This window comes from Panthera tigris, chromosome X, assembly GCF_018350195.1.
Source record: "Panthera tigris isolate Pti1 chromosome X, P.tigris_Pti1_mat1.1, whole genome shotgun sequence".
NCBI lineage: Eukaryota > Metazoa > Chordata > Mammalia > Carnivora > Felidae > Panthera > Panthera tigris.
Window position 1 is genome coordinate 38,386,070 of NC_056677.1, and position 288,358 is coordinate 38,674,427.

Consider the following 288,358-nt stretch of genomic DNA (forward strand, 5'->3'; position numbering starts at 1 on the left):
TACTTGTTTTTATTTTATTTCATGTTTATTTATTTTTATTTTTATTTTTTTTGAGAGGGAGAAAGCAAGCACAAGCCAGGGAGGAACAGAGAGGGAGACAGAGAGAATCCCAAGAAGGCTCCGTGCTGTCAGCACGGAGCCCAACGCGGGGCTCTAGCCCACAAACTGTGAAATCATGGTCTGAGCTGAAACCAAGAGTTGGGTGCTTAACCAACTAAGCCACCCAGGCACCCCTAATTTATTTATTTTTAACCATTCAAGTAGGTGTGTAAAAGTATCTCACTGTGGTTTTCATTTTCCTTTCACTAATGATTGATGATGAGTTTCTTTTCACGTACTTGTTTTCCATCCAAATATCTTCTTTGGTGAGATGGCCATTAAAATCTTTGCCTATTCTTAATTGGGCTATTTATTGAGCATGGAAAATTCTTTATATAGTCTGCTTACCAGTCCTTCATCAGACATGTGATTTGTAAATCTATTTTCCAAGTCTGTAGTATCTTTTTATTCTCTTAAAAGTGTTTTTGGCAGAGGAAAAGTTTTAAATTTTGATGAAGCCCAGTTTATCATTTTTTTTTCTTTAAAGATCATGATTTTGGTTTCGTGTCCAAGAAGCCTAATTCAAAGTCTCAATGATATTCTCTTTTATCTTCTTTTAAAAGTCTTACGGATTTATGTTTTATATTAGGTCTATGAACCATTTTCAGTGAATTTTGGTATAAAGCTTGAGGTATAATCGAGGTACATTTCTATTTTTTTTGCATATTGGGTGTCCAAGTGGCCCAGCACCATTTGTTGAAGCGCTGTTCATGTTTTTAATCTTTACCTTCTTTTCGTTTTAACATTTGCCTCTGGTTCTTCAGAGTGGATACTTTATCTTCTTTTTCTTGTTTTTTTTATGTTTATTTATTTATTTGGAGAAAGAGAGAGACAGCAAGCATGAGCAGGGGAGGGGCAGAGAGAGAGAGAAAGAGAGAGAGAGGGAGAGAGGGAATCCCAAGCAGGTTCCATGCTGCCATTGTAGAGCCTGAAGCGGGGCTTGATTTCAGGAACCGTGAGAACGTGACCTGAGCTGAAACCAAGAGCTGGACGCTTCACCAACTGAGCCACCCAGGTACACCTAGACTGGATAATTTCTAATCTATTTTCACGTTTATTCTATCATCTCCATTCTGCTGTTGAACTCATCCAGTGATATTTTTTTTTAATTTAAGATACCATATTTTATGTCCTAAAATTTCAATTTGGTTCTTTTTTTATAGTTCTTATTTTTCTCTCGAGCATTTCTATCTTTCCATTCATTTCAAGAATGTTCACCTTTACGGAACATGGCTATGATAGCTGCTTTCATGTTTTTGCTAATTCCAACATCTGGATCATTGCGGTGTTGGCCTCTGTTTATTGTTCTTTCCCTTGAGAATTAGTCAGATTTTCCTCCTTCTTCATATGTTGAAAATTTTTAGATTGCATTCTGGACATACTGACTATTAGGTTATGAGACTGGGTTCTGTTGAAATCCTCCTGAGAATGGAATGTCAATAGATTTTATTGTTGTTGTTGTTGTTGTTTAAAGCAGGAAATCAACCCAGTTAAGACCACAAGTTTTGTTCCACTTTCTGTGGAGCAAATATCATGTTTCAAATATCATTTCAGGATTCAATCCTATTGTCTTTATTCTCCCAGTATATGTGACCGTCAGGAGTGTGTTTGGGACTTAGAAGTGCTTAATATCATGGCTCAGTTATTAGAGATTTTCCTGTGCTTTTGGGTCTGTGCTGTTCATGCACAGCTTAGGGATGAACCCAGGATTTGTATCAGTTCATACACAGAATTAGAGGGATTCCCTTTTTCCAACTTTCTTCTCTTCAGGATTTTCTCCATGTTCTCTGTCTTCCAGTTTCCCCTTTCCCCAATTCCTTTGACCAGAAAAATGGATTTTTCTCAGACTCTCGGCCCTCCGTCCCTCCAACACACTGTCAGACAATTCTGCATCACTGGAACCACCCTCGGGGTGAAGCAGCAAGAAAAAAAAACAGTGGGAATTCCTCCTACATTCTTCACACGGTGGAGGGGGGGGGGTCCCTCTTCCTGGTTCCGCTAGTCATGGAGATAAGGTTCAGGTGCCTGAACCACCACCAACATAGTCACCACAGCAGAATTTTCCATTGTAATCAGTAGGAGAGATAGACTAAGTGAGCTTACTCCATCTTGGCTGGCCCTGGACGTTCTGGGAATTTTGTCCATGTGTGCATGCATGATATTTATTATATTTCACTCATTTAGATTACACAGTTATGATATTGAAACAATTATTATGGTTAAGTGAGGTCACCAAAGGAATGGGTTTAGATAGAAAAGAAGTCCAGGGGCAGCTGGGTGGTTCAGTTGGTTGAGCATCCAACTTCCGCTCAGGTCATGATCTCACAGCTCGTGAGTTCGAGCCCCACGTCGGGCTCTGTGCCAACAGCTCAGAGATTGGAACCTGCTTTGGATTCTGTGACTCTCTCTCTCTCTCTCTCTGCCCCTCCCCCACTCATGCTCTGTCTCTCTCTGTCTCAAAAATAAATAAACATTAAAAAATTTTTTTAATAAAAAAAAAGAAAAAAAGTCCAAGAACTGAGGCCTGAAGCACTCCAATTAAAGGTCAGGGAAATGAGGAAGAATGAGAAGGAATAACCAGAAAGAGGATGAAACCTCAAAGAGCCAACTGTCCAAGAGTTTCAAGGAAGAGGGAGTGATCCACTGGGTCAAATGCTGCCAATAAGTAAAATCAAGGCTGAGAATTTGGTTTTGGATGATCCTGATGGTTGTGAGGGGAATTCACATCAGATGGTTCTCACGGACATGAGCCGCTGGGTAGAACAGCTCAGTGAGCGCCCAAGAAGAAAGTATCATGCATTTCCTGAGTGTCCCTCACCCCTGCCTTTGCCATTTTGTTTCTTCACCTGGTATTCTCTCCTCTGCTTATCCATCATGGGAACCAACTTGGATCCCACGTGTTCTCTGAAAACATTCCTGTACTCTAAATCTCAGAGAGCTCCCTCCGTTCCGGAGTCCCCTGACTCACATGGCCTGTGCTGCAAAACTACGGAGGGCAACACGGCACGGTGAAGCTTGCCTAGATTCCAGAGTGAGACTGCCTGCCTTCCATTCCAGCTCTACCATTTACCAGCTGGGTGAACTTAGGGAAGTGTTGGGGAGAAAAACCTTTCCTCCACCCTTCAAGGTTCTTTTGGCTGGTCTAAGAAATAAATTGACACGAGAGGGGTTCACAGGAGAAAATGAAATTTAAATTACATAAAAATAACATTACCTTTGAGGGCTCCATAAGAATATGAGGCCCACAGGCAGTCAAGCAATTGAGGTTTACACGCCATCCAGAGCTGAGGAGAAGGGGGTAGGGGTCTAGGACAGGAAGGTAGGAAGGAAGGCAGTGAGGAAGAGAGGGAGAAGGAAGGAAGGAAAGAGGAAGGAAGGAAGGAAGGAAGGAAGGAAGGAAGGGTAGAAGGGAGGGAGGGAGGAAGGGAGACATTGCACAGGAAAATGAAAAAGAGTAAATGTCTGGTAAACAAATGTTTGCTGGGCTATCCAGAAACATCAGAACGCAGAGAGGAATTTTAACAAATGGGCTTTGCTAGATTCCTCCCTGTCCACCACACCTAGTTTGTGTTATACTGTGGTTATCTATGGTGATAGCGCTCTCCTGGAGCCGGTCCTCGATCTAAATTCCTTTTGGCAGTTAGAGGAGAGGCAAAAAAAGAAAAACTTCTTGAGTCTTTTTGTTTCTTAAAAACAATCAGCCTGAGCCGAGGGGAGGTGGGTGGGGGGATGGGTGAAATGGGTGATGGGGATTAAAGAGTGCAGTTGTGACGAGCACCGGGTGACGTATGGAAGGGTTGAATCACTATACTATAGATGTGAAACGAATATAACACCGTATGCGAACTATACTAGAATTAAAATGAAAAAAAAAAAAGAATCATCCTGAAATAATTCACACGCCAAAGTGACACATTTTGGACTGGCAAGTTTTGCTCCCCTACAGAAGCCACTTCGCCTCTCCAAGCTTCCGTGTCCTCATCTTTGAAATCAGGCTAAACACAACTGCCTCGTCTACGTTGTCGTGAGGAATAACTAGGGGATATGTATAGAACTTTTGGGTTCAGCAGACTGGGGCCTTTTTCGTCCTCTTTCCTGCTACACAACTTAGCATTGTTAGCACATGCGCCAGTCTCGTCTTCCTGATAACTTGACGTGCTTCCTGAGGGTAGGGGTTACGCCTCAGTGTGCCTGTCTAGTCCCTGAGGCCCCGAGTGGTGTCCTGGGCTCCACAGAAGTACCTTCCAACCCGGAGGGTGAATTATAACCTGTCATAAAGAAACAGTGAATTGGAAGGAACTAGATAAAACCGCACTCCGTGTTAAATGACCCCCGAAAGACACCATCCCGTGTTTCTTGGGACCACAAATGTTGTTCTAACAAGGGAGCGATTCCTTCAGGGAGACGGTTGACCTTTTTTTACGGAAAGATTAACTGATAGTGAACCAACGGTACGCGGTGCTTCTGTCCTACATCAGCCGCACCTCAGGACTGGATCGAGTTTGGGTACGTTGGTGCTTACCGTGATTTATCAGGAGCCGATCTGGGGCGCCTGGGTGGCTCAGTCAGTTAAGCCTCCGACTTCGGCTCAGGTCATGATCTCGCAGTCCGTGAGTTCGAGCCCCGCGTCGGGCTCTGTGTTGACAGCTCAGAGCCTGGAGCCTGTTTCAGATTCTGTGTCTCCCTCTCTCTCTGACCTTCCCCCGTTCATGCTCTGTCTCTCTCTGTCTCAAAAATAAATAAACGTTAAAAAATAAATAAATAAATAAATAAATATCAGGAGCTGATCAGTTGGTCAGTTGTTCCCTTCCTGAAATAAAGTGGAAAAAAAAAAAATCAAGCTAACTTTCCATTCAATGGAAGGTATTCCAAATAGCAGTTCCCTTCGTGCTCGGAGACTCTGGGCATGATCATCCAGTATGATGTGGTTGCTCTCCAAGGGCACGTGTACCTCCAATCATTTAATGCTTCTGTTTGGCTGTGAGTGTGTGTGTGTGTGTGTGTGAGAGAGAGAGACAGAGAGACAGAGACAGACAGAGACAGAGAGACAGAGAGAAGGACAGCAGGTTGCCGCAATAAATCAAAATCCCTCATACCCAGAGGCGCATTCACTCTCCCACATTCATTTATTGCAGGGTTATTATTATTATTATTCACACAAAGAGACTCTACGTTTGTTTTCCTGGGTCAGGAAAGGCAGGATTGGACATTTAAGTCCCCTGAACAAAAAAGGACGAAGAGTGAAGCCACATCGGGAAAGCAGGTGGGGGGCGGGGGATGGGGTCTCTGAAGTCAGCAGCTCACACAGGTATGGCTCGCCCTAGAGATTGATTCAATTCACAGGAAATAGCACACATCTCCAATCCTCAGACATACCACCTTGCCTTTCTGATTTCATCAGGCCGTTGTAAGCCTCAGACTTGGCCTTGGTTTTTCAGTTTCAAAGTGACTACGTTTCTAACCAGAAATCTCTAGGGGCGTAAGGGTTGCATTCTCATCTCCAGCCTCCCGCAGTGAGTTACGAAGCTCCTTCAAACCTCTCTCAGCAAACTTGCAGGATGGCATGGGGGATGGGGGAACTTCTGATACATACGTTTTTTTGTCTAATCCGCATTTTTCCTAAGGCTCCCTCGATGTTACTTTGTTGCACTGGGCATTAGGAAGATTCTGAGGCTTTCATGTATTTCTAAAAGGGGCACTTTTGGATAGGCCGATAATAGTTAACGAGCCTGCAAATACGTTAGTTTTTCTTCTCATTAGCCCTTAATCTCGGCTGCGAATTTAGACTTCCCAAGAGGGAAGAGCCAAGGGTCGGCATGGGGCATTTGCTTGGGTTGGCTTAAGACGGGCCCATACAGCCCCTGGATACCTAGTCCTGAACCGTTCTGGGTAGAGTAACATGGGAATGTGCTTACAGAGAAAAGCAATCTAAAAAAAAAAAAAAAGTGACTGGGTTTATTTATTAGAAATTAATATGCCTCTGTGGGGACTAGTTTTGTGACAAGTTGTATCATTTGTAGGACTGGCTGGGGGTCCGTACACCACAGCTGTTCATTTTCTCAGGTGCTGGGTATTCCCCACGAGACAGTCTTCATCCACCATTAACCTCATCCCTGATGGCCTATATTAATTTATAACTGTGGGGAATTGCAAAAATGCACTACGTTTCACAGAAGCAAGGCATGCTCTTGCAACCCTTTTAAAGTCATAATAAATTAAGCTGCGAAGAATGCCCATATTTATCTTGCATCATTTTTCTTATGCTACCTTAATTAAGATATGTCTTTGGGGGATTAACTTCTGTTAGGAGAAGGCAGAATTTTAAAAAATAGCTTTGTTTCACTTCAGTGAATAAAGAGTAGGTGCTGTGGGTTGACCAGATGGTAGGGGGAGATGGGGGGCTCGGGCCTGGGAGTCTCGTTCCAGTTCTAGCAAATACTACCCAGGTGACTTGGGTGTTATTTTCCCCCTCTGGGCCTCACGTCTGGCAAAAGAAGTTGGACCAGCCTGTCTCTGGGTCCCTTCCCCGGTTCGTTGACACCCCCCCCCCCCCACGGGTTGATAACCAAGCAATCAAGCCAATCGCTGCCATATTTGTTCACGTCTATCATAAAAGTCACCAAAATAGTTAAAACCTATGTTCGTTTTTAACGACTGAACTGAGTAGGCCACTCAGTGTCCAGATCGATTATTCCACAGCTGGTTGTTATGACAACCAGAAACATTGCTGCAAAAACCAAGGAGTCCACGGAGAGAAATGGACACAACCAGAGGCCCCTCTGTTATGGGAGCTTTAAAGGGGCCAAGCTGGCCCTATTCCTCTTTCTATCTGATACACGGTTTTGTGCTTACTCATTTCATAACAGCTTTATGTTTAATCTACAAAGCAACCCCCGCGAACTCGCAAAGTCCCTTGGTGTAGCCAACCATAGCTTGTTCTTCAAGCTAATTATTTCTCTCTGTTTATGAAAAATATCTACACGCCTCGTAAATTCTGGTCCATGTACATCTTTATCTTCATTAATTTTATGCAACGTAGCTCGAGCAATCATTCAATCTCTCTGGCTAAGAAGGGCTTCCCAATCACAAAAGATTTCCCCTCGTCAGTTCCTCTTGCAAAGACATACTCCCCACCCACCCCCACCAAATCAAAGATAAATAACACCACAATCATTTCATCCCGGCTCTTCTTCAACAGGCCACACTCCACCAGGCAGGACGCTAGCCAGTCAGAAATATTTCCTCACCACATTGGTTCTGTTTGATTGGTCATGGGTTTATGCAGTTCCTGGCACAGGGAGGGCCTTTTCCTCCTCTGCCAGGTTTCTTTCAGACTTGCTACAGCCTAATTTCAACTCTGGCTTGGGAGCCAACCCACAAAACTACCTTTCCAATTGCCCCTTTTGGCCCAGAGAATGTCATCCAGTTTCCAGTGAAGGCCTCAGTCAAAGGCCTTGTTGTTCTGGGAGCTGGTACCCCGGTGGGATGGGCCATTGCCAACCACGTCTCCCTCACCCACCCTAGCCCTGGGGACTGTTGGGGGACTTTGAGTTCCCACAGGCCCATAAGCAGGCGCTGAGAGTCTGGGATGCCATTGGACAAGGTTACAGGGCATAATTATGGGGTTCTGAAACTCATGACTTATAAAGACCCTGGTCAAGCTAACACTGAAAATAAAAAAAGAAAAGGTTTTCAAGCAACAGCAAATAATAATAATATGGATTAGGTCTCAAACTAACACAAACTAATTTCAGATTTCAGGCCACTTAGCAGGAGACCTCCTATCCATCTTCCCAGACTCTGTCCCTCCCCCTCATCCATACACAATGTTCCCTTTCTCAGGAAGTAATTTCTGTTAAAAAGCTTTTATTGCCCAGTTTATGGGGATTTCATTCTCAGATTTACAATACTTCTCAGGCTCCACACACATAAGCCATGGGATCTTGATTTCTGAAAGGGGAGTAGCTGTCGCTGTCTCCTGAAGAAGACATCAGATTTGGCCAATGCCCCAATTACTCCGGGGGAAGACTTTGTCTCTGGAACTGCAAAAGGGGTAATGCTCAAGATGCCACGTGGTCGGCGGTGGCTGAACCCCGTATGAACCAAGTCACCTGACCCTGCCCCTCTCCATCCCTGCCCCTCCCGTCGCCACTCCCACTTGCTAGATAATGGGATGGGAGACATCAGGCCAAAATATTTATTAAGCACACTGCATGCAGAACACAGGGCCAAGGCAAAAAGAGTGAGGAGAAGGGAATCAAAACTCACAGCTCGGGCCTTTATAGTTTCTCACCAGACGCTCACCGTAGCCCGGTAACTGGTCTCCATGCTAACAACTTCCACTCCACTCTGTAATCCAGTGGTTCTCAAACATTAAGGGGCATCAAGTTCACCTGGAGGGCTTACAAAAACACTGGCTTCTGGGACCCGACCCCAGATTGCCTGATACAGCAGGTCCGGGTGCAGGCAAGGATTTGCATTGGTAAAAAGCTGCCAGACCATTATTAAAAAGTTGCCAGATGATTCTTGCGTTTGTGGTCTGGGGACCATGCATGATTTGAGGACCACTGCTCTAAGCCACTCTTCTGTTTCCAGAATGATCCTTTAGCACTGGGGTCTGATCAGACACTCAGCACCCGGTCACCATGGAATAAAGTCTCACCCCAACATGACATTTAGGGCCTCCACCATGTGGCCCCAGTGGGTGTGTATAGCTAAAACCTCACACATCCCCTGTTCTAGCTCTTCGACTGGGTTCCCTCAGAAGCAAACCCTGAGACGAGGATAAGAAAAGAAACCAATACAGGCTGAGTTGATGAGGAATTTACTACTATGGGCAACTGGGGCTCAGTCTCCCTGGGAGCCTCTGGAGGACAGCCTAGGGCACACCTCAGAGTTACTTTGCCCGAAGGGTGAGGGGCCTGGGGTATTATCCCCTAATTTCTGTTGGTCGCTGGCTGAGGGCTACTTCTAGACCCATTAACTGCCCATCACTTCCGGCTTGCCCCAGAAGCCAGAGAAAGCCCTCAGGCAGAGGTGCTTGAAGTAGGAAGCCATCAGGTCAGAGCACAAGGGAGTGGTGAGTGGCGAGGGCTCCTTGACGGGGCACCACCAGCTTCTGTTCCAGAAACACAACCCATCTTCTTAAAGCCCAGCTCTTCCCCACATCTCTTCCGCATGGAAGGGCCCAAGCTTGCTTTCCCGTCTGGCTCTCTGGGAGACAGATGTGTCAAAGAATCGATCAGGTGATTCTTTGGGGCTTGGGTGGGCAGCACCCTTGCTTGGGTGACCCTCGCTTGGGTCGACACACAGAAGTCTGTGTGACCAGATGAAGTTAAGGAGCCTGGGGGGCAGGTAGTGAGTAAAAACAGGAGCACCGAGAGGGCCATGGGTTCAATCTTTTGAAGTTACGCTTTGTGGCCAATTTTGAGTCCTTTCACCATCTTTAGGCCAGTGGTGGCCACCTGCCCTGCGGGGATCACGAAATACAATAGAACGGAAGAGAAAATAGTAGAATTAGGTCATTCTATTGCCCAAACGAGAAGTCTTTTTCCTATGGAATATGTGTGACACATTGTGCAAATTTAGGGAGTATGACGTGTCACTTTGATTCACTTACATACTGTCATATGATGGCCATTGTATTGATATTTATCACATTATACAATTAGAGTACAACATTGTTGTCTATATTCATCTGTGGCTTATTTACTACTCATTGTAAGTTTGTACCCTTAAACAGCATCAATTTTATCCCCTCCCCCCGACTCCCATCCCCTGGTAACCACCATTTCATTATTTTTTATGAGTTTGACATTTTGGGATTCCATATATGAGATCATGCAATACTTGCCTTTGTCTGACTCATCTCACTTAGCGTAACACGCTCAAGGTCCATCCGTGTTGTCGCTAATGGAAAGATATCCTCCTTTCTCAAGATATCCTCCTTTCTCGTGGCTGAATAATATTCCATTGCCAAACAGGCGGTCTGAAAGGGTGTAGGCTGGAGGGAAGGACCCGTACATCACTCATGAGTGTGGTCACTGAGGCCACCTGGCACTTTGGTGAAGATCCCCCTCCTTCTCAGTCTTTGCCTCAGGCGTTGAGCCCTTGATTTTCAGACAGACTTCTTTTTCTACTACTGGGGTCCTGAGAATACAGATTGATGCATAGCTTAAAGTGACTCGGAGTCGGGGGCGCCTGGGTGGCTCAGCCGGGAAAGCATCTGATTCTTGATTTCGGCTCAGGTCATGATCTCACGGTTGTAAGATCAAGCCCTGTGTTGGGCTCTGTGCTGACAGCCTGGAACCTTCTTGGGATTCTCTCTCTGCCTCTGTCTCTGCCCCTTCCCCACTCATTCACACTTGTACGCACACACCAGTGCACAAGCTCTCTCACGTTCTCTCTCTTTCTCAAAATAAGTAAATAAAGTTAAATCACATTGATGTACCTGGGTACAGGCAAGAAAGAATAATAAACAACAAAACATTCCCATTTGATGTTATATAATAACTTCATATTCACTATATTAAAAAAATAAATGGTCAAAAAAATAAAATAAAATAAAATAAATGGTCTTCTCTTAAAAAAAAAAAAAGTTTTTTCCTAAGGGCATCTTCTGACCGCAACAGTCTATGTTCACAAAATGTGAGTGAGGGGCAGGTTCATATCCTCATTTGTTTTTTATCCCCTTATCCTTTTTCATCACGGTTGAAGTGATATATGCATGAACTCTGCAAGGCATAAGAAAATATCATTTACTTGGCGTGATTTGGGGGGAGAAAAACTGAAATATATGAAACGTCACTCAACCGCATTATTTAGAAAGAAAAAAAATCAGAGACACTAATTGCCCATGATGGCTATTTATACAATGCACCACTAGAGTGAAGGGATACTGGCCGCTCTTGAAATAGGCAGTTTAAATTTGATCCAGAAGGCAACCAGGGGAGCCAGGAAAGACACATAATCTGCGAGGTGACATGTTTTCTCTGCCGAAAGTTCAGCTATTGAGCTAGAAACCTCAAGTGGGTAAACTTTGTCCACTTTCCTATGTCATTCTCTTGCTTGATTTCCTTCCCTCAGATGCCCACTGTCCAGAAGATGACCCCTAAGGGTCTCCAAATCCACTGGGCAATGATACCTATGACAGAAACGCACCTCTCTTTCCTCCACATCAACCAAAACATACTTGTTCTACATCTTAGTCTTCAGAAGTCGGCTCTGTGATTAATTAGCTATCATCTACAATCTAATAAACAAATTCCCAGAAAGGTCATGGACTAATGGTGGTACAAGGAGAACCCATCAATTTCTGTCCATCTGGGTATCACATCAGAACGTCCCATTTTTCTTAATGGATCCTGTTAGTGTGGACCCTAAAATTGAAGTCAATAAATGCACCAAAATAAACACAGTTTTAAGGACTCTTAGTGTTTTAAGGACTTTTATCAGTTCCCAAAGAAGTTGTGATGGGGATGAATAGGTTTAGTTGCCAAATCATTTTGTTCATGATGTTGAAATTAGAGGATCCCTTTTTCTAAAGGAGAAAGGTCTACATTCACAGTCTTCCAAATATACAGGCTTGCTTGAAATTCTCAAAAATAAAAAAATCTAGGGGCACCTGGGTGGCTCAGTCAGTTAAGCGTCCGACTCTTGGTTTTGGCTCAGGTCATGATCTCATGGCTCGTGGGTTCGAGCCCCGCCTCGGGCTCCGTGCTGGCAGCACGAAGCCTGATTGGGATTCTCTCTCTCCCTCTCTCTCTCTCTCTGCCACCTCCCACATGTGTTCTCATTCTCTAAATAAATAAATAAACTTTAAAAATAAAATGAGATGAAACATTAAAAAAATCTAAAGGAGTCACCGTGGAATTGTAAGTTTCTAAAATAAATTAAAAATAGATTTTGATCTTTACCTGATGGGACGTAAGTTCTAATTTCTACTTTTCATGCCGTTCCTTTAGGGAGTATCCCTGAAATGGCACGGGGCTCTCGAAGCCGTAAGAAATCTCTGTTTTGACCCACTGCCCAGGCAATATTAATTGTCATCAGAGTAAAACACACGAACCGGTTTGCGCCCACCCGAATCGGGTTATGTTAGGGTCCTCCAAAAACATAAAAAGCCTATGCCCACCCCTACGTGACCCTCACACCAAGAACACCGTTCCTTCACCGCCAAGGAAGATGCCGTGGCCAACTTCGTAACGTAGGATTACTTTGGGGAAGGGAATGGAAGCCAAGTTCAACTAGCAGTACCTGCAACGTACCAAGGGGCTTTCCTAGACCTTTATCTCTCACTTGTTGCAAACACTTGCACAATGGGTATTAGAATTCCCCACGTCTCAAAAAGCCACCTCGAAATGAAAAAATTACTTGCCATCTAAATTAACGAGTGACTGTACCAAAATTGGCTCCCGGACCCGGGCTATTTCCTCTAAATTAGTGGTTTCCCAGCACCACCTGAGACCTAGTTAGAAATGCACCTTGTGGGGGACCTTGCTCCAGATCTCTGGGATGAAAGACCCAGTTTCAGAAGCTCAGCCATTTGTGTCTTTTTTTTTTTTTTTAAGTTTATTCATTTATTTTGGGAGAGAAAGAGCAGGGGAGGGGCAGAGAGGGGAGGGGAGAGAGAATCCCAAGCAGGCTCCACGCTGTCCGTGCAGAGCCTGACACAGGGCTGGGACCCACAAACTGTGAGATCATGACCTGAGCCAAAATCAAGAGGCAGGCGCTTAACTGAGCCACCCAGGCGCCCCTAACTTCATTCTTTTTAACACTGCTGTCAACGTTCTGAATATAGGTAAGACATATATCCCGAAGAAAATATGAAATTATAAAAGTGCAAAGGAAAAGTGAGAATCAATGAGTTCTTGATATAAAATTTTGAACTCTGATTTTTTTTTCCCCTTTAGTATTTATATCTTAAGTAACTTCCTCAGATATTTAAAAAAAAAAAAAATGCTTCATAACGTTTCTTAATAGCTGCATCAGGGGCACCTGGGTGGCTCAGTCAGTAAAGCGTCTGACTCTTGCTCTCAGTTCAGGTCATGATCTCAGGGTTCGTGAGATCGAGCCCCAAGGCGGGCTCTGCACTGACAGCCTGCTCTGATACTCTGTCTCTCTCTCTCTCTGCCCCTCCCCTGCTCGAACTCTCTCTCTTTCTCTCTCTCAAAGATAAATAAACATTAAAAAGTTTTTCTAAACAATAGGTACAGCATATTGTTTCCTTGTATGTACTGAAAAGGATTGAATCAACCCCTCATTGTGGGCCATTGCTGCTAGTCCTGTATCTTCCCTATTTTACACAGTGTTACAAAGATTTACTTAGTGAATAAAACTTGGTCTGCACCTCTGATTCTTTTCTAAAAATGCCTTACTAGAGTATGGATACATTAAGGCTCTAAATGGATATTCCCCTATTGCTTTTCAGAAAAATTGTACCATCAGAAATGAGGGACAGCACAGATTCCTCGTTCTCCTCAGCAACAGGGCAATTATCACTTTTTACAATTTATGACATTGATTTCATTAGAAATAGAGCCTTCTTGACAGTGTTTTAGTTCTATTTGATTACATTTAAGGTTAACTACACTTTTCGATTTGTCAACATTTTTTATTTCTCTGTTTTAGGACGGAGCTCTTCACTTGTTTTCCATTAGTTCTGGAACATTCCTTATCATATTGAGGATCAATCTGATAAGCTATTATTTGTTGATCTGTTTAAAACATTTCCTGTCTAATTTTATGTTTGTGATGTTCCAATGTTTTAATTTCATTATCAAATCTATTAATCTTTTCCTGTTGCTTTCAATTTTCCCTACATTTGGAAAGTTCTCCATTCAGAGTATACCTAGTCAGTAAGTGTTCAATTTTTATGGTTTGGATTTTGACAGTGACCTTGAATCCACTTACAATTAATGTTCAGGTGGACTATTCAGGTTTCTTTTCTGAGGGGCTGTTTTTCATTTTTTTTTTAATTTTGTTTTTAATGTTTATTTATTTTTGAGAGAGAGACAGACAGAATGCGAGCAGGGGAGGGGCAGAGAGAGAGGGAGACACAGAATCCGAAGCGGGCTCCAGGCTCTGAGCTGTCAGCCCAGAGCCCGATGCGGGGCTCGAACTCATGAACCGTAAGATCATGACCTGAGCCAAAGTCAGATGCTTGACCGACTGAGCCACCCAGGAGCCCCTGAGGGGCTGTTTTTCTATTCAATGTATCGAATACAGTGGAATGTTATTCAGCCTGTCACACGCTACAACATGGATGAACCTTGAGGATATTATGTTAATATGTTACCTGAGGAATCTAAAGTAGTCAAACTCATTGAAACAGAAAGTACAATGTAGGTACCAGGGGCTGAGAGGAGAAGGAAATTGGGGAACGTTGCTCCATAGATGGAGCTTCAATTTTGCAAGATGAGAAAGTTCTAGAGACCCGTTCGACAACAATATGCATATAGTCAACACTATTGCACTGAACAGTTAAAAATGACTAAGATGGTAAATTTTTATGTTCCGCATTTCTTACCACAATTCAAACAAACAAGCAAATAAAAGCAAAGAACGCCATGATCCTTCCACGATGGAAAAAAAATAAAACAAGACCAAGTTTATTAGGAAATTATTTTCAGCAAAAAGTAATTGTGGCACTCTGCCTCATCAAAGTTCAACAGATGGGAAATATGTTTCCACTTGTCAATGTTTTTTATAAAGACTTTTTAGAGGCACCTGGGTGGCTCAGTCGGTTAAGCGTCCGACTTCGGCTCAGGTCATGATCTCACGGTCCGTGAGTTCGAGCCCCACGTCGGGCTCTGTGCTGACAGCTCAGAGCCCGGAGCCTGCTTCGGAGTCTGTGTCTCCCTCTCTCTGACCCTCCCCCGTTCATGCTCTGTCTCTCTCTGTCTCAAAAATAAATAAACGTTAAAAAAAAAAACTATAAAGACTTTTAAAATGCAATTATTATTCTGTAAGTAACACCTTTATTTAAATGTCCAGAGGAAGAAACCAAAATTCAAAAGATTTTGCTGAATTCCAGAATCATCTATATAAATTAGTCACCAAATAATGTTTCGTACAAGAATTTCAGAACAAATTGTCTTTTCGAAAACAACATAAAAGAATTACCTTATCCTATCTACCTCTCATTCCTGTTAAATATTTTATGATCTTTTTTCATATATTACCCTAAATAATATCAAGTAATAATAGTGACACTGATCACCCTTCTTCGTTTAGGATTTAACGTGAATACCCTTCATTTTTCACTGTTAAGAAAGATGTTAGCTACGAATTTGAAATGGACCTTTCTATCTTGCTAAGAAAGCGTTCATATACATTGCTAACTTTTGAAATACTTTCATAAAAAATGAGTGGAGTTTGCCTAGTGTATTGATAGCATTTAATGTGCAGATCACATGCCTAATACTGAAGAGTGAATTGTGTCAAGGGGCGCCTGGGTGGCTCAGTCAGTTAAGCATTCGACTTCAGCTCAGGTCATGATCTCATGCTCCATGGGTTCAAGCCCCGCACTGGGCTCTGTGCTGACAGGCCCGAGCCTTGAGCCTGCTTCGGATTCTGTGTCTCCCTCTCTCTCTGCCCCTCCCCTGCTGTTCACACCCTGTCTTTCTCCTCTCAAAAATAAACAAACATTACAAAAATTTTTAAATTAAAAAAAAAAAAAGGGAATTGCGTCAAAACTCCCCATGATGAAGTGACTATTTGGAGATTGGGCCTTTAGGAGAAAAGTAAGGTTAAGTGAGGTCATGAGGGTGGGACCTAATTTGATGGGATTAGCGTCCTTGTAAGAAGAGACACCAGAGAACTCTCTCTCTGTATCTCTCTCCTCACCCTGTGCGGACACGGTGAGAATACGGCCTTCTGAAAGCCTTAAAGACAGCCCTCGCCAGAAACTGACCCTGCCGGACCTCGATCTGGGACTTGCAGCCTCCAGAACTGTGAGAAAACATATTTCTGTTGTGGTATTTTGTTACGGCAGCCCAAGCCGACTAAGCCATCTAAAGGTACAGTATGTTAACTGACTTCTAAAAATTTGCTGCTTTTCATAGCTATGATGTAGCCTACTTGATTAGAACAAGTTATTCTTTTAATATACTGTTGGGTCTGAGTTCATGATTGTTTAAGACACTTGCGCGTATCTTTCTGTGTGATGTTGAGTATCATTTTCCTTTTCGCACAATTTTATTTTACCAATGATGGAATGAATGTCATGCAAATTTGGCAAGCAGAATGAGAGCCGGGTCCCATCTGTAGTGTGGTGGTTAAAGGGCCACACATTCGAGAAAGGGATTGCCTACGTCGGAATCCAGTTAACTACTCTGTACCTTATTTTTCTCAATTGCATAATATGATAAAAATAGTAACTATCTAAAAAGTGTTCTAGAGGATTAAATGAGCTAATATATGTCAGAGGCTTAGAACAATGCCTGTCTGGGACAGAGTACTTAGGGAACTAAGTTTTGCTTAGGCTTTTTTTTTTTTTTTTTAAGTTTATTTATTTTGAGAGAGAGACAGCAGCAGTGGGGGAGGGGCAAAGAGAGGGAGAGAGAGAGAATCCCAAGCAGGCTCCACTTTGTCAGGGTGGAACCTGCTGCCGGGCTTGAACCCACGACCCTGGGGTCATGGCCTCAGCTGAAATTAAGAGTTGGATGCTCAACCGACGGAGCCACCCAGGCACCCCTCTCCTATAATTTTATAAAGCTCCTGCTTATATCCTTTCTTGCAAATATGACTCTCCATTTCATTACAGATTATTTTAATACTATAATTATAATATATGTAATTTGTACATATTGTAAGGTTTTTTTAGGACTTATGGATTTTATTGCAAAATTTTATTGATTGCTGTCTGATTTCTGATTTTAAACTCATGGTTTTCTTCCTCTAGGCTTTGGGGGATTTGGGTCTTTATCTACTTTGTTCATACAAATACTTATTTTATTAATGTATACACACTTCTTTTTATACCACAAGAGGTAAATTCATAGCTTCAGGAAGGGGGCTGGTCACCAGAAAGATTAAGCCTTGATTAGAAACCTAGAACTTTTGGGGCACTGGGTGGCTCACTCAGTTAAGCGTCTGACTTCGGCTCAGGTCATGATCTCACGGTTCGTGGGTTTGAGCCCCGCATCGGGTCCTCTGCTGTCAGCGCAGAGCCCTCTTCGGATCCTCTGTCCCCCTCTCTGTCTGTCCCACTCTTGCTCGCTCTCTTTCAAAAATAAACATTTAAAAAAAAAAAAAAAGAAACCTAGAACTTTCAGTTGCAGCCCCAAACTCCCCAAGGTAGGGTGGGTGGCCAGAGATTGAGTTAACAATTGATGATGCCTATGTGATGAAACCTTCATAAAACCCCCTAAAAGACAGGGTTCAGAGAGCTTCCAAAGTGGCCAACACATCCATTTGTCAAAAGTATCATGGCTCCCAACTCTATGGAAACAGAAACTGATGGGGTGGCTCAGTTGGTTAAGTGTCTGACTTCAGCTCAGGTCATGATCTCGTGGTTTATGGGTTCAAGCCCCACGCCGGGCTCTGTGCTGACACCTCGGAGCCTGGAGCCTGCTTCAGATTCTTTGTCTCCCCTCTCTCTGCCCCTCCCTAGCTCATGCTCTGTCTCTTTCTCTCTCTTTCTCTCTGTCACAAAAATAAACACAAGCAGGTGAGGGGCAGAGAGAGAGAGAGAGAGAGAGGGAGACACAGAATCCAAAGCAGGCTCCAGGCTCCAAGCTCTCAGCACAGAGCCCGACACCGGGCTCGAACTCACAAACGTGAGACCGTGACCTGAACCGAAGTCGGACGCTCAACCGACTGAACCACCCAGGTGCCCTCCCTGCAAAAAAAATTTTTTAATAAGAAAAAGAAAAAAAAAGAAACTACTGTGCATGGGACCCTTCTGGACCTCACCCTTTGTGCCTCTTTATTGGGCTGTTCGTTTGTGTACTTCATAACATCCTTTACAATAAACTGAAAAAGGTGAGTCAAGTGTATTCCTGCGTTCAGCGAGCCCTTCTAACAAATTCTTAAACCTGAAGAGGGGATCACGGGACATGCGGATGCTTAGCTGATTGGTCTGAAAAGTATAGGAGGCACAGGACCTGTGATTGGTGTCTGAAGTGAGGCCAGTCTTATGGGACTGAGCCCTTACCGTGGTGGGGTCTGTGCTAACTCTGGGCCATTGTTGAGCACACAGTTTGTGTCCAGAGATCCAGGGAATTGGTTTTGTTCATGTTCTATATGTTCTGTAGGTTGCTGTCGTTGTTGTTGCTTTTTTTTAACAGCTTTATCAAGTGTAATTGATATAGAATAAACAGCATTAATTTACTTTCTTTCGCGGTAGATAAATTTGTGTTCCTTAGAATTTTGTGGAAATGGGATCCTGTAGTAGAGATGCTTTTATATGTGGCTTTTTTTCGCTCTGCATATTTAATTTGAGATTCATCCATGTTGATATATGTATCAATAGCTCATTCTTTAAAAAAAGATAACTTTATATTTGAGAGAGAGAGAGAGAGAGCGAGCGAGCAGGGGAGGGGCAGAGAGAGAAGGAGACACAGAATCGGAAGCAGGCTCCAGGCTCTGAGCTGTCAGCACAGAGCCCGACGCCGGGTTTGAACCCACGAACCGTGAGGTCATGACCTGAGCCGAAGTCGGATGCTTAACCGACTAAGCCACCAGGCACCCATCATGAGGGATATTGATATGTAGTTTCTTTTCCTTTAAGTATCTTTTTCTGGTTTGGGGGTATTGGGTTCTGCGCTGACAGTGTGGAGCCGGCTCGGGAACATCTCTCTCCCTCTCTGCTGCTCCCCTGCTTGCGCTCTCTCTCTCTCAAAAATAAATGAACATTAAAAAAGTTAAAGGGGCGCCTGGGTAACTCAGTCAATTAAGTGTCCGACTTCGGCTCAGGTCATGATCTCATGGGTCATGGGTTCGAGCCCCACATAGGGCTCTATGCTGAGAGCTTGGGGCTTGGAGCCTGCTTCAGATACTGTGTCTCCCTCTCTCTCTCTGTCCCTCCCCCTCTTGTGCTCTGTCTCTGTCTCTCCCTCTCCTCTATTTCTCTCTCTCTCTCTCAAAAATAAACATTAAAAAAAAATTTAAGTATCTTTTTCTGGTTTTTATATCAGAGTAATGCTCAACTCTTCGAACCAGTTGTGAAGTATTTCCTTCTCCTCAATTTTCTGGAAGAGTCTATGTAGAACCCAGTATTATTTCTTTATTAAGTGTTTTGTACAATTCCCCAGTGAAACCATTTTCTTTTCGCCTAAAGAACTACATTAGCATTTCATAGGAATTTTAGAATCAGTTTGCCAATTTCTACAAAAACGTCGGCTCATGGCTTCTCAGCCTTTTGGCTAAGATCAAGTGTAAAACGTCTGCTCACGTTGTCATTGGAATGGCACCGAATCCAGAAACTGCTCACGGTGGACGTTTTCATCTTTTCTATATCTGAAAAAGTCTTTATTTTGCCTTCCCTTTAAAAAGTTTTCAAATTGAGGGGAGCCTGGGTGGCTCAGTTGGTTAAGCGTCTGGCTTCGGCTCAGGTCTTGATCTCGCGGTTCATCGGTTCGAGCCCCACATTGGGCTCTGTTGTCAGCCTGAAGCCCGCTTCGGATCCTCTGTCCCCCCCTCTCTCTCTGCCCCTCCCCGGCTGGTTCTCTCTCTCAAAAATAAACATTTAAAGTAAATAAAATAAAAATAGTTCATTGATTTTTATTGCTGGTTTGTGTAACCATTAGCTCATTGAAGGACAGTACGTTGTTTCCAGTTTGGGGCTATTATGAAGAAAGCTGCTATAAATATCTGTATATAGGTTTTATGTGTGAACATATGTTTTCATTTCTCTGGAATAAATGCTCAGGAGTGAAATTTCTGGGTCATATGGTAGTTACACGTTTTTAAGAAACTGACAAGCTGTTTTACAGAGTGGCTGTAACCATTTTATATTCCTCCAGCAATGTATGAACGATCCGGCTTCTCCAATCCAGCCAGTTATTTGTTGTTGTTGCTATTTCTTTTTTTTTTTTTTTTAATGTTTACTTTATTTTTTCGGGGGAGAGACAGAGTGTGAGTGGGGGAGGGGCAGAGAGAGCCGGAGACCCAGAATCCGAAGCAGGCTCCAGGCTCCCAGCTGTCAGCACAGAGCCCGACGCGGGGCTCGAACTCACAGACCGCGAGATCATGACCTGAGCCGAAGTCGGACGCTTAACCGACTGAGCCCCCCAGGCGCCCCATCACTCTTTCTTTTTAGACACTCTGACAGTATAGTGCATTGTGACTTTGCTTGCGTTTCCCCAATGGCTAAATGATGTTAAATGTCTATTCTTGTGCTTATTTTTCATCTTTATAATCTCATTGGTAAAATCTCTTCCTGTCTCTTGTCCATTTTGTTGTGGATTGTTTGGTTGTTTACTGATGTGATTTCTTTATATATTCTAGGTGCTAGTACTTCGTTGGCTATATGGTTTGCAAAGGTATTCTCTTGGTCTGTAGTGTGTCTTCCCCTCCTCTTAACAGACTCCTTTGCAGAGCAAATGTTTAAATTTGATGATGTCCAATTTATCTTTGTTTTTTTAATGGATCACATTTTTGGTGTCAGGTTGAAAACTCTTCACTCATCCCTTATCCCTTTATCCTGAATATTTTCTCCTATTTTTTTTTTTTTCTAAAAGTTTTAAGGCTTCATATTTTACATTTAAGTCCATGGTCCATTTCGAGGTGATATTTGTCTAAAGTGTGAGGTTGAAGTCAAAGCTTTTTTTTGAATTGTGTGTGTGTGTGTGTGTGTGTGTGTGTGTGTTTCTGCCTATGGATGTTCAATTACTTCAGCACCATTTGTTGAAAGGCTATCCTTCCTCCATTGAATTGCGTCAGCACCTTTGTCGAAGATCTGTTGGTTGCAATTAAATGGGTCTATTTTGGGATTCTCTATTCTCTTCCATTGACCTGTGTCTATCATTCCACCAATGCCAAACACTCTTGATAACTTTAGCTATATATTGAATATTTAAATCAGCTAGATTGATTCTTCCCACTTCGTTCTTTTTCAAAATTGTTAACAGCTACCCTAGTTCCTTTCCAATTCCATACAAACTTTAGAATAATCTTGCCTATCGCTACAAAAAGTCTTGCGGAAATGTTGATAGGAATTGCATTAAATCCGTGTATCAACCGGGGAGAGTTCACACCTTCATGATATTGAGTTTTCTAGTCCATGGTCAGCTGATATATCTTTATTGAGGTGAAATTCACCTAACATACTATTAATCATTTCAAAGTGCAAAAGTCTGTGGCATTTAGCACATTCGTATTGTTGTACAACTACCACCGCTACCTTGTTCCAGAACAGTTTTGTCACCCCAAAAGAAAACCGTGTATCCAACGAGCAACAACTTCCCATTCCTCCCTCCCTCCAGTCTACTCTGCTTTCTGCCTCTATAGATTTATCTATTCTAGATATTTCACATGAATGACATCACACAACATGTGACCTTTTCCATTGGCCTTCTTTCACTTAGCATAATGTTTTTGAGGTTCATTCACATTGGACCATGTGTCGGTACCTCATCCTATGACTGGATACTATACCACTCTATGTTTACACTACAATTTGTTTATCCATTCACCTGTTAATGGATAGTTGGGTTGTGTTCATTTCTTGGCTATTGTGAATAATGCTGCTATAAACATTTGTGTAAGTATAAAAATAAAGATATTGGTCCATTACGTTCTTGCTTGCATGGTTTCCAATGAAAAATCTACTAAAATCCTTACATTGTTGTTCCTCTGTGCAAAATGTGTCATTTTTCTGTGGCTTCTTTTAAGATTTTCACTCTATATCTGGTTTTGAGACATTTATGGTATTCCTTGGTATAGTTTGCTTCATGTTTATTGTACTTAGTGTTTCTTTTTCTTTTCTTTTTCTTTTAATTATTTTATTTTAATTTTTTAAGCTCTCTAGATTTTTAAATTTTTTTAATGTTTATTTTTGAGAGAGAGAGACAGAGCATGAGCAGGGGAAAGGCAGAGAGAGAGGCAGACACAGAATCTAAAGCAGGCTCTAGGCTCTGAGCTGTCAGCACAGACCCTGATGCAAGGCTCGAACTCATGAACCGTGAGATCATGACCCTAGCCAAAGTTGGACGCTTAACCAACTGAGCCACCCAGGCACCCCTTAGGGTTTCTTTTTAAGATTCTTACATCCATATGTTATTTATCTTCATAAAATTTGGAATTCTTTATTTTTTAAAGTTTATTTATTATTTTTGAGAGAGAGAGAGCACCAGCACGAGGTGGGGAGGGGCAAAGACAGAGGGAGAGAGAGAGAATCCAAAGCAGGTTCCATAGTGTCAGCACAGAGCCCAGTGCGGGGCTTGAACTCACAAACCGTGAGATCATGACCTGAGCCAAAGTCAAGAGTCAGATGCTTAACCAAATGAGCCATCCAGGTGTTCCTGGAATTCTTTAGGCCATTATTTCTCTATCTGCTATTATAATTGCACATTAGAGTGCTATAAGTTGTTCCACAGCTCACTGACATCCCGTTAACTTTGTTCTCAATATTTTTATTCTCTGTATTTCATTTTGGATAAATTCTATTGCTCTTTCTTCAAGTTCACTAATCTTTTCTTCTCCAAAGTCTAATCTGCAGAAGATCTAATTAATCCTATTCATTATATTTTTCATTTCACCTCACACACTGTAGTTTTTATCAATGGAAGTTTGAGTTTCATCTTCCATGTCTCTCAACTTTTTGATCATATGGAAAATAGTTATAATAACTGTTTGATTGTCCTTGTCTGCTAATTATAACTAACATCTGTCAGTCTGCATCAGTTTCTATTAATTTTTTTTAAAAAAATTTATTTTTAACATTTATTTATTTTTGAGACAGAGAGAGACAGAGCATGAACGGGGGAGGGGCAGAGAGAGAGGGAGACACAGAATCGGAAGCAGGCTCCAGGCTCTGAGCCATCAGCCCAGAGCCCGACGCGGGGCTTGAACTCACGGACCGCGAGATCGTGACCTGAGTTGAAGTCGGACGCTTAACCGACTGAGCCACCCAGGTGCCCCAAATTTCTTTGTTCCTTCAGTGTGAGTTGAAGTTTCCTTTTCTTTGCATGCCTGCTAGTTTTTTATTGGATGCAAGACCTTGTGAATTTTCCCTTTTTGGGTGCTGGATATTTATGTATTCTTATAAATATTCTTAAGCTTGTTTCTGGGACATAGCTAAATTGCTTGGAAACAGTTGGATTCTTTTAGGTCTTGCTTACAAAAATTGTTAGGTGAGATAGGAATCACGTTTAATCTTGAGTTAATTATTCCTCATTACTGAGGCACGAACCTTCTGAATACATCATTCCATGAAGTGTGAGACCTCGCAGTCAGGTTGTTGAACACAGGTACTATTACCAGCCATGTGTGTACAATAGGTACCATTTCCTCTAATCCTTTCAAATGATTTTTCCCCAATCGTGGGTAGTTTCCTTGTCCATATGCACGGCTCAGTTCTCAGCTGAATACTCAAGGGGTATTCTGAAGATCTTTGAAGTTCTAAATCTGTTTAGTTCTCTTCCTTCAAATAATCTGTCCTGTGAACTCTACCTCCATTGGTATTCCTGGACTCTTGGCCCATCTCCTCTGGTCAGGAAGCCCACCATGTGCTACTTGGTTTCCCTCTTCCTGTGCCATAGGCCAGGAACTTTCTCAAGGCAGTAATCTTGGGGCAATAGTGGGTTCATTACATTTGTTTTCTGTCACATACCATTCTTCTTCCATTGCCCAAAATCCAGTGTCTTGAAAGGCATTGTTTCATATATTTTGCCTGTTTTTTAGTTGCTGTAGTCAGGAAGGATAACTCTGGACCCTTTTACTACATCTTTGCCACAAACAGAACTCTAAGAATAATGATTTTAAAAATTATTACTCTGGGGCACCTGGGTGGCTCGGTTGGTTAACCATCTGACTCCTGATTTCAGCTCAGCTCGTAATCTCACAGTTCGTGATATTGAGCCCTGTGTCAGGCTCTGTGTTGAGAGAGAGCACAGAGCTTTCTTGGGATTCTCTCTCCCTCCCTTTCTGCCCCTCCCATGCTTGCTCTCTCTCTCTCAAAATAAATACACTTAAAAAATTATTACTCTAAAATTAAAGCAGGATCTCAAAGATATATTTGCACTCCTATGTTCATTACAGCATTATTCACAACAGCTCAGACATAGAAATAACCTCAGTGTGTCCATCAGTGGATGAATGGATATATACCTATCTATCTATATATATCCATATACAAATATGGATACAAATATATATACAAATATATCCATATATATATAGATAGATAGGTATAGATATATAGATATATCCATATATGTATATTTGTATATATATATCCTTATATTATGTATATATATGGATATATACATATATGTATATGAGGATATATATATATATACACACACAGATATATATATATATATCCATATATATCTATCTATATCTATATCTGTATCTAGATAGATAGATAGATAATTATCCTTCACCATGAGAAAGAAGGAAATCCTGCCATTTATGACAATATGGATAAAACTTGAGGGCACTATGCTAAGTGAAACAGAGAAAGACAAACACTGTATGATCTCATTTATACGTGGAAGTTTTTAAAAGATCAACTCATAGAAACAGAGTAGCGATTAACAGGAGTTAGGGGGTGGGAGAAATGGGGACATGTTGGTCAAATGATACAAACTTACAGTTATAAGATGAATAAGTTCTAAGGATCTAAAGTACAGCCTGGTGATTACAGTTAACAATAGCATATCATATACTTGAAAGTTGCAAAGGGAGTATATCTTAAATGTTCTAACTATACAAAAGAGATGGTCATTATGTGATGTGATGGAGGTGTTCGCTAATGCTACGGTGGTAATCATTTTGCAATACATAAATGTATCAAATTAACACCTTAAACTTCTACAATGTTATATGTCAATTATACATTCCATAGAGCTGGAAAAATATCATGCCAAGAATATTGTTGCTGATTTGGGTGCATTACCTTCAGTGGCTCCGTCTTATCACTTCCTAGGGGTCCTTAGTGTTCTTACAGCTTGAGGCTGCTACAAATTGCATGCGTATCAATTTGAGACTGTTAAAACCTAGTAATAGATTATATTGTTAGTGTTCTACATGTTCCATTTTCTTCCCTGAGGCTTTTCTGACTCTATCAGTAGGAACTCTCTGTGCATTCGCCCATAGACAGCCAGAAAATGTGACGGAGTTTAATACTCATAGGGCCACTCTTGACCACTGGACAACAGGAGACAATGGATAAATGATTTTCCCTTTGGTTCCTGAACAGACAGTTCTGAGACTCATTTCCTTCACACTTTACAAAAGATCCCAGTTGCGTTCGACACCAATTTTTCTACAGTGGTGGCCAGCTCTGTTTGTACTTGGATTGGTTCTTTTCCTCCTTCTCAGTTCCGCTTCCTTTTTATGTACATCTGCTTTCGGAAATATTTCGAGGTAAATTACCTGCCCACAAGCCTTAATCTTAGAATCTGCTCTTAGGTGAAGCCAGACTAAGACAGTACAACTAATGTGAAATCAATAATAGCATCCACGATACCTCTGAAAGGTTGAGGCAAATAAATGGTGAATTTTTAAAAGTCAAATTAAAAAAACCACCCCACAAGGTGCTTATTTTTAAAGCAGAAATTAGGGGGCACCTGGGTGGCTCGGTCGGTTAAGCATCCAACTTCGGCTCAGGTCATGATCTCCTGGTTCCTGAGTTCGAGCCCCACGTCGGGCTCTGTGCTGATGGCTCGGAGCCTGGAGCCTGCTTCGGGTTCTGTGTCTCCCTCTCTCTCTGCCCCTCCTCGCTCACCCTCTGTCTCTTTCTCTCTCTCTCTCTCTCAAAAATAATCATTAAAAAGCATTTTTTTTTAAAATACAAATTAGAACACTACTAACTAAAAATTATAGAACTCTATAACGGTACTAAAAAAGTGACATCTTCTACTTTTGCCTTGGAACAACAAAATAAAAAACAGATAAAATATGTGAAGCTATGCTTCTGCACAGCAAAGGAAACAACCAACAAAACTAAAAGGCAACCAACGGAATGGGAAAAGATATTTGCAAATGACATATCAGACAAAGGGCTAGTATCCAAAATCTATAAAGAGCTCACCAAACTTCACACCTGAAAAACAAAGAACCCAGTGAAGAAATGGGCAGAAAACATGAATAGACACTTCTCTAAAGAAGACATCCAGATGGCCAACAGGCACATGAAAAGATGTTCAACGTCGCTCCTTATCAGGGAAATACAAATCAAAACCACACTCAGATATCATCTCACGCCAGTCAGAGTGGCCAAAATGAACAAATCAGGAGACTATAGATGCTGGAGAGGATGTGGAGAAACGGGAACCCTCTTGCACTGTTGGTGGGAATGCAAATTGGTGCAGCCGCTCTGGAAAGCAGTGTGGAGGCTCCTCAGAAAATTAAAAATAGACCTACCTTATGACCCAGCAATAGCACTGTTAGGAATTTACCCAAGGGATACAGGAGTACTGATGCATAGGGGCACTTGTTCCCCAATGTTTATAGCAGCACTCTCAACAATAGCCAAATTATGGAAAGAGCCTAAATGTCCATCAACTGATGAATGGATAAAGAAATTGTGGTTTATATACACAATGGAATACTACGTGGCAATGAGAAAAAATGAAATATGGCCTTTTGTAGCCACGTGGCTGGAACTGGAGAGTGTGATGCTAAGTGAAATAAGCCATACAGAGAAAGACAGATACCATATGGTTTCACTCTTATGTGGATCCTGAGAAACGTAACAGAAACCCATGGGGGAGGGGAAGGAAAAAAAAAAAAGAGGTTAGAATGGGAGAGAGCCAAAGCATAAGAGACTGTTGAAAACTGAGAACAAACTGAGGGTTGATGGGGGGTGGGGGGGTGGGTGGGTGATGGGTACTGAGGAGGGCACCTTTTGGGATGAGCACTGGGTGTTGTATGGAAACCAATTTGACAGTAAATTTCATATATTAAATAAATAAATAAATAAATAAATAAATAAATAAATAGAATATGTGAAGCTATGGTTTTAAAGACACTAGACAACCAACAAAGGGCGGTGATCTCGGAGAGATAGAAAACAAATGAGGGGCGCCTGGGTGGCTCTGTCGGTTAAGCTTCCGACTCGATTTTGGCTCAGGTCATGATGTCACTGTTTGTGAGGTCGAGCCTCCTTGGGATTCTTTCTCTCTCTCCCTCTCCCTGATCATGCTTTCTTTCTCAAAATCAATAAATATTTACAAAGGAAATAAGAAAAGCAAAGAAAAGCGTGAGGAATTCTATTATTTCCCGGTTTACAGCCTGGAGAGTTTCGAAATACAAGAAGAAGGATTTCAGGCAAGGCCTAGCAGCCTGCTTGAGTGAAGCAGACAGAGCTTGGTGTTCAGAGAGGTCAAGGAGACTAGAGTTCTCAAGGCGGAGAGTTAGAAAGGAGAAAACCACAAAATAGAACTCCAAAGATGTATAGAAGGTTCCGCTTCAGTCTTCCACTGAGTATGGATCAGTGTATGCACATGAGAGAAATGCCTGAGGCCAGAAAACGAATAAACCAAAAGAGTAACATGAAAAAAAAATTCTCAGAGGTCACACAAGGCCAAGGATGGTTCCTTGTAGCAACTGTCAACTGCCGTGTCCCAGATTACCACATACATAGTGGCTTAAAATAAAACCCATTGACAAGTTCACAGTTCTTCAAGCCTGACGTCTGAAGGTGGACTACCCGGGTCCTCTGCTCACGGTGCCACAGGCTGATGCCGGGAGGTTGGATGGCCTGGGTTGCTTTCTGGAGACTCAGGCTGAATCCACTTCCAAGCTCATTTGTTGCTGCCAGAATTTAGATCCTTGCAGTTGTTAGGATTTGTCATCGTTCATTTTTTCACTGGCTGTCAGTCCTGGCTGCTCTCCTCATCTTAGCGGCTAATTCCAGGTCTTTACCATGTGGCCTTCTCCCTTTCAAAACCCACAAGGGAGAATTTCCTTCATGTTGAATCCCTCTTGTGCATCAAAGTTACGTTTTCATTTTTATGTTTATTTATTTATTTTGAGAGGACAAGAGCGAGCACGAGTGGGGGAGGGCAGAGAGACAGAGAATGAGAGAGAGAGAGAGAGAGAGAGAGAGAGAGGGAGAGAATCCCAAGCAGGCTCCGTGCTGTCAGCACAGAACCCAACTCAGGGTTCAATCTCGTGAACTGTGAGATCATGACCTGAGCCAAAATCAAGAGTCAGATGCTTAACTGACTGAGCCACCCAGGTACCCCCTGCATCAAATTTCTTTTGTCAGCAAGAACCTAGTCCTTTTTCAGGGCTCATCCGATTAGGCCAGACTCACCCAGGGTTATCAGCCTTTTTTGGTATCAATTGTGCAGTATAACATAACTTGATCATGGGAGTGACTACCCCTCTATATTCACAGTTCTTATCCATACTCAGTGAGGAGGGGATTATATAAAGGTGTGGGTGATTAGGGGTCATCTTAGAATTCTACATATCACATTCTTGTTCTCACCACTCAGAGTAGAAAGCTTTGTTAATGATGATGGGGAATTGGGTCGAGTACTCAGAATGGTTTTGCCTCAGTATCGTGACATAATTAGCCCTACATCAAAGGTTGCTTTGGTCCTAACAAAGCTTAAAGGAATTACTCGAAAGGATAAAAAAATGTTTCCCAATAACTTAATCAACCTCCAAACAAAGCTCAAGAATGTTGATAAGATCACAAATATAGGTTTTTCTGCATCCCTTGTGGCAAGCAAGGGTCCAGTGGGAGGCGGGAGTGGGGTGGTCCACTCTGAGAGTTCGCAGCTACCTGCTTCTTCACCAGGATCCCAATGTCACCAGATTCACCCCCGCTCCTCATTCGAGAGAAGATGGTGAGCCAGAACATCACCATCGCTGCAGGGGTCTCTGGGGCTCTTTTCACGGAGTACTATATATACGTCAACTGCCAGAGACAGAGTGGCCCCAACTTAAGAACAGGCTTCAAGAACAAAGAAAGAAACAATAAGTTGCCAAAGAGAGAGTTGGACTTCCCCGGTCACCAGACCTTAACGATGCTGCAGTTGTTCAGAAAGATTCTTCCTTGAAGAAATACAACTTGGTGAACAGTCGCTAACCCGAGATGAATACGAGAAGGGTAGAGATCATCTGACAAATGTACTCGCTGTGTGTGGACAGCTACCGTAAGTGCTATGGCAAACCACACAGTGTCCCAGATGCTTCTGACCAAGCTTCCGACAATTAGAGAATTGTAAGTGCTCAGAGCTTAGCTGAAGACGATGTGGAGTGCGAGACAAAAGTCAACATCATCATCTGAATTAAAAATACTTTTGGGACGGCTGAATGGCTCAGTCGGTTAAGTATCCAACTTCGGCTCAGGTCGTGATCTCACGGTCGGTGGGGTTGGAGCCCCGCACTGGGCTCTGTGTTGACAGCTCGGAGCCTGAGCCTGCTTTGGATTCTCTGTCTCCCTCTCGCTCTGCCCCCTCCCCAGCTTGCACCCTCGCTCTCTCAAAAATAAATGAACGATGACAAAAAAATTTTTAAATACTTTTAAAATCTGAACTCAGAAGATGAACAGCTCTGGGGGAAGAAGGGCAAATAATTTTTACTTTGTGCAGATCCATTTGTCTGTTTTATTTATTCTTCCAGTGAAAAGTATATTTTGATTGAAAGCTTTTCATCTTATAAATACACTATGAGTTACCAAAATATGGATTTATTACTAAAATGTGCAATTAAAATGTACATATGACATCACATTATTTCTGTTAAAAATACTCAGTGTTCAGTTTTGAAAGATAGGCAAAAAAAGTGTAGGAGAAAGCTGAAGAATGCACATTTTTTTAAACTAATTTTTTTAATGCGCATTTTTTTAAACTGGATGGAAACTTCTTTTTGTTTATGAAGACTGAACATTAAAATCTTTGAGAGACTGGGGTGCCTGGGTGGCTCAGTGAGTTAAGCATCCAACTTTGGCTCAGGTCATGATCTCACGGTTCATGAGTTCGAGCCCTGCGTCGGGCTCTGTGCCGACAGCTCAGAGCCTGGAACCTGCTTTGGATTCTGTGTCTCCCTCTCTCTCTGCTCCCCCACTTGTGCTCTGTCTCCCTATCTCTCTCAAAAATAAATAAAATGTAAAAGAAATTAAAAAAAATTTTTTGAGAGATTAAAAAAATATATATATTCAGCACCCACAAGTTGAAAGCCAAAATATTTGAGATCTAATAAAAAATTAGCAAGCAGGAAGATATTATTCATAATGGGGAGAAAAATCAGTCAATTGAAAGTGACATAGAAATTGCATAGATGATAGAATTAGTAGACAATGACATGAAATCCATTATTATAACTACAGTCCTTAAGTACAGGAAGCTAGAGGAAAAAATTAAATATGTTAAGTAGAGATGTGGAAGATATAAACAAATCCAAATCCAACATCATCTACCATACATGAGATGAAAAATATTATGGATATGGTTAATTAGATATTGCAAAAAAAATTATTAGTGAACTTGAAGACCTTTCAAAAAACAGTATCCAAAATGAACCATACCAGGGGGAAAAAAAGAATGAAAAAGATGAACAGAGCATCACTGAGCTGTGGGACAACTTTAAGAAGGTTAATATATATGTAATGGGAACCACCAATGGAGAAGAGATAGGGGAACAGTTGAAGAAAACATGGGCAAAACTTTTTGAAATTTTATGGAAACTATAAGTCTACAGATCCAAGAAGCTCAATGAAATTAACTCAAGTCTCATCATAAACAAATTTCTTAAAACCAGTGGTAAGTAGAAAGTGTTAAAATTAGTCAAAGAAGGGGCGCCTGGGTGGCTCAGTCGGTTAAGCGGCCAACTTCACCTCAGGTCATGATCTCGCGGTCCGTGAGTTCGAGCCCCGCGTCGGGCTCTGTGCTGACAGCTCGGAGCCTGGAGCCTGTTTCAGATTCTGTGTCTCCCTCTCTCTGACCCTCCCCCGTTCATGCTCTGTCTCTCTCTGTCTCAAAAATAAATAAATGTTAAAAAAAAAAGTTAAAAAAAAGAAGAAGAAAAAAATTTAAAAAAATTAGTCAAAGAAAAACAGACACATTACATAAAAAGGGGGGAAAATGGACACATTTCTCATGTGAAACAACATAATACAGAAGTGAGGAGAGTGATGTATTCAAATACAGCAAGAAAATACTTTCAACTTAGACATTTATACCCTGTGAAAATATCTCTCAAAAATGAAGGCAAAAAGGGAGACATTTTAAGACTTATTTTTTTAAAAAGCAAAATAATTCATCACCAGTGGACCTGTACTACAAGAACTGTTAAAGGAAGTCTTTCTCGCAGAAGAAAAATGATACCAGATGGAAATAATCATCTGCCCAAAGGAATGAAAAGCACAGGAAATGGCAACTGTGTGTATAAATCTATGGTTTCTTTCTTGTTAGTTAAATCTCTTTAAAAGATAATTGACTGTTAAAAATAGCAATATAGTGTGGGGTTTATAACATTTGTAAAAGTAAAGTATATAACAGCACAGAGCTTAATTGGGGTGAAATAAAAGTATATATACATACATATATATAAATTATATATATATATAAATTATATATATACATACATATATAAATTATATATATATACATATATATACATATATGTATATATGTATATATATGTATGTATATATATATATATATACATATATATATATATATATATATATATATATATATATATATATTTGTTGTTGTTTTTAAGATTCTTGGGACACCTGGATAGCTCAGTCAGTTAAGTATCCAACTTGGGCTCAGGTCATGATCTCATGGTTCGTGAGTTTGAGCCCTGCTGACCACACAGAGCCTGGAGCCCACTTGGAGTTCTGTATTTCCCTCTCTCTCTCTGCCCCTCCCCCACTCACACTGTCTCTCAAAAATAAATAAGCATTAAAAACAAAGATTCTCATACTATCCGATATGATACGATATGTATTATACCGTTACTGGAAGGTACATTGTGCCAAGTGAAAAGTACATACTATAAACACTGAAACAACCAATTAAATAACAAACTGAAGAGTTATAGCGAAGAGGTCCAGAATAAGCCACCGTGGCATAAAAAATTCATTGGAGCTGAAAGCATTTGAGTTCCTGAAATCCCTTATTTGCCTAAAAACAAAACCTTCCAAAGAAGTCAATTGTCATAAATCCCCTTCCAGGGAACAACTCTAATCTTCTCTTTCTGGAACGAAGTTAGCACCACACCCAAACAGACATTGTAACCAAACTATCATATCTCCTATCTATTCTCCTAAGGGCCTATTTATCTTTCCAAAAAGTCATTTGTTTTTCTACAAGGGCTCTTTCTCCCTGCCCCCCACTTCTAAGAAAGTCATTTGTTCTCTCCGAAGTGTCCTTGTGTCCCTCCCCGTCCACTATTAAATGGTAAATAAGCCCCAAATTCTAACCACCAACTTGGGTCACGTTTCTTTGTGTGAGTCTATCATTAAATCTGTTTTTTCTCTTACTAATCTGTCTTTCTCATTTTTATTTGAAGGCCTCCAAGTCTTAAACACGAGAGTAAAACAAAAGTTTTTCCTCCCTGACAATGAGATAAAATGGAATCAAACATTTTTGATTAATCCAAAATAAGGGGGGGGGAAGGGAACAAAAACATAGACAAATAGCAAGACAATACGTTTAAATTTGACCTTATCAATAACTACATTAAATGCAAGGAATCTAAATACATCAATTAAAAGGCAGTAACTGCCAAATTGGATAAAAAAAACAAGACCCAACTGGGGCGCCTGGGTGGCTCAGTCAGTTAAGCTTTTGAGTCTCGGTTTCAGCTCAGGTCATGATCTCGGGTTTCGTGAGTTCGAGTTTCATGAGTTTCATGGGTGAACTTCAAAAACATGCTAAGTGAAAGAACTTCAAAAACATTATGCTAAGTGAAAGAAGTCAGACTCAAAGGGTCACATATTGTATGATCCCATTTATATGAAATATTTAGAATAGGTAAAGTGAGACAGAAAGCAGATTGGTAATTCCCAGGGGCCGGAATCAGAAGTGACTGCTTTATGGGTATGGTGTTTCCTCTGGGGGTGAGGAAATGTTTGGGAACTAAACGGAAGTGGTGGTTGTACAATATGGCAAATGTACTAAATGTCACGGAATTTTACATTTTAAGATGGTTAATTTTCTGTTACGTGAATTTAATCTTAAAAGACATTAATTGTCGTTAGGGGCGCACCTGGGTGGCTCAGTCAGTTAAGCCTCCGAGTCTTGATTTCAGCTCAGGTCGTGATCTTACGGTTTGTGGGATTGAGCCCCGCATCGGGCTCTGTGCTGACATCGCGGAGCTTGCTTGGGATTCTCTCTCTCTCCCTCTCTCTCTCTCTCTCTGCTCCTTCCCCGCTCATGTTCTTTCTCACTCAAAAATAAATAAATATTTTAAAAAAACAAAATGAATTGTCATTTACTATATTGTCAAAATTTTGAAAGAAAAATCATATAGTCATCTCAATAGATGTAGTGAAAGCATGTGACCAAATCCAATATCCATTCCTGATAAAATCTCTCAGCAAAGTCGAAATAGAAGGGAGCTTCCTCTACCCGATGAAGGGTGTCTACCGAAACCCTACAGCTAACATCATACTTAATGGTGAAAGACTGTATTCTTTCCCCTTAAATTCAGTAACACTTCCTGTTCAACACTGTACCAGTCTGTGCAATAAGATAAGAAAAGGGAAATAAGAGAATCCAGATTTCAAACGAAGAGGTAAAACTTTATTCATAGACTAAGACCTGTGTGAAAAATCTAATTATCTGTGTGGATGTCTATGTAAAAAAATCTGATGATACCTATACAAAAAGCCACAAGACAGATACATGTGTTTATTAAGTTTGACAGATACAAGGATCGATGTACAAAAAACAGTTATATTTCTATCTTTTAGCAACCGATGATCAGAAAATAAAATTTAAAAAAAATTACCATTTACATTAGCATTAACAAACATGAAATATAGGGAGAAATCTGTCAAATCCGTGTAATACCCATACACCAAAACTATAAAATGTTGCTGAGATAAATTGAAGCCTTAAATAAATGGGATGATATACTGCGTTCATGGGTCAGAAGTCTCAATATATTAAGATGCCAAATTGATCTGTAGGTTCAGTACAAGCCCAGTCAAAAACCTAGCAGGATTTTAGGATTGACAAGCTTATTCTAAAATTCATATGGAAATGCAAAAGATCTAGAATACCCAAAACTACCATGCAAGAAGGACTTATTAGAAAGCTACAGTGATCGGGGCACCCAGGTGGCTCAGTTGGCTGAGCATCCAACTTTGGCTCTGGTCATGATCTCACGGTGCATGAGTTCGAGCCCCATGTCAGGCTCTGTGCTGACAGCTCGGGGCCTGGAGCCTGTTTCAGAGTCTGTGTCTCCCTGTCTGTCTCTGCCCCTCCCCTGCTCAAGCTCGCTCTCTCTCTCTCTCTCTCTCAAGAATAAAGAAACATTAAAAAAAGAATCTTTAAAAAAATAAAAATAAAACTTCTAGAAGGAAACAGGAAAATACCTTTATGACCTTGGTTTAAGCAAACATTTATTAGATATAACACCAGCAGAAGAATCCATAAAAGAATAAATTGATAAAACAGACTTAATCAGAATTTAAAATTTTGTCCAAAGACCTTTTTAAGAGAATGAAAGACCATCACATTTTGGAAGAAAATATTTGGAAATCATATATCTGGTAAAGGACTTGTATCTGGAACAGATAAAGAACTCTCAAACCTTGGGGCGCCTGGGTGGCTCAGTCAGTTAAGTATCTGACTCTCAATTTCAGCTCAGGTTATGATTTCATGGTTTGTGGGCTCCAGCCCCACGTTGGGCTCTGTGCTCACAGTGTGGAGCCTGCTTGGGATGCTCTCTCTGACTCTCCCCTGCTTGTTCTCTCTGTCTCTCAAAATAAATAAACTTTAAAAAAAAAGAACTCTTGAACCTCAAAAATAAGAAAATAAACAACTATAATGAGAAACTCCTACACATCTATTAGGATGGCTAAAATTGAAAAGATTGACCACACCAAGTATTGGCAAAAATGTGGAGGAACAAGGACTTTATGCAATATTGGAAGAGCAGGAAAATGGCATAGTAACTTTGGAAAACAGCTTGGCAATGAAGGAAAGCAGAATTTGTCACCCGCAATTATGCCTCTTTGGCACACTGATTATTTTAAGCTGCTTATTTTTTATTTTTATTTTTTTATTGAGAGAGAGAGAGAGAGAGAGAGAATGAGAGAGCTGGGGACGGGCAGAGAGAGAGGGAGAGAAAGAATCCGAAGCAGACTTTGTGCTGTCAGCGTGGAGCCTGACGTGAGGCTCGATCCCACAAACCGTGAGATCATGACCTGAGCCGAAACCAAGAGCTGGATGCTTAACCAACTGAGCCACCCAGATGCCCCTTAAGCTGTTTATCTTTAAGAAAGCAGACACAGGGGAAACCCTGAAAACTGAGTAGAAGTGACCCTTCTGTATGAAACATTTACATGTACAAGGGAAATGTCCATTTGTAAGGGTGCCCTCCTCTCTGTACCAGGGAGAATGACTCCAAATGTCTAGAAACTCCTACCAATGTGGAAGGCAACGACTGAAATCTGCAGAAACCTTACCCTTGTTTACTATGCTTTTCCTGGTAACCTCCCCAAACTGCTCCCCTCCCCCCCCCACCAATATCATTTGTCTTTACCTAGAGATGGATATTTAAGGTAGGGGCTTGGGCCATTTCAGAGGGTCTCTCCCATGTCTACAGGAGGTACACAGACGTTACTGAACTTGTGTTTCTCCTATTAATCTGTCTTTTTATGGGGCTGTGGGGAGCGGGGGAGTCTTAGCCAAGAATCTAGAAGGGTAGAGGGAAAATTACTTTTCCTGTCCACAGCGATTATTCAAAAAGTTAAACATCAACCATAGGATCCAGCCACTGCACTCCTAGACATTTACCTAAGGGAAATGAAGGCATATATTCATAAGAAGACTTGTACACGAATGTTCATAGCAGCTTTACTTGAGAATGGACTAAAATATGACATATCCATACAATGGAATACTACCTGGCAATAAAACATAATAAAATATCGGCACATGCAACAACATGGATGAATCTCAAAATAATTATGCTGAGTGAAAGAAACGAGGCCAAAAAAAGTACCCGTTGTATAATTCCACTTACATAAAATTCGAGAGAATGCTAACTTTTTGATGGTGACAGGAAGGAGCTCAGTGGTTGCCTTGGGTATGGGGGATGGTGAAGATGGGCAAATTATGCCCCTCTGATATTAAGAATTATTTTGAGCTGATAATTTTGAGAAACAGCAGACACAGGGGAAGCTCTGAAAACAGTGTAGGAGTTACCCTTTTGTAAGGAACGTTTATATTCAAAAGGGAAATCTCCATTTGGGAGGATGCCTCCGTCTCCGTACCAGAAAGAGGATCATTCCACGTCCAGAAACTTATCAATGGGGAAGGCGCTGATTTAAAGCCACATTAACCACCTTGCTCTGGTTTATGGTGCTTTTTCCTGGTCACCGCTCCCACCCACACACACATCCTTCCTATATCTTTAGCTGAAGATGATATTTGAGGTCATGATTTAGGTCACCTTGGAGAATCACTCAGTTTTCCTGGGTATCTCTCATGTATACCCAAGGCACTCATACGAGTCAACCTCCGTTTTTCTCTTGTTAACCTTGTGTTACGGTGGGGGGGAGGGGGGGGAGGGGGAGGGGGAGGTCTCCGCCAAGAACTCAGAAGGGTAGAGGAAAAAGTACTTTCCCTCCCCTACAACGGGGAAGTGTGGAAGGGAGGGATCGCCAAGGACCTTGAGGAAATTTGGGGAATATCTATGATCTTGACTGGGGTGATATTTCACAGGTGTGCGCACACGTCAACTTATCGAACTGTGCACTTTAGCACGTGCAGGTCATTGCACGTCAGGGAACGCTGTGCTATGAAAATTGCAGTTAGTCACGTGCCAGGCGCTACGGTTCTCAGACATCATGCTCCCTCTGGGCAATTTTGTCTGAGCGTACATTTACCGTCCATACTCTGATAACTGTCAAGTACGCATCTCCAGCCCAGACCATTCTGCTGAGATTCAGACCAGCTAATCCAGTTTGCCTTATCAACCTCTCCACTTACCCCATTTCCCAGGCCCTCTAATTTAGCATGCCCGAGGCAGAGCTGTCGATATTCCCCCCCTCAAATTGGATTTTTCTCTGGTGCGTCCTGGCACAATGAGCGACAACACCGTGTACCCTGCCGTCAAAATGACCCAGTCCTGATTCGGATTTCTTCTTCTCCTTCATCCCCGATGTCGTTAACATGTCACGACTCTATCCACTGTTCACCAACCTCACCACCTCACTGACATTACATTAATCCAAACTGTCAATCGCTTCTCTGGCAACAGCCTCCCAGTCAGCTTCCTGGCTGCCAAAGTCACTCTTGTAGTTCACACACACACACACACACACACACACACACACAGCAAAGATTTTTATTTAAACAAAAAATTTTTTAATGTTTATTTTTGAGAGAGAGAGAGAGAGAGACAGAGTGTGAGCAGGGAGGGGCAGAGAGAGGGAGACACAGAATGTGAAGCAGGCTCCAGGCTCTGAGCCTTCAGCCCAGAGCCCGACGTGGGGCTCGAACTCACGGACCGTGAGATCGTGACCTGAGCCGAAGTCGGACGCTCAACCGACTGAGCCACTCCAGTGCCCCAGCAGTCAGAGATTTTTAAATACAGACATGATTTTTTCATTCTCCTGATTAAAATCTGTCAGTAACTGGGGTGCCTGGGTGGCTCGGTCGGTTAAGCATCCGACTTCAGCTCAGGTCACGATCTCGGGGTGAGTTCGAGCCCCACATCCGGCTCTGGGCTGATGGCTCAGAGCCTGGAGCCTGTTTCGGATTCTGTGTCTCCCTCTCTCTCTGCCCCTCCCCCATTCATGCTCTGTCTCTGTCTCAAAAATAAATAAACGTTAAAAAAAAAATCTGCCAGTAACTTCTGGGGCACCTGGGTGGCTCAGTCTGCTAAACGCCTGACCCTTGACCTCAGCTCAGGTCATGATCTTGAGGTTCCTAAGATCAAGCCCCGGCTCTGTGCTGACAACATGGAGCCTGCCTGGGATTCTCTCTCTCCCTCTTCTCTCTGCCCCTCCCCACTCATACCCTCTCTCTCTCTCTCTCAAAATAAATAAACTTAAAAAAAAAAACGGTAAAAATATCTTTCAGTAGCTTCTCATGTCCTTAAGATGAAGTTCAAACTCTTTATAACATGCATTACAAATGCAAGGCGGTCCCTACTCTTGTCCTGATGTCCCCCCTCTGCAATTGTCATTTCTTGCCACTTCCCTTGTCACTCTCCGTGCTCCGGTCACAGTTAAAAAAACGGGGATATCTGCAGCAGTCTGAAATGGCTTTTCAGCTCCTGTTCTGTATTCAATGAGTGGCTTCACAGCAATAATGAAGAGCGGTGGTAGCCAGAGGGGGGGGAAACCCCCAAAAAAGCAGGCAAAAGTAATTTTACCAAGTTCCTATTTCAGTCAGATGCTCTTGTAGAGACAGAGCGCAAAAAGGAACCAAAGACGATTTTGGTGGCACTTTTCTAAAGGAGACGGCATTTTGTGTTTTTTCACCAAGCTCTCCGCCCCTCTGGACTTTAATATTATAGCGGGGTCCCTGCAAGCATTTCCTCTATTGTTAGCTTTACACAGACGCAAAGCGGTGCTCAGGAAGCCGCGAGATGAATGAGTCGGTTGGATGTATTTCAACCATTCACCACTTGGAGTTAAATGTGCATATTCTGTTCAGAATAGACAATGGGGCGGGGCTGCCCCCTTTTTCCTGTCTGACTTGCATAACATCAGGCCTCACTGCTTAAACTAATGAGTATTTAGAAGTAAAGGCTCCCACTGATTCCAGCCAGTCATTAATTCTCCGCTTGCTGAGCCACCACGGAGTTTTTCACTGGCCACATTTTTCAGCCGTGACCAGTCGCTTTTGGGCAGCGGCACTGACCCCGGAGTTCCTGTGCCCCGCACCAGACCCGTAACGGGCTCGGAAGTCCCCTTGGAAAAAATCCCACTGGGCACCAGGAACAAATGCAAAGACGGCACATTCTAGTCTCGGAACACTTAGTTATGAGGAACTGTCATTGACCTTGAATGGAGACTTGTAGTTTATAGAACCTGGTAGAAAAAGGTGAGTGGGGGGTCGGCAGGGGGGGAGACTTCCAATTTCTCTTCATCATACAGTCAGCGCTAGCTTTGTAGCAATGTCTGCTCCAACATCACTCTCCAGGCTTATTTGCTAAATGGCTTCATTGATCCGGCCGCCGTGGGTTTTCTGCTTTTACACGTTAACGTTCTCTTGGGAACTGAAAAGCGCTGGGTGGGTCTCTGAAGATGCTCGGTCAACTTGAAAACTCTCGTTCTTGAAAAGGGTTTAACCTGCCTTCGACTTGAAGCAATTCAGACTTTGCCCAAACAAGTATTAGGACGGAGACTCCTCGCTTGACTAATAGGTTTTATAGCCTTTGGAAGGGGTTTGTCTGAAAGGTCCCTCACAGACCCATTCTGAAGGATATCCAAAATTCAGGAAATACTTTTTAAATTTTTTTAATGTTTATTCATTTTTGAGGGAGAGAGAGCGTGGGGGGGGGGGTAGGGGTGGCAGAGAGAGAGGGAGACACAGAATCTGAAACAGGCTCCAGGCTCTGAGCCGTCAGCACAGGGCCCGACGCGGGGCTCGAACTCACGGACAGTGAGATCGTGACCTGAGCTGAAGTCGGACGCTTAACGGACTGAGCCATCCAGGTGCCCCCAGGAAATGATATTCTTAACTAAAAAGAATATACATATAATTGAGAACAGGATGATTCATTATTCAATGGACTCTGCATTATTAAACATCATAAGTATTTGGTGGAAAACCCACTATTTCATCAAGCTGTTACTGAAGACTCCAACTGCCGAACTTCTAGCAAAATCATGCATGAGGGAGAAGGGGTCAGGGAAATGAGGAATGAGTGGCAAAGACAATAAAACAGTGCTCACTCAAATCAAAATAAATAAATCCCAGTTGGAAAGGCAAAAAAAAAATTTTTTTTTTTGTGAGAAATCTCATTTTGTTCATCAGTAACTCCCTGCTATTTGAAAGAAAGGGCAGGGGCGCCTGGGTGGCTCAGTCAGTTAAGCGTCAGACCCCAGCATCAGGCTGGGGTCACGATCTCATGGTTTGTGAGTTCGAGCCCCGCATCAGGCTCTGTGCTGTCAGCTCAGACCTGGCTTCGGATCCTCTGTCTCCCTCGCTCTCCGCCCCTCCCACGTCCACACAAGCTTTCTCTCTCTCTCTCAAAAATAAACATTAAAAAAATGTATTAGAAAAGAAGGGCAATTTAAATATCCTGAACTCAGGACTGAGGCCTCCACAAAGCCTGGAGGCTCTAAAACCCCCCCCCCAAAACAAACTTCAAATAGCACCGCATAAAAAAACAAAGGGCAAGAATGGTTGGTTTGTCATTAATTAAATCGGAGGCAATCCATAGCGTAAAGCAGGCAACATGCTGAAACTAACCTCATACTTGAAAGTTACAGTGTTCTCTATCTTCTCTCTACGGGTCTACAATTTTAACTCTAATTTAGTAAGCACCAAAGTCAATCAGGAGACGTACCCACATCTATACTTCATAACGATGACTCAGCAAACCCTTTCATGTGAAGTTCAACAGCTTTCAATCAGTTTCTTCTGAAAAGACATGATGTGATCTGGGCTTTCAAACGACTCTATCACTCATTCCCACGGTTGCAGGAATACGAGGGAACAGTTCGCTCCTAGTACAAAAGGTTTGCCTGTATTAACCTTCAACGCACCCACACATCCACAGGCAGCCCTTGCGTTTTCCACCAAAATGAGTAAATGTTGGCAGCTAAAAATAGAAGTATATGCAAAGCTTGTGAGACTTCTTTAAAAACTGGTACCCTGGAACAATGACAATAGTTAGCATTTGTCTTTGTCAGAGGAAAGAGAAGAGGCAGCTAAAAATTCGAGTGTCCCACAAAGACTGTGGGGCTTGGAAAGCTTCTTCCTCCGGAATAATGGTAAGAGCTGGGAGAGCTCTCTTTCAGAGAAAAGCGAAGGGGCAGAAATTCCAGCCAGTCTTCCTCACCTCCCCCAAAGATTCAGGTCACAGGGTTCATTTGTGCTGAAAACCAGAGTTATCTGAAGCCCCAAACTTAAGCAGAATGCATCAGCGTTTGGGGACCACCTGGGACTGAGGTGGGCCCCCCCCCCACGGGAGATTTCCAGATGGATTGTAAGACAATTCATTGATATTTACATAACGAGAATAAATGTTTTCCCTAAGATAGCATTTCCCTTCAGTGCCTTGAGACCACCAGCAAAAGAGGGAGGTACAGAAATTCTATTACATTAATAGGCTTTGTTTTTATGGCTTTGGCATTTATTAACTAGTGGGAGCTGTTTATTGGGTCATAAACTTTACTAATGGGGATATTATCTCTAAATTATAAATCTCCTTCAGTATATGGCTTAGTTATAAAAAGAATAATTATTTAAAGTGTCTGTATGGCTGCAATGTATCATGTTTATCGGCATGATTCCTATAATGGCCATTTAATTGCTAACTGTGGGCTTGAACTGCAAATACCCAGGGCAAGTGACACACATGGATGCAAGGGAACAAGTGCTTGTCATCGTACAAAGTCAGCAACGTGTCACCGGTTTACTGCTTTTCCCCTCCTGTTCCCACTTCTCAAGTGAACTGCATCACGAGCCTGTACAAGGGCGAAATTATCTACATATTTAAAATCTTGCAGGAAAAGACAACTGACTGAAGAGTTGAACAGGTAAGTGACAAATGTGTCAGCCTGGAAAGTTCCAGGAAAGTATCATCCTTCTAAAAGCTTGCTCTCTGGGGAATGAAAAATCTTAAAGTGACTGTCAGTTGCCTTGAAGGAAAAAAAAAAAAAAACTGGAATAAAAATCAAGTAGTCAAAATTAGATTTTATGGGTAAGTGGTCCTAGTATAGACATTGAGTATTCTAGTTTATTGGAAAGTCCTATGGGGTCTAACAATGGCACAGGTAGAATGACCCTAGGTTTATATATAGCAGAAATTGATTAACTTCAATTTAAAAAAAAGAAAAGAAAGGGCCATTGTTGTCGACCAAATGGGTATATCTGCGTGCCAAGAAGCCAGCTTATTTCTAGGCAAGACGCCGCAACAGTCCCTGAAAGGTAGATGTTGAAGCCCCTTTTCCATAGGCTTCCATGGTCTCTGAGGACACAGGCAACTCACTTATGCTACACACCCAACACTGAAGAATGGAGTGAAGTGGGGCAAACTTCTCATGAGGAATTCCCAGAGGTCCATGGTTATGAGGTTTTTTTTTAATGTTTTATTTATTTGAGAGAGTGCATGCAGGGGAAGGGCAGAGAGAGAGAGAGAGAGAGAGAGAGAGAGAGAGAGAGAATCCCAAGCAGGCTTCATGCTGTCAGTGCAGAGCCCAACGTGGGGCTCGAACCCATGAATTGTGAGATCCCGACCTGACCCGAGATCAAGAGTCGGACACCTAACTGACCGAGCCACCCGGGCACCCATGGTGATGAGTTTTAATCAAATATCTGCTACATGACAGAAGTTCAGCTGAGACTCATAACGTTTGGGCCTGGATGAAAAATCAAAATAGAACCAGAGAAAAGCAGGAAGGAAACATGTTATCAGAATATTTAAATCTCTGGGGTGGGTGGTATGGTTGTGTGGAGAATGAACCAAAAAAGATCTCTCAAAACCCTCCGCATTCACATCCCTAAATACTTTATTTATTTATTTTTTTTTTAATTTTTTTTTTCAACTTTTTTTTTTTTATTTATTTTTGGGACAGAGAGAGACAGAGCATGAACGGGGGAGGGGCAGAGAGAGAGGGAGACACAGAATCGGAAACAGGCTCCAGGATCCAGGCCATCAGCCCAGAGCCTGACGCGGGGCTCGAACTCACAGACCGCGAGATCGTGACCTGGCTGAAGTCGGACGCTTAACCGACTGCGCCACCCAGGCGCCCCTACATCCCTAAATACTTTAAACATAATACATTTTTGGTCACACTTATTCCTAAGTTAACAGCTAACTTTAGATATAAAAAGGGCATTAAAATATAAACACTGCATATGTTTTGATTTCTCTCCCAAATTTTTACATGTGTTGCGTTGTGATGCGTTGTGTGTGTGTGTGTGTGTGTGTGTGTGTGTGTGTGTGTGTGTATTGTGGGGCGAGGGCAGGAGTCCTTCTCGTAGCTTTGCTGATTTCAGAAAATCAATACATTCACTCTAGAGCGTTTAAGGATTATTTTGGTAAGGTGGGTTGCTACAAAGCTTAATTATAGAAGTAATAAACACGTGTCAAAAAGATTTCAAAAAATGTTTAACAGAATCACAACGTATTGCTCAGATATAATTTGATTTTATATTGTCATCTATAGTTGTCAAAAATAATTTTCTTTTTGTGTCGTAGCGAATCAAATTATGTTGGAGAGAAAAACTGCCGTAAGATTCTTTGGTATCAATAAATCATACATGTAGCAAAAATGTTTGGCGTTTCCTTAAATGGCATTTTTAATCATGCTGGCACATCAGCCATGCAATATGATGTTCTGAAATGTGAAAACGACAAAAGGAAATCAATTGTGATCTATGGATTTCAATTCAGTATGAACCTTGCTTTTTTTTTTTTTTTTTAAATGAAATTGTATCTGGTGAAATAAACTTAGTAAAACAAGAGCAGGAGATCAAAGGGAGTTGACCAAAAATTGGCATACGGTTACTCTTCCACTAGGCCAAATACATCCTTTAAAAGTCTAAAATAGTCAACGTATTTCACAGGAATAGGTGATGGCATCCCGAGCCAGACATCTTCACATCTCTAGAAAAAAACCAAAGATGGACAGAATTATAACCATGTTTCAAAGCGCAGGTTTGTACATGCAACACCCAATTGTTTCTTACGGTTTATATAAGCTCTTGATAAATAGCGCTTTTTTTTTTTTAACATCTACTTTATGTATTTTGAGAGAGAGAGACAGAAGGAAAGAAAGCGTTGGGGGAGGCACAGGGAGAGAAGGAGGAGAGAATCTTCAGCAGGCTCCGTGCTGCCAGCGCAGAGCCGGACGTGGGGCTCGAACCCACAAGGAGTGAGACCGTGACCCGAGCTGAAACAGAGAGTCGGATGCGTAACTGACTGAGCCACCCGGGGCGCCCCTGATAAATAGCTTATTTTCAAATGAGACATTTCTGTCCACTTTCGAATCATGAGGACTCGGTGGTAGACTGAATGCTTATGCTCACTCCATCCCTTTCTGTGTTAGAATTATACACCCATGCTTTTTGCCATGTGGCTTTGCAGACCCTCCTATACATGGAGTCTATTTTCCTGTCCCTTTGATATGGCCTTGGCCACACAGCTGGCTTCGGCCTGCATTATGTTAGCAGGTGCACCACAACAGGGTCTCTAACGAGCCCGTGCGGTTTGACTCAGCCTTCCGTGCATGTACCATTGCCATGAGAAGAACACGGCCCAAGCTGCTGCTGGTCCCCAAATGACACAGGTGGGGTCAGCCCACCTGACCCGCACAGGTGCACGGACAAGAAAACGAAATGCCTGTTGTTGAGAACCACTGAAATTTGGGGGGGGGGGGGCCTGTTACGCACCATCATTGCAGTGATAACTCCCCCATGCTTTATGAAGAGCTCAATCACTGCGGCGCCTGGGTGGCCCAGTCGGTTAAGCATCGGACTTTGGCTCAGGTCATGATCTCGTGGTTTGTGGGTTCGAGCCCTGTGTCGGGCTCTGTGCTGACAGCTCAGAGCCTGGAGCGCGGAGCCTGCTTTGATTCTGTGTCTCCCTCTCTCTGTCTGCCCCTCCCCCTGCTCATGCTCCTTCTCTCTCAAAAATACATAATGAACGTGAAAAAAAGTTAAAAAAGAGAACTCAATTATTAAAATCTGAACTAGCTATACTGACTTGTTGGTTACGGTTTCTTTAACAACGAAAAGAGCCATGAATCATTCACAGTATGCTCTTGGGGAGAAGCTACTTTATATATACTTTATATGGATGGATAAATATATATATATATACACATATGCTTTATATACAACAGATATGGCACGTGTATATTTGTGTATATGTGTTTTCTTTATTTGAGAGAGAGAGAGAGAGAGAGAGAGAGAGAGAGAGAGAGAGAGACAGCAGGGGAGGGGCACCTAGGCGCCCCTGTATATAGGTTTTCTAATTTCAGAAAATAAATACCTTTTCTCTAGAGAGATTTAAGAATATTTTGATGAGCTGGGTGGCAACAAAACTTAATTATCTAAGTAGTAAACATGTGGCAGATTTCAAAAAATCTTGTATACATGAATCTATGCACACAGATATGCACACATACACTTTATTTATGTTACAATGGTTGATATTAATATCAACGGGGGTGGGGTGGGGTGAGGAAGTCCATATCCTGTGGCTGTCTACATTTCTACTGTCAAGGTTAATTGTTTTATATAAGAGGTGCTGTATCTTTCCTAGTGTTACATCAGTATCCACAGTCGTAAGGCGTCAGAAGCACGGGTAAGGGCCCAATAACTCTGTGATGGAATCGTGGAAGCAAACCTGTGCTGTTTCAGCCGGGCCTTATAGGATGAAGACCAGTTCGGCAGGGGGGCTGAAATGAGGAAGGGTTTTCTGGGCATATGGAACAGCATAAGCAAAGGCCTGCAGACCTAAAGATCGATTTTCAAGAAAGAATGAACAACCCCGTTGTGGTTTGGGATACATAGTACCAAGGGTGAGTGAGGTGGGTGGGAGGAAAATATGAGGCCAAAACTTTGGGTTCTCTGTGCTAGTTGATACTTCCTGCCATGGTTAGGCCAAGTCGCCGGTGGGTCTCCATCAGAGAAATCCGATCAGCAATTAGTCAGATTCACTCATTGGGTGAAATGAAGGAGGAAAATCACTTTGGAGGTTACTGCAATGATCCCGGAGATAGATAGAGATAGAGATAGAGATAGAGATAGAGATAGAGAGAGAGAGAGATGAGAGAGAGATGAGAGAGAGAGAGATGAGAGAGAGAGAGAGATGAGAGAGAGATGAGAGAGAGAGAGAGAGAGAGAGATGAGAGAGAGAGAGATGAGAGAGAGAGATGAGAGAGAGAGAGATGAGAGAGAGAGAGAGATGAGAGAGAGATGAGAGAGAGATGAGAGAGATGAGAGAGAGATGAGAGAGAGAGAGAGAGAGAGAGAGACGGTTCTGCCACAACCAGGGGAGCTGAGGATGGGATAAATGAGAGCTACGTACGAAAAGGTTTTACGGCAGAACACAGGATGCCTGGAAAGTGATCGATTCGGAGCGGGGATGAAAGAAAGGGTAGTGTTAAGGGGTGAACTGTGTCCTCTGAAAAAAGACATGTTGAAATCTTAACCCGCAGTACCTTCACTAGGTGACCTTATTTGGAAATAGGGTCACTGCAGATGTAAACAGGTAAGAGGAGGTCATGCTGGAGTAGGGTGGGTCCCGACAGGACTGGTGTCCTTATAAACGAAGGGTACAGGTAAACAAATACAGGTAAGGAGAGTTCTAAGACACCAATTACTGGATGCAGAGTCCACCTGAATCCAGTATGACCTCATTTTTAACTCTTAATTACATCAGCAAAGACCCGTTTCCAAATAAGTTCATATTCTGAGATTCTGGGTAGACATGAACTTGGGGGGCTGGGGGGTGGATGTGGGGCGCTCAACACTCAACCCTGGGTGATGTTATAAGCAAAATAAGGAAAGCAGGGAGAGAAGTTGTAAACTTTTGTTTTTTTTTTAATGTTTGTTTATTTTTGAGAGGGACAGAGCGTGAGCGGGGGAGGGGCAGAGAGAGAGAGAGGGAGACACAGAATCCGAAGCAGGTTCCAGGCTCCGAGCTCTCAGCACAGAGCCCCACGCGGGCCTCGAACTCACGAACCACGAGATCATGACGTGAGCCGAAGTCGGACGCTTAACCGACGGAGCCACGCAGGCGCCCCATAAACTTTTTTTTTTTTTTTTTTTTTTAAGTGGGGAAGTAAGGATCAGAGGGGGAAAATAAAGTTCAATTTGGGACATTTTTGAACATTTGAGGTGCCCGTTAGGACATTAAGGTTAAGATTCTGGTAAACAGGGTTCTACGGAGCATGGACCTAGAGTCTAGAACCGTGCAAAGACGTGGAGGTGACTGAAATAGGGGTGATACATAAAACTGTGGTGATTAATAACACTAACAGAGAATCAGAATCAGAATCAGAACACCCAGCACTGGCATCTCTAAGGCATTTATACATTTACTGGATATTTACTATGTAACAGGTACTCTTGTGTTTTACATGTATTAAGTTATTTAACCATCACAGAAACCCTTAAGAGGCAGGTGTTATTTGGATGCCTATTTACAGAAAGGGAAACTGAGGGACAGAAGGGTTAAGCAGCTTGTCCAGAAAACGGCCCGTTAAGAGGAGGAGGCTGGACTGTAACCCCAGCAGGCGGGCTCCAGAGCTCTGCTTAGCTGCTGAGCTGCCCTCCAAAGCCCATCAGAGGAGTGGGCCTATTTACAAGCAGCTGGCTCTCAGCCTGCCTGGCTACATCTGATCCTAACGTTTTCAACAAGAGGAGTTGAGTCGAAAACAATGGGATTCTTTTTCTTTTTAAGTTTATATATTTATTTGTTTATTTATTTACAGACAGAGACAGCGTGAGTGGGGGAGTGGCAGGGAGAGAGGGAGAGAGAGAGAGAATCCCAAGCAGGCTCTGTGCTGTCCGTGTGGAGCCCAACGTGGGGCTGGAACCCACAAAGCCGTGAGTTCGCGGCCTGAGCCGAAAACCAAGAGTTGGACGCTTAACCGACTGAGCCACCCAGGTGCCCCAACAATGTGATTCTGGAAGGGACGTTCCTGTTCTTTCTCAAGAATGCCTCCTGTCAGACACTGGAGGTTGAGCCTAAACCACCAACTGGCTGTGTGAAGAAGGAAATGGCCATCCGGATGGATGATGGCTAAACTAAGCCCTAGGGCGTATTTTGTACAATCCGTGCCACGTGGAACCTGGTGAAATGTCCTTCCTACACCAAAAAGCAGCAAATCATTGTGTGTGTATGTGATATGCAGATATATATACACACACAAAATGATATATTTTAATCAATAGTCATTCAACTGTTCAATATGTCCTCAGACATCTCATTAAAACAAGAATTTGGATGAGAATTATACTTATTAGCCATAAGCCAGACTTGGGCAAAATGAAGCTCAAGTAAATACCCTGAGGTTTGAAATGAAGGATAATTTAAGATGAAAAGACACAAGAGTCCATTTCTTTACTCCATGGCTATGCTCTCTCTCTAGAATCAAAACCACTTCCCTCCATTTGGTTTCCCTTTGTCACTATTTTCTAGGATCCAAGTGGGAGTGACTTTTTCTGCCCAAATACCTGGTAAGTGCCACAGGCAATATTTGCAGTGGTTGAGGAACCCAGGATCCATTCACTGCCAATATGATATTGTGATCCATAATAAGATAATGTATATTTGGTCTTTGTCCCTGTTTCTAGCACACGGCTCCTAACACCCTTGAAACTTCCTAAGTGATGAGAGTGATAAGGTGTCTTATGTTAATGAGACATTTTAGAAAAGCACCTAAGGACAGGGGGTGCTGGTTGCTAGGCGAACAGACCTTGTAATTAGAGGGTTGGAACCGTCATTTCTATTCTCCCCCTGACCTCCAGGGACAGAGCCGGAGGTCGAGTTCAATCACCAATGGCCAATGATTTAATAATCAATCACACCTTTGTAATGAGCCTCTGTAAGAACCCAAGAGGATGGGGATCGGAGAGCTTCTGGGTTGGTGAGCACGTGGAGATTTGAGGAGGGTGGCCAGAGAGGGTGTGGAAGCTCCCTGTCTGTCCCCCCTACCTTGCCCTATGCATCTCTGCCCCCTGGCTGTTTGGGGTTATATCCTTTTTTTTTTAATGTTTATTTATTTTTGAGAGGGGGAGAGAGAGAGAAAGCAAGTGCGAGGGGCAGAGAGAGAGGAAGACAGAGAATCCTAAGCGGGTCCCATGCCATTAAGTGCAGAGCCTGACGCGGGGCTCAAACCCACAAACCGTGAGATCATGACCTGAGCTGAAATCGAGAGTCGGGAGGTTAACCAACTGACCCACCCAGGCCGCCCCTATATCCTTTTATAAGAAACGAGTGATCAAGTAAGTAAAATGTTTCTCTGAGTTCTGTGAGCTGCTCTAGCAAATTAACCGAACCCAAGGAGGGGGTTGTGGGAACCTCCCGTCTATAGCCAGTTGACCAGAAGCACAGGTGATACACCCACTGGGATCTGATGCTTTCTCCAAGTAGATCACGACAGAACGGAGTCGAATTGTAGGACCCCCCCAGCTGATGTCAAGAGTTGCTTGGTGTAGGGCAAAAATGCCACACATTGGAATTGGTGCCAGAATTGTAGCCAACCCCCAATCCTAGGGAGATTTTCACAGGTACTAGTTTAAATGGACCGACAGAAATTAAATCGAGATCCAGAGGAGGGTGGGAAGCGGGACCTAAGACTGAAGAAACTCAGGGGGAGGAGAGGCATCAATAAAGTAGAGGGAAAAGGAATCTTCTTCATAGTTTTGCCTGTAATTGGGGTCCATCTAAAGGAGTCCCATGGGCCGTCTCTTTGCAAAATAAAGAGGTCTTGGGAGACACGAGAAACCCCACACTCCCGCCACCTAATTGCTCTAATAAATCCACAAATGTTCTGTGTTACATAATATGACAATCTGGGCAGTGAGTAAAAATATTCTTCGTGTTCACTGACCTTTTATTCACGCTATACTACAAGATGAGAAGAAAACTTCAGATTATCGTATTCCCAGCAGTGCACGTAAGTTTTTAAGTGGAAATACGAGCGTGGGAAGTCTCCAGCAGGAGAGCTCATCCACAGCAGCCGACGCTTCCCATTCCAGATCTGAAATATCCGTACGTAGCAGGGTCTGCCAGCGCCCCTCCGGATCCCCTCACCCCTTCCACTTTGGCACGCCCCAGCCTGACTTCCGACCACCAGCACCTGCGTTCTTTTGTGCGAAAACTTTTCTTTGGCCTCGGAGGCCCACTTTAACTGCCCCTGTGACATGGCACGAGGGCCTGTGAATTCATTCTTTTCCCCCCACTTCAGAAGTAGCCCTCATCCATGACTGATGGGAGCTGATGGATGAATACCGCAACTCCCTCGCACTTTGGGGAGTGGGGGGAAACACTAAGGTACATCCAGGCCACGGGATCCCTCAGTTTCCCAGAGGCATTAAGTTCCAGTCACCAAAACGTGTCACTAGTTTGAGAAATGCCCTGCCCTTCATTCCCCACCCCCTTAATAGTGTCCCTTTTGCTTCCTGCCCCTGCCCCCCAAATCTATCTACACTCAAATCCTTGTCTCCAAGTCGGGTTCTAGAGGAAGTCACACAAAGACGCTCTGCTCTTTGGTATTTACCAAAATTAATAGTGTCTATGAAAGTCACAGCACAGCTTGGAACCCAGCAACTTCCTGACAAACTTCCAGATAATTCCAGAGACTGCGCCCAAATCTCGAAACAGAATTCAGTTCCACCTGGAGCATAAACAGTATTTGCTGGAAGAAGGAACGGCCACGATACGCAGAGTGAAACTCAACAATGACGCAAAATCGTGACGCTGAAATTTTAGGCTGGGAACCACTGTCTGCAAGTGGGGCCCTACGGCAGCCTCCAAGCTGGCTTTGACTACAGCTACTTACAACGTCAGACAAGTTGGCAATAAATTACTTGCTCATCAATGGCGAAAAAAAAAAAAGGAGCTGCCGATCTGTAAAAATCATACGCCCTTGAAGCAAAGGTGGCACCGGCTAGAAACCCAGTAAGCGGCAGCTGCCCAGTGAGAATAGCAGAGCTGTGTGTGAGCTCCTGGGCTCTGGATTTATTTGCTTTGACATTTTTAAAAGGAAATTTAATTGGATTATGTCTCCTTCTAGTTTAAAATTTTCTCCTGTAGTACCGGCCACCAGATGCATGAGGGGAAAAGATCGGGAGCCAATTAAATTCCACGCTTCACTGAAACAAGGTTATTTTTATTCCTCCCAAATGTAAGGCTGATGGAGTCATGTTAGTGATTTCACTCTGTTATTCCCCTCCACTTACTCAAAAAAAAAAAAAAAAAAGACGTTTCTGTGGGAAATAGCTATGAATTTGTAGACCAGTCCAGGAGCACGTATGGGACTGAAATGGTGCTTTTCCTAAATTTACTGCCTTCTAATAGGTTGACATGACCTCAGAACTAATTGAGTTAAGTTGAGAAAATTGCAAAGACAATTAAAGTTCAGTAAATCAAACTGAAATCTGGGGAGGAAATTTTGCAAATACTTGGTGAGACGGTCCAGAGCATTCTGATAACACAGGGAAAAGCTCACCTAGAAAACCTGGAGGTTTGCTTCTATTCCCGCCCGTTTCTGTGTTTGCCACCATGCCAGTATTTCCCAATTGCTTCCCCTGCCCTACACAAATCTTTGCAAGAATGGCCATCTGAGTGTAGCTAAAACATAGGTGTGGCCTTTAAACAAGAAACCTTTCCTTAATACCGCATTGCAGGGTAAAAAGAGTTTTCAAGAAGACTTGAAAGCTCTTGCCTGCAGAGCTGTAGCCTTCTGCAGGCAATTAAAGTAGACATCACCCAACGCTTCAAACCAAAGCGGATTCTGGCAGGATCCTTCCCTACCAGGTTACCGTTTTGCGTTAGGCAATCGGCATGTGTCCGTCAGCTACTTTTAAACTCCAGCGAGCATGACTAATAGTCTTTCATTTCAACTGTTAAATTCAACCTCAGATTCTAGAAATAACTGCTTATTTAAAAGGTTGGCACCAGGCCCCTAACTTCAGTTAGTTTAGTCTTTACCTTTAGGGATGCCTTTGAGTCTCAGCTTCCAATCTATAAATTGGGAGTGATACTTAGTTTCGCTCAAGAGTGGGACAATAAAACGTCACAGGATATCCCACCCTCCAAACACCCGAAGAAGATTCTCAACAACCGGGGTGTCCGAAGATGTATCCCAAGGTACATCCCAAGGCACCCAACTGGTCCCCACTCCCCACTGCCAAGGCTAGAAGATCATCCCGTTGCGGCAAGCGAGGGCTTTAGGGTCGATTGCTAATGCTTCGGCAGTTACAGTGCTCGTAAAATGAAGCCACATACGATGTTTCTCAGAAATGTCAAAAGATAAGACGCCAGTCACACGGTGCAAAAGTTATAAAGCTTATATGAGGACCGATTTAGTGTTATTTTTTAAAACGTGACTTCTGAGAGTAACCAGACAGGCTCTGAACGGCGGGACCGATTCTGCCGTTTTACAGCTACCATCTGTGGACAAGCACAACAGAATGGAAATGGGGTCTCCAGGCCTTGACCACGCCAGGACAACGTGCTGAGACCGCAGACAGTCACATCATGGAGCGAGCGTTAAGTTACAGCCTCATGGGCTCACCGTGGGCTGCCGTGGGAGCCAGGCAGAGGCCTCGCCAAGGAACTCCTGAGAATGCAGGCCACAGGCCACCGTCACGGTCACGGGGAGTAACACCCATCCACGTAGGAAGGTCTCTCACCAAAGGGCAGCGGGACTGATCACAGCTAGACTAGCCCCAGACCACAGTCCTCTCTGTCAATTTTGCTTGTTTGTTATCGGACCCCAGCCCTATGGGCGGAGACCAGCTAACTGACCATCACATGCAGGGGAGCCCCACCCGAGTCTGGGGGACCAGTCCTGCCATCCAGCAGACCAAGCCCCAGGAGCTGCTGTCTGGACCTAGCCTTATCCCCTGGCTGGGAGGATGGTTCACCTGAGCCCAAGTCTGTATTCTGGCAACGGACTGCGCAGGCTCCTTCTCTTTTTGCCCCCAGAAGATCCATTTTCTGCCCTTTTCACCCAGCTCACTGCCCTGGGAGGCCAACCTCTGTGGATTGCGTCACACCCCGAGCTTCCTCGTTCTGTGGCTGCTGCTGGGTGGGTCCAGCCAATGGGCAGCACCAAGAGATCAGGGTACTGATTCCACTTTCCCTCCCCCCACCTTCTGCCGGCTTCTCCCCTGGGCTCCAAGAATCAGACTGAGGGATAGTAAAGGTTTCCCTCCGTTGCTGGTCCCTGAGTGCTCCGCTGCCCTGACTGGGTCCTGTAACCCTATCCGCTCCTCTGTCCATAGTCCCTTCGTTAAATCCATGTCCGTGACTCCTCTGAGTGTGCGGTGTCTGGTCCCTGCTGGAACCTCACCGGTGTGGGGACGTAGCCAGCTCTGGCCCCCCGGGAGGGGCTCAAGGCTTGTCAGTTCAAGCCTGCCGACTGCCGGCTTCCCCCTGATGGCTGGACAGTGCTCACTTCAGGATGCCCCATCACTGTGCTCTCTGCTTTGGAGAGAGGCCCTGCCTCTCCCATCCCCTGTCCCAGACCACCCTCCTACTCAGCCCCACCCCGCTGGCTGAAGCCACTGGTCCTGTTCCCCTTTTCTGGCCCCTCCCCCACACGGCAGTTTAATCAGGGTAGACTGGGAAGGTGTCCCAAACCCGTACGTACCCTGACCATCCATCCCGTCCATCAACACGGACACAGACAGGACTTTGGTTGTGGAATCAGTAGTACTGAGGCCTGCTCGGCTTTCGTCAGCCAGGAAGTCCCTTTGCATTTCTCGGTAAGGCCCCCCAGTTAAGGGAAGAGATCGTGTCACGGACAACATTCAGCACAGGAGTAAAGATATGCAGGTTCCCCCGGTGGGGGAAAGGGAGAGAAGGGAACGGGGGGGAGAGAGAGAGAATCCCAAGCGGGCTCCACACTCAGCATAGAGCCCGATGTGGGGCTCGAACCCATGACCCTGAGATCGTGACCTGAGCCGATATCAAGAGGTGCACACTCAACCAACCGTGTCACCCAGGCGCCACCCCCACAACCTGGTGGATCTTGTCCTGAAGTCCCGCCCGGGATTTCCCCGCTATGGCAGATCCCCCAAATATGCTGGCTGTCCTCAAAGCTCTAAGGGAGAGGCCTTCTCTGCCCAACTGGGTCCCCACAGATCTACACAACTAATCTGACTCCTCCTGGCTTCTTCCAGCGTTAACTGCTCTCCTGTTAATTCCCGGCCACGGGTAAAAGATCAGGCAATGACAGGGGAGCGGGACCACACTGCCAGGTCCCCAGTTGATACCAAGAACGGTCACCAAAGGCTTCAAGGACAATAAAAGCAAAAATAAACAAGTGGGATGACATCAAACTAAAAACCTTTTACACAGCAGAGGAAACCAACAACAAAACGAAAAGGCAATCTACTGAATGGGAGCACACATTTGCAAATGATGCATCTGATAAGGGGTTAATATCCAAAATATAGAAAGCACTCATAAAACCCAATATCAAAAGCCGGGCAGAGGGGCACCTGGGTGGCTCAGTCGGCTAAGCGTCCAACTTCAGCTCAGGTCATGATCTCGCGGTCCGTGAGTTTGAGCTCCGCGTCGGGCTCTGTGCTGACAGCTCAGAGCCTGGAGCCTGCTTCGGATTCTGTGTCTCCCTCTTTCTCTGACCCTCCCCCGTTCATGCTCTGTCTCTCTCTGTCTCAAAAATAAATAAACGTTAAAAAAAAATTTAAAAAAAAAAAAAAAAGCTGGGCAGAGGAGGGGCACCTGGGTAGCTCAATCAACTGAGTCACCAACTCTTGATTTCGGCTCAGGTCACGATCTCACGGTTTTGTGGGTTCCAGCCCCGTGTTGGGCTCTGCGAGGAGCCTGCTTCAGATTCTCCCTCTCCTTCTGCCTCTCCCCCACTCGAACTTTCTCTGTCTCTCTCAAAAATAAACTTTAAAAGGGGCGCCTGGGTGGCTCCGTCGGTTGGGCGTCCGACTTCAGCTCAGGTCAGGATCTCGCGGTTTGTGGGTTCGAGCCCTGCGTCGGGCCCTGTGCTGACAGCTCAGAGCCTGGAGCCTGCTTCCGATTCTGTGTTTCCCTCTCTCTCTGCCCCTCCCTTGCTCACGCTCTCTCTCTCTCTCTCTGTATTTCAAAAAATAAAATAAAATGTTAAATTTTTTTTTTTAAAAAGACAGGAGGGGTAGGGTGCCTGGGTGGCTCAGTCTTAGGTTAAGTGTCTGACTCTTGATTTCGGCTCAGGTCACGATCCCAGGGTTGTGAGATCAAGCCCCACGTTGGGCTCTGCCTATAAGTGCAGAGCCTGATGGGAGATTCTCTCTCTCTCTCCCACTGCCCCTCTCCCCTGCTCACACTCTCTCTCTCTAAAATAAATAAATCAATTAAACAGGTAAGAAATAACAGCACTGGCAAGAACATGGAGGAAATACACTGCGGGGAGGGATGCAAACTGGTGCAGCCGCCCTGGAAAACGGTGTGGAGGTTCCTCAAAAAATTAAAAATAGAACTACCTTACGATCCAGCAATTCCACTTCTAGGTATTTATTGGAAGAAAATGAAAACCCTAATTTGAAAAGACATACGCACCCCTATGTTTCATTGCAGCAGTATTTAAAATAGCCAAGGCGTGGAAACAGCCAAGGCATCCATCGATGAAGGAACAGATAAAGAAACTGTGGTCTGTACGTACAATATTATTCAGCCATAAAAAAAAGAGAAGGAAACCTCGCCATTTGTGACAACACAGATGGACCTCGAGGGCACTACGCTAAGTGAAATAAGTCAGACAGAGAAAGAGGAATACCGTCATGACTCCACTCATATGTGGAATCTGAAGACTAACCAAACGAACAAAACAGAAACAGACTCATAGCTACAGAGAACAAACTGATTGATGGTTGCCGAAGCGGGTAGGAAATGGGGGACGGATGAAGTAGGTGAAGGGAATTAAGAGGTGCAATCTTCCAGTTATAAAATAACTACGGCAGGGACGTAATGTACAGCAGAGGGCATACAGTCAATAACACCGTATGGTGACAGAGAAATGGTAACTAGGTGACCATTTTGCAATGTGTATGAGTGTCGAATCACTATATTATATGCCTGAAACGAATACAATATTGTATGTCAATTATTTTTAATCAAAACAAAAAACAAGAGCTTCAAGAATAGCTCATCGCCAAGCTTTGAGGTACCATCCAGGACCTCCTTGAGGAAGGACTTGGTGGCCCAGCTGCTGAGAGTCCCCTGCAGGGATGGCCTCAGCTTAAGCGCTATCTTGGCTGCAAGGAGTCACGTTATCCAAGGTCATACCCCTTCCTAAAGCAACCCACAGGGCTAAAGGATAAAGGCCAAGCCATCGTGGCCCAACTCGGGACAGCTCGGAAAGGCCATTCTAGTTCCAGAGCTCCCCGTGGGCTGCCTCAACTGTTCTGTCTGCCCGCTCCTGTATCCTGCCTCTCCCTTTCATACGTATCGAGCCCAAGAACACTCCCAAATAAACACCCTGCGCATTCAACTCCACCTGCTTCTTGGAGAACCCAACCTGTGACGGGCTCTGACCTGAGCATCTCAGGGCATGACTGGATATTAACATGTCAGCACACTTACAGGGTTCAGGAAATCCTGGACTTCTCACTACTGATGGTGCTGTATCAACTCTGCAATATTATGCTCAACCCATTCGCGCTAAATATTTTCACATGAGATTATAGACTCACTGGTAACATTCCCAAGCTATCTTATATCCTCTTTACGCAACAATAACAAGCTTAGGAATACCAGAGCACTGTGGGCTCTGGGATCTAGTTACGTTCTCATGACGAAGTCAAATTGGTACCATTTCATACCTAGGTTCTTTTCTTTTTAAAACTGGCGAAAAAGGAATTGGCCCCTCGCAAATGCCTCCCACAGACAGAACCCGCTCCCAGGCTTGGTCAGCAGAGTGGATAAGAGACCCAAAGAGTAAAGTCTCACGGCACATAAGTAACAACTGGACGAGCCCACTGCTGGAGCACAGGCCCTTTTTCTGATGCCACCTTCCTGTTGTGGTTCTCCTACCTTTAAGGGTGGAATCACTGACCATAGCCTTGGAAGCTGAGTGCTCAAGGCCCGGCCCCTTCACCTGAGAAAGTTAAGACCTCTCCACTTTGTTTTTTTAATGTTTATTTATTTTTGAGAGAGAGAGACCGAGAATGAGCAGGGGAGGGGCAGAGAGAGCAGGAGACACAGAATCCAAAACAGGCTCCAGGCTCTGAGCCATCAGCACAGAGCCCGATGCGGGGCTTGAACTCACAAACCGTGAGATCATGACCTGAGCCGAAGTCACACGCTTAACCGACTGAGCCACCCAGGAGCCCCAAGACCTCTCCATTTTATAAACAATAATAATAGCTAACATTTAAGCCCTTACTATGGGACAGGTGTGGCGACATGGGCCTCATGTGTACCACCCTCAACCCTCACAACCACGCCTATGGAAGGGCTATTGTCATCTCCATTTCTGAGGGGAGGAAACCTAAAAGGTTCAGTAACTTGCACAAAGTCACCCGCTTAGTCAATCACAGAGCTAAGGATGTGAACTCGGGTTCATGTGGTTTCAGACCCTCTGCTCCACACTTCTGAGGCACCTGACGTCCACAGCTCAGTAACTGTCCCAGCAACAGAGTGGGTAAGGGATGAAATGGGGGAGGGGTGGCTAAGGGGAGAGCGAATCTTTGGCCTTCCCGCCTGGTGGCTTCTCTTCCAGTGTGGGCGGTGATCCTTTTCTGGGCCCTTAAATCAACTTAACGGGTCACAAACTGCACTCAAAAGAGAGAAAGAAAGGGGGTGGGGGGAGAGAGGCAAGAAAAGGAAAGGAGGGAAGAAGGAAAAGAGAAAGAAAGTAACACGTTGTGCGACGCGTAGTTAGAATAGTACTGATTCGTGAAACTTTTGTTCCACTGTATATGCGCATGCTGGGTTGCTATGAAAAAAGTCTTTCTTAATTGTCGTACCCAAAGATCATTAGCCCAGTCATCAGGAAAATAAAAATTAAAGTGATAAGCTACCACGATGTCAGAGGCAAACATGTAAAAATGACTTGAACGCCTATCAACAGAAAAATGGATGAATAAATTATTCTGTATCCATACTACAGCTATTAAAGAATGGCTCAGGTCTATACATATTAAACTAGAGTGACTGCCCATGATGAACCGTTATGTAAGAAAAACACACCACAGATAAATGCATGTGGTAGAATTATACGTTAAAAACATTTTTTAAGTTTATTTATTTTGAGAGAGAGAGAGACAGAGAGAGAGAGAGAATGTACAAGCAAGGAGGGAGGGGAAGCGAGAAGGAGAGACAGAATCCCAAGCAGGGTCTACGCCATCAGCGCACAGCCCGATGTGGGGCTCGAACTCCCAAACCGTGAGATCACGACCTGAGCCGAGATCAAGAATTGGACGCTCAACTGACTGCACCACCCCGGCACCCCTAGAATTATATTTTTGTGCAATAAATGACGAAGTCCCCAATGTACAGGTGAACGTTTGGGTGGTGGACTGGGTGCAACGGAAAAGGAGACAGGTAGGAAGTAAGGAAAAGAACAACAAAGGCAGTCGCCAACTAGCACGAAAAAGCACGCGCGTCAGGATGCCACAGGAAACAGAGGACATGGGCAAATCGCGGAAGTTGCGGGGAATTTAAAATAAAGTGACCGTTTACCAAGTTGCGGGAAGCGGTCAGGAAAGGCCACAGGGGATCCTCCAGCCCCTCGAGGAGTGTAGCAAGGAGGGAAGGGGGGCCGTTACCACCGCCTGGGGCCAAAGGGGTGGTAATGGTTACTGGAGGGTTCCTGAGGGTGGGCACTGGAGTCTGGAGTGGTGGGCAGCTATGGAGGACGTGGTTAGTCCACGGCAACTGGCAGGGAGGGACAGGATTTCTCTCTCCTCCCACCCTCCATTCTCTTGCTGGCGCATGCCACTGGCCAACCCAAGGGAGGTGGGGGGCAGAGGGCTAGCAGACCCGTTGATGCAGCCCATAAAGGTCAGCTGCCTGGGACTCAGAGCAGGGGAGAGGGGGCCGGGGAAAAGTCCTAACAGGACAAATGGATGCTATCCAACCAGCCCAGGATACTATAACATGGAGCGAAAAGGTAGAATGTAAACGCCATCTCTCATTTTTAAGTATCTGCATGGATAAGAATGAAAAGGTTACCGAAGGATAGTACTGATCTGTTTTTGTGATGGCATCTTGGGTTTTAGTTAATTAAATGCAATATGTTCGATCATGATGATATTAAAAAAGATTTTTTTTTCTTTCTATGCTTCACAGTGAAACGGGCGTGAGTTGCGATTCTCACTTTACCACGCACTTGCTGCTTCTCTGACTTCCTGATCTCTAAAATGGGGATCACAAGAGTATCCACCTGCTAGGGTTCCGAGGAGGATTAAATGAGTCAGTAGATCTTTCCAGTCTTAGTGTTCGGCACATAGGATGTGCTTTACGTGTTTGCAGTTGTCATGGTGACAACGGGACATCAAGAGCCTCCTAATGGGTCTACCTGTTCCCAAGTCCCCTCTCCAAACTGCCCACCATCCAGCCCAGAGCAAAGCTCCCTCTACAGGGAACACGTGATCATGTCGCTCTCTTCCTTGACCCCGTCCCTGGCCTCCAGAGCTTGCAGGACAATATTCAAACCTCAGCCTTGCGGGTATCTCGAGCCTCCTCCTCCTCCACTCCTCCCTTCGTGCCTTCATGCCAGGATGTGCCCCCTTCCCCCTTGCTAACTCGTACTATTCAGCATTCAAACTTCAAGCGTCACCTCCCCTGAGAAGACTTGCTGCCCACCCACCCCCCGCCCCAATGCCACTCTGATTTGTTTTAAGCATTTTTTTAAAAGTTTATTTATTTTGAAGGAGGGGGGGGGGGAGAGAGAGAGAGAGAGAGACAGACAGACAGACAGCGAGCTCACGTGTGCCATGAGCAGGGGAGGGGCAGAGAGGGGGAGACAGAAAGAATCCCAAGCAGGTTCTACGCTGTCGGTGCACAGCCCAACATGGGGCTTGAACTCACGAACCGTGAGACCATGACCTGAGCCAAGATCAAGAGTCGAACGCTTAACCAACTGAGCCACCCAGGCACCGCCACCCCCACCCCAGTATAATTTCTTGGAGGCTTCCTCCTCAACCCATTCCATCCCATGCAGGCTGTATCATGCCATACTCCAAAGCATGAGTGAGTGTATTGATGCCCCCATGGGCAGTGCCCCCCACCCCCCGCAAAAGGCAGCAATAATGACCTTCACTCTGGACCCCAGCGCTGAGCATAGAACCTGCTGAGAGTGGATTACCGACTCAAGATTTGTCTGAGAATTAGATTTATAAGCGAATGGGTTAAGTCCCCCAAAGCCGCTCGGCTAAGCAAGTGGCAGAGACAGAATTCAACACTAGCTCTGTGCGACTCCAAAGGCCACCACTCTCTCCCAACCATCTGGAAGTTCTAAGGCTGCCTGACTGCTCCAGAATAGCAGCATGCCTGAGGGAACTCTCCAGGGGCAGTAGACCAGTTCAGGCCAGAATGAGCTGGTTAGCAGCGACAGGCAAGAATAAATGCCTCCTTTCTGGGAGCAACCACATGACATTTGCTTTATCAAGGGACGTTCCCAAGAAAATCAATTTCTGGAGCATGTTAAAAATATAAACAAACCACCCCACCCCCCACCCCACTCCTTGAAGACAACTGGTCCAAAGAGATCTTAGGGAATTCAGACAATGCCACAATGTTGAGAGCACCATCAGATCACATGAACTTTGCTTTCCCTAACCAAGCATTTTCCTGCTGAATTTTTATGGTAAATTTGGCTGCACTGTGACATGCGCGTCCCCATACTATCCTCTGTCACCCAAGGCAAACCTGTATGCACAGCCACAGATACACTGGGGACTCTTGAAACACGCACCATCGGAGATTTGCTGTCGTGGCTCACGATGATGTTAGCAGAATCCCTTGATAACAGTGTTTACATCTATTTATAACTGTAACCTATTATCCTATTTTCCATATAATGGGATGCGACTGGAGTTAACAAAAATTCAGCTGCACAAGAGAAGTCATGCTCTTATAGAGCAGATGTTCACTCAGCACGGAAAGCGATTAGCCTTTACCGCAAATACCCAGGAAGACGGAAGCGCTTTTTCCAAAAGCGCGGCTGTTAATGTTTCATGGTGAAAACTAATTTTTCAGATAAAGGATATTAAAAATGCAAGGTTGATTTTACCTCTTTAGTAAACGATACCGCTTGCAGTTCGGGCATTGGATTCATTCTCCAGTTCAGGGCAGAGAAAAATAACTCGTAATTTATTTGTTCTTCACTGTCTTGAAACCTGAAAATATAATTATGGAATATAATTTGACTCAATCTGCAGAATTCAGGACCGAAATGTCACCTTAAATGCTACCATGAAAACATAATGTCAGGTACGTTTCAATATCTGCTATTTTTCCTGTTTCTTACTAGTTTATTTTCTGATTCTAACTCTTGAGAATGTGAACTCTTTGTGAGCAAAGATCCCATACAGCTACTTTACCAACGTGTCCCCAACACCTAGATTAATGCTGGCACTTAGTAGGTGCTCAATAAATATTTGTTGCAGTTGCCACAGAAAGAAATGAGCTTATTCAGTAACCGAGACTGTTTTGTTCAGAGTATTTGAAGGTCCCCTTTAATTTCATATCGTTGATCCAATAGGTCAGTAAAATAAAATCTCCTTGTATTTTTAGACTGCATGCCTTTTAAATTTTAAAGGGGAGCCTAGATTCATTTTGTCTACTAAGATATTTTTAGGGAAGATAAAAGGTATCTTTATCATTTATTATCTAGCCATTAAAAAGGGTTTATTTAGATCCACATGTACTGTCCTGGAAATATGTTCATGATGTATTGTTGAGCAGAAAGGCGGTTATAAGACAGTATTTAGAGTTATGATCTTACTTGAGGTTTATATTTATATAAAAAGGCATAGGAAAAGTCTAGCAACAACACACTGAAATATTAAAAACAGCTATTTCTGGGAAGAGAGACTGAGTTTTGCTGTTTTCTTCAGACTTTTCTGTATCATCTGAATTGTTTTAAATTCATAAGAAAAAACATTAAGTAAGCCCATTTTCACTTAAAAGAAAACATTGGCATAAATGTAACCTTAACCATAATAGACTTTTGGCTATTAAGACCTAGGAATTTCAACACAATTGCTAGAATGACCTAAATACAAGCAAAGTACTTCTCAGTGTAATACCTCCATACCACCTACTCTGAATTTGACCACATTCTGCCAATCTTGTTTTCTTTTATAGAGAGACAGAGACAGAGACAGAGACAGAGACGGAGAGAGGGAGAGAGAGAGAACCTCAAGCAGGCTCAGAGTCAGCACAGAGCCCGACGTGGGACTTGATCACACGACCCTGGGATCAGGACCTGAGCCAAAATCAAGAGTCGGACGCTTAACCAACTGAGCCACCCAGGTGCCCCACTTTCTGCCCATTTTTAAGGCTAAAAAACATACACTGGTCATGTCCGACCATTGTTTGAAGGAAAAGACAAAGGTATTATTTCAAGCACCTTCAGGACCTCCAACTCAACATACCCCTCCCACCAGCAAGTGAGGTGCACAAGACTCTGTTGCAAGAATGAACAGGGGATGATTAATTATAAGAAAGCCGGGTTGGGGCGCCTGGGTGGCTCAGTGGGTTGAGCATCCGACTTCAGCTCAGGTCACGATGTCACGGTTCATGAGTTTGAGCCCCGCATGGGGCTCTGTGCTGACAGCTCGGAGCCTGGAGCCTGCTTCGGATTCTGTGTCTCCCTCTCTCTCTGTCCCTCTCCCCCTCACTCTCTGTCTCTTTCTCTCAAAAATAAATAAACGTTAAAAAAAAATTAAAAAAAAAAAAAAGAAAGCTGGGTGATGATAAATGCAGGAAAATAGCATACTCATAACCAAAGGACTTTTTTTCCCCCTCAGGATTAAAGAAAATAATGGCTCGTATTTATAAACTAATAAAAATTAGCAGTAATAAGTTAAATGTTACAAGATGAAGTCACACAGACTCATCAATCTAAACAAAGTAGAATCAACAGCGATCAGAAGAGGGGAAAGGGAATTTGGTTATTTTTTTGTGTACATTTTCTTTGGCCAAGGGTTCTGGGATGCAACTCCAATATGCCGCCCCCTACCACTGTTTATCGTCTGGGTTTTGGCTCACTTGTCATCTTGAACTCCTTGAAAGGACATGCTCTGTTTATGGAAATATTTGTAGCCAAAATGCCGGACCATGATGTCTTTTATTTGTGTGTGTTTTGGGAGAGGAACTGAAGCTCAATCAATTAAAGATGTTTTGTAGGAAACTTGCATTTAGCATGGAGCCTTGAAGAAAAGTATTCCCTAATACTCCGAGTAGGAGCTGAGGTCAGAGAATGAGATCATGTAGAGCCTTTAACTTTCCTACTGAAGAGAACTAAGAGCCACAGCGGCAGACTGTACAGAGAGCTATTATGGGACCCAAGTTGTATTTTCTAAAGATCGCTCTGACTGATACATTGAGAAGAGAATGCAGGGGCAGGGCCAAAGTGGTGAGGGCAGTTAGCAGTCTTTTTCCGTAACCCAGAGGAGGCATAAATGGCGGCGGTGGCGGTGGAGATCAGTGAGGAGTGGTCAATTCTTAATACTTTGAGTGTAGGATTCCAGACGGATTGTATACAGTGACAGGGAGAGACACAGACAGAGACAGAGAGAATGAATGGACTCAGGACAACTCTAAGGGTTTTGCTTGACCAATTGGAAAAATATAGCTGTCCTGAGACTGGAAGGATTGCCGGGGCTACAGGTTGGCAGAAAACAACCGGGAGTGCTGTTTGCATATGTTATATTTTGATGGGAAGTGAGCAGTCAGATCTATGAGCTTGAAATTCAGGGAAGAGGTTCGAGGTGAAGACAAAAATGTGGCAGCCATTAGCATACAGATGGTGTTAAAAGCCACCAGATCGTGGGGGGTGCCTGGGTGGCTCAGCTGGTTAAGTGTCTGACCTTGGCTCAGATCATGATCTTACAGTTCCTGATTTCGAGCCCGGAGTCGGGCTCTGTGCTGACAGCTCAGAGCCTGGAGCCTGCTTCGGATTCTGTGTCTCCCTCTCTCTCTGCCCCTCCCCTGCTCCTGCTCTGTCTCCCTCTCTCTCAAAAAAATGAATCAACATTAAAAAAAAATTTTTTTTAAAGCCACCAGATTGAGCGATTGGATGAGATCACCAATGAACTAAGTTTCTCTGTTTCTAGAGTACAGAATGTAATTGTCGGTAAATTACTGTTACGTCAATTAGAGGAGACACTTATTTAATCCTAGAGGTTTCAGAAGTGTGATATCCCAGTAATTTGGGAACCAGTCAAAAGATTACCAAACAAATGTAGGACCACATCAGACTTCACCCGCACATACAATCCACTAACGAGTCCTGAGGGTTCTACCACCATAGCAGATCATAAATCTTTTCCTCCACCTCCTCTCCCATTCACTAACTCCAAGCCACCATCAACTCCTACCTGGGTTATAACCATAGCTTTGTAGCTTGGTCTTGCTGCTTCGACTCTGACCATGCTGCAGACACATCCTCCATCAGAATGAGCTTTTTAAAACATAGACCAGATCAATAACTCTCTTCCTTGAACGCTCCAATGGCTTTCCAATCCACTTGGGACAGAAGCTGAACTCCCCACCAGGGATTATAACACTGTATGTAATCCGGCCATCGCTGACCTCCCTGATCTCACCTGTAAACTCCATCTCTGTTCAAAACATTGCAGGTGCACTAGCCTTCTTCCTGTTCTCTGAGCATGCTGAGATTTCTTCCAGAAATGCGAGGCATTTGTCCCTCTGATCCCTTTGTCTGAAAGTCTCAATTCAAATGTTGCTTCTTCAGAAAGGCCTTCCTGAAGTTCCTCTTACCTAACCGAGTCCCTCCACCCGAATCTGCATTTGCCCTGAATGATGGCAATGGAAACTTCTAGAAAGATTTCCGAAATCACCACTGGAAATCCTATTATCATACTTTGTTACCAAGAAGTCTTCTCTTTACTCATCCCTACCTGTTACCCCTAGGTGCCCAGCCTTCTTCCCTGCCCAACATACGATACGTCAGACTCAACACATCTAACCACTTACCCATTTCAAAGGCTATTTGGAAAGGATATTTGTGAATCAAATGATATTCAGGAAGGATCAAAAGCTGGAAATGGAAGAGTACACAGCTTAGAAATGATGTATGAATGTTTTCTCAGGAAAAACGTTTGAGAGATTTAGTCTTTTCAAAGACCCAGAGCCAGGCTCCAGAGAAGAGTTGAGCTAATGTGGTATAACACTCCAAGTTTTTCTTTTCAGTTCTTAGAGGATCTCAATGGATATGGAACTCTCAGCAAAAGGAGCAAGGGACAAGAGAACAAAGCATCTTTCAATGAAAGTGGATAAAATGAGCCAATGCTTCTTGGAAGAATTCTTTGCTGTTGGAAGTGGACAGAGTTGTAGTTAATCCTGATGGATCGGTCACAAATATTTATCTCCCTTTCTCACCAAAAGCCCACCAAAACGGCAATAAAGGAATAGGTGGTAACCCGCGATGTTCATGACAGCTGGAAAAAAGACAACGGCGGGCAAGAGTCTTCAAAATCTTTTGCAAGATGGAAAGCAGACCAAGGGAAGCTAAACTGCAAATGTCTGGAGGCAGGGGGCCACTTAGAGATTAGCCAATGTGGCCCACAGAACTCCTGAGGCGCTCAGCGAAAGCAGGCTCCAGATGCCATCAGAGGCGGGAACATGGTGTGAGACTGAAAACAAGGGCTGTTTCAAAGCCTGAACAAAGCCAGGGCAGCGAATCCCAAGTATCTTTTTCTATACAGTTCTCTTTCAGAGTAATTCAACTTAAGAAGCTTCAGTCTGGGGGAGCTGAAGCATGATCGAGGGCAGAGGAGAGCATTACACACTGAACTTGGGCCTCTCGGCCCCCTTCCTTCCCCTTTCCCATTTCTAGAATACCTGTAGCCATGCTTTGGTGACCCTTCCCCCCATTCCACCCTCCCTCCTATTCCAGCGGAAGATAGGATTCCTTTCCTGATTCTCCGAATGGTCTCAGAAAGATCTCCAGATTCCAGCTTCTGGGGTTCACCTAACGAAAATGAGGGGTAGGAGATGGATTTGTACAGTGAAACCCACCAATCAACAAGATCCTCCCCCCAAAAGCTTCAAGCATTAAGGACAGAAGCCAAAACAGCAACAGTAAAAAAAAAAAAAAAAAAAAGGAATCAGAAAAACAAAGGCAATTAGGTTGCAGAGGCAAAGAGGGAAGATAAGAGGATACAGTATACCCATGAAAAAAGAAGAGAAAACTAAAAAAGGGAACATTCAGACAAACTGTGCTCCTGGAATAAAAAATCTGAGAGATTTATTATTAGATTACACAGTAGAATAGGCGGAATATCGTGTCAAGAAAATCATGATGACAAAGAGGAAATCCGGGAAAGGAGAGATCCAAATCCAGGACATCCAAAATCTTTTTTTTTTTTTTTTAATTTTTTAATGTTTACCTTTATTTTTGAGACGGAGAGAGACAGAGCATGAGCAAGGCAAAGGCAGAGAGAGAGAGGGAGACACAGAATCGGAAGCAGGCTCCAGGCTCTGAGCTGTCAGCACAGAGCCCGACGCGGGGCTCGAACTCGTCAACTGCAAGATCATGACCTGAGCCGAAGTCGGACACTCAACTGACTGAGCCACCCAGGTGCCCCTAGGACATCCAAAATCTTAATGACAGGAGTTCTCACAAGAGAAAAATGAAAATGAAAGAGAGGAAATTACTAAAAATTGATGGAAAGTTTCCCAGAACCAAAGGACAGGGTCTCCAGACCAGAAGGGCCCATATTAAGCACAGCGAATCCGTATACAGCCACACACACATACACACAAGGCCCCGAAGAGAAGATCCTAAGAGCATCCAGAAAGACCAATAGTGGGAATTAATATTATGTTAACTCCTCAAGCACCCTAACAGGAAGTTAGCAGTGGTATCTAAAAATGAGAAACACAGAAATAGTAGTATGTGCGTGTTAAATGTTGCCGGAATATCACCCAGCCATCAAAAAGAATGTAATCTCGTCATTCGCAATGGCGTGGATGGAGCTAGAGAGTATTATGCTAAGTCAAATAAGTCAATCAGAGAAAGACAAATACCAGATGCTTTTACTCCTATTTGGAATTTAAGAAACAAAACAGATGAACATACGGTAAGAGGGGGGAGAAGAGACAGAAACAAACCACAAGAGACTCTTAACGATAGACAACAAACTGAGGGGTGAGGGAGGGAGGTGGGCGGGGGATGGGCTAGGTGGGTGATGGGTATCGAGGAGGTCACTGGTTGCGATGAGCACTGGGTGTGGTACGTAAGTGACGAGTCGCAGAATTCTACTTTTGAAACCCATATCCCACAGTATGTCACCTAACAAAATTTGTAAATAAACAAACAGACAAACGTCTATAGAAATGACTAGAACAACTGAAAGAGGCTGCTTCCTGTGCATGGATGGGTCTGGGAGGTGGGGAAGGGTGTGGCTGGAAGCTGCTGCTGTTGGAATAAGCTTTTTAGAATTATTTGAGTTTTGTTTTTGTTTTTGTTTTACCATGAGAATGTACCAGTGTGATGTAAGTACAAAACGTACAAAGCACGAAAGGCAGGCGAGAGACCCTGAAACAATGCTTTTCAAGGTGGGACGTTCATCCAATGCTGGTGAGGAATCAGTCCCCGGTCTTCCTCCCTGCTCCGCGATTCTGTACACAGCTTCCCCCCCCCCCCCCAGGCCACCGATGGGGTGAGGTTTGTCATGCCCTCCTTTGCTATGTAACACACACTAAATCTCCCATTCATTATTGTTAGCCAAGGTTGTGATGGGGGGGGGGGGGAGAGAGAGAGAAAGAGAGAGAGAAAGAATATGGATATATAAGAGAGCTCGGGTTCTAAAAATAGTCCAAATAGGAGGCAGAGGAGCCAAGAGGAAGCAGTTCAGAGATGGAGGAAGGCTTGACTCTTCGGGTACTGGGAACAAGTCAGTCATTGCCTGCATTTACCTCTGAATACCGTCTCCCCTGTCACCCATAAATGGCGCCCTCCCTGTCATCCTTTGCCAGATCCTATCCATCCTTTCAAAACATTTTGGAAAGACCTGTGAATCGTATAGAAAATACGTCTCCTTACTTCGGGGTCATGCTGTGCCCCTGATCAAAAATGTCAGCCTCCTGACTGTCCACCAGGACCCCCTACTTTGCCCCTCGCCGAATGACTTTTGGCTCTTGCTAAGACTCTGATCCGTGGTCAAAGGACGAAGATTGGCCACTCTGGAGGCAAGTCTCTCAAAAAGGCCGTGAAGGCAATTCCAAAGAAGAACTTTCTATGGCAACATTGTTGGAACCCGTGCACGGTCTTCCAGGGTGACTGCCCTAAAGGGCAACACTAATTCTGGCTTTTAAGTGTTTCTCCGCTTGTTAAAAAGTCAGCCTCCTTACTTTAAAGTCCCAGCTCACAGTGCTAGAGTGTTTTCCTAAAGCCTCCATAAATTCCTCTTTCCCTTTGATACTTGGGCAAGCCACCATTTCCTTCCCTACACAAACTCAGGGACATGTTTGTGGAGGAAGAGGGAGGGAAGGCAATTTTCCCTCGTTCCTCCTTAGATAATCATGACCCCCCCCTCCCTCCCAAGCATGCTCCTCGATGCCTAGCTAGATGGGAGTTCTTAGAAATGTGTCATTTGACGGGTGCTTTTGGTCCCCCCCCTCCCTAAAAGGATGAATGGCTTGAAAACTACAGAAGCCATCTATCTCCTTGCCACAACGAATAAAGCTCCATCTGTGGAGGTAAAAGGCAGAGCAGCAGCTGTGTTTTGCTGAAAAGGAACATGGCTTCCCCTCTGCTGCAAAGGCCGTCTTGCAACGCAGGTGAATGGGCTGGGCTGCATGACTAGAGCTGCAAGGGAGGGAGGGCAGTGAAGACACATTTTTGATTCACTTGGTTGTGTTTGGCTTCAGTTCATTACCCGGCAAACCCAGGGGTGCCCACCTGAGCACCTTCTGCGATTTTTTAATTTAATTTAATTTATTTACTTGAGGCAGGGGAGGGGCAGAGAGAGAGGGAGCGGGAGAGAATCCCAAGCAGGCTCCGCGCTGTCAGTGTGGAGCCCTACGTGGGGCTCGATCTCAGGAACCGTGAGATCACGTCAGACGCTTAACCAGCTGAGCCACCCAGGTGCCCCTTGAACACCTTCTGAGGTACTTAGTGACTGGACACTTGAGAAAAAAGTAGAGCTCTGGGCCACTGCGTCCGTGGGTCATTAAAAACTCAGAGTTGGCATGGTGGCATGGCCCCAGGTTGTCAGTGAGTAGTTCTGGGAATCTCTAGACGGCCAGGTCTCTAAATTAATTTCCAGTTATTCCAAGTGGCGATTCATAAGGCCACCATTAGGAATGGAGGCTACCTCTTTACTTTGCACTTGAATTTCCGGTTATTCCAAGTGGCGATTCATAAGGCCACCATTAGGGAAGGAGGCCACCTCTTTACTTCCCAGTCCCACGCGGAGCACAGAACGGAATGACCTCAGAATACTCTCCACTTCCGAACGGTTTGAGAACCAGAATTTCTTGCTTATGAACAACTGAGGGAGCATCAAAAACCCAAGTGAGGGCTCAGAGAGGTCGGGTGCATTTACAAGGCTCACATCCCAAAGCTTTAGGGTATCTTAGGGAGTCGTCGTCCTAATTCCATCGGAGATTCAACTCGGTCTGCACCGCACTCTCTCAGTGAGAGAGCCTCTTGGTGCCTCAGTGCCTGCACTTAACAAGATGAGGAGTCGTGCCTATCATCAACGGTCACGTGCCTTTTGACAGGCTCAGGGGTTTATGGAATATTCTAGGGCCCTTGGCACTGTGTCAATACAGAGCGTCAGTCCCATCATTCACGTATCACCCATTGCTACCACTGCACAGAACACGTAAGCCCGATGCTCTATGCATTGGTGAGATGAACCCGTCTGGTAACTAAGGTGACTTCATGCCACGGACTGGTGGGGCCTCAGGTGAACACGATTTTGAAGTCCCGATCCCAGCTTGAGCTGGGCTAATTCAGGAAAAGCCCTAACTGAATCAGAAGAAAGAAAGAAAGAAAAAAATGGAAGAGCAGCAGAGGCAACTCTCGATACTAAAACAACGGGGTGAGGAAAAATACGCGAGTAACAATCACTGGGGTGAGAGACAATCAGTCAAATCTGCAGCCATGTTGTTTTCCGGCGCCTGAACTGAGCGCACACAGCCGCAGGTACAACCGCCCTTGGACGGAGCGTGCACTGAACCAGAACAACACGCTCCAGGCCTGCCTCCCACAGGACGTGGCAGACGTCAGAGGGGCTCTGGCGTGGCATGCCACAGGAGGGCTGTGCAGAAAGAGAGTCTGGTCAAGGCTCTGGAAAGCCCTGTGCAGTCTGTGGGGAACAATAAGAATGCAGAATAGAAATGTAAGCTGCAGGCTGATGGGTCCGTTAGGAATTAGGGCCGTCTTTGAAAGGAATCTGCGGAGATGATGCAAAACCCCAAGCATGCGACCCAGATCGTGGCGGGGCATATGGGAGGGAGAGGGGACTGGGAATGAGACATTTTCTAATCTGACTGGTCTGAAGTTTCCCCCGAGTGAAGAGAAGGGTCACCGCACAATCAGAGGCAGAGCTGGACTGAACACAGTCCGCTTAGCAACCCGGAGGGATGACCTCCACAAAGCCGAGCTGGGCTCGGAGGCAGATGTGCGTCGTGCCCGGGACATCTTCGAAGGAAGTGGGGGAACGGTCTTTCTGCCTTTAATGTCAAATCATAAAGGCAGAGACAAAACAGGCTGCAGAGGATGATGATTTGGTGGCCTCAGTGTTAGAGAAGGAACGTCCAGGTCCTCCAGAGGCCAGGCTCCCACATCACCGGACTTTCCAGGACAACTCATCCCCGGGGCCATAAGAGATAATCTAATAAATATCCGCAGCTTCCTGATGGGAAGACAGCTTCATGTGCGAAACGCCTTCAGATCCAACTGTTTGAAAACAAGGCTTCCTCTGTGTAGAGGGACACAAGTTTCCTCCAGTTCACTTCGAAGTCAGAGTGTGTGGTCTGTGGTCCCTGACTTCAACTTCTCGCCTAGTCCCCGATCAATACTTAGTACCAGGTGCTGCGCTGGGTACTTCGTGTATGTTATCTCAAGTCACTCTCAGAACTGCCAGGAAGTAGGTATTATCTCATTGTATTTTTGGTTTTATTTTTTTAGTCAAGAGAGAGAGCAAGCACACAAGCAGGGGAGAAGGGGGGAGGGAGAGAGAGAGAGAATCCCAAGCAGGCTCCACACTGAGTGGAGGGGCTCGATCCCACGGCCCTGGGATCATGGCCTGAGCCCATATCAAGAGCCAGATGCTTAACCAACTTAGTCGCCCAGGCGCCCCGGTATTATCTCATTTTAGAGGTGAGGAATCTGAGGTTCAGGCAGGTCAAAAATCTTGCACAAGATCACATAGCTAGCAAATGCATTCAAAGACTACAAGAGACCAGGCAGGGTGAAACTGTTAAGATCTGACGAACCCGCTGGTTGTTCATAGGTGGCAAATCAAACAGGCTGAAAGCAGGTCTCTGTATCTGAATGGACCGAACGTCAAGTCGCAAATCTTCGTTACAAGGTAAGAGACAAAAAGAGAAACACGGTGTTGTGAGAATCTTCTGGAAGAGTCAGTCACAGCCAGCCAAGTGAATCTAAGATGGCTTCATGGGTGGGGTGCTACCCGAAGTGAGTCTTAGAGAAAGAGCAGGATTTCAGCAGGTAAAGAAAACTGGAAGCTATTTTCTACTGAAGAAAGAGCAAGAGAAAAGGCCAACAAACAAACTAACAGTGGGAAGCAGGAGGTAGGCATGTGAAATGCTAACTAGCCCATGTGGCCTTGGGAATGTGATGACGGAAGAAAGCAGACTCCTAGGCCTATTTCATCTCAGGTCCTTTCCATCAGGATGACCTGCCTTCTCCCTCACACTGATGCTAGCAAATAAAAGCACCCTGGGGCTGATATTCCAGAAAATAACCCCAGGTCAATGTAACACACAGGTACATCCAACTGGATTGGCCCTCTTGAGTCCCCTTCTGATGCTTCAGACCCTAGTTCTTCCACATGGGATTTAGTTTTATCTGTTCCTTTTGTCTCAGATGAGGACTCCCCACTCCAGCCCCCGCCTGAAAACAATGCTCCAACTGACAACCCTAAGCCTCCCAATGCAGAAGGGGGAGAAGGAGTGAAAAGCCAGCGATTTCGGTCTTTCCTTAAAAAGGAAAGAGGGGTTACGGAGAGTTCGTGAGTAGAAAAGCAGTGCTATGACATTTTGGCTCTTAGAGGGTATTAAGCTGCTGCATGTGAAGACAGATTTAAACATTTAGAGACTGGTGGAAGAAAGACCAACGTGGAGGCGCTGTAATAGCCAGGAAGAAACGTGGGTCAGAACAAGAGTGAAGACGGTAGGAATGGAGAGGAAAGAGTGGCTGCAAGGAGTAGGCAGGATGTAGAACTGTCAAGCTCTTCTTCTAGATTATGGGACTTTGGGCAAAACACCTCATCTCCCTAAACCTCAGCATCCTCATGTAGGGTAGGAAGAGAATAGTTCTGACTCATGAAGCTGTGCTCACAAAGCAAATGAAGTAATGTCTTCAGAGCAAGGACAACGATGGCTAGAACACAGTCCAAAATGTCAGAATTACCGAGATGAGCAAGTCGGAGGAGGGGCTGGGATAATGCCAGAGTCTGCGTAGCTGGGAGGGCGGGTGCCAGGAAGTCAAAAGTAGACGTTGAGCAGGAGAGTGAGGTGTTTCAGAAAGCAGTTCATGGTGCTTTCCTTTTGCAACATCATAATCGCCACGGTTTATATCTGGGGCTCTAGTAGGGCAGAGCCCTATGCTAGTAACACTAGGCTCTCTTATCACATGTCTTTAGCCAGTAGGAACTACTGCTTTGAAAAATCTGCCCCGAATTTGAGATCTAATACCCTCATAACCAATGAAGTAGGACGTTTTCATTTTGTCCCAGGAACCTGTGTGTATGTGTATGTGTGTCTTAAATATTATTTTATTTTTGTAAATGCTTTTTATTTATTTTGAGAGAGAGAGAGACAGACAGAGTACTAGCAGGAGAGGGACAGAGAGAGAGAGAGAGAAACACACACACACACACACACACACACACACACACACACACACACAGAATCTGAAGAAGGCTCCAGGCTCCGAGCTGTCAGCACAGAGCTCAGAGCCCAACGTGGGGCTCGAACCCGTGAACTGCAAGGTCGTGACCTGAGCCGAAGTCCGCGCTCAGCCGACCGGGCCACCCAGGCGCCCCTACGTGTGTCTGTCTTAATGTTAAGAAGATAGACTAGCAATTCAGAACAGGCTGTCCAACGTTCAAAACCATGACCAACTTTGCCTTTCGTAACACTTAAATGGAAACGCGTCGTCAATAACATAACCGGAACGGTCAAGGGGCAATCGAGGATAACGAAAGGTAAATGTACAACCAGGAGGAGCCCCCCGCCCCACAAAAGTGTGCAGGACAAACCCCACGGAGGGAGGAGCTCTCGCTTACCCGGACAGTATGGATCCCAGGAGGTCATCAGTCAGAGGTAACCTGAAGTATTTGCACAGCCTTCTGATGTCTTTGGTGGGTAATACTTTCTTCCTGCATTAAAACAGAGTAGGCAGGTGTTTATAGATTTTGTCTCTCTTGAGTAAACAGTTACATGCTATAGGAAAGGAAACACAGATGCCTCCCAAGAATCTGCACACAGAAATGAGTATCGGCGGTGGTAGGGGGATTCACAGTAAGGAAAAACAGTCCTATGGCATTTCACCAACTCTTTCCAGTTCATAAGCCATCAGATTCTGTCCTTACAAAGGCCTGCCCATCACGATTCAGACTCTTGGTTGGTGACAGCACAGCGTATTAGGGCTGCGGCCACGAGTGCTGCTCTAAGTAATTGGTCTGCCTTCTTGACCACTGGTCAAAGGATGGCTCTGATATTTGAAAACATCTCTTAATTTGACAGGCATCTAGAGCCTCCAACACAAGTATTCAATGACTTGAGGGTGTTTTTCTAGTCTTTTCTTGGACCCAAACCTTGCAATTTGGAAGCCCCAGCTGGGGCCTTAACATTCACCTCAGTTTTGTCAGAGGGTTTCTCCAGAGCAGCCCAAGAGTCATTTTCCTCAGCCTGCTGGGGGGCGGCGGGGGGGGCACAGAAGTGCTCGTCCAATGTTCTCACTCGGCCAATATTCTTCTAGGCACCAAGCAAAATGAGAACCAATAGGAAGGAAAGCGGGCGGCTTTATTCACAGCGAGGTTATAAGATGATGAGAGAGCGTTTATGTCTAGAACGGAAGCTTGTCAGATCTGGAAAAGCCTCAGAGCTGTCGGATCAAGCAGGCTCATCGTGCCCAGGAGGTATTCCTTTAGTGAAGGAGGGTCACACTTCTCACCCCGGGGGAGGGGTCCCACCAGGGTGGAAGGCAGGGCCAGGGTCATGCAAAGCTCAGGCCACGCATCCTCCAGAAGGCTCGGCAAAGTGTGAAGGTTCAAGGAAAAATATCATCTTTACAAAAACCCAACGAGGCTGTATTATTCTGGATTAGGAAAAAATACTCATGTTCATCACTAAGATGAACCATTGGACCTTTAAAGATATTTAGGGTACACAGCAGGCCACTTGGATGTAAACTTCAGGTCTCGGGATGGCGGAAGGGGTCGTGGGAGCAAAGAAACGGCAGTGGTGGGTCCTAACAAAATTAGAGGCTAGGGTTAAAACTAAGATTTTCTAACTCCACGTGAGTATTTCCCCCCATGATATCAGGTCTGTGGGTAAGATGGGGCTCTACTTTATAAAAATGACTCGATAAAGCTCAATATAAACATGGCAAATGTATTAGAGATAGACTACGCTGAACTTCATTATTTTCAAGAAGAAATCATTTCAAAGCAACTCTGTAGAACGTTTCCTTATAAATCCCCTGTTCTCTGTATTATAAAGGTCATTTGTAAGTCCCAGTCATCACTAAAATAATGTAAGAAAAAGACCTCTCTGAATGAAACCTTCTAACATTTGGCTTTACTACGTTTCGGCTGAAAGCTTCCAGAAACCAATTAAAAGGAAATGCAAAGAGGCATCCTGTTTTTTTGAAGATACACGGGCCTTCCGTATTCCATCAGCAAACAGAGGGCACCATCACTATGAAATATGTGTATCAGATGTTCACCAAAAATGATTTACAGGACCTCTGCTATATAGTGGGAGTATAATGGGACATCTCAAAGTTCTTTTTGCCCTTTGGGATAAAACGTGAATCCGCTCACTACTCGGGTCTACAGAAATTTATTAAAATCGAGAAAATAAAGACTTACTTTTCTCGATCTTCATAGACACAAGTAGCAATGAGTCTTTCAAAATTCTCAAATTTTTTTTTCTTGAGTTGTTCGTGGGCCTGTGCCATTAGGATGTTCATATCAGGACACGTGTCCTCGGGCACCCCGTAGTGACGTGCAAGGGTTATAAATTCATGTTCTAGGAGTTTCCCAACGGTTAGAGTCATTATGATGTCTCTGTAAAGAAAATGAGAAAACGCTCATGAAGTTGCATCTAAGAACAATATTTTGCTTTCTCTCAAAAATATCCAAACTCCACCATATAACATTTTTATCAACTGCACAGAGGACAGGTGACTATTTTTCTTTAATTTAATTTCCATTTCAATTCTGAGCAGCAGGAAGGCACCAGTGCTGGGATGGACGCACTATAGCTTCTAAATGAAATGGCATTTTCCCCAAACTCAAACTCCTACCAGAGAAGTGCCTGCAACCAGAAAAGTAAATCTCTCAAAGTCCTTGGTTAAACAATAAAGAATAAAAAATAAAAAACAAACAAAAAACACCTGCCACTAAATACAGGATTTCGTTCAATGCCTGTTAATCTTACTTTACACAAAATAGTAACAGACTTGGGGTTCTGGTTTCCCAGGCATAAAATTTATAAATCAGTACATTAGAAAGGTCTTTTCGAGTTGGAGAAAGCAATTATAAACATCTCCGAAGAAAAACTCAGACCAACACGCCCTGCCAGTGAGAAAAAAGCGAGAGGAAAAGAGTAAAAAATGAAGAACGATGCAAAGGTACAGCTGTCTTTGGCTTCTGAAGACAATGGCATTGAGATTTTGCGGCAGAGCTAAAACAACAACAACAACAACAACAACAACAACAACAACAAATGACAGCAACAACATATTAACGATGAGGACTCAGAGCCTAACAAACTGGCAGGATTGTCTCCAGTATATTCTCTATATCACAGCTAATAAACCATGCAGCACGTGTAAGAAAGAAGTACATCAAAATAGTTAAAATGCCAACCGTTACAGTGGTTACATGAATAAGCTTCCATTATCTAGAAAATCTACTTACTGCGAATAATTCAGTTCCCAAGAATCCCAAATAAGCAAGGGAATACAAAATTGTATTTGCTCTGCGGCTCACAGACTCGTCTTTCAGAATAACGGCTTTTAGTTCTCTTACGCGTTTCTTGGCATTCTCAAGATCATCGAAGATCTCTGGGCCTCTCCTAGTCTCTCAACACCACAGACTGGGAGGGCCGCTTGAACGAACTGAGTAATAATATAACCCTTGCCATCCATTGAGTACTAGCTATGGGCCAGGTCCTGCGTTGCCAGAAACTTCTGGCATGGATCATTTCATCTGGCTCAGAAGATAGGGGCTATTACTATCCCCATTTTACAGAGGAGAACACTGAGGCACCGAATACGTCCCATGTCACGCAAGCCAGAACGAGAACACTTGCAGTCTGGCTCCAAAGCCCACGCCCTTGCATGTTGTTCTATCCCTCTTCTGTTGGGACACAGAAGACAGAATGACTGGATGGAGTTGGGGCTCAGCCAGGGAAAGTTTCCTAAAGGCTGTGGGTATTAAGCTGACCGTTTACAGACCTCTACTCCCTTTACCGTCCATGACCTCTGCTTCGAGGGCTATCACTTGATCAGCATAAATAAGTCAGAGAAAGTAATTTCAGAAACCCGGAGTCACCCACCGTCTCTGACAAAGGGCTAAGTGACCATGGAGAAATCTCTCCGAGGGAGGCCCACAGCTCATTTAGAACACCGGTCACGGAATATTCAGTCATGACACGGGCAGAAAATGGAATGCTATGCAACCATAAAAAGCAGGTCGTTGGGGTGCCTGGGTGGCTCAGTCGGTTAAGTGTCCGACTCTCGATTTCCCTCAGGTCATCATCTCACGGTTCATGAGTTCGAGCCCTGCCATCGGGCTGCACGCTGATAGCACGGAGCCTGCTTCGGATTCTTTCTCCCGCTCTCTCTGCCCCTCCCCCACTTGCTCTGTCTCTCTCAAAAATAAACTCAAAAAAACTTTTTTACAGTAGGTTGCTGATTGGCATTTGCTTCTATGAAAGATGTCCATGCTGCATTGATAAATGCACGATCCCAGTGAAAGTGAAGATTCCAGTACCTATAGATTCGCGGGGGAAACAGGTGATGGGGATCAAGGAGCGCACTTGTCGTGACGAACACGGAGTATCGCATCGAAGTGCCAAATCGCTGAACCTGACATGACACTGTATGTTAACTGGAATTTCAATTAAAACTTAAAAAAATGAAGGGTACAGGCCAAAGCATCTATAATGTTGTCCCTGATCGCTGAGATTTCTTTATATACATTACATATATGTATCTATGTATATGTATTTATACATATAATCTATATCTTTATATATATAACTTATGTATATATATACAACATACCTTTATATATAATTTCTGCTTTCTCTGAACTTTTGTAAGTATCAAATATTGCTTTCATCATCATAAAAAAAAACCCAAAAAAACACCTGAAAGGTTTTTTTTCCTTTTGGGGGCGGAAACAGCGTGAAGGAGGACAAGTGGCAAACTCCCCAGGACGAGGGAAAAGAACGGGTGCGGCGGTAACCAGAAACTTGCCGCGCACCTTTAACTAAACTTGTTCTAGCACCACCAGGTCATAAAAGTTTATTTTCCTTTTCGTTGGATAAACTGCAGTTGTCCTGGCCTCAACGCGGTTAAAATTTATATCTGCTGGACTTGCGCATGCTCGGGTTTTAAACAGCTCGGTACCCCGCCGCTCCCCGTGCCTTTAGGTGAGGGTTTCAGACGAGCCGCCCCAGACTTGAAGCCGCCCCCAAGCATGGGGGGGACACAGAGGGGTCCCCGGGGTGGAGGCCGGTGTGGCCGGTGTGCCCGTGGGGTAGGTCCCAGGACTGCTGCTCCTTTGCCCGCATTTGCCATGTGCCCCTTTTCTTTTGGGCTCCCCCCCAACCCGGTCAAACTTGAATTGGCTCCACCAAGAACGAAGGATCTTCTCAAGAGCGGCACCCTCCATCTTTGTATCGTGGTAAAGCACACCACGTGGAACAGAAAATGTACCAGGGGTGCGCATCCCCAACGTTGGGATGCCGCCACTTCTGTCTGTCCCCAGACCTTTTCATCACCTTGAAGAAGCACTCACTCTGCTCCCCCTTCCTTCCTCCCTGCCCTCTTCTGCACCGGGGCAGCCACAAATCTCTTTTCCATCTCTGTAGATTTGCCAATGCTGGATATTTCATAGGAGTGGAATCCCAGAGTCTTGTCCTTTTGTGTCTGGCTTTTCCTGCCTAGCGTAATGTTTTCATGTTCACACCTTTTTAGGCCTGAGTAATAGTCCAATTGTGTGAACTACCACGTTTTGTTTATCCATTCACACATCGACAGACATCTGGGTCGTTTCCACCTTTGGGCTACTGTCAATAGTGCTGCTGTGAACACTGGTGTGCCGGTTTTTGTTTGAATGCCTGTTCTGAATTTGGGGGGATACAAATGCAGGAGTAAAACTGCTGGGTCACTTAGGAATTCTATATTTAACCGACTGAGGGAGAGGACCAAACTGTTTTCCACATATTCTATTTTTTGCTGGCAGGAGCCATGAAAACAGAGGTCCGACTCCCATGAAACACAGCCCTTCCTCACTTAAACCTTCCGAGTGAACCTGAAATGTGATTTGAGAGCAAAGTCTGAACTTGGTGCTTCCTGCTCCTTCATTTAAGGGAAATAAAAGTGCATTTTCAAAAGAAGCTTTCGTTGTATGCATCTGGTGTTCTGTGATGACCATTGCTAATCTTAAAAACTCAACACGGCGGGGCATGTCGGGGGCTCAGTTGGTTAAGCGTTCAACTTCAGCTCAGGTCATGACCTCACGGTTCATGAGTTCGAGCCCCAGGTCCAGCTGGCTGCTTTCAGCTCGGAGCCTGGAGCCTGCTTCAGATACTGTGTCTTTGTCTCTCTGCCCATCCCCTGCTCCCATTCCTGTTCTCCCTCTCTCTCTATCCCTGAAAAATAAACATTAAAAAAAAAAAAAACACTCAAAATGTCAACCACCTTTGCCTTTACTCAACATTGTACTGTGTTCCTGGCGTTAATATCGTATACGGATCATCTCAGTATTAGTTAGTTAATCTTATAAGGGATGCTGCCATGATTCTCTCTCAGTTTTTGTAATTAAAGTCATAAGAGTCAAAAAAAGGATGCCAAACTGCTCTAGGGCATTGAAGTAACTATGCGCAATTCTGAAACATGAAATGCTAAGCAGTTTTACAAGACATAATTCCATGAAAGGCGCCCACTCAAGCAACAATGAATCAAAACTCCATTTTAAAGCTCTGAATCTCAGGGCATTTTCTTACACGTTGAATCGGTGAAGCGTAAGCAGTAATTTCCAGGCCAACTAAAAAAATTAGTTTCAACATAAACAAGGGCTCAGGAGTCCAAGCTTTGGGCCCGAAGGCTAAATTAAACACAGGTTGAGCCTAAATTAAACACAGCAGCAATTCTGATGACAATTGGTTGGCACTCTTGATCATTTCCTTCAATTTGATATTCAACAAATAAAATGTTCCACTTTCTCTAATCAGAAGCCAGGCACACCTGCTCACATCCTACACTCCCTCAGGCCTTCTCTTCTACTTGTGGGCCTAAGCTGCCCACGCGGAGCAGAAAACCCTGCCTTCCCATCACTGACACCCCAGTCCGCCATACTGTTGAACTTGTGTGTTTCCAGACAGTGAGTGGAGGGCGGTAGAGACAGCTGGTAGAGTATATGTCAGAGGAAGGAGACGGAAAGATGCATCAGAGTGGGGCCAGTACAAACGTGTGACCAAAAAGGATTTTGCTGCCGGCTTAACCATAGCAACCATAGCTCAAGACCATTCATGAAACTCTTCAATGTCACTGGAGAACAAGGTCATTACACATGGCTACGTCGTCTGGGCACCGCCTACCTCCCGGGAGTACATTTACAGACTCCTGGTATAAACGGTGTCCCTTGGAGTTGTACGACATGGTAGTCTTGCCAGAAGCCAAAGAACTCCAGAGAAAAGAGAAACACAAAGTCAACTCCAGAGTAAGAATATCATCTACCCCGGCCTGGGTCACAAGCCTCCCTGCAATCGGGAGACGGGTGTGGTTTAGTGGGAAAAATATGAGCTTCTGAACTACACAGACCTGGATTAAAATTCCAGCCCTGCTAATTCACTGACAACTGGGAACTTTGGTAAATTACTTCTCCGAAGCTCTGTTCCTTATCTGGGAAGCCGGGACGAGCCCGTTTGCTTTGTGGGTCATGTCATGCCTCTGTTCAAAACCCCCTGAGGGCTTGCCATCCCTCCTGAGGTAGAACCCAAAAGGCTCATGATGTGATATCTGACGTGATGTCCCCCTTTGTATCTCTTGGGCCTCGTCCCCTCTTTCCTCTGCACCTGCCATACTACACTCCTTGCTTTCCCTCAAACAAGGCAGTTACATACTAGCTTTAGGATCTCTGCACTGGCTGCTACCCCTACCCTAGAATGCTCCTCCCCAAGACAGTTACACAGTTCGGTCCTTCACCTCCCGCAGGGCATCTTCTGGAGTATCATCTTTGTGAGGCCTTCTCTGACCATTCTTTTTAAAAGTGTGACCCCTCTGGGGCACCTGGGTGGCTCAGTCAGTTAAGCATCCCACTCTTGATCTCAGCTCAGGTCATGATCTTGTGGTTTTGTGAGATCGAGCCCTTGTGTTGAGCTCTGTGCTAACAGCATGGAACCTGCTTGGGATTCTGTCTCCCCCTCTCTCTGCCCCTCCCTCTCTCCTTGTTACTTTCTCTCTCTCTCTCTCTCTCTCTCTCTCTCTCTCTCTCTCTCTCTCTCTCTCAAAATAAATAAGTAAACTTAAAAAAAAAGTGTAACCCCTACTCTAAAAGACTGGCATTCCCTGACTCCTCCTCTGATTTCTTCTCCTCCTCTGATTTCTTCTCCTCAGTGGCATTCATCATACACCAGCCTGGTATATCATTTGCTTTCCTATTCTGTATATCGTCTTTAGCCCCCCACTGGAACATGAGTTCCACAAAGGACAGGGCTATTTGTCTATTTTGTTCACTGCTAAATCCCCAACACTTTAAGTAGATCCTAGCACACAGTAAGTAAGCACTGTATAATAAATAGTTGGCTGAATAAATGAAAACTGAAGGCTACATTAGCAAGGTATAAAAAGCATTTAGCATAGTGCCGGGAACTATAAATGCTCAATAAACGCTAACGGTTTGTATCACTCTCATCATCCCACAATAGAGATCTCTTCATGTTGTATCAAACTGAAAGAGGGATGCCTGGATGGCATAGTTGGTCAAGTGCCCGACTCTTGATCTCAGCTCAGGTCTTGATCTCAGGGTCATGAGTTCAAGCCCCATGCCGGGCTGAAGCGTACTTACAAATTTGTTTTAAATAATTTAAAAAAAATGATTAAACTGAAAGAGTTACTTCTCATAAGCAAGCTTATCTTGGAAAAATGTGAAATGTTTCCGACGATCGAAATCACAGAATTTACCTGCGGAATGTAAAAGGAACGTGGCACACTTGTTTTAAGTAGTCATATTCAGGATTAAGTCTGAAGTGATGAAGTAATAAACTCCAGGTGCGCCTCTCTTTATATAACAGATCTATTTGAGAAGCTGCACAAATGCTTAATCCTCCGAAATCAAATTAGGTGCCCCTTCCATTCTCTGTTGCATATACATCTGCTTTATCCTCCTTTTGGTCATTTTTCATTGGCAGTGGCACCTAATACCTCAAGCTTTAAATCCCCCTGATTCGTGTGAGGGTCTTCATGACAAGCAAGCACGCTAGACTCGGAAATAAGTCCTCTGGAAGCTAAAGAATATCTTGACAGTGTCATAATTACTGCCAAATACATCTGTGCTGTAAACTGATTTTTTTGAAATGTTTTCTCCAAGAGAAGGACATCTGCACTGAAAATCACTGACCCTGTTTTCTTATTCCAAATGTAAGCAGGCTTCCAGTTTTCTCTCCATTGAGGCTCTAATCTTCGTTTCACATCACATGCTATGGCTTTTCCTGTTTTGACAGGTAGTGGAATGTACATGGTAATTTTGATTTATTTAGTTTGAAATCCAGGATGTCTTGGTGCATTCGACTCTGGGGCTGCTTAAGTGTAGCAAAAAAAAAAAAAAAAAAAAAAAAAAAAAAAAACCACACACACACACACACACACACACACACACACACACACACATTCTCATGTAGTTAAGAGCAATTGGTGTATATTATTAACAATATTCCTCAGAGAGGTACGATTTTAGAAACCCTTTAAAACCACTCCTCTAGAATTCTTCTACGATTTGGTACAATTCCATTTAATTAACATTCAAGGGGGCTAGGGCAACAGTGTTTTTGCTTTCTTGTTTTTTAAATTATGTCAAGATTTTTTGGTAGCAGCAAATGAAAGCGTAGATGATGGCGTTTCACTTGCAATGTGGGCAGGGAAGGAAGGAATATTCATTTCATTTACAAGCATATTTGTATGAGCATACTCATTTTCTAGCACCTTCCTTTTGGGTAACACCCATCCTGTGTTCAAGGTTTGTCTCCAAGCAAACTTTGCTTGTTTGGCTTTTTGTTTTTAACTCTCCCTGGCTGCCAGAGGGTTTAGAGGCCATGCTGGGCCCTGTGACAGTCAGGGGACCTTACGTGGCGGGACACCCCATAAAAGCCCACAGGTATATACTGAACAAACCATCGGCTAAACAAGACTAGGTCTGTGCCCTCCAGGTGTTTACAATCAATTTAGCAATTCAAGTCTTACTAATGTCAAAACGCATCAAGTAAGATATAATCAGTCCTAATTCTTCCTCAACACACACTCTAAAATATAGACTTATTGGCTTCACTCCATTATAAAAGGAACACGTTTCTAAATATAGAGAATTTGGTTAATAATAAAAGCAAGGAAAAAGAAGCCATACACATTCCCACTGCCCAAATATAACCAAGTAATTAAATATTTTAGTATCCTTCTTTGTAGTCTTTTTCTATGCATGGGTATTTAATAGTCTTTTCTTTTTCTTAATAGCTGCGAACGTTATTTTACGGCTTTTTTTTTTCATTTAACTAATACGGGTCATGTTACCACATATTCTTCTGGAACCAAAATGCTAAACCACGCTTCTATTACGGGGTATTTTGTGCGCTTTTCTCAAACTTTTATGCAAGTGATGTCCTAATGAACATCTTCAGGCATAAGCTATTTAAAATTATTTCCTTTGACTACAGAGAAAGGAAGAGACGGGCAGACTTAACAGTGTAGGGTGGAAAATGGGCCCAAGAGCAATACTGAAAGAAAGAAAGGAGCAGTGATCTTGTTTTGTTTTTGTTGGGTTTTTTTTTTTGCTTGCTTACTCACAAAATAACTTTGAAAACCTATGTACTCTCCTCACACATTTCTGAGTCAACATCTAAAATGCTGTTTTTAAAAAAAATTTAAATAAACTTAAATAATTTCCTCTGGATAGTGTCCCAGAAGTGCAATCAGGTGGGCAAAAGAAAAGGACTTTTTTTTTTTTTTTTTTTTTTTTAAGTAGCCTCCGTGCCCAACACAGAGCAGCCCTGACTTGAGCTCACGACTGTGAGATGAGATCAAGAGTTCAGGGGCACCTGGGTGGCTCAGTCAGTTGAACGTCTGATTCTCGGTTTCGGCTTAGGTCATGACCTCGCAGTCTGTGGGTTCGAGCCCCGCAACGGGGGTCTGGGCTGGCGGCACGGAGCCCGGTTGGGATTGTCTCCCTCTCTCTCTCTGCCCCTCCCCTGCTTGCTCTCTCTCTCAAAAATAAATCAATCAGCATTAAAAAAATAAAAGTTGGACGCTTAACCAACTGAGCCACCCAAGTGCCCCAAGGAAAGGAATTTTTAAATATCTTGATACATGGTGCTAAGTATGTATGCTTTTGTCTTTTACCCTCACCAGCAATCAGAGAGAGCCCACAGGAATAGACATTGTCATTTTTAAAAATGTCTCCTAATTCCATAGGTAAAAACAAGTTCTCATTTTAATCAATAATGATTTGATTACTAATAAAGTTGAACACCTCTCATTTGCTAGGAAACTGTACTTCTTCTATTGCGTGCTGTCTGAATATGTCCTTACTATGGATTCATTCATTCATTTGACAAACACTAATTGAGTACTTACTTACTCCATGTTGGACAATATCAACTGATGGAGAGTAGGAGAGGAATGGACTAGATTTGGTCCCCAGCCCTCAGTGACTGCACCCTTGAGTTCATCACAGACCAGAAGGAAAACCGGGTCAGCAAAGTTAAAAAAAAAAAAAGGGGGGGGCACAATAAATCTATGTCCAGAAGCTCAAAGAAAGTACCCCTCATCCAGTCTGGCATGTATATACGTGGAGGGGGAAATCCAGGAAGGCTTCATAGCAGAGGTGGTAACGGAGCAGGCCCTGAAGAGGAAAGACAACTTGCCAGTCACGGAAGCAGGCTGGAGGAAGGGGAGGCTGGAAGAATGGGAGAAGGAACCGTATCCTGAAACATCCGAGAACAAGAGGGTGGTACATCTAAGGAGCTGTACAAAGTATTAACAACAGAGCTCACATTTACCAAGTGCTTAGTGCTAGTGTTCAGATATGTTCTGCTGAATTGTGTTGTCAGACTGGGTAAGGTGGGAAAGTATATATTCATGTTTACGCACAAAGGTGTTCATCAAGCCAACTGCTTCATAAGCAGGAACTCCTCTCTCCCACAGCAGCCCTGGAGGCAGGAGTTTTGATTATCCCCATTTTACAGATGAGGAACTGAGGCCCGGAGAGGGCCAGCAAAATGCCCAAGGGCACACAGCTAGTTAAAGTGGTGAAGCCAAGACCTGAACCCAGATGGCCAAGATTCTTAGGAGAGCTAGAACATACGGAAGCGAAACAAGAAGTTAAGAGAGGGGGCAGGTGGGGTCCAATCATGAGAGGCACACGAGGGGCCATGTTAGGGCCTCTGGGTTTTCTTCTGCAGGTGAAGGGAGTCTCCTGAGCGTTGAGCAAGAGGGAGGAACACGAACAGATGTCAGAGCACTCAGAAAGCAACTGGAGGGTAGATACACCAGTGAGGGCTGCTGGGGCAGAGGGAATGCGGCAAGAGGGTAGAACCAAGGATGGGCCCCAGTCTTTTGGTGAGTGTCTGGGAGACAAGGCCATCACGGAAGCTGGCTTTGGACAGCATGGGGCGGGGGACATCGTTTCCACCGAGATGGGAAAGGAAGAGTGCTGAGTTGTGCGTGCAGGGGCATGGGAAGGGTTTGTATCTCAAAAGGGGGACCTCTACGTTCTCTGTTAACCTGGGGACGAGGTTTTCTACCATGAGTGGGAGGAAAATGGTGAAGTTAAGAGCTTAAGAGTGAGAAAGCCTGACACGTCCATTGGGCGGAATGGAAAAGGGCATAACTTGGTCTTGACCTATCCCTAACGGCTTCTTCATCCTTAACTGCTCGTTGTACAGCTTGTCATCTGTGCCTTCGCTTTCTTGGTCCCTGCTGGTCCTTCGGCTTCGTGGACATGATCCTGTCTCTCCTAACTTAAAAGAGTAGCAACGCTGAACCTTTGACTATTTGCCTAAGTGGCATCCATCAGCCTGGCAGAACAGTCTCCCATGCCAGTCTTGAGACAAGGAGCCACAGCAGTGGCATTTGAGAGCGGTCTGGCCCTCCTTGGACAAAGTTCCCCTCCTGGGCTTCCTGGACAACTAAGGGGGAGGAGGGAGAGGAGAGGTCCCGGGAAGGAATATAAACGGGAAAGAGGGAGGTGATCATGTGCCGACCTCCGGCAGGTGGGACGTGTCATAATGGCTCCAAAGGCGATCAGGGAGTTTACAGCGATGGACAAGACTTCTCCTAGGACATTTTTCCCCCCTGTCGTCTTGTTTGGGGTTTTCAGTTGTTCATGCCATTAGCTTCTGCTGCTACTTGCCTTTTGCAATAAAGGCTATATTAGCTCTGCTCTTCAGTTCTGCACATTTTTTTTTTTTTTTCTAAAAAGGAACACCAGTTCCTTCCATATAGTTCTCTGGATTTTTTTTTTTAATAATCGGTTTTAACATGATTAAAGGAACCCATCATGGTACAAATTCAAGAAGCTATACAATGAATTTCCACACTGCTCCAATCTCTGGGCCCACTCCCCAAAATTCCTTTCCCCCCTGCAGCTTTCATGATGATTTAATACACACACACTGTGAAATGACTATTAGATTCTACCATATCCTATCTTGATGAAGTCGAAATTGCTCTGAAATATTTTAAACTTAAATCTACCTAAGTGTCAAAGTTAAGGATAAAATATATGATTTTCCTTTCAAGATAGAACGTGAGGAATTCAGCCATTAGTTTCCCCCTCACTCTTGCAGAGGAGTTTGGCTATTTTGTCTGGTATAAACCACATATGTCATCATCCCTTTAAATTAAAATTTTTTTCTAAGGTTATGTATTCTGAGAGAGAGAGAGAGAGAGGGATGGGCAGAGAGGGAGAGGGAATCCCAATCAGGCTCCATGCTGCAGGGCTCGAACTCACGAACCGGCAGATCATGACCTGAGCTGAGACCAAGAGTCGGACGCTTAACTGACTGAGCCACCCGGGCGCCCAATCCTTTAAAATTTTTGTAACGACATCATTCACATCGTTCAACATCTTGAAATAATGTTTTACCTTGAAATTGAGATATATAATTGTGTGTGTTTGTATGTAACTTGTTTTCCAATTTTAAGTTTATTTATTTGAGAGAGAGAGAGAGAGAGAGAGAGAGAGAGAGAGAAAGGGGGGAGAGAATCTCAAGCAATCTCCGCAGGTCAGTGCAGAGCCCAATGTGGGGCTCGAACTCACAAATTGCGAGATTATGACCTCAGCCAAAATCAAAAGCTGGACACTTAACCAACTGAGACACCCAGGTGCCCCCCCGCCAACCCCGTTCCAACTTTTAAAGATCAGATGTCCTGTTTGAGTTCTGTGTTTTGATTTTGTCTTGATGTTCTAGAGTGATTTACTAAAGTAACATATTACTTGGAGTAATTTATCAAAGAAACAATACTTTGCTTTCTTGAAGATTTGAAAACATTTCTATGGTCTCCACGTACATCGAGCAACTTGTGCTCAATTTGTTTACTCTCAAAGCACTGAAGGTTTATTCCAGGGTCTGTGCATTGTGTTACCTGAGGCCTGTATCTTTTTGGTTTTGAGGTCATTGGTTCTGCCGTTTGGATTTGCTTTGATGTCCCTTAGGAGATCCTTTCCTTATATATGACCTTTAAATTTTTGTCAAGGTGTATCTAGTGATCTCTTTTCATGTATTTTGCTTGAAACAGGATGAATTCTATTTACAGACACTTATTTTTTAGCTTAGAAAAGGATTTTTCTTAAGCACTTATCTTCATTACTTTAGTTCCCTTTGCTTCGTGCCCTCTCTCCCTCCAATCCTGATCTCTTTTTCCATCTTTTTAATCCCTTTTTTACCTTGCACTGTTTGTGGGTGCTTCTAAAGAGAATTCTCTGGTAGTTTACTATGGGGTTTTCTGCAATGTCCAGTCTCCTATGAGTGCCTCCTGTTTAATTTTTAATTCAGAAAAAAAATGGGTGGGGGCACCTGGGTGGGTCAGTCGGTTAGGCGTCCGGCTCTTGATCTCGGTTCAGGTCACGATCTCACGGTTCGTGAGTTCCAGTCCCACGTCAGGCTCTGTGCTGACAGTGCGGAGCCTGCTTGGGATTCTCTCCCCGTCTCTTTCTCCCCTCCCCCAGCTCATGAGCCCACGCACTCACTCGCTCTCTCTCAAAAATAAGGCTCAAAAAAATGTGTTTTGTACATTTTAATGCAACTCTTGCCCCATTTTGGTGTGTTTGCTTCCCAAAATGGCCTGTTCTTTTTTTTTTTTTCACGTTTATTTTTGAGACAGGGAGAGACAGAGCATGAACGGGGGAGGGTCAGAGAGACGGAGACACAGAATCTGAAACAGGCTCCAGGCTCTGAGCTGTCGGCACAGAGCCCGACGCGGGGCTCGAACTCACGGACCGCGAGATCGTGACCTGAGCCGAAGTCGGCCGCTTAACCGACGGAGCCACCCAGGCGCCCCTAAAATGGCCTGTTCTCGCTGAGACCATCATACATCTGGTTGTGACTATAACTATCTCTTAAAACAATGAAACAAAACCCAATTTCCTACAATAAAGCACTTTTGGAATCTGCATGGCTTCTCCTCCACTGCACAGCTCGGCTCCCCTCTGTTGAGGCAACCTTACAAACAGGTCTCTAGAGCGGTCTGGGTACTGCTGTGTGGTCGTGCTTCACCACGTTCTGCAGGCTCTGGCATGGACGGGGCGTGGGCAGATCTGGGGGCTGGAAGGAGTGAAGGAGAGGAGGGACCCAATCATGTCCGCCCTCCATCAATGGTGCCCAAGCGAACATAAAATGGAGGGAGGAGGGAGGGAAGGGGGAAGGGGAGATGGGGAGAGGCAGATAAGCTTCTGATGTGGAGACCAAGAAGCCAAATTTGGGTGGGGGGTTGGTCGGGGAAGAAGAGGCTAGGTGGCAGAATAAACGCTGGGAGTCTCGTGCCCATACCCCAACCACTGACAGAAGGACTCTAAAAACAGGCTCACCGTGCTTGGTGTCCCCAGAGCTGTCCAGGTCACAGCTCTTACAGCGGCCCTTCTGTAGGACCACTCACTCGGTCACAGAGGAGCCTTGGGGAAGACTCTCTGGCTTATGCCCATTTGACAGACTGTCATTAAGGCAACCGGATCTCTTAGGCCAGGAAATAAATCCGACAAGAAAGAAAGAGTACAGCGATTTTCTTCCTGACCAGGATGGGAAGTTGGAAGATTTCTCACAGATTGCGGGGGCCTGTTTTTGGATTCGTTTCGGTCTTCTATGAAGAACTCTGAGCTTGGGAGAGGCGGCCCCGGCATGACAAGGAAGTCACTTATCCGAATCAGAAGTCACGGACACAACCTACGCGACTGGTCTACCTACACTATGACAGTGGCTAGCACTTGTGTTTTTTTTAATTTTAATGCTTTTATTTATTTCTGAGAGAGAGAAAGAGACAGAGCTCCAGGAGGGGAGGGGCAGAGACAGAGGGAGACACAGAATCCAGAATCCGAAGCAGGCTCCAGGCTCTGAGCTGTCAGCACAGAGCCCGATGCGGGGCTCGAACCCATGAACCATGAGATCGTGACCTGAGCCGAAGTCGGATGCTTAACCGACTGAGCCACTCAGGCGCCCCTAGAACTTTTAAACTGCAAAGTGTCAGTGGGAAATCATTTTTTTTAAGTTTATTATTTATTTTCAGAGAGACACAGAGACAGCATGAGCAGAAGAAGTGGGGGGAGAGAGAGGGAGACGGAGAATCTCAAGCAGGCTCCGCGCTGACAGGGCAGAGCCTGACGCGGGGCTCAAACTCATGAGCCCCAAGATCACCACCTGAGCCAAAATGAAGAGTCGGATGCTTAACCGACTGAGCCACCTAGGCGCCCCGGGAAATCATTTTTAATCTAGGTAATATAATGAGGACGTGTTCGTGGATTCTTGTTTTCAACACCCTTTGCTTCAATCATGTAACGAGTCCTAGCGTGTAAATATACGTGATGTAAATATACATCAGGCCTAAATATAGCAGCCTTAAAAGTAATGCAAGAAATCGATATGCTGGTAAAGCGTGCGTGGCTCTAAATAAAAAGTAAAACAGATATGCTAATCTATTAGGAGTCGGACACTTCTGCTTATAAAAAAAAAAAAAAAAGGACAACTGAGCAGGCCATCAGTTAAGATCCAACAAAACAGGGAAGCTGGTTGTCAGTCACGATCCCGACTACCCTGCTGCTTCAGGGGCCGTGGTCCCCTCTCTGGGCAGGAGGGAGCTGTCACTGTCAGGGTCTGCTGTGCCCTGGGCTGGTGTGCAGTGGGTACATCCTGAGCCAGGGGAAGACAGGCCTCCGTGTCCCAGGGGGTGCCCACAGCGGTTCCCACCCCCTCTGCGGGATGCTGGATCACTACAATTCCTCACCCCTCCCTCTCGCTGCACCTCGTCCCACGTGAATCTGTGGTTCCACCTTCCAGAGGGGCACAATTTCCTTCCCGGTCCTGGATGATGGGGTCAGTCGCGGGACTTGCTCTGGCCAGTGATGTGGAGGTCAAGGTGTGCCAGTTCTGAGCCTCGGCCTCAAGCGACCGCCTGTGTTCCTCACTGCCTGACCGCGCGTCCGCTGACACCGTAAGAATGACGCGCCCGGGGGAGCCCGCTGCCTCCCCGAAGGGCAATGAGAGCCACGCGGAACAGAGCTGTGCCAGCCGGGCCCAGCCCGGATCAACTGACCTCCCAATGCCTCACAGATGTGTGAGCTACATAAATACTTATTTTGCATGATGCGGAGATTTTGAGGTCATTTATCAGATAGCAAAAGTGTGGCGGTCGATGACTCACCTCCTCTCCCGGGTACCACGTTCTCGTACTCTCCTCTCCTCTTTCGTCCTGAGGTCAGCAAGAGGCATGCCCACACCTCCGGTTAAGCTGGACCTTGGACAGTTGGGCACCTGGGCCATGGCACGTGATACCCTTGGTAGGACAGCTCTAACATTAGTCGTCTGCTGGGATGCGGTTGTTTCATTCTGAGGAGTGCTATCGGCAACCACCTAGGGCCAGCTAGAGCTCGTGTCCCCGGCTGTCCTGTGGGTATGCTTCTGAGGACATCACACACTTAGCAGATGGTCCTCCCTGTGAGTGGCCAGTGGAGAATGTCTTTCTTGAGCCCTGCATTAGGATTCTTTCTGCTGAATGCCTGGCTTATCGTTGCCTCGTGCTCATGGTCTCCCACCTTGTGCTAACCTCTAAGAAGGTCAGAGCCAAGGGGCGCCTGGGTGGCTCAGTCGGTTAAGCATCCTACTTGGGCTCAGGTCATGATCTCACGGTTCCAGAGTTCGAGCCCCACACCGGGCTCGCTGCTGTCAGCGCAGAGCCCCCTTCGGGTCCTCTGTCCCCCTCTCTCTCTGCCTCTCCCCCAACCCATGCTCTCTCTCTCTCTCAAAAATAAACATTTTTTAAAAAAACATTAAAAAAAAAAAGAAGGTCAGAGCCAGCCTATGGCTGACCTCTAGTAAATGCCTATGATGTCAGGGTCTATACATACACTCTATGTATCAATCCTACCCTGGGAATCCACGGTTCTTTCCTACTTTTCTTGTTCTCTCCCGCTTTTATTATATGTATATCCACGCTACGTTATAGCATCGTTTGCGTCTTAGTAAACTACCTTAAATCCACTTCTGAAACAAGGCAACATACAAATAAGTATAAAACCACATCTAAAAGAAGAAAACAAAAATAGAAGGGGTATATGCCCAGGAAGTTTTTAAAATTCTACCCCAGTTGCCCCCATTCTGGAGGAGAGCCTCCCAGAAAGGGTAGAGGCAAGGCAAAAGATCTCAATGAGAGCAAAGATCTCAAGGTTGGTAAGAGACAGCCGCTGGGCCATCCGGGGGCACACACATACTTTCCGGGCCCAGAACACGGAAGTTCCATGTGGTTGGCGGTGAGGGGAAGGGAATGCAACTAACATCACTGGGTGCTCACCGGCTTGGTGTTTAGTGTGGATTTAACTCATTCAACGCCCCCAGTAATCTCTTGAACTGGTCTCCATTCACGGGTGAAGAATGTAAAGGCAATCGAGGGGCAGAACAAAGCGTCAAACTTAGCTAGTTTTGCTCCAAATCTTCACTCCCGAGGAAACTGCGTCTGGACCGCCCGGCGCGCATCCCAGTTGTGCGACTTGATACGGGATGATGGGTAGGTTCCTCAAGCTCTCTGTGCCTCAGTTGCCCCATTGTTTCATGCAAAATGAAAATAATAATAGTATCTACTTTTTTAGGGCTGCTGTGGGGATTGGATGAATTATATAAAAAGCACTGAATACAGCACCTATCACGAGATCAGCGGCGTAGAAGCATTAGGTATCACTGTAATTATTAGGAGGTGGTAAAATGAACCGTCCATCGAGAAAGGCCAAAATCAGTCTAGGCATACCCTTTCAAGAGGATCCTAATTACTGAGTGAAAACGGACTCCAAACAAAGGGCCCTGCTTTTATTCGTTCGCTCATTCGTTCGTTCATTCATGCATGCATGCATTCATTCATTCTTCAGCTAAGGTGTATGAGGGAACAGAAAGATGTGCTGAGTGGCACCGGCCATAAATGCAGTGAGATCAAAGAGGCAGGGATCACCGTGAGCTGGGGTGGCTTGGAACATCTTAAGAGGAGAATAATGGTCCTCTGTACCGCGTCTTCAGGGGTAGGAGAAAGCTTGACGGCAAAGGAGAGGGCCCCCCTCCGCAACGGTATGGGGAGAGAATGATCCAGAGCGGGTAGCCCGGAAACAGCAGTGCCAGGTTCCGAGGTGGGTGGCGGAGGCTCACAGATGAGGCTGGCATTCTCTGAGGGCAGCTCGTTGACCTCTGAACCTCCATCACCCACCAGGGCCTGGCACAGAGTGGGGCCTAACACACGGTTGCTGAAGGAAGAAATGCAGGATTGGTAAATGTACATGGTTAAACACTCACTGAGGCATGCCTTCCACACCCAGGACTTTGGGTTGCAAAATTTACTTGAATGATAAATGGCCAGGCAGGGCATATGGCATATGGGGACCCAAGTGTCATTCCCTTCCTGCTCTGTAGTATTCTCTCAATTTATAGCACAATTTTTACATCGTGATTCTCCGCCCCCCGGGGGACTAGAATTGAGCATTTCGTTACTGCTCTCATTTTTTCAACCAAAATTTGGACTCTAACTGAAGAAGAGAGCTTGGGTGGCACTAACATCGTCATTTGTTACCAACTAGATGGCCACATAGCTGCCTTGCTTTTATTCATAGAACCTTCATTTAGAAAAGAGACCATTAGAACATTGAATTTTGGATGAAACAGGCGTTTCACTGTTAATGATTTACCCACTCCCACAAGAATATAATCATGGAAAAAGAAATAAAAGAAACACAGTATAAATATATATGTATATATAAAACCTCAGAAAAAGAGTTGGTCCTTTTTCCACTCTTTAGAAACACAAGAAATAGTCTATCTGTTTTGGCACAACACTAGATGGTTTATTTATTCTAAAATGCCAAGAATTTTTTCTAGCATCCCATAAAACTCGAGGCTATAAGAATGGATATGCTTCCAAAATAGAAAGAGAAAAGCCTGAGAGTTATTAAGATTTTTAAATAGTGGAGCTGAGTTAATTTTAGAGAGTCCATATGGCATGGCAGAGAGTCTGTGTGTGGCAAAATGGTAGACAAGGCAGCAATTAAAACTCAAAGTCCTGGCTGAGCTTCTGAAAAAGGAGAGTGCATGTACCAGGTATGAAGGCAAAGAGGTAGCCGACGGCCAGAGGGCAAGGCGGGGTACAGGCTAATAGGGTGGCGCATAGGGGAGGTGGGAAATCCAATACTATTAACAGGTAAGAGCCCAGATTTTACTGCTCATTTGGGCACAAGAGACAAGACCTCTGGCCAAGGAGGAGAACAATTTGGAACTCCTACACACAAGACCTACGCACAAAGCTAGACCCGCAAAGTGCTTCAATTGAAGTTGAAGGCTGAAGAAACTCGACCCGTTGGCCAAAACAGATCACAATGGACCTTTTCTCTGCTGAGTCTCCAAGCACCAAAAAAACAAAAGTTATCTTCCAGAACTCAAAGCCAATATTCTGCCAAATAAAAATTTGAAGTATAAATCTATTTTACCCACTTACTGTGGAAAGCTCCAAGGCAATAAATTAACATCGAAATTAAGATGAAATTAAGTCCAAGTGTATAGGCCAGCCCAGGGAGGCAAAACCAAAACTCTGAAAGTTCTAGTACTGGATGCTGAGATGAGTGGGTGAAAGTTTGAGGAACGGCAGGATCTGCATAAGCTCAGAGCGTCTCAAGGTATTTGCTCACTATATAAGGAAAGATAAATAACTTTACAACGGAGAAATCTGGGGTGCCTGGGTGGCTCAGTCTCAGTCGGTTGAGCATCCGACTTTGGCTCAGGTCACAATCTCGTGGTTTATGAGTTCGAGCCCTGCGTCGGGCTCTGTGCTGATGGCTCAGAGCCTGGAGCCTGCTTCAGAATCTGTATCTCCCTCTCTCTCTGCCCCTCCCCTGCTCACGCTCTGTTGTTCTTTCTCTCAAAAATAAACATCAAAAAAAGTTTAAAAAAGACAGTTTTTAGGTCTGCTTTGTCTCTCTCTCTCTCTCAAAAAAAAAAAAAAAAATGGAGAAATTTGGCAAACACTGCCTTAATCAAGTGATCAAGGCCAAGATTACCAGTAGTAAGACATTTCATGATGAGCCCCTTGACGTGATGCACTAAGAAAGGCACATCATTTCTATAGTATTCTCACCAAAAATGCATAATCTTAGTCTAACCATGAGAAAACATTAAACAACTCCAAATCGGGGGACGTTCTACTGATTACTACTCTTCAAAAATATCAAGTTCATAAAAGATAAGGAAAAGATGAAGAACTGTTCTAGATTACAGAAGACTAAGAAAAAACAACAACTAATGCAATGTGGGATCCCAGATAGAACCCTGGACGGAAGAAGGACATTAGTGTAAAAAAAACGGTGAAATTTAAAAAATATTTAGCTTATAGTATTGTCCCGGTGTTAATCTCCTGGTTTTGATAATTGCACTATGGTTAGATGCTAACATTAGGAGAAGCTGGGTAAGGAGTATATGGGAATTCTCTGTAATATTTTGGAAACTTTTCTGTAAGTTTGCAGTTAGTTCAAAACAGGAGGGTTCAGAACAAAATGAAATGAAAAAACAAAAACAAACTCTGAAGGGCCAACCCAAGCAGCAAAGGAACAGTGCAGTGTGGAAAGGAAGTCCAGTTAGAGACAAGCTTAGAAAACATAAAAGGAGGGGTGCCTGGGAGGCTCAGTTGGTTAAGCATCTGACTCTTGGTTTCGGCTCAGGTCACGATCTCATGGTTTCATGGGTTTGAGCCCCGCATCAGGCTCTGTACTGACCATGCAGAGCCTGCTTGGGATTCTCTCTCTCTCCCTCTCTCTGCCCCTCTCCCACTCGTGATGTCTCTCTCAAAAATGAATAAATAATTTAAAAAACTAAAGAAAAAAATAAAACATAGAAGGCAATAATCCACCACGAGAGTCAGCAGATTAAACAGATAAGCACCCCAGCACCCCATGAATGTGGGACAACAGAACAAAAATCAGTAATGGACTATGGAATTACTGTGTCTAGAATTATTAAAGAGGGAAAACATACAGAAACCATAAGAAAAGAACAAGATGCCACGGAAAGTAACAAATATTCAACACACACACACACACACACACACACAAAATTAAACAAGCACCTAAGGAACTGTAAAGTACAGTCATTGAATCAACGAATTGGATGATGGATTTAAGGAAAATTCCAAGAATGTAGCACAGAATGAAAAATATGTAAAAGGAATGAATGAGAGGCTAAAAGACATGGAGAAGAGAGAGAAGTGTGACAAGCAGTTAAGAGACAAAGAGAACAGACTGAGAGTTTGGGAAGGAAAGCAGGATGGACAAGAGAAGATATCGGAAGAGACAACGGCTCACAGTAAGTCTCAAGTTGAACAGTTACGAATAGTCCCAAGATACATTGCAATGAAATTGCAGAACACCAAAAACAAAGAGGCCACAGAAGGAAATGAGAGCCTTACCAATAACCACAATGGAGGACAGAAGACAATGGAAAACCTTCAAAAGGTCAAGGGAAGAAAATTATAAATCGAGAATTTTTAACCCAGTTAAACTTCAAAAGTAAGAGAAAAAGAAGTTTTGTTTTTTTTTTTTCAGAAAATAACATTTAGCCCCAGAGTTACAAAGCAAGCCTCAATAAATATCAAAGAATTAGTGTCATGCAAACCATATTCTGTAACTAAATGTAATAGAGAAATCCACAACTATAAAGCTAACCTCATACATATTTGAAAATTTAAAAACAAATGATTAGTTGGTCAATATTAGGAAATATTTATATATTAAGGACAATGAACACTAACTACACTAAAGCCAAGGTAGTACTTAGAAGGCAAATTACATCCTTAAGTGTATTTCTTAGAAAATAAAGCCTAAGGGGTGCCTGGGTGGCTCCGTCAGTTAAGCATTGGACTTTGGCTCAGGTCATGATCTCGCAGTTCGTGGGTTCAAGCCCTGCACTGGGCTCTGTGCTGAGAGCTCAGAGCCTGGAGCCTGCTTCGGATTCTGTGTCTCCCTCGCTCTCTGCCCCTCCCCCACTCACGCTCTATCTCTTTCTCTCTCAAAAATAAACATTTAAAAATTTTTTTAAAAAATAAATAAAATACATCACATCTATATTCCATTATTTGGCTCTTTAAACAAAATAAAAGAAAGAAAATAAAGCCTGATAGGGGTACCTAGGTGGTTTAGTCGACTAAGCGTCCAACTCTTGGTTTTGGCTCAGGTCATGATCTCAGGGTTCATGAGATTGAGCCCCACCCTGGGCTCTGTGCTGATGGCCCAGAGCCTGCTTGGGATTCTCTCTCTCTCTCTCTCTCTCTCTCTCTCTCTCTCTCTCTCATTCCCTACCTGGCTCGTGCTCTGTCTCTATCATATAAATAAACTTAAAAAAAAATCTACCCACAGTAAAAAGGGCTATATGGTTTCACAGGCAACTTCTACAAAACCTTCAGAGAACTGATAATAGCCACCTTTAACAAACTGCTCTAAAAAAGAGAGAGTGATTGCTCTCACTTTATGAAACTGTTATAAAACACTCCTATAATAAATGGACAAAGACAATATGAGAAAGAAAAAGTAATAGGCCTATTTCCTTTATGAAAAAAGACGTGAAAATCCTACATAAAATGTCTACATCTACCAAAACCCTAGGACAAGTAGAATACTTAGTGGTAAAGTATTAGAAAGAACTCTTTTAAAATCCATGGAACATCTGGGTGGCTCAGTCAGTTAAGCATCCAACTTCGGCTCAGGTCATGATCTCACAGTTCATGAGTTCGAGCCCCGCATCGGGCTCTGTGCTGACAGCTCAGAGCCTGGAGCCTGCTTCAGATTCTGTGTCTCCCTCTCTCTCTCTGCCCCACCCCAGCTTGAGCTCTCTCTGTCGCAAAACAAATAAAAAACAATTAAAAAATAGTTGTTTTTTTTTTTAATCCAGAAAAAAGGGGCGCCTGGGTGGCTCAGTTGGTTAAGCGTGTGACTTCGGCTCAGGTCATGATCTTGCAGTCCGTGGGTTGAAGCCCCATGTTGGGCTCTATACTGGCAGCTTAGAACCTGGAGCCTGCTTCAGATTCTGTGTCTTCCTCTCTCTGTGTCCCTCGCCCACTCGCGCTCTCTCTCTCTCTCTCTCTCAAAAATATTTTAAAAAATTCCAGAAAAAAGATAAGGATATCTGCTATTACTACCTATCTCACATACTGCATTGCAGCTCCCAGCCAATATAATAAAGAAGGAAAAAAACATACAGATTAAAAAGGAAGTGACAAGTCTGTCATTATTTGCAGTTTATATGATATGGCCCAAAATGAATCCAAGAGAATTTACAGACTCAAAAGAGAAAAAGTGATCAGATACAGAAGTCAGTAACATTCATATACACCAGCAACAACAATCAGAAATGTAATTTCAGGGGTGCCTGGGTGGCTCAGTCGGTTAAGTGTCCGAATTCGACTCAGGTCATGATCTCATGATTTCTGGGTTCAAGCCCCGCGTCGGGCTCTGTGCTGACAGCTCCGGGCCTGGAGCCTGCTGCAGATTCTGTGTCTCCCTCTCTCTCTGCCACTCCCCCACTCGTGTGCTGTCTCTGGCTCTCTTAAAAAAAAATTATTTTTTAATGTGTATTTATTCTTAACTTCCAAAAGACACCGTACAGAAAGTGCTAAAAGAAACCCAGATAGAGAATGTGTCTGCAATGCACATAACCAACTCACATCCAAAAGGTATCAAGAACAAAGCAGTAAGACTTAATAATCCCAAGAGAGTAATAGGCAAAGTATAAAAATACGTATTGGAATAATATGTATTTGAGGAATAATTTAACAATCTTTAATGAAGTTGAAGATAGAGTCTATAGCCCAACAATTCTACTTTTAGGTTCTTATTCTAGGGAAACTAGCACAGTCTGAGAACTGTACAAGGATGTTTCCTTGAAGCTGTTTATAATAGCAAAATAGCTGTTTGTAAGTGATAAGAAGACTGAGGAATGACCCCCAAACATATCAGGTCCTAACCTCTAGAACTTGTAAATGTTACTTCATTTGGAAAAAGAGTCTCTGCAGATGTGATTAATTCATGCATCTTGAACCCTAGATTAGCCAGGTGGGCCCTAACTGCCATCACATTCACCCTTATAAGAAAGAGCGAGAGAGAGATTTCACACACACACACACGCGCGCATGCACACACACACGCACAGTAGGAGGTGATGTGAAGGCAGAGGCAGAGATTCGAGAAATGTGGCCACAAGCCAAGGAATGCCATCAGCCACTGGGAGAAGCAAGGGTCCCATTCCCCCACAGAACCTCCAGAGGTAGCACGACCCTGCGCACATCTTGATTTCAGCCTGGTGATACTGATTTGAGACTTCTGGGCTCCAGAACCGTGAAAGAATAAATTTCTCTGGTTTTAAGCCAGTTATTTTGTGGTAATTTATTACAGTGGCCACAGTTAACTAATGTAACAAAAAAGAAGTTGATAGCATTGTTCATAATAGCCAAACTCTGGAAGCAGCCCAAGTGTCCATCAACAGAAGAATGGATAAAGAATGGAAGATGCAATACTGCCCACAATTTATCTACAGATTCAATGAAATATCAAAATCCCAATAGGATTTTTATAGAATTTGACAGGCTGATTCCAACATTCCAAAGGAAATAGACCTAGTATAACCAAAATAACTTTGAAAAAGAATAGAGAAGTTGGAAGACTCACACTGCCTTATTTCAAGACTACGAAGATACAGTCAAGAAAGTGTGGGTGACCCCTAATGTAAACTGTGGACTTTAGTTAAAAATAATGCATCAGTATTGGTTTATCAGTTGTAACAAATGTCCCATACTAGTGCAAGATGCTACTAATAGAAATTGTGTGTGGAAGGGGCTTTATGGGAACTTTTTTCTTTGCACTCAAATTTTCTGTAATCCTAAAACTGCTCTAAAAAAATAAAGTCCATTATCTTCGAAAGAAATGAAAAACTAAACTTTGAATGACAAGACTATTTAATGTGAACCTAAAATGTACTGTGTGTGTGTCATAAAATCAAGATTCTCGTGAAGACTGGCTAACATTTCCATTTGACCCATAATGAAAGGGGTGACTTAGAATTGCTTTCAATGAAATAAATGTATTTTGCCATCATTAATTGAATGGAGGAAAGCTGATACAACAGCCAGCTGCAACTTTTAAGTATAACGGGACTCAAGTATATGAACCAATATTCAAATGTCTTAGTAGAACGATGGAAGCTACCAAAACGGCTTTGCTATGAAAAGTAAATAAAACATAATAATAAAAAAAAAGAAAGTGTGGTATCAGCGACAGGACAGATGAATAAGCATCAGAATAAGGTCCAGAAATGGGCCCATTTATATATCGACAACTGACTTTCAGCAACAGTTCACAGGCAATTCGGTGGGAAAAGGATAGTTTTTTTTTCAACAAATGGTGCTGAAAAATTGCATATCTACATGCAAATAAACAAATACAACTTCAGTCTATACCTCATATCACAAACAAAAAATTGACTCAAAGTGGATTACAGACCTGAATGTAAAACCTAAAGCAATAAGGCTTCTGGAAGAAAACACAATCTTTGTGACCTTGGATTAGGTAAAGGTTTCTTAGATATAATACCAAAAGCATGATCCATAAAAGCAAAAATTGATACATTTGACTTAATCAGAATTTAAAACTTTTTTTTTTTTTGAGAAAGAGCAAGTGAGGGAGAGGGGCAGAGGGAGGGAGGGAGGGAGGGAGGGAGAGAGAGGGAGGGAGGGAGGGAGGGAGAGAGAGAGAGAGAGAGAGAGAGAGAGAGAGAGAGAGAGAGAGAGAGAGAATCTCAAGCAGGCTCCACTCTCAATGCATAGCCTGACACAGGACTTGATCCTACTACCCTGGGATCATGACCTGAGCCGCAATCAAGAGTCAGACTCTCAACCGACTGAGCCACCCAGGTGCCCCAAAACTTTTGCTCTTTAAAAGACACCTTTACAGGCACCTGGGTGGCTCAGTCGGTTAAGCATCTGACTTTGGCTCAGGTCATGATCTCATGGTTCGTGGGTTCCAGCCCTGCATCAGATTGTGCACTGACAGCTCAGAGCCTAGAGGCTGTGTCTCCTCCCTTCTCTCTGTCCCTCTCCCGGTTGTGGTTTCTCTCTCTCTCTCTCTCTCTCTCTCTCACTCTCTCAAAAGTAAATAAATAAACATTAAAAAAAAATAAAAGACATCTTTAAAGGAATAGAATCACAAGCCAGAGACAAAGAGAAAATATGTGGTAATCATATATCTCATAAGAGACTTGTATCCAGAATATATAAAGAACTCTCAAAACCCAGAAACAAATAAACAACCTCAAAAAATGGGGAAAAGCCTTGAACAGCTTATCAAAGAAGATATATGGATGGCAACGAAGCTCATGAAAGTAAGTTTAACGTCAGTAATCATTAGGAAAATTCAAATCAAAACTATAAGAAGATCCTAACATACATCTGTTAGAATGGCTAAAATTAAACAGGCAAGCCATAGCAAGTGTGGTAAGCATGTGGAGGAACTGGAACTCTCAAAGACTCTTGGTAAAAACGGAAAGTGAAACAACCACTTTCAAAAAAACAATTTTGGGGGGGGCACCTGGGTGGCTCAGTCAGTTAAACATCCAACTCTTGGTCTCAGCTTAGGTCATGATCTCACGGTTCATGAGTTCGAGCCCTGTGTCGGGCTCTGTGCTGACAGCGTGGGGCTTGCTTGGGATTTTCTCTCTCCCTCTCTCTCTCTGCCCCTTCCCTGTTCTCTCTCTCTCTCTCAAGATAAATAAACTTGTAAATAAATAAGTAACAATTTGGGAAGTAAAAAGCTGAACACACTGAAAAATCAGCAACGCTTCTTAGATCCGCCAGAGAGAGGTGATAGGGCAAACCACATCCCCCCAAATTGGAAAGACAGACAAACAGGCAAATAGAGAGGATTACGGCTTATCAGAGTAGACAGGTCCATGGGAACTAGTAGCAGGGTTGAAAAATACGATCTACAATTGACAAATCTCTGGAGGCTCAGTGTGGACAAATCTGAGATGAAAACTTCAAGGGAAGCCGGTGATCAACGGGGCCCCAAACGTTTGTGAGTTTTAGCTCCAGGACAGTTTGTGAGTTTTAGCTCCAGGACATCAACCAGGTTCTCACAGTGAATATCAAAGAAAAATCCCCTCTGGCTTGTATCAGGAAGAGAGGAAAAGTAACCACTATTATTTTGTATTTTATTACTTTTTAAATGTTTATTTCGGGCCGGGGTGGGGGGGGGGGGCGCCTGGGTGGCTCAATCAGTTAAGCATCCTACTTCTGCTCAGGTCATGATCTCACAGTTGGTAAGTTTGAACCTTGCATCGGGCTCTGCATTGGTGGTGCGGAACCTACTTGGGATTCTCTCTTTCTCTGCCTCTTCCCCAGCTGCGCGTTCGCTCTCTCTCTCTCTCTCTCTCAAAATAAACTTAAAATAAAAAATATTTATTTATTTATTTATTTTTAAATTTTTTTTAAACGTTTATTTATTTTTGAGACAGAGAGAGACAGAGCACGAACAGGGGAGGGGCAGAGAGAGAGGGAGACACAGAATCTGAAACAGGCTCCAGGCTCTGAGCGGTCAGCACAGAGCCTGACGCAGGGCTTGAACTCACAGACCGTGAGATCATGACCTGAGCCAAAGTTGGACGCTTAACCGACCAAGCCACCCAGGCGCCCCAAAAATATTTATTTTTAAGAGAGTGCAAGTGGGGGAGGGGCAGAGGATCCTTAGCAGGCCCTGTACTCACAGCAGCAAGCCCAGTGTGGAGGTGGAACTCATGAATTGTGAGATCAATGACCCAAGCCGAAGTCAGATGCTCAACCAACTAAGCCACCCAGGTGTCCCAGAAAAGTAACCATTTTTAAATCTGCTAGAATGTTCTGTTCTTCTTAACAAGGTCTTCCCTCAGGGGAAACTATTTTTTACCGGAGCCTAACCTATTGGGGTTTCATTAGAGCCTAACTGACCTGGGGCAAGGGAATGACTCAACTCCAGCCCCTGTGAGTGTTCCACATGGGGAAGGAAAATACCCAAATCTAGCCCCCTTCGGCCATCCTGTCCCACGTAAAGGGAGAAAAGGGGAGAAAATGAAAGGTGCTTATGAAGTTCACAGCCAAGGGACATAGGCACACTAAAAGGCTGAGACCTAATCACAGCGGTAGAGGACGCTCGCCTTTGCCCGCACCTTACCATTCGCTAAAGGCTTATTTACCAGAATGCCTTTTACACAGTCCACCATGTCCAGCTTTGAACAGAAAATTACCAGGCATCCTAAAAGGCAAAACAACAACAACAACAAAAAAAACACCACAGTTTGAAGAGACAGAGCAAGAATCAGAACCAGACTCAGGTATGGCAGTAATGTGCAATTTTCACACTGTGAATTTAAAATGATATTTTAACTATCTAATGGTGAAAACCAGCAACATGTAAGGACTGACGGATAAAGGAAGCAAAGAGATGGACATTCTAAGAGTCAAGAAGAAATGTCAGAGATAAAAAAACAGGGCAACAGAAATGAGCAATGCCTTTGATGGCCTGACTAGTACACAGCTGAGGAAAGAACCTCTGCTCTTGAGGGCATGTCAACAGAAACGTCCAAAACTGAAAAGCAAAGAGAAAAAAGACTGAAAATAAGAGGCACAGAATATCCACGAACTTTGCAACAACTACAAAAGGTACAATGGGCATACTAGAAGGAAAGGAAAGAAAGGAACAGCAGAAATATACAAAGCAATCGTGACTGAGAATTTCCCCCAAATTAACGTCAGACACCAAATCACAGATCCAGGAAGTACAGAGAACGTTTGGCTGGATACAACCCCCCCAAAACTACAGGTAGGCATATCGTATTCAAACGGTAGAAAACTCCGAAACCATGCAAATAAGGAGAGAGTGATGTGAAATATTTAAAACATTGAGAGAGAAGACCCTATAAACCCCAAATTCTGAGTCCTGCTAAACTACCCTTTCAAAAGGGAAGGAGAAATAAAGACTTTCTGAGACAAACATTGAGGGAGTCTGTTGCCAGTAGACGTGCCTTGCAAGAAATGTTAAAAGGAGTTTGCCGGAAAGAAGGAAGTTGGTTTATTTCAGAAACTTGGATCTACATAAAGGAAGAAAGAGCATTAGAGAAGGAAGAAGTGAAGGTAAATAAAGATTTTGATTCTGCTTATTCTTAAGTGATCTAACAGCCTCTTCAAAATAATAGCAACAATATGTTTGATTACGCATATATGTAATATGCATATGCTTCTGTATAAAAGAAATCAATGACAGTGACGACACAAAGGATGGCAGGGAAGAATTAGGAATATTCTGTTAGTATGAGGTTCCTGCACTGTCCGCGAAACAAAGTGGATTTGGATTAACTGTGAATGTGTATTGTGAACTTTGGGGCAACCGCTAAAAAATATACCATTCAGAAGAGGACCAAAAAAATCCGGTATCTAGGGGAAAATCTAACACAAGATGTAGAAAAAGTCGAAGAAAAAACCCCAACAAAACCAACTTAACGGCTTCACACAAAGTTAACTATGGCTACCATATATGATCCTGTTCCATTCCTAGGAATTTACTCAGGAGAAGGCAGATTTCTTCCTTCTCCTTCTCCTCGTTTTATTTATTGGTTTGTTTGTTTTAGTGAGGAGGCAGGGGTGATGGGACTGCTTTATATCTTTATTGTGGTGGTGGTCACACAACTCCAGGGATCTGACACAATCATAGAACTGTACGTACACCAAAATGTGTAAATCCTTGGGGGCGCCTGGGTGGCTCAGTCGGATGAGCGTCCGACTTCAGCCCAGGTCACGATCTCGCGGTCCGTGAGTTCGAACCCTGCGTCGGGCTCTGGGCTGACGGCTCGGAGCCTGGAGCCTCCTTCCGATTCTGTGTCTCCCTCTCTCTCTGCCCCTCCCCCGTTCATGCTCTGTCTCTGTCTCAAAAATAAATAAACATTAAAAAAAATGTGTAAATCCTTTTGTATGTACATTTAAAAAGAAATTAGAATTTAAAAAATCAAGTGTGGGGTGCCTAGGTGGCTCAGTCAGTTAAGAATCTGACTCTTGACTTTGGCTCAGGTCATGATCTCGTGGTTCCGGAGACCAAGCCCCATGCTGGGCTCTGTGCTGACAGCATGGAGCCTACTTGGGATTCTCTCTCCCCCACCCCCACCCCCCGCCCCTCCCCTGTTTGCTTGCTCTCTCTCTCTCTCAAAATAAACAAACATTTATAAATAAATAATCAATCAATCAATCCATCAATCAAGTGTGGTCTTGGAAAATGAGACCACGATCTCTCCTTTGGATGGAAAACACATCTAAATTCACAAAAGCCTCCACCTCCCCTGGCTCAGTTCAGGTGAAAGGAAGAGAGTTCACTATTCTTCCAGGTGGTGGTGTAAGTGCAAAGAATCTTTTTTTTTTTTTTTTTTTTTGGCATATTCTACATTCTAATTAGACGTGGAGATTTTTTCCTAAGAGCAACATCAAAAATGCGGCACAACATTTAGCGACATCAAAGATGCAGCACAACATTTCTCTACCTCTGCAACTGAAGAACTGGAAAGCCCGGATTCTGAGGCACTACAGGCTGTCAAACGGTCTCTCAAAACACAGCATAGTTTTCGTATTCTAATTCCTTGCAATGTGTTGGCGCATAGTGCTCCGGTTAATACTGCTGTTTCACAAGTGATCTTAAAACTTAACAGCTTAAAACAACCTTGTTGTTATGTTCACGGATCTCGTGGGCCAGGAATTCAGACAGGGCATGAAGAACGTATGGGGCTTCAACCTGGAAGAGTCTGTAACCGGGGGGCTTGACTTATGAGAAGGGCTTTGCTCACCAGTCCGATGCATGGCAAGAGCCATGACCTGAGATCTCAGTTTTTGGGCCACCAATGAAATAACCGCCTGTACACGGCTTCTCCATGTAGCCTGGGCTTCACAGCATGGCGGCCTCAAGGTGGTAGAACTTCATACGTGGTGAGCCGGGGCTTCAAAAGCCAAGGGTCACAGTGGACAATGCAGCAGCCCCGTCACCATCTTCTCTGACCTGGCCCCAGAAGTCACACAGCATCAATTCTGTCACCCTCTATTACTTGTGAGTTACAAGTAAATCACAAGGCCACTTAAGATTCAAGGGGAAATGGCCCCACCTTCTCAGTGGAAGGAGTGCCAAGTCCACACTGCAGATAAATATGTTGGATGGGAGATACTGTTGAAGCCATCTTTGGAAAATACAATCTGCTGTATGCACACAGTATACAGATTCCATCAGTTAATACGGTAACTGGTATTCGGCATTTCTTGTTCACTGGGATGTTAATTTATTGAAAATACTTCAATTCTCAAGAAGTGGGAATGTATTACGTGAGGAAATTATTTTTTTAATGTTTGTTTATTTTTGAGAGAGAGAGAGAGAGAGCGAGAGAGCAAGCAGGGGAGGGGCAGAGAGAGAGGGGGACAGAGGATCTGAAGCGGGCTCTGCGCTGACAGCACCGAGCCCTATGTGGGGCTCGAACTCACGAACCGTGAGATCATGACCTGAGCCAAAGTCAGAGGCTCAACCGACTGAGCCACCCAGGTGCCCCTGAGGAAATTATTGAAAATTATAAGATAGAAGAAAAAAATTTAAAACTCAGCATTTCAGCCTCTTTTGCAAAAGAGGATTTATAATTTTAATAGTCAAAACCGTGCCGCAGAATAAGAAAAAAATGAATGGGTAAGACACGATCATTAATTTAAAAAAAATTTTTTTTAATGTTTATTTATTTTTGAGAGAGAGAGACAGAGCACGAGTGGGGGAGGGGCAGAGAGAGAGGGAGACACAGAATCCGAAGCAGGCTCCAGGCTCCGAGCTGTCGGCACAGAGCCTGACTCGGGGTTCAAACTCATGAACTGTAAGATCATGACCTGAGCTGAAGTCAGACACTTAACCGACTAAGCCAGCCAGATGCCCCAGACACTGTCATTAATTTAATGCAAATTTAAAAATCATAAAAACTCTTTCATTTTAAAATCATAATTTAAAGCTCTAAAGTTATTATCTATTTTAATATGAAGTATTCTGGCTCATAAGAATTTCAAATGGACATTTTAAAAAATTTAAGTAAACCTCCATGTATGCCTCATGCTATGCACAGAATTTAATTTGCGACAAATCCTAAACTTAAAAAGGAAAGCTAAAATAATGAAGCTATTACAGGAAAATATAGGAGAATATCTTGGTGGCTTTGAAGGGGCCAAAGAGATCTTAAACATATTACAGAAAGCAATAACCATTAAAGAACAGAGTGGCAATTTGCACTTCATCAAAACTGAAAAAGCAAATAGTGCTCATCGAAGGACGTCCCTGGGAAAGTGAATAGGCAAGCCAGAAACTGGGAGCAAAGTATTCGCAAGATAGGTATCTGATAAGTGATTAGTATCCAGGAAATACAAGAAACTCCTACAGTTCAATGATACACCACCAAACGACCGTAAAAACTCGCAAAAAAAAAAAAATGGAAAAGACACTTCACAAAAAAAGATCTACATATTAGCCAAAAGGCATGTTCAACAATGTGGGTCGTCAGGAAAATACACAATCAAACTACAGTGAGACACTACTACATATCTACCAGATGGCTTAGATGAAAAAGCTTAACAATATCAAATGGTGCCAAGGTTGAGAAGCGACCAGACTCCTCATACATTGTTAGGGGGAATGTAAACTGGTACAACTACTTCGATAAGAGGCGTGGCCATTTCTTAAAAACCTAAACATACACCTGTGACCTAGCAATTCCATTCCTAGGTATGTAACCAAGAGACATAAAAATGTATGTTAAGGAAAGTAATTGAGTAAGAAAGTTCAGCACACGTTTATTTGTATTAGCCAAAAACTAGATATAACCCAGATATCTATCAGCAGGGGGAAAAATAAACAGGTGATGGTATATTCATACCACGGAATACTACTTCGCAATGTAACGGAATGAATATACCCAACAATATGGATGAATCTCAAAATCATACCAAATGAGAGAGGCCACCAAAGAATACATACAGTATATTTATACGGAGTTCTAGAACCGGGGTGGGGTGGGGGAAAACGATCTACTGTGGGGAAAAAATTAGAACTGTGCTTGCTTTCTGAATGGAGGATACGGGAAAGGATTGACGGGGAGGAGGCATGAGGAAACTTTCTGGGGTTATGATAATATTCTATGCCTTAACAGAGGCTTGGGTTGCACAGGTGTATGCATTTGTCAAAACTCAGTAAACGATTATAGGGATCCCATAAGAAGAGAGAGAAAGGGGGCAGAAAATTTATTTGCCCCTCCCCCACTTGTGCTCTGTCTCTCAAAAATAAATAAATGTAAAAAAAAATTTTTTTTAATGGCAAAAAGTAGTGATAAAGAAAAAATGTTAAAAGCAGTTATAGAAGGCAGTTACATACAGGGGAAATCCCGTAAGGCTATCGACAGTTTTAGCAGAAGCTTTGCAGGCCAGAAGGGAATGGCATGATATATTCAAAGTGCTGGAAGGGGGGTGGCTGGCTGGGTCAGTGGTAGAGCATGCAACTCTTGATCTCAGGGTCATGAGTTCAAGCCCCAAGTTGGGGATAGGGTTTACATTAAAAAAAAAAAAAAAAAAAAAGTGCTGGAAAGGAAAAATCTGTACCCAAGACTACTCTATCCAGTAAGGCCATCATACAGAATAGAAGGAGAGATAAAGTTTTTCAGACAAACAAAAACTAAAGGAGTTCATGACCACTAAACCAGCCCTACAAGAAACATTAAGGGGGATTCTCTGAGTGGAAAGGAAAGACCGTAAGTGAGAGTATGAAAGGCAGGAAACACAGACGCAGTAAAAATAAGTATACTGTAAAAATCAGGGATTCATAAAATAAAAGGATATAAAATATGACACCATATACCTAAAACGTGGGAGGAGAGGAGTAAAGGACGGGTTCAAATTTAAGCGACCATCTCTATTTAACACAGGCTGCTATACGCAAAAGATGTTACATACAAACATAACAGTCACCACAAATTAAAAACCAGTCATAGATGAGAATAAAAAATAAAGAGAAAGGAATCCAAGTATATCACTAAAGAAAGCCAACAAACCATGAAAGAAAGCAAGAAAGGATGAGAGAAAAAACTACAAAAACAACCATAAAACAATAACGAAAAGGCAATAAATAAATTTATTATGTAAATACGTGCATTTATTATGTAAAGGATTTACATTACTTTGAATGTAAAAGGACTAAATTCTCCAATCAAAAGCAGGGTGACAGAGTGGATAAAAAACAAGATTCACATAGAAACTAAAAAAAAAAAAATTAGAACAGATCAATGAAACCAGGAACTGGTTCTTTGAAAAAATAAATACAATTGGGGCGCCTGGGTGGCGCAGTCGGTTAAGCGTCCGACTTCAGCCAGGTCACGATCTCGCGGTCCGTGAGTTCGAGCCCCGCGTCAGGCTCTGGGCTGATGGCTCGGAGCCTGGAGCCTGTTTCCGATTCTGTGTCTCCCTCTCTCTCTGCCCCTCCCCCATTCATGCTCTGTCTCTCTCTGTCCCAAAAATAAATAAAAAACGTTGAAAAAAAAAAATAAATAAATAAATACAATTGATAAATCTCTAGCCACACTTAACATAAAAAAAAAGGGGGAGAGATAGAGAAAGAATGTAAACAAAATCACAAAAGAGAGGAGAAATAACAACCAACATCACAGAAATAGAAATAATTGTAAGAGGATGTTATGAAAAGTTACATGCCAACAAATTGGACAACCTGAAACAGGAAGAAATAGAAAATTTGAACAGACTGATTACCAGCAAGGAAATCGAGTCAGTGATCAAAGAACTGCCAACAGGCCAAAGTCTAAGACCAGATGGCTTCACAGGTGAATTCTACCAAACATTTGAAGAAGGGGTAATACCTATTCTTCTCAAACTCTTCCGAAAAACAGAAAAGGAAGGAAAACTTCCAAACTCATTCTATGAGGCCAGCATTACCCAGACACCAAAACCAGATAAAGACGCCACAAAAAAAATGAGTACAGGCCAATATCTCTGATGAACACAGATGCAAAAATCTTCAACAAAATACTAGCAAACCAAAATCCAACAATACATTAAAAAAATCATTCACCATGATCAAGTGGGGTTTATTCCTGGGTTGCCAGGGTGGTTCAATATTCGCCAATCAATCAACATGATACATCACACCAATAAAAGAAAGGATAAAAGCCGTGTGATCGTTTCAATAGATGTAGAAAAAGCACGACAAAGTACAACATCCATTCATGATACAGCCCTCAACAAAGTAGGTTTAGGGGGAACATATCAACATAACAAAGGGGGCTTATATGAAAAACCCAGAGCGAACATCATACTCAATGGGGAAAATCTAAGAGCTTCCCCCATAAGGTCAGGAATCAGACAAGGACATTCACTCTCGCCACTTTTATTCAATATAGTACTGGAATACTTAGCCACAGCAGTTAGACAACAAAAAGAAATAAAAGGCATCCAAACTTCTAAGAAGTAAAACTTTCATTATTTGCGGACGACATGATGGCATATACAGAAAACCCTAAAGACTCCACCAAAAACCTACTCGAACGGATGAAAAAATTCAATAAATTCAGAGGATACAGAATCAATGTAAAGAAATCTGTTGAATTTCTATATAATAAAAATGAAGCAGCAGAAAGAGAAATTAACAATCCCATTTACAATTGCACCAAAAATAATAAAGTAGCCAGGAATAAACTTAACCAAGAGGTACAAGGCCTGTATTTTGAAGACACTGATGAAAGAAATTAAAGATGACACATAGAAATGAAAAGACATTCCACGCTCATGGATTGGTAGAACAAATATCGTTAAAATGTCTATCCTACCCAAAGCAATCTACACATTTAATGCAATCCCTATTAAAATACCAACAGCATTTTTCACAGAACTAGAAGAAACAATCCTCAAGTTTATATGGAACCACAAAACACCCCAAATGGCCAAAGCAACCTTGAAAAAGAAAAGCAAAGCTGGAGACATCACAATTCCAGACTTGAAGTCATACTGCAAAGCTGTATTAATCAAAACAGTATGGTACTGGCACAAAAATAGACACACAAATCAATGGAAGAGAACAGAAAACCCAGAAATAAACCCACAATTGTATGGTCAATTAATCTATGAAAAAGGAAGAAAGAATATGAAACAGGAAAAAAAGTCTCTTCAACAAACGGTGCTGGGAAAACTGGTCAGCACAAGGATGAAACTGGCCCACTTTCTTACATCATACACAAAATTAAACCAAAATGAATTAAAGACCTAAATGTGAGACCTGAAACCATAAAAGTCCTAGAAGAGAGAACAGGCAGTAATCTGACAGTGGCTGTAGCAACATTTTTCTAGATAGGTCTCCTGAGGCAAGGGAGATAAAAGCAAAAATAAACTATTGAGGCTACATCAAAATAAAAAGCTCCTGCACAGTGAAGGAAACAGTCGACAAACCTAAAAGGCAACTATTGAATAGGAGAAGATTATCTGCAAATGACCTATGTGATAAAGAGTTAGTATCCAAAATATATAAAGACCTTATGCAAATCAATACCTAGAAACCAAATAATCCAGTTTAAAAAATGGGAAGAAGAAATGAACAGACATTTCTCCAAAGAAGACATCCAGATGGCCAACAGACACATGAAAAGATGCTCAACATCACTCACCATCAGGGAAATGCAAATCAAAGCCACACTGACCTCACGCCGGTCAGAGTGGCCAAAATGAACAAATCAGGAAACTACGCATGCTAGAGAGGATGCGGAGAAACGGGAACCCTCTGGCACTGTTGGTGGGAATGCAAACTGGTGCAGCCACTCTGGAAAACTGAATGGAGGTTCTTCAGAAAGAAAGAGAACTACCCTATGACCCTGTACTCACACCACTGGGTATTTACCCCTGAAATACAAAAACACTAATTCAAGGGAATATATGTGCCCCTGTGTTTATTGTAGCCCCTATGTTTATTATATTTACCTGCAACAGCCAAATTATGGAAGCAGCTCAAAGGCCCATAGGTAGGTGAACTGATAAAGAAGATGTGGTACGGAAATACAAGGGAATATTATTCGTCTGTAAAAAAAGACTGAAATCTGGCCATTTGCAGCAACGTGGATGGAGCTAGAGAGTATAATACTAAGCAAAATAAGGCAGCCAAAGACCAATACCGTGTGATCTCACTCGTATGTGGCATTTAAGAAACAAAACAAATGAGAAAAGGAGAGACAGAGAGAGAAGCAAACCAAGAGAGAGACTCTTAACTATAGAGAACAAACTGATGGTTGGTGACCAGAGGGGAGGGGAGTGGAGGGATGGGCAAAATAGGTGATGGGGATTATGGAGGGCACTTGTGATGAGCACCGGGTGCCATATGGAAGTGTTGAATCACTCTATTGTACACCTGAAACTAATAGAACACTGTATGTTAACTCTACTGGAATTAAAATAAAAACTTAATTTTAAAAAAGCAAAAAAAAAAAAAAAAAACCCTCAGTAAACGTACACTTAAGGTTTGTGCGTTTCATTGAACATGAATTTTATAGAAAAAGAAAAAAACTGTAAATGTTAAGCATGCTGAAATATCTAGAGGGAAGTTAACTGATGTCTATAACTGTCTTTGACACGCACCAAAACTGAGATGTTAACGGATGGATAGAGGGATGTAGAAACAGAAATGTGTAATAAAGCAAATATAGTAAAATGTTAGTGATACACTTAAATAGTAGGTATGTGAATGGTCATTCTTCTGTACCCCTTTCCCTTCAAATTTTCTGAGTGTTTTAACATTTCCCTAAAATGTTGGGGGGATGGGGCGCCTGGGTGCCTCCATCTGTTGAGCGTCCGACTTCGGCTCAGGTGACGATCTCGCGGTTCGTGAGTTCGAGCCCCACGTTGGGCTCTGTGCGGACGGCTCGGAGCCTGGGGCCTGCTTCGGATTCTGTGTCTTCCTCTCTCTCTGCCCCTCCCCTGCTCATGCTCTGTCTCTCTCTGTCAAAAATAAACATTAAAAAAATGTTTAATAAAAAAATTTAAAAAAAATAAAATGTCGGGGAGAAATGAATGGGTAAGACCTCATCGCTAACTTGATAAGCATTTGAAAATTATAAAAACCACTCCATCCCAAAATTTAATTTTAAAGCTCTAGAGTTTTATTAACATTAATATGAAATATTCTGGCCTGCAATATAAGAATTTTAAGCAAAAGCATATTAAATTTATCCTACTCTAATCAATAATCAGAGCAGAGCATCAAGTGGAAGAATCTCGCACCCTGTTCTAGGATTCTGAGCCTCTTGACTTTTTTGCTCAGTACATCCTGCCAGCATTTGTCATTCGTTCTTTCTGGAAACTGAAGCAAGAAATCAAAAACGTTCAGTGCTTTTTGCCCAGGATTTTTGCTTTATTTGTTGGGGTTCTATTTGGTTTTTTAGTTTTTTAGTTTTTTTTTTAATTGCTCATTGTTTAAAAAAAAAAAAAGTATGTGTCAAAGAATGAGGCATGGTCTGTTTCAAGCCGCTTGAAGTGCACCCTGCTGGGATGTCTTCAAAGGATACGCAATCCTTGAAATAGTTACGTAAAAATATATGTACGCATAACCTTTCGGTATTTTCACAAAAAGGATCACATCACACGGACTTCTGAATTTTGCCTTATCTACACAACCACACAACTTACATATGGCGACCGTTAGTGTTCACCAATCTCTGGTTTCTCTCGTTGTTCTGCATACAGGGGCAGGGCCATGTGGCTAGTACGGGTCACTGCACTGAGAGTGTAAACGAGATGTAGCTCCTCCCAGCTGCGCATCTGGTGGGCCGGACCCTCCAAAATTCTCTCTCCGGCCCACTGATCAGCGACATTCAAGGCAGGAGCTGTTTTGTTAGCCTCAGTCCCTGTGTGACTGCAATGAACAGTGTTTCCCCCACAACCACAATGGAGACACAGAGTGAGAGGGAAATCAACTTTTGTTGCTTTACTTCCCGGAGATTTTGGGGGGGGGGGGGATTAGTTGTTACCGTAGCATGACTTAGCTACTCACCGATACACTGACTATTTCTTCAGGTGTGCATATGTGGTCTATTTCATCCTTTCTTATGGCCAAATAGTACTGTCTTAAACTGATGCAGTAGGATGTATCCAACTATTCCCCTGTTGTTGGGCATTTGATGTTTGCAAATGTCTGCTATTACGAAGCATGCCACAATAAATATTACATGCGGGTGTGCGTGCACACACAAAGATCTCTTACAATCCACCGGTGAGATTTTTTTTTTTTCTGAATACACAAATTTCTGAGAGTGCGATTACTAGGTAAAAGGTTCTAAACATTAGACAGATACGCCAACTGTCCTCCCCAAAAAAAAGCTGAACAAATTTAAAATTCCCATCACTAGAAAATGAGAGTACCTGTTATCCTATATGCTCATCTGGAGTCAGTTATGTTTTTTTTTTTTTTAATGTTTTTACTTATTTTTGGGAGAGAGAGAGCGAGCGAGCGAGGGAGGGGCAGAGAGGGAGGGAGACACAGAATCCAAAGCAGGTTCTAGGCTCTGAGCTGTCAGCACAGAGCCTGACACGGGGCTCAAATCTGTGAACCATGATCATGACCTGAGCTGAAGTTGGACGCTTAAACGACTGAACCACCCGGGTGTCCAGTTATATTATTCTTTAAAAACGATGCCAGTATGACAGGTGGCAATTAGAGGTCACTGTTGCCTCAGCTTGCACTGTGTGATTGGTCATCTTTTCAGGGGTTTATTATTTTTTTTTATTATTATTATTTTTGGCATTTATTTTTTTTTTGAGACAGAGAGAGACAGAGCATGAACGGGGGAGGGGCAGGGAGAGAGGGAGACACAGAATCCGAAACAGGCTCCAGGCTCTGAGCTGTCCTCACAGAACCCGACGCGGGGCTCGAACTCACAAACCGTGAGATCGTGACCTGAGCCGAAGTCGGACGCTTAACCAACTGAGCCACCCAGGCGCCCCAAGGGGTTTAAAGGCTATTTGTGTTTTTTCTGTGAACTGCCTATTCCTGTGTCCTTGACTCATTTTTGTCTGTTGATTTTATGGGAGATTTTCATAAATCCTTAACGTTAATTCCTGGTTCTGTTATTAGTTGATGGACTGCTTCTTGCCATGAAGAAAAGTAGGGCTCAGTTTCATGTTTTTCAATAGGTGCTAGGTATGTAAGGTTTTTGTTGCAATTCCTAACTTTATAAAACATTAAACAAAAGCCAAACTAAATACAATTGCCAGCTTCCGATCTAGGAACTTCACTGAAGCTAATCCAATACCCTCATTTAAGGCAACTGAAACTCAGAAACGTGTGTCAGAGATTGCAAAAGTAGCAGACTGTAGGCGAGGGCTTTGTATTCTGTTTAGCTGTTCGGTGGGTCAGAAAAGTATTTACAGAGTGCTGAGACTACACAAGTGTTTTGCTTGGTGTGGTTACAGACGGAGTTCGGTACCTGACGTCCACGTTTTATGTTCTCTCTCTGGCTCATCTTGGCTTGGATTTGCTATCATGGCAAATTAAAGGGTACCTTTTAATATTTTTTTAAGTTTATTTATTTTGAGACAGAGAGAGAGCGCGCACGAGAGAGAGAGACCACGCACACACGAGCAGGGAAGTGGCAGAGAAAGAGGGAAAGAGGGAGAGAATCCCAAGCAGGTTCCATGCTGTGAGCACAGAGCCTGATGCGGGGCTCAAACCCATGAACCAGGAGATCATGACCTGAAGCAAAACCAAAAGTCGGATGGCTGAACCGACTGAGCCACTCGGGCGCCCCCGAAAAGGGTACCTTTTACATTACCCTTCCATGTTGGGGGAAATTCCCCTGTTATGTCCCCCGTCACTCAACATGGAAGTCAGAGCTCAATTTCCCAGCCTTTCTTGCAGTTAGAAACAGGCGGGTGACCCGGGCTTGGCCAATCAGGGAAGCTTGCATAAGACTTTGACTTGGAAGGGATTAACGGGGGGAAACCAGGTAGGTGTAGACCATGTTTGGTTTCAGCCAGTTTTCAGCAGTGGCAAAGGACGCCAGAAGTGGTGGTTAAGGGATGGCTGTGGTAAAACCGAGTTCTTGGCGGTGGTAACAGAGGCCATTTTCCCATCAGACAAGTTCTCGGGGCCCAGTTCTGGGCACTGTTCCTAGAATTTAGTTTCAGGCTTATTTCTCGAGTCCTTCCAAAGATACTGTGAACTACTCAGGATCCTTTTAATAAAATTCCTTTTCTGCTTAACTAGCCAGAGAAGATTCTGCTTTTTAAAAAAACTAAGCCCTCACCAATACAAGGAACACCATCAGGCGGGGACAGAATCGAATCAAAGATCTTGGTCTTTTTGATTCCCAGGCCAGTGTCTTTCCTATGATGTCACCTTATTTATACTTAATGCTTTAAGGAAGGTTCAAAACGTGGTCTTCAAAAGATATATGCGGGGGCTCCCATCTCAAAGATACGTTATGAACACTGTCAAAATGTCTTATTTGGTTCATGATGAGAGTAGACATTCGAGCACTTTTGGAATTTGTCTTCGTTTCTGCTTGTGTTCATCGAGATTCGCAGACGAGTTGCTTCCTTAAAAGACGTCAGACTTACAATAAAAACACCCATAACAATGTACGCCGAGTCGTTCAAATAAAGATAGAGCGAAACCACATCAAGGGAGAGATAATTGTCTGAGATAAATCAGGATGAGATCATTACAATGTTCTAAGCACCAAATTTATAATTCTTCTTCCTTGAAGTAAAGGACACTAATGGGGCAGATTATAACAATGTTTCCCAACCTTGGTCCACCAACAATGACGTTTATTTTCCACCTTCGTGGCCTCCAAGTTTCTCAAGAGTTTCTTCCAACCTCATTTATTAAACAATGTTTTCAATGACCTCATCCTAGATAAATCTACAACCTAATTGAAATCCTGAAAATAAGACACAGATTTCTATTACTATGTTTGGTGACACAGAGTGGCAACTGTTGGGACAAAGGGTTTTCGTTTTCTAGTGCCTGTCATATACTACAGCATGCTACAAAAAGAACTTTCTGTACGTCATCAGATGTATTCGTTGCCACAGCTCTGTGTAGTGGGTATCAGCATCCCCATTTTACAGGTGAAAACATTGTTCGGCAACTTACTCGAGGCCGCCAAGCTGACAAATGGTAGAGTCGAGATTTGGATTCAGGCCAGCAAGTCCAAAGTCACATCTACTTATATTGTACTACCTCTCCCAGGAAGAATTTTAATTTTACAAGAGAGAAAATGTTCTCGAGACTCTCAATCTTAGAAGGGGTTTATTACATGGATGGTCACAGGAAATCTCCCGACCTTACAATTGACGAGGGGTGGGGGGTTCTGAGGGAGAAGTATGTAACAACTTACTATGTGCATTGAGGCCTCAGACACTGGGTCCCGGAGGTATCCGGGAAACACAAAAGGGTGAGCCGGGCATGGGCCTTGCCCTCTGGGACCTCTCCCCAGGTGGGGAGAAAGGGTGAGCAAACAGAAAACCAAAATATACACTGGCTACATAGGGCAGGTCTCGCTTCCAGTAGGTAGGTCAAGGCTTGGGGAGGGGGCCGGAGAGAGGGACTGACCACACCTTCCCTGGCATGGGGCCCTTGCTGCTGCTCTGAATGCAAGGCCCACATGGGGAAGCCTCGCCCCTGCCATGTTCCCGGTTACGCAGAACACTGGACCTTCCCAGCTCCCTGCTGAAATCTGCCCATCGGGCATCTGAGGCTCTGAGAAGGGCCTCTCTGCACGTTCCTGGGTGACAATCAGCGACTCTCAGAGGCCAATCTGACAGACCCTGAAGAGGCATTAACTAGTGACCCCCACAGGGCAGAAGAGAAATATTCCCTCCCCAAACTGCCTCCTGTTTTCACCTGTCCCTGGGTTCCTTCGGGTCATTTTGGAAGCGATGATCTCAAGAAGGCCCACACATTAATCCATTGGTCGGTTATCAATTGTGGCATCTTATGCAGAGGTGGTTTATTAGCCCCGACTCTCAAGGTTTCCCTGAGAGAGGCACAAATCTCTGAGAAGGGAAGTGCCTGGGGCTTGGACCACTGCCCCAGAAGCAGGTGGAGGCTCTGAGTCCCCAGGTATACACGGGGACTGCCAGGTATGTAAGAAGGGGAGAGACTCGGGGCCCACACAAGTGAAGCCTGGAGGCCTATGCCACAATCCTGGCTCTGCCTGCCTACTCTACTCTTGCAATGCGCGTAGTTGAAAGGGGAACACTTTACGAGTGTATCTATAAACCAACATTTTAAGGGTTTCGGAACGGCAGTGCCTAGAAAGGGCCTCAGAGACCATCGTACGGGCAGAAGCGAGGCGCAGGTAGGTGAAGTTGAGTTGCGCAGGTCATTTGGCTAGTGAGGATCAGGCCTGGCTCTCTCTGGACTCCCTTGCAGTCAGAGACAGACCGCCCCTCCCCAGTGCAAGGCAAGCAATTATCTATTTGTTCACCGCAGGCTTTCGACTGAACGGTCCCAAGAAATAGGGCCACTCGTTAGATTATTCAACAAACGTCTACTGTGCTTGGCAGGAGCCAGCGACGGAGGCCAGGAAGTAAACAACTCAACAGGGGCTACCCGTGGGTAGTAGACGAAATGCATTTGGTACCACGTGTGGCCCACAGTAAGTGCTGGATAAATGGGGACTTCTATAAAAGTCTTCTTGTGAGGTGAAGTAAGGCGCGGGGGCAGGCAAGGGTCAGACGATGACCAAACTCACACGAAACACCAAAAGGCCGGGATTTGCTCTGGAGACAACGAGGACGCAGGATTTAGAGGAGAGGAATGACATCATCAGATTTCAGGAAGGTTCCTCTGGCAACACTTGGGCGGATGAGAGTAAAGAAAAGGAGACTGAGCTGCACAGTTCACAAGAGAGCCTAAGTGAACGGTGGTAAAGAGGTGAGCCACAACAATGAAGCTGGGGTTGGAGAGAAGTTAGCTTAAGAAGCAGTTTCGGGGGGGCCTGGGGGGGCTCAGTCGGTTGAGTGTCTGACTTCGGCTCGGGTCATGATCTCACTGTTCATGAGCTCGAACCCCGCGTCGGGCACTGCGCGGACAGCTCGGAGCCTGGAGCCTGCTTCGGATTCTGTCTCCCTCTCTCTGCCCTCCCCCACTCACTCTCTCTCAAAATAAAAAACATTAAAATTTTTTTTAATTTTTATTTTTTGTAACGTTTACTTATCTTCTAGAGAGAGAGAGAAAGAGAGTGCTAGCGGGGGAGGGGCAGAGAGAGAGAGGGAGACACAGAATCCAAAGCAGGCTCCAGGCTCTGAGCTGTCAGCACAGGGCCCAACGTGGGGCTTGAACTCACGACCCACAAGATCATGACCTGAGATGAAGTTGGATGCTTACCCGACTGAGACACCTAAGCGCCTCCCAAAAAAATTTTTTTAAAAAGAAGTACAGTTTTGGGGCGGCAGGGTGGCTCAGTCGGTTGGGTGTCCGACTTCGGCTCAGGTCATCATCTCACAGTCCGTGAGCTCGAGCCCCGCGTTGGGCTCCGTGCTAACAGCTCAGAGCCTGGAGCCTGCTTCGGATTCTGCATCTCCCTCTCTCTTTGCCCCTCTCCTGCTCATGCTCTCTCTCTGTCTCAAAATAAATAAAAACATTAAAAAAAAAGTAAGTATAGTTTCAAGGTGGGTAGGAGAGGTCAAGACAGAAGAGAAGACAGAGAAAAGTCAGGCCCTGGCCCCAGGCCCTGGGCACAAGTGTGGTGGCTATTACCAAGATAGGGTCCCCAGGTACAACTTTAGAGGAGAAGAAAATGAGGTCAACTTAGAAAAAGTTATTTTGGGATGCCTAAGGCACATCCAACGGGGAAATGTCCTGGAGGCATTCGTACTTCCAGATGTACAGCTCAAGAGAAGGGTCTGAGCTTGAGGACCGAGTAGGTAGAAATCAGCCCCGAGGCAGCAGTCAAAGCAGTGAGGGCAGGATGAGATGTGGCCACTCAACGAATTTTCATTCTGGCCCTACTACGTGCCAGACACTGTAAAAAGTGCTGAGGCTCAAGCAGAAAACCAGGAAGGGAGTGTCCCTGCTCTCCAAGAGGTCACCTTCTGGTGAGAAGAGTCGGAACACACACCCAGACATACACACGTAAATAAGTGAAAGAAAAACATGAGCTAGTGAGAGCACCCAGAACTAAATCTTGTGTGGTGTGACGGAGACTGGCCGTGAGTTCCTTCGCCTTTGCCTGGGAAAGGGTGTAAGGAACAAAAGAGAGAGAGGTGACGGGGCGCCTGGGTGGCTCAGTCGGCTGAGCGTCCGACTTTGCCTCAGGTCACGATCTCGCGGTTCATGGGTTCGAGCCCCGACGGCGCGGACAGGGAGGAGCCTGCTTCGGGTTCTGTGTCTCCCAATCTCTCTGCCCCCTCCCCCCTCGTGCTCGCTCTCTCGCTCTCTCTCTCTCTCTCTCTCTCTCTCTCTCTCTCAAAAATTAAGCTAGGGGCCCACAAGCACAGAAGGCACAGTGCCTGACCCCAAACATGTCATGTTGACCAGGACGTCCTGCCTCCTGATCTACATGCTCATCTGCAGACAGTGCCACTTCGGCAGTTCGGCATTCCACTCGGGAACTATGACATTCGCTGAGCCCAGCGCTAGGTGCCGAGGATAGGGCCGTGAATAGGACCGTGGAGGTGCCTGGCCCTCAGGAACCTTCTCCGTTCTCACAGGAGAAGACACCCAAGCACACACGCGCCCATACGGCTGTCCAAATAGAGTAGCTGCAAGTTGTACTAAGCGCTGTGAAAACTACCGACGGAAGGGTAAGGATAACAGGGAGTGACAGGCTTTAGGCAGGATAATCAGAAAGAAAGCCCCGCCGAGGAAGTGCCGTTGAAGAGGCGTCTTAGGGGAGCCTGGGTGGCTCAGGAGGTCAAGCATCCGACTGCGGCTCGGGCCATGATCTCACAGTTCCTGAGTTCGAGTCCCGTGTCGGGCTCTGGGCTCATAGCTCAGAGCCTGCTTCAGATCCTCTGTCCCCCCACCCCTCTCTCTCTCTGCCCCTTCCTCACTCGCACTCGCTCTCGCTCTCAAAAATGAATAAGCATTAGAGAGAGGAAAAAAAAAAACCCTCTTAAGAGGAGTCTTGGAGTTTGCAGTGAAAAGGACCGTGGTGTGGCACAATCTGCGTTCCAAGCGGAGGGAACAGCGCGCGCATAGGTTTGGAGGCGGGAAAGTGCTTGACGCGTCTGAGAAACTGAGCGGCAGCCAGCAAGGCCAGAGGACAGGGCTGGGGAACAAGAGGTGATAACAGTGGAAATACAAACAGAGTCACAACACTCGGGGCCCGGGCCGGCTGCACGAAGATGTCTGGGTCTTACCGTAAGCACGATGGCAGGGCACTGAAGGGTTCTGCCAGCCAGGCATGACCTGATCTGGTTTTCATCTTAAGGGATTCCCGGCCAGGAGAGGGTCTAAAGACGGGGGAGGGGAGGGGGAGGCGGTGCGGGGGTTGCTGGTTCCTTCTGAGCACCCGACGCCTCGAGGCTGTCCTCAGTCACACAGCCTGGCGGTCCTTTATTCCACCCACGGTTAGGGGTCAGGCCTCCATCTGCAGAGCAACTTTTCAAACTCCTTGGATCTCCTGCCTGGCCCAAGTGCCTCCCCCAAAGTCCCATCAACTCTCTAAAGTGTTTCCAACAGGCTCTGCTAGAGTGTTGGGAGAACGGATGCTTTTTCAAAAAGGACACAAAATAACCAAACGAAGCCACTCCCTCATCTCTGATGGAAATGTGTTTCCTCCCCTACTGCTTTCCATTAGTCCACGGCCTAAGCCATTGTCTTTGCTCTTTTCTCTGTCTCCGTTTATTTTCCAAAAGGCCACAAACATGTGTACTACTACGAACAATAACAAAGAGCCATGAGTTCTTATTGATCCCAGAAGGTTGGCGATGCCAAACAACAAAAATATGTCCCGACCGCTTCTCTCAAGAGAACATTTCGGGGACACAAAAGAGCTCTGTCAAAACAACACGGGAGGCTGGGGGGCACTTTGGGCCTGACGGTGGCCTCGGGTCACCAGGTACTGATGCAACAGGCGACTCCAGACGCAAAGTTGGAAGACCTCCCTGCCAGCCTCTCCTGGGCTCACATCCTCATTGGTCGGCAAGCGAGTTTCCTAAATAGCTCTCAGCCACTATTGTTTTCAGGAGCCAGAATTCTCAGCCTAAAGAGAAAGTCCTCTTTGTCCTCCCACCCGTGATTTAATTTACATTCTCCTGAACGCTCCATTCACTTCGCTTTCAAGGCTAAGAAGTCTCACAATTGTACTAGATCCTGAATTTGAATTTCCCTGGGTTTCCACCGTTTGGCAATGTGCCCGGGGTCAGCCACTGGACAGTCCCAGAATTCAGCTCTACCTTAGAGAAAACCTTTATTGTCCATGATCTCTTGGTACAGTTCTAACTACCGCCGTGTATTTTCCCCTCGATTTCTATATTTTTAGGTTTTTCAAAACGTATGTATCACCTCTTGCCTGATAATGAGGACAAGTTTCCACTCTCTTTTCCAACTGGATCACATTCCTGGGGAGCTGGCCCTTCCTTTGTTCCCCAGATTTCGGAGGGGTGCCCTGAGCTGCATTTTCTTCTGCCTCTCTCACTCTGATGCACTCTCACAGCCACCCCTCAAGCCTTCATCGCCACGATTCACAAGACAACAGAACTTTCAATGCTTTTGTCTCTCCGTTCTTGCCTACAAACTTCTTTTACGTGCAAATGCATAAATCTTTACTAGCAATGGGCCAAACTTGATCACAAAGGCATGGACCCAAAGAAATGTCAAGCCCTAACAACAACAACAATAACAATAATAAAAATACATAGTAAATTAGTTAGGAAGCACTAGGGAAGAAACTGTTCTTCGCTCTTTGGGGGATCTTGAAGGGAAAACAGATTATTGCTAGCACAATTCTGGCTTACCTGAATGTATTATAATCCACTCTCTTTGTAAGCTTGGGGTCAGCATTTCTAAATACCTGCTTGAGCTCTCTGGATTTTGATTGTTCTTCTTTCAGCTTTTGTAGGACAAGTTCAATGCTGCTCATAGGAAACTGGGGGGGAGGGGAGGAGGGAAGAAAGGAAGGTATTTAAATATGCCTGAGACACGTGGGGCCCCGTCTTTCTGATGGCCAGCAAAGAGACTCCATGCTCTGAACTTGAAGGCAGCTGGGCACGGCTTTCCGTGGAGACCAACACAGAGAAGACAAGGCTAGAATTAAACCTCTTCAGTTACAGTTTTAGGACAACGAGTGGCATTGGCTCAGGCCCAGATCAGAGAGAAATGAGCTTAAGGGACAGTAGGCCACAGGAATCAGAAAACAATGTCTCCTCCCACCTCAGCCTTCTCCCCTGAACCCTTTGGACGTTGGCCCAATATGTCGGGAGACCCTAATGGAGAGAATGGGGATTCAAGGTTGGGTAAGTAGATCCCCATTTTCTCCAGATCTTAAGAGTGGGTCCCCCAGGACTAATGGCCACCAGACGATGCACTGGGCAGAGCCCGGCTAGGTGTCAGGAGATCCACACACACTGTAATCCTCTGACATTCGCTCACCGGCAGTCCCCAGTTCCTGTCTCCTACCCTGTGATGAGGTTTTTGACTCTGCCAAAATACTTCTTATTCAATCCAGTAAAGCATAAACTTATAAATAATTACAGCTAAGAGCTAAAAGAGAGAGAGAGACACACACACACTAAAAACGAAGATTAAGAACACTGATGTTACAATTTAGTATAAAGATCTCTCTTTTCCACCAGGGGGTTTGGGACCTACGGCAGCCCCTTACCCTCCCCCACCTTTTTGCACTTCCTCTCATCTACTTCCATGATTGGATCTCATAAGCTCTTTTGAAAAGACTCCTCAGATTGATATTAAAGAGTATGTTAATCTCCCTCTGCTTAGAAAGTCCTTGTTAAGCATAGTTTTCAAATAAGGCAGGTTTCACTTGGGATGCCAATATTAGATAATGTCCTACACCCCGCTTTTATCTTTCCGGAAGGAGAAGAGCCTTTTAGATCTTACAACTATAGTACATCCTTGGATCGCGAGTAACTTGTTCCGCGAGGGTTCCGCACGAGGAGCAAACACTTCTCATACATTTTACCGTGATAAAGAAGCGATGTCTTACAATTCGAATAGTACGTGATGACAAATGTCACGTGACCACAACTGAGCCCACGGTTCTTGAAATTTGCTTTGATATACAAATGGTCTGGATTACAAGCATGTTTCTGGAACCATGTCTAAGGCCTTCCGGCCAGTGAGTGTGGAGTCAGGTTTCCTAGCTGAGCCTACTGGTCTCCAAAAGTCTAACTGCCCTGTTTTCAAGCCTCTCACCTGAATTCAGCGCTTTTGAAGGGCTGCTGGTTCACAGTTTTATGATAACCCCAAGTCCTTACACCGCCAATGGAGAAATGGTGTGGCAATCCTGGGCGGGGGGGTGGCGGGGCGCAGCCTGGGACTCCCGTCAAGACAGACTGTGCAGAGGGGGGCACCTGGGTGGCTCAACTGGTTAAGCGTCCGATTCTTGATCTCAGCTCAGGTCATGGTCTCATGGTCATGAGATTAAGCCCCGCATCGGGGTCCGTGCTGGCAGTGCAGAGCCTGCTTGGGATTCTCTCTCAATTCCTCTGTCTCTTACAGGCAGACGGTTTATTTTTTTATTCGAGAGATAGAGCGCGTGCCCGCAAGGGGGATGCCAGGCTCGATCCCACAACCCTGGGATCACGACCTGAGCCAAAATCAACAGTTGGTTGCCCAACCAGACGAGCCACCCAGCTGCCCCTGCAGGCAGGTTTTGAAAATAAATTGTTTCTGGGAAGATTTTTCTTTTCTTTTTTTTTTTTTTTTAAGGTTTGCTTTGAGAGAGAGAGAGCGAGCGAGCACGAGTGGGGGAGGGGCAGAGAGAGAGGGAATCCCAAGCAGGCTCCACACTATCAGCACAGGGCTTGATGCGGGGCTCGAACCCAAGAAGCTGCGAGATCATGACCTGACCCGAAACCAAGAGTCGGACGCTTAACCTACCGAGCCACCTAGGCGCTCCCAGACGGATTTTTCAATACTGACCGATGACTCCTAAATATACACGTTTGCCTACCAAACCAGTCCACACTTAAAACCGGGATTTTATCAACGTGTTATTTTTCCAGAACAGCACTGCCACACTAGTACATTGTAACAGGACCCATCTGCCATCTTCCTTCAAACGGAAAGACTCTCTGAGCTCACGGTGGCCGATTTGTCCTTGAATTCTCAACCAGGCCTCAGGTGGCTCCTGTTATGGAAAAGCTGCAACCCCAGCAACTATCCAGGTTCCCTCGGGGTTTCTGTTTGTTCAAGCGCTTGGCCTTCTGCACAGGCCGGTGCCGATTAGCTGGGACGGCACAGTGTGTGGCACCAGATTTTCTTCCTTCCCTATAGTTGCTGAAATTTCTTTACGAAAACATTGCCAGCGTCAGCAGAAAACCCGGGAAACCTGATTCAACCCCGGGCTTGCCTCCTGCCTGTGCCTGGCATCCGCGATGCTGGGCAGCGGAGGGCCCGGCGTGTAAACAGAGTAGGCCGGGACCCGTGGCCAAGTCGCGCCGATCCATTATTCATGCCCACGTGTGCGAGTGCACAATGTGAAACTGGTGGCAGGATGAAGGAGCCCGGACCCGGAGAAGGAGAAACACGGACTACAGCGTGCGGAGAGGCGAGTCAGGACTGATACGGGCGGCCCACCTTATCTGAATTCTCCTCCATGTAGCGTAAGGTATACTCGTCAGCGTTGAGCAAATGAAACAGGTAGCCGTTCACGTTCACTCTGGCTCCAATATACAGGTCCTCGGCCTGGATGTATTCCGATAGTTCGCTTTTAAAGACTTCTTGTCCAGGCTTCTTAACACGAATTCTTTTCAAGAACATCCCACCAGTAAACCCTATAGAGAAAGCAAAGAGTTTAATGAGTAGCCTTTATTCTTCAAAGAACCACACAACGTGCCTTTTGAGGGACTTCGTGCTCAAACACAAGAGCGGACGACTTAGCCTGTGAACTCACAGCTGCCTATTCTTCTCAGACTTGAGGGGAGAATGAGTCAGTGGGTGAACAACAGACTCCCTAGGTGAATGTGGAGAGGAAAAAGAGGTGTGGCATTCCAGCCTTTTCTCTCCTCTCTCTGCTCCCTTCCCCAAACCAAACGCTTAAATAAACACGCAGCAAGTTGCCTGCTATATAACCAGCAGGATACCGGGAACTGGGGCCTCAGGAAGATACTCAGCTTTAGAGCACGTTTGGATAGTACCACGTAGAACGTTCCTTACCTGAGCTTATTTCCACCTATTTGTCCCAGATGGCGTCTTATATTTATTGCAACGTGCAGCTTAAATAGACGATGCCCTGTTTTTGATGTTTATTTTTGAGAGAGAGAGAGAGAGAGAGACAAAGAGCGAACACACAAGCACAAATGGGGGAGGGGTAGAGAGAGTCAGAGACAAAGGATCTGAAGCAGGCTCCAGGCTCTGAGCTGTCAGCACAGAGCCCGACGCGGGGCTCGAACTCCCGGACCGTGAGATCATGACCTGAGCCGAAGTCGGACGCTCAACCGACCGAGCCACCCAGACGCCCCGAAAATGCCCTGCTTTTGGAAAGGAGCTTACTTAACTGTCTGAAGATAACTATGGGAGTCCCAGAACTTTTTTTTTTTTTTTTTTTTTTTTTACTTTTCCTACAGGCTACATATCTTTGCTTCTTGTAGCAATGCCACACATTTCTTACTTTCCGGAATTCTGACCATTTCATCTGCTCTCCTCTGGAGGTTATTTGCTTTTTGCCTCTTGCAAAGCAATGAGAACTCAAGATGGGAATCCGGTATCTTCTAACGGATGCTGATTTGAAACCTTCAAGGCATCGGAGTACAGCACGAAGCCAGATGAACTTCGGGGGTCAGCTTCATCCCACTCCTGACACATTCAGAAATGAGAGGTGGTGGAAAGACGCGGGCTTTATAGCCAAAGAGAGCGCCTGGCTCTGTACCTTGCTGGATGATCTTCAGGAGTTATTGCACGTCTCTGAACCCCTCTGAATTCTCACCAATCAAATGGGAATGAAATTCGCAGGGGGCTATGAAAACGTGCCTTTCAGGTCATCTGTTGTGGGGAACGCAGTTAGCAAAGGCTTTGGCAGCTAGGCTCTGAAAGCCACCCCCGGGGTTTGGACCGAGGTCACGCTTCCCACAGCCTGCTGGGTAAGGCAGGGATACTGACGTAGGCCCATTCCTGCAAGAGGGAGGCCCCTCCAAAGAGCGACTTTGGCTCCAGGACTCCTGGTCAGCCTTGCTAAAACGTGCTCAGAAGCTCCCTGCAACCTAAGACATTCTCTTTCCTTTCTTCCTTCCCTCTGTCCGTCACAGGAGTCAGACAGGCACTGCTGTCCGTCAGCTCTCTGGCCTCTTCGGGCTCCTTCTACAATTTCCCTCGCCAGCATTTCCCCTAATAAATCTCTTGTACGTTCAGTCTCATCTTGAGGTTTGCCCCCTGGAGGGTCCAGACTAACACAAAACCTCATAAAGTTCTTGTAAGGGTAACAGTGGGTACTCAATCACGGCTGCTACTATAATTAGTAAGCTTATAGTTGATTTCCAGCACCCTGTTTTCTGAGTGCTACAATCTGTTTGGCCAGACTCTTCCCCACTCTAGATGTACAGTTTTGTTGGTTTTGTTTTTTTTTTTTTTTAATAGGCTCCCCACCCGACACGGGGCTTGAACTTCCCACCCTGAGATCAAGAGTCACATGCTCTACCAACTGAGCCAGCCGGGCGCCCCCAGGGTTGATCTTTTGACCCTGAAGAGCATGACTCCTATGTGATTTCGTATTTTAAGAGTTGATCCCTTATTCAGACCACTACGCAGCCTTAACTCTACAAATCATTCATTATTCATCGGTGTGCAGAATGGCTCATACAAGCTCATAATGGCCGCTTGTTAAATTTTTAGGGATTTTGCAAGCCAGTTGTTAGTGTTGCTTGCTTGAAATGGACTACAACCATGGCAGTTGGCAAATGTTTTGACAAATTGGGCCTTTTTAAATTGTTTTCAGAGAGCCGGTTCTCCAGCACACCACTGATGATTCTTCCCAGATGTGCCTAAAGCACAGATACAAGTTTTCAGCGTGCTGGGACAAAGAACAGAGCCCTGCAGTTCCATAATTCGGGGAGTCAAAATCAGTGGTTCTCCTCAGCCACGTCCACGGTATCAAGCACGCTGCAGAGACGCGTTCCGTGCCCCCGGGTGCTGGAACCGTGGCCTGAGCCTCAGACGGACAGAGAAGCCAGAGGAAGGGAGGCACTGAAGATGAAATCTGTTAATCTGGGACTGTCTTAGAGTTATGCAAAAATTTTATACGTGGTACTCAAAAATACAGATTTCCTCGTCTTGCTGTGCTTGGGTGGAACTGGTGGTAGACAGACCATGATTCTGAAGCTCCTGGATTCCACAGAGGAACCTCAGAGGCCACAGAGGAAAGGGGGACAGTATCCAGAAGGAAGCATCCAGAGTCCCCCAGCCCTGAGTCAACCAAACTGTTCCTCTTTCATCATTTTATATGTCTGGGTTCCCATTTAAGAGATCTTTGTAAAGTGAAGCTCAGTGGTTAAAAAAAAGGAAGAAGAAGAAAGCCACGATCTTAGTCATCTAGGCCATAAAATCAGACCAGGCTCTCTAACTTTCAAAATGAAATGGCTGTGGGGCGCCTGGGTGGCTCGGTCGGCTAAGCGTCTGACCCTTGATTTCCGCTCAGGTCATGATCGTATGGCTCATGGGATTGAGCCCCGCGTCAAGCTCTGTGCTGACAGGGCAGAGCCTGCTTGGGGTTCTGTCTCTTTCTCTCTCTGCCCCTACCCCGCTCATGCGCGCATGCTCTCTCTCCAAATAAAGAAATAAACATTAAAAAAAAAAAAAAATGAAGAGACAGCTACTTGTTCTGAGAAAATTGCAAGAAGAGAGCTGTGTCTCTTACCTGAATTCCTCTCTATAGGTTCAAACACTGAAATCGTGTCATCGCTGAGAAAGTACGAAATGACAAACATCCTGTCCCGTTCCACACGTTTGTGTGTGATTAGTTTTGCAAAAAACCGGAGTATATTGCTTATGTTGCCATAGCTAAATGGAAGAGAAATGAGAGTTACAGCCTTATTACATATGTTAAAATAAAAAAAACTTGCAAAAGGTGTGCTATATATATTTTTTTTTAACTGCAGTATGACTGACTTACAACATGGTTATCAGTTTCAGGTATACAACATAATGATTCAATATGGTCACCAAAGTAAGTCTACTCACAATCCGTCATCACATAGTTATACGTTGTGTTTCTTGTGATGAGATCTTTTATTATTATTAAATATAATTTATTGTCAAATTGGTTTCCATACAACACCCAGTGCTCATCCCAACAGGTGCCCGCCTCCATGCCCATCACCCACTTTCCCCTCTCCCCCCGACCCCCCTTCAACCCTCAGTTTGTTCTCAGTATTTAAGAGTCTCTTGTGATGAGAACTTTTAAGATCTACTCTCTTCACAAGTTTCAAACATGCAATACGGTATTATTAACTATAATCACCATACTGTATATTACATCCCCAGGACTTGTTTCATAATTAGAAGTTTGTACCTGTTGACCCCCTTCACCCATCTCCCCCATCCACGGGATGTGCTACAGTTTGGATAGTGATATAAACTCTCTGAAGTTGAAAAAAGTTCAACCACCTCCTTATTAAGGCTTTCGATCCAAATGCAGAGCAGTTTTCTCAGTTAGTTAAAATATCCCTTATTCTTTAGACGGCCAGGGGAAGTGCCCCCTGTACTACATTAAATATGATAGACCTGCCCCTTTATAACACATATCACCCATACTGTGAGTGCCTATTACGTGTCTTTATAAACCATCGTCTAATATAATATTTTTTGCATTGTAGGTGCCCAATAAATGTAGAAAGTTGTTAAAAGACCCACATAGATTGAAACTTGCACTTAGAATACAACAGTCCGGTAGATGGAAGAAGGGATCAAATTCTAGAATCAAAAGTTCCCAGGGACGCCTGCCTGGGTGGCTTAGTCGGTTAAGCGTCTGACTCTTGGTTTCGGCTCAGGTCACGATCTCACGGTTCAGGAGTTCGAGCCCTGCATCAGGCTCCACCCTGACAGCACAGAGCCTGCTTGGGATTCATTCTCTCTCTCTCTCTCTCTCTCTCTCTCTCTCTCTCTCTGCCTCTCCCCAGCTTGCAAGCACACTCACTCAAAATAAATAAATAAAACTTAAAAAAAAAAAAAGTTCCCAAAGTTCACTGCCTGGTCATTGAAGAAATTAAAATTAATTCATGGTCCATCAGGAGAAGCATGGCTGTGGATATCAGCTGGTAAAAGGTGGCCTTTGTAAAATCCTAAACCCTCGGGGAGGAGTTTGATCATCAAAATCCTTGCCTCAAGGAGGCACAGAGTAAAATAAACCATGAACTTCATCACTTCCCTGTCACAGCTCCAAGCAGGGAGGCCCCCCGCTTTCAGATTCTCCTATGCCGAAAATTATCCTTTCCCTGCGGTCACAGCGACGAAGACACAGCAACAAAAATCATATTTCCGACTTGCCTTTCTCTGCCCCTTTCCCCCAAGTGTCTAAAGAAACGGCTGAAAAGGCGTGGTACCAAATTCCCAGCTATGTTGGCGTAAGGCCTCACGGGAGATGGAAAGTAGCAGTTTGGGAGGCTAGCCTTAGGGTAGCCCGGGCCAAACAGCCAGGTGCCCACAGCTCTGTCTTCTTCCTTCCTAGTTTTTGTGGCTTCAGACAGACCTCAGATAGCATGGGGGCAGCTATACCTGGTCAACCATCTTCTCTGGTACATAAATGGATTTGTGAGTAACAGATTATGGGGGCACCTGGGTGGCTCAGTAGGCTAAGCATTTGACTCTTGATTTTGGCTCAGGTCATGATCTCATGGTTCTCACGAACCTGCATCGGGCTCTGCACGGACAGTGTGGAGCCTGCTTGGGATTGTCTCTCTCTCTCTGCCCCTCACTTGTACTGTCTTTCTGAAAAATAAATAAACCTTAAAAAGATAGTAAGTAACAGATTATATAACCCGTCTCATGAAAGACCCATTAACTGTTACAGATACCTGAAATACCACCCAAACAACTGAAGGAAGTGTAACGTCAGGCCAAACGAACACTACTGTAAACTTAGCTTCTTAGAACTTCCATACATTTAGAAGTGTGGATGGTTAGTGTGGGTTTTTCACATTGAAAATGCCATTTGTTCACCTACGTCTTGTGTTCTGGAGAACTCATCAGTCAGGAATATGATTTACTCAAACAAAATCTTTAGAGCCGCGGTTCACAAACTTTGTTGTGTTTAAAGGTCACCCGGGGAAGCTGTTAAATATACAGAATCCAGAGTCCTACCCCCCCAGAGATACGGATTCGGTAGTTAGCTTGCATCTCCAGAAACCTGCATTTTTAATAAGCTCCCCGGGAGATTCTGATGAAGCGGTCCCCCAGAGCACACTTTGAAAAACACCGTTAGTATCTTCAGCTATTTCCTTGACTAATAAACTAATTATCAAAACTGTCTAAACTCTCTTTTTATCACAATACTCCCAGCGCTCGAAAAACTAGCATTTTCCCTGCTTCCTATTATATCACCTATATTGCTCGACCTGGCTTTCCGGGCCACGGCCAGGTTCAAACACACACCCCTACAGGTATTTGCCGTAACCACCTACACCATACAGTTGACTCTTGAGCGACACGGGTTTGAACTGCACAGGCCCACTTCTACGTGGATTGCTCTTTTGTTTTTATAAATACGGTACTCTACAAGGAATAGCTTGGTCATCCACTTCTCAGTGTATATTCACTCCCTTGGTGATCTCTTCTAATATTAGGTCTTTAAATCCCATGCTGATGACTTCCAAACTTCAGTCTCTAACTCAGACCTGTCTCCCAAACCGCAGACCTGTATATATATCCAATTGCCTACTCAGTATCTCCACTTGATAGCGAAGAGACATCTCAAACTTCACTCGTGCCCATACTGAACTTCTGTTCTCGCCCCACACCTACTCTACCTATAGTCTTTCTCCTCTCAGTAGATGGCAACTCTATCCTTCCAGTGGCTCAGGTCAAAACCTTGGGAGTCATCTTTACAAACACCTCTCTTCTTTCAGACCTCCAGTCCAAATCTGTCAGGGAATCCCATTAATTCAACCTTTCAGAATATTTCTGGAATCTGCTGTCTCGTCACTTCCACGGCACCCACCCAGGTCCGAGCCGTCATAACTTTTCTCTTGGACCGCTGCGGTAGCCTCTGAACTAATCTTTACTCCTACCATCGCCTTTCTACAGTCTACTCTCTACGCTGCAGCTAGAGTGATTTTTTTATTTTAGAGAGCACGTGCGAGTCGGGGAGAGGGGCAGGGCTGGGGGAGAGAGGGAATCTCAAGTAGGCTCCAGACTCAGTGTAGAGCCCGACGCAGGGCTCAACGCCATAACCCTGGGATCACGACCTGAGCCGAAATCAAGAGTTGGACGCTCAACTGATGGAGCCACCCAGGCGCCCGTGGAGTGATTCTTTTAGTATATAAATGACATCAAGTCGTTCCCCTGCTCTAACTTCCCAAAGGCTCCCCTTATCACTTGAAGCCAAAAGAATCCTTATAATGGTCTACAATGTCCTATAGGATCTGATCCTCTATTACCTCTCTTAATCGGTCTACTCTGTTCCTTCACTCATGTGTTCTATCCAGTTAGCCTGTTCCTTGCTCTGGGTCCTTACACCAGCTCTTCCTTCTGCCTAGAACAGATTTCCTCCCCCTCCTTAGTAAGGTCCATCCAGACCATGCTATTTTTTTTAAGTATATTTTTGAGAGAGAGAGAGCACGAGCAAGTGGGAGAGGCAGAGAGAGGGAGGGAGACAGAGGATCTGAAGCAGGCTCTGTGCTGACAGCAGCGAGCCTGATGTGGGGCTCGAACTCACAGACCGTGAGATAGATCGTACCTGAGCCAAAATCAGATGCGTAACCGACTGACCCACCCAGGTGCCCCAGACCACGCTTTAAAAAAAAAAAAATGAATCCAGGGGTGTCCCTTAGCCCCACACTACCAGTTTTTCTTTATTCTTTTCATAGCAACTGATTACAGTCTTGACTTTTCCTGTGGTATTTAACACCTTCTACATACTCACGGAACAAACTTATTTATCATCTGAACTGCGCGCTGTCTGCCTCCCCCAGCCAGAATGTAAGTTGTAGGAGGCTAGGGCTTTGCGTCTGTTTTGTCCACTGATGGATCTCAAGCCCCCTAGATCAGTGCTCCATACCTACTCAAAACCTCACAAACAGTGGGGAGCTATAGTCTTCTGGTTGGAAGAGACGAGAAGATTTCTTTTTATTGACGAGAAAAAAAAAATTTTTAAGAGAAGAAAAACGCATGACTGATGGAGACAGCAGGTGGAAAAACATCTGAAGCAAGTCAGAGATGAAGATTAAGCCGTGGAGTTTTGGATGCTAGATGGCTATGAATAGCCCAAGTCTGGGATGATAGCTTTCCTGGTGGGAAGTCATTTGTCTCTTCTATCCATAAAAACTGGAAGGGTGAATGTGTATTCCATTTACTTCCTTGCTCATCCGTTCCTTCTCTTATTGGGCAAAATATTTAATGAGCCCCAAGTCCGCAGCCAGCACTGTTCAGACTCTGAGGGAAGCAGTTAAGCTAGTCCCTGCCCTCAAAGAGCTCTCGATCTAGTGGGGGGGGGGGACACCACAATTACATAAACAAGTAATTGCCACACACCCTGATAAGTACAGCCTCTGTGGAAAGAAGGTGAACTCCAGGAGTCGGACCTCTCTGGGCTCAAATCCTAGTTCAACTGAACATTAGCTGTGTGAGCTTGGGCAAATTGCATAGCCTCTCTGAGCCTCAGTTTCCTCATGTGAAGAATGGGTACAAGTAATATTATGTACTTCATGAGGTTGTTTTGAGGAATAGATGAGATCAAGTATCGTAAAGCAGTTAGCATACCATAACCACAAATTGCTTATTAGCGGTAATACTATACTATTATTATTATTTCTAAAGGTATGATCAGCAGAGTACTGTGGGCTCGCAGAGAACAAAGTAACTAATTCCATCAGTGCAGCAAGGAAGAGATTATTCTGGGGACGCCTGGGTGGCTCAGTCGGTTAAGTATCCGACTCCTGATTTCAACTCAGGTCATGATCTCACGGTTTGTGAGGCTGAGCACCACCCCCCCCCCCCCCGATGTCTGGCTCTGTGCTGACCGAGCAGAGCCTGCTTGGGATCCTCTCTCCCCCTCTCTCTCTCTGTCCTCCCCTGGCTGTGCGTGTGTGCGTGCTCTCTCTCTCAAGATAAATAAATAAAAACTTGAAAAAAAAAAAAAACCAAGAAAGATATTATTCTGGTTCTCCCAAGTCAGACTAGACAATCCGCCCAGCAGGCTACCACAGTGAAATTTTACCCAGAAAATAAAGTCTCCATTCCATTAAAAACCTCACAGGCCTCAATCTGGAACTCCCAACGATTTCCTTCAACGATTCATTGGATGGTGGATCACCATTAACCTCATGCAACAATTAGCACCCAGGAAAATTTTTAACAGCAATATGCATATAGTCAACATATGTCACATACAATCGCGCGTCTCAATTCAGTTTATTAGCATCAAGAAACTGTTGTGCGTGCTTTGTGAGATCGTCTTCCTTAGGTTCTCACAGTTTTAAAACCTTGGGTTATTCAAACTCCTGTGTAAGTCTCCCGCTGAATGTGCCAGTTACTATGGAAACAAGGTCACTGTGTGGGAGGAGCCTGAGGGAAGCGTATTCCTGGCACAGAACGAGCAGTGGACAGAAAGAAACAAAATTAGACACATTTGTGCCTGTACCACCATTGTCCAGCCACAACAGCATGACAAGGACGTGGAATGCTGTCTACAGTCAGTGCTCTGTGGGCAAGTTGATGCGGTGTAGACAGAAAGAGAGACTAAGGCAACTACCCACAGGGAGCTGTTTTCCCCGGGTTCCAGAAGCAACACCCTAGATCATATTTCATCTTGTTTACTTATAAGAAAAATTCCCTCTCCTTTTACAATTGGACATTCTTCTTGCCCGCCTCCTTCGGGTAGCTGCCCTGAAAAACAGCAGTTAGTGAAAAGTATCCATTGGAAGTCCGGCTCTGGAAATTCACTGCAAACTCTATTATCTAGAAGGGGGGTGGAGTATGAGCTGGTGTCCCTCTTAAGTGACGGGATTCAGTGGCTCTCAAAGCCTGGTGCCCATCAGAACCCCCTGGAAGGCTGGTTAAAACACAGTGCCGGGTCCCACCCACCCCGGTTAAAACACAGTGCCGGGTTCCACCCACCCCCACCGCCAGAGTTTCTGCCTTTAGTAGGTCTAAACTCTTGAGGCCCAAGAATTAAGATTTCTAACCAGTGTGGGGGCCACACTTGGTGTAGCATTAATTTCAAAACTTAAAAAACAGAACTCTAAAGTCCTTAAAAGTAAAGGAGTATTTCTTAAAAAGTAAAGGTCATCACATGATGGCAAAGATAGCCTTTTAGACACCCTATACAATTCTCCATATATTTTCGGCATTTTTACCAACACAGCAAAACTACTGTTCCCTCTGTGTCAAAATGTTCTACAATCAGGGGTGCCTGGGTGGTTCAGTCAGTTAAGCATCCGATTTTGGCTGAGGTCATGATCCCGTGGTTCGTGGGTTCGAGCCCCGCGTCGGGCTCTGGGCTGACAGCTTGGAGCCTGGAGCCTGCTTCGGATTCTGTGGCTCCCTCTCTCTCTGCCCCTCCCCCACTCGTGCTCAGTCTCTTTCTCAAAAATAAACAAACATTGAAAAAAAAATTTTTTTTAATGTTCTACAATCATATCTCCTTACATTTGATCAAATTCAGAATGCTTTTTCTTCTCCTCCACTGGTCTTACTACACGTTCCCTTTAGTATTTTTCTCCACCCGTTCTCCTGACTCAGTATTTCCCTCACACAGGACTTCAATGTTCAGCCCACATCCTATTCAAACGTCTGCGACATTTTCCCACTTTTTCCCCCAACTTCCCTCACCAGGGCCTGCTCTCCCTGCAGAAGTAAACAGCAGCCATGGGCAGTTCCCACATTCTATACATATTGATGGGAGGGGCAGATTTTTCCTCGTGTATATCAGGAATAATTTTCAAAGTCCAGCTTTTGAAATTATATTCACCCATGGGAGCAATCTACAGTTACGAAACTCAACCAAACCTCTCAAATTAAAACAGCATTAATTGGGGCATCTGGGTGGCTCAGTCGGTTGGGCGTCTGACTTCGGCTCAGGTCATGATCTCACGGTCCGTGAGTTCGAGCCCCGTGTCAGGCTCTGGGCTGACAGCTCAGAGCCTGGAGCCTGCTTCAGATTCTGTGTCTCCCTCTCTCTCTGACCCTCCCCCGTTCATGCTCTGTCTCTCTCTGTCTCAAAAATAAACAAACATTAAAAAAAATTTTTTTTAATAAATAAATCAATAAAATAAAATAATCACCCGGGGGTCTCACTTCAGCAGCACACATACTAGCGTTAGAACAATCCCAAGATCAGCATGGTCCCTTGGTCATCAGGATGACCGGCAAATTCAGGAAGTGTTCCGTCTTTTTAAAAAAGTAGAAATAAAAGATAATGAAATCAAATGACCATTCAATGGTAAGGATGTGGAAAGGGATCCCCCGTGCCCTGTTAATGGGAATGTGAACTGGGGCAACCGCGATGGAAAAGAGTAGGGAGGGTCCTCAAAAAACTTAAAACCACCACCTGAGCCAGTAATTCTACTTCCGGGAATATATCCGGAGGAAACGAGACAGGGTAACAACCTAAGGCGTCTAGCAACAGATGAATGGATACAGAAGATGTGGCTTATATCTGCAATGGAATATTATCCAACTATAAAAAAAAGGAGGAAATCCTGCCATTTACAGCAACACGGATGGACCTTGAGGGCATTACGCTAAGTGAAAGGAGTCGGGCAGAGAAAGACATGACCTCACTTCCACGTGGAATCTCAAAAAACCCAACTCCTAGAAACAGATCAGGTTGGTGGTTGCCAGACTTGGGGGTGGGTGGGCTGGGGGTTGGGAAAATGGGTGAGGGGGGTCAAAAGGTACAAACCTTCAGCTACAGAAGATCAAGAAGTCCTGGGAACGTAATGTACAACAAGCTGACCACAGTTAACAATACCCTATCGTGTATTTAAAAGCTGCTGGGAGAGTAGATCTTAAAAGTTCTTATCACGACAGGAAAACAAAAGTTGTAACTGTGTGAGGTGACCGACGTGAACTGATCTTCTAGTGGTGACCGTTTTTTTTTCCCAACATATATACATATCCAATCTTTATGCTGTACACCTTAAAGTTATAGAATGTTCTAGGTCCACTGTGTCTCAAGAATCCTGGGAAAACTAAATTCGTTGAAAAGCTCTAACAGCATGTTACTGGACTTTGAATTACATGGGGCTAAGCATCATCAGTTCCACCATGAGGCCTACAGTATAAACCCAACACATCTGGGAAAGATCAGACCCAAATCATGGTTCCCTCAAGCACCTGTTCTTCTCCATGAACTTCTTAAAGTTCCTCTGATGAGGTGTGGGCACAAGCCCTATGCAGGTGCGGAGAGAGTCCTCTTCGGAACCAAAGCCATTATAAGGCGGAAATTTCCTTTCTATCTTTGGAGGAGGAGGAGCCTTGCAAGAAATCGAGGTAAAGTTCTCTGTAACAAAACAAAGGCAAACGAGACGTCAATGGTTTTTATTTTGGTTTGGGTTGCTTTGGGTTTTTTTTGTGTTGTTTTTTTTTTTCGCCCCGATTGTGGCTGTTTTGAAAGGTTTGTTATGTTTTCAAGATGGACTATTTTAAACTCTTTCAAAGAAAACACAGCAAAATCCTCGGAGGGTAGGTTTCAATCATGTTTACAGAAACCAAAGAAGTCACTCAATAATCGCCATTGGTTCAAAAGAGAGAAAGGAAAAAGAAACTGCCTATGTCAAGTAAGTAAACATTTCTCTTTTGTCATCACATCCCCATTTCTGACTCTTTTCTGTCCTTCTGTGATTTTCCCAATGATATGAAAATTCAAACTTGGAACGTTCTGCCACCCGCCCATCCCAGATTTTAACCTGGAATTTAGCCCTCTCCCGTCTTCAGTCAACACTCCCTAATCAAACTCCTTTCCAAACAGGCCTGATTCCTCACTGTTTTGCCTTTACCTTCCCCAAGCACCATCCCCTCCTCCTGCGTGCCCTTCTTCAGACCTCTCTCTTTTCCCCTAACTCAACTCCAGGCCATGGCACTTCCCCATCGAGTTACAAAACCAAATCAAAACTTCTCACCAGCCACGGCTCCAGGTTGCAATTGTACTCAGATGTGATGGAGGCAGAAAACCAAGAATAAAGCTGAAAACAAATACACAAAACTTGAAAGAATAGCCACTGCTTACTCGCTCAAAGGGAGCGTTCTGGGTAAATGTCATTGCTTTTCTTTAACTCATCATTTTTGAGGATGGAGCGATGGACAGAGGGCTGGGGACATATTTGTAATTGCCTGGGAGCTGTTAGGCACTCGTCTGTGAGGCTGTATAATCTCCAAGTCACTTGTGTTTGCCCCACCACAAAGGGCAAAGAAAATGCCAGAATCTTTCGGAAAACAAACACAACAAAACATTCATGACTCTAAGGAGTTCCGTACAAGCAAAGATTTCCTTTTCCCCTGTTAACGTTTTTTTGTTTGTTTGTTTATTTTTGACAGAGAGAGTGAGCGAGCGTGCGCAGGGGAGGGGCAGAGAGAGAGGGAGACACAGAATCCAAAGCAGGCTCCAGGCTCCCAGCTGTCAGCGCAGAGCCCGATGTGGGGCTCGAACCCACGAACCGGGAGATCATGACCACAGCGGAAGTCGGACATTTAACCGACTCGACTGAGCCATCCAGGCGCCCCTCTGCTGTCAGACTTCCAATAGAAGAGTACAGATTTAAAGCACAACTCTATAATGGAAAATACACATCAATTTGTCATCCAAGGCAACCAAACTCTTCGAATTGAGGGTTTTGTTTTGTTTTTTTACTGATAGATCAAAAGGCTAAGGGTCCGAGGCTATTTCTAACTCCCGATTTGAAAACATTTTCAACTTTCACATTTCCTTAGACTTCCTTATTTCCTTAGCCTTTGTGTGAAATCCCCTCGAGCATAATCCCCAAAAGAGTATTGTTCTGCCCTAACAGAAACCGTTCACAGAAGACATATTGGCGAAGAGAATGCCATCAAAGATTTCTCACTGGCTCAGTGAAAGGGACCAGCCAGGCAGCCAGTACAGAAGTGGCTTGCGAGCCTCTCCTATTGCTATTTTTGTGGCAATTAAAATCTTGGTAATAAAGAGGAAAGTTCAAATCTTGGAATTAGGTAGAGCTGCAGTCGACCCCTATTATTGTTAACCGGCAAATCAAACACACCACTGACTGGTACCTTCATTTCAGGGAAAGGACCACAGGATGGCAGGGAAAACTCTGTGATTAGCAGCACATCGGGGCGTGATCAGTTTCTTCTAACAAGGGGACACATGCATACATACGACTCTGCGTACAAATCTGAACAGTGTAACCAAAAGAGGACATATGCTGAATCACAAAATAATTAAGAATGCATTCTATACCTCCCCCCCGCCAGAATTACAAGTTTTATAAGTGTTGTCTGCTCTCAACTACATAATTTTTGCAACAGATTTAAGCAACAAAAGAACCAATTTCAAGCTTTCCTCTGCACCCACAGCGCCATCTAGTGTATAGAAGCCGAGGAGTGTTCCCCTCTATCATGCCTGACTTTTTCGTAGCACATACATCTTTTTCTCTGGGTAATGGTGTACACCCACAAGGCTTCGGACTTGCACCTATGTTTCCTGTCTTTGGTTTTCCATCATCCCAGCATCTTGCATGCTTCAGATATTAAAAAAATGTTCCTTGAATAAATGAAAAATTATACCAGTTTTGTACACAGCATCTTCCCAAATATCTTCTTAAATGGCACCCTGCTGAACTCTGAGACACCTCTGTCGCTTCAATGGCCTGATTCCTCTCATTCCGAGCGAGTTGTAAAAGCAAATATACTGAGTGCCTATCCACGATTAACTAGATTCCAACAAAATTACAGAAAGGCGATGTTTTTAAATTTTTTTTAATGTTTATTTATTTTTGAGAGACAGAGAGAGACAGAGCGTGAGCAAGGGTGGGGCAGAGAGAGAGGGAGACCCAGAATCTGAAGCAGGCTCCAGGATCCCAGCTGTCAGCACAGAGCCCGGCATGGGGCTGGAACCCACAAACCACGAGATCGTGACCTGAGCCGAAGTCAGGACACTCAACCGACTGAGCCACCCAGGCGCCCCAGAAAGATGATGTTTTTAAGACGAATGTTAATGATCCTTCACTGTGATTTTTACTATTTGCCATCTCGATTGGAAACAATGCTGGAAAATGCCTTCAATCACCTCAAAGTTCATCTTTTTTTTTTTTTTTAATGTTTATTTATTTTGAGAAAGTGAGAACATGAGCGGGAGAGGGGCGGAGAGAGAGGGAGAGAGAGAGGGAGAGAGAGAGAGAGAGAATCCCAAGCAGGCTCCGCACCATCAGTGCAGATCCTGACACGGGGCTCGATCTCACAAACCAACCATGAGACGGTGACCTGAGCCAAAATCAAGAGTCAGCCACTTAACTGACTGAGCCACCCAGGCACCCCTCAAAGCTCATCCTGTATGTTCTAGTAACCCAGATACGGACCCAGATTTTAGGAGGCCTGAAGCTTACATAATTTGGGAGTAAGCGCTTCAATACAAAGAATGCCAAAATTGTTAAGACAAAATTAGGATCGGGGCTTTGGACTGGGGCTCAGGCCATGGAAGAATCCTAAAGCTCAGACTTCATTAACTTCATTAACATCAAAATAAACCCCCCTCTGCTTGTACCCAATACCCAGGTCAAATGAGTTTGGTGGGATGTTCATTTCGGGGGGGGGGGGGGGGGGGGGGGCCAAATAATTAGTGAATCACATTATTCTTGAGCCCTCGCTCGAAAATCCTTCAGGGACCGTCCATTCCTCAACCCTCTGTGCTTCGCGGCGGACGGAAAAAAGGGGCAAAATTGTTAGATCCGTTGAGGCCACGGGGTGCAACCAGAAGCAGAGTCTACGACTGACGCCGCAGCTTGGGATAGCTAATTCGCGCCAATGACCATTAAATTCTCATCTTGGATGTCCCACCGCTTCCGGCGCCAACAGTGCAGAGTTCGTCAAGAGGCCAGAAAGAAATCCACAAAATCAAAGATGCTTTAAAGAATGCTGCTCATCTTTACTGTCAGTACAGCCTAATATGCACTTAAAAGCAATGGAAACAGCTGGTTTGTTGTTGCTGGTGGTGTTGTTGTTTTACTAGTTTTGGCTGTCCCAGCCCCTAAGGTTCGATGATAAGCAAGTCCTCCTATAGCAAAGAAATAATAACCCAAGGCAGGAATTCTAGGTGAGAACAGGTTACATTCAAGTCCCCGTGCCTTCAGTGAGAGAAACTCCTGCTGGAGCCCCTGGAGCCTTTTCTAACCTTTATGCTACAGGAAAGCCCAACAGGCATCCATCTGCCGGTCCGCATGCATCCACACGAAATCACGAGGCAAGTGACATGCTTACAGGCCGGCAGGTGAGCCAGGGCCAGCGGATGGCCGAGCTGCCTAGTGGGAGAGTCACATTGGAATGTTCCATGCAAGGAGTCTATGGAATCGCTTTCTCCTTAGAGTGAGTCCTTGAACGCACAAAAGAACCCTCATTTTGTTTTAGGAGTCAAATTGGGTTTTACACAGGGGCACAAATCTCTCTTGGAATTCTATGGAGCCCTCTGCTTCTACATAAATAGAAAGCTTACCCCTGCACCTTCCTTGGGACTGTGACCAACCCCTTCTCTTTGTCTGTCTGCCATTTTTTTCTCACCGCCCCCCCACCACCACCCCAAATCTGCTGAGGTGTCATTAGATAGGAGAAGGTACTAAAAAGCCCCAAGGTGGCATTTACAAATCTCTCCCCGGCCCCTCTTAGGAGGTCCCAGTGGTGTGGTTAGCGCCTGTCTGCGCCTTCCTGGACTGCACTGGCCACAATTCCTGACAAGGGAGGAAGCGCGACCACACTTACTGACGGGACTCTGTTCTAGTTTGAACTTCAAGGATACGAGAATATAATGCGTAAAATGCGGTCTTCTGAATTTAGAGAAGCAGACGAATTATAAACTCGATCGAGATGTCAGATGTGACTGTATCTGAGTAACATGAAGTACGCTAATTTAACCTCACCAAAAAGTCAGAAAAGGCAAAGTAACGATTACCAGAGAATGCGGATTCACGACCCACCCACCCCGCCCCGCTTGCACCATGGATATAATTTCTAGTCATTACTTACATTAAGTACACTGTTGTGACTCAAGAAATGCTGTGTAATAATAGTGTCTGTTAAATGGGGTATTTTAACATATGAGAAATATAAAAAGTCAGCGTGACTATAAAATGCATCATAATTTTGCATTTGCATAATTTTCTGTTTAAATGCACGATGCTCGTGTTATATTAGCTTTAAAGGCACAGACTCCTTTTTTTTTTTTTTTTTTTTACATAATGCATAATTGTATAGAGTGACCCAGAGAAGTGAGCAGAAAGAAATTAAGCGCCAGGGATCAACCAAAATGGACCATCGGGCATCTAGAGCTGATCTGTTTGCCGAGGACGGCTAGATTTAGAGGACGCCAGAGAAGTCACTCTGTCTCTGCAAGTTCCCTGCAAACCGGTTAGGACACTAACAACATACCATGTCTCACCAGTACCACGTTCATTTTCCCAAATGCAACCTTTGCAGTCTCGAAATCGAGCTGGCAGACAAGCATTAACCAAATGTTGGGGCTTTGCGCTGAAGGGATCAGATGAGGTTTGGAAACCTTTGCCACGTCCTTCACATTAAGACCATCTTTCAGTGGGACGGAGGTCAACGTCTTCAGTTAACTCGTCTTTTCTATATATGTTTTTTTTTCTTCTTCTTCAAGTTTTAAGCCTACCCCGAAGACTTACTGATTCTACACAGGCATCGACATTTATTAAAAACCAAATCCTCCTTCCCAGGGATCTGCGGACCACTAGCAACTCCTCCCCAACAGCCACCACATGCACATGCCTGGCTGCCTCGTGTTCACAGTCCCCAAAACTAATGTGCCCAACTGCGTCCACGAGAGAGCACGACTTTTAGACAGTAACAGAAGAGACTACCGATGTGGCCCCCTAAGGCCCGTGCATTGTGACTAATCTGGCAAGCAAATGCCGTGGAACAAATTCCCTTAATGAACGGAAGAGTGAAATCCAAAGTGTTTTTTGTGCCAACCCTTTGTGTATGCTGTGTGCCTTCTCCCACGACAGGAAGATGCCCAGGAGGCCAGGAATGCTACACAATGGGAACACCAAGACATGTGAGGTGCTCATTCTAGTAACAAAGTGCCTTGTCTCAGACAAGAATACGGGAGGAAGCACTACCCCCGCCCCCCAGCTCCAAACCCCAACCTGGGAGGTCGGCAACCCTCCTCCCCACCATCACTTCCACTCAGGGACAGGTACCTGGAGCAGGGCCCAGGAAGGGGGCAGGGCTGGCTGGCAGGTTTCACAAATGAGGGCTTTGTTGTTCGGGTTTCATGTCAGATCCTCTGCCTGCTTCTATGATTCTCATAACGCCACGGAACACGCAGTAGGTTTCTGCGCTCCTTCCGGCCTAAGAAACTCTTTAACTCCACAGCTCCTAAGTCCTACTACAACAACCTGTACCTAGTAGGTTCTTTTTTTTTTTTTTTTTTAAGCTTATTTCTTTCTTTTGAGAGAGAGGGAGAGAGAGAATCCCAAGCAGGTTCTGTGCTGTCAGCACAGAGGCTGATGCGGGGCTGGAACTTACAAACCGTGAGATCATGACCTGAGCTGAAATAAAGAGTCAGACGGTTAACCGACTGAGCCACCCAGGGGCACCCCGCCCCCCAGTAAGTTCTTAATAAACCCCTTCTTCTCATTCTGAACTGAACTCATCTGAAGAGAACGGATGTCTAAGGAGAGAGAAAAGCTGGAAACATGGCTGGGCTTCACCAGGAAAGGTAGAACAAACTGGCACGAGAGACTCAGAGAACTCAGATAAGCAGTATACCCATTGCAGTAAGCAGGAATTCAGTGAAAAGAAAAGCATTCAGATTTCCATTTCAGTTGCTCGACCGGAGAACATGGAGCCCGAGCTGCAGTCAGGCAGAGGGCCGGCTGTAAAGGAAAACGGAAGCCTCTGGCATCAGGTAGACAAGTTCAGAGCTCAGCTCACCCTTCACTTACTGCATAGCCTTCGACAAGTCAGCCTCAGCTTCTTCACCTCAGCTTTTTAAGCCTTTAAAGCCTCGGCTTCTTCACCTCTAAAATGGGGACAATGAGTCTCGAATCGTTGTTAGGAGTAACACAACAAACGCCTACCAGCAAATGCTCAATGAATACATGGTAGCTATTCTGAGCTTAGCATTTGCAACTCAAAAGCAAAATCCTAAACTACAGAACACAGATTCTAAATTTTTAAACGTTATTTTTTATTTGCTTGATTTTTTTACATTTATTTATTCTTGAGAAACAGAGCGACAGAGCACCAGCAGGGGAGGGGCAGAGAGAGAGGGAGACACAGAATCCGAAGCAGGCTCCGGGCTCCGAGCCGTCAGCACAGAGCCCGACGTGGGGCTTGAACCCACAAACTGCGAGATCATCACCGGAGCCGAAGTCGGACGCTTAACCGACTGAGCCACCCGGGCGCCCCTTGATTTTTTATTTGATAAGAGAGAAAGAGACAGCACAAGTCAGGGAGGGGGGCGGAGGGAGAATCTTAAGCAGGTTCCACGATCAGCACAGAGCCCAACGCAGGGCTCCATCCCACGACCGTGGGATCATCATCTGAGCCCAAATCAAGAGACGGACGCTCAACTGACTGAACCACCAGGCACCCCGAAGTATTATTTTCTAAGTGACATACGTGTTACTTACCAATTCCATATTTAGTCTTGTAATAAGTCTTCGTAAAGTTATCACAGTCGCAAAGAAGCACTTTTCTTCCCCACACGTTGATGGTGGCTCCTATGAACAGGTCACTATCTTTGTAAAACTCCTGGTCTACTTTCCCGAGCTAATAAACACAAAGGAACAAGGCGTTGGCGCCACAGACCCTCTGAAGACTTACGCAAAAGAAAAAAAAAATTGTAAAAAAGAAGAAAAAAAAAACAAACCCTCATTTGTATCATTTATAATCAAGACACCCAGTCAATGTTAACATCTGGAAAATACGTGTGTATCTATTCACATGTGTGCTTGAGCCTGTTTAGGATTGACAGAGGTGCAACGCGTACGTTTATATATTCATTAACCGCGTTCACAATCAATCTCACAAGAGAATCTGTGACGCACCCCGTATCTCAGGTTCCAGGAAGGTCACACCGGAAACAGCAATGAAACGTGAGGTCCCTCACCTTGTATTTATCCAACAGGTAGCCGTCTGCTGGTCTCCCTGTCAAGCCACGATACACGTTAAGAACTGCTCGATCTGTTATCTGACCTGGCTGATAGACTCCAGGTGGGCCATACTGGAAGAGAAAATCCAAACGAGGTACGGGTAGGTGGCTTACTGAACACAGAAGATGGTCGTGGTGAGGGGCCCAAGCCGGAAATACGCATCGTATGAGAAGGGGACCAAAACACACTGCCCCAAACACGCCTCTCGGGCGTATGGACTATTTTGAGCTGGTTATTCTGAAGAAAACAGCAGAGGCAGGAGGAGCTGGGTACAAGGTTCCCTTTTGTTTAGCCCACTGAGCCACCCAGGCGCCCCTCTCAAGTTTCCCTTTTGTAGAAAGCATTTACATCTATAAAGGAAATCTCCATTTGTAAGAATGTCTCCCTCTGTGTACCAGGAAGAGAAGGCAGGCTGAACATCTCTAAAACCTCTGACCAGCGGGGAAGACGACTTAAATCTGCATTAGCCAGCGCACTCTTGTTCACTGTGCTTTCCTTGGTGACCCCCTATCACCGGCTTCCCTCCCACCTGGCCACTTGACCCCCCAGTAGCTGGAGATGGTATTTAAGGTGGTGGCTTGGGCCATTTCAGGAAGTTCCTCCATTTTCCTAAGTCTCTCTCATGACTACGGGAGGTATACGTGTTATTCAACATTTGCTGGGTTTTCTCCTGTTAATCTGTCTGTCATTACCGGGGAGGGGAGGGGTGGTCTCAGCCTAGAAGGGTAGAGGGAAACTTAGTTTTCCTCCCCCAAATACGGTTCTCCTCTGCCCTCATACTCCATCCACCTCTCCCTCTACTTCCACACCCATCCTTCAAGGCCGTGCTAAAGGGCTGTCTTTTCCCCTGACCCTTCCCGTCCTCCTAGCCTGTCCCCAGTCCACACCTCCATAGCACCGACCACAGGGCTAGACCGCTCCGTGTGGTTTCTCTGAATGCCTCACTGGCAGCCATCTTTTTTCCTCTTCTGGAAACTACGAGAAACGCCCTGAGGAAGAAACCATGCCCTGCCCACATCACTCAGCTTAGCACCCTGCCCAACCCTGAGCTCAGGAAGCACTAGCCAGCCGAGAGGGACCGCGTGGAGAGGTGGCAAGAACCCCAGAGTGCAGGCGGCCTCTACCGGAAACCGTGGCCCGGAGCAAGCCAGGGTACTGCTCCACTCCACACACCAGACGTGGTCCCAGCGGTTGCGTGAGCTGCAGGAAAGGTCTTAACCAACTTCACTGAATGGAAAGTGACCTGTTTATCACATACAGAGGAGGAATCTGAATCATCCCTGATAGGTGTGACATAAAACACAAGTTCAAATGTGCGAATTTATGACGTGGGGCGGGGGGGGGGGGGGCGGTGAGTCAGCCAAGCAACATAGAGAAACAGTACCTTTGGAGCATTTTCTCTTTGCCACTTACTAGCTACAGGACTTGGAGCCAGGTATTTACCTTCTGGGAACTTCGGTTGTTGTTTGGTTTTTTTTTAAAAAATGTTTATTTTTATTTTTGAGAGAGAGAGAGACAGAGCACGGGGGGGGGGGGGGGGGGGGGGGGGGGGAGGGGCAGAGAGAGAGGGAGACACAGGATCCGAAGCAGGCTCCAGGCTCTGAGCTGTCAGCGCAGAGCCCGACGCGGGGCTCGAACTCATGAACTGTGAGATCGTGACCTGAGCCGAAGTCGGACGCTTACCCGACTGAGCCACCCGGGCACCCCCCGACCTCCGCCACCCCGAGAACTTCAGTTTTGTCGTCAAACTGCAGTAATAGTACTGATTCCTTGCTCTCTCAAAGGATGCCTGAGTGTCGAAGGACTGCTTACTGCTTTTCTTCTCTCTCCGCCAGGAGAATGGAAGTTCCATGAAGCAAGACTTAATCCATTTCTTTCTCACTGGAACCCCCAGAGCTGGCACACAGTTGACAATAAATATTTGCTGAATGAATGAATAAAGGAAGCAACGAATGTCAAGACATACCGCAAATGTCCAGTACGTCATTATTATTTTTTATAATTAGTCTACTGGTCAAAGCCATTCTAAAAACAGGCTTCCCAGGCTACCTGAGCCAAAGTCGGAGGCTTAACCGACTGAGCCACCCAGGTGCCCCCATCCCATTCAGCTTTTACAGTTACTTTCAAAGGGAGGCCTTGTGAACAGCGTTTCAGAGATAGAAAAATACACTCAGAGAGGTTAAGTGACTCGCCGAAGGTCACACAGCTTTTAAGGGGCAGAGCCACAATTCTAACCCAGGTCCTCTGTCTCTCTGTTGTTTCTTCTGCCCCCAAGTTACTTAGCTCTCAAATGGCCATAAATGTGTAGGAATCAGTCCAACAACTCTCTTTTAATAGTAACTAAAATGCAAAAGCTGTCATTGATGTTAGCCAGTGGCTAGTTGGTGACTCGTGGCTACTTTCCTAAGAATCAGTCCTGGGCATATGCTTGTCGTTGGGGGGGGGGGGGGGTGTGCACGTGTGCGTGTGTGTTTGCACACTCAGAGCTTAGACCAAAACCGTGCAATTCCTCAGTAGGCTACGGAGGCCAGAGGCCAATGCCCCATCCAAGGGCATGAGCAATTCTTCTAACTAGAGAGTCACTTACTTTCCGAAAACTGATTACGAACTCAATGCTGAATATGTACTTCCTCTCGCATTTGACTTCTTTTTCTGTTTACTTGCCTGAATTCAACCCAGAAAATTCCAACTTCAATTTGTTATATGCTCTATATTACTTTCATAGATGTATGTATTTTTTTAAGTTTTTATTTATTTATTTTGAGAGAGAGAGAGAGTGAGTGAGTCACAGAATCCGAAGCAGGCTCCGGACTCTGAGCTGTCAGCACACAGTCCGATGCGGGGCTCGAACTCGTGAACCGTGAGATCACAACCCGAGGCAAAACCAAGAGTCAGACACTTAACCGACTGAGCCACCCAGGTGCCCCTCACACATGTATTTTAACACAGAGAGCACAAAATGAAAGTTTTCCAAACACCCGTACTAACACTTGGTAACTGTGGTCATTGCATAGTCATAACTCACAACATTCCAGACAGTGAATGGTGAGTCTTTTGGCCCGCAAGAAAAACTCAGAAAGTGGTTCCGTGTCTGCGGCTCACCTTGGGTAGCTTTTTCCTCCGGAGGAACAACGATGTGGCATCCCGGCCTGAGCAGGGTGGCATCACTTCTTTGATTTCGATGGTATCGTCGCACAGAAAGTAATGCAGAATGAGTTCTCGACGGTCCCCGAACATCGAGGCTGAGTCGTCCCACAGGCAGAAAAAACGTAAAACCTTCCTATTATACTCAAGAAACTGTTTCAGGGTGTCATAGGACTCATAGGGACGTAAGGGCTCCATGCGGTCTAGCGTCTGAAAAATGGGGAAAAAAGGTCAGTAAGAGTGGTTTTGCATAATCACTTCTGGGATACACGCAATCAAAGCACATGAAGAGATCTTTCCCATAGACTATTCCGGGATATTTTTAAAAATTTCAAAGGACTTATGACATACGTGTATATACACCGACAGCTAGTTTTTGCCTTAAAAATACAATCCAGGGGCGCCTGGGTGGCTCACTCGGTTCGGCGGCCGACTTCAGCTCAGGTCATGATCTTGCGGTCCGAGAGTTCGAGCCCCGCGTCAGGCTCTGTGCTGACAGCTCAGAGCCTGGAACCTGCTTCGGATTCTGTGTCTCCCTCTCTCTCTGCCCTTCCCCCTACTCACACTCTGTCTCGCTCTCTCTCAAAAATAAGTAAACATAAAAAAAATACAATCAAGTAGTAGGAAGCTTTTAATATTAAACAGTATTTTAGTACACTATAGTTTGATACTGTTTTTGAAAACTGGTTTTTCTCAAAGAGTTAAAATTCCTTTTTTTTTAATGTTTATTTTTGAGAGAGAGTAAGGGAGGAGGAGCAGAGAGGGAGACAGAGAAACCCAAGCAGGCTCCACGCTGTGAGCACAGAGCCCAACACGAAGCTCGAACTCACAGACCATGAGATCATGACCTGAGCGGAAATCAAGAGTCAGACGCCAAGCCAACTGGGCTACCCAGGTACCCCACAAAGACTTCAAATTTTTAAGAACACACAAAACTAATGTGTGGTGACAGAAGTTAGAACAGTAATTGCCTCTGGGTAGGGGAATGACCAGAAAGGGGGAGAAGGGAAGTTTCTGGGGGCGATGGAAATATTCCGTGTCTTGATTTCTGTGTCACTTACTAAGTCGTATACGTTTTTCAAAACTTTGTTGATCTGTACGCCTAAGATTTATATACATCTGAGCCTATGGTAATTATGTCTCAACCCCCCAAAGACACCAGTTGGGCCTTTTCGCTGAGAATCTGTATCTGTAGATCCTTCTAATGCATCCAAAGATTTTTGTAAAAGTCAAGGGAAGAAACAAGTCATAGTTTTATTTTGCTCCAAAGCTTTAGATATCGAGGCTCTGGAAGGCTATGGAAACAGGAGCAGAGCCAATGGAGAACCGCCGCAGTCTTCTTGGTGTGACTTTTCTAGACTTGTAGGTCCTCAGCCCTGTCTCGGAGCAAAACTTCCCCCATTCTACCTGATGCAGCTAAACAGGACGGTTATAAAGGAAGTGCTCACTGGCAGGAGAGAGGCAGTCCCATATCGGGTTATGTAATCACATTTGTAATTTCTCAAAACGTGCTCTCCGTCCAGTGCAGTTTATGTGCAGACTTACAGCAGAATTGGGGGAGACGTGATGGCCTTCCAGAGGCTCCTAGCCTTCTTCTTTGCCCTGGATCTTTACCCAAAACTACGGGACCTCTACTTTCATCAATTGAAAAGTGGTTTCTTTGGCGTCATAAGGCCTTTAAGAAACGCATTATTGATTATATACCATCGGGGCTCTTTCCGGCTTAAGTTAAATTGCTTAATTTTAACTTCGTATCTGAAGGCAGCCAACAACTGGAGAAGTAAACGCATTAAAATCAACATAAAAGCCTCTTATTAAACTCCTAATTTTCCACAGATTTCTATATTTATGGAAGAGCTTTCTCCCTGAGGGAATAAATGCTAAAATCATTTTCCCCGACCTAAGGAAATTCTTTAAAACCCTTCTTGGCTGTTCTTGGTATTTATTCTCGATTCCCGGCACAGAAGATTTTTTTTTTTTCTTCATAAACCTATGGAGCGGCACAGTGCTCTCTGCATTTAATACAACGCATCATCATTCCTAAGCACTATCATATAATACCGACTGTTCGGGAATGAGCGCAGCCATATGCAAAGGGTGGGAACTCATGTGGATCCGGTCCTTTTAGGTTCTCCTCGTTGTAAAGGCTTCATCTAGTTCTAGGCTCTTGCGCCCAGGGTGTTTGGAAAAAAATAAAAATAAACCCAAACTTTAAATCTGCTTGTATACCAACAAACACAGGTATAATGCCACGGGGACTTCTCCTTAAATATTCCAGGATCGACAATATGCATATCTCAGGAGGGTTGCGTGCCTACAGGAACGTTAAAGAATAATTCTGCCGGGGCTAGGGGGCGGGAACAGATGACTGATCCTACGTGCGGCTTTCAGCAAGAGACTAGAGCAGAACCAAAGGCGAGTTTTATTCTAAATTCCACGCTATCTTTCGGCAGGGAAATTGATTACAAATTTGAGAAACAAGAAAAACGAGATTAAACGCATCTACAGGGACAGAAAGGAGAAGTGCGGTTATCCGTTCCTGGGCGGGAAGAGTGGCTGACTGGAAAACGTCATGAGGGAACTTGCCGGGAGGAGGGATGTGTTCCGGGTCTTGATTTGGGTGCGGGTTACATGGGTGTAGCATTTGTTAAGACTCATCCCATGGTACACTTCATTTCGGTGTACTTTACTCTGTCTAATCCTACTTCAATTTAAAAAAAAGAAAAAGAAAGAAAGAAAATGACCATAATCAAATTCTGGGTTAAGAAGCACAAGACTTGAGTTGAAGCCCAGGTATCTGACCTTCCACCTGACACTTGCCCTTTTGGGTGTTCTGATTCTTCTGTAAAAAAAAAAAATTAAAAAAAAATAATATAATAATAATAATAATAATGAAGAAGGAGAAGGAGAAGGAGGAGAAAAAGGAAAAGGAGGAGAAGAAGGAAAAGGAGGAGGAGAAGGAGGAGAAGGAGAAGAGGAAGAGGAAGAGGAAGAGGAAGAGGAAGAAGAAGAAGAAATTTAGGCCAAGGGATCATTAAAAAAAAAAAAAAGACAACTTTAGAAAGACAACAATACTACGAACACTGGGTTCTTTCCTCCCTGTACTAACTGCGATCAGACTTTGAAGACCAACATGCTTTTATAATGGGGTACATCAGGGTCATGGCCCTTCCCACTCCTCTAGAACACATCTGATGCCACCATTCGCAGAGCTGGGAGTCCTGAGGAAGAAGGAAAATGGTATGCCCAAGGTTTGGTGCAGTTAATCAATAGTAAAGAAGCAAAAACGTTCCCGGAGGTAGGCAACCAAGATGGGAAAAGGTAAGCCGGATAAGAGTGGACCTAACTCTTATACTGTCAGTGACCACAAAGCCAATCATGGGCTCTTGGAAATTGCCTCACTGGACTCCTACCACCGGGAACGGAGACTCTCTGTGGAGAGAAGCGAGGGTGGGGGTGGTGAGAGAAGACTTTCCTGCACTGAGCTCAATACCCAGAGTTCCTTCTGGCCTCAAGGAGAACAGGATAACTCCAGTGACCATGACCCCAAAAGTGCTTTCACATCTGCATCCGGAACACAGATATCCTCGACTGAGTCCCCTTTATGGATTCTCATTCTGAAGACAAGAACTCACGGATGTTATCAATCTCTTACCTCTCTCCGTATCTTCATGTAAGGATCTTCCGGACACCGTCCTGGGGGGTTTAATTTGACTCCTATTTTCTTCAAAAAGTTTTTTGTGAACGTATCAGCATCATAAATCTTGAATCTCCGGCCATAAAAGACAACGTCTGTGTTGATATTGAAATGATACATAGTATAAAACTGATCTTCATCAGGAGGTGGGAGAGAAATCCGATGACGCCGGATAGAAGTCCCTATGGTGTGGAACAAAGTACAACCGTTTCATCGGATGGCTAACAAGGAAGAGGTCACAGCACGTCTCCGTGACGACCCTGGATGCTTTCCCAGAACAGGGAAGTGGGCAAAGGGCTGGTTCTTGGAGTATGTTCAAACTCTGACAGCACCTGAGGGAGCTGAAACTTTTGAGGTCCACAGTCACTTACCAGCCTTGCATGCTATTAGAGTTGCCTAACTGGTACCGGGGAAGCACTTTAATAAACCATAAAGACTAGGGAAGGCAGACTAGTAAGCTTCAATATGGTAGGTGCCAACACCATGATTCACAGCTTCTACAAGCTTCATGGAATCTTCTTTCCTCTACCAACCTCTCCTCCCTCCATGTTTGATAGCCTCTGTTCACCTCCTCCCAACCACCCCTACAAAGTGATGGTTATCAGAGGCTTTGTAGTTGTAGACGGTGCTCTGGGCCAAAGGTTCTGGATCACATCCCGTCTTTTACTTCTAACCCTATGATTAGCCCATTCGCTCCTCCTCTTGAGAGTATAGACCCAGGGTACCCAAGTATGCCCAAAATGGTGGTTAGCCACTGGCGGTAAAAGGGTTCGCTTCCTGAGCCTCGCTTCCCACAGGATGACACAACAAGGACCCCGTAACTCCTGCCCACGCAGGGGGTTACATGACAGGAGAGGAAACCCTAAGCTTAGAGAACCTAAATCTTTTTATAACAGACAATAAGCATCACAGGGAGATACCACCTGTATTAGACTGGGCGGTAAGCATGTTCTGGAAGGACACACCACTCTATCTTCCAAGGCCGCGAGCAGACCCGCCCTTTGCTCCAGAGGGAGAGACTACCTTTGCCTTCCAAAGCTGTCTGCCATGTAAACATCCTGGAAGAGAGTCCAGAACAAAGAGCAGGCAGCGTCTCTGCTCGTGAGATCCACCAAAATGCGAGATACCGTGGAGAACGGTCTCTCAACATCTGTGACTGACTTTGGCCTGAGAATCTACCCCACGAGCTTAAAGAGAGAAAGAGGTGAGCAGAGCAAGCTGAGGGTCTGACGGTTGAAGTAAAAGCGGCTTGGGTGACCTCTGTAGGGAAGGAAGTATTTTAGTATAAAGATGTCAAGCAAGCTTCTTCGCATTTTCTATAGCACTGAGAACAGCACCTTTTCCCAAAGTCTAGAAGTACTCGGAAATTATTCATTCCTATTCACTATGGAACGTTTCATGAATATCTTTATGTGCCAGGAACTGTGTCAAGCTCTGTTCCATTATTCTACTAATCATCTTTTCACACTGGTAAGGGGAAATTAACTAAAATGATTTTCATCTTCTTTTCTTTGTAGCAATTTTTAATTACTTGGTACATTAAATTAAAATAATAAAACTATAAAATTAGAACTGGCCCAGAATATCTTTAAATGTACTACATAAAAGATGATATAATTTTACTGCAAAAAATTATACTTCAATTAGCCTTTAATTCATGCCACTGAAAACAGTATGCAAATTATTTGATCATTCAAGATCAGACAGTGAGAACAAATTGCATACTGAAACATCTATAAAAGCATGGGCATTTCAGGTATTTTCAGAAACCATCATATATCGCTTTAAAAATACTTATATTGTGACATTTTTTAAGATATATAAAATTTATTCAGTGGCCAGGAGCTCCTTCAGAAATTCCATCTATCTTGCATTTGGACTTCATTATAAAAATTCAAATAAGCAGGTTATGCTGATTTCTGTTCGGTAAGACTTCGAATAGGAATGCTCTATTTCTCTAGGTGGAAAGAACCAGCCCACCTACAGAGCTTTTTTTTTTTTTTTTTAACGTTTTATTTATTTTTGAGACAGAGAGAGACAGAGCATGGACGGGGGAGGGGCAGAGAGAGAGGGAGACACAGAATGGAAGCAGGCTCCAGGCTCTGAGCCATCAGCCCAGAGCCTGACGCGGGGCTCGAACTCACGGACCGCGAGATAGTGACCTGAGATGAAGTCGGACGCTCAACCGACTGAGCCACCCAGGCGCCCCAGAGCTTTTAAATAGTAATAATCAGAATCAACATCATGGCCCTAGCATATGCCTTCATATACATTTTCTCATTTAATCTTCACTGGTCCCACGAGGCTGATAATGCACGAGACAGAAGAATCCAGCGTATGGATAAGAAAGTCAAGGTTCCACGCGGCCAAGTGACATGCCCGAGGGTCACACCCTAACAAATGGCAGAAAAAGATCTTGAAAGCTGGGGTTCCAAGCTCTAAGGAGATACCAGCCCTTTCCATGGTTTGCGCTCAGCCACATCTCACTGAACACTAGCCACAGATTACGTAAGTGAAGGAGAGGAGGGAGTATTCTAGGCAAAACAGGATGGGGGGGGGCGCCTGGGTGGCTCAATCGGTTAAGCATCCACCTCTTGATGTCAGCTCAGGTCAGGATCTTGCGGTTTGTGAGTTCCAGCCCCACATCGGGTTCCGCGCTGACCACGAAGAGGGTGCCTGGGATTCTCTCTCTCCGCAACCTCCCCAACTCCCACGTGGGCGCACGAGTGCTCTCGCTCTCTCTCAGAACACACACATCAACTGAAAACAACAACGAAACGGGATAGAAACTGGGAGAATTGCTGCCGGCTGCCAGAAGAGGAGAGCGACAAGATAGAGTCGCTCTTCCAAAAGAACGGCCTCTCTTAATTCCCCAAAAGCAATTTTCTGAGCAGAGCCCACTTGCCTGCTGCACCAACGCCCCCCTCTGGGTGGGGGGAACCACCCCTGCATTAGCTGACCCCATACCCTCCCAGACTCCCACATTTCCTTATCTGTGCTCCCACCTCTCCTCCACAGGGCATGCCCAAGAGGCTAGAGAAGCTCTTTGAGGTAACAAAGAAAAGCCTTGACCATTCGTGGGTTGGAAAGAAAAGGCAGGCCTAACACTAAATAGGAAACTTTTCAATAACAAGAAATCCAAAGCCACGCGGCGCCTGGGTGGCTCAGTCGGTTGAGCCTCCGACTCTTGGTTTCGGCTGAGGTCGTGATCTCATGGTTCCTGTGTTCGAGCTCCCGTGTCGGGCTCTGCACTGACAGCGCGTAGCCTGCTTGGGATTCTCTGCCTCCCTCCCCCTCTGCCCCTCTCCTGCTTGCTCACTCGCTCTGCTTCTCTCTCAAGGTAAGTAAATAAATAAATAGTTTTAAAATCCAAAGTCACAATTCCACACTAATTAGAAAACAAGTATGTGGGCCATTTGAAATGGACAGTTGCACCTGAGAGCTTTCAATAATATATTCGTGGTATCCCTCAACTGTGTCGTTCGGGGATCGAAATTTCTATTTCTTGGTATTCTGTGTGTGTTTACAGTCCTCCATGGTAAACGGCAGAAACCCCACCAGCAAGAATCTGTTCTGGAATGCCAAAGAAATGGGCAGGATGGCATTCCAGAACAAGAAATAGAAATTTCACATGAACCATGAGATCAAAGTATATAAGTAAAAAATAATGCTCTAAAACTGGAAAAACAAGAACGGAAGGACCACCTCTACCCTTTACATTTTTAAACGTTTGCCTTCTTGACTGCCCCATAAAGACAATTTGGGCAGATGTCCGCGCATTGGGTGCCTGCTTTTAAGCTCCTCCCGATCGTCATATTTTCTCTCTCTCTTCCTTTTTAAAGACCCTGGCTATCTGATTATGCTCTGCAAGCTTTAACTTTCCAACATTTCCCTGTGGTTTAGATCAAAATGATGACATATCCATTTATGTTTAACGCATTTTCATTTCACCCCCTTGGGACTTGCTTTAGATCTTTGGTCATACCACTAAATTTAGTTTTTAGACATTCACCTTCCAGAATTGAGACTACCACCTCTTACCTCTAAACTTTCGGTATGTTTAGTTCATTTTAGTAACACCGCACACCTAGGATACATCTGAGTCTAGAGACAGGGATTTCTTAGGTGAATGAATATTCATACCGGAATTGCCACCTGTCGCTGTGTCAACTAAGTTTGTATCCTAAAAATGTTAAGACCCTTCAGTGTGCTCAGACACAACAGAGTATCTTCTCTTATGTTCACGATTATTCCTCCGCTAAAATGACTGTTCCATTTTGATTTTTACAAAATGTCCTTCTTTAGCGTTTTGGTGTTATAAGAATGACTTTTTTTTTTTTTTTTAATATACAGATAGTCTGACACCTGTCTTGTAGCAAAAGAATACAAAATGGAAAACTCCAGGGGGTGCCCGGGTGGATCAGTCGGCTAAGCGTCCGACTTCGGATCAGGTCATGATCTCACAGCTCGTGAGTTCGAGCCCTGCATCAGGCTCTGTGCTGACAGCGTGGAGCCTGCCTGAGATGCTCCCTCTTTCTCTGCCCCTCCCCTGCTCGCTCTCTCTCCCTCAAAATAAAATAAACTTTAAAAAAAAAAATGATCCTATGCATGTCCCCCCTAGCCACCAAATGAGCCCCAAACGCTAGCATGACAGGTGCTCTAATGTCCCCTTATATCATTGCCTCCTTTCCTAGTTTTCCTTACACACCCCAGGATCGGCTCCCAAGTACCTTCCCAACTCCACCCCTACCACTTTCCCACCTCTTGATCTCATGCTGTCCCTTTTGGCTAATAAATATACCTTCATCTTTCATCTTTATCTGGAGAAACTTGTGAGGTACCACTCAAATGTCTTCTCTAGTGGATACTGGCGTTTCCTCTTCCGAGCCCTCAAAGTATCTGGTGCCATTTCTGATGCCTGCGTTCTGTTATGGACATTGTCTACCACTTGCCCTTTCCTTTTATCTTTCCTCCCTCCTCTCCTTTGTTTCTTCAACAGGTATTTATTGAGCAGCCCCCATGCACCAAACACCTGTCTTCACAGGTCAATGACTTACCTCCACTCTTAAATTCTATTCTGTTCCATTCAATGGCAACCCCTTCCCCAAGGTCTACCCTCTGGGGTCGCCAGATTTAGTCAGCACACTGAAATATAGGATGCCTAATTAAATAGGAATTCTAGATAAACAGTGAGTAATTTTAGTACAGGTAGGTCCCAGGCAATATTTGGGACACACTAAAAACTTTATTGCTTATCTGAAATTCAAATTTAATTAAGCATCTTGTATTTTATCTGGCAACCTTACCACCATCCCTCCTCTGCTTTATGGGATGCAGTACTTAGATGGACTATATGCCCAACGTGAATGAATGACATATGAATGTAATATTTTGCGATTACATTTGATTAGATTATCCTACAGTATAAAAAATATATAAAGTATTATGTTGAAGGGTGAAACAAGTCACTAGTGGAAATCAGTTTGTTTTTTTTTTTTTCCATGTCTATTCACTTTTGAGAGAGAGAGCACACAAGAGTTGGGTGGGGGGTAGCGGGACAGAAAGGAGGGACAGAGGATCCTAAATGGGCTCCACGCTGACAGCAGCGAACCCGACGTGGGGCTCAAACTCACCAACCCGGAGATCATGACCTGAGCCGAAGCCGGACGCTTAACCGACTGAGCCACCCAGGCATCCCAGCAATCAGTGTTCTTAACCAAGGACACGCTAAGAAATGGAAGCCGGTTCTTGACCCGCCCCCCGGTCTGCACAATCAGAAGTTCTTGGAGTGGGCCAGGAGATTCTGATGAGTGTTCTCAGCTGAGAACAGCTGGCATAGACCTCACCAGAAAATTATGGTACCTTTCTAATCATTAGCCTTTCTTTACCATAGGTTAGTCTGGACTGAGTAGTGGCCGACAAACAATGATTCTCTTAGACAATTGGAAGTAAAACTACTGGGATTAACCTCTGACATTCTTGGCTTGGTGTAACATTGTTTTAACCACATTCCAACAGAACAGCAACAAACTCTATAGGTATGACACTTCTAACCAAGAAGACAGTGATGTCCTGGCAAGAAATAAAAGCAAGCCTTGAGGTGTGACAGTGACGTGACTTATACCACACATCGACCTCTCTGCCAGCATGGATTCGTGAACATTACAAATACGTCGTTCTGATTAGAAGCTGTGTGTAACTGAATGCCTAGTTTGGCATTGTGCCTCTCTTGTTTCTGGCTTATTCCAAACTCCCCCCTCCCTAAAAAAAAAAAATCACATGACAGGAGAGGCAACTGAAGGGGGAGGCCAATTCATCCAGGTGTGCTCATTTCTTTTTTTTTTTTTTTTTAATTTTATTTATTTATTTTGAGAGAGAGACAGCATGAGTGGAGGAGGGGCAGAGAGAGAAGGAGAGGGAGAGAATCCCAAGCAGGCTCGGAGCTGTCAGCACAGAGCCCGACGTGGGGCTGGAACCTACGAAACTGAGATCATGACCTGAGCTGGAATCAGGAGTTGGACGCTTAACCGACCGAGCCACCCAGGTGCCCCTACGTGCGCTCATTTCAGTGGTCAGCTCCACAAAAGAAGGAAAGCGTTTGACCTCCCGTTTCATTTGGAAAATGTAGATGCCCTATGGGAGTCACAGGAATACCATCAGTGGGCATCACCTAAATAGGACCCCTAGCCCCTCTCCGGGGCCCACAGGTACATGAAAAGCAGTCCCAAAGTAGTCAAGATACAACTGAAAGAAACGCCACCTACCCCGTCCCACTGAGATCTGAGCCGCTGACTCACAAAGCTTGTTTGCTCTTTTTCCCCGTTTAACTTCGGAGAGCCCAAAGAAGATGTTTACGTGATTTTTTTCCCAAGGAGCCTCTGTCCAAACGGACCTTCCTGAACTGGAATCATCGTATTAAATATTTCCAGACAGACTGGTTTCTTGCCAAACAGAGCTTGATGATGGAGTGGCTGGTTTGTGTTTGCTTTCCACGGTGCTTGCTAGAGCCCGCCAGGAATTGCTGTTGACAAACTCAGTCTTGTTACGGATCGTGATGACCGCGTATTCCGTGCATACCCCCTGAGCTGTGTCTTCCCTCGGAGACAACGTCCTGATCAGGAAGAGCCAATCAGAAATTCCGAAATTTTCAAGAGACTTTACAAGTCACCTTTTACTCAGAGTTGTTCCCCACCCCCCCCCAGCCCCGCCCCGGGTCTTTATGAATAACATTGCCCCCGACTTCCCTAATAATGTTCAAATACGTCATTATGACTAACATCGGTTTGCCTCTGCAATCCGCTTGTGCGCTTCGATTTGAAATCAAGAGGCTGAGAGAATCGAAAAGTCTTAACAAAAGCCTTTCCAAGATCCTCATAGAGGTTACCTTTCATTTTTCTTCTTGGATAGTTTAATAAAACCAAAGACTCACTAGACGGGGCAGTTAGCTACAGGAATAATAATAAAACAATGCACCGGGGCACCTGGGCGTCTGACTTCAGCTCAGGTATGAACTCACGGTTCGTGGGTTCGAGCCCCATGTCGGGCTCTGCTGGTGGTGCAGAGCCTGCTGGGGATTCTCTCTCTCCCCCCCAACCCCCCCCCCAAATAAATCAATGACCTTTAAAAAAAAAATAAAAACAATGCACTGATGAAGGTTCAGGATATCCTGTGATCCCCAGTCTATCATTTGTATAAATTTGATGTCACGTGGGGAAGGTAATCAAAAACAGGCAAAAAGCTTAGTTAGAGAATGTTGGAGTAAAGCATTCAAGTGACTGTAAATATAATAAGTGTTTATAAACATAAATATTAGTATAAAAATATAAGAATATTTTTTGACTAAGGCAATACCATCGCTTACAAACACACAGGTAAAACAGATGTTCATAGAATTTAAAAGTTGTGAATTTGGGGCGCCTGGGTGGCTCAGTCGGTTAAGCGTCCGACTTCAGCTCAGGTCACGATCTCGCGGTATGTGAGTTCGAGCCCCGCGTCGGGTTCTGTGCTGACTGCTCAGAGCCTGGAGCCTGTTTCAGATTCTGTGTCTCCCTCTCTCTCTGACCCTCCCCCGTTCATGCTCTGTCTCTCTCTGTCTCAAAAATAAATAAACGTTAAAAAAAAAAAAAAGAAAAAATTAAAAAAAATAAAAAAATAAAAAAAAAAGTTGTGAATTTGCTTTCTGTTCTGAAGTAATTCTTCCAACATTTTCTAATACATTATTGTCAATCTTTAAAAACTGCCTTGTATAGGTTAAAAACGACCCTGAAGAGTCTAAAGACTTCTTGTCCCTTCATAAAGTGTCATATTTCCAACCATAAAAGTCTGTAGGAGCGCCTGTGTGGCTCAAGTTGGTTGAGCGTCCGACTCCTGATTTCAGCTCAGGCCATCATCTCACAGGTTCATGGGATCGAGCCCCACTCCGGGCTCTGCACTGAAAGCTGGAAGCCTGCTTGGGATTCTCTCTCTCTCTCTCTCTCTCTCTCTCTCTCTCTCTCTGCCCCTTTCCTGCTCCCGCTCTCTCTCCCCTAAATAAATACAGAAGCAAACATTAAAAGAAGTTTCCTTCGCAAGTCAGAGAATCTTTTTTTAAAACATCAAGGCATTTCCATATTTCCTAAAAGACTTGCCGTTAAGGCACAAATTCTCGAAATCAAAAGACCCCGGGGTGGATAGTGTGTCAGAGCGCAAAGAATAACGAGGACCACTCACATCCTCTCCTCACATTAATCCTTTCTACCCCCCACTAGTAAAACAAAGTGCAGACACTAAATCCAGTCTTCTTCCTTTTTCCACCACCTCAACAGTGCCTCTCTTCCAACATGGGAGAATAAGCCTGATTCTGTTCACGATCTGAGCACCCCCGATTCCCAGTCCACACCTCCAGTCTTGACTTTCTTCCTGAAAATACATCCCAACATGGCGGGCATCACCATACAGATGTCCCAACCACGTTCAAAGGCCTCACGGTCAGAACAAGGATACCCTACCTCTACCCCGAACATTGCTCCCTGCTCCGTGCTTCTGGGTTTTACTACTCTATCACCATCTTTTCGACCGACCGCAGAGTGAGCTCTGAGGCGACCTGTTAAGATTCAGATGAAGCAAATTCCTTCTGTTTCTTTTTCTTGGAGAGCTGACAATGACCTACTTTAGATGGTGGTTGGGGGATTAAATGAGATACTGATAAAGGAGGTACTTTATCAAGGACTTGACAAAGCACCTGTCATTAGATATTCCCCTTCCACACTTTCTATATTTAGTTGTTGGTCAATGCCTATCAACTCTGCCAACCAAATGTCTCTCAGGTCTTTCCTGTGTTTTCTGTTTCCTACTGTCATTGTCCAGGTTTAGACACTGAGCACCTGCTAACCTGAACAACTGCAAAACTCTTGGGCTATAGTCACTCCCTTTCCTCTCCAACCTGCTTACCTGCTAGCTCCAGGAGAGCCAGCACAGTGCCTGGCACAGAGTAGGCATTCGACAAACACTTCTTGGCAATGCTGACTGGCCCCAAGTTCATCATCCGGACGCAATGGAGCTATGTGCCAAGAAAACCTCAATCTCATCAACACTGAAGGAAATCCTTTGCATACTGCCTCGTCACGACCTTATACTCAGAGACCCATGGTCCCCAAATTTCTCTGTTTCTCCCCATAGTACCCATCGTGGTATATCAACGGGGAGGCAACGGGCCCAGATAAGTAGTTGGTAAGAAACAAAGTCTCTTCAACATAGGCAGAAATTCGTAAGATGGGTTAAATAAGGGTAAGCAGGGTATGTTATGTGTCAAACACAGAAAGGAGGAGATGGAAGGACCCAGAGATAATTCATTTTCTGTAGGTATTAAATATATATGAGGCACCTGGGCTCTAAATATTCATGACACAACAAATATACAAGAGTCAGTAAATATTCATGAGCACTCAATATTCATGAGGCCTCAATTTGGTCACTCATTCGTTGGTGACACCCATTCCGGCCCCAGGTGTCCTTTCGCCGAGAAACAAACAAACCCCATGACTACAGCTGTGGCCAGGCCCTCTTCTCCCTGGGTCTCTCTGATAGAGGTGTGCTGTGAGCCCAGGGTCCCTTCTGTCTGTGGTCCTCCTTGCTTGAACTTCAACTCTGGTCGTCAAGACTGACGCAGCAAAGACGGCGGGACCACGGCCTACCCCGGGATTCAGGCGGAGCGGTCCTCCCACCCACCCGTACCTCGTCCTACGTGTGCGAACTGAACTCCTTTCTTTCCCCCTCGCGTCTCACTGTACATTTCGAATTGTTTCCACGCGTCACGTGATGATGCATTTTAATTTGGTCCATGAGGCTTTTGCTCCGTGGCCTCTGGGAGAGCCCGCACGCACACTTCTTGGGGGACGGCGCCGCGTCAAGGTAATACCCCCACGTGACACTCTGGCTGCTACGTGGAGAACAGATGGTTGTACCAAAGAATCGTGGCTCCTGAGGGGTCAAAGTGGTCTTGGAAGGTCATCTACACCACCACACACACACACACACACACACACACACACACGACCCCCTCCCATACCTCTACTAAGCTCACGACCCCCTCCCATACATCTACTAAGCTATCAGTGAAAAATAACCCCTGACCTGCCCCCTATCTATACCAAGGACCAAATACATGACACCCCTCTCTACCCCCACACCCGACCCTGACCCCCATGTTCCTCCAGAAACATCCCATACAATCTCTGGCAGCTCTCTGCCAGAAAATTATTATTCTTACTGACCTGAATTCTGACCCCCCCCCCCCCCCCGGTCATATCCTTGAGGATACAGAAAATTAGGTCATCCTTCCTCCCCATGGCAGCCCTTCAGATTCCTGAATTCACCAGGCACACCCGAATCTTCCCTTTACAGACAAATATCCCTTTTCACTATTCTGCCTTACACATGACAACTTTTCAGGCCTTTTACCACCGTGGTTGCTGCCCCCTGAAGGCATCCAGATCTCAGCACTGTCCCAGGTGAAGGACTCCTAGCACAAGAAGAAATCAGTCACCTCCCTTGATCTCCACCCTACTCTTAATAATGCAGTTTAGGATTAACTCCTCTGGTGGCCACATCACAGAGTTAACTGGCTGAGATGGAGTATGGATAAAGAGGACTGGTACATGGGGGAGGGGAGGGGTGAAGGAACAGTGACCCTCTGCGGAAGAGCCATCAGAGTATGTAGTTAACAGGGATGAGGAGGAAGAGAGGGTGGTTAAAGCAAATGGCTGTGAATTCAAGAAAGAAGAGAGAGAGGTGCATGGCTGGGGGGGGGGGCGGGGGGGCGGGGCACAGTCGGTTAAGCATCTGACTCTTGATTTTAGCTCAGGTCATGATCTCAGGGCTCAGGAGTTCAAGCTCCACATCGGGATCCACTCTGACTATGCCGAGCCTACTCGGGACTCTCTCCACCTCTCTCTCTCTCTCTCTCTCTCTCTCTCTCTCTCTCTCTCTCTGCCCCTGCCCTGCTCACATGTGCTTGCTCGCTCTCAAAATAAATGATGAGATAAGCACTTAAAGGAAAGATAAAGGAAGGAAGAAAGAAGAGAGAATGCAAATCTGGAAGCGACAGTGGACGAGTCTCCTCTCTTCTCCTTGAAAGTGTTGTGAAGAAGTAATATGATCATAGTAAAGAGACTGAAGACACAGGAGGGTTTACTCATACTGGAGCAGCATGGGAAAGAAAACTAATATACCAAGACTTGTCTTGCTTATTAAGAGCAAGACAAAGGGCCCATGCTGAGGTGGGGGGTGGGAGGGGGCGGAGTAGAAAGCTAGTAAGTCACCATCAATAACCGCAGGCCAATGGCATGTTCATATTCTCGGTCACCAACAAGTCAGACACCGAAGCAGTATATGGCGCCTTTTAAAAAGCCAGAGACGGGGGTGGGGCACCTGGGTGGCTCAGGCGGTCGAGCGTCCGACTTCGGCTCAGGTCACGATCTCGCGGTTCGTGGGTTCGGGCCCCACGTCGGGCTCTGTGCTGACAGCTCGGAGCCTGGGGCCTGCTTCGGAGTCTCTGTCTCCCCCCCTCCCCGTCTCTCTGCCCCTCCCCCACTCATGCTCTGTCTCTCTCTGTCTCTCAAAAGTGAGTAAAGATTAAAAAATATATATAAAAACCTAGAGAAAGGCAGTATATAAAGGTGGGAGTTACAAGTCAGAGAACCGTAACTCTGCTTTCAATAGGTACCTTGAGGCAGTCCGCTATTTTTCAACTTTGGTTCATTTACTTGAATTGTGTCATCTTCGAGGTAGAAGAGGATTTTATAGCGTCTTATTCTATACTTTTCTTGAGTTTTATCAGGCAATTCATCTTCTAAATAGGCATCAAAAGATAATACCTGTTGGGATCATAATTAGAAGCTAAGAAATGGCAAGAAAATTTTCATCAAAACTGAGAGTCAATACGGCTACTGCTTATATACTTGCTGTTGATGTAAAGCGAAAAGTGGAGAGTTTCACCAAGACATTCCACACATCAGCTCTGCGAACAGATATGCAATCTAGGTTACCGTATACAAAGACTGTATTTTCATCACTGTCTGGTTAGGATAAGGAAACGATACCCAAGCAACAAATCCATCATTCAGCTCTGCTCTAAGCTGAAGTACTATCTGTCGGGTTTCGCAGTGGGATTCTATATGTAAGTTACAGTAGTTTCCCCCCCCCCCCCCCCACCCCCCACACCGTATCCATGGCTTCGCTTTCTGCAGTTTCAGTGGCCCGCGGTCAGTTGGGTCCAGAGGTAGATGATCCTCCTTCCGCCCTGTGCTCAGGTCGACGGGAGCCCACGACTGCATCCCAATGCCTACATCGCCCACCTCACTTCATCTCATCACGCGTGTCTTACCGTCTCGCATCATCGTAAGAAGGGCGAGTACAGCACGATGAGGTATTTTGAAAGCCCGCGTTCGTGTAACTTATTACAGTATATTGTTAAAATTGTTCTATTATTACTTATTGTTGTTAATCTCTTACGGTGCTTAATTTACAAATTAAACTTTATCATAGGTATGTCACGTGTGTATACGGAAAAAAAAAAAACCCACTACATATGGTTGAGTGCTACCTGTGGTTTCAGGCATCCACCGGGGGTCTTGGAACATGTACCCTACGGGCAAGGCTGGGGGGAATACTATGTAGACAAACTAATATTTTTTCTGAATATTCTTTCAATAGGAAGATGTGAAATTCTTACAGCGCACCGGAGATCCCACCTCAAACTTCTCCAGGAACTTCAAAGAGCCTAGCTCAATGCCAACCAGTCTCATCTTACACTGTGTATGTGTTGGTGCGGGGGTCCCCTCCCTAAGGAATGTGGTGAGAAAAGACCTCAAGATAAGGGAAGGCAACCTGGCTATGTGCGTACGTGACATTCCTCACGGCTCTGTATGTCTGTACATGACATCCCTCATGACCCTGTAACGTGAGACCCTCCCCCCCACCCCCGCCAATCAGACTGTAGGTCTATATGCTACCCATATATGGAGACAAAGAAGTAGAAAACGCATAAAATGCTACACCACGCGGCATTCGGGGCTCAGTCTTTCAGGCACAAACCCTCTGAGCCCATGCCGGCAAGATCAAAATTGCTTCCTGGAAAGAAAAGCCTCAGTGTCACGACTTTCTGTGCGAGCATCCTGCTACAACGCGGGGAGGGGAGTGCTGGAGAGGGACTCAGGTGGGAGAGATGGATTCTATAGTACTTACTGTAAAAATCAGAGATCGTCAAAAATGCTCTTGAAAATTCCTTAACCATTCTGGAACACTGGGCCTCTCGGTAAGTATAACACAGCCCATTTTTCTTCCATGATGAAGCAGACAAATGACTGCCTCTTCAGCTGAAGGCCCATTGAAATACCTTCCTTATTAGGCTCAGGTGCCATGTTGTACGAACAATACGTATGTTCGACCCTTGGAATCACTCTCAACGTGGCAACCTGATCACACACGGAGGAAGACGTGGTCACTGAGGACAACTGAGGGGCCAGGAGATTCAGGCTACCATTTCAAGCTTGCCCTGGGACACGTGCTCCTTGAGAGCTCAATTTTAATATTCCCTCTGGTCTCAAGTTAATTGTGTATATGATGTGACAGTGTGGTAATCCAACATGGACAATATGATATGTACGACTGAGTCTGTTAGGTGCAATCTACCCTTCTAAAGGTGGTCAGTTACTCTAATTAGGAATATATGTTCCGGGAGAGTTTAGCAAATTTTTATCAGAAGCCCACACTTCAGAAGGGGCTGACAAAATGTCTCAGTAGCTTATCTTTGATCAACACAAGACACTTTGTTCATTACCGTAAAGGATGTTAGAGAGGAGCTGTAGTGAGTTAAGTGATTCTATTCAAAATGAATGGATCCTTTGCAAGTATTGCCGAGGCACTGTCTTTACTGGAACAGGTTCTAGAAATCTGGTGTACCTGGAGATCTCCAACCTTTCAAAATGGCACCTTTGGCTTCATTCCAGAATGGTCCTATGTTCAACTGCTTTCCTGGAAAATTCACCTGGCCTGCCTCCAGTTGGAAGGTTAGCTAAACTCACTTCTAGAATACGGTCATATTTGTGTTGATTGAACATTTCTGGTAAGATGCTGTTGGATGGGTATAGGGTTTCCTTCTGGCGTGATGCAAATGTCTTGGAATTAGAAGTGATGGTTATGCAACACTGTAAATATACTAGATGGCACTAAATTGCACCCTTTAAATGCGCTAATGGTTAGGGCGTGTGGGTGGCTCAGTCAGCTAAGCACCCAACTTCAGCTCAGGTCATGATCTCGCGGTTCGTGGGTTCAAGCCCTGCATCAGGCTCTCTGCTGTCAACACAGAGCCTGCTTCAGATCCTCTGTCCCCCTCTCTCTGCCCCTCCCTTACCCCTGCACGCACACACTCTCCCTCTCAAAAATAAACCCCAGAAAGGGGTTCCGTATCTCAGGGGTTCTGAAACCCAGCCGAGAGCCAAATGGAAGGCACAGGAGAACTGTGACACGGTGCCTGCTGGCTGCCCTCCCTATTTTGTGACGGCTACCTGAACACCATGGTGTGAGACACCCAGTCCGGGGAGAAGAGACTGGGGTGACGACGCCATTTTTCCCCGCAACACCAACACGGTGGGACTTCAGGAAGCAGCACAGCGCCCCCCAGTGGAGGTGGGACAGGCTTACACCAAACCCAGCCCTTCCGGGCCTGGTAACTGCTTATTTACTGGAGTGACACTGACTGACCCAACACAGCCGACCTCTCCTCCAGACCAGCACAGCCACCACCCCCCAAGAACCAACAGACGACTCGTTCTTTTTCTTTCTTCCCTCTTTTTTTTTCTTTCAAAACCAGGCTCATAGTTTCTGATTTGGTCTTTGTCAATTCTCGTTATATACATATATATATTTTTTTTTATCCTATTCTGTCTCCATGTTTTCTCTTTCTTCTTTATTTCTCTTTCTCTTTCTCTGGAATTAGGCCTATAGGTATTTGATTCTCTTCTGTTTTCTTTCCTCCTCTTTCTTTTTTCTCTTTTTATGCGATCAGGCTCCATACACACATACCTTTTTTTTTTCTTTTTTTTCTATTCCAGGGTTACTTCAACAAACAAATCAAAGCACACCTAGTTAAAGGTCCAATCACCACCACTACGAGCAAGGAGGAGGTCTGCAGAGGACCGAACAGTGGAAAAGAGCAGCCAAAAACGCAACAACAGAACGCACACAACATACACCAGAAACACTTCCTGGAGTCCCAGACCGTGGACTGTGCAGGACCCCTTTTTAATACAGTGGTACTCACAGGTGCAGGACACATAATGAGCCTTTACAACATGCAAAAGACGAAAACTTAGCCAAAACAACAAGACGGGAATTCTCCCCAAAAGAAAGGTCAAGAAGAAATCACAGCCAGAGAATTGTTGAAAACAGATATAAACAATATACCTGAATAAGAATTTGGAATAACAGTCATAAGACTAATAGCTGGGCCTGAAAAAAGCAAAGAAGACACCAGAGAAACCCTTGCTGCAGAGGTCAAAGACCTAAGAACTAGTCACGATGAATTAAAAAATACTATAACTTAGAGGCAAAATAAACTAGATACAGTGACAGTTAGGATGGAAGAAGCAGGGAATAGGTGAAACAGAAGATAAAATCATGGAAAATAATGAAGCTGAAAAAAAGAGGGAAAGGAAATTATTAGATCACAAGGGGAGAATTAGAGAACTAAGTGATTCCATGAAACAAAACACTATCTGTATCCTAGGAGTCCCAGAAGAAGAGCGAGAAAAAGGGCAGAAGGTTTATGTGGACAAATTATAGCTGAGAACTTCCCTAATCTGGGGAAGGAAAACAGGCATCTAAGTCCAAAGGGCACAGATAACTCCTGTCAAAATCCACAAAAACAGATCAACATGATGACACATTATAGTGAAACTGGCAAAATACAAAGATAAAGAGAGAATTCTGAAAGGAGTTAGAGACAAAAGGTCCTTAACCTACAAGGGTGGACACCTAAAGTTAGTAGCAGACCTGTCCCGTGGAACTTGGCAGGCTAGAAGGGAGTAGCAGGAAATATTCAATGTGCTGAATAGGAAAAATACGCAGCCACGAATCCTTTATCCAGCAAGGCCGTCATTCAGAATAAAAGAGAAAGATCTTCCCAAACAAAAACTAAAGGAGTTAATAATGACCACTAAACCAGCCCCGTAAGAAATTCTAAGGGGTCTTTCTCAGTGGAAAGCAGCAAAGACTACAAAGGACCAGAGAACATCAACACAAACAAGAAATCTACAGATAGCACAATGGCACTAAATTCAAATCTTTCATAATCACTCTGAATGTAAATGGACTAAATGCCCCACTCAAAAGACATAGGTTATCAGAATGAATTTAAAAAAAAATAAGATCCATCTATATGTTGCTATAAGAGACTCATTTTAGATCTGAGGACACCTGCAGATTGAAAGTGAGGGGACAGAGAACCATCTATCATAATAATGGACAGCAAAAGAAAGCTGGAGTAGCCATACTTATATCAGACAAACAAGACTTTAACACAAAGACTGTAACAAGAAATGCAAAAGGGCATTATATCATAAGTAAGGGGTCCATCCATCAAGAAGAACTAACAATTGTAAACATTTATGCCCTCAACTTAAAACACCCAAATAGATAAATCAATCACAAACATAAGCAAAGTTATTGATAATAATACCATAATTGTAGGAGACTGTAATACTCCACTTAGAGCAATGGACACATCATCTAAGCAGAAAATCAACAAGGAAACAATGGCTCTGAATGACACATTGGACCAGATGGACTTAACAGATATATTCAGAACATTTCATCCTAAAGCAGCAGAATGCACATTCTTCTTGAGTGCACATGGAACATTCTCCAGAATAGACCACATATTGTATCACAAAACAGCCCTCAACAGGTACAAAAAGACAGAGATCATACCATGCATATTTTCAGATCACAACACAACTTGAAGTCAACCACAAGAAAAAATTTGGAGAGCCCTCAAATACATGGAGGTTACAGAACATCCTACTACAGAATGAATGGGTTAACGAGGAAATTAAAGAAGAAATTTTAAAAATACAAGGAAACAAATGAAAATAAAAACACGACAGTCCATACCCTTTGGGATGTAGCAAAGGCAGTCCTGAGAGGAAAATACATTGCAATTCAGGCCTATCTCAAGAAGCAAGAAAGGTCCCAAATACACAACACAAACTTGCACCTAAAGGAGCTAGAAAAGGAACAGCAAATAAAGCCCAAAGCCAGCAGAAAAAGGGAAATAATAAAGATTGGAACAGAAATAAATGATACAGAATCCAAAAATACAGTAAAACAGATCAGTGAAGGAGCACTTGGGTGGCTCAGTCGATTAGGCATTTGACTTCGGCTCAGGTCATGATCTCACTGTTTGTAGGTATGAGCCCCTTGTCGGGCTCTGTGCTGACAGCTCCGAGCCTGGATCCTGCTTCAGATTCTGTGTCTCCCTCTCTCTCTGCCCCTCCCCAGCTCATGCTCTCTCTCTTTCTCAAAAAGAAACAAACATTGAAAAAAATTAAAAACAGCAGAACAGATCAATGAAACTAAGAGCTGGTGTTTTGAAAGAATAAACAAAATTGATAAGCCCCTAGCCAGATTTATCAAAAAGAAAAGAGAAAGGGCCCAAATAGACAAAATCCCGAACAAAGGAAGAGAGATCACAACCAATACCACAGAAATACAAACAATTATAAGAGAATCCTATGAAAAATGATATGCTAACAAAGTGGACAATCTGGAAGAAATGGACAAATCCCTAGACTGTCACACACTACCATCACTCAAATGGGAAGAAATAGAAAATTTGAACAGGCCCATAACCAGGAAAGAAATTGAATCAGTTATCAAAAATCTCCCCAAAAATAAGAGTCCTGGGCCAGATGGCTTCCCAGGGGAAGTCTACCAGACAATTTAATGAAGAGTTAATAACTATTCTTCTCAAACTGTTCCAAAGAATAGAAATGGAAGGAAAGCTTCCAAACTCAATTCTATGAAGCCAGCATTACCTTGAGTCCAAAACCAGATAAAGACTCCAGTATAAAGAAAAATTCCAGGCCAATATCTCCGACGAACATGGGTGCAGAAGTTCTCAACAAGATACTAGCAAATTGAATTCAATAGTATATTAAAATAATTATTCATCGTGATCAAGTGGGATTCATTCCTGGGCTGCAGGGCTGGTTCAATATCCGCACATCAATCAACGTGATACATCACATTAATAGAAGAAAGGATAGAACCATATGATCCTGTCAATCGGTGCAAGAAAAGCATTTGACAAAATACAGCATCCTTTCTTAATAAAAACCCTCAAGACAGTCGGGATAGAAGGAACATATATTAACATCGTACAAGCCATGTATAAAAGGCCCACAGCTACTATCATCCTCAATGGGGAAAAACTGAGGGCTTTCCCATGACGTCAGGAACATGACAGGGATGTCCACTCTCACCGCTGTTCAACATAGTACGGCAAGTCCTAGCCTCAGCAATCAGACAACAAAAAGCTGTAATCATCAAGACAGTGTGGTATTGGCACAAAAACAGATCTATAGATCAACACAATGGGAGAAGCTATTTGCAAATGACATATCAGATAAAGGGTTAGTATCCAAAATCTATGAAGAACTTACCAAACTCAACACCTAAAAAAACAAGAAATGCAGCAAAGAAATAAGACATGAACAGACACTTTGCCAAAGAAGACACATCCAGATGGCCAACAGACACATGAAAAGATGCTCATCACTCCTCATCAGGGAAATACAAATCAAAACCACACTGAGATACCACCCCACACCTGTCAGAATGGCTAACACGAACAACTCAGGCAACGACAGATGTTGGCGAGGATGCAGAGAACATGGATCTCTTTTCCATTGTTGGTGGCAACGCAAGCTGGTGCAGCCGCTCTGGAAAACAGTGCGGAGGTTCCTCAAAAAAATTAAAAATAGAACTACTCTATGACCCAGCAATAGCACTACTAGGAATTTATCCAAAAGATACAAAAATGCTGATTCAAAGTGGTACACACACCCCAATGTTTATAGCAGTGCTATCAACTATAGCCAAATTATGGAAAGAGCCTAAATGTCCATCGACTGAAAAACAGGGAAAGAAGTGGTGTGTGTTTGTATGCATATACGTATATGTATATATACATACATATATACATACATATATATTACATATATATGTAACATGCATATATATTACATATATGTATATATGTAATATATATGCATGTTACATATATTGTAACATATATATGCGTATGTGTATATACATATATACGCACATATATTACATACATATATAATACATATATATGTATATATGTAATATATATGTATTATATATGTGTGTATATATACAGAGAGAGAGAGAGAGAGGGAGAGGGAGAGGGAGGAGGAGAGAGATTGAGAGAGGGAGGGAGAGAGGGGGAGGGAGAGAGGGGGAGAGAGAGAGGGGGAGGGAGAGAGGGGGAGGGAGAGAGAGGGGGAGGGAGAGAAGGGGAGGGAGAGAGGGGGAGGGAGAGAGGGGGAGGGAGAGAAGGGGAGGGAGAGAGGGGGAGGGGGGAGAGAGAGAGAGAGAGAGAGAGAGAGAGAGAGAGAGAGAGAATACTACTCAGCAATGAAAAGGAATGAAATCTTGCCATTTGCACCAACATGGATGGAACTGGAGAGTATTATGCTAAGTGAAACAAGTCAGAGAGAGATATCCTATGATTTCACTCATATGTAGGATTTAAGAAACACAACAGATGAACATGAGGGAAGGGAAGGAAAAATAAGATAAAAGCAGAGAGGCAAACCATAAAAGATTTAAATACAGAGAACAAACTGAGGGTTGCTGGAGGGCGTGGAGGGAATGGGTTAAGTGGGTGATGGGAATCAAGGAGGGCATTTTTGGAGACGACCACTGGGTATCATGTTTAAGAGATGAATCACTGGGTTCTACTCCTGAAGCCAAAACTACACAGGATGTTACCTAACGGGAATTTAAATTAAAAAGAAAGTTAAAAGAAAAAAAGATGTTGGACACTGAATTGAGGTTGACATACTAAAGCGGTAAATTCTAGGCATGCCCGGGTGGCTCTGTCAGTTAAGCATCCGACTTCAGCTCAAGTCATGATCTCCCAGTTCAAGGGTTGGAGCCCCACATCGGGCTCTGTGCTGACAGCTCAGAGCCTGGAGCCTGCTTCAGATTCTGTCTCCTTCTCTCGCTCTCTGCCCCTCCCCCACTTGTGCTCACTCACTCTCAAAAAGAAACTTAAAATGGTAAATTCTGTGTTATATGGACTACATCTCAATAAAAATAAAAAATAAAAAATAAAAAATAAAAAATAAAGGAAAGGGGAAAACGATGTCAGAAGACCCAGAAGGACAAGAGAGCTGGAGTTTCGTTGAGCTTCCAGTAAAGGTAGGGAGAGGGGGCAGAATATGCCGCCCCAGAAGGTACCACTTTGGATATGTGGAGTATTTGGACCCGAAAACAACTGGGTTCCAGCAGACTCGGGGAGAATTTTTTTACTTGTCCCTTACCTGCCTACGAGAAGTTAGATAGGGACCCTGTACCAGGAAGGGAGCCATTACCAGAGAGAACTTTTCTATCAGGAAGACGTATTGGCATGGCATGGTAAATATTCGCTGACCAGACATTCGTTCCCCACATCTTCCCATCAAACAGCTTCCTCCTCTTTGAAGTCTCAGACCCCTACACCCTTTTCCTTAGCTCTGGATAGAAGGTCAGTCTCAATTATCTGACCGCCTCTGTGTCTTAGTGGGGCTCCCAGAGGTATGTAAGTAAATTTGTGTTCCTCCTGTTCATCTGTCTTATGGCAGTTTAATTAGACCAGCCAAAGAACCTAGAGGGGAAGAAGGGCAACGTTTTCTGCCCCTTCAGGATTCAATCTGAAACTTTTTTTTTTTTTTTTTGGCTTTGTAGTTGGGTATGAAAGCATGGCGATATAAAATTCATCACTCTCACCTACCTCTGTGCATTGACTGCTATCGGTAGGAGTTTGTGACTGAGCAAAGGGACACAGATCAGTTGACCACACGTCATTTATGTAATCATTGAATATCGGGCAAATAATACATTACAAGAGAATGAAGGATGCTAAATACAAATGAAGAGAAAAGAAAAGATAGTATTTTAGGCCGGGCTTCAATAGGAGAGGGAGAGACTGATAGGTCATGTTCTGGTCCTCTGAGACTCCAGCATGCAAGTGAAGGACAGTAGAATTCGTCACTCCAAAATATGCCTCTTTGGTATAAGAACTATTTTAGAGTGGTTTTCTTTGTTGTTGTTGTTTGGGTTTGCGGGGTTTTGGTTTTTTGTTTTTACACACAGCAAACACAGGAGTACCTCTGGAAATAGAGAAGTTACCTTTCTGGAAGACAAGTACCTGTATAAGGGAAATCTCCATTTGTAAGGGCATCCAAAGAGATGTCTAGAACTTCTTATCACTGGAGAAGACAACAACTTAAATCTGCATAACAACCTCACTTTAACAGCGCCTTTCCTGGTAGCCTCCCAACGGACTCCCCACCCCAAACACCTTTTATCTTTTAGCTGGAGGTGGTATTTAAGGTGGTGGCTTGGGACATTTGGGGGAGTTACTCAGTCTTCCTGGGTCTCTCCCACGTATACATTTTATTAAGCTTCTGTTTGTTTTCCTCCCGTTCGTCTTTTTTATTACGGCGGGATCTCAGCTGAGAATCTAGACCCGTCCTATTTTCCTCCCCTACAAAAGGTAGGGAGCAAGTCAGAGTGGTAGAGACAGAAAGACAGAAAAGGAAGAGAGAAAAATGTCACCTGTAGCAAAGTAGAATACAAGGGAAGAGACACCAAACAGACCAAAAGTGATCTCACAAAGTTAAAAGACCTAATCACAAAGGAACCTGAGGTACCAGAGGATCCAAAGAGAATGTCTTAAAATGAAAACTGCCAGAAATAACAATTTATGGAAACGTAATTATGATACAAGCTTTCATCATAATTGATGACGTCCAACAAAGATTAGATAAATAAGGTCCTAGAGGATGTAAATGGGTAAATGGCTGTAATTGTCTTGAAAATGGGATGTAAATATCATTCGGCAGGGACATGTGATCTTTAGCTCCGCAGCAGGCTTCTGCCAGCCCTACTGTGTTATACAAGGTTACCTGCCTGATCCCCGAGGCAATTTGAACATTTGAGGCTAGCCTACAGGATATAAAATCTGAAATCAATTAGCTTTAAATAATAGCGTGGGATTTCTTCATTATAAAGGAACATTTTTAATTGGTTAGTATTCCTGAAATTAGCATCGTCTTACAATTATAAAGGCAAAAGAAACTGGAAGCCGTCAGTTTGATGGAAGGTGTGAATGTAGCCTTGTGGGGAAGGAGTTAATCCTATTTTCATGTCAGTTGAGCTATTTACTTTGCATGCGTGTCCCGAAGAGCTGGATTTTAACATCGATTTGGATTCCTAATTTCCACTTTAAATTGTTTTCAAAATGATTACTGTCTGACACATGAAATAATTGTGTGCAGAAGACTGTCCATCACGGGCTAGGCAATGCAATCCTGAGACAAAAGCAAAAGCAAAAGCTCCCTGAATAAATCTGCGAATTGTTTAAAGACGATGAGGGTGGTGCGACCAATGCATGAGTCATCAAGTCTGTATTTCTCAGAAACTAAATAGCTAAGTGTCCAAAATTTACAGCTGCATTTTCTAGAGATGCTGTCGGGAAAGACATGAAAGTCCAGTAATATTCAATGAGGATCAACATTCTATAAAGAGATCAGCATCACTAATGTAAGTTTTAAATGTTTAGGTTCCATTTGATGAGAAAGGCTCAGACTCAAATTGTACTAAAGAAGAAGGTATCTGTGACCACTAAGGATCAATGCATACAATTACAAGTGGGTAGACAATACAAATTTCTGTGCATTTAGATTTTTTTAAATGTTTTTATTTACTTTTGAGACAGAGAGAGACAGAGCATGAGCAGGGGAGGGGCAGAGAGGGGAAGACACAGAATCTGAAGCGGGCTCCAGGCTCTGAGCTGTCAGCACTGAGCCCGACGCGAGGCTCGAACTCACGGAGAGAGAGATCATGACCTGAGCTGAAGTCGGACGCTCAACCGACTGAGCCACCCAGGCGCCCCCAAATTTCTGTACATTTAACGTGGTGTTGTTGATCCTTCCTGAAAAAGCTGTTAAGTCAGTGATTTCTTTTATGAATATAGAGTCCTACAATAAGGAAATAAACCATAGGAGAGTTTCTATCGCATATAAAGGATGGCTCCCCTATTCGTGACAATTGTATAGTTCTAGAAATTTATCACGCGAAGGGGAGCAGAACGTGACATCCCAAAATACTCTTCTTTGGCATAAGAGTTACCTCGAACTGATTCTTTTTAAGAAACAGCTGACCTAGGAGAAGCTCTGAAATCCAAGTAAAAGTGACCGTTTTGGTTTTTGTTTCTAAGGTGTTTTTTTGTTGTTTTTTTTTTTAAATAAAAGTTTGTTTATTTTGAGAGAGACAGAAACAGCGCAAAGTAGGGGAGGGGCAGAGAGAGGGGGAGAGAGAGAATCCCACGCAGGGTCTGTGCTATCAGCACAGAGCCCGATGCAGGGCTTGAACCCAGAAAACCGTGAGATCAGGACCTGAGTCGAAACCAAGAATGAGATGCTGAACCATCTGAGCCACTCAGGTGCCCCTAAGGTTTTTATTTATTTATTTTGAGGGGGGGGGGGCAGAGAGAGAGGGAGTGAGACAGAATCCCAAGCAGCCTCTGCACCATCAGCCCAGAGCCCGACGCAAGATTCAAACCCACAGAGAGATCATGACCTGAACCTAAATCGAGAGTGGGACACTCACAGACGAAGCCACCCCACAGACAGAGAGATCATGACCTGAACCTAAATCGAGAGTGGGACACTCACAGACGAAGCCACCCCGGCGCCTCAAAAGTCACCCTTTTGTACGAGCCATTTACATGTATAAGGGAAATCTCCATTTCCAAGGGTGTCTCCCTCACTGTACCAAGAAGAGGAGGGATGACCAAATACCTCTAGAAACTCTTATCAATGGAGAAGGCAGTGACTTAAATCTGCATAACAACCCTACCCTTGTTTACTATGCTTTTCCTAGTCCCCCACCCCCCCATAAGTGGCTCGCCCACTCCCAATAACCTCTTTTGTCTTTAGCTGGAGATAGTATTTAAGGTGATGGCTTTGGACATTTGTGGGAGTTCCTCAAGTTTTCTTGGGTCTCTCCCATGTATACAGGAGGTATACAGGTTATTAAACTTCTGCTTGTATTTCTCTTGTTAATCTGTCTTTCATCATAGGGGCATCTTAGCCAAGCACCTACAAGGGTAAAGGGAAAATGATTTTTCCTCCCCTACACAGGCTAATTCACAAAAAATTCTAATAAATTGAAAACACATAAATTATACAAGTTCCAGTCATTAATCACAAAGCAATACAACTAGAAATATTATGTAACTATAAACAAAAATTCTCACTAATAATTATTGTATTGTAATTAAAAGTAAACTTGAAAATACAAAACATGAGTATAGAATTAAAGATGTACAAACCTGTAAAATTTTGGTAAAGCGATAATCTTGGGTGAATTACTGGATTTAGATTACTACCTCAGAGAATTTAGAGTTAAAGAGGGCTTACTCGGTTCATTGTTCTAACTCAGCTATCCTCAGGCTTGGCTCTGCTGAAGGAAAGAAGGAAGGAAGGAAGGAAGGAAGGAAGGAAGGAAGGAAGGAAGGGGAAGAGAGGAAGAGAAAGAGAAAGAAAAGAGAAAGAAAGGGAAAGAAGGAGGGAGGGAGGGAGGAAGAATGAAAGAATGAAAGAGACAAAGAAAGGAGAAAAAAGGAAGAAGAAAAGGAAAAGAAAAGGAAGAAAACAAAGCCCAGGCCCAATGAATCAGAATCACGTGGGGTGTTGGGTCGGGGGGAGCACTTGGGTGGCTCAGTCAGGCGTCCGACTTCAGTTCAGGTCATGATCCCCTAGTTCATGAGTTCGAGCCTGACTTCAGGCTCTGCACTGACAGCTCAGAGCCTGGGGCCTGCTTCACATTTTGTCTCCTTCTCTCTCTGTCCCTCCCTCTCCCCAGCTTGTGCTCTTTCTCTCTGTCTCTCAAAAATAAATAAAAACGCTTAAAAAAACTTAAAAGGGGTTCCTGGGTGGCTCAGTATGTTAAATGTCCTACTTCAGCTCAGGTCATGATCTCCCAGTTCGTGAGTTCCAGCCCTGCCTTGGGCTCTGCGCTGACAGCTCGGGGCCTAAAGCCTGCTTCAGATTCTGTGTCACCCTCTCTCTCTGCCCCTCCCCCCCTCCCCAAATGCATAAGCATTAAAAAGAAAAAAAAATTTTTTAAAAAGAATCATGGGGGCAGGTAATGATGAGAACAAAGGCAAAAGAAAGGTAGATAAAATTAAATTTCTTTACAATTTGCAGCCTGCGGACAAATACAGGCAGAGCAACATTCCTCAAGGAACTCACCGAGGCCTTGATGTTAATGCTTTGCTAGAGGCAAAAAGCAACCTTAACTTAACAATAGCCAGACCTCCAGGATGCGGTTAAGTCTTCTATACGTAGGAAAAGCCTTTGGGAAACTTCCTTTATCTCTGCCCCTCCCCACTTAAAAAAGTATATAATCAATTGTTCCTCCCTATCCCAGTGCAGATCTTCCGGACTAAGGGTCCTGTCCCGGGGCTTTCATAAAAACACCTTTTTGCACATAAAACGTCTCAAGAAGTCTTTCCTGCCGGCTCACTCGCCACCCACATCACATCAGGTAAGAGGGGCGTTCGTATTTTTTCTTAAAGCTCTCCCAAGTAATTCTGAAATGTAGCCAAGAGTTTTGACTCAGTGAGCAATAAGTTGAGCAAAAATTTCTGAAAGTGGAAAAATCTGTCATAAGGAAAACAAGTAGAAAGCAAAAAGGATAAAAGCATAAATAGGAGAATTTGAAAGGAGAAAAACAACCGTAATAAACAAATCCAAGACTTTCTTTAATACACAGGTAAGAGTCTAGCAAAGATAATCAAGAAAGTATGAAGTCAGAAGTGAGTTACCGCAGGACACAGAAATGTAATAAATTGCAAGACATAAATAATCTTCACATAATAAATCATGCAAGCTTTGACGAAAACAAATTTTAAAACCACAATTAAATAAGTGATTTTTGTAATAACTGTGAATTATCAAACTACAATGAATAAACTAATAACCGAGTAAGCAGTGGAAAAAATTACCCAAGAACTGTCTCTAAAAAGGCTCCGATGGGGATGATTTACTACCGGCTTCTTTCAAACTTTCACGGGCGAGAAAACTGCCACATTATGGAGCTCGCTCCGATACCAAAAAAAGATGGAAAGCCACGAAGTGAATTCTAATGCCTGATAGACATAACGTTAAAAAGTAAACTATGGAGCCCTAGTCCTCCTCCCCAGCCCCCGGAGAATCCCCTGCAGAGCCTTTTAAATTCCTGATGCTTGGGCCACATCCACACCAACACACGTATGAAATCAGAACCTTAGAGTGGACCCAAGCATCACTGATTTTTAAAGCTCCCCGGGGTGACTGGAGTGTGCAAGCCAAGGTTGAGAACCGCCTCAGACAATTTCACGATTTGAGATTTAAAATACAAGCCAACAATTCAATAGCCTGTAACCATCATATGCCCACCTGCACAAAAGGCAGCATTCTCCTCACAGATGCAAAGACGTTGACAAATACGTAATGATCTCATGCTGTTTCCAACCATATACATTTGTATTTATTTATTTTTTTAATGTTTATTTTTAAGAGAGACAGAGAGAGAGCGTGAGCAGGGGAGGGGCAGAGAGAGAGGGAGACACAGAATCCGAAGCAGGCTCGGATCCGAGCTGTTAGCACAGAGCCCGACACGGGGCTCGAACCCACTGTTGCGAGATCACGACCAGAGCCAAAATCAAGACGCTTGACGGACTGAGCCACCCAGGCGCCCCATAACTATTGTCTTTATTGTCATTACTGTCAAAGAGACAATGCTTTGAAGAAAGAAGACTGCCCTCTGATGAATCCTGCTATCTTTATCCAGCTAGAAATTAGTCAAAATGGGGGCAGGTCCGGGTGCTATTATTATTTCAATTATTACTCTTACTGCTTACAATTTATAACCGACCGAGTCACCCAGGCCCCCCCTTTACCACATACACCTTAAAATCCAAGAGTAATTCCTTAATAAGATTGAAAAGCATCTGCTCTAAAACAACAGCCTAAATATCCAGCACTATAGTTAAGTAAACCATGCATCTACTACAAGCAGGAACAGAACAAAATTGCCCCTCCTGGCAATGTTATTGAATACTGTTTTGAGGAGTTCTGGGCAACGTAAGAAGGTATGAAATAAAAATATTCACAAGAAAGAGACAAAAAAGTATTACAGGCTGATACAATAATGGCATAAGCAAAAGCTGAGAAACTATAAAGAAAGGATTTCAGTATAACCACAACTGAATCAAAACTATTCTCACGTACTAGCAATAACCAGCTGAAAATATAGTGGGAGGGAATAGTTATGTTCACAATAGAATAAAAAATAACCAAACACTTAAAAATAGTTGTCATGAAAACTCTGGGACCCAGATGAAACTCTAAAAACACTTGCTAGAAAATACAGGCGAACTTGACTAACAGGTGGGGCACATTCTGGGTAAGCAGACTGAAATAACATAGTTCAAGTTCACTGGTGCTTTGGAAGAATTTGAAAAAAAAATAATTCTATGTCCACCTGATGAAATAAACAAGTCTGCCTATTAAAGAAAATAATAAAAATTAAAGGTAATGTAGGGGACCTAACCCTCCCAGATTTTATACATTACTATAATACAATGCTTCAATTATCAAAATAGTGTACCACCACAGTGGTAAGAAACAGAATGATAGGTGAAAAACAAAAAATGGTCTGGAAATACACTCTATTGCATGTAGAAATTTAAAACGTGAAGAGACAGTCACATATCAGTAAGTAAAAAAAGTACTAACTTGGAATAGCGTCAAGGTACATCCCAACCTGAAACAAATGATAACCCAAAATATATACCAGACGGGTTATCAGCTTAAATATAACAAATCAACACCCTTTACCCATCCCCCAAATATATGTGTGTGTGTCAAAGCCTTGAAAGGGAGGATGACCGTTCTAGGCTTAGGAGAAAAAAGAAAATTATGAAAGAAAAAAACCAGAACTTGACCATAAAAACACAAGTGATCACTTCAACGGACTAAAATGTAAATAAAAAAACATACTAAGCGAAAAACTCTAATAGGAGTTTAATTTATAAAGATATGTTTTAATTAACTTTTAAAAGACCCTTTAAGAAGAAACGAAAAGAGAGCTTCAAGTTTACCAGAGGGTCACTACATAAAAGAAGAATGTTTCTGCTAAGAAATCGTCAGCCAAGAGCGGATTAAAAATCACAGGCAGTGGTTTTCTTTCTCCTATTAAATGGACCTGGTGGGATTTTTCATCACAGATGGGATTTTAAACTACTACTATGCTTCTAGGACAATGGGGTGCTATGAGGAGCCATGTTTAAATTCCTATACTTCTCAGGAACTCCATTTCTGGGCATGTAGCCCAAAGAAACAAACCAAAATATGGAGAAACATATGTGCAGAGATGTTCTTTGCAACGGGTTGTTTTTTTTTTTTTTTTAATAGAAAAAAAAAAAAAACTAGCCCGAGGGAACGTAAAAAATTAACAGAAAGGGAAGGGTTCGGTAAATTATGGCACATCTATGTACTCTGTGGAATATTACGAAGGCACTAGTATGAAGTTTTCAAAAATTATACAGCAGGAAGGAAAATACTTCAGATACGCAGAAACGTTGAGCGGAAAAAAAACACAGAACTGAAAATGGTAACATACCATAATTACGACTATGCTTTTTTAAAGCACGTATACTTAAACATGTTTTAAAAACTAGGTTTTTCCGAAAAGAACGTCGGGGGTGGGGGAGGGGAAACAAACAGCAAGCCATGGTGGTAGTTCCTGCGGAACCCTAGCTGGGCAGCAAGGCGGAAGAGTCAACTGGGGACGGGGGACAACTTACACAAGGCGGTGCTGGAAGACCGGCGGCTTGTTGGGGGAGGAGTGATGAGTACTTCCGGGGGCCAAGGCGAGTGGGAGGGGCCTCGTTGGGGGGGTGAGTACTTCCGGGGGCCAAGGCTAGTGGGTGGGGGGAGCCTTGTCGGGGGGGGGGTGAGTGCTTCCGGTGGCCGAGGCTACTGGATGCGGAGAGCCTTCGCGTCTGCTCCGGTGCTGGGTTCGAACCTAGCCACACCTTTGGCGGCCTGGACCTCTGGGCCCCGGGCCCGGCTCAGACATACCTCTGTGTGGTCCCTGGAGCCCCTCGCAGTCTTTTCGAGGGTTTTGACATCTCGCGCTCCAAACCTAAAAGAAGAGCTCTATGACCCCGGAAGCGCTTCTACACCCACGCCCGGAAATAGCGAAAAAGAAAGTGCGCAGTAATCTCGGAAGCGCGCCACGCGGCTCCAACGCCACGCGGGGCTTTGCAAAAGCTGCGGTTGTCGCCATTTTGCCACGGTGCCTTGGAATCCAAAGCCATCGCGGAACTTGGTCCTCCCTGAACACGGAAAACTGTGACGGGTTGCTGAAACAATCGGGCAAGGCCCCAAAGAGGCCAGAGCGGCACTCAGGTAGGGCCCCCCCGGTACATGCAGAGGCCCCTGGGAGCCCGCTGACGTGTCCCCTCCAGCCGGCCACCTCATAACGACGCCTCACGTTCCGGAGAGGCCAGCGCCCCGCAAGTGCCTGAGAACACAAAAAAAGGACTTGCGGCGCCTTTGAGTTGCGGTCTTCCCCGGAGCGCGTCCTGCCAGGGAAATTCCTCCCCACCGTGCCGCCATTGCCGGTGCGGGTGCAGCCTTTAAAGACTGATTGCAGGGAGCGTTCGGGGCTCCTTTGGTTGGCGGAATCCCCTTAGCCCCAACCCATCGGCACGCTGTTAAACCCCTTCTGGGAGAAATGGCTTCTCTAGAGGATGCCCGCCGCCTTGGGGGTAAGACCGCTATCCAGAGCTCCTCAGACTCTGAACCTGCAGCCAGAGCTGAGGGACAACACAGGGAGGCCGCGGAATCAAACAAGGTCAAGGGAAAGAGTGCTACGTTGCACGACCCGACCTCTTCTTCCAATTACATGAAGGCTCTCCAGGGCATCCTGGGAAAGTTCATACCAAAAGGACAGCCCTCCCGGGGTGCAAAACCGAGCACAAGCGAGCATCCCGACCCCAGGGGAGAAACCGCCAGGGTTGTCACCTTCTCTGCTCCTGGGGAAATGCAAGCGTTGGCCCCAGCGGTTAGAGAGAAGGAGAAGATGCTGATAGAGGTCAGCAGTTCTGGTGACAGGAAAGTGATCATCAGTCCTCCGGAGAAACCCAGCAAGAAGTCCCCAGACAACCAGATGGTGGTCGTTTTCGAAAAGGGCTCCCCAGGCCTCCAGTATCTAGACAGACGTAACTCTTATCCAGAATCCCAGCAGTACAAAGAAAGGGATACGGTGACCGAGCGCCCCTCTCCGGCCAGTCACTTGTCTGTGGATGAGCTGGCTGCAATGGGACTCTCTCAGAGGCCAGTCTCCCTGGGTGTCGCCAGAGTCCTGCAGCCTTCATCCTTCGCCGCTAACCTGGTCATGTACGGGCCTCCCGTGTACATGGGTCCTCCGCTCGACTACGCCGGCTACCGCAGCAACATCCTCCAGGCTTCCCACTACGCCTCCGTGGGCAACAGCAGCAACGTCCCCCAGGCCGTGAAGAACTGGGGAGGCTTCGGCGGTTACGCCCCCACGTCAGAAGTGCACTTGCCCAACTGGCCCCGAGACTGGAAGCCGTCAGGAGAAGATCCGGCCCTGAATTTTCACTTGGTTCGTTTCCCCAGAAGCTCAGCGGCGAGCCAGGAGAGGATGACCGTCCAGGCGGGGATACCGTCACATTCTTGTGCAGGCTGTGCAGCTGGTTCCCCCCCAGGGAGCCACTGGAAGGGAAGCCTGGGTTTCATCGACACCCACTGTCACTTGGACTTGCTCTTCTCCAAGATGTCTTTCCAAGGGTCCTTTAAGAAGTTCACGGAAACGTATAGCCAGTCCTTCCCTAAGGAATTTCAGGGCTGCATCTCTGATTTCTGCGATCCTCGCACACTGAAGGATGGCATGTGGGAAGATCTTCTGAAGGAGGATCTGGTCTGGGGGGCCTTTGGCTGTCACCCCCATTTCGCACGTTACTACGACGAGACTCAGGAGAGAAACATCCTGCAGGCCTTACGACACCCCAGGGCCGTGGCGCTTGGAGAAGTGGGTTTGGATTACTCGTACAAGTGCACCACCCCTGTCCAGCAGCAGCAGAAGGTATTTGAGAGGCAGCTGCAGCTGGCCGTGTCCCTGAACAAGCCCTTGGTGATCCACTGCCGGGAGGCTGACCAAGACCTGCTGGCCATCATGAAACGATACGTGCCTCCTGACTACAAGATCCATAGGCACTGCTTCACTGGCAGTTACCTGCTCGTTGAGCCCCTCTTGAAGTACTTCCCTAACATGTCTGTGGGTTTCACAGCCGTCCTGACTTACTCTTCGGCCTGGGAGACCCGGGATGCCCTGACGCATATCCCACTGGACAGAATCGTCGTGGAAACGGATGCTCCCTATTTCCTGCCTCGGGGGGTTCCCAAAAGCCTTTGCCAGTATGCCCACCCGGGCCTGGCCCTGTACACGGTTCGAGAGATCGCCAGAATCAAAGGTCAGCCGCTCACCCAAATCTTGGCCGCCTTGCGTGAGAACACCAACTACATCTACAATATTTAAGCAAGGAGGGAGTGGTCAGGCGTCTTCCAGAAAAGGGAGACCAGCGGCCTGACAGCACAGACTTGATGTGAACTCTGCCTGCGTCTCGAGGTCAAGACGTGTTCCAGAAGCCCACTAGGACAGCAAAAAAAAGACCGCGGTGGGCTGTTTTCTTCAAAACCTCTTCGTAAGACTTCTCCTTGTGACTGGTAGGATGGGGTGCAGAATGGCAGGATGGGTAGGGGGAACCACCCTCGATGTGGTTTACCAGGGTTTTTCCTCCTGGCCAAATTGTGCCAGGACGGACAGTAAGAAAAGAAAGCGTTCCATAGGGTACAAGTTGGCTAAATCCAGCTGCCTGTTCTCTGCATCCTGGGGCTTTGAGTGGTTGCTGCATAAAGTCACCCTCCTACCTGTCTTTAAAAAACACAGAACAAACAAAAAAGGAATGTGGGAGTTTCAAAGGGAGCCCGGTGATTTGTTCTATGGGTTCCCAAAATGTAGTTGTTGTTCTAGGAATTCTCTAACCTGTACGGTTTGTCGTTAAATTCATCACTCAGTGACTGCGACTTGCAGTCTCTTGTTTCTAAAGATAAGCCAATACTAGCATTTCATCTCAAAGGCCATGGATTTAGGTAAAAATTAGCCCATGAATAGGCAGAACGGGCTGGGGGGCGGGGGGGGCGGCGGGCTCTCCGTGGAGGCACTTCGAGCGACGGGAGCCAGGTCAGTTGAATCTTGGAACAGCGCCGAGATGAGTTTTGCATCTGAACTGAACTCGCAAAGCTTGTGTGATTCCAAATCTCTTCACGGAACCAGTATATTAATAGCAACTGCTATTCAGATTGCTCTGACTGTTAACAAGGCCCAACTGTATACCACTTAGAAATACTGTTCTCCTGGAGGACAGAAACAGAGGAGCTTTAGCTTCCCGCTTGGCAAACAGCCGTCCTCCCGGAGAAATTTGCAGGAACTCCCATTTTAGGAAAATATTGGAGTTCTGAAACTTAGTTCTGCCAGCCAAAACACACACCTAAATCCAAGAGTCCCATTATCGGATGAGAAGGGCCATTTTACTTTATTTTTTTTAATGTTTGTTTATTTTTGAGTGCGAGCAAGTTGGGGAGGGGCAGAGGGAGAGGGAGAGAGAGAGAGTCCCAAACGGTCCCAAGTCAGCACAGAGCCCGATGTGGGGCTTCCAACTCCACATCCCGTGATACCGTGACCTGAGCTGGAATCAAGAGTCGGATGTTTAACAGACGGAGCCACCCAGGCACCCCAAGGAGTGCCATCCGTTTTAAAGACGGAAAATTTCTTTTATTCTCACAAACCGACTTGATGAAAACGGGCCCAGCGTTCGCTAGACTTCTCTGGGTTCCTGTGTGTCCTTTTATCTGGATCCTGAAAAATCCGCTGGCTCCCCCTCTGGTTCTCGGCTCAAAAGTCTCCTCCACAGGGAAGCCCTCCCTGACCACCAAATACATAATGCTCCCCTCACCTGGGAGGAAAAAACTCCCTGGCTTACTGTTTGGCTTTCATCATACCACTTGGCACAGGCTGGATTGTGTTGTTAGTCTGCCTGTGCGATCATTGGTTCTCCTCCCCACTAGGTTTAGAAGCTTGCCATTCTTCATCACGCCCGATGAACGCACACCTTGTACATACACCCTTTGTTAGAACAGTATCTGGAACAGTGCAGGCCCTCAGCAAAGATTTAACATGGGAGTTACTGTCTCCCTGGATGGGATAAGTGACGTCACTGACACCTGGGAGTTAAGTGACAGTATTTTGTGCAGGGGGGGGGGGCGGGGGACAGATAGTAGGGAGAGCACAGAGAAATAAACCACCATCTCTAGCATGCCCTTTAAAAGGCGAGGCAAAAGAATTGACGGGCAGCGATACTCTGTTTCCACGTCCTCCGGAGTAAGAGACTATTAAATAGAGAGGGTCGAACCCTGCCAGGACCCTGATAGTTCGTGTTTCTGTAAATAACCCTGAATGTATCATAGATTTTTCTTTTCCCTCTTTGCTGCGGATCCAGTTTTTTTTTTTTTTTTGAGAAGAAGGAAGCGGAAGTGTAAGAAAGCTGTTAAGAGCTTTACTTTTCTTTAGGAGAACAAAAGAAGTCCAGTGTCAAAGGTGCAAGTTGATTATCTTTTCAAGACCGAAAAGCCTTCCAACACGAAGCCAGTGTTTTGAGGCAAGGCTTTTTTTGTTCCCCCATTTAATGCACACTGTAAAGAGACACGGCACAGAGTGTGTCCCTCAACCCACAGGAGCCCTGAGCTTTTTATAAAGGGTTGCAGAAAAGAAGGTTCCATGGACACACATCTTGGGGGAAATACTGAGTTATAACAAAGTTCCACACTTTTACTTTGGGGATCTCACATGTCCTTTGATATGCTGATGTGAGCCACACGTCCCCAAGAGGGTGTTTCTCAAGGTTACCTCTAGATTAGTTTGATTCATTCGAGATAACAGTTCAGCAAGCTCAAGTTCTTTGGGACCGCAAGCGTGGGAAACACCTCAGTCACACTCTTCGCTGTTGCGGTCCCCTTACCACATCGTGTACTTCTCTGTGCTCCTCACACCCTTTTTCATTGCCCTTTCTAGCTGCCTAAGATCCATGGAGAACAAAACACAAAATGTCATTGATCCGGTCCTAGCAAGGTGAAATTACCAAGTGGGCATTTCAAAAATGGGTGTGAATGAACAATTGCATTTGTAAGTACACGTTGCACAAAAGAGAGAGAAAATATATATACACACAACAATTAATTTTCCTCTCCAAAAAAGAAGTATCTCCTTTTTATACGGAGAAAATACTTTTCTTATCTGTTCCTCTCCCTCTGCATTTTTATGGCAAATGCATAGACTATGCTCTGCAGTGTTTCTAACACGCGGGAGAGCGCCTTGCCATAGTTCAGCTTTATTTCTTCAGGAATGGGAGTGGACAGTGTGGTTTTTTTCTGAGTGCAGTACATCCAAAGTGGCCTAAATAAAAAAATCACAATCTTCCTTCACTTATTGCATAAATGTGGTAAAGAACACCTCATCTATTCATGCTACTGGGTAAAAATAAGACGAAACCTTGTGATCCAGATGTACAAAATTTTGGAGCACTCTGTAAATAGCTTTCTGGTGATCGATATTCCATTGAGCCTCAAAGAATGATTGGAATTCATACGTTTGCATGGCACTTCAAAATTGGTGTTTCCTCGCACATTCTAGAGGCTTCAGAGAGCCACGGGAGCAACCGGTGATCTAGAAATTCAATTTGCCGTTAGTGGTCCCTGGGCCATCGGTCAGCTCAGAGTCACAGGGCCTCTCGGGCCCATTAACGGGCTCCCTGAACCTTGGCATGTGTCTTAATGCATGTCAATATCTTGTTTCTGTTCAATTTTAGAAAGGCCCTCCTTCCACCTTTAAAGCTCAGAAGGAACAAACTGCCCACTTGGTCTTGGGAGATGGGGGTGGGGAGGGTCTGTTTTTCCAGTTGGTCTGTATTCGTATCTGACTTCCAAATTAGTACCCAATGATAGAACTTTTGAAACCACTACGGAGCATGAAGTGGGGTAAAATAGTTAGAGACGGTCACTTAAACACGCGGAGTGTTCTCCGCTTTTCTCTGATATTACCATTCTTATTGGCCAATTGCTTGAGTCAGTTTTGCTAATTAACATCTACCAGGGTATTCACTTCACCTCCTAATTGGCATAAGCTAGACCTTTCACTCGCTCCAAATTTGTGATTGAAATACATTATTTGGTGTATCTTCGTTTGCTATCCCGAGCAAACAAGCTAGAAGTTTGTTGATTCTGTTGTTTGTTTTAAAGAATCAGCTCTTAGAGTTTTTATTCGTATCTATTCTGTGTACTGATTTATAAAATCCTGCTTTTGAAGTTTATGAAGTTTTTGCCTTCAGCTCTCAGATGATCTGTTTTATTTTGCTTTTCTTAATGCCTTAAGGTAAATGCTCAGTTTAGTTTTAATTTGGGGGAGGGGAGGGAAAGGACAAGGTATTTGATAGCATAAATTTGCCTGTAATGGTAACTCTGCATTATATCTGTAGGAGTTTCTATTTTCATGAAGTTTACTTTCCTACTCTAAAAATTAATACATATTACAAAAACATGAACAGAAAGAAGTACATGGTATTTCTACTACCTAGAACCTACTGTTTTGTTACGGTTTTCCCTTTAAGGTAATTGTGATCAACAGGGCTATGTAAAATTATTTTATTTTATTTTATTTTATTTTTATTTTATTTTATTTTATTTTTTTATAACCTAGATAGAAACACAAAGTATGCATGTTTTTTAAGCAAAGCTAAAGAACAAACGAGTACAGGTCCTAGAGAAAGAGGATATAAAGCTTTTTTTTTTCTTTTCCTTTTGACTGACTTTATTTTACTGTATTATTATTTTTAATTTTTAAAGAATTTTCAGTTGAAGTATTAACTCCAAAAGTTAACGGTCTGCGTAAAGTCGCAAAAATAGAGAAATGCATGTATAGCCCTATCTTGTATTGGGATTCATTTCATTATTGTTATTACTTTATCTTCCAATAAACACTTAAAATGGTTACATAAAGCTTCGAACTTTATATTTTATAATTATATGGTTTTTTTCCATTGCTCATCACAAATCCTTTTATTTCATGACTTCCCAATGGTTAAACTGTTTAATTTGTTTTACAGTTGGCTAGAGTGCATCTTCCAGCAACTTCCTCAGGAAAAGTATGGGAATGGCATATTTATGAGAAATTACATACCTGAGAACATCTTTCTGCTACTTTCACTAATGAGTAATACCTCGGCTGGGTCTGGAATTTCTGGGTCATAAACATTTTCCCCTAAAATATAGCTATTCCTTTGTTGTCTTCTGGTATATTAATCTTGCAGAAAATTCTGAGGTCAACTTCTTTGGGGATTTAACTACTTTCTCTGGTCAGGATTCTTGGTAATTTGCCTTATCCTTGAAAGTAACAGAAAACTTGCCCCAATATATCAAATTATTCGTCCCTTTTTTATTTTCTCTGGTACATGGTAAACATTCAGTCCTCAGATCTGTGTCTTTTTATAGTCGAGAAGGTCGGGTTGGTTTTTGTTATTTCTTACGGTATGCTTAATTGATTTGGCTGCTTTTAATCTAGCTTCTAATTCTTTAGGAACAATTGTCTGTATCTGTCTGGCCTTTCATTATCGATCTCGGTGCTTTTTTTTTTCTTTCTTTTTAAGATTTTATCTTTAAGTAATCTCTCTGTCCAACGTGGTGCTTGAACTCGAGACCCCGTTCTTGGTCCTCTTACAGCCGACCCTCTACTCTGCATTTTGGGAGAGTTTCTCAGGTTTCCCTTTTCCATCATTCATCTCATTTTCAACAGGCGCCACTGTTTTCTTCACTACATATAATGCATTTCTGACTTTCCTCACATTTCTTCCTTCCTCAGCGAGCTCCCGTTGCCTTTCTGCCCAGAGTCTCGGTCAGTAGTGTTTTAAATGTATTCCCCTTGCTCTATTTTCTCCCTCCAGCTTTCACTTCACAGCGTTTGCTTTAACTGCTTACTTTGTTCTGTGACTTCTTTGCACTCCATCGAAAGCACAAAGCAAACTGTTATCAAAAGTGTGCATTTTCCTACAGAAAATATTTTTCTTCCTCTGCCTCTTAAATACTATGTTCTCCATTTATGTTGCAGTCTTTCAGGAACTTCATTGGCTTTCTTTGTTCAGTCTTGAACAAAGAACAGTCTATCCAGGCTGGTGTTTACCCCAAAATACGGTGGGTAGGTTCCCTTTCCCTTCCTTCACCAGCCATTCGAATGTTTTGATTCTTCCTCCCACTGGGAGGCTAGGTGATAGAAATTCACGTACAGCATGTTAAGGGAAGTATGGAGGGAGGTGGGGCCATGGATGGTTCCCTAGGGGGAAAAAAACCTCAAAATTTTCCATACATAAAAAAAAATTCCATACATTTTCCAAATTGACCTGACCTCTACTCCAGGCACAGAACTTACGCAGCCAGTCCTTCATGTACCCTGCCTGTCACAACAGAGAAATGCCCTAATGCGAGGCCTGCTTTTCTTTCAGGGCAGCTATTCCCGGGCCTTCTAGTGACACTCGTAAGCCATCAACAGCCGTGAAAGTAAGGCAAGTGGAAGCCCCCACAGATTGTCCTAACCGCCCTCTCCCCCCCCCCAAACTCAATTCTCATCACTTTTTTAGGGAGTAAAAATATGATCCCATCTGCACTACAGCTAGGAGAGATTCGTCTGTGTTTTCGGCATGAAGATGGACCTTCTCCCTGCCCTCTGACACTAATAACGTTTCTCCAGATTTTAAAATTCTGCAGTCATTTTAATTGGGATTGCGAAGGTGAAGAGGTTCATCTAAATATCAGTGCTCAAGTTAGAATTTCACTCCAAATACCCATTTTTTTCTCACTTTTTTTTTTGATAAATTTATGTTCCTATGGATACTGTGTCTAAATAGGCATAGCTTATTTTAAGAAAATTCAACTTATACAGATCTGAATCTCATTTGGCTTGTTGAACATAAGAGATGGTCAGTAAAGGTAAGTGGAATGAATGGATGACAAAACCCGCAAAATACAGAGAGATGACTTCCAAGTAATTTTTTATTACAAAAATATTATCATAAATCTATTTATAATCTGTGCTCCAATTTTCCACGACTAAACCTACTGTTTAAGATGAAAGAAACACCTATACAGACAGCATAAGCATTCATCAAGTTTATGTTTACTTGTCTGCTGCCTCTTAAGACCTGATTTTATGATGCATAAAAGGGGGGGGGGGGGAGATGGAGAATGCTAGAACATTCTTCCTGTAGCTTTATCACCAATTACCCATATAACTGGTGCAAACCACTGAAACTCTTCATTTGCTGGTTAACCTTGCAGCAAAAAAATTAGAAAATCAACACTTGCTAACCACAGGCCAGTGCAGCACTATTTAAAGGACTAAGAAAATTATGTATATATAACAGAGCTTTGGAGAGAAAATGAATGTATAAAAATACTGAATAATATATAAATCGGTGTAGGATGCAAAGCTGGAAGCTTAAGAATACTGTCAAAACCACATCTAAAATAATCTTTTCACATCCTTATTGAATCTATTGAGCAAGGCAATGAAAAAACACTTGATATTACTAAGAGGAAAGCCTCAGACCCACTGCTTAAACTCAGACTTCCTGGAAAAATAATTAGAACTAGAAAAAGGGATCACCTCATCCAACAGAAACCACGTTGCTAATCATGGCATTTTGTAAACTGAATAGCGACAACAGAATACTGAAATATTTGATACAAAAGATAAAGGGAAAATCTTTGGTAAAAAAAATACATATATATGAAATTTATCAAATACATCAAGTGTGTGTATATATACTGTGTGTGTGTGTATATATATATATATACACACACATACATATACATACATATATATATATATATATATATATATATATATATACACATACATACATATATGTATCTCCCCGAGGAATTAATACCAGAACCAAAGCAGACACACTCCTTCATGCCATCATTTGGAGATATGTACTTTAAAAAGGCTGGATTTTCTACCTGAAAGACTCAGAAGAAAGATGCTTTGATAAGAGGACTTTCATGTTCTCTTCCAATCAAAATAATCCATTCTATATTTCTAATAATTACCCAATAAACCGGACTCCCCAGTACACTGGATCCTCCTGCTGGTTTCAAAGTAGGTTACTTACTTCCCACAAGGGCACTGGCAGCTGAGACCACAAAACGGATACTCAATACGGAAAGGCTCGTTGATCAAAAGCAAAGGGACACCAGACCAACCCAGTTACAAAGCACCTGCCAAATTCAAAGCTGTGTGTGAAGGGTACGACACGCAAGACAATCCCTCCAGGTACAAGGACTGTACCGTCAGGCAAGGGAGATCAGACTATACGCAAGTAACTCCAGAACGGCGTATGGTGCCTCCAAATAATTATAATGCCCTGGATAGAGAGCTAAAGATCCCATCGTATTTTTAAAAATCCACTCGGCATACATTGCTGAGTGCCTGCTATGGGCCGAGTGCCACGCTAGACTCTTGAGATTCGAAGATAAATGAAAATAGCCAACACTGATCACATAGTTAAAATGGATCAGACAACACGTAAAGGGCTTTTACACCCTACCTCGTTCACATCTCCCAACACATCTACAAAGTAGGTGTTATGGTGATTGCTGTTGTATAAAAATCAAGGTTTAGGACATGAAGTGACCGAAGGTCTCAAGGTAAGAGAATGGGGCACTGGGATTAGAACGGCAACTGCCTAGCTTCGGAGGCCACCGGTGAACCATGGTCTCCCAAACTGCCCCCGAAACTCCGCCACGCTCCAGCTCGGTGGAGGACACAGAGAAGCGTAATCGGGCTATTCTAACAGGAGTCTGAAAACGCTCTAGTAGGAGGGGGATACGCCAAGATACCTGAGAGCGTCAAGAAGAAGGCATTACGAAACAAACAAAAGGCATCACAGTGGAGGTGACATCTGAAATGGGTCTTCAGAGTGGAGAGATGGAGGGTGAGCTGCACACACGGACAAGTGGGGAAGGGCATTCTCTGCAGAGGGAACAGCATGTGCGAAGCGTACGTGGGGCCTTGCGAGTCATTCTGTGTGGCAGAACGCCGAGTGGGAAAGGGAGAGCAGAGAAGATTTAGCAAAAGCACAAGAGCCAAAAGATCAGTGGTCCCTGGGTCACGCAAAGTTAAAGTTAGGTCAAAGGACTGTAAACATTTTTTTTTTTTTTTTTAAGTTTATTTATTTTGAGAGAGCGAGCACACACGTGCGAGAGAGGGAGAGAGAATCCCCAGCAGACTCTGTGCTGTCAGGATAGAGCCTTGACGCAGGGCTCGATCTCATGAACCATGAGATCATGACCTGAGCCAAAACCAAGAGTCAGATGCTTAACTGACTGAGCCACCCAGGCGCCCCTGGAAACATTTTAGAAAGTTAACTGTTATGGCAGCGTGGGCAGTTGAGAAAGAGGATCGGATTGAAGGCAGGGATGTCACTGAAGAGGCTGCTCTCCAGGTGACAGACAGGAACTAGGATAGCAGTGGTGGCCTTGGACAGGGGGCTGATGGCAGGAGGATTTGAGAAGGAGATGGGACCTAGGTCAACAGTGACGGAGTGTAATGGTGGCTCTCTTATTTGCTTGAACATAAACAAAAACATAGAATATAGTGAGTTAACATTTAGACGTAACTCAAATAATAAGCCAAGTGTGAACCAGTCACAGCACGGTAGTATGTTCAAAGAAAAGGCCGGGCAAGGGACGCCTGGGTGGCTCGGTCGGTTGAGCGTCCAACTTCGGCTCAGGTCATGATCTCACAGTTTGAGAGTTTGAGCCCCGCGTCGGGCTCTGTGCTGACAGCTCGGAGCCTGGAGGCTGCTTTAGATTCTGTGTCTCCCTCTCTGCCCCTCCCCTGCTTGTACTCTCTCTCTCTCTCTCAAAAATAAAATAAACATTAAAAAAAAAAAAAGGGCTGGGCAACCACTAGCAACAGAAGAGTCTGTCTCTATCATAGAACTTGGAAGAAACTCTAAAGGTCATCTGATTTATGCTCATCTACACTTCCCCCAAATGCCTTCCCTCTTCATTTTCCATGCTCAAAAGTCTTCCACTTCCTCACCATCAGCTCTATGATTTCTCTTCCTCTCTTCACCCCCTTACTCCAGTCCTTCTCCCTTTCCTACATCCCCTAAAGCCTGAGAATTGAACTGAACAACTGAGAAGAATCCTTAGAGGATGGAGGACGGGGAAAGTGGAATGATCAAAGTTCTGTTCAACAGCAGGATGTAGGGAAAAAAAACTAGAAAGCTGGGAACACACTTTAAGAATATTCTCCCCTGGGGCACCTGGGTGGTTCAGTTGGTTGAGCGTCAGACTTCAGCTCAGGTCATGATCGCACAGTTCATGAGCTCGAGCCCCACATCGGGCTTGCCGCTGTCGGCACAGAACCCGCTTCGGATCCTCTGTCCCCCTCTCTGCCCCTCCCCCACTCATGCTTGCGCCCTCTCTCTCTCTCTCTCTTAAAAATAAACATTAAAAAAAAAGAATATTATCCCCATTATGCATCAGTGAGAACCAAAGTTTCAATTAATAAAGCTGACTATAAAAGTCAACGACCAGAATTGAAAATACAGGGTTTTTTTTTTTAAGTTTATTTATTTATTTGAGAGTGAGACCGCAAGCAGGGGAGGGGCAGAGACAGAGGGAGAGAGAGAGGACCCCAAGCAGGCTCCACACTGTCACTGCAGAGCCTGATGAGGGGCTCGATCCTATGAACTGTGAGATCGTGACCTGTGCCAAAGTCGGAGGCTTACCCCACTGAGCCACCCAGGTGCCCCCAGTTTTGTTTTTGACACTCAAACACAAACGCAAAAATAAATGATCTGAAATACCAGATGAAATCAAATCAACAAGTACAACCACAGAGAAAGACAGTAACACACGCTCAAAACAGGTTTCCAATTTTAAGCTAAAAAGGAAGAGAACGAGTAGACCACAAAGGAAGTAAAGGGCGTACGTGAAGTTTCTAGAACCTAGATGGTGATGGCGTAAAATCTTGGAATGCAAGATCAGAATAGTCGGGATGTAAACACAGTTGTCAAAGTCTATTACTGACTGCTATTAGTTCCGAATGATGGAAAAGTAAAATAATAACACAGGTTATTATTTAGCACCTTTCCTCCTAAAAGGCCATTAGGTGAGAATCCACTAAAACAGAGTAGACATTATAAAATCTCTTGTTTAAGGGATAGAAGACTCGTTGAAAGTATCCTCATACCCATAGCATAAATGGAACGGTAGGAAACAAGTGGAAGGAACAACGTACCAGCAGCTTAATGGTTACGGTTTATTTTTTTTTTTAATTTTTTTTTAACGTTTATTTATTTTTGAGACAGAGAGAGACAGAGCATGAACGGGGGAGGGGCAGAGAGAGAGGGAGACACAGAATCGGAAGCAGGCTCCAGGCTCTGACCCATCAGCCCAGAGCCCGACGCGGGGCTCGAACTCACAGACCGCGAGATTGTGACCTGAGCTGAAGTCGGACGCTTAACCAACTGCGCCACCCAGGCGCCCCAACGGTTTAGAAGTCACTTGTCTCACTGGCGGCACGTCCAAACTTACTCTTCCGGAACATGGCAGAATTTGTGCCAAAGAAGAATGCCAGAACCCTGCAGCACAGGTGATGGCTGGCACAGACCCGGTTTATGCCTCCCTTCCCCTAGGAACACCACCCTCTCTACCCCATGTAAGAAAATAAGCCAAATATTGGCAAAGGAGGAGACTTATTTTTTTTGTGACTATCTACTAGCAGCGGGGCACTTGCCACACACTGTCCATCTGATGCCCACAGCAACTCTAAGGCGGGGGGGGGGGTCTATTATTCATCTTGGACAGATAAGGGAATTGAGACCAAGGGAAGTCAAAAACATAGCCAAGAAGATGGGGCGCCTGGGTGGCTCGGTCGGTTGGGCGGCCGACTTCGGTTCAGGTCATGATCTCGCGGTCCGTGAGTTCGAGCCCCGCGTCGGGCTCTGTGCTGGCAGCTCAGAGCCTGGAGCCTGCTTCAGATTCTGTGTCTCCCTCTCTCTGACCCTCCCCCGTTCATGCTCTGTCTCTCTCTGTCTCAAAAATAAATAAACGTTAAAAAAAAATTAAAAAAAAAAACAAAAAAACATAGCCAAGAAGAAACAGGCAATAAGTGATAAATCCACATTCTGAACCCACCTGTCTGACCGGAAAGCTACACCAAAGAGCCTCGCACTGGGGGGTGTCGCAGGAGCACCATGTTCCCGAGGGGTACCTGACCCATACACAGAGTTCATTTCAAACAACACTCCATTTGGGGTGACGTACACACCCAGGGTCCAACCCGAGGGGTAAAGGGAAGGGAAAAGACCTGGCATAACAATGCCAACGAGGACCGTGATAGTTATACTCTCCTAAGAGAGGTCATTGGCAACTGCAAGCCCTAAAACAAAGGAAGATAAAAGTAGAGAGAGGGAAGAAAGTTAAATGGGACCCTCACGATGGAAGAGGAATAAAAACGAATGGGGGAGGGGGGACCTGGGTGATTCAGTCAGTTGAACGTCCGACTCTTGATTTTGGCTCAGGTCATCATCCTAGGGTTGTGGCATCGAGCCCTGCATCTGGCTCCGCGCTGAGCAGGGAGCCTGCTTAAGATAAGCTCTCTCTCTCTCTGCCCTTCTCCTGCTCACACTTTCTCGCTCTAAAATTTTTTTTTTAAAATGGGGCACTTGTGGGGCGCCTGGGTGGCTCAGTCGGTTAGGTGTCCGACGTCGGCTCAGGTCATGATCTCGCGGTCCGTGAGTTCGAGCCCCGCGTCGGGCTCTGTGCTGACGGCTCAGAGCCTGGAGCTTATTTCAGATTCTGTGTCTCCCTCTCTCTGACCCTCCCCCATTCATGCTCTGTCTCTCTCTGTCTCAAAAATAAAAAATAAACAGTAAAAAAAATTTTAAAAAAATGGGGCACTTGGGTGGCTCAATTGGTTAAGCATCTGACTTTTGATTTTGGCTCAAGTCATGATCTCACGGTTAGAGTTCGAGCCCTGCATCAGGCTCTGCGCTGACAATGCAGAGGCTGCTTGGGATTCTGTCTGTCTCCCACTCTGTGTGTCCCTCCCTTGCTTGCTCGCTCGCTCTCTGAAAATAAATAAACATTAAAATTAAATTTTTTTTTAAAAAAATGAAAGTGAAGAGAATGAGAATAAAGACAGAAAGTCCTGTAAACGAGAAAAAGAAAGAAAAAAGGTCACAAGAATGGAAGAAGGAGGGATGAAAAGGTTGAGAGAGGGGACAAGAGGAAAGGAAATGGGACATTGAAAAAAAAATAGAGGTAAGCATCTGGCCTCCTTTTGCATAATGTGGCGTTCTGGCTCTCCCTGCCCCCCCCCCTCCCCACTTCTGAGGCCCTGGAAACAACCATGCTCCCCCAATTAGTTAAACCTCTGATAAAAGGTTTACGATAATGACATGCGTCCCTGGAGAACTCTCTTTATTAAAAGAACTATTACCACACTAAACAGCACGAGGAATTTCATAGGAAGAATGAGAATTTAAATGGAAGAGAATAATTAAAATAAATAGAAGGATATGGACAATTCTAATGCTTTAAAATGTTTAAAAAACCTCTGAAGGGGCTTAGGAGAGTAATTTATTTGAAAATAGAAGACTGGCGTGTTTAAAAATAAAGGGCCATCAATCCAGAGAACGAGAAATGATTACACAAACACTCAGAGAGCGCCACAGTAGATTATGACATGAATTGGCTGCACTTTGTTTACATATGAAATACTTTCAAAGCTGTGCCTCAAATCTTAAGTCACAAACAGTGACTGAGACTCCAAGGAGGGCACAATGGAAGGCTCCCATTTATATGAACAGACAAAACTAGGGGTGCCTGGGTGGCTCAGTGGGTTAAGCGTCTGACTCCAGCTCAGGTCGTGATCGTACAGGTTGTGAGTTTAAGTCCTGCAGCGGGCTCTTCTGCTTCCCTCGCTCTCTCAAAAAGAAATAAAAACTTTTTTTTTTTTTTTAAAGGGGATTTTTCTAAAACAAGAAAAAAAAAAAAAAAGAAAAGAAGAGACAAAACTAATCTATGGTGATGGAAGTCTAAGCAATGGATGAAGGGCTGAATGGAAGGGGGCACGAGGGAACTTCCTAAAGCGGTACAGAAGCTCCATACGGTGTCCGAGGGGATGGTTACACAGATCCCGGTATTTGTCACAACTCCTGGATCTTAATGCTTAAAATGGGCACGTTTTATCACAGACAAAATTATTCCTCCCTCGGCGAAGTTGATTTTAAGAAATTAAAGTTGACTACCCTGAAGCCTCAAGCCACAAAATCCGAAAGAAATACAGTTATCCCATATCCTGATTGTGGTGGTTGTTACACAGATCTATCCATATGGTAAAACTTCAGAGAACTATAAACTAGGAAGAAAATAGGTGTGCATGTAAAAATTGGTGTAATTCATATAAGGTCCACGGGTTTAGTATTTTACCAATGTCAATTCCCTGGTTTTGATAATGTACTATGGTTATAGAAGCTGTTATCGTTGGGAAAAGAGAACAGAAAAACTCCCTTGTATCATTTTTGTCATTTCTGGTAAGTCAAGAATTATTTCAAAAATAATTTCTTGGGGCGCCTGGGTGGCTCAGTCGGTTGAGCGGCCGACTTCGGCTCAGGTCATGATCTCGCAGTCCGTGAGTTCGAGCCCCGTGTCGGGCTCTGTGCTGACAGCTCGGGCTCTGTGCTGACAGCTCGGAGCCTGGAGCCTGTTTCAGATTCCGTGTCTCCCTCTCTCTGACCCTCCCCCGTTCATGCTCTGTCTCTCTCTGTCTCAAAAATAAAATAAACGTTAAAAATTAAAAAATAATAATAATAATAATAATAATTTCTTAAAAAAAGAACACAGATTGGGGCGCCTGGGTGGCTCAGTCGGTTAAGTGTCAGACTCCTGCTCAGGTCGTGATCTCGCGGTTTGTGAGTTTGAGCCCCATGTCGGGCTTTGTGCTGGCAGCTCAGAGCCTGGAGCCTGCTTCGGATTCTGCGTCTCCCTGTTCTCTCTGCCCCTCCCATGCTCATGCTCTTCTCTCTCGATAATAAACATTATAAAATAATTTTTTTTAATAAAATTAAAAAAAAACAGATTATACAGTCAACGTGTTCTACTATAACCCACCATCACGGTTACAAAGGGGTGAACTTACATAGGGCATAATTCTGCAAATACAAAATCGAGGAAGATAAGTTTGTAAATGTTGCCAATAAACCTGCAGTTAGTCTGTATTCAGAGAGAGAAAGTACGTGAACGAACATTACTCAACAGATTTAAAAACTCAGAACAAAATGTTACATCAGCCAAAAATGTAAGTCAACAAACCACACGGCAACTCATTTTGGAGTCATATGAAGTCGCCCGTATGACAAAGACTGTATGTTTAAAAAAAAAAAAACAGAAACAAAACCAAAAACTGGTGTGCACAGAAGACCATCCCACGGCACCTTGATGTTGGACTTCGAACCTCCAGAACAGTGAGGAAATACATCGCTGTGGTTTATGCCACCAAGTCTATGGTATTTTGTTATAGCAGTCCTAGCAAACGAATATATTCAACTATGTAGATCATAACATTTACTTCTTGTGAGGATACAGTTCAGTGACTCTGTAAGTTTATAGAGTTGTGTCATCATCCTCACAATGCGGTTTAGGACATTTCAGTCGCCCTCCTCAAAAGTTCCCCCTCCCGCTGCCAGCCCCCTGCAACTACTGATCTGCTTTCTCGGATATATTTGCCTCTTCTAGCATTTCAGATAGATGGAATCATACAACATAAAGTCTTCTGCGTCTGCTTTCTTTCACTTAGTATGTTTTTGAGGATCATCTATGATGCAATAGGTCTCCGTAGTTTCATTTTATAACTGAAGAGTTTCCACTAAAATGGTTACACCACATTTGGTTTACCTGCTCATCGGTTAATGAACATAGCAGCGATTCCCTGGTTTGGGCTATCACGAGTAATAATGCTATAATCATTCACGTACAAGGTTTTGTCTGTTTCATGAATTGGTTTTTTTGTTTATTTTCGAGAGAGAGCATGAGCACGAATGGGAGAGAAGGGCAGAGGGGGAGAGCGAGAGAGAAAGAGAAAGAGAATTCCAGGCAGGCTCCACGCTCAGCGCAGAGCCTGATGCAGGGGTTCAATCCCACAACCCTGGGATCATGACCTGAGCCGAAATCAAAAGTCGGATGCTTGACCAACTGAGCCACTCAGGTGCCACTAATTATGTTTTAATTTCTCTTAGAAAGATCTGCAGGAGTGGAATTACTGAGTCACGTGGTAAGTATCAGTTTAAGTATTTAAGAAGCTGCCAAACTTTCTTTCAAAATGGCAGTATCATTTTATAGTCCTACCAGGAACATATGGACGCTCCAGTTTCTCCATATCCTTTCCCAACACTTGCTACTGTTGATCTTTTTAAGCCATAAACACTCCATGAAAAATACGATTTTAACTTCGGGCTAATGAGAATAAGCCCTAGGCCTAGTTACTGATAAAAAGTTTAGGCCTGAGGAGATGGTCTTAAAATTTCGTCTAATAAGTAGATTCTTATAAATCATAAATTATTATAAATCATAAATTATTAGCATTCTAGATTTTAGAAAAGAGGGGAAAAAGAACTCTCTCCTCTTTAGTGAGAGAGACATTTAGTCCCAATTTGGGTTTCTGTTTCTGTTACATGTCTTCTGAATTTTAAAAGATTAGAGGAGGGGCGCCTGGGTGGCTCAGTCAGTGTAGCATACAATTTTGGCTCAGGTCATGATCTCGCAGTTTGTGAGTTCAAGCCCCGCGTCGGGCTCTGCCGACAGCTCAGAGCCTGGAGCCTGCTTCAGATTCTGTGTCTCCCTCTCTCTCTGCCCCTCCCCTGCTTGTGCTCTCTCAAAAATAAATAAATGTTAAAAAATAAATTAAAAAAAAAAGATTAGAGGAGCGCCTGGGTGCTCAGTCAGTTAAGCGTCCAACTTCGGCTCAGGTCATGATCTCACAGTTCATGAGTTCGAGCCCCGTGTCGGGCTCCGTGCTGGCAGCTCAGAGCCCGGAGCCTGCTGTGGATTCTGTCTCCCTCTCACTCTGCCCCTCCCCAGCTCATGCTCTCTGTCTCTCAAAAATTAATAAATGTTAAAAAAAAAAAAAAAAAGATCAGAGGAACCCATTTTGTAGGATGAAATTGGTAACTATCACTTTAACATACACTTAAAGAATGGAACTTTGTGTTTTATACTTAATGGTAAATGCAGAATGCATCATTGGGAATTTGGGGCACGATACGTTTGATTCCAGGTGAGCCTTTGGAGTGCTTTCCTGAGACTGGCTGAAGATTAATGGAGTCCTGATGTAAAGCCTGGGATTTAAATTGCAATGTGTTGTAATCCCATTGTGTTACGATTATACATATCGATGTCTTTTCTGCAATGATCCTAACAGAATTCAGATAATCTGAAAATTGCATACACCCACTGAAAAATTTTCATTTGACATTTGGGGTATTGGCTGAAAGGTAGAATATCTGGCACATTTTCCAGTTATTTTTGCAAATGGAATTGTATTTTATTTTTATAGACTCTAATTAGAGGTTTTAACATTCCCAAGTGGCCTTGGGCAAAACTTCCAGCATCTGTGTTCACGTGTTGCTCTTTGCTAATCATATGAGATTCTAATGTGTTCAATCGCTCCTTGATAGCCCTGTAGGAAAATCCAAACTCTTTGCTGGCGTTGGGCGAGAAGGAAAAGGCAGCCACCCCAGGCCTTGGCGTCCTCCTGTTGAACATGAACACGTTCCGAGAACACCGGCCTCAGACAAGACCGCTTGTGATCCATTATGATGGATCGAGACAAAAATAAAGTCCGCTCCATAATCATGTCTGAACTCTGAACACAGACAGAACGTGAAAACTGTCCAAACTACAAAATGCCAAACATTCTCCTCTCCTAGATCACAGGAGTCCCTATGAATGAAGTGCATGAAGATACACAATCGTAAAAGTACTCTGCCTCCGGACAGAGCCCAATCCAGAGCAAGACCCCACCTCCTTAAGCCCTCCCCCAAATTAGCTAACACAAACCCAGATCCTACAGTAAATCTTTTCTAACACCTGCTTGCTTAGACATCCCTCGATAACTCAGGGTATGGGTCTTCTCTCACCGCAGTGAGTAATAAGCCAACTTGTTCAATTAAAAATGCCATCTAGGGGCGCCTGGGTGGCTCCCATTCTGTGTCTCCCTCTCTCCCTGCCCCTCCCCTGCTTGCTCACACACACACACACACACACACACACACACACACACACACTCGCTCGGTCTCGCTCTCAAAAATAAACATTAAAAAAAAAAAACCTACAATCAAGAGACAGTATCAAGATGGCGGAGTAAGAAGATGCTGAGCTCACCTCTTCCCCCAGACACACCAAAACCCACAACTACACACAGAAGAACGCTGAGAACGAACTGAGGCCTAGCAGAATGGATCATACACAACAAAAGACAAAAAGACAAAAAAGCACTTTGAGAAAGGTAGGAGGGGCAGAGATGTAGGTCAGTCGGGATTCGGGATCCGGGATCCGGGATCCCGCCCCCCCCCCCCCCCCCAGCGCAGCAACCCATAAGCAGGAGTGTTCTCACAACCATAGAGGCCTGCCGCTAGGGAACAAAGAGTCCAAGCCCCTCATCAGGCTCCATAGCCCAGGGGACCCGAGCTGGGAAGATGAGCCCCCATATCTGGCCTTGAAAACCAGTGGGGCTTACGCGCAGGAAGGCCCGAATGGCAGGAGTAAACAGAGACCCTGCTCTTAAAGTGAGTCTCAGTGTATAGGGAGTAGTTTGAACAGTGCCCGGGTAACCTATGAAGATCCACTAAGTGCAGGGTGTGTCCCGGGGCGGGGGCAGGGATCTGTTGGAACGTTCCCTGGGAACACAAGCACTGACAAGCACCATTTTTTTTTTTTTTTAACTTCCCTTCTACCTAGCAGGCGAGGCACTGGCAGGTGCCTTTTTTTTTTTTTTTTAACCTCCATCTACTGTGCTAGCATCACATTCGACCGCAGACTCACCCTATCCGACTCGCCTGCCCTAGCTGGGAGCCCAACCCAAGTGGCTCCCCACCCTGTCACCCTGGTTGGATGCACTCGGCCAACACCAATGTTCCTCCCAACCTGTTCCCTGTCCCACCACACCCAGCAGGTACAGGTGGCAGGCTGTGGAACCTTGGCGGGGGGGGGGGGGGGGGGGGGCCTGCCCCACCCACCTATTCCAGCTGTCCCAGCTGGACCTCATAGCCAGCCCCATGGCCCAGCAAGTCCCCAACAGTCACAACCCAGCCACAGCAAGAGGGTGCACAAAGCACACAGATACACCGCCAAACAGAATCAACAGCAGATTAGAGATTGCAGAAGAAGGGATCAGCAATTTGGAAGGCAGAGTAGTAGAAACCACCCAGTCATGGGCGCCTGGGTGGCTCAGTGGGTTAAGCCTCTAGATTTCGGCTCGGGTCATGATCTCACGTTCGGGAGTCTGAGCCCCACATCAGGATCCGTGCAGGCAGTGTGGAACCTGCTTGGTATTCTCTCTCTCTCTCTCTCTCTCTCTCTCTCTCTCCACCCCTCTCCAGCTTGCTCTTTCTATCTCAAAGTGAATAAATAAATTTTTAAAAATCACCCGATCAGAACAGCACATTAATTAATTACCTTCAATGAGGACAGTTTAAAAGATCTCTGGGACGACATCAAGTGTGCTAACATTCGCATTATAGGGGTCTCAGAAGGAGAAAAGAGAAAGAAAGGGACGAAAACCCTATCTGAAGAAATAATGGCTGCAAATTTCCCTAACCCGGCAAAGAAAGTAGATATCCAAGTCCAGAAAGCACAGAGTCCTAAAGAAGATGAACCCAAAGAGATCCACATCAAGACACATTATAATCAATGTGCAAATAAAGTTCAAGTGAGAACCTTTTTTTTTTATTTTATTTTTTAACATTTATCTATTTTTGAGAGAGAGAGAGACAGAGCACAAGCTAGGGAGGGGCGGAGAGAGACAGGGAGACACAGAATCCGAAGCAGGCTCCAGGCTCCGAGCTGTCGGCACAGAGCCCGACGTGGGGCCCGAACTCACGGACGGCGAGACAATGACCTGAGCCGGAGTCAGATGCCCAACCGACCGAGCCACCCAGGTGCCCCAATAAAGTGAGAATCTTAAAAACACGAGAGGAAACAAGTTACGCACAACGGAACCCCCATAAGACTATCAACTGATTTTTCAGAAGAAACTGTACAGGGAAGAAGGGAGTGGCATGATATATTCAAATTGCTGAGAGGAAAATATTTACAATTAAGAATACTCTACTCAGGGGCGCCTGGGTGGCTCAGTCGGTTAAGCGTCCGACTTCGGCTCAGGTCACGATCTCGCAGTCCGTGAGTTCGAGCCCCGCGTCGGGCTCTGGGCTGATGGCTCAGAGCCTGGAGCCTGCTTCTGATTCTGTGTCTCCCTCTCTCTCTGCCCCTCCCCCGTCCATGCTCTGTCTCTCTCTGTCTCAAAAATAAATAAAATGTTAAAAAAAAAAATTAAGAATACTCTACTCAGCAAGGTTATCACTTAGACTTGAAGGAGATGAGGAGTTTCCTGGACAAGAAAAAGCTAAAGGAATTTATCAACACCAAACCAGTCTTACAAGAAACGTTAAAGGAACTTCTTTAAATAGAAAGTATATGGGGCGCCTGGGTGGCTCAGTCGGTTAAGCGTCCGACTTCAGCTCAGGTCACGATCTCATGGTCTGTGAGTTCGAGCCCTGCGTCAGGCTCTGGGCTGACGGCTCAGAGCCTGGAGCCTGCTTCTGATTCTGTGTCTCCCTCTCTCTCTGCCCCTCCCCCGTTCATGCTCTGTCTCAAAAATAAATAAACGTTAAAAAAAATTAAAAACAAAAAAGTATAGGGCCATAACTAGAAATAAGAAAATTATGAAAGAACAAAATAGCACTGGTTAAGGTAAACATATAAATATAGCAGATCGACCAACTACATAGCTAGTATGAAGGTTAAAAGACAAAAGTAGTAAAATCATCTAAACCTACAATAATTAGTCAAGCGAGTCACAAAACAATAGAATATAAAATATGATATCAGAAGTACAAAACATGGTGGGGGGGGGGGACAAAAATACAGTGACTTTGGAAGATGCTTAAACTTATTCACCATCAACTTACAATAGACGGTTACAGGGGTGTCTGAATGGCTCAGTCGGCTGGGCATCCGACTTCGGCTCAGGTTAGGATCTCACAGTTTTTGAGTTCAAGCCCCACATCGGGCTCTGTGCCGACAGCTCAGAGCCTGGAGCCAGCTTCAGATTCTGTCTCCTTCTCTCTCTGCCCCTCCCCCACTCATGCTCTGGCTCCCTCTCTCTCAAAAATAAATAAAAACATTTAAAAATTAAAAAAAATAATAAAATAGACCGTTATATACATTTTATATATGAACCTCATGGTAACCACAAACGAAATACCTATAATAGACACGCAAAAAATAAAGAGAAAGGAATTCAAACATAACAGTAAGGAAAGTCACCAAACCACAAGGGAAGAGAGTAAAAGAAGAAGAAAGTAATGGACGAGAGTCATTTCTCTTTCTCTCTCTAGAGTCTATCTCTCTCTCTAGAATAAAAAATTTTAAAAAAGTAAAGGGATGGAAAAAGATATTCCATGCAAATAAAGAAAGCTGGGGTAACAATACTTACATCAGGCAAAATATTTTTTTAAATTTTATATATTTATTTTGAGAGAGAGACAGAGAGTGGGGGGGGGGAGGAGCAGAGAGAGAGAGAGAGAGAATCCCAAGCAGGCTCTGTACTCTCAGCGCACAGCAGGATGTGAGGCTCGAATTCAGGAACCGTGAGTTCCTGAACTGAGTTGAAACCAAGAGTCGGATGCTTAACCGACTGAGCCACCCAGGTGCCCCCAAAGTAGACTTTGAAACAATGATTAACAGAAGGCAAAGAAAGTAGAAGGAGACAAAGTTAGTAGAAAGAAGGAAATAATAAAGATCAGAGCTGAAAAAAATGAAATAGAGACTAAAAAGAACAACAGAAAAGATGAATGAAACTATGAGCTGATTTGTTGAAAAAATAAACAGAATTGATAAACCTTTAGCCAGACTCATCAAGAAAAAAAGAAAGAGGGGATAAATAAAAGAAATAAAAGAGAAATATACCACAGAAATACAAAAAATCATAAGAGACTATTACAAACAATTGTATGCCAACAAATGGGACAAGCTAGAAGAAACAGATAAATTCCTAAAACATACAATCTTCTAAGACTGAAACAGGAAGTAATAGAAAATCTGAACAGACCCATCACTAGTAATGAAATTAAATAAGAAACAAAACAAAACAAAAAAAAAACCTCCCACAAACAAAAGTCCAGGACCACATGGCCTCACAGGTTAATTCTACCAAACATTTAAAGAAGAATTAATACCTAATATCCTTCTCAAACTATTGCAAAAAAATGAAAGGAGAAACCCTCCCCAACTCATTCCGTGAGACTGACATTCCCCTGACACCAAAACCAAAGACACCCCAGGAAAAGAAAATTACAGGCCAGAATCCCTGATAAACGTAAATGCAAAACTTTGACAAAACATCAGCAAACCAAATTCAACAATACATAAAAGGATCATACACTAAGCTCAAGTGGGATTTAGTCCAGGGATGTAAGGATGATTCAATATCCACAAATCAATCAACATAATACGCCACATTATCGGCTACATATGACAAACCCATAGGTAACATCGTAGTCAATGGTAAAATGCTGAAAGCTTTTCCTCTACGATCAGTAGCAGCACAAGCATGCTCACTCCCCCCTCCTCTCTGCAACACATTTTTGGAAATCCTAGCCGGAGCAATGGGGCAAGAAAAAGAAATAAAGGGCATCCAAGTTGGAAAGGAAGAATTACAACTGCTATTTACAGATCACAGGATGCTTTACACAGAAAACTCTACAGACTTCACCAAAAACAAACTATTAGAATAAGTCCAGTAAAGGTGCAAGATACAAAATCAGCAGACGGAAATCTGTTGCATTCTACGCCCTAATAATGAACTGTCAGAAAGAGAAATGAAGGAAATGATCCCACTTATAATCGCATCCAAAAAAAAAAAAAAAAAAAAAAAAAAATGCCTGCAATGACATGGGTGGAGCCAGAGAGTACATTGTTAAGAAGTCAGTCAGATAAAGACAAATAACGCATGATTTCACTCATATGTGGAATTTAAGAAACGGAACAAATGAGCAAAGGAGAAAAGAGGGAGAGACAGAGTTTACTCTTAACTATAGGGAACAAACTGATGGTTAGCAGCGGGGAGGTGGGTGGGGGATGGGTGAAACACATGAAGGTGATTAAGAGCACACTCGTTGTGATGAGCACTGAGTAATGTATAGAATTGAGTCACTATATTGTACACCTGAAACGAATATGACACTATGTGTTACTATACTGGAATTGAAATTAAAAACTTAATTGAAAAACTGAAAAAAATACTTAGGAATAAATTTAACTTAGGAGGTAAACTCTGAAAACTAGGACCCTGATGAAAGAAAATCAAGATGACACAAATAAATGGAAAGACATACCATGGTCATGGATTGGAAGAAGTAACATTGTTAAAATGTCCATACCACCCAAAGCAATCTACAGATTCAATACAATCCCTTTCAAAATGCCAATGGTGCATTTTTCACAAAACTAGAATAATCCTAAAATACATATGGAACCACACAAGATCCTGAATAGCCAAAGCAGTCTTTAGAAAGAATAACAAAGCTGGAGGTATCATGCTCCATGATTTCAAACTATTCTACAAAGCTGTAGTAATCAAAACACAGTTAAGGTACGGGCACAAAAACAGACACATAAATCAGTGGAATAGAGTCCAAAAACAAACCCACGTGACTAAGACCCACGCTTATAGTCAATTAATATTCAACAAAGGAGGCAAGAATATCCAATGGGAAACAGATGATCTCTTCCACAAATGGTGGTGGGAAAGCTGGACAACTACATGCAAAAAAAAAAAAAAAAAGAAAGAAAGAAAGAAAGAAACTGAACCAGTTTCTTATACCATTTACGAAAATAAACTCAAGGTTGATTAAAGACTTAAATGCAAGACCAGAAACCATAAACTCCTAGAAGAAAACACAGGCAATAAGCTCTTAGACATCAGTCTGGGTTTCCTCACGCAAAGGCCACAAAAGCAAAACTAAACAACAGAACCACATAAAAGTAAAAAGCTTTTGCACAGTGAGGGAAACCATCAACAAAACAAAAAGGCACCCTACTGAATGGGAGAAGGTATTTGCAAATAATATAACTGATAAGGGGTTAGCATCCAAAGTATATGAAAGACTCACATAACTCAGTATCAAAAAAACAATCCAACGAAAAAATGGGCAGCGGACATGAACAGACTTCTCCAAAGAAGACATGTAGATGACCAACAGACAGATGCAAAGAACTTCACATAACCAATCATCAGGGAAATGCAAATCACAACCACAATGAGATATCACTTTACACCTGTCAGAATGGCTATTACCAAAAAGACCAGAAATAACAAGGGTTGGTGAGCATGTGGAGAAAAGGGAACCCTCATGCACTGTTGGTGGGAATGCGAAATGGTGCCACTATGAAAATCAGTGTGGAGGGGTCTCACAAAATTAAAAATTGGAGCTACCATATGATCCAGCAATTCCACTTCTGCGTATTAATCTGAAGAAAACACTAATTTGAGAAGATATACACACCCTTATGTTCACTGCACTGCGGCATTATTTACAACAGTCAAGATATGGAAGCAACATAAGTGTCTACCAATGGATGAATGGATAAAGAAGTGGTGTGTGTGTGTGTGTGTGTGTGTGTGTGTCTGTGTGTGTGTGTCTGTCTGTCTCTGTGTGTCTATGTGTGTGTCTATGTGTGTGTCTATGTGTGTGTCTATGTGTGTGTCTATGTGTGTGTCTATGTGTGTATGTGTGTATATGTGTGTATGTGTGTGTATATATGTATGTATATATACACATACGTATGTGTATATATGTGTATGTATATATACACATATGTGTATATATATGTGTATATGTGTGTATATGTATGTGTATGTGTGTGTATATGTGCGTGTGTATATGTGTGTGTGTATATGTGCGTGTGTATATGTCCATGTGTATATATATGTGTATATATATATGTGTGTGTGTGTGTGTGTGTGTATATATATATATATATGATGGAATATTTATTATTCAACCATAAAAGAGAATGAGATCTTACCATTTGCAACAACATGGATGGACCAAAAGGCATTATGCTAAGTGAAATAAGTCAGAGAAAGGCAAATACTGTAGGGCTTCATTTCTATGTGGAATCTAAAAAATAAAACGAATGAACAAACAATACAAAACAGAAATAGACTCATAGATACAAAGAATAATATGGTGGTTACCAGAGGGGAGGGGGTGGGTAGAGGGATGGGCAAAATACAGAAGGAGATTAAAATACAGAAATACAGTTATAAAATAAATAAGACACCGGGATGTAATCTACAGCATAGTTAAGAATATCGTAACAACTCTGTATGGTGACAGATGGTAGCTAGATTTACCACGGTGATCACTTCCTAATATATATAATTGGTGAATCGCTATGTTGTAAACCTGAAACCAACAAATCATAGGTCAACTACACGTCAATAAAAAAGTAAATATTTTTAAACCTTTAAAAAAAAAATCAAGGCGCTACAGAGATCGTGTTTTAAATATTTATTTTTATATTGTTCAAAGTGTAAAGATTCACACGGTACCACATACTCAGCGTACCACAAACCCCATGTCCATGAATGCAAAGCTATTAAAATTCTAATTCTGTGGCCCGTACTTCTGATTATAATGATTATGTTTACAAGAGCTGGAAAAAATGAAATAATATTTTGAAATGCATGCATCCCCATAGGATCAACCTTTATCCTGCCACTTACTATAATAGAGTCATTTGCAAAATAGCGAACCAATTAGGCTAACTAGGAGCCACTGCCAAAGGAAAAGAAATGACGGCATAATTGTAGAGTTGAGACAAATGGCACTTAACACCCAGACAAAAGTCCTAAAAACATTCAGTCATTGGAGTATTTCTAACTAGTCTGACTTTTTATAAAAGCAACTAAGGGCCGATCATATACAAGAACAACGGCAACACATCGTCAACTACTAAATGCTAAACTTCAATTAGTAACGTAGGCACCTGGTGCCATTAGAAAGAACCCCAGGCCAGGAGATCCAGGATGTGGGCTCAGTTCTAGGATGAACAAGCAGAAGCTGCCTTGAGTCACAGACGACATGTCACACACTAAGCCTAAAAAGTCTTGAGCACGGACCGCCGGAGGTTAAAGGGCTTTAGAAATGAGTCAGTCAGGGGCGCCTGGGTGGCTCACTTGGTTGAGGGTCTGACTCTTGATTTCAGCTCAGGTCATGATCTCACAGTCTGTGAGCTGCAGCCCTGCATCGGGCTCTGTGCTGATTGTGTAGAGCCTGCTTGGGAGTCTGTCTGTCTCTCTCTCTCTCTCTCTCTCTCTCTCTCTCTCTGCCCCTTCCCTGCTTGCTCTGTCTCAAAATAAATAAACTTTTTAAAAAAATTAAAAAAAAAAGTAATCAGCCAACCCAGGCTCTCATTCCAGTCAAGGTAACGGAGACTCAGAGGTGAGGTGACGAAGCCACGGTCACACAGGTAGTTAGTTCCAGTGCCTCCAACACACGGTCTCAGAACCCTGGTCCCTGCCTGCTTCTTACAAATGACTCCTCATCTATAGGGAGCAATCATCCACGTCTGCTTCTTCCTCGCGGAGGTGCTGGGATAACAACTGGCACTAATTGGCGTGGGTGAATATGTGCTTGCTTGAATTTAAACAAATTCAGTGAAATAGCTAGTCTTTGGGGGGGGGGGCGGGGAGGCACGGGCGCGGTATCACACAAAACCGTTCTGGCCATTTGCATAAATCCCGCCAACGAACGCCAGGGGGTTCTGGCAAGTAGGACTGTGTTTCTCAGTGGCAGCCCGACTGGCGTGTTAGGAAGACCATTCTCGTCCCCAGCCTGGGGCTGCCCTCCCCATACAGCAGGATGTAAAATACACAGCTGGCCCCCAGCTACTTAAAAGCAGCAGCACCTCTGGACCACGGACTGCCCAAGGGCAAGGCGATTTAAAACATCCAAAGGAATGCAAGAATTCCATGAGAAACCAAACATCAGAATGCCGAAATGTTAAAGAAAGATGGAATCGGTATTACAGCATGGCGGTTACTGAGCCGGTCTTTATATAAAATACTGCTATTTTGTTCATCGTGAATGTGGGCGTTAATTCTGCTTCCTCAAGACGGTCCATTAAAATATTATCTCTCTTGATTCCTGAGGTCTGGGGTGCTCTTTGAATTCTGCACCCGAGGCAAGGGCCCCCCTTGCCTCGACAACCCAAAACATCTCCACACATTTGCAGAGGCCTCCCTGGGTTGAGAACATCTGACAAAAGAAGTCCAGAAAGAGGCAGCCCGGGCCTGAAACCGCGCCTCCATGGTGCCAGCAGGGTGTTAGGCTCCTTTAATACCTGCTGTGCTCACAAGATGGCTGAAGAATTATGTCCTAGTTCCACACAGGAAAACAAAGGTAGGACACAGAGCAGGAAAAACAGATCCACTGGGCCTCTTTTAATTAGAAAAATAACTTTCCCAGGAGCCCTCCCCAATAAATCTTCATCCCATCCATCGCTGGCCAGAAGCGAGTCGCCCAGCCAGCCCTGGCTTCAAGAAGCCTGGGGCAGCTGAACACTCTACAGTGGCCACATCTCCAGCCAGGAGAAAACTGGTGCTCCCTCCGTAAGAATGAAGGGGAGAGTGGGGCGCCTGGGTGGCTCAGTCAGTTAACCGGTTAACCGTCCGACTTCAGCTCAGGTCATGATCTCCCCGTTCCCAAGTTTGAGGCCTGCGTCATGCTCTGTGCTGACAGCTCGGAGCCCGCAGCACAGATAAAACCCAGAATGTTGTCTTAGGCTGGGCTCTGCAGAAGCAGGGCCTGAAACAGGAGTTAGGCCCATGTGATTTATTATGGGCACACTCTTAGGAGACACGTCTGAAGAGTGAGAGGAGCACCCAAGGGAAGGGAAATGAGCCAAGCAAGAGTGTAATCTCACGTAAAGTTTAGCCTTGGCCTGACGCACAAGGGGGCAGGGGCCTAAATCCACACTACGGACTTGTCCGGCCTCGAAGAGGCTCGCTTTTGTCTTGTTTTTGAGCATCTGTTTGTTTTTTGGGAGCGCGCAGTGGGGCGGGGCAGAGAGAGGGGGGGACAGAGGATCTGAAGCGGGCTCCGCACCGACAGCAGAGAGCCTGACGTGGGGCCCGAATGCACACAGCTGTTGAGATCATGACCTGAGCGTGTGCTGTTGAGATCATGACCTGAGCCAAAGTCGGATGCTCAACCGACTGATCCCCCTAGGCGCCCCGAAGCAGCTCATCTTTTTGCCCTTGACGAATCATCAGTCATCTGTTGCCTCCTCTTGTGGTGAAGGGGCCAGCGCAACCGTCCAGGTTTCTCCGGGTACTGATGCCAATGCTCCTCGGCCAAGAGCAACACGCAACACGTGGATCTGGGCGGGTGGGTGCCAGGGGCATCTATTACAAATATGAGATATCGAGGGGCGCCTGGGTGGCTCAGTCGGTGAGGCGTCTGACTCTTGACTTCGGCTCAGGTCACGATGTCACTGTTCGTGAGTCTGAGCCCCCATCGGGCTCTGTGCTGACAGCGTGGAGCCTGCTTGGGGGTTCTCTCTCTCTCCCTTTCTCTCTATCCCTCCCCAGCTCGCACCGTCCCTGTCTCCCTTGAAAGAAATACACTTAAAAAAAACATTAGATTTCAATACACTTTCCAAAGAACTGCCTTGATTTCTACTTTCTGCGGTTTGAGAATGTAACCCTAGATAAACTGCAATGATTAAAAGCTAGGAGAAAAACTGGCGACGACTGAAAAATGTCTCATTTTTAAGAAAAATGATTAACAGGTGTTGACTTGTTTTGTTGGACCACGAATGTGGAAAGCGCTTTATAATTTGCTCTGGGTATTAACCAGGAGCCAGTGTGTAGTTCACAATCTCATCAGAGCACGTAAATATTTCATAGTCTTCGTGTCTCATTTAAAGCTCAATGAATATTTAATTGAAGTTGACCAACAAAATAACTGAAAGAATTATGTTGCATTTAGTTAGGCTAAAATGAGCAAGCTCTTCATTTTCTCAAGTAGTTTGAAGCTAAAATTATTCCAACTTCATGAAATATTCTACATAATTTTATAAGTAATTAAAGGGCTGCAAAATAGGTTTGAAAGGCACATGTTAAATATTGAGAAAAACATGAAATAAAATGAATTCTCTACTTTCAGTGCAAGAGAACAGTTTAATATATTGCCACCTACAACATTACTTATTCTGTAGTGGATTAAGCTACTGTCAATACCCTCTTTTTGACACAAGAAGTAAAAAAAGGAAATTTTTCTTTGTCCCTCGCAAATGAAATATTCCAGAATGATGATGTGCAAACACCTAGGAGATCGATAATAACAGGGAACCATGCATGATCCATCCTGGGAAGCTAGCCCAGAAATTGCTTCTGAACTCTGCGTCCTGCACTGGGCCAGGGACGGAAAATAATTTTTTAAAACATTTAAAGAGAGAGAGAGAAAGAGAGAAATAATGGTTCATGTTCAAAGCAGAGATGGTTTCCCCGGAAAGAAGCCTCCCCTGCAGTCTGTTAGATCTCCGTTAAGTGTCAGAACTGGGCTTCAAAAAAAAAAAAAAAAAAAATATGTGCTCTAATTGATCAACTCTAACACAGATGACACAGAATATGTCACTTTTTACCAAATTTGAAGACATTTTAATTGGAATCAAAGAACTGCCAACTAATCCATGCTAAGGCTGCTAAAAAACCACCCGGTAAATTAAGCATATTAAGGTCTGAATTCTTTATCTAGTCCTGAATTATTTTTTAATTACAGGACCCTAAATAATCTAATAACAGGTCCCTTTTTGGAGAACAGAACAGGAGGCCATGACACAGGGTTGTGTGATAAACACAACATATCCATTCCGCTGCCTTATGGGAAATAACTGGTCACCTTGTGTTCCCCACCCCCCACCGCCGCTGCCCCTTGATCCTCGTCCCTTTTAAGATATTCAAATGGATTGCCTCGATCAGTGATCAATACGCCATTATGTGTGTGTGTGTTATGTGCACAAACATACACATTAAAAAGTTCAGATTCTTATCTAATAAGGGCACCTTTTTCCTTCACTTCTAGAATTCTTGCCATGTCCCCCTTTGGTTCTCAGGGAGGGGGAACCATAATTAATATGCAGAAAAGAGAAGACATCTTTCTGTGGCTATTTGATGGCACATTTCAAATCAAACAAAATGACTTAGTTACTGGCAACTCACTAAGCCAAAGTGACACTCTGACCAGACTCTTAAGTGGCCACAGAGGGACAGAGAGGAGAGGACAGGAAAGCTGATAAGCATTAGGCAAGAAAGGTGAACATTGTTCACCGGCAACCAGTGTGCCTGGTCAGAAAGAGAAGCAGGGATAACTTTTGTTTGTTTAGGGTACTTTTATCCTTTATTTTAAAGTTTACTTATTTTGAGAGAGGGAAAGAGACGGAAGGAGGGAGAGAATCCCAAGCAGGCAGATGTGCGACTCGAACTCACGGAGCAAGAGATCATGACCTGAGCAGAAACCAAGAGCCGGACGCTTAACGACCAGGCCCCCCAGGCGCCCCAAGGGTACTTTTGTTCTTGAATGTGTCCTTTCAAAAGAACTAGCCTTAACATTTACATTAAGGACTCCCATTTTCTCAGTACCTATTATTTCGTACGTGTTAACCGGTTAAGGTTGCGTGGCTCCCAATGTCAGGTGACTCACCTGCTTATCAAAAGCTATCCAGGATGGCGCGGTGCTTCCCACTCCTTTAGGAAAGTGACTGTATTTAGGCTTCATCTTTTGCCCAGGAAGCAGTTCTCCACCTATTCCAGGTTTATCTTCACTCACCAGCATCCTAACATTGTTGCAAAAGCCCCAATGTTGAGATTTGTGGAACTTCTCCTTTTCCACCTGTGAACGCAAAGGACAACATAAAATGGCTGACGTTACTCTTTACGTCTTGTCTTGTTTTCTTGTTTTTGTTTTTTTTATTTTTGACCCGGGGGGGGGAGGAGGGGGAGGGGCAGAGAGAGAGAGAGAGAGAGAGAGAGAGAGAAAGGGAGGGAGAGAGAGAATCTTAAGGGGGCTCTTCACCCAGTGTGGAGCCCGACGTGGGGCTCGATCCCACGACTGTGAGATCATGACCTGAGCTGAAATCAAGAGTCGTACGCACAACCGACTGAGCCATCCGGGTGTCCCGTGTCTTAGCTGTTTTAAAAGGTAAACCACATCTCCCGTAGCTTACTTTGCCCATTACAAAATGCATATTCGAGTGGCAAAAAAAAAATTCTGATCAATCCTTACCCAGAAAGTTGTGTCACATTTTCAGTTCATCTTAGCAAATTCGAAACTTTGAAAAGCAAGAGGAATAAATCCAATGCTCCATGCTGTTTAAAACAGTTAAAAATAACTGACTGCAAGTGAACATTTAGAACATTAGTTTGCTAATTGGTCTATTCCACTTATTTGCTAAGAATGCAAACAGGGAAGAAAAAAAGTCTTCCACTTCAGAGTAAAAATGCAATGGTTTTCCCACAGAAGTTATTTTCACCAACGCAGAAAATAAAAGTGTTTCCTCATTAAAACAAACATAAGTGGAAATTCTTCAGAGCTGCCACTGTCATCCTAATTTTAAAACCTCGCTGTCCTTTTCCCTCACTGCCCTCCCGTCTTTTCTGGCGACCTGGGCAGAGAGAGAAAGGCCTGGACGATACTACCAAGGGTTGGCAAAGATGGGGGCCAACATCAACTCGCATGCACCTGCTAGTAAGAAAGTAAAGGAGATAATCCCTCTGGGGAGAGGTCCAGCAATACCTAGGAATGTGAAAAGGCTATATGCCCTCTGGCCTAAGAAATCCATTCCCAAATATCCTTTGCCCCTGTGCACAAGGAGCTAAATATAAATAATAAATGAATATACATAACAAATGAATGTAAACAGAGGCGCCTGGGTGGCTCAGTTGGTTAAGCGCCTGACTCTTAATATCAGCTCAGAGTGTGATCCCGTGGTCGTGGGATTGAGCCCCATCAGCGTGAAGCCTGCTTGGGATTCTCTCTCTCCCTCTCACTCTGCCCCTCCCCAACTCGTGCGTGTGCGCTCTCTCGCTCGCTCTCAAAATATTTTACAAAATAAACAAATGTAAGTATTTATTGTAGCAGATAGCGTATCATATAACGAACATCCATCCACAGCCCTGAATTTAAAGAAAAATTTCAGATCACAATGAAGCCCTCTCTCACACTCCTGCCTCCCTGTCCAGAGGTAACCATTATCCCGAATTTGCTGCTTGAGCTTTAACATTTTGCCAGGATTGTATACAGCCAGGGCAACGGCTGTTTGCAAAAAGCATGATGCGTTGGTGAACAGAAGAAGATATCTGCAAATCTCCTACCTGATGAGGGGTTAATGTCCAAAAATATACGAAGAACTCATACAACTCAAGAGCGTAAAGACAAATGATACAGTGGGAAAAAATGGGCAGAGGATCTGAACAGGTATTTGTTTTTTAACATTTCAATTTTTTGAGAAAGCACGAGCACGCACACACAGGCATGGGGGAAGGACAGAGAGGAGAGGGCTGTCATCACAGAGCCTAAAATGTGGGGCTCGAATTCACTAACCGGGGGATCACGACCTGAGCCGAAGTCAGACACTTGACCGACTGAGCTACCCAGGCGCTCCTGAACAGGTATCATCCTAAAGGAGACACACAGATCGCCAACAGACCCAAGAAGGGTCTATAATCTCACGTACATGTAGAATCTTAAAAAAAAAAAAAAAAAACACCACAAGGTCATAGATACAGAGAACAGATTGGTGGATGCCGGGGGGGGGGGGGGGGGGCGGGGGGCGGGTAGTGACAGGTGCCAAAAGGTAGAAACATGCAGTGACAAAAGTCCTAGGATGTAATATACAACATGGTGACTACAGTTAATATTGTACTGTACATCTAAAAGTTGCTAAGAGTGTAAATCTTTTTCTTTTTAATGTTCACTCAGTTTTGAGAGAGAGAGAGAGAGAGAGAGCGAGCGAACACGAGCGGTGGAGGGGGAAAGGGAGGAGGAGACACAGAATCCAAAGCGGGCTCCAGGCTCTGAGCTGTCAACAAGACCCCGATGTGGGGCTCGAACCCACGAACCCTGAGATCATGACCTGAGCTGAGGTCGGACACTCAACCAACTGAGCCACCCAGGCGCCACCCCAGGCAAATGTCTTAGTGAATGACGAAGTGAGGACTATACTATCCTCAGATCCAGGGCTCCCTGGTATCTCTACTCCTCGGGTCCCACCCTGCTTATAAGGCCCCTACTGGAAAGCCGGCAGCCAGGCTCAGACTGCCCTTGATGCTTTACATCAAATTAATAGCCGATCCCCCAACCCCACTTCCTGGTTGCTAAAGGTGGGAAGATCAATTTTATCACATGCTCGGATTGACTGCTGGATAATCAATAAGCTGCCAGGGCCCCTGTAGAAACCATAAAGCTAAGCCAAACTGAGAAGCAGGCTCTAGCGTCACGAGTTGTTCATCCATCTATAATCTTTCCTTCAGGGCTCCAGGACATCAGAGGCTCGCTGTTTCTTTTTAGGCTGCCCGGCAAAGCCCAGATGCTTCACAAGCCCGCGACAAAGGCAGGAAGAATGAGGTGCTTGGAAAGGACCTGACCGTTCAGTAGGGCCACCACATGAGCTAGACCAAGCCCATCTTTGCAGATATGAATACCATTCCTGTAGCCATAACAGCTAACGTGCCTAGCACTGCTTTAAGTACTTTATTTCTTCTTTATTTAAGAGACAGACGGAGAGCAAGCGAGCAGGGGATGGCAGAGAGAGAGAGAATCTTAAGCAGACTCGACACTCAGCACGGAGCGCAACACGGGGCTCGATCTCATGACCTCGGATCATGACCTGAGCCAAAAATCAAGAGTCGAGACGCTCAACCCACTGAGCCACCCTTGTTTTAAGGCGTGCCCCTGTTTTAAGTACTTTAAAAGCATTAAATCCTTTTAATTCTCAGAGTGAATCTCTGAGTATGCTTTATCGTTACTATTTGATAGATGGGGATCCTCAGACACAGGGAGTTTAGGTCATTTGCCCAAGGTCACTCACTAGTGTAAGGGGTTAACCCAGGATGCACGCTCACTGCCTGAGCCTTTAAACGCTGGGCCTTGCATGTGTCGTGCGTCTTAGAGAAAAGCAAAGGACTTCCCTTGTTTCCATCATCAAGGCTGAATGAATACCTTTACTTCTGACAAATATAACAAGGCAAGTGACCACCATGACCGGAAACAGATGGGATAAGGAGACCGAAAACTTAATAGCTGATATTACTACCTTTTCCTTACAAGCAGGACAGGTGTGAGAGAGTGCTATAGAATGCCTTTCCCAGTCATCAGTGGTTACGGGAAATTTGAGGACTGAGAGAGCCAGCTCATATTTTATATATATATATATATATACATATATATATATATATACACACACACACACACGTACATGTACATATATACATATACACACATATACATTTTATATATATATACGTATATACATGTACATTTTATATATATATATATATACACATATATATGTATATATTTTAATGTTTATTTCTGAGAGAGAGAGAGAGAGAGACAGACAGAACATGAGCAGGGTTAGGGGAGAGAGAGAGGGAGACACAGAACCCGAAGCAGGCTCCAGGCTCTGTGTGTCAGCACAGAGCCCGATGTGGGGCCGGAACCCATGAACCATGAGATCATGACCTGAGCCAAAGTGGGAAGCTTAACCGACGAAGCCACCCAGGCGTCCCAGATTTAATATAGTTTTTAAATGTTTATTTTTGAGACAGAGAGCGAGACAGGCAGACTGTGAGTGGGGGAGGGGCAGAGAGAGAGGGAAACACAGAATCCGAAGCAGGCTCCAGGCTCCGAGCTGTCGGCACAGAGCCCGATGCGGGGCTCGAACTCACGAACCTTGAGATCATGACCTGAGCCGAAGAAGGACACTTTACCGACTGAGCCACCCGGGCGCCCCAGTACTTAATACTTTGATGTACATTAACAACAACCTACTTTTCTGTGTTTTTGAGGTTAATGGAACGTATGATCTAGAATTACTAAAACTATCATTCTTAGATATTCCTGCTTCATCAGGTTTGAGACTGGTCGGCTTCTGCTCCACGAATAGATGTTTTTTTCTCCCTTCATGTCATATTTATTTTAAGAATTCATTTTCTCTTTTCTTGTTTTCTGTACTTTTATAGAGAAAAAAAAAGTCATTCAGTAGATGCTGTGAACCTCCCAGAGAAAATAACAACAAAATTGCCTCAGGTATAGTGGGATCTTAGAGCTCAGGAAAATAAGAGCATGAAAGCTACCATTACTTATTAATAAAGCTAAATCACTCAAAGAAACCCCAAATGTAAAAACAAAAAAGCCAAGTCAAGGAAACTTCAAACATTTTTTAAGCTAATTTTCCTCTCTTTCCAAACCTAACTTGGAAAATTGTTGTGCTCATGACTCTTAGCCATCAGCTCAATATAATAATAAGATTGGTGTTACATATGTAACATTAGCATGTGTGTGTGTGTGTGTGTGTTTATTCTGAGAGGGAGAGAGAGAGAGCGAGCACAAGCAGGGGAGTGGCAGAGAGAGAGAGAGAAAGAAAATCCTAAGCAGGCTCTATGCTGTCACTGCAGAGCCCAACACGGGGCTCAATCCCACAAATCTGAGCCAAAAATCAAGAGTTGGACGCTCAACAGACTGAGCCACCCAAGCATCCTGGTTTTACATATTTAATAATGTATTTAAATCAGTAGGGTGGAAAATAAAATTTAAGTAAGATCTAAAGAGATGCACAGCCCCTTCCTCAAAAAACTTTGATATTTTTTTCTCTAAATAATTAAACCCCAAGCACCAATCAGTAAAAAGAATTCTAATGACTTCCCCAAAAGTCAGGTAAAACTGTCAGCTTATTGTAGTTGATTAGTACATCCATTCCCAAATTGCTTCTCCCTTGCTGGTCTCCTTTTGGAAGCCAGAAAAGGCAAAACACTCCACTTGTTTCCTCAGCCTCCTTTTCAGAAGTCTGTTCTGGGAGTCTGGAAAAGGCTTTTTTTTCCACTTGAGCCAAGGGACAAATGCAAGTGACGCTGCTCCTAGCTCACCTTTTCTTGCCTTGAGATGCGTATGTGATGGCTGGAGCTACAGCAGCCCCATTGAGATCATGAGGAGAAAGGTGGGGAGGATCCCAGAGATGCTGGCTCAAAGTGGACCCTTTAAATGAATGCCAGCAGCCACCTACCTCCAGACTGCCTGCTTGGTGAAAAAAATAAATCCCTGCTTGTTCTAAGCCTCTATGGGTCAAGTATTCCATTATTCGCAGTAGAAAGCATTACAAACTAATACATTTAGTTTCCGAAAGTTGTGCTTGAATGTTTTTTTTTTTAAACAGAATAAGATTATTAAGTGATCCAACCAGTAATTTTCTTTATACATTGACAAAAAACAAAAAAAAAACAAAAAAAAAACCTCTTCTGAAACTTTGAGCACAAAAAATAGAAGGAAAATTTATCACCTTTGCTGACTTAAGGGATCTATTGGGGATTAATTCTAGAATTTATGAAGAGGGGCACCTGGTTCCACTGATGAGACTAGAAGAATAGAAAAGCTAAAAGCAGCTGTGAGTGGTATACACACGGGCAATGTATCTGGAGATGGAAACCAGGAGCTCATGACCTGGCCCAGTACCTTCTTTAAGGATATTATGGAAGAAAGTATACCTCAAGGGTAAAATCAGGGAGTTGTTCATGGATGGAGGTTCACGAGTGTGAGAGCCTGTGTGTGCGTGCGTTCTCACGTGCGCGTGTATGTGCGCTGGGGGTAGGGAGGCTGAAGTGAGCTCTTCCTAACTGCCAAGTTCAGCACTCCTGTAGTAACACACCATCTAGAATGGCATCCTAGGCAAGCTGAGGGTCAAAGAAGATGGCACCAAAAAAAAAAAAAAAAAAATCAAAGAACCTGCAACACAGCACAAGAGTCACATCTGACTTCCCACTCCCTCCCCAACAATCTGACAATAGTATTTAAAAATGGGAAAGGTATAGAGACCTGAACAGAAGTGAGGTTTCTATGCTTCATTCCACGTAAGTCACACATATATACTATGAAATCCAGAACAACCACTAGGGAAACTATGCTAAGAGATACGCTTGGGGTGCTCGGGTGGCTCAGACGGTTAAATATCAGACTCTTTGATTTCGGCTCAGATCACGATCTTACGGTTCCGGAGTTTGAGCCCTGCATCAGGCTCTCTGCTGTCAGCACAGAGCCCGCCTTGGATCCTCTGTCCTCCTCTCTCTCGGTCCTTCCCCCGTGCTCTCTCTCTCTCTTTCTCTCTCAGACACAAAAATAAACATTAAAAAAATATTTTAGGGGGCGCCTGGGTGGCTCAGTCGGTTAAGCGGCTGACTTCGGCCCAGGTCATGATCTCGTGGTCTGTGAGTTTGAGCCCCGCGTCGGGCTCTGTGCTGACAGCTCAGAGCCTGGAGCCTGTTTCAGATTCTGTGTCTCCCTCTCTCTGACCCTCCCCCGTTCATGCTTTGTCTCTGTCTCAAAAATAAATAAACGCTAAAAAAAAAAAAAAAAAAAAAAAAAAAAAAAAAAAAATTAAAAAAACGAGATACACTCAACACAGTGCCTTGACAATTCTACACATCACGTAACTGTCACCACAGTTAAGCGTGGTCACCATGTCATTACAATATTACTGGCTGAGTTCCCTATGCTGTACTTTTCATCCCTGTGACTTATTTATTTTACAAATGGAAGTTTGTACCTCTCAGTCACTATACTGTATACCAGAAACTAATATAACATTGCATGTCAACTATACTTCCATAATAAAAAATTTTTGGAAGCTATATATCCAAAAATACTATAAATAAATCAAGATGGAATCCTAAAAAAAAAAAAAAAAAAAAAAGTATCAGTATCCCATTGGAAAGAAGAGAGACAAAGGAAAGAAACAGAAATAATATATCAGACATAAGCATTAACACATCAATAATCAGCTTAAGTGTAAATGATCTAAATACAGTAATCAAAAGAGATTTGCAGGGTGCATTTATAAAGCATCATCAACTACTTGCTATTCACAGGAAACTGATTTCAAATTCAAGGACGTAAGTCAGCTGAAAGTAAAGAATATGAAAAAAAGACACGCCAGGCAAATACCAATTGTAAGACAGCAAAAGCGGCTATATCAATATCTGATACGCTAGACTGCGGGGCAAAGAGAATTACTAGAGAGAATAGAGACATTTACAAGGATAAAAGAATCGATCCACCAGAAAGATACAACAAACTGAGATGTGTGTGCACCAAACAACAGCGCCTCAAAATAGGTGAAGCAAAACTGATACAGTTAAGAGGAGAAGCGGACCGCAACCAACACATATGACCAACGACAGCAGGATACATACTCTTCTCAAGTGCGCCTGGAACATTCACCAACACAGACCGTATCCCGGACCATAAGAGCAGCTTTGGCAAATTTAAGAGTTAAAATCATAACCGCTGTATTCTCTGATGATAATGGAATCAAACTGGAAATCGATAACAGAAAGACAACAGGAAAAAAAATCTCCAAATATTTGAAAATTCAACAACACTTTTAAATAGTATATGGGTCAAAGAGGGAATCTCAAAAGAAAGTTTAGAAAACACATGGAACTGAAAGAAAATGAAAATACAACATATCAAAATATGTGGGATGCAGCTAAAACAGCGTTGAGGAAATTTAGCACTAAATACTGGTATTAGGAATTAGGAAAGGTCTTGGGCTCCTGGGTGGCTCAATGGGTTAAGCGTCCAACTTCAGGTCAGTTCGTGATCTCATGCTTTGTGGGTTCGAGCCCTGCGTCAAGCTCTGCACTGATGGCTCGGAGCCTGGAGCCTGCTTGGGATTCTGTGTCTCCCCCTCTCTCTGCCCCTCCCCTGTTCACGCTCTCTCTCAAAAATAAGCATTAAAAAAAAAAGAAGAAAGAAAAAGAAATGAAGAAAGATGTCAAATCAATACCCTACGTTCCTACTTCGAGAAACTAGAAAAAGAAGAGTAAAATAAAAGCAAGCACAAAGAAGGAAATAATAAAGATTAGAGCAGAAATCAGGGAAGCTGATAAAAATAGGAAAATAGAGAAACATCCATCAAATACAAAATTTGTTCTTCAAAAAATACTTATTAGTGGGGTGCCTGGGTGGCTCAGTCGGTGAAGCATCTGACTCTGGCTCGGGTCATGATCTCAAGGTTCGTGGGTTCGGGCCCCATGTCGGGCTCTGTGCTGACAGCTCAGAGTCTGGAGCCTGTCTTCAGATTCTGTGTCTCCCCCCCCCCCCTCTCTCTCTGTCCCTCCCATGCGTGTGCACGTGCACTTGCTCTCTCTCAAAAATAAATTAAAAAAATTTTAAAACAAAAAAATAAAAAATACATATTAGTAAAGCTAATCTCTAGCAAGACTGAAACATTTTTAAAAAGAGTTAAGATACAAATCACCAATATAAGAAATGAAATAGGGGTTATCTTCACAGATGCCATGGCCATTAAAAAGATAATGAGGGAACACTCTGACCAACTTTATGCACATAAATTCAACAACTTGAAAAAACGGAACCAGGGCACCTGGGTGGCTCGGTCAGTTGAGTGTCCGACTCTTGATTTCAGCTCAGGTCACGGTCCCAGGATTGTGGGATGGAGCCCCGCGTGGGGCTCCATGGTGAGCAAAGAGCCTGCTTAGGATTCATTCATTCATTTATTCATTCATTCTCTCTCTCTCTCTCTCTCTCTCTCTCTCCCCCTCTGCCCCTTTCCCCAGCTTGTGCTTTCTCTGAAATAAAAAAAAAATAAAATAGGGGTACCTGGGTGGCTCAGTCGGTTGAGCGTCTGACTTCGGCTCAGGTCATGATCTCACAGTCCGTGAGTTCGAGCCCTGCGACAGGCTCTGTGCTGACAGCTCGGAGCCTGGAGCCTGCTTCACATTCTGTGTCTCCCTCTCTCTCTGCCCCTCCCCCACTCACACTCTGTCTCTCACAAATAAACATTAAAAAAAATTTTTTTTAATAAAATAAATGGAACCAATTTCTCAAAACCATAAACTACCAAATACAGTCAAGATGAAATAATCTGAATAGTAACCTCTAAAGAGCCTGAATTTACAGGGTACCTGGGTGGCTCAGTCAGCTGAGTGTCCTTCAGCTCAGGTCATGATCTCAGGGCTTGTGAGTTCGAGCCCCACACTGGGCTCTGTGCTATCAACACGGAGCCCACTTCACTTCCTGTCTGCCTCTCCCTCTGCCCCTCCCCAGCTCCTGCTTTCTGTCTCAAAAATAAATAAAAAATCAAAAAAAATTAAAACATGCAAATAAAATTTTAAAATAAATTACTAAAGAGCCTGAATTTATAACTAATAGCCAAAACACAATAATAAATAACTAAAGCCAAAAAGCAACCCCTATGCCCCGCTGGCTTTACTGGAGAATATTTAAACAAAAATTAGCACCAATTTTGTACACTGTCTTCCTGAAAATAAAGAGGAGGGAAGTCTCCCCAATTCATTTTATTAAGTCAGTATTATCTTGATACCCAAACCGGAGAAACAGTTCAAAAAAAAAGAAAACTACAGACCAAAATCTCTCATGAACATAAATGAAAAAATCTGCCACAAAGAAAAAAAAAAAAAAAAAAAGCAAATGGAGCCTGGCACTGTATAAAAGGAATTATACACTATGACCATGGGATATGTGTTATGCAAGGCTGGCTAACATTTGAAAAAAAAAAAAAATCAATGTAATCTACCATATCAACAAATAGAAAAGAAAACTCAAATGTTAGTATCAGTTAATACAGGTTAAACACATTCGATAAAATCCAATACCCGGTTCATGATAAAGACCCCCCAAAAGTTAAGAATACAGGGGAATGATTTGATAAAGGGCATCCACAAAAAACCTATAGCTAACATCATACTTCATAGTGAAAGACTAAATGTTCTCCCAAGATCAAGAACAAAGGAAAATGGGTGATGGGTATTGAGGAAGGCACTTGTTGGGATGAGCACTGGGTGTTATATATGTAAGTCACGGATCATGGGAATCTACTCCCGAAGCCAAGAGCATGCGGTCTACACTGTATGTTAGCTAACTTGACAATAAATTATATAAAAAAATAATAAAGTCAAATTTTAAATTAAAAATTTTTTTAAAGAACAAAAAGCAAGAATGTCTGCTCTCATACTCTGATTCAACACATTATTAGAAGTTCTACCCACCATGAAAGGCAAAAAAAAAAGTAATAATGAAGGGATACTAGATGGGAAAGGAAGAAAAGGAATTGTCCCTATTTGTAGGTGACAAGATTGTTTATGTAAAAAACAATTCATGGAATTTACAAAAAAAGAAAAATTCCTCCAACTAATAATTGAATTCAGCAGGGTCACAGGATGCAAATCAACACACAAAAGTCAATCACACTTCTATATACTAATGCTGGACATATGAAACAAATTTATTTTAAGTTTATTTCTTTATTTTGAGAGAGAGAGAGTGCACAGGAGGTACAGAGAGAGAATCCCAAGCAGGCTCCACACTGTCAGCACAGAGCCCGATGCCAGGCTTGAACTCATGAACTGTGAGATCATGACCTGAGTCCTAATCAAGAGTTGGTCAAATTAACCAACTGAACCACCCAGGCACCCCATGAAACTGAAATTTAAGACACGATGTCATTTACAATCTCTCCAGAGAAAAATGAAATATGAAGCACACACAGGATCTGTGGGTTGAAAAGTACAAAATGCTGGTGAAAAAAAAAATCAAAGACAACCTAAAGAAATGGAGAGACACAGCATGCTCATGGATTGGGAGACTCTACGTAGTAAAGATGCCGATTCTCCCCAAAATGATCTAGAAGTTTACTGCAATTCCTATCAAAATCCCAGCAAAGTTATTTGTAGACACAGACAAGTTTATTCTCAAATTCCTACGGAAGGTACAGGCTCCAGACACAGAAGATACTTATGAAAGAAAAGCGGAAGGAATCACTACACCTGATATTAAGGTTTACTATATTACCATAGTGATCAAAACGGTAGGATTGGCAGGAGGATGGACACATAGACCAACAGAACAGAATAGAGAACACTCCAAAATGCTCAAACGAGTTTTTACAAAGGTGCAAAGCACAATTCAATAGAGGAAGGATAACCTTTTCAACAAATGGTGGAGTAATTAGATAACCATGGACAAAATGAAATGGATCATGACCTAAACATCATACCGTATACAAAAATCAACTCGAAATGGATCACAGCCTTGAACAGAACATGTAAAACTATGAAAATTTTAGGAAAAAAACATAGGAGAAAATCTTCAGAATCCAGAGCTGGGCAGAGAGTTCTGAGACTTAACGTCAAAAGCATGATCCATAAAAAGAAAAATTGATAAATTGGACCTCATCAAAATTAGAAACTTTTTTGCTATGCAAAGAGACAGTTAACGGGATGAAAAGACAAGCTACAGACTGGGAGAAAATATGTGCAAACCACATCTTAGATGAAGGGCTAGTATCTAGAATATATAAAGAATTCTCAAAGCTCAACAGTGAAAACACAATCCAATTAGAAACAGGCAAAAGATATAAACAGACATTTCACCAAGGTGGATACACAGATGGCAAATAAGCACATGAAAAGATATTCAACTCATACATAAGCCATCAGAGAAATGCCAATTTAAGCCCACAGTCCGATATCCCTACACTGCCTATCAGCTAAAATAAAAAATAGTGACAACACTAAATGCTGACGAGGATGTAGACAAACTACATCACTCACATGCTGCTCTCGGGAATGTGAAATGGTACACACACTCTCAAAATTAGCTTGGTAAGTTCGCTTTTGTTTTTTTATAAAACTAAACATGTAATTACCATATGACCCAGCAATTGCACTCTTGGACACTTCTCTCAGAAAATGAGCACACGTGGGGGCGCCCGGGTGGCTCAGTCGGTTAAGCGTCCAACTTCGACTCAGGTCATGATCTCACGGTCTGTGAGTTCGAGCCCCGCGTCGGGCTCTGTGCTGACAGCTCAGAGCCTGGAACCTGCTTCAGATTCTGTGTCTCCCTCTCTCTCTGCCCCTCCCCCGCTTGCACTCTGTCTCTCGCATTGTCTCAGCAATAAACATTAAACAAAATTTTTTTTTAAAGAAAGAAATGGAGAACAGATTAGTGGTCGCCAAGAGTCAGAGATATCAGCATGGGGGGTGGGGGAAGGGAGTTGGCAGTTGATGGGAAGGATGTGGGTGGGGGTGGGTAGGGTTATCAAAGGGCAACAGGACAGATCCCTGTGATGATGGAACTGGTCTGTATCTTCCCTGTCAGGGTGACCACAGCAACCTACACATGTGGTGAAACGTATAGACTAAATGCACAGACGCAAATGAGTATAAGTAAAGCTGGGGAAATCTTTTACCTTCTAATGTTTATTTATGTAGTTTGAGAGGGGGGCGGAGTGGAGAGAAAGAATCCCAAGCAGGCTTTGCACTGTTAGCACAGAGCCCAACATGGTCCTTGAACTCGTGAACTGTCAGATCATGACCTGAGCCAAAATCAAGAGTCCAGACGCTTAACCCACTGAGCCACCCAGGCGCCCCGAAGCTGGGGAAATCTTAAGATCCGTGGGTTATCGGAACGTTACTATCTGGTTGTGCTATTATACTATAGTTTTTTGCAAAATGTTACCAATGGGCAACTGAGTAAAGGGTACACGGGATCCCTCTTAGAACTACACGTGAACTATTATTTCTTAGGACTACACGCGAATCTAGAATTTCCTCAGCAAAAATTTCAATTAACAATAAAACCAAGGAGAGGGTCCACTTCCCTTGGTGACTAGGAAACATCCCACACAGGTGCCTTTGTATAAAGCATGAAGTATGAACATGAACACAGCCGAGCAATAAAGGATTTAAGTCTCCCAAAAATGAGATGGAAATAGTCCCATAAATGATAAAACCACCATTTCCGCTTCAACTGCCAAACTCATGTGATGAACAACAGGTAGTCTAAATTAACTGTAAGCCATGTGAATCGACCTGTTCTCCCCAAAACTCTAGGAACGGTGACCATCCCCTCCTTGGGGATGAAGCACAGGGTTAGTTTGGCCTTCAGCTGGCCAAGCCGGTCACTTTGTCACAGTAGAGCATTTCCAGGTCGAATTCAGGTATCTGAGGGCCTGGTTAATGAGGGAGGGAGTGAAAACGCCCACCTCCCGCTTCCTTATGCTTCAGGGACGCCCTCCCCTCCAGAGCAGGCTCTGCCCTCTCTACGGCCATAGTCACAGGATAAACTTCTCAGGAAGTGGCCCAAAAAATCCCTTTACATTTGCACTCGTGAGGATCTAGAATCCTGTCGTTGGGTGACTGGCCTCTTAAGGGGCCCTGCCTAAATGAATGCTCAGGGGAAAATGTGCGGCTTCCAGAAAAAGCCAAACTGGACGCCCACGAGGAAGAGAGAAGTGTCCCTCTGCATGGCACAACGGGCCATAGGAGAGGCTTTGAGTCACAACTTGTACCTGACATTTTCATGCTCTCCCGGCCGCTTTGTGGAAGCCCATTTAAGCCACAAAAGCCAAGGACTTTCTTCCCCGCTTATATTTACTGTTGCTAAAATAAGAAATGCTCTGGTCCACAGCGGAACACACAAGCAAGAAGCTAATTCCGGAGAGGATTCTCCCAAACTGCGACGATGCCTTCGGGCTTTTAGGCATGGCTGCTACAGGTGGACAGAGGCAATCGACACGCAACTTCTAAGGGTAAGGAAAGGCGACCCGAAGAGCAATCGAGCACAGTCTCTTCGGTCAGCTGAGGAATGTCACGATCACACATAAAGAACGCAAAACACAACACAGGCAACAAGCCAGTGAATGGGTGGTGTGGACACCATAGGTGCGTTGAGGGATGTGCAGATGGAGAGAGGGTTCCTACTGAAATGGTCAGGGAAGGCTTTAATAAGAAGCGGGGAGTAGAGCCAACCCGCGGGGGAAGGCTACGATCTGGATGGGAAGAGGAAAGGGAGTGACAGGATGGAGGCAAGTAAACCCATAATTGAGTGGTTCAGGGGGCACCTGGGTGGCTCAGTCAGTCAAGCGGCCGACTTCGGCTCAGGTCATGATCTCACGGTCCACGAGTTCGAGCCCCGCGTCGGGCTCTGTGCTGATGGCTCGGAGCCTGGAGCCTGCTTTGGATTCTGTGTCTCCCTCTCCCTCTGCCCATCCCCCACTCAAAAATTAATAAACATTAAAAAAATAATGGAGTGGTTTAATAATTAAGTCCAAAATATAGCCAAAGGACAGACCGTGAGTATGCTGGTTTCACTGGAGTATTAGGCTTGCTTTCCACTATGGAGAGGAAGACTGGTAAGAAAAAAAACAGTATTGTTTGAATTTTTTACCATAATGGTATACTCGTGTGTTACCTGTGTATGAAAACACACAAACAAAGGGGCCCCTGGGAGGCTCAGTCGCTTAAGCGTCCGACTCTTGATTTCAATTCAGGTCATGATCTCATGGTTCTTGAGCTCGAGTCCCACGTAGGGCTCCGCACTGACAGCACAGAGCCTGCTTGGAATTCTCTCTCTCACCCTCTCTCTCTCTGTGCCTTCCCAACTACCTCTCTCTCAGAATAAATAAACTTAAAAAAAAAAAACCACAAAAATATTTTAAAGAAAGGGATGCTAAGGCCGAGGAGGCATCTAGACTCACAGGTATCGAGTCTGTGGCTGGTGTGGCAAAGTTTGTGAGCTCCCCAAAGCCATTATTTACTGCTTTTTGTCTTTCCCAGGTCCAAAAATAGATGGTGAAAAATCAAGTTCCCAATACCCCTTTGGCAAAGGAGAGCCGTGTGACTCAATTTTAGCCAAGAAGATGTAAGGGGGACATCTACTGGGGGTGGGGGGTGAGCAACACTTTGTTTTCTGATATAAGAGTGTTTTTGCCTCCCTCTCCTTCCTACTGGTCTTGAACACGGTCATGAGAAGTTGTGATGGCTGGAGCTGAAGCAACCACCTGGCAACCATGAGGCCACAGAGCCGGGAAAGCAAAGCCAACCTTCTAATGATGACAGAACGGAGAGATAAAAAGAGTCTGAGCCCTTCATGACATTCATCAGCCACTGCCCAAACCTAAAACCGCCACACCCCTAGAGTTCTTCCAATGAGAAAAATCGATTTGGCTTAAGCCACTGTGAGTCAGGTATTCTGTCAAGGAGAGAGCCCAAAGGATCTCTCCCAAGTGACGCAGCTATAAAGTCCAGAACAGAATACAAAAGCGACCAAAGTTACGTGTTTGATTCCCAAAGAGGCAGAGTGACTCTGATTCCCGAGCCCCAAATGAACAGTTAGGAATAGCGCTGGATATCTACCGTCGGTCTGTCCAGCGATTCCTTGCCACCGATTCCTTTCTTTGGCTATTTATTTTCTAACCATTTTATTGAATTATAGTTTATATACCATAAAGCTCACCCATTTAAAATACACAACTCAATGGAGTTTAACTACAATTACAAAGTTGTGCAAAGTTAGAAACACTTTCATCATCCCCAAAAGAAACCTCATTCCCATAAGCCCTCACTCCCATTTTATCCCCTCGCCACCCCCCCCCCCCGCCCGCCCACTGGCCTAGGCAACTACTTATCTACTTTCTGCCTCTACAGATTTGCATATTTTGCACCTGTCACATAAATGGGATCATACAACACGCAGTCCTTTGCATACGGTGTGCAGTATGTTTGTGAGGTTCATTCATGTCGTAGCATGTGTCAGTAGATTGTTTAAATATTTATTTTGAGAGAGCGCGAGAGAGGGAGGGGCAGATGGAGAGGGGGAAAAAGAGAATCCCAAGCAGGCTCCACGCTGTCAGCACAGAGCCTAACATGAGGCTTGATCTCATGAACCGGGAGATCATGAACCTGAGCCAAAATGAAGAGTCAGATGCTTAACTTACTGAGCCCCCCAGGTGCCCCATGTATTGTTAGTTTTGTAGCCAAATATTCCATTGGATGGATAGGCCACATTTTATTTATCCGTTCATCAGCTGACGGACATCTGGCTTATTTCTACATTTTGACTATTATGAATAATGTTGTTATAAACGTTCACGTTCCCTTTTTTTCTTTTTTTGTAGATACAGGTTTTCTTTTCTCTTGGGTATACACCTGGGCGTGCTACATCATATAGTAACTCCAGGTCTACTTTTTATGTTTTATTTATATTTCAGAGAGAGAGAGAGAGAGAGAAAACGCATGACAGAGCATGAGCAGGGGAGGGGCAGAGAGAGACGGAGACAGAATCCGAAGCAGGCTCCAGGCTCTGAGCTGTCAGTAGAACCCGACACAGGGCTCAAACCCATGAGCAGCGAGATCATGACCTAACCCGAAGTCGGATGCTTAACTGATAGAGCCACCCAGGCACCCCAGTAACTATCCGTTTCAACTTTTGTCAAACTGCAGACTTTTCCGTGACAGCAACACGATTTTATATTCCTACCAGCAACGCGCGAGGATTCCAGTATCTCCACATCTCTGCCACCACTTGTTACTGTCTCTTTTTGTTATACCCGTCCTAGGCGGTATAGAGTAATAATAGCTCACCGGGGCTCTGATTTGCATTTTCCTAATGACTACTGATATTGAGCATCTTTCCATGGGTTCACTGGCTATTTGGAAAGGTTTTCTGAAGCAATGTCTATTCAGATCCTGTGCTCATTTTTAGATATACGGGATATAAGTCCCTCATCACACATATACTTTGCAGGTATTTTCTCCCATATTGTAGGCAGCCTTTTTACTTTTTCAGTCGTTTCTTTTGAAGCACAACTTTGGCTATTTATTGCAGCAATACTCATGATAGCAAAAGACTGGGGAAAAAAATGCAACTACACATCAAAAGGGGATGTGTTGAGTAAACTCTGGTATGTGCACACAACAGAGGACTATGCAGCTGTGAATGGAGTATACACCATTATAATTTGCTGTTTCAAAACAAAAAAAATAAAAAATGGAAGTTTTGGGTTAAGTCACTTATAGAGAGAAGGGGGAGATAGCACGATTAAAGGAACAGGGATAAAAGCTGTACTTGTCTAAATGCACCTCACTTCGTAAATTTGACTTTGAAACCCTATAAATGTTTTAGTTTTACACCATAATAAAACAAAGTTCTTAAAGTTAAAAAGCAACAGCAAAACAGAACAAACAAACCTAACTGGGTACTGAGCTGGTGACCTAACCATAATTATCAGGAATCATTTCAGTGAAATTAAAACCCACTGGGGCACCTGGGTGGCTCAGTCGGTTAAGCATCAGACTTCAGCTCAGGTCATGATCTTGTGGTTCGTGAGTTCGAGCCCCACATCGGGCTCTGTGTGGACAACTCAGAGCCTGGAGCCTGCTTTGGATTCTGTGTCTCCCTCTCTCTCTGTCCCTTCCCCGCTCACACTCTGTGTCTCTCTCAGTCTCAAAAATAAACAAACATTAAAAAAAAAATTTTTTTTAAACAATAATTTGGGGCACCTGGGTGGCTCAGTCGGTTAGTTAAGCATCTGACTTAGGCTCAGGTCATAATCTCAAGGTTAACGGGTTTGAGCCCCACGTGGGGCTCTATACTGATGGCTCAGAGCCTGGAGCCTGCTTCAGATTTTGTGTCTCCTTCTCTCTCTGCTCCTCCCCTACTCGCACTCTCTCAAAAATAAATGTTAAAAATAATAATAACTTGACCAATCATTCCTAATGCGATATATAAAACAAAAGAACTACAAAGATATCTGAAACCATTTCAAAACTCAAATTGTTAATAATGTTATTATTGATCGGAAACTATTATATGGATGTATATCCTTATGGTAGGATAAAGTAAGAAAATAATTATGCTAACATCCTTATGAATCAAGATTCTCAATATAAGTAAAAGATAAATACAGAATCAAAGAAGTTAAATAAAAACCTTATAATCCTTCATTTGCATTGGAAATATCAGTTTGGATTCATGTTGTATTTTATCTTTAAAAATGTATGCATATTTTCTAGCCTTGTTTTAAGAGAATGAAAATTCGAGCCACAGACTGGGAGACAATATTTGCTAAGCACATATCCAACAATGGACTTGTATCCAGAATGTTTAAAGAACTCTCAAAACTCAGGACACCTAGGTGGCTCAGTCGGCTGAGCATCGAACTCTTGATTTCAGCTCAGGTCATGACCTCCAGGTTGGAAGGTTTGAGCCCCACTTGGGCTTTGCATTGACAGCACAGAGCCTGCTTGGGATCCTGTCTCTCTCTCTGCCCCTACTCAAGCTCTCCCTCTCTCTCTCAAAATAAACTTTAAATAAATAAGTCTTAGGCTAGGTTTTTATTCCTATCGCTTTGCCATATGGTTTCAGTAACTTATTTAACACTGTCAATGTGTTTTCATGGTGTAAACAGCATTAATTAAAATGAATTTACAACCTTCATTTAAAGTAACTCAACTGAGCCTACTTTTTAAAAAAGTAAACCCCATCTCAGATTAAAACCGTTACTGAACAGAAATGTATTATGCTGCCTTATGAAATTTTTTAATGTCTAAAAAGGAAAGAAACGTAAGTAAGCTAAGCTTGATCGCGTATTTGCTTTTCAAGAAAAACTGGTCATTTTTAGTTTTAAATAGGAAGGAAAACGACTTTTGCTCATCCCATGTACCACATATCATACCTTACTAAGGCCCTCTACAGTAGAAACTATAAGAGGATTTTTAGGTCTACTTGGATAAGGGAAACAGGGGAAAGAATCAAGTAGGAAATTTTACAGTAAAGAAAAAGCCCCTAAAGTTTCCTCTACGATGCTCCCCACCTTCCATTACAGTTCGCATCCTTTGCGGGAAAGGGAAAACCACACAGAGCAGGTAAGTGGACTGAAATCAACAAATCCACAGAAACTGATTAGCCTTTATGGAGAAGAGACCATTATTACTGGATCATTTCATCAACAATTCATGGATCATGCTATCATACCATGGGCTGTACAAATCACTTGTACACAGGAGTCCCCCCAGAGCTGAAAAGGTAAAAAGATTCAAATCTGGGATGATCACAATGTCTTTGAACTAGATAAAGGTGATAGTCGCAAAACATTTGGTGAAGGCATCAAATGCCACTGAATGGTAGGTACACTTTAAAATGTTAGTGGTTAGGGGTGCCTGGGTGGCTCAGTCGGTTAAGCTTCCGACTTCGGCTCAGGCCATGATCTCACGGTCCGTGAGTTCGAGCCCCGCGTCGGGCTCTGTGCTGACAACTCAGAGCCTGGAGCCTGCTTCCGATTCTGTGTCTCCCTCTCTCTCTGACCCTCCCCCGTTCATGCTCTGTCTCTGTCTCAAAAATAAATAAACATTAAAAAAAATAAATAAAAAAAATAAAATGTTAGTGGTTAATTTTATATGAATTTTACAGCAATTAAAAAAAAATCTAACTAGGATCTGTTGAGGCTTCCTAAAGGGTAAGAGACTAGATCTGGCCTGGAAGGAAACTGAACATCTGAATTTAAAATAGAGACAAGAGGGGCGCCTGGGTGGTTCAGTCAGTTAAGTGTCCAGTTTCAGCTCAGGTCATGATCTCATGGTTCAGGAGTTCAAGCCCCACGTCAGGCTCTGTGCTGACGACTCGGAGCTTGGAGCCTGCTTCGGATTCTGTCTCCCTCTCTTTCTGTCCCTCCCCCACTCACACTCTGTCTCAAAAATAAACAAACATTAAAATAAAAAAAAATTAAAAAATAAAAAAAACAAAAAACAGAGACAAGAGAGGCACCTGAGTGGTTCAGCTGGTTGAGTGCCCGGCTTCAGCTCAGGTCATGATCCCACCGTTAGTTTAAGCCCCACATCAGGCTCCCTGCTGTCAGCACAGAGCCCACTTTGGATCTTCTGTCCCCCCTCACTACCCCTCCCCCTGCTTGTGCTCTCTCAAAAATAAACATTTGAAAAATTAAAATAAAATAGAGGCAAGAACTGTGGAGACCGCTCTAATGAGAGAGTATTTCCCACTCTTTAACCACAATAACAAACAGGTTTTAGTGCAACCCAGTTCACACGCACATGTGTTACAGAAGCAAACGTTCATGAAACAATACTGAACTGTTCCCATGCATCATGCACTACTCATGATTTTTTATTCTTTTCTAGTCCATTTTGTTTGTTTGTTTGTTTGTTTGTTTGTTTGTTTAAATGCTGGTCACGACTCATTAAATTGGTCTTATAACGTGACTGGCAAACTCCAATGGGCTTGGCGTCAGGTTGAGGGGTTTGCACCTGATGTAGTTTATTTTAAGGCGATCGAATTGACCACGAAGACTATAACCAGGAAATCTGTAAGCAGAACTTTGGATCGGGAAAACCCTCCCCCTTGTGAATAAAGTGATTGTTTTACTATTATCTTTGTCATTGAGCTAAATTTAAATGGATTTATCTAACATCACATGATGAAGTCAATATGTATACTAGGTATTACGCCTAGTGTGCCCTTCAGCTGTTTTTTTACGTGGCTAGTAACTTTCCCCAAGGTGATTTCCTTATAGATTAGTAAATAGGCGTATATTAGTCTAGGTAAAAATAAATTTCAAGATATTGCCCACACCCTTTTGTAAGAGAGGCAGGGAGATTCTGAATTTGTTTCATTCTACTGCTGTGAATTCCAATAATTTTGTTTTTCTTCTTAAGGAAACAGTTGCTTCACCATCAATTAGAAATGGACTATTTACAACAAACCCTCCCAAGATGGTAGCAAGATAGCTTCATACAAAAAACACAAAGTGGGGGCGCCTGGGTGGCTCAGTCGGTTGAGCGTCCAACTTCGGCTGGGGTCATGATCTCGCAGTCTGTGAGTTCGAGCCCCGCGTCGGGCTCTGTGCTGACAGCTCAGAGCCCGGAGCCTGTTTCAGATTCTGTGTCTCCCTCTCTCTCTGACCCTCCCCCGTTCATGCTCTCTCTCTGTCTCAAAAATAAATAAACGTTAAAAAAATTTAAAAAAAAACAAAAACACAAAGTGTACTCATTATTCATTAGGGGCATTCAGGATCAGCTATACAAACATCTGTCCAAAATTCCGTGGAAAAGATTTTCAGCTCTGGCTGGAAATGTCCTTTTTAAGACCCTCTTATTTTGAACACTATACCTGGAATTCTCTTAGCTCAAAATAAACCCAGCCTGTAAATTGTTGGAAAAATATACCGTGGGTCTGGAATTTAGCTGTGACCTTTCCCTAAGGTTTTCAATTAGTTCACATCCGAACAATTTCAATGTCATCAATGTGTACAAATGCGTATATTTTAGAAATACTTCTCGTATAGGATGCACATCACCTAGCTGTGGGCAGCAATCAATCAATTGCTCACGACTACCAGCAGCTAATTAAGGGGAGAAACAAGTTCCTTTTTTAATTTCTAAGCAGGAAAAGTTAGCTTGTGTTAGAATTTTAAACCCAAACAACCAGTAATTATGCTATCTCCAGGAGGCCAAGGTTTTTCTCTTGACAACTGAATTCAGCATGCAAGACTCTGTAATAGGCAAGAGGTGGGGACTGATTAAAAACAGGATGGGGGGGAGCGGATTTGGCTCTACTGACTTTTTGACCATTCTAGGCACCACACAATGTCTGATCTTTTAACTAAGTACAACTTTTTAAAATAACCACTTTTTGACAACACAATCCGTACCAAGGTTAGTGTAACAATTTTTTTTTTTTTAATGCAGCCATCTGATTTGGACACAGACAAGGACGCCCAATATACAAATAGTGATTTGTTAAATGACAGCCCGAGGTACCTAGTAAGTATATGGTCATTCCCTAAAACGCGCGCGCGCGTGCCCGCCCGCACGCACACGCTCCTACTGGTCTGAGGCATCAAGTAAATACTTTTTTTCAAATACACTCACGCATCTAGAAGCGGGCCCACGTGTATTTGGATCCCTATGGCAGAGAAGTAGAGAAACTGTGTTAAAAAGACAAGACAGCAGGCCCTAAATGGAGCTGATCATGCTAAGGCCCAGGTCACGAACTGAAACTTAACTTACAGTTTGGGATATCCCAGAAAGAGAATCTTAAACCAGCCAATCATGAATCTCCCGATCAGCACTAGTTAGGTAATCTGCCACCCCGTAAAAAGAAAATAACTTAATGGTAACCAATTCAATTTTTGCCTAGTATAACGTTCCCCTTCTGCCTATGAAACGTCTTGGTCCTCCCGGGACAGCTCTTCGGAGTTTTCTGTCTGCTCAACTGGATGCTGTCCATTCATGAATCGCTGAATAAAGCTAGTAAGATCTTACAACTTAACTCAATTCAATTGTATCCTTTAACAAATGGTTCTGGGTCAACTGAATATCCATATGGGAAAAAATACAACCGGACCCCCTACTTCTTTTCTCTCTCTCTCTCTCTCTCTCTCTCTCACACACACACACACACACACACACACACACACATTTTTACTAGTTAGATTAGAAATCTAAATGTCAAAGGTAAGGGGCACCTGGGTGGCTCAGTCGATTAAGTGTCCAACTCTCAGTTTCAGCTCAGGTCACGATCTCCCGGTTTTGAGCGTTCGAGCCCCGTGTCCGGCTCTGCACCGACAGTGCGGAGCCTCCTTGGGATTCTCTCTGTCCCCGACCCTCCTCTGCTCGCGCTGTTTGTGTCTCTCTCAAAAATGAATGGACAAACACAAAACTAAATAAATAAATGTGAAAGGTAAAAACAAAATTTCCAATAGATAACACAGAAAAATACCATGAACTTGACATAAGGAGCAGTTTCTTCAAGAGGAAACAAAAACCACTAATCTAAAGGAAAAATTACTCATCAAACACACCACTAAGTGAAAACGCCAACCACAGACAAGAAGAGGTTTGCAACACAGATGTCTGACAGAAAGAGTCCTACCCAAAACCTATAGAAGTAAAAAAAAAAAGGGGGGGGGAGGGGAGAGGCAACCTAGTAGAAAATTAGACAAGACATACACAGACACTACACAAAAGAGAAATGACCAATAAATGTGTAAATGCATGCTCAAGTTCCTTAGGAATCAGGTTGGGTGCAGACTGATACTACAGTTTCGCTACACTCGCCGATCAAAATAAGTAAAATGTGAAAGACCAGCAATATCGAGTGTTAGAATGTGGAGAGACAGGAACATAAAACGCTAGTGGATATTTAAAACGGCAGACGCACTTTGATAGTGTGTACTAAAGCTGAACGGAGAGAAACCATATGATCTAGCGATTGTACCAACAGACGTGAACAACCGCTTCTTAATAACCCCAAACATACCAAATCTCTTCTCAAGACTAAAGGGAGTATATAAATGTCATACTCACACAATGGAATACTAAAGAGCAATGAAAATGTGCAAATTACCTCCACAGACAGCCGCATAAACAAATCTCACAAACAATACTGAGCTTCAAAAAACTCAAGTCACAAAAGGACCCCAGACATTTATGAAAAGCAAACAAAACTTAACTATAGTCACGGGCAGCCAGGATGGTTAACTCTGGACAGTAGGAAAGGGGTAATGACCAGAAAGGGTGATACGTAGGGTTGCCACGTAAAACAGAAGATGTTCAGGGGCGCCTGGGTGGCTCAGTCGGTTAAGCATCCCACTCTCCATTTCGGCTCAGGTTATGATCTCGTGGTTCAGGAGTTCGAGCCCCGCATCGGGCTCTGCGCTGACAGTGTAGAGCCTGCTTGGGATTCTCTTGCGCTCTCCCTGCTCCCCTCCTGCTCATGCATGCACCTGCTCGTGTGTGTGCGCGCGCGCACACGCTCGCGCTCTCTCTCTCTCTCTCTCTCTCTCTCTAATAAACTTAAAAATACACATATATAAGATGTTCAGTTAAATTTGAATTTGAGACAAACAAAAATAATCTTTTAGTATAAGCAGGTCCCATGCAGTATTGAGGACATATATTTGAATTTGCTAAATCGAGCAACGCCCAGTGAGGGAGAGGCTTTTGGAATACTAGTAATATTTTGTTTCTTGAGGTTCGTTTTGTGATCATCCCATTACTTACAATATTTATCACAATTACTCTGACACAGCCTGCTTCTTTACTTCTGGAATTTTTTTTTTTTTTCATGCCCTGCCTCTCTGGGGTCTGTCTTACCTGTGTGGCTAGCTTCCTCTCAGCAAAGGGCGATGCTAGCAGCCCCTACCCCCTCAGCCAAAAAAAAAAAAAAAAATGCACAAACCAGTGCAAGCTGGTCCGGCCAACTGACCCGTGGAGATCAGAATCCAGTGGCCCGAAGCTGCAAAGAAAACTGGGACTTGAAGGGCCAACAACTTGGAAACAGGCACTTCCGAATCCATAAAGTCAAATGGGTTTACCTCGCTTTGAAATGAAGGCCTCCCAATTCTAAACAAAGAGAAAAACTCCTCCAAGCTTGGATGCTTCCCGCTATAAAGTTTAGGATCAAATTTCATAGGCCGGTGGAATAAACGTTTCCTACTTGCCCCGGGCAGCCTCAGAGCTCCAGGTTTCTTCGCTTTAGTAACAGTAACTGTGTTTCTTTCACACAGGGTATATTAAAGTCAGCGCCTAGGCACCTAGGCTGTGAAGTCAGGCTGCCTGGAAGAAACCCAATTTCACACTGAAACTGGGTAGCTCCGGCCTGTGAGTGAGTGACTCATCGCTCTGTGCCTCGGTTTCTTCAACTGTAAAATGGGAATAAAGATAATAGCTACGCATCAAATGGCGCCTCGGGTGACTAAAGGACAACACCTGGCATTCCTTAAATGCGTAACGATGATTGTTATCACCGTCACTACCACTGGCTACCTTGGCGGGTCCTGCCAAATAAAGACTCTCCTTATGTATCTAATGTAGTTAAAGCATCCAGATGCCAGTGGAGAGACAGGGGGAGGGGGACGCAGAGAGTAAGGGTTTCACCAGCCTACAAAGTTTGGTGCGAGTTGTGCCCAATCCACAGGTCGAACAGCAGCGGGAGGGCTGAGTAGGGTTCGGGGAGGTGACCACACCTGGACCCCAGATTCTGGCCAGGACCTCTGACCTCGGGCGCCCTCACTACTCACATTGCGGTTGAAGCTGTTGCCAGGCAGCAGCGGCAGGGCCATGGCTCTCGGGGTCCGAGGGTTAAGGGGCCGAGAAGACGGGGTCCTGCAGGTAGCGGCAGCGTTGTTTAAACCCCCCTTCGTTACCTAGAAACGGGAGGCGGCGTCACGGAAGGAGGAGGAGCTGCAACAGGCGGGAGCCCTGCGGGAGCGGTAGGGGCGGGGCCGGGAGGAATGGGGCGGGGCCGGGGCGGGGCCGGGCTGGAAGCTTCGCGCGCGCTCCTCCTCCCCCGCCCACCCTCACCCACCCAGGGGAGAGCAGGTCCCCGAGGCTTTGCTCTTCACACGTGCTGTGCGCACAAAGACTGAGACCCCCACCGCCCAACCCCCCCTCCCCCCGCCCGCTGCTTTCTCGTTTAACCCCTTAATAGAGCTTAGGCTCCTCCGACTCTAACCCCATTGTGTTGCCATTTGCTTATTCAATTTAGTTCCAGCACAAGAAGACTGCAGAAAACAATGGGACATCCGTGTGCTCACGGAAATGCGACACCACTTAATGTTACATTGACATCAGCTTTTGTTTTGCAGTTAAAACGCTCGAGAAGAATCCAAAACCACACCCTCCACCCCCACCCCATGAAAACCCATTCAGGGGTAACCACCATTCTCAGTCCTTCCCTCTTGTCCTTCCCTCATTTTTATACTTGATTTAAATATCTGTAAGGTGCTCGTTCCCCGGTCTAATCAGGGTGCCCAGAGACAGGGGTAGGTGGCACAAAACGCAGCCCCTGTCATTCCGTCATGCACCCAAGATTGCCCAGGCCAGGGGCCTCTTGGAATCCTCCCCCCTTAAGTACAGCCAGCCCCTCCCTGAGTCCTACTGGTTGGACACGTTGTTATCTCTCAGTCACCACCTCCTTTGGCTCAGTTGAGGCCCCATTATTTCCTGCTTGGTTTTCTTTAAAACAACCACCACCAAAAACACCAACTAACTGATCTTGCCTCTAGAGCCATCCTCTTCTTAATTGGTGATGCACCTGTTACTCTTCTGCCACAGTATTCTAGCCTTCCCACAGCCTTCGGAAGGCAGTGAAACTCCTTAGCCCCATCAGAGCCTATGTCCGGGGGGGAGGGGGTGCCTAGCAATACCCCTCATCCCTTTCTTTGCCCCCCCCTCCTCTACTCTAGCTCTGAGAAGCCACTGGCAGTTTCCAAACCAGGCTCTGCGGTTTCTCCCCTGTGGATTTTGTAAATGTCATTATCTGTGAGAAACACCCTTCCTTCCTCTTTTTCGCCTGGGTAACCCCTTCTTATTTTTCAGGACTTGGTTCAGTGGGGGAAAGAGGCATGGAAGGCTTTGCCATTTCTGGGAAATACTCCTTCACCTTCTCCACACACACACACACCCCCCCCCCCCCGTCTGTATTAGGGTCCCAGTCTCATTGTGGCTTCTGTGGTACTGCGTTGTAATAATAATTGACTCTCTTCAAATGCCAACTTACTCCAGGGCAGGAACTCTATGTCCCGTCCTTTTCTATTCATAGACAATGTTAACCTTAAAAATAAAAGTTATTTTACCACCAAGAATGAGCTTATTCGGGAAAGGCAGAGAATTGCAATTTGGGACATTCTAGCTATGGCACAACCATAAGAAAGTCCAAAAAAAAACCCGAAGAATTGGAATGTTATTTTATGGGGAAGAAGGAGGACATTGGGAGGGGTTCTTTTGAACAAAAGGTCATTGCAGAGAAGGAAGGGTTGAGGGTGATTAGAGTTTCTCCTTGACTGAGTTGCAGGGATAGTTGATTTCTTGCAGGAGATACAATGTACATCTTTTCCAATATATGGAGCCTATAATTGATCATTCTTTCCGTTGAAGAGGCCTCTGTTAGAGTCTGTAATTGACAATTCTGCCTGTAATTGACATCGAGTGGTACCAGCCGCCTCCTGCAGCCTCCCAACTCCACTTTAGTGAGATTTTCCCCTGCTATTTTTCACAACACGCATCATTGTTTTCTTTACAACGTACATTATTGTTTTCTGTGTTTATAAATTTTACACCATAACTTTCTGCTATCTGCTTTTTCCACCTAAAATTTTGGTTTTGAGATTTCTACATGTTAACACATGTAGATATATTTTATTCATTTTAAATGCATTGTATGATTATACCACAAATTACTGATCCATCTGTTGTCATCTGTTGATGTCATCTGTTAATAACAATTAAGTTGCTTTCAATTTTTCACCAGCTATCGACAATGCTGCAGTGAACAACCCTCTCCTGTTCCTTTGGAGATTATCTAGGCTACACATCTAAAGGTGGAATTGTTAACACCTCCAGCTTCACTAGATCTTGCTCGACAATCTCCAGAATTGTTGAACCAGTTAAGAAAGTTCCTTTTCCCCCTCATTCTTTCTACAATGGTTATTAGCCAACTGTATAATTTTAAACATATCTGAGTACACGTTCACTGGTATACTGTTGTTATTTTATTTCTCCCTAATTCCTATGCAGTTGGTCATCTTTTCACATGCTTGTTACCTTCTTCAGTGGCTCATCTATTTATGTCCTTTGCTGATTTCCCTATTTGGTCATTGTAATTTTTAAGATACATATAATCTTAGGCATAGCAAATGTCTTCTCATAGTTCGTGGCTTGTTTTTAATTCCATTTACAGTGTTCTTTGTTGCACATGAATGTGTCATTTTACTTTACTCAAATACATCATTCTTTCCCATTATGGTTTGTATTTTGTGTGAATTCAAAAAATCCTATAGAACCAAATTATTCTACATGTTCTTATAAGTATTTTTGAATATTTCTTTTTTGTTACTTTTTAAAATGAAACAATTTCAACCTAATAGAAAAAGTGCAACAGTACAAAGAACTCCTGGTTATCCTTCACCTAGATTCCCCCAATTGTTTTCTATTTTACTGTATTTGTTATATCATTCTCTCTATATAAAAGTTTTTTTCCATTTTAGAGTAGATAGCAAACAGCATGCCCCTTTACTCATGAATACTTCGGTATATATTTCCTAATAACAAGGACATTCTCTTACATAACTGAAGTACGATAATCAAAATCAGAACATTAGTATTAATAAAATGCCATTTTCTAATCTAAAATACTTTTCATATTGTGTTGATTGTCCCCAAAATGTCCCTTTTAGCAAAAAAAAAAACATACCCAATTTTTAAAAATCTGGTTCAGAATCTCGCCTAACATCACACGTTAGTTGTCACATCTCTTTCTTGTCTTTAATCTGGAACACTTCTTCCATATTTCTTTGTCTTTCCTGACCTTGATATCGTTGAAGAGAATAGGCCAGAGAGTTGGTAGGATGTTACTCAATTTAGATTTGACCAACGTTTCTTCATGAGTAGGTTTATAGCTGCTTGAATGGTTTTTTTGTTTATGGCTTTTTGACAGGAACACCAAAAGAGAAATGCCGTGTTCTTCTCAGTCATCAAACGAACAGGTACATAATGAGTATTCTAACCATCAGTGGCCAAGTTTCTCCACTGTAAAGTTACTATTCTTCCTTTCCAGTTAAGAAGAATTTTGTGAGGAGATACTTGGAGACTATGTAAATACCAAGTTCTTCATTAAACTACTAGGATCAGTTATGGATTTTGCCCAAATCATTTATTACCATGATGCTGGCAGATGATGACTTCTTAACTCCATCATTCCTTCTGCGTTATAATAGCTGGCGATCTACTCCGAGGAAGAACTTTTCCTTCCTCTCCATTTATTTATTTATTCATTCATTTATATCGGAATAGTCTATAGATTCTTATTATATTCTGTCGATTATATACTGTTACTATTTTTTTAAGTTTACTTAGTTTTGAGAGAGAGAGAGAGAGAGAGCAAGTAGGGGAGGAGCAGAGAGTGGAGGGACAGAGGATCCGAAACATGCTCTGAGCTGACAGCAGAGAGCCCGAAATGGGGCTCAAACTCACTAACCAGGAGATCATGACCCGAGCTGAAGTCCAATGCTTAACCAGCTTAATGGACTGAGCCACCCAGGTGGCCCCTATTATTATTTATTTTAATACTAAAACTGTCCTACAATTGGTCAGTGGGAGTCTCTCTAAGTGGTCTCCTCTGTCTTTTTGATTGTCCCCACCATTTTTCAAGCATTTCATTGTGCTCTGTCATTACAAGATATCCGAGATATCCATAAATATAGGTAGATATAGATAGGCACATATAGTTCTATCTCTTTCCATTTTTAAAATTTTTTTTTAACATTTATTTATTTTTGAGACAGAGAGAGACAGAGCATGAACGGGGGAGGGGTAGAGAGAGAGGGAGACACAGAATTGGAAGCAGGCTCCAGGCTCTGAGCCATCAGCCCAGAGCCCGACGCGGGGCTCAAACTCATGGACCGCGAGATCGTGACCTGAGCTGAAGTTGGACGCTTCACCAACTAAGCCACCCAGGCGCCCCTATCTCTTTCCATTTCTATCAATAGATAGATAAAAATAGATATATTAAAACCCGTGAGTTTATACTGATACATCCATTTCCAATCAATACAATGCTGGAGTTTCCCCTTTCCACATCTGTAAGGCTCATCTCAAACAGTCAGAAACCTGATTCCAATTACCCTCAAAATATTTATTTATTTGCTCATACTAAAAGACCCCCAGGGGTGCCTGGGTGGCTCGGTCGGTTAAGCGTCCGACTTCGGCTCAGGTCATGATCTCACGGTCCGTGAGTTCGAGCCCCGCGTCGGGCTCTGTGCTGACAGCTCAGAGCCTGGAGCCCGTTTCAGATTCTGTGACTCCCTCTCTCTCTGACCCTCCCCCATTCATGCTCTGTCTCTCTCTGTCTCAAAAATAAATAAACGTTAAAAAAAAAAATTTAAAAGACCCCCAAAGTGGTGTCAGAATATCTAACTGATGTCACTGTGAAAAACACCAAAGGTATTAACTGGAGTTCAACATTGTTTTCAGGGTTTGCTTGTTTGTTTTTTCTTTAGCTTTCATGGATTTATTCAACATACTGTTCCAAAATGTCTTAGGTTTCATTTCTCCATCTTCTCGGCCCGGCCTCATTTAGAGTGCTGATGTCACTTATGTTACTCTTTTGACAAATAGTCTGGCTCATTCTGTTTTCACTTGTATTCCCCATCTACTCTCTTGCCCCACCCTTGTCTATTTCTTTTTTTTTTGTCTTTCTTCTTTTGTAGTTGTTTTTCTTTCCCTTTTTCCTTTGATTAATTTGCCTAGTAGTTTCCATGCTTTTTTTCTTTTAACTTTTTCCAAAGAATCAGGGTTTTATTACTTTGACCCACTGTTTTCTATTCCCAATCTCCATTCTTTTTCAGCTTTGACCTTTATTGTTTTCTTCCTGTGTTTTCTTTTGTTTTTCTTTCTCGCACATTTTACATTGACATAATTCATTCATTTCCATTCTTTTATTTTTATTGATGTAACTGTTTAAGGCTATGAATATTCCTCTGATCTCTACTTTAAAGGTATCCATGAGTCTCTGATATTTCGTATTTTCATTACTTGTTTGTTTGGGGGCTGTTTTGTTTTGTTTTAGATACTCGTAATATTAGATATTCGTAATATTCCCTTTCACCCAAGAGTTGTTTGATAGAAGATTTTTTTTAAATTTTTTTTACATTTATTCATTTTTGAGAGACAGAGCACACACAAGCGGGAGAGGGGCAGAGAGAGAGGGAGACACAGAATCCGAAGCAGGCTCCAGGCTCTGAGCTGTCAGCACAGAGCCCCACGCGGGGCTTGAACTCACGAACCGCGAGATCATGACCTGAGCCGAAGTCGGACGCCCAACTGACTGAGCCACCCAGGCGCCCAGCATTTTCTCAGTGTGTGTGATGAGGAACATAAAACTAGGAGTGCCTAGAGATGACTTTGCTTTTGTTCCAGAGAATCTGAATTGCAACAGTATTTTGAAATTCAGTCAGGAGGGATTTCTGGTCCTTGGAAATATAATAAAGAATGAAGCACTCTGATTTGAGGATAATATAATAGCTGAAAATTTTTTTTAATGTTTATTTATTTTTGGAGGAGAGAGAGTCAGAGTGTGAGTGGGGGAGGGGCGGAGAGAGAGGGAGACACAGAATCTGAAACAGGCTCCAGGCTCCGAGCTGTCAGCACAGAGCCCAACGCAAGGCTCGAACCCACAAACCACGAGATCGTGACCTGAGCTGAAGTCGAACGCCTAACTGACTGAGCCACCTAGGCGCCCCAATAGAAGATTTTTAAATGTCTACTTGGAAGACCTTTTTTGGGTTTTTGTAATTCTATTTTTATTGCACTGTGATAAAGTGTTGATGGTAATATTGTCATTGTATAGAACATATTGGTGCTTTCTTTGTGACCTAATGTTTGATCACTTTTTGTGGCTATTCCATGTGCAGTCCAGAAGGAAAGTGATACACTCTATTATTAGGTCTTAAAGTTCAGTATAGATCAATGAGATCCATTGTACTGATGATGTTCTTTCTCGCTATGTCCTTATTTATATTTCTGCCACTTGATCTATTCTGCGCTCCGAGTGGTGTGTTAAAGTCTCCTCTTTACCAGAGGGTGGGAGGGGCGCTGGTCCTCGTCTCACCGAGTGGAAGAATGAATCTTAAGGATGACAACAGAGAGTGAGCAGGGCCATAGAGTTTATTGAGGGAAAGTACAAAGCTCTCAGGAGTAGTGAGAGGGGTCCCGACTGGGTAGCCGCCGGGGATTTCTGTCCTTGGCTTTGTACTGGGACCTAATGAGAAAGTCTGTGGGACTCCGCGCAAGGTGCCTAGCTTGGGCGGGTCCGGAACACACGTATCTCATCCTCTTCTTCCCCAAACTCCGCTTCCTCAGCCTCCCACCTGTATAACTGCATCCCGCCTCCCTGAGGGTCCCTTATCTCCCCCTGCCTAATGTCACCCTTTCCCTACTCACTCTTAGCAGTGTGTTTCTGTGTCCCCATCTGTACTCGCTGCCTTTTAAAGATGGTTATTTGCGGGGCGCCTGGGTGGCGCAGTCGGTTAAGCGTCCGACTTCAGCCAGGTCACGATCTCGCGGTCCGTGAGTTCGAGCCCCGCGTCAGGCTCTGGGCTGATGGCTCGGAGCCTGGAGCCTGTTTCCGATTCTGTGTCTCCCTCTCTCTCTGACCCTCCCCCGTTCATGCTCTGTCTCTCTCTGTCCCAAAAATAAGTAAAAAACATTGAAAAAAAAATTGTAAAGATGGTTATTTGGTGCGTAGGTTTTCATAGCTGTAATGCTTATAATGTGACATTGGCTTTTAGCATTATAAAGTATCCTTTTTTTGTGAGGTTTAATTATTTCCTTGGCTGGAATGCTACTTTGTCCTGTATCAGGGAGCACAGGCTCCACTCACTTGTTATTTCCACTTGCCCATGCCTTTATTTTTAGCCTTTCTGAATCATTTTGATCTAGATGTGTCTCTTGTACACCACAGATAGTTGGGTCTTGCTCTGTGAGCCATATTGAAAATACCTGTTTTGGGGCACCTGGGTGGCTCAGTCAGTTGGGCGGCCGACTTCAGCTCAGGTCATGATCTCGCAGTCCGTGGGTTCGAGCCCCGCGTCGGGCTCTGTGCTGACAGCTCAGAACCTGGAGCCTGTTTCGGATTCTGTGTCTCCATCTCTCTGCCCCTTCCCCGCTCATGCTCTGTCTCTCCCTGTCTCAAAAATAAATAAAATGTTAAAAAAAATTTTTTTTAAAGAAAATACCTGTTTTAACTAGGTGAGTTAAACCCAGTCACATTTAATGATAAGACATTCTTTCTCTCAACTCTGATATATTATTTTATATTTTATGTTATTGTGTATAAATACGCATGGTAACCATCATGTGTATTCATGTGTATTATGTATATTTGCTGTTTCTTTTTCTTCATGATGCGGTTTCTTTGCTATTGTTACATACGTTTCTTTCGGCATTTCGGAAGGCTTGTATCTTTGTTCTAGTGTTTATTTTTGTACTTACAAGTTTTTTTTTTTTTTTTTTTAATTTTTAACGTTTATTTATTTTTGAGACAGAGAGAGACAGAGCATGAACGGGGGAAGGTCAGTGAGAGGGAGACACAGAATCTGAAACAGGCTCCAGGCTCCAAGCGGTCAGCACAAAACCTGATACGGGGCTCAGACTCACAAACCGCGAGATCGTGACCTGAGCCGAAGTCAGACACTTAACGACTGAGCCACCCAGGCGCCCCAACAGAACAAAATATCTTAAATTATTTGAAAAATCTAATGCCCAGTCGTTTTTTTTCACTTAACACATACTTATTAACTCCGACTTAGCAGAACGTCTCTCAAACCCTGGGATAACTCAGTGATTAGCACAAAGTGAACACTTCTGAACACCCCACGCTCGATATTCTCAGTCTTCTGTAACTTGCAACTCTCTTTCCTGCTTTGGTTTCCTCCCATGACACTATCTTCCCATTCTGCCTCCCCTGACACATCCCCCACAAAGGAATATCCGAGACACCTGGGTGGCTCAGTCGCTTGAGCATCCGACTTCAGCTGGGGGTCATGATCTCGCGGTTTGTGGGTTCGAGTCCCACGTTGGACTCTGTGCCCCTCCCCCACTCCTGCTCTGTCTCTCTTTCTTTCTCTCAAAAAGAAATAAACATTAGAACAACAACAACAACAACAACAACAACAAAAAGGAATATCTGAAATGACATGAACCTCTTTTTTAAATAAATTGAGAGCAAATTAGCTCCAAATTGCAAGACACCCCCTGAAGTAACTGAAGACACCTTGGGGCAGGTCCGGACCAGCGCTGGGAAGCAACTGTTACTGTCGTTCAAAGAATCGCTGTTATACACACCCTGTGGATGAAGAAAGCACAGGGGAGGCCCGCAGAGCTAACATTGCTGAACAAGCTCAAACGGGCCTGTGAACAAGGAAACAGTTGCCCAGTTGGAGAAGTTCTTTTGAGGAATGAGGTCATCCTGCAACCTAGAGCCTTTCGACAAGATGCAAAAGAACCCTTGGCAGCAGGCGGGAATGCCTTTGACAGTATTTCTGCGGGAACTTCCTTTTCTCCTCCACTGAAGCCTTGCCTCTCAAGGTCTCCCTTGTCCTGAGGTCCTCATAAATAGCACTGCGCCATTCTTCTGAGTTCCGGAAAGCGGACGCTCTTGGTTACTTTGTGCTTACTTGGGTTACGTCCACATTTCAAGTCCTCATCCCCAGCATTTAAAGGAGGACGGGCACCGGGGTGCCCTGGTGGCTCAGCTGGTTAAGCGTCTGACTTTGGGTCAGGTCATGATCTCACGGTTTGTGAGTTCAAGCCCCGGGTCGGGCTCTGTGCTGACAGCTTGGAGCCTGGAGCCTGCTTCCGGTTGTGTCTCCCTCTCTCTCTACCCCTCCCCTGCTCATGCTCTGTCTTTCTCTCTCTCCCCAAAATAATAAAAACATTTAAAAATTTTTTAATAAAAAAAAATAAAGGAGAATTAGTACCAAATCTTCACAGACGCTTCCAAAAAATAGGAAAGAAGTAAAAACTTCCTAACTCATTCTATGAAGTCAGCATTACCCTGACACCAAAACCAGACAAAGACACCACAAAAAAAGAAACTTACAAATATCCCATACGAGCAGAGACACAGAAATCCTCAACACAATACTAGCAGACCAAATCCAGCAATCTATAAAAAGGATTATACACATGATCAAGTGGGATTTATTCCAAGAATGCAATGTTGGCTTAGCATCTGAAAACCGATCAGTGTAATATACCATATTAATAGAATGAAGGACAAAAACCATATGATCATCTCAATAGAGACGGAAAAAAAAAACATTTGACAAAATCTAGCACCCTTTTTTGATTAAAAAAAACCACTCAACAAGCTAGGAAAAGAAGGGAACTTCCTCAAGCTAGCAAAACCCATATATTAAAAAGCACAAATAACATCACAACGGACAGTGAAATATTAGGTGCTTTCTCCTTAAGATCAGAAACAAGACAAGGATGGTCACTCTTACCTGAATGTTCTATTCAACATCATTCTGGAGTTTTAAGCCAAGGCATTTAGGTAAAAATAAAATAAAGTACAAGAATGCAAATTAGAAATGAAAAAGTAAAACTACCCCTACTCACAGAAGATGGGATCTTGTATATAGAAAATCCCAGGGAATACACACACATACACAACCATTAAAAACAGCAAACAAGTGTAGTAAGGCTACAGGATACATGATCAATCTACAGCAATCAACTGTATTTTCCTACATTAGTAATGAATAATTTCAAAATAAAATTAAGAAAACAAGTCCATATATAATAGCATCGAAAAGAATAAAACACTTAGAAATCAATTTAACAAAATGAGTACAAGATTTGAACACCGAAAACTACAAAATGTCAGTGAAAGAAAGTAAAGAGGGCCTGAATAAATGGAAAGATATACGTTTCTTGGATTAAAAGTCTAGACATTGTTAAGATTCCAGTACTCTCCAAATTGATCAAAAAATTCAATGCAATGCTGTCAAAATTACCAATGCTGTGTGTGTGTGTGTGTGTGTGTGTGGCAATAGACAAGCTAATCTGAAAATTCATATGAGAATTCCAGGGGCCCAGAAGAGCCAAAACCAACTTGCAAAAGAACAAAGTTGGAGGACTCAGACTTCCCAATTTCAAAATTTACTGCAAAGCTATGACGATCAACCGAGAGTCCAGAAATAAATTCTTACATTTATGGGCAATTGATCTGTGACAAGGGGCCAAGATAATTAAATGGGGGGGGGGGAGGAATAACCTTTTCACCAAATGGTGCTGAAATAATTGGATATCCATGTGCACAAGAATGAATTTGTACTCTTGCCACCCGTCACATGTAAGACCTAAAACTATGAAACTCTTGGAAGAAAATGTAGATGCAAATCTTGTTGAACTTGGTTTAAGCAATGTTTGGGTTTTTGCTTTTTGGCTTTTGTTTGGTTTGTTTTGGTACGACATCGAAAGCACTTTATCACAATTAAAAACTTCTGTGATTCAGACGACATCATCAAGAAAGTAAAAAGACAACTCAAAGCAATTAGAGAAAATATTTGCAAGCCATATAGGAGACTTGTGTCTAGTATATATAAATAATGCTTACAATTCAACAACAACAACAAAAATAACCCAGTTTTTACATGGGCCAAGGATTTGAATAGACACTTATCCAAAGAAGATGTACAAATGGCCAGTAAATACATGAAAGGACGTTCATGAAAGGAAATGCACAGAAAACCCACAATGGGATATTACTTCACACCCGCTAGATTGTTTACACCGAAAAAAACGGACAACGACAAGTGTTGGTGAGGAGGTGGAAAATTTGGAACCTGCGTACGTTGCTTGGTGGGAATGTAAAATATGGCATCTGCTTTGGAAAACCATTTGGCGGTTTCTCAAAAAGTGAAACACAGAGTCACCATATGACCCAGGAGAATCGAAAACATATGTCCACAAAGAAACTTCTACGTGAATGCTCAGAGTAACAGTCATAATAGTCAAAAAGCAGAAATAACCCAAATCGATGGACACCTCATTTGATGAGTGGATAAGCAAACGATGGCATATGCGTACAATGGAGCATTACTCAGCCATAAAATTGAATGAATATGTGTTAACGTATCAGTTGATGAACCTCTGAAAACATTATAGGAAGTGAAAAACGCCAGACACAAAAGGCTACGCATTGTATGATTTCCTCATATAAACAATATCCAAAAGAGGAAAATCAATAGAGAAAGACAGTTGATTAGTGGTTGCCGAGGGTTGGAGGCATGGGGAGTGAGAAGACTGCTATGAGTTTCTTTCAGGGGTGATGTCAATGTTCTGGAATAAATCGTGATCAATGCACAACTTGTGGATATATTAAAAGCCACTGAATTATACACTTTAAAAAGTAAACTTTATGGGAATGCAAGCTGGTGTAGCCACTCTGGAAAACAGTATGGAGGTTCCTCAAAAAACTAAAAATAGAACTACCCTACAACCCAGCAAAGGCACTACTAGGTATTTATCCGAGGGATACAGGTGTGCTGTTTCCAAGAGACACATGCACCCCCATGTTTATAGCAGCACTATCAACAATGGCCAAAGTATGGAAAGAACCCAAATGTCCACTAATGGATGAATGGATAAAGAAGATGTGGTATATATATACAATGGAGTATTACTCGGCAATCAAAAGAATGAAATCTTGCCATTTGCAACTACGTGGATGGAACTGGAAGGTATTATGTTAAGTGAAATTAGTCAGAGAAAGACAAAAATCCTATGACTTCACTCATATGAGGACTTTAAGAGACAAAACAGATGAACATACGGGAAAGGAAACAAAAATAATATTAAAACAAGGAGGGGGACAAAACAGAAGAGACTCATAAATATGGAGAACAAACTGAGGGTTACGGGAGGGGTTGTGGGAGGGAGGATGGGCTAAATGGGTAAGGGGCACTAAGGAATCTACTCCTGAAATCATTGCTGCACTCGATGCTAACTACTTTGGATGTAAATTTAAAAAAATGAAAGTAAAAAAAAAAAGTAAACTTTAGGGGCGCCTGGGTGGCACAGTCGGTTAGGCATCCAACTCTTGATTCCGGCTCAGGTCATGATCTCACCGTTCATGAGATCCAGCCCCACATCAGGCTCTGTGCTTGGCAGCTTGGAGCCTGCTTGAGGTTCTCTCTCTCTCTCTCTCTCTCTGCCCCTCCCCTTCTCTCTCTCTCTCTCTCTCTCTTGGTCTTGCGCTCTCTCTGAAAAAGAAACATTAAAAAGCAAACTTTGAAAAAGAAATTAATTAAAAAATAAAACGCAAGCTTTATGGTATGTGAATTTTCTCTCAATAAAGCTGTTAGCAAACATTTTTCACTGATTACAATGAAATAAAATTAAAGATGTGTTTCCTCAGTTGCGCTAGCCACATTTCAAGTGCTCAATACCCATATATAGCTAGCGGCTACCATACTGGATAGCACAGATATAAAACATGTTGGTTATCGCAGAAAGTTTTATTGGACAGTGCTGGTCTAGATCTCATTGCCAGATCCCAGAGATCTAAGAGATAGGTCAAGCACGTGCAACGGACTTACAATAATTGAGTTCTTATGTGAACAAACTGTAGGATAAAGTTGATAAAATGGGGGAAATGTGAATATTGACTGGGTATTTGATTACATGAAGGAATTACTATTACATATTTTTAGGTATGACAATAATGTTGTGGGTATGTTTTCCAAAGCTACTTCTGTTTTAGAAACAAATACTGAAATACCTCTACTACATGAAATATATGAAACGATACGGTGCCTGGGATTGGCTTCAATATAATCCAGGCGTCAGAAGATCAGGGGAAATGGATATAACAAAATTGGCCACGAGTCACCAATGATTACATTTCAAGACTGGGTGTCTGTGAGCTCATTATGCTCTTCTGTCTTTGAGAATGTTTGAAATTTTTCATAACACACAGTCAATAAACAAACAGGCAGACACTGCTTATTCATATCTAATTGATCATCGCCGCAGGGAAATAGAGTGTTGTCATATTTTCTAACTTTTTAAGAAAATTCAGAAATTCGGATTCTAATGTAGTATCTTTGGTGTTTCGTGGCTGGTTCATTTGTTCGATCGCAGGGCACAGAGAACAATCACATCTGACACCCAGTTTAGAATAATCAATGGAATTAATGGATTCTGAGGTCCTCCATCATAAAAGCGAATTATCCCAAGCATATAGTCAACATTGTGCATTTTATTTTTAAAATTCTGACCTATTTCAAAAGGTGCAGGGGATAATAAAACCATCACTCATACACCTGCTGGGTAGCCTAAGCAGATCTGAATATTTAGCCATATTTGCTAAAAAAAAAATGTTATAAATACCATAATGTCCTCTTTGTGACTCTCCTTGATCCTGTTCTTTCTGCCTCTCCAAATAATACTATCCTGAAATTCATGTCCATCGATCCCAACCATATTTATAAAATTTCACCACAGCTATATAGCACATAAACAGTAAATGCGTTGCTTTCCTGTTTCCAGATTTTAAATAAGCAGTTCCATTTTTTATTTTTTTTTTTTGTGTTAAACATTTATTTATTTTGAGACAGAGAGAGACAGAGCATGAAGGGGGGAGGGGCAGAGAGAGAAGGAGACACAGAACCGGAAGCAGGCTCCAGGATCCGAGCCATCAGCCCAGAGCCTGACGCGGGGCTCGAACTCACGGACCGCGAGATCGTGACCTGGCTGAAGTCGGACGCTTAACCGACTGAGCCACCCAGGCGCCCCAAGCAGTTCCATTTTTAAAAAATGCATTGCATTTCTATCTACCAACAGCAAACAGCTAGAAAACTAACTTTTTAAAGGCCATTTAGAATAACACCAAAAAAAAAAAAAAAAATGTATCCAGGAATAAATCTAACAAAAGATGGGCAAGACATTTAGGGAGAAAATGGCTGTGATTCCAGTCAAAATCCCAAAACAGCCATAGAGTGAAGGGGGGAAATCAAGTTGCAGAAGACAATATATGGAATAATCTGTTTATATGCATTTCAAACCCATGCAGAAGCAAATAATATCTTGTTCAGTTACAGAAACGTATATGCAATCTACAATGAAAAGCAAGGATACATTGAGTGGAACTATATAAGGGTTACATTTGAGAAGGAAGGGAACTGGAATTCAAAGGTGATAATACTGTTCTATTTCTTTCTTGTTTCGGTTTGTTTTTTTGAGAGAGAGAGTGAGAGTGCAAGTGGGGGCGGGGGGACAGAGGGAGAGGGAGAGAGAGAATTCTAAGCAGGCCCCAAGCCCAGTGAGGATCCTGTCATGGGCTCGATCCCACAACCCCGGGATCATGAGCTGAGCCGAAATTAAGAGTCGGACATTCAACCAACTGAGCCACCCAGGCATCTCAATAATGTTCTATTTTCTTAAACAGAGTGGTATGAATATGAGTGTTCATTGTATGAAAATGCGTTATACCTTACACATGCTTCATAAATACTCTTTTGTGTTCAATCAATATTTAATAAGACCAATTTTAAGTCTTTTTTAATGTTTATTTTTGACAGAGAGAGAGAGAGAGAGAGCGTGAGCAGGGGAGGGGCAGAGAGAGAGGGAGACACAGAATCTGAAGCAGGTTCCAGGCTCCAGCTGTCAGCACAGAGCCTGACGTGGGGCTCAGATCCATGAACCACGAGATCATGATCTGAGCCAAAGTCAGATCCTTAACCGACTGAGCCACCCAGGTGCCCCCGATTTTAAAAAATAATAATATCCATCTATATCACTACCATGGAAATACGTCAACAATGTACATGGTTAAGAGATAATGTTGAAAAGCTTTATGCACAATATTAAATAGAATATGTACCAAAGCGGTAATAGCAGTTATGTAAAATGTTACATACAATATGCACAGACTGTTAATAGTGGAAATATGCACCAAAATGTTAGTAGTGGTTAGGTATAATAAAGAAAATATGCACCTAATTTTAATAATGGTTCTATATAGTATTAAATAACATGTGCACCAACTTGTGAACGGTGGTTATGTCCCGGGGGAAGTTTAGGAGTCTTTAATTTTTTCTGTTGTATAGGAGATGGATTTTTGATAATTCATCATCATCAGAAAAAATGTTTAATAAGAAAAAATCACAGACATGCAGGAAATAGTCAAAGTGTACTATGTGAAGAAAAGACTGGATGGATTAAAAGAGAAAAGGGCTGGGGTGCCTGGGTGGCTCATTCAACTGAACACCCGACTCTCGATTTTGGCTCAGGCCATGATCCCAGGGTCATGGGATGGAGCCCCACATCAGTCTCCACGCTGACCATGGAGTCTGCTTGAGATTCTCTCTCTCCCTCTGTTCCTTCCCCCTGCTTGCACGCGTGCTCTCTCTCAAAGAAAGAAAAGAAAAAAGAAAGAAAAGGCCTGAAAGTAGAGGAAAAACAAATGTTCTAAAAGTAATCCAGACGATAGGTAAAGTGTGGCAGCCGAGAAATTGGAAACAGACGGATAGATTCAAAACACATCATGGAAGGGTTCTAGGGTCTGATGAAACAAGAAAGAGCCCAGATATAGGTTTCTTTTTAAATTTTTTTTTGAAGTTTATTTATTTATTTTGAGAGTGAGAGAGAGAGCAAGCACAAGTGGGGGAGGGGCAGAGAAAGGGAGAGACAGAATCCCAAGCAGGCTCCCCGGAGAGCCTGATGAGGGGCTCGAACTCGCGAACTGCGAGATCATGACCTGAGCCAAGATCAAGAGTCAGGCACTTAACTGACTGTGTCACCCAGGAGCCCCCAGATATAGCTTTTATTATAGGGAGGTGGGGGGTAAACGGAGGAAAGATGTGCTTTGAGAGGGAGGTTGAAAAGATGAGTTACAAAATGAAGTATTTGAGACACAACAGCAAACTTATCTTATTCTCTTCTTCTACATGGGAATGTAGGCACAGAGAGTGTGAGCGACTTCCCTCACTCAGCTGGTAAGTGGTAGACCGAGAATTCAAACCCTGACAACTCACGTCCAAGGCCTTTGCACGTAACTACGATGCGACCGTGACTCTGAATGGTGAACGGTGGGCCACATCTATGATATTAGCGTTCAAGGGCATTTAAAGCAGATGTTAGGATTGAGGACAGAATATTGAGGAGTAAAGGGGCGCCTGGGTGGCGCAGTCGGTTAAGCGTCCGACTTCAGCCAGGTCACGATCTCGCGGTCTGTGAGTTCGAGCCCCGCGTCAGGCTCTGGGCTGATGGCTCGGAGCCTGGAGCCTGTTTCCGATTCTGTGTCTCCCTCTCTCTCTGCCCCTCCCCCGTTCATGCTCTGTCTCTCTCTGTCCCAAAAATAAATAAAAAACGAGGAGTAAATTACACAGAGATGACTGTTGAAATGGAAAATGAGTTCTCTGACGGGAGATAGAAATGATGCAAAGCGGAGAAATGAAGAATAAATCTTGCACAGCAGCCCCCTTTACGACCACTGCTATGTTATAAAGACAAATGACTTCGTGGAAATGACAAGATTTAGAGAAAGAAACACATGTTCAAATCCCAGCACCTCTACTAGTATTACGAGCTGGGTGATCTTGGGAAAATCACTTAGCCTCTCTGCGCTGTAGTTTTTCACCTGTAAAAAAAGATGGTCATGAGGAGTACGTGAGAAATATACGTAAAGCGCCGAACATTGTAGCCAGCACATAACTGGCGCGGAAAAAGGACCCTTTATTCTTGAATTTTGTATTACAAATGGAATGATCGGAGGCTGAGAGAGTAGTAATTTAGGCATATAAACAACCACTGAAGAAATGTAAAAGACAATCCAAGATCTACTGCTCGAAACTCACCAAGCCCAAAGAGTTTAATAAAAGATATCTCTTCAAGGAGATAAACCTTTAAATAACAGATGTTCTCCTTGCTATACTGTTAATGAACTTATAAAATTTCCAACTCTCTTTCTTTTAAAAAAAAAAATTTTTTTTTTTTAGGGGCACCTGGATCGCTCAGTTGGCTAAGCATCCGACTTTGGCTCAGGTCATGATCTCAGTCTGTGAGTTCGAGCCCCGCGTCGGACTCTGCGCTGACAGCTTGGAGCCCGGAGCCTGCTTCAGATTCTGTGTCTCCCTCTCTCTGCTCCTTCCCCGCTCACACACACACTCTCTCTCTCTTAAATATAAATAAAACATTAAAAACAATTAAAAAAATTTTTTAACGTTTAATTTATCTTTGAGAGAGACACAAAGTGCAAGTGAAGGAGGGGCAGAAAGAGAAGGAGACACAAAATTCGAGGCAGGCTCCAGATCCGAGCTGCCAGCACAGAGCCCGACACGGGGCTCGAACTCATGAACCGCGAGATCATGACCTGAGCCGGAGTTGGATGCTTGACTGACTGAGCCACCCAGGAGCTCCCAGCTCTCTTCCTGTAATGGTGACTAGCATAACCCAAAGCAGACAAAAAGAGTGCTATGAAAGAAAGAAGGGAAGGAAGAGTTGAGGAAGGGAAGGGAGAAGAGAATAAGAAAAAAACTACGGGTCAATCTCACTTATGAAGATAGATGCTAAAATCCTAAGTAAAATACCGGAAAAGTGAATTTAGCATCATATGGAACGAAGGATACAACATGACAAGGAATAGGAGAAAATTCCCAGAGTATTTTATTTTTTTATTTTTTAAACGTTTATTTATTTTTGAGACAGAGAGAGACAGAGCATGAACGGGGGAGGATCAGAGAGAGAGGGAGACACAGACTCGGAAACAGGCTCCAGGCTCCGAGCTGTCAGCACAGAGCCCGATGCGGGGCTCGAACTCACGGACCGCGAGATCATGACCTGAGCCGAAGTTGGACACTTAACCGACTGAGCCACCCAGGCGCCCCTCCCAGAGTATTTTAAAAGAACCTAGTACCACGAAAAGCTCATAATAAGGAGATACCTGAAACTGCTACAACACTGTATGTTAGCTAACTGGAGTTAAAGTTAAAACTTACTAAAAAAAAAAAAAAAAAAAGATAAGGTGATAAAGGAACAAAATAAGAAAGCTGTGGGGCTAAGGAAAAATTCTATGTAAATGCCGGGTATTTAAATGTTCAGAAAAAGATCTAGGTTTCCATTTCTGGAAATACGTGACAATAGATATCCTTTAAAACCCCCAACTAGGGGACGTGTGTAAAGCCTGGATAAAAATACAACAAATTCCTTTTCGCTGTCTTTCTGTCTACTGGCACAGACTTCTTTCCAATATATAGCTGGACTCGAAGGCAGTTAGGAACCCCCGGGGTCCCCAAATGGAGACGACGCTGTGAAGCAGGTTGGATCATTTCTCGACCTTGGTAACCAGGAGACTAGTGGGTAGAGTTCACTTAAAAAAAAAAAAAAATCAGGGGCGCCTGGAGGGCTCAGTGAGTTAGGCCCAAACAAGGCTGGAATCTTCCATGGGCTGTTCCTCAGTGACACGGAAGACTCGGAAACAATCCACCCACCAGCAATGGAGATACAAAGCGGCTTGGTCAATCAGAGGTGTGCCCTCTCACAGACCAGGGTTAGAATATCTACTCTCCCCCTGCCCCAACGAGCGTTACAAATGACCCTCTAACTGCCAAACCTAATGGACATTTTCCCTCCTTTACCTTCTGGATTGTCCTGAGGCATTTGACCCTGTTGACTAGTTGTTTCTGGAAAGTCTCCAGCGCCCTTGCTTCAGTAGCGTTGCCCTCTCCTGGTCCTCTTTTCACTCTCCTGGATGTTGGTTTCTCGGTCACCTTCATGCTCCTTGCCCACTCTACTGATTCTTTCTAAGGCGCCACCTTCAGTCCGTAACTCATCACATGTGGCTTTCTTTTCTTTTCTTCCTTTCTTTTTTTTTTTTTCTAATATTAAAAAACAAACGTTGAGTAATCTCTACCCCCAGTGGGGGGATCGAACTCACGACCTCAAGATCAAGAGTCACGTGCTCTACTGGCCGAGCCAGCCAGGAGCCTCATCGCATACCGCTTTTGTTTTAATGTTTCTTTATTTTGAGAGAGAGAGAGAGAGAGAGTCAGAAAAGAGAGAGAGAGCACGAGCACGTGCTCATGAGCAGGGGTGGGGCAGAGAGAATCCTAAGCAGGCTCCACGCTGTCAGTGCAGAGCCTAACGCGGGGCTTAAATTCATGAACCGTGAGATCATGACCTGAGCCGAAATCAAGAGTCGGATGCTTAACCGACTGAACTACCCAGGCGCCCCTGTGTACTGCTTTTTGATTGATCTTACCTGACCTCATAGGTTTAATCATAGGCCCAAACACATCTCATCAGTCTTTCCCCTGAAGTGTTCTCTTTCGTCTACCGAAGAGCACACAGCCAGAAACCCAAGGATTATCCTAGAAGTCTCCTGTCACCCACCAAACATTGAGCCCTGGTAATTCTGCCTACTAAATATACCGCAAACCCGCCACCCATTTCTCTACCCCTGCTTCCGCTGCGTTCGTTCGAGCCACTTTTTCTATGCATCATTGCAGAAGTCTCCCAACTGGGTGTTAGCTTCTTAGTCTCGCCAACTCCAGATCCATACCCAGGACCACCTGAATGAATTACCTAGATTGCAAATCTGACCTTGTCGCTTTCTTTTTTCTCTTTTTAGTTTTTATTTATTTACTTATTGAAAGAGAGACAGGGCGCACGTGAGCGAGGGACAGAGAGAGAGAGAGAATACCACGAGAAGCAGAGAGAGAGAGAGAAGCAGGGCTCCCGCAAAGTGGGGCTTGTGTTTTTAACCCAAAGCAGGGCTCAAGCTCACCCAACGTGGGACTCGAACTCACAAACCATGAGATCATGACCTGAGCCAAAGTCAGATGCTTAACAACTGAGCCACCCAGGCGCCCCTTTTTTTTTTATTTTTAAAATTTATTTTTATTTTAAGGGTCCAACTTTAGCTCAGGTCATGATCTCACGGTTCATGGGTTCAAGCCCAGAGTTGGGCCCCGTGCTAACAGCTCGGAGCCTGGAGCCTGGAGCCTGCTTCGGATTCTGTGTGTCCCTCTCTCTCTGTCCCTCCCCCGCTCTCGCTCTGTCTCTCTCCCTCAAAAATAAATAAACATTTAAAAAAAAAAAAGGAAGACAAATTATTTTTATTTTTTGTTTTAATTTTAACTTCGGAAATTATTTTTAAGATAAAATTGACATATAACATTGTGTATGTTTAAGGCATACGACACGTTGATTTGATACATTTACGTATTATAATACAATTACGACCATAGCTTTAGCTAATAGCTCTTTCATAGGACATAATTACCATTTCCTTTTTGTGGTGAATGCATTTAAGATGTAGTCTCTTTGAAAGAAAGAAAGAAAGAAAGAAAGAAAGAAAGAAAGAAAGAAAGAAGAGGGAGGGAGGGAGAAAGAAAGAAGGAAAGGAAGAAATAAAGGAAGAAGGAAAGAAAGAGGGAAAGGAAGGAAGGAAGAAGGAAAGAAAGGAAGGAAGAAAGGAAGGAAAAGAGAAAGAAGGATCTAATCTCTTTGCTAGTCTCTGAAGTATATAATACAGTATCGTTGACTATAATCACGATGCTGTGTATTCGATCTAGAACTTATTCATCCTCTGGTTGCAAGTCTGTACCCTTTCATCAGCATCTCTCCAGTTGCTCTCCCCCCCCGCCCCCGCCCCCAGTCTCCAGTAACTACCATTCTACTGTTTCTATAAGCTCAGCTTTTTTAGATAGTGCATATAGATGATATCATACAATATTTGTGTTTCTCTATCTGGCTTATCTCCATAAGCCTAACACCCTTGAGGTCCATCCATGTTGTTGCAAATGGCAAGATTTCCTTCTTTCTTATGGCTGAAAACGATTTCATTGTATATATATATACACGATTTCATTGTGTGTATATATATATATATGTACGATTTCATTGTATATATATACACGTATATATACGTGTATATACGTATATACACGTATATATACGTGTATATATGTACCACGTCTTCTGTATCCATTCATTCGGTCATGGATGGACACTTCGGTTATTTCCATGTCTTGGCCTTGTGAATAATGCTACGATCCACATGAGAGCGCAGATATATTTTCCGTATCTGTTTTCCTATCCTTTGGAAATCTACCCAGAAGTGGGATTGCCGGATCACATGGTAATTGCATGTTTGATTTTTTGAGGAACCTCCATACCGTTTCCCATCGTGGCTGAATCAATTTATATCCCCACTGTCGCTTTCTTTTTTAAAACCCTTCCATGGGGCCTCGTTTCCTGCCAAGCTGTATAGCGTGGCGTAGCTGGCTTGGAACGGCAAAAAAAAAAAAAAAAAAGCCCTTCCTGAGCTGGTCTTTGGACAGCTGTCTCGTATCTTTCCATACTAACTGGGCCCAGCACATCTTTCACCAGCAATTCCAGTGAGGCTTGCAGCACGCCTCACAAACCCTGCTACTTATTATCTCTCGATCTTTGTTCATGCTGTGTCCTCTGCCTTTCCTGCCCCTAGCCTCCTGGTCAGTTACTGTCTGCCCTCCTGGTCATGCCCAGGGGCTCTCTCTTCCAAGAGAACATCTCTACTGTTCTCATGGTCCCCCTTGCATACCAGCAGCATACATAGTCTTGTCCACGTGTGTATTTTTCTCTCCAACTGAGCTGAAGGCTCCTTAAGGGAAGAGACCCCACCTTACTCAATGGTGTATCTTAGCCTATAGTAGAAACTCGACACACGTTTACCGTCTGAACTGGAACCGAACCGCAGAAAGAAAATTTCTTTAAATCAAGTAATGACCTATTGATTTTATAAAAATGAGAAATGCTCTTTATTAGAAAAGGTTTCCCCCCTCCCCACCCCCCCCCCCAGGAATACATCAAAGTACAAAGAAGGAAGCTACAAATCCCCCAGAGTCCCATCGCTTGGAAAGAGCTGGAATCTGCAGATCCCATGACGGAGACAGAGAATGTAACAATAGCAATACCCTGAAATGATTTCATAAGAATACAGTTGGATTAGATGTGCTGTATCTAATAAAATATAGAAACTTAAATAACACTTTACTTCAGCTTGAGAAAAAAAAAAAAAAAACCGAAGCGAACCTGCAGGAATATTCTGGGCCATCCGTGAATTTTTCTGCACCATGAACAATATTAGCTTTTAAAAGCGATTCAAACTCCCAGGCAAATGATCTGCATTTGGCAGAGTGGTTAACAACTTCAATTACTGTGTAACTTTGGGATTGGTTAAAGCGTTCCCAGGAGGAAAGGAAAGTTTTTACTCAGAAACAAAATGTATTGAGTTAAGCAATGGGGAGTTCAAAAACAATTATTATTAAGAGCCGCGCTGTGTTTTTAACTTTGCAAAATTGGTTTTCATTACTTTCGCTCTTGGTTCAGTAAAAAGGCTTTTAAATTGGCTCTTTTTAGAATTTAATAAGCTCCTTAAAAGTGATGCAAATATTTCTTAAATCCTGAAATAAGCTTTCTGCTGCATTCAGATGCTCCCATGCAAAAAGTTTGATTGCAATCAATAGAATTTAACAGATGCACCTAATTGAAGGATTACTTCAGGGGAACATTACAGAACACAGTGTAGGAGAGCCACTGTCTCTGCTTTGCAGGAACTTACATTCTGGTACAGATGTGCTCATTCATTCTGTCAAGTATTTTTCACGAAAGGTGATGATGTGCCCGTCACTGTGAGATACACAGTGGTTGTGATGTTTATGTCATACCAAGAGTAAATGGAGACTTAAGAGGTGACTTTAGTTAATTTTTTTTAAGTTTATTTGTTTATTTTGGGAGAGAGAGAGAGAGAGAGAACGAGTGGAGGAGGGGCAGAGAGAGAGAGAGATGGAGAATCCCCGACAGGATCCACACTGTCAGAGCCCAATGCGGGACTTGAACCCACGAACCCTGAGATCATGACCTGAGCAGAAACCAAGAGTCGGATGCTTAGCCGACTGAGACACTCACGCGCCTCAAGAGGTCACTTTAGACGATATAGCCACATAGCTCAACGATCTCAAGCCAGGAGTAATTAGCACGCTTAAGGGGTGGGAGGGAAAAGGCAAGCCAGAGAAGAAGGTAGAGAAAGAGCAGTGAAACTGGAAGGTGGGTAACAGGATGGGGTCCTAAAAAGACACGAAAGAGAAAATCTCAAGAAACAGGAGAAAGACAAACAAACAGTTAATAACGTGTGTGCCTTCCGTACACATGGCCGAGACCCAGGCAAATGGAGTAACTCCCCCAAATGGTGGAAGCCACCACCTTAAAATATCACCTTCGGCTAAAACAAGACACATTTTGGGGTGCAGGGGGACCCAGTTATGTGAGGTTACCAGGAAAAACACAGTAAACAAGGGTAAGGTCATTATGCAGATCTAAAAAAAAATTATTTTTAACGTTTATTTTTAAGAGAGAGAGAGAGAGAGAGCGCTAGCGGAGGAGGGGCAGAGACAGAGGGAGACAGAGAATCAAAGCAGGCTCTGCGCTATCCTCAATACGGGGCTCGAACTCCCGGACCGTGAGATGATGATCTGAGCAGAAGTTGCGACGTTCATCGGACTGAGTCACCCAGGCGCCCCGATTATGCAGATTTAATTCACTGCCTTCCTGGTAGTGGCAGACACCCTTCCAAGTGGAGAGTTCCCTTATACACGTCAACGCCTCTTATAAGCAGGTCGCTTTGGCTTGGATTTCAGAGCTTCTTCCGGGTCCGCGGTTTCTTAAAAATAAGCAGCCTAAAACAATCCTTACGCCAGAGAGGCACATTTTGGTGTGGCACGTTCTGCTCTCTTACTTGTTCCCTCCGTGATCATATTTGGTCGCTTTCCAAGAGCTAGAACAGTGATTCTCAAGTTCATGTTTTCAAAATACCAAGACTTGGGGTGCCTGGGTGGCTCAGTCGGTTAAGTGTCCAACTTCGGCTCAGGTCATGATCTCACGGTCTGTGAGTTCGAGCCCCGCGTCCGGCTCTGTGCTGACCGCTGGGAGCCTGGAGCCTGTTTCGGGTTCTGTGTCTCCCTCTCTCTCTGACTCTCCCCCGTTCATGCTCTGTCTCTTTCTGTCTCAAAAACGTTAAAAAAAATTTTTTTTCAAAATACCAAGACTTGTAGTTTTTATGATAATAATACAAACTCTCAACCATGATGGTGACGAATAATAATAACCAAGAACAATGTAGTACTTTATACTTTTCAGGAAATTTTCAAAACTACGATCCCATTCAATTATACCTCCGAGTGCCACAACCAATGTAAGATCCCACAAACGTAAATATGTTTAAATTCAGCGATGAAGCCAATAGATGACTGGTGACTCATTCAAATATTATGTGATAAACTGTTTCTGGGTACCTGCTTTTTGTCACATGCTAAGGTATAATCTGGGAATCGGTGGATGGAAACACCTGGTCTTGAACCTTAAAGTTCAGAAGAGAGAGACATAGCCAATCTTTTTTTTTTTTAAGTTTCTTTTTATTTATTTTGAGAGAGAGATAGAAAGCAAGTGGGGAGGGGCAGAGAGAGAGGGAGACAGAACCCCAAGCAGGCTCCACCCTGTCAGTGCACAGCCCGACGCAGGGCTGGAACTCACCAACTGTGAGATCATGACCTGAGCCAAAGTCCAGAGTCGGACGCCCAACCGACTGAGCCACCCAGGTGCCCCGAGAGATAACCAATCATAAAGTGACATGATGAGTCTGTGGAAGAGGAAGGCATAAAATACAATGTGGAAACTGATAAATAAAGGACTCAATTAGCTTGGGGGAGTTTAGAAAGCTGGACCGAAGAGGTGACATTTGAACCGAATCTTGAAGGCCCAGCGGGGATTTGCCAGGTGGAAAGGAGAGAAAAGGAAACCCCGCTTTTAAGAAAGTCAAGTCAGGTGCCTTGACATCAAAACAGAATATCCCCAAAGGGCTGTGCAAACCTACAGACTTTCTCATTAAGTCAATTACAATATTCAGGTACTTCAAGTCTATGCAGAGCGAGCTGGCTTCTTTGGAAGGCAATTTCGACTTTTAACCATATTTGGTTTTGTAGAACTATGTGTGTGACCAGGAAATATTGAAAAAAGAAATAAGCAGGCTCTGTTTTAACAGGGTATTTGCAGTGCGCCAAAAGAAAAAGATGCACTGCGAGAGGGTCTGAGAATATCCAGTAAGAATAATTTTCCAATGAGGTCATGAAAACGTCCGCATCGGGTGTCTGAGGGCATGTCAGGGGTCTCCCAAGACTACCACCGGGTTTGATGATTCACTGAGAGGACTCGTAGGACTCAGCGTTGTACTCATGGCTGGGGTTTATCACAGGGAAAGGACACAAGACACAGTCAGCAAAGGGAAAACAGTCATGGGGCCAAGTCCAAAGGAGACCAGAGGCAATTTTCCAAGAGTACTCTCCCAATGGAGTCACAAACGAGTCATGACAACGTGCGTGAGATGCTCCCAGCCAGGAAAGCTCGTTAGAGACTCAGTGCCCAGGGTCTCTATTCGGCGGTGGTCACGTAGGCACCCCTTGCCTGGCACGTACCCAAATTCCAGCCTCTCGGAAAACAAAGCAGGTGTTCAGCATAAACCTTAATGTTTGCACAAACTGGGCACATCGAACCGCTGATCACTTCTGGAAATGGTGGGAACCCTCCTGAAAGTCGAGTTCCCAGACTCCAGCCATGGGCCAGCCTTGAAAGCAGCCCTCTCTGAGGATAAGCAGTTAGACATTCTGTGTTAACTCTTTTCTGTACTGAGGGTAAGATTTTCCCATGAGTATTTTTCCTTTTCTGCATAGTTTATATCATTACTCCAGTCTTTTAAGATCTGAGGCAGGGGCGCCTGGGTGGCTCAGTCAGTTGAGCATCCAACTCTTGATTTCGGCTCAGGTCGTGATCCCAGGGTTGTGGGATCGAGCCCCATGTCGGGCTCTGCACTAAGCATGGAACCTGCTTATGATTCTCTCCCTCTGTCCCTCTCCCCCACTCGCACGTGCTCTCTCTCTCTCTATTTTTTTTAATGCTTATTTATTTTTGAGAGGGATAGAGAAACAGAGTGCGAGTGGGGAAGGGGCAGAGAGAGAGGGAGTCACAGAATCCAAAGCAGGCTCCTGACTCTGAGCTGTCAGAAGTGGGGCTGGAACTCGTGAACTGCGAGATCGTGACCTGAGCTGAAGTCAGATGCTTACTCTGAAATCAGACGCCCTCCTCTCTCTCTCTCTTTAAAATTAAAAAAAACAAAACAAACAAACAAAAAAGCTTAAAAAAAGAAAGATGTGAGGCAAAGGTCTATTCACATAATCGAATCAACATATATTTCAGCTTTGAGGGTGTGTTCACAGGCGTGTGTGTGCACGTATGTTTAAAACAGTCGTAAGTACCTAAGACAGCCTAAACATTTTAGTTGCAAATGTTTGTCTGGAGGCTTTCCTTTATGGCTAATGCATTTAGAAATCCCTAACCAGATGAGTAATTACAAGAAAGTATTAAGGCCTACCATCAACGTTCTATTCTAGAATCATCCCTCAGCCATTAAAATTTGCTACGCCAGGTCTTAATATTGGTTTGCCACATGCAGGAACTCAGGGAGAGAACAGTAAAACACAGCCCTGAACATTTCTTTTTCACTCCAGTCACATTTGTTTCTTTCAAGTGAACACCTCATCTGTTGTGTGGAATGGTAACTACATTTTTAGTTTGCTTATGGTTCTGATTTTTTACTTCTCTTTCTGGGTTTCCCAGGCAGGAAAGTATTTGAAATCGGTGATAATCGCATCTTATCCAAATAAAAGCCCCACTTCCTGAGAATTCTCCCATATTATCTGATGCCCAAATCGTATAGATCAATTGCCTTCAATTTCAATGACTTCAAATCTTCACCCTCATAAAACTTATTCTGATTGATTATGTACTTATTCTTTACTTATTCACGGAATAAACATTTATTTAATGTACGTCATATGCCTTCTAGGTGTCAGGCACACAAATAATAAAGAAAACAAACAAGGTCACTTATCCTCAAGGAATTACGAGTCTAGTAGGAAAGTCAAACAGATTTAAAAAAATACAAATACCTAGAAAACATCAGGTATACGGGCGTAGAAGAGGACAACTTTTTATTCCATCCTTTTAGGTGCTTTTGGCTGGTCTGTTAATTAAATTGACATAAGAGAGATGAATAGGAGAAAAGCAAGTTTAATTTTTTTTACTTTAAAAAAAATTTTTTTTAACGTTTTATTTTTATTTTTGAGACAGGGAGAGACAGAGCATGTACAGGGGAGGGTCAGAGAGAGGGACACACAGAATCCGAAACAGGCTTCAGACTCTGAGCGGTCAGCACAGAGCCCGACGCGGGGCTCGAACTCACGGACCGCGAGATCATGACCTGAGCTGAAGTCGGCAGCTTAACTGACTGAGCCACCCAGGCACCCCTACTTTTTTTTAAAGTTAGATTACTATTTTAAGTTTATTTATTTGGAGAGAGACAGAGGCCGTGCAAGCGGGGGAGGGGCAGAGAAAGAGGGAGAGAGAGAATCCCAAGCAGGCTCCACACTGCCAGCACAGAGCCCGACACAGGGCTTGAACTCACGGACCGCAAGATCATGACCTGAGCAGAAACCAAGAGTCGGATGCTCAACCACTGAGCCACTCAGGTGCCCATAAATGCTTATTTTTGAGAAAGAGAGAGAGCCCGAGTGGGGGAGGGACAGAGGATCTGAAGAGGGCTCCATGCTGACAGCAGAGAGCCCGATGCGGGGCTCGAACTCTCGAAGTGTGAGATCATGACCTGAGCCCAAATTGGACACTTAACCGACAGAGCCGTCCAGGCGCCCCAAGCAAGTTTAATTTTGTACTCATGGGAGCCCCACAAAGACATGAGGGGCTCAAAGACAGTCAGGCAGTTGAGACTTCTATGCCATCCTGAGCTAGGGAGAAGGGAGTAGGAGTCTGGGGCTTGAAAGAGGAGGAAGAAAATTCATAGGAAGATGGGATGAGGAAATGTCAGGTAAAAAAAAATGTCAGTCATGCCATGCAGAGACAATGGAACATGGAGACGACTTTGACCAAATCGGCCCTGGTGAGCTCCCCACAGCTTACCACACGTAGTCCAGACTCTTTGTGGTTATCCCTGGTGACAATGCCTGCCTAGAGGCAGTCGAAGGGGAAGTAAAAAGCTCTTCCCGAGTCTTCTGGGTCTTGATTGTCTTTAGCTGAAAATAATCCACATGTCAAAGTGGCACATTCTGAGGAGGCTCATTCTGAACCATTTCACGGGGCATGGAATAAGCAGAGGGTGCAGTTGAGTCAGAAAAAGTTTCAGATACATGAATTTCATCTTGAAAGATAAATAGGAATTCATCAGAGAACCCCCAATATTCTGCATATACGATGACCCAAAGAATGAAACCAAACGGCACGCTCAAGGAATTGCCAGTAGCCTGGTAAAACACTTTGCCAAAGGGTGGGACTCATGGCGGGCGATGGAACCGAAAAGATTGTCAGGGGTGAGACCGTGAAGGGGCTTGGGAACTAGGCTTGTGAATGGTGATGTTGTCCTGTGGGTAATGTTTAATCCTTGAAGAATTTCAAGCAAGAGAGATATGATGAGGTATATGTTAAAAAAAAAAAAATCTCTGGGGGCAGACTGAAGGGAGTTGAAGCAGAAGATATTGAGTCCAGTTAGAAGGATGTTGGCCAATCCCAATGGGAGATTAGGAAGGCCTGGCCAAAGGATGAAATGACTTCTAAGTCAAGTTCACGTCTTAAGCCGTATTCAAAACACAGAGATGGCGATGGGTTTGGAAAATATCTGTAAGATGCCATGTCTCAGGGTTGTCTTGAGTGACATGTATACATTGTCTAGCAGAGAGTGGCCTGTCACACTACAGATGCCTCGTGACCCTTCCCTTTCACTTTCCCCTGTGGAACACCTTGAACTCTTGCCTCTTTCTCCTTATTCATGAGTCCCATGATGAGTGTGGGTATGAATGAGAGGAGCTAGACTGAGGTCCATGTGAGGCCAACAGAAACAAAAAGAAAAACAAAAAGAAAAACAAAAAAAACAACACTTATTCGGGCATTGTTATTTCAACTCATTTTTTCCACTGGGAAGAAAAAAAAAATAAGAGTTGTGGAAAAAAAAAAAAAAGGACAAATGCCAAGGTCCATTTAAAAAGTTGAAAATTCCACCCTATTCTGCTCCCGTCTTCATGAATAACCAGTGTTAAGAATTTATGTATCTCAGGACTCCTGGGGGGCTCAGTCGGTTGAGTGTCCGACTCTTGGTTTTGGCTCAGGTCATGATCTCACAGTTTGGGAGTTTGAGCCCCACGTTGGACTCTGTGCTGACCGTGTGGAGCCTGCTTGAGATTCTCTCCCTCTGTCTCTGACCGCTCCCCACTCTTGGTGCATGTGTGCTCTCTCTCTCTCTCTCGCTCTCTCTCTCTCAAAATAAATAAACTTAAAAAAAAAGAATTTATGTACCTCTTTCCAGAATTCTTTCTTCAAATCTTTTTTAAAATTTATTTATTTCTTTTGAGACAGAAAGAGAGGACACGTGAGCGCCAGTGGGAGAGGGGCAGAGAGAGAGGGAGACACAGAATCCCAAGCAGGCTCCAGGCTCTGAGCTGTCAGCGCAGAGCCTGACGTGGGACTCGAACTCACGAACCGCGAGATGGTGACCCGAGCCGAAATCAAGAGACTGATGCTTAACTGACTAGACCATCAGGCGCCTCTCCAGAATCCTTTTATACGCCAAAACCCATATATGCATAATTTGGTTGGTTGTTCTGTTTTACAAAAATATCACGTTATACATATTATTGTGCAACATGCTTTTTCCACCCAAATATATTCCTTGTAGGGGGTACAGCTCAGTGGTAGAATATGAGACTGCAAATATATTCCTTGGAGATCAATCCATGTTAGTACATGAAGAGTTAGCTTGGTTTCTTTTTTTAAATTCCTTTTAATGTTCATTGATTTTTGAGAGAGAGGGAGAGAGAGAGACAGAGCACAAGCAGGGGGGAGGGGCCGAGAGAGAGGGAGACACAGAATCCGAAGCAGGCTCCAGGCTCTGAGCTGTCAGCACGGAGCCCGACGTGGGGCTCGAACCCACGAACCGCGAGATCACGACCTGAGCCGAAGTCGGACGCCCAACTGACTGAGCCACCCAGGCTCCCCAAGTGTTAGCTTGTTTTCTTTAACCAAGAGATAGAATTCCACAGTAGCGCTAAGCTGTACATTTAACCAGTGTCCTACTGATGGACTTTAAGATTGTTATTGTTATTATTATTTTATTATTATCGTTGCTATTACAGAGTGCTATAATTCCTATCTTTGTGCATTTATCTTTGAATGAGCGTACAAACATTTCTGCATAATAGATTCCTAGAGGTAGAGCCGGCAGCATGTACTTCAAACTTTCATCAATAATATTGGGTCTTCCTTCTGCCTAGTGATTCCCAATTGGGTGACGGAGAGCTGCCTCTCACTGTTGCCTGGGAAACTTGTCAAAACTACCTGTTCCCACTCCCCCTGGGCCATGCTTACCCCCATCAGACTGGCGAGTAGGGAAAGCGGGAGAAATGATGTGTATAGTTCCCTGGGTGGTTTTGTGCCGTGCCTTCCTCTCTTGGGGACCATTGCTATGGCTGTTCTAATTAGGAGATTGATGCTGTGACTTCATTCACTTCCCACTGGAGAGAGTTGTTGGCCACAATCCCTGTGAGAGCAAGTGTTCCTTTAATATTTGCAGGCCCCGTATTCTTCAAGAAGTAACTCTTTTTCCCCTAGAGTCAACATCATTTATTGCGACCACCTCGCTGTTCAAAAGAATGGGTCAGTGATGGTCCAAAGAGCAGGCCTCCGGTCAAAAGTATATTTAACCACTCATGGCAGCCCAATGCCTCACTGGCCTCACCTTAGTCCCTACCACATACTCCTGGCAACTTTCTGGTACCCTCATCAGTAAGAATGTTAATTCTTTTAGAGAAACAATAAAAAAAGAAGTAGAAAAAACAGTATGATTGCTCTCAACGAGGTAAGAACCTGGAATCGGACATAAACGGCAAAAAGACTGTTAAATCCCTCAATAACTTTCAGACAGACAATTTCATCTTTTTTTAAAAAAATTTTTTTTAACGTTTATTTATTTTTGAGACAGAGAGAGACAGAGCATGAATGGGGGAGGGTCAGAGAGAGGGAGACACAGAATCCGAAATAGGCTCCGGGCTCTGAGCCGTCAGCACAGAGCCCGACGCGGGGCTCGAACCCACGGACCACGAGATCATGACCTGAGCCGAAGTCGGCCTCTCAACCGACTGAGCCACCCAGGCGCCCCGACAATTTCATCTTTATGTAACTCCTCTTAAAAAGAAACTTTAGGGGCGCCTGGGTGGCTCAGTTGGTTTAGCTTTCGACTTCAGCTCAGGTCATGTTCTCATAGTTCGTGGTTCAAGCCCCGCATCGGGCTCTGTGCTGACTGCTCAGAGCCCAGAGCCTGCTTCTGATTCTGTGTCTCCCTCTCTCTGGCCCTCCTCCGCTCATGCTCTGTCTCACTCTCTCTCTCAAAAATAAATAAACATTAAAAAAAAAATTAAAAAAAAAAAGAAACTTTAACCTGGGTCGCGTCCGACTTCGGCTCAGTTCGTGAAGTTGTGGTTCGTGAGTTCGAGCCCCGCGTCAGGCCCTGTGCTGACAGCTCAGAGCCTGGAGCCTGCTTCGCATTCTGTGTCTCCCTCTCTCTCTGCCCCTCTCCTTCTCTCACCCTCTCTTTCTCTGTCTCAAAAATAAATAAACGTTAAAAAAAATTAAAAAAAAAAAAAGAAAATTTAACTTACAGGGCAACAAACTTTAGTAGAATTCAAAGGCCCAAGATTTAAAAGAAAGGACTGAACTTTAAGAACTGTGATTGTCAGTGAGCCCTCTTGCTCAACTCTAGACCCCAACAGTTAAAACCACATGTAGACAAGACCACTTAACTCACGCTCTAACTGAAACCCATTGTGTTAATTTCTTATGGCACTTTCCTGAGGCATGGACAAAGGTGTTTTGCAAAGACTGGAACTTTCCAACCACCGGACCAGAAAAGGCCTGATAGCATTTGAATGCCTACTAGACCACACCTCAATGCCCCCATTCCTGCCCAGGATCATGGGCTGAACACATAGCACCCCTCACCCATCATCATGGGCTCCCTGACGGCTCTCTCGGGTGTACACCCCCCGCCCCCCGGCCTCTGTCTATAAAATTCCGGGCGTCCATCTTGCCGGCGGAGAGGTGGTTGTTAAGATTTGAGTCTGCCCCCTCCCCTGGCTGCCTGCACCCCAAATGAATGTCTCCCATTGTCTTTTCCAAACCTTCATCTCTTGAGTTATTATTGGCTTCTCTTGGGATGAGTTTATCCGACTTTGTTCAGCAACAGTGTTGGCAAAACCCAGCTAGGAGCTATGCTTTCCACTTGTGCAGCCCCTTTAGGGACTCCAGGACAGAGCAGGTGGCTGTGGCAGCACCCGTTTCCTGAGCTAGCGGCTGGGAGAGATCAAGAACGCGCTTAATTATGGAAGAAGAGAGAAAAATGGAAGGTGGGGATGTTTTCAAGAAATAGCTCTCAAGCACAGGAAACACGACGGTCCACAGTGTGGAGGATGAGTCCCTTAGACGTAGATTTGAATTACACACGAAGGCAGATTTACCGCGTTTCTTAACACAAACCTTCACCATCGTTCAAGCGCTTAGATGCACTTGAATGAGAAATAATAGATTATCCTTTCCTTTCGGAATGCGAATCTATATGAAAACTGTACCAGGTTGCAAGGGCCAAAGGCAGGCCGCCCCAAGATGGGCCGCTTAGCCTAAAGATTATTTTGAGTTAAAAGCAAGCCAAACTCAGCAGATTCAGGAACAGCTCTTTACCCCCGCACCCCCCCGCCCCAACTGCCTGCCTGTACCAGGAAGAGAGTTATTAAGAGAGACTCCCCTTTACCTGAGGAACTCACCTGCGTAATAGGGCAACCTTGTTTTTCCAGGCATCTCCTTTCACCTTGCTAATGGCCTTCCTCCCCTTTGTATCCTCAGACCCCTATCCTTCTCTTTAGCTTATATAAGCTTCATGTTGCCTCACTGTCTTTGGAATTTCCATGTCTGTGTGGATTCTCCATACAAATGGCTATTAAATTTGATTTTCTCCTGTTAATTTAATTTTTTTAATGTTTATTATTTTTGAGAGAGAGAGAGAGAGACAGAGACCAAGCAGGGAAGGGGCAGAGAGAGAGGGAGGCACAGAATCGGAAGCAGGCTCCAGGCTCTAGGCTCTGAGCTGTCAGCACAGAGCGCGATGCGGGGCTCAAACTCACAGAGCTAGAGATCATGGCCTGAGCCGTAGTCGGCCGCCCAACCGACCGAGCCACCCAGGCGCCCCTGGCTCCTGTTAATTTAATTCTAAGTCCAGCTACAAGGACCTGGAAGGGTTCAGGAACTTCTTCCTCCCCAACAAACTCCAATGTATCAGCCTCCCCTACTTCTGACAAAGTCTCTCTCCTTGACCAAACTTGAGTCAGACTCCTCTGAGCTCTCTTCTCAACTAGGCCCTGACCTTGGGCTCTTTCCTTGGTCCGGTGAGATTAGTTTTCATAAGAATCCTCCTGGGTCAGTTTAGCAAAAATCCCCACTCTCAATATCAGGTCAAATTCCTCATCCCCCACCCTCAATGTCTTCTACCTCTGGCCTGCCTGAAGGCAGGAATCCTATCCAGTTAGTTTAGCCAGAATATTCCCTACCCCTGATGTTACCTCTTCTGGTAATTTTCCATCCACTAATTCAAAGTTGAGCCTAATGTCTTTCTTCTATTACAACCAGCCCCACTGCCCCACCCCCCACTGCAGTGGTCCCTCTTATTAAATTTCATTTTATTTTAGAAAAAGTGAGAGAGAGGGTGAGTGGATGAGAGGGGAGAGAGAGAGAGAGAGAGAGAGAGAGAGAGAGAGAGAGAATCTTAAGCAGGCTCTACACTCAGCACGGAGCCCAATGCCAGGTCTCGATCCCACAACCCTGGGATCATGACCTGAGCTAAAATCAAGAGTTGGATGTTTAACCGAGGGGCCCTGCAGTGGTCCCTCTTCTTGGGGGATAGTGTTGCCCACTATCTTTAGCAAGTTATGGGAAGCTACTAGGAAAAACACAGTAAACAAAGGTTGTTATGCAGACTTAGGTTATTGCCTTCTTCATTGTTAAGAGTTTCTAAAGGTTCAGTCATTTCCCTCTTCCTGTGACAGAGAGGGAGACACCCTTGCAAGTGAAGATTTCCCTTAGAGAAGTGTCCTTTTCAGACGGGTAGCTTCTACTCAGTTTTCAGACATCTTCCTATGTCTGCCTGAGGGTTCCTTACTAGAATCAAAAAAGTAAGCAGTAAGGGTTCCTTACTGCTGTAAGGTGATAGCTCATTGTGGTTTTGATCGGCATTTCCCTCATGAGTGAGGTCGAGCATCTCTTCGTGAGTCTGTGGGCTAAATAAATCTGTCTTAGTCAACTATAACAGAATACCACAGACTAGGTGGCTTATAAACCACAAATTTATTTCGCACAGTTCTGGAGGCTGGGAAGTCCAAGATCGAGGCACCAGAGTTGGTGTCCTGGGAGAGCCTGCTTTCTGGTTCATTGGCAGCTACTTTCTTCCTTTGTCCTCACGCGTCCTCACATAGCAGAAGGTGATGAGGGAGCGTAAGGCAAGCTGACAGGCCGCAACTCCCCCCCCCCCACCAGGTGGGATCTCTGCGTGACATTCCTCGGGCACTCCTGGCTGCCCAAAAACAAAGGAAAGGGGAAAAACCAATGGTTAACTGGTAAAGGTCATATCACGCAGGACACAAGTCTCCATCACCCCTCCATAGTGATGTGGGAAACAAAGGCAGAAGGAAATGGCAGATGGCACTAAATTTCTTTATCACCTGCGGCCCACTGACAGATACTTGAGGCAGGCAGACTAAAACATTTCTCCAGGAACTCCGACTGTCTTAATGTTACTGCTTTGCTAGAGGGAAACACAACCTTAGCTTGATAACATAGGCCCCCAATACCCTGTGAGTGGTCTTTAGCATATGAAAACCTCACTGGGAATTTCCCCTTGACTTTACCTCCCTCCCAAGTATATAGCCAGTCGCCTCATGGTCCCAGGGCAGCTCTTCCTGCCCCCGGGTCCCCTCCCTGTGCTTTAACAAAATCACCTTTTCTGCACCAAAGATGTCTTCAAGAATTCTTTCTTGGCCGTCGGCTCCGGACCCCACGAACCCCACTCTTACCCCCAAAAACCTCATCAAAGGTGTCGGGAACACACATAAAGTTACACCGTAAGATGGCCAGCGGGGCTAACAAGGAAACTCCCGTCCCTGCCCAGAGACCTGCTCTTCTGGGTTCTTCCCGCTCTGCTTGCCACGAACGCAGAAAAAACAAAACCATACATTACCCCTCCCACTTGCGCTCAGGGCTCAGACCTTTGGAGAGACCGTCTCCTCTGGGCCCCTCGATGGAAATAGACCTCCAATCCACCAAGATCTCTGAGTGCTGCTTGGTTTCTCAGCCAGGGATCCAGCCCGGTCCTGTAACGAAGGGACCCGGGAGCTCCCTGGGATGTCTTTATCAGGGCACTAACCTCAGTCATGAGGGTTCCACCTTTATGACCTGATCATCTCCCAATGATCCCACTTCTAAATACTATCACGTATTGCTCAGCAAACATAACAACTCATAGGGCAACACGTAAAATGGGATCCCTGTTGTATAAAATTGCACACACAGGAGTGAACACAGTATAAAAAGAAACAGATCGTTGTCACAGATCAGAGATTCCCCTACGGCCTCAACTACTTCTTGTTTATGTAAACCTGGCGTCGTTTGCAGACCAAAACTTGACTCTGTTCCCTGAGGAGATGACTTAATACTTTCCCTAAATGTCCTGGAAGAATTTTTAAAATCACTAAGATGCCTTGTTTACAACTGTATAATTCAGTCTCAGAGAGTGTTTAACTCGATGGTTGTGTCCTATATGATTAAGAATGGGCATTTTTCTTAGGAAGAAAATCTGCTTTTTAAATGGCACACTTTCACTTCTCATTTAAAATAAAGATTTTCAGGGCGCCCGGGTGGCTCAGTTGGTGGGGCGTCCGACTTCGGCTCAGGTCATGATCGCGGGGTCTGTGAGTTCCAGCCCCGCGTCGGGCTCTGTGCTGACAGCTCAGAGCCTGGAGCCTGCTTTGGATTCTGTGTCTCCCTCTCTCTCTGCCCCCCACCCTGCCCCCGCTCATGCTCTGTCTCTCTCTCTGTCAAAAATAAACATTAAAAAAAAATAAAAATTTTCAAGTTTATTTATTTGCTTTTCAGACAGAGACAGTGTGAGAAAGAAGGGACAGAGACGAAAGGAGAGAGAGAATCCCAAGCAGGCTCTGTGATGTCAGCGCAGAGTCCAACATGAGGCTCGAACTCACAAAACCGTGAGATCGTGACCTGAACAGAAACCCAGAGTCGCTTAACTGAGTTCACCCAGGCGCCCCTAACTTCTCATTTTTGACCAGTCATACAATGTTATGCATAAAGAATGCTACATTTAGATTTATATATTCAAATACTAAAGCCCTCTGAGTTTTTTTAAATAGTCCTAGAAATGTAGGGTCAGTTTGTTTTCTTTGAAAATGTCCTTCTGTGTTATGTCTCCAAAGTGGCTCCGATGGCTTCAGGCAGACCTTTCGTCCTGTCATTGAGCCCTATTACTTCTTTGGCTCCTTTCAAGGCAAATTTTTTTGTTACTAAAATAGAAGTGTTGGCCTGACTATTTAACAGTAACAGCAGATCAACCTCTGAGTTTGAGCTTCAGTATAAAGGAGCACTACCTTGCAAGAATTCATTTGAAAGTTTCAGCTCTCAGTAAAATATTCAGTGTGATTTGGGGTATCAAATCCCCTACGGGGTTTGTCTATTTCACAGGCCTCTGAACTACTCCTGTGTTCAGGGAAGAAAAGATCAGGCAAAGCTCGAAGCTCGAAGCTCGAATTTAGATTAGAGACTATAATCGTAGATAAGATTTTAATGACACGTGTTAATTGCTAAGAGACCTGCGAGAGCCCTGTAAGAGTGTTCTACGGCGTTCAGAATAAATGGCTGGAACCCAGCATCTAAGGGAATCAAAGTGTCCTCTCTCATACCGCCCCCCCCCCCCCCAGTAACTTTCATAGATTTTGCTTTTGTATGTCACTGTAAGCGGTCACTAGCCTTACGCTTTGGCGAGATGGTGTCTGGATTCCCTGTAGAGCCAGATCGGCATCATTTGAGGCTTGGTGCTGAACACCAAGTTAGCCAGCACCCTGGGCACAGGAGAGGCCCGCGGTCTGGAAGCGTCTACACTTCACATGCCCTCACCCTCACGGAAGTGCACAACAGCCTGACCTCTACCTCCGGCACCTTCATTTCTTAGGCTGAGGGCATGCTTTGACCACCAGGGGCAGCTTTGCCTTGGAATGCCCAAGAATTAACACCTTATCCTGCCCCCCCCCCCAGCGACCTTCAACAGATGAGGGACAGGAATTGATGATATATAGATGGACCAGCTTTAAGAGAGTAGACCTTGAAAGTTCTCATCTTGAGGGAAATAATTTCTTTTTTGTAACTATGAAGGTGACAGATGTTAACTAGACTTACCGTGGTGATCATTTTGCAAGGGAGACAAATCTCGAATCATTATGTTACGCGCCTAAAACGAATATAATGTTATATATCAGTTATACCTCAGTTAAAAAAAAAATGCCCCAGCTTTCTTGCCCCCCCACCCCCACCCCAGGCAGGATAACTCATTTTCCAAAGTTCCCCGCAGGACTGAGACAGTCACCCACAGTGACAACCTACTCAGTAATAGACCATGTGTTGGCTGCTTTCTGTTCTCTGTCTTCCTTTCCCACCTCCCTACCAGTGTTTCTTGGGATCATGTCCTGAATGAGCCACCTGCTTCCAAATATTTATCTCAGAATTGCTTCTGGGAGATCCCAAATGAACACACACACAATGAAATCAAGTGCAGGGAAGAAAGCAACCAATATTCCCTTGTATCATAAAGGTGGGAGGGGAGGCGGGCACAGGCTTTGGAGTCAGAGAGGGCTGAATTCTAATCCCGGCGTGTCTATATCTGAATTTTGTAACTCTGCTCAATTTATAGACTATCTCAGAGTCTCAGTTTACTCATTTGGGTTTTGTTTAAGTTTTATTTATTTATTTTGAGAGAGAGAGAGAGAGACAGAGAGAGAGAGACCGTGCATGAGTAGGGGAGGGGCAGAGAGAGAATCCCCAGCAGGCTCCTCACTGGCAGTGCAGAGCCTGACGTGGGGCTTGAACTCATGAACGGTAAGATCATGACCTGAGCTGAAACCAAGAATCGGACGTTCAACCGACTGAGCCACCCAGGCGCCCCCAGAAACAGTCATTTTAAATCGGGGGAACTGCAAGGCCATCAAACAGAAGTGGTAACCTTTTGGGAATGTGGGGAAAGGGCAAGAATATTTCCCATCCCCAAGGGATCCCAGCATACACTGTGATGTCATCTGCACCCCCCCCCCACCCCCTTACCTGGGGCTTCTATTGTGGGATCTGCCGCCATTGTGAAATCAATTATGTATATTACTGTTTTGGTGCGCTTCCGGGTGGAGATACCACCATCTCCCCTGAAGGCTCAATCACAGGGCTGCTTCGAATTTGCACCACACTTGTGCTCCTCGGATGCAGCAGTACATGGTATCTTATCTTGTTTTGCATTCCAAAAGTTCTCGCTTAGAGAAATCGGTCCTCTTTCTCAAACAGAACTTTCTAAATTGCACCACGTTCCTGCCGGTTCTGTCCCGCTGGGATTTACAGACCAAATAAATCCCGCCTCCATGTTAACCCCTTTCAGTATCTGTAGACCACAGTCATGGCCTGTTCCCTTCCCTCCTTTCGTGCTTTGATCTGTTGGATTCACTTCAAACCGATTGGAAAGTCAGGGTTAGGGGGCTGGGTAAGCGCTCCATAAAGCCCCGCAAAACTCCATCGGCACTGTCTTCACACAGACTTTACACATTTCCTCATCCTTCTTTCCTCCCACTTCTTATAATCATTTTTGTGCCTCGTCCCTAGCTTCAAGAGAAAACAAACATTCTAGGTCAAAATGTCAGCCACATCACGGTAAAAAAAAAAAAAAAGAAAAGAAAAGAAAAGAAAAGAAAAGAAAAATAAAAAGGAAGAAAGAAAGAAGGAAATCTTCGATGTTCAGACCTGCAGAGTCTAAGACAAAAACAATTCCAGCCATCTCAGACCTCCTTCCTTGCCTCCATCCCTGGTTGAAGGCGTTTCAAGCCTGCTGCGACATGTCCATGCAATCAAATAATACAGCTAATGTGGATTCGGTTATTTCCCTCAGACATCTTAATCTGACGGGCCTGACAGTTGAGGAGACATCCCTGTAGCTGCACACACGCATACACACACACATGCACACTCACTCAGGCATGTGTGTGTCATTCCCCCCATTCGCGCTCAGGATCTGGTCTCCACGTGACCGCACCATAGCCAATCTCCCACCAGGCTGTGTCCTAGATTCAGCTTCTGCCTCAATTAAGGAAACATGGGAGACAGAGCAGCACTTATTTTCAAATTAAAAAGCCTCCTGGCTTCCTCCCTTACAGACTGCCCTGAGTGTGCCGCCCTGATCAAAGCCGCTTTGAACACTCTTGTGTCTGGCAGGCAAGGGAAGGAAGGGTGCCTGTAGAAAACGTTCGTGTAAAACGTTAGAGCATCTAGGAACGTGTGAGGGAACCGAAGTCCGTGCGGAGGAAGCTCAGAAGTTTGCCTCCATTTCAGGAGTTCTCGAAGAACGTGATTAAAACCAGAAGTTCCATGGTTCTAATTCATTCTAGTTATTCTGAGTTTTACAGGGTTTTCTCATTTGTTTTTTAACTCGTTCACCATCCATTCCTTTGTTTATTTATTGTTTCTTCTTATCCTTGCCCATTTCAATTCTTCTCTTGTTTTCTTTTTAATTTCCCCCTAAAAATAAAATACAAACAGAGAGGGAGGGAGGCAAAACCATAAGAGACTCTTACATACACAGAACAAAGTGAGAGGGTCGATGGGGGGTTGGGGGAGAGGGGGAAATGGGTGATGGGCATCGAGGAGGGCACTTGGGATGAGCACTGGGTGTTGTATGTAAGTGATGAATCACAGGAAACTACCCCCTAAACCAAGAACACACTGTACATAATGTATGTTAGTCAATTTGACAAAATATTAAAAATTTTTTTTTAAATAAAGATCACTTGAAAATTAGAAAAATAAAAAAATAATAAATTAATAATAAAAATTAAAAAATAATAAAATAATAATAAAAATAACAAATTCATTTCCCCCCTTGGACTATCTCTCTCAAAAGCCCCTTTAGTTTCATTTTTTATTATCCCCCTATTCCCGTCTTTCAATCGCATCCCCTGCTTCTCTTTTTTAACTGTTTTTACTTATTTTTGAGAGAGAGAGAAAGCGGGGGAGGGTCAGAGAGAGGGGGGCAGAGGATCTGAAGTGGGCTCTGTGCTGACAGCAGAGAGCCGGAGGCAGGGCTCGAACTCACAAACCACGACATCGTGACCTGAGCCGAAGTCCGACACTCAACCGACGGAACCACCCAGGTGCCCCACTTTATCTGTGAAGAAAAAGAAGGAATCACTGATCACGGACCCATTTATCATTCCTTACCATTTCTCACCCCCCTCTAAAATTCATTTGGAAAAAAAAGAAAGTGTTTAGAGTGGTAGAATTTATAATAGACCCAGATTGGGCACAACCCAAATATCCATCAACCGTGAATAGATCACCGAATTGTGACCTATCCATACAATGGAATATCACTAGCAATAATGAAGAACCAACTACTGATAAACACAACATCGTGGGTGAATTTCGAAACAATTGAGCCAAAAAGCCAGACATAACAGAGTATACACTGTATAATTCCACTTCTACGAAGTTCAGGAACAGGCGAAATGAATCTGTGGTGATAGTCATCCGAACAGCCATTGTGGGGAGACAGCGTGTTGAACAGAAAGCGGGCACGAGAGTACTTTTGGAAGTGATGCAAATATCCTTTATCTTGATAAAGGTGTGTTTTACATTTGTCAAAACTCATCAAACTGTATGCTTTAGATCTATGCATTTCACAGTCTGTAAGTGATACCTCCACTTGCTTTTTTCTTACGTTTATTTATTTACTTTGAGAGACAGAGAGCGTGCACACATGTGCAAGTGGGGGAGGCGCAGAGGGAGAGGGAGAGGGACAATCTCAGGCAGGCTTCTCAGTAGCTGCATAGAGCTTGACTCGGGGCTCAGTCTCACGGACCGTGAGATCACGACCTGAGCTGAAGTCAGATGCTTAACCGACGGAGTCACCCAGGTGTCCCTATCTCTCCATTTTTAAAAGAAATCTTTGAAAGAACTTAAAAAAGGAGACAACGACCAACTGGGGGACTTCTATTGCCTGGCTAACAATGTGACTATTTCAAATCATTTTTCAGAAGACCAATAACACCGGGGAAATGCTTCTATGTGAAAAGGGCAGGAGTCACAATTTTGCATAAGAATGGCCCCATTTTTCACAGGATGTGTTTTATCCAGCATATGCTTGGAAGAAGATGGAGTTAAAGACAATTTAAAAGGAGTAACACTCCTCTTCTTTCCATATAAGGGATTCTGCCTTCCCTGATAGTTGGTTCTGACAGTTACATAAAGCAGGACCTTAAAGAAAAGGCAATCGTTCTTCCAGAAAACCATAGGCAGCACCGGGCGCCTGGGTGGCCCCGTGGGTTAAGTGTCCGACTCTTGGTTTTGGCTCGGGTCATGATTTCATGGTTCGTGGGTTCAAGCCCCATATCGGGCTCTGTGCTGACAGCAAGGAGCCTGCGTGGGATTCTCTCTCCTTCTCCCTCTGCCCCTCCTCTGCTTGCTCTGTCTGGGTCTCTCCCTCAAAAATAAATAAACATGAAAAAAAATAAATAAACGTTTATCCTTGATTGTCTAGTCTGATTCCTCTTTGAGAAAGGGTGGTGTTCCAGGGGTTGAGATGGAGGGAGGGGTGGGTGGGTGGAGTGCAGGGGACTTGGGGGACAGTGAAAATTTTCTGTATGATACTATCATGATGGATACAAGTCATTCTATGTTTGTCCAAACCCATGGGATGTGCAACACCAGGAATGAACTCTAATGTAAACTATGAGCCTTGGGTTATAATGATGTCAGTGTAGGTTCATCCACTGTAAGAAATGTGCCGCTCTGGTGGGGAATGTTGATAATGGAGGTGACTATGCACGTGAGAGGGCAGTTGATGTATGGGAAATCTCTGCACCTTCCTCTCAATTTTGCTGTGAACCTCAAGCAGCTGTAGAAAAATAAAGGCTTGAATTAAAAAAGCTCTAAAGGGGGCACTTGGGTGGCTCAGTCGGTTGAGCGTCCGACTTTAGCTCAGGTCATGATCTCACTCTTCGTGAGTTCGAGCCCCGCGTCGGGCTCTGTGCTGACAGCTCAGAGCCCGGAGCCTGCTTTGGATTCTGTGTCTCCCTCTCTCTCTGACCCTCCACCATTCATGCTCTGTCTCTCTCTGTCTCAAAAATAAATAAACGTTAAAAAAAACACACTTTTAAAAAAGCTCTAAAGGAATATAATACTTGTAATTTCTTTTTTTTTTAATTTTTTTTAACGTTTATTTATTTTTGAGACAGAGAGAGACAGAGCATGAGTGGGGATGGGGCAGAGAGAGAGGGAGACACAGAATCTGAAACAGGCTCCAGGCTCTGAGTGGTCAGCACAGAGCCCGACGCGGGGCTTGAACTCACGGACCGTGAGATCATGACCTGAGCTGAAGTCGGACGCTTAACCAACCAAGCCACCCAGGCGCCCCTAATACTTGTAATTTCTAAGAGAAGTGGGGTATTGGGGGTGCCTGGGTGGCCCAGTCGGTTAAGCGTCCGACTCTTGGTTTCGGCTCGGGTCATGATCTCGCGCTTCGCGGGATCGAGCGCTGCCTTGAGCTGACAGTGCGGAGCTTGCTTGGGATTCTCTCACTCCTCTCTCTCTGTCTCTGTCCCTCCCCCACTCGTGCCATTTCCCTCTTCTGAACCGAGCCCGATTCTGTTCAAGCACCCTCCTCATTTTCACAGAACCCAATGGACTCAGGAAACTCTGACCCCTTCCTCAGCTCCAGGAATAGGTCCTGATTACTCCCAGCTATTCAAGGTCATCGTACTGTTTTTGCAAACGATTCCTTCAAGAACCCAGATTTACGGGCAATCGGTGTATGGCATTCCCCAAGCAGCTGTGCCCACATGACCTTAGCCCACCCAATCACACTCTAGGCAAGGACTTAAAAGTCCATGTTTGGGGGAGATGCTTTCTTTCTTTCCTTTTGTTTTTAAAAAAATTTTTTAAACATCTTATTTATTTTCGAGAGAGACAGAGACAGAGTGCAAGCAGGGGAGGGGCAGAGAGAGAGAGAGATACACACGGAATCCGAAGCAGGCTCCAGGTTCTGAGCTGTCAACACAGAGCCCAATGCGATGCAGGACTTGAACCTCCGAACCTCAAACCACGAGGTCATGACCTGAGCTTTAACGACTGAGCCACCCAGGCGCCCCTGGGGGAGATGCTTTCTTATTCTCTCCTGTTGAATATGTGCATGCTGGCGCTGGCAGCCACTTTGTAACCAGGAAGGAAGTCAGACGGAGGACAAAAAAAAAAAAAAAAAACACATGAAAGAAGTCAGAGCCCAGAGAACTGAGAGAAAGCAAGCCTCTCAAGTCCTGCTCAATGGTGCCTCGAGCTTGCATTACCTTTGGGCATGTCGATAGATGTCCCTATTATTTTTTTAATGTTTACTTATTTATTTTGAGAGAGAATGCAAGCAGGAGGGCAGGCAGAGAGACAGAGAGAGCGTGAGGGAGAGAAATTCCAAGCAGGCTCCGCACTGTCAGCACAGAGCCCGATGTGGGGCTTGAACTCACGAACCACGAGACCACGACCCGAGCCGAAATCAAGAGTCGGACACTTAATCACTTAACTGACTGAGCCACCCAGGTGCCCCTAGATGTCCCTATTTTTAAACCGGTTTGAGCCTTATTTCTGTTATCTGCTACTGGAAATAATCTGAGACAGATGTTCCCTAGTTGATGCATGTAAATTGGTTTCTAAGTCATGGTTTGCTCATATAGCTCAATAATTATTTTTGCTGCACTCTTTGACAACCAAGTATTTTCAAAACATGTCACGTGCAGTTAATTGTGTTAGTAATTGGTCATAAAACTCCAATAAGACTAACCAAAAACCTAAACTCCTGGGATCTGATAAAGTCTGCCAGAACGGTCAGTCATTTATTTATTCATCCAACAAGGAGTTGCTGAGAGCCTCATATGCATCAAGCATTAAACAATAAGAAGACGGCTACACCCTGATTCTGTCCCTTTAAATTACATTTGAGTACAAAGAAAATAGGGCAATCTGCGATTATGCATATATTCATTACAAACCACTGCACAAATATTTGGCTCATAACTATGAGTTAAATGGTATGACATTTCCATGAGAAAATTAATTACTTGAACATGTGCTGTATAAAATATGTCAAATCATTTATTTGGATGTTGTAGATTGCATACTCGTCTTTAACCAAAGGAAGTACATGAGAAATAAACATAAAATGCACACTCTATGTATTGTAAATGTCATGTTATGCCCAAGGGCCTCTTGCAAGCGAACCATTTTTTTCTGGATGAGGAGAATGGTGTCTGAAAGGTCATAAGATCACAGATCCAAAAAAGGGAGTCACGTTGCAATGACTTCTCCATGCATTTAGGGATTGCACCTATTGGTAACTTGTCTATTTAAAGACTATGTTTCATGTAAATAGCCATGTGTGAAAGAACGGGTAGATTAATCATTTCGGATACCAACCTGTCATCTAACATCGTTTAGAATTCTATCTGCCTAGGAGTGAAATATAAAGATTTATGGTGCGATACGAGTACCTGCATTCTGATGCTTTTTACGATTTCGACAATTTCGAGAGAGAAAGATCTATGTAACGATCTATCAGTTAGAGACTGTAATTGTAATAAATGCCACTTGACATAAACATATACGACAACAATAATTGATGGAACCAGAAAACTAAGTGGAAAAAGAAAGAAAGAAAGAAAAAGAGACGAGTAAGTTCAGATACATAGACAAACAAAATGAAGGCTGTCTTGTTCATTGAGAGCCAAGAAACAGTTCATAAATGGAAAGGAAAGTTCCCAAGGAAGCATATGAGCTTTACTCTGTGTGCTCCAGAGGGAATATGCTTATTCAGCCAAGCATACAGCAGGACCGTCTCCATATTCGTCTAGATCCGGGGTAAGAATGACACTCATCCTATAAACTACACACGTTAGAGCCATTTGATATACTCTTTGATTTTAGGCCAAAGATTTATCCTATGAAATAGCCAAGGTCACATAATTAGAATGTCTTAAGCCACACTTCTGATTCAGGAAATGGTATTTGTCCTTCAGGTCACAGAATTTACAAATGGACTAATTTATTTCTCGACCTCTTAGCTTTGGCACAAGGATTTTCTGTAGGGCATCAAAGCTCATTCCTCGGCTCTGATTGAGTCTCCTCTTTACGGATGAATGAGTGTTTTCACAATCGCAGTGGCTAAGGAGGAGTTCACCAAGAGTAATGTTCCCAGAGTCTGTGGGTGTTTTTGCTTCAGGAGGCAATTACAAGAGCTTTTCCGTGCTACCTTGGACATAACCAATGATGTGAACTACTTTTAAAGGAATGTGTGTGGGGTGGAGAGGAGGAGTGCGTAAAGAAATGTTCTCTGGTCAAACCAGTAACCTACACTTCTCTTAAACAATGTTTATTTATTTTGAGAGAGAGAGAGAGAGCAGGGGAGGGGCAAAGAGAGAGGGAGACAGAGAGAGAATCCTAAGCACGCTCCGTGCTCTGCGGCGGGGGGAGACCGATGCGAGGCTTGAACCCACAAACCGTGAGATCATGATCTGAGCCGACCAAGAGGCGGATGTTTAACCGATGGACCGCCCCCCCCAGGCCCCCCAGTAACCTACCCTTTTGATGGTTAATTGTATGTATTAATTTGACTGAGCCACCGGGCACCCAAACACTTGGTTAAACCTTTTCGGCGTGTCTGTGGCTGTGTCTGGATGAGATTGGTAGACGGAGTAAAGCAGATTGTGCTCCCTCATGTGGGCGGGCCACCTTCAATTCACTGAAGGTCTGAATAGAACAAATGCTGAGTAAGGGAGAATTCTCTCTCTGCCTGTCTTCAAGCTGGGATATCACTCTTCTCCTGTCTTTAAACTTAGGCTCAGATTGGAACTATACCATCAGCTCTCCTGGTTCTCAGGCCCTGGGACTTAGACCGGAATGATACCACTTCTTAGCCTCCATAATCAGGTAATCCAGTTCCTGATAATAAAATATACATACATCCTATTTTGTTTCTCCGGAGAGCCCAGACTAAGACACCTACCTACTGAACCTGACAGCCAGAGTAGCTCATTTTGTAGTTTACTCATCTCTGTATGAGAAAATATTATTTTCTTGAGTCTTCATTATTT

The 288,358-nt window shown here is 44.0% G+C and overlaps 2 protein-coding genes and 1 pseudogene across 2 annotated transcripts; 2 read left to right on the plus strand and 1 right to left on the minus strand.

Annotated features, from left to right (window-relative positions):
* Positions 1 to 29,027: 29,027 nt before the first annotated feature.
* On the plus strand, positions 29,028 to 29,515 carry LOC102962050 (annotated as a pseudogene).
* A 13,779-nt stretch (positions 29,516 to 43,294) lies between these two features.
* Positions 43,295 to 241,340, minus strand: EFHC2 (EF-hand domain containing 2). The gene is made up of 15 exons (XM_007081628.3): positions 241,241 to 241,340; positions 215,815 to 216,003; positions 164,938 to 165,088; positions 152,694 to 152,917; positions 148,997 to 149,248; positions 145,852 to 145,965; positions 145,373 to 145,511; positions 137,868 to 138,033; positions 129,235 to 129,377; positions 125,964 to 126,160; positions 123,161 to 123,291; positions 75,786 to 75,983; positions 73,977 to 74,069; positions 61,532 to 61,637; positions 43,295 to 44,205 (listed from the first exon to the last, which is right to left on the minus strand). The coding sequence occupies exons 1-15, from the start codon at positions 241,280 to 241,282 to the stop codon at positions 44,104 to 44,106; spliced, it is 2,247 nt and encodes a 748-aa protein (XP_007081690.2). The 5' UTR covers positions 241,283 to 241,340; the 3' UTR covers positions 43,295 to 44,103.
* Positions 182,598 to 185,849, plus strand: LOC122235544 (putative deoxyribonuclease TATDN2). The gene has a single exon (XM_042975302.1). The coding sequence runs from the start codon at positions 183,357 to 183,359 to the stop codon at positions 185,181 to 185,183; it is 1,827 nt and encodes a 608-aa protein (XP_042831236.1). The 5' UTR covers positions 182,598 to 183,356; the 3' UTR covers positions 185,184 to 185,849.
* Positions 241,341 to 288,358: the final 47,018 nt, after the last annotated feature.

Bases quoted from the DNA above. Each gene is read 5' to 3' on its own strand.
- LOC122235544 (XM_042975302.1), top strand. From the start codon at position 183,357: ATGGCTTCTCTAGAGGATGCCCGCCGCCTTGGGGGTAAGACCGCTATC.
- EFHC2 (XM_007081628.3), bottom strand. From the start codon at position 241,282: ATGGCCCTGCCGCTGCTGCCTGGCAACAGCTTCAACCGCAAT. The intron at 74,070-75,785 runs GTAAGTCTTTAT...GTTTTAATGCAG, and splicing joins GTCTATGAAGATCGAGAAAA to GAAGAAAGTATTACCCACCA. The intron at 44,206-61,531 runs GTAAAATCAACC...GTTTTTTTCTAG, and splicing joins CGGTATCGTTTACTAAAGAG to AGATGTGAAGATGTCTGGCT.